Consider the following 288358-nt stretch of genomic DNA (forward strand, 5'->3'; position numbering starts at 1 on the left):
ATTCATGTCTCCTATGGCTCCTACATCGGCAAGAGGATTCTTTTACCACTGAGCCACCTGGAAAGCCCCTTATCAAAGGCCAAGGGCTGGCAAAAATGAGATTCTTTCCTTCCCATGGCTCACTGGCAAACATTTTACAGGATCTCAGAAAAGAAAGGAAAAGGAAAGAGCACCAATTCGTGGTGTTTGCCTATTTGTGTGGTGGAAATATTCTCACTTGGGTCAGTTTCAAGCTACTGATATGACTTCACTGAATGCTGAGTTGGGAAGAGACCCACATAATCAGCTTTTGATGGATTCATACCAGTGGGCTTGTTAGGGGAAGCACACTGATTGAAACCGCCCACCCTGGCCAGGCACCATAGCAACCATTTGCATGAGTTGTTTTATGACAGGAGATCCTGATAAGGAATACGGAACTAATAAGCCACCACCAACCCGAAGAGTTCAGGAAAGGTCGAGAGGAGACACCACGTGTCCGTCCACTTCCCAGAATCCCTCTCACTAGCATCCATCTTGGCTGAGCGATGCGTGCGCCACCAGGAAAGACTCTGAATTACAGTGATTGGCCAAAGACCACCCGAAACTAATCCCATCACCATAAAACCCGAGACCGCGAGCCACGCGGCAGAGCTGTTCTCCTGGGTTCCCTTACCCTACTGCTCTCCACCTGGGTGCCCTTTCCCAATAAAACCTCTTGCTTTGTCAGCAGATGTGTCTCCTCGGACAATTCATTTCCAAGTGTTAGACAAGAGTCCAGTTTCGGGCCCTGGAAAGGGTCCCCCTTCCTGCAACAGGCTCAAGCACATCTCTGCCACCTTCTCACCCGTCTTCCTCAAGCAGCAACATATTTTTTGCTCATTTCAGTTTTCCAGATTTTGTTTCCCACTGGAGTAGCATATGATTTTTTTCTTTCTCTGCATTTGGGTAAGGAATCTGGCACCTGGCTGATTTATAAGCAAGTCTTGAGAAATGTTGTGACTGAAATAAAAACTCCTGGACAGTGAACTCACATATAAAAGCAGACAAATAGCAAAGAACCCAGGGTTGTAGAGACCAGTAAACACACATTTGGGCTTTCCTGGTGGCTCAGCTGGTAAAGAATCTGCCTGCAACATGGGAGACCTGGGTTGATCCCTGGGTTGGGAAGATACCCTGGAGAAAAGAAAGGCTACTCACTCCAGTATTGTGGCCTGGAGAATTTCATGGACTGTATAGTCCATGGGGTCACAAGAGTCGGACACAAATGAGAGAATTTCACTTCAACACACATTCACGTGTCATAGTCAGGTGCTTCACTGAAGGTGGTTTTCTGGCCAAGGTAGGGGGCAAATGATTTCATCCTGGAGGAGAGAAACATCCCCTCTTAAGATAGCAACCCCAGTTCATCTTCCTTTGGCCTGAGTTTAATCTACCAAACCTATAGCAAGACCTGCCTTTTTTTTTTTTTTTTAATTCTACAAAGAAAACGATCTTTGCTGAATACCCAAGGAGTAATTATAGATAATGGTCCACGATCTGGCAGCTTACAAGTTCAGCCACTTGGCTGAGAAATGAATTCCCTGTCTGCTACTACAAGACCTCATTATGTGCTGCACTGGTGAATTGATAATGAAAAGACTTAAAAAGTGTCTGATAGCAAAAGAAGCTCCTTTCTTAGCCTGACTGGCCTCCAGAGCAGCGCCCTAGGGAACTCAATGCAAATTTCCAACAAGATTACCAGCAGCTTCTTATCTTCCCCTTGGAATGCTGGGAATGTGGGAACTGTGAAAAGCCCACAAAGATGGAAATACCATGGTTAAAGGGAGACAAAGAGAAATTTTCAGTTTGATGAAGAGAAAGAAAATGATTTAAGGTAGGCTGAGAGAATTGGTATTATTTTTCTAAAAAAGCATAAGCCCTTTGGACAAGATTACAAAGAAAATAGATCTCACATTAAGTCAGTACTTTGCTTGACAGATCTACATAGTATCTTGTGCTGAGGGTACCAAACAAAAGTTCAGCATCTACCGAGGGAGAGAAGTCATCGAGTCAGACACTTACTTCTTTGCTTTCAGATTCAATCTTAGACTTTCCCTGAAAGCTGTGTCTCTGAGCCAGGCTCTCTGAGTCACTGGCTTCAGGTCAGTTTCAAGGTGGTAGGAGCACCAGCAGTAGAATGAAGAATGGGAGATGCTAGGATAGCCATCCCCATTTCTATTTTGGGTGCCAGCTCCCATGGACCAGATCTGGCCAGGTAGCCTTGGTTTCTGAATTCTGATAGCAGTTATTTTTCCGTCATTCCTCCAGCCCCATCCAGCAGGTAGCTAGCAGCTGTCCAGTGTCATTACAATCTGCATTGCCTCATTGTCCCCTCTTGAGCTTGTCAACTTTCTCAATACCTTTGTAACTAGTTTATTGCATCAAACTCTTGGAATGTTCAACTCCTAATGAACTTCCTAGAATGACCTTGATTTAATTATCTACAGGTTGACCTATATAGAAAGTGTGAACAAATAGTATAAAGTTTATGTGATGTTGCTAGAAGTGGTCTGTGCTTATGCTTTGGGGACCTAAACAGTGGCTCTCTCTCATTTATGGGGAGCAGGAAAGCTTATCCTAAGTGGAAAATTTGAAAATGAGCTCCAAAATTGAGTTGGAAGTTCTGAGGCAATCAATCAAGGAGGATCAAACAGGAGGAGAGAGAGTATTCCAATTGTTAGCAAAAAGCAAGCCAGGTTGACAGGGGATAGTGTTCTAGAGGAACGTCAAATAATCAGAAATCTTTGAAGAATGGGTCAGGCACAAAGCACATAGCTTTCTTGGAGGTTAGCAATTTGGATTCTGGTCTTTTTCTTCTTTCTTTCTTCTAAAAAACTTTTGACCATGCCCTGCAGCTTGTGTGACCTTAGTTCCCTGACCAGGGATCCAACTTGCATCCTTTGCATTGGAAAGCAGAGTCTTAACCGCCGGACTATTGGAAAAGTCCCCAGATTCTAGGTTCTATGACTGTAGATGTCACTGCTGCTACTGCTAAGTCACTTCAGTCGTGTCCGACTCTGTGCGACCCCACAGATGGCAGCCCACCAGGCTCCGCCGTCCCTGGGATTCTCCAGGCAAGAACACTGGAGTGGGTTGCCATTTCCTTCTCCAGTGCAGGAAAGTGAGAAGTGAAAGTGAAGTCGCTCAGTCGTGCCCGACCCTCAGCAACCCCATGGGCTGCAGCCTTCCAGGCTCCTCCGTCCATGGGATTTTCCAGGCAAGAGTACTGGAGTGGGGTGCCACTGCCTTCTTCTGTAGACGTCACTACTGCCACAGAAGCCTTCAATTTCCCAGGACTTAGAGAAAGGGAACAACCACGTAGGAGACAGCTGGAAAAGTCACTACTGTGTGCTGACCCTCATTCATTCTACGGATGTGAAGGACCATTTGCCTAGCTGGCACCCACTGGATCCACCCAGTGGAGGAACTTTAAACTATGTGCTTAATGTGGTATCAATATTACCTAAAGTCTCTAAATTGCAAGGCACTCTAATTGAAAGTCAGATAGTGACTTCCTGGAAGATTCACTCGCTTGGCTCCATTTTATCAGGGTGGTGGGTGGAGAGGCAGAAAGAGAATTCCCAACCCACTACTTGCAAAGAGCCCAGAGTACATCTGTTAAATCTTTTTCTTTTGATTGCAGCACAAAAATGCCTAAAATTTAATTTTTATTTCCTCCCCAAATATACACATGCCAAAGGCAACTGCAGCCTTTCTGCTGGGGGAGGTCACAGATTCCAGTTTGAGAAACATATGTTGGAACCTTCCACTGACACCGAAGAATTAACACAGAAGGATCCTCTTGATTCAAGGGTGATATTTACATTTCTGTGCCATAAAGCATCTTTATTTCCCAGCAGAGTGAATTTTCAAAGTTGCTTCTCATTCACTCATGACTTAATACTTCCCCACAAGTTGGTGAGGCAGCCAAGGCAAATGGAGAGAGTGCAGTTACTTGCCAGAGAGCTTCTAACAGACTCCCATCAAGACAAGGGGTGGCATCTAGGTCTCTATTTTTGGCACTTTCCACAGTCTTTGTGGGGATGGGATGGCTGCTGTTATAGCAAGTGTAGCTGCTGCAAGAGCTCCAGGGCTAACATTCCATTGAAAAACACAGAAGCTACCTGGTGGACCCTGGTTCTTTCTCCATTAGACTACATTTAGGAGGCCATGTTCAAAGAGAGATGTTCAACCTGAGACAGAGCCTCCAGGGCTTTCCTTTCTCACTACCAACCACCTGACCCCAAGAGAAATGCCCTTCTGACCCCTACTGGCTGTGGTGGCACATGCATGAGCAAGCACAGAGACTCATTTGAGAGCTGATGTTGGAAATACTCTCCTAAACACTCTCCCGCTATGATTGGACGAGAAGGTTAAACATAGGAAAGCTTGACTCAGTCCTGATTAAACATGCTGGGAAGACAGAAACAAATAATCACCCCGTATATAGCAATAATGGAGCAACAAAGTAAATATTAAGGCAGAGGCTTGCTATCAATATTTAACTAGCAGATTAATGTACAGAGGACGCACTTTGGAGAATAGGAGGGTGACCAGAGAGGCAGAAATGGCTCAATTATGATACACTGTCACAGCCTGGGAAGAGGTAGGGGCTGTCTGCATTGTTTAACTTGAGGTTACCAGCAGCACACCAGAGGTAATCAAGGGTGATTAAGCAGGGGGAGGATGATAGGAGATAATTCTAGGCTCATTAGCATAAAGAATTTGTTGCGAGTACGGAATAGAGACATGCTGTAAATTCTGGCTGAGATTTTGTCCCTATGATTCCTGCATATCTGTGTCTCCCGCATCAAAAATTCTCTTAGGTTTTTTTCCGTCATTTATTTGCTCATCTAGGACAAAGAATCTTAAGGACCACTTCACATCTTGGGGCAATGCTTCCAACTACAACTTAACCTAATATTTCTGTCTTGTGTTCATACAAACAAATCAATTTCTTAGTCCATTACTTTCCAACCACTTCTCAGAATGGGGAAACTGTCCAAGTATTGCACACAAGATATTTTTCGTGGGTAAGTGTGGGACCTTCTGAATTAAAGATTAAAGTGTATATTAGCATATAAAAGCAGCTGTGATTCTTAAAGAAGGATGTAGTTGTATATAGCATTTCCTGAAAATATTAGTCCCTCAGAACCATTTTTATGGGAGCATCTTAAATAACCAAGGTTCCGTGGAAGGCTTTTTATGAAGGGTTTTTTTCCTCCTGTTGTCTTCTTTGGTCATCCCACCAGTTTCAGTTAGTGTGTTCCCTCTACAATATTTTGTTCCTCCTTCCTTTGTGTTTGGGGTGAGATGACCACCAGCTGATTTTCTAGGATCTTTGTAACAGGAGTGAAAATGCCTGAGGAGACCCCATCCTCAAATGTGCAAGGCAACTGCACACTCTTGAGCCTTCCCCAGAGCACTGAACACATGAATGTACTTTATCCTTAGAAGTTAGAGTAACATGCAGACACTTCAGCACTTAATTAAAAAAAAAAAAAACCTGCTGTTCCTCAACAGGAAATGACAAATTTCAGTCCCACTGGGACTGCATCATATTCTGATACCATTTCTCCAAAGCTAATGAAATGTGAACCTCTTGGAGGCCAGGAACGCAGATGATCACCTCTTCATGATTTAATACTTTAATGTCTCTGAGTTTTCTCCTGGCTCCCTCTGGCATCTTGTTCTCCACTCCATTCTGAGTCTAAGAATTTCTCCAGAAGCTGCACAGAAACAGGGATGTTTGGTCCTTGAGGGAGGGATTCATGCATCAGGGAATTAAAACCAATGAGAGAGAATTTTAGGGGTCAGGTTTCTCTAGAAAGAGCTCTGTTTCATTCCTGTCTTGGCCACTATGGATAAATTCTGCCAGTAATTCTGTTCTCAAAACTATTTTGTTCTTTATTAAGTTATTTATTAAACCTGTAATGATGCTAGTTTGTTCAGCCATTTGGCTTAAGTTTGAAAGTCCTATTTCTGTCATATCCTGTTATTTTATTTTCTAATTATAAGTTTTTGTTTATTCATATTCTATATATAACATCAAATAATTGTTGTCTCTTTGGTTTCTTATGTTTTTCCTAGATGGTGTTTTTGTTTTTTTCTATGATGTTTTTGTGTTTTCTGTTATTTGTCTGGTGCCCAGATGCTTCTCTTTAACCTGTTTATGCTTGGACCACTGAGCCTGGACGATATTTTTGCTCTGACACAGAATGGCTAACTCTTGACTTTCTCCTCACTCTATCTGACCTACAGTGTGAGCAAAATGAGAAATGAGAAAAGAGGGGGGCAAGATCATCTTGGTGGTTGGTGTCTTTGTTAGCATATCTGGGCTCAATTTTAAGATTTTGTTCAATGTTCTAAATTTGACATCTAATCAGTTATTAGATGTTATACTGGTTTAGCCACAAATGTCAAAGCATCAGTGATTTAAACAACATAGAAATTTGTATTTCTCTTGGAGAAGGAGACGACGGAGGATGAGATAGTTGGATGGCATCACAGACTCAATGGACATGAGCTTGAGTAAACTCTGGGAGTTGGTGATGGACAGGGAGGCCTGGCGTGCCGCAGTTCATGGGGTCACAAAGAGTCGGACACGACTGAGCGACTGAACTGAACTATGTAACTAACTGAACATAAACCATCTGGGTTGGTGGCACAGACGTGTCAGGGAGCCTCGATTCTTCCTGCTTGTCAATCTGTCTATGCATTATGGGGATACTGGGCTTTCACTGGTACATCCACAGGCAGTCAGTGTGAAGGGAAAAAGAGCAAGGAATGGGCATAATTACTGTTTTTTAAAGCTAGGAACCTGAGGTTTCAAGCATCACTTCCTGTCCCATATGACTTGCTCAACTGTAGTCACAAGGGCACAGAGTAGCAAGGGGGGCTGGGAAAGGTAGTGTTTCTCCTGGGAAGTCAGATGTGCAGGTGAAACTTGGGAATTCTATCACTAAAGGAGGATTTCCCTTGTGGTTCAGGTGATAAAGAATCTGCCTGCAATACGGGAGACCTGGGTTCGATCCCTGGGTTGGGAAGATCTCCTGGAGAAGGGAAAGGCTACCCACTCTAGTATTCTGGCCTGGAGAATCCCATGGACTAGATAGTCCATGGGGTTGCAAAGAGTCAGACAAGACAGAGCTACTTTCACTTTCATCACTAAAGGAAGAAATTAAAGAATGAGTTGGCTCTGCCGCACCAAATTTCCCATTCCCCTAATGGGGGGATGTAATTAATTTCCAGGGAGGGAATACACATTCACACACCAGAAGCGGAACGGTCACAAATCCTAGCAAACACTTCCCCAACACAAACGGTCCTCGATGACAGACACATGTCAGAACCAACTAGCCAAATACCCAAACAGCACTTTGTGCTCAAAAGAAGTTAGCCCAGCTGCACACCAGTGGACTGGCTGACTTACTGCATCTTGGAGCGCTTCAGTTTGTCCAGACGCATGTTTCGTTCCACTGAGGAAAAGCGTAAGTTAACAGCCAGTGCCGGGCAGAGATGAAACAGGGAGGATCCCCGAAGCAAACGGTTTCAGCAGCCACTAGGAGTATCCCCTCAAACCCCTCTCCTAGGGACAGGTAGCCATGAGCAGCGGCTCCTCACAGCCACCCTGGTGCGTCCTCATGGCGGCGACGTTGCTCGGGAAAATCCTGGGAGCCAGGTGTCGCGAGAGCCCCACGTGGGAGCCAAAAACCTGACAGGGAGTGGGGATTCGGCGCTTGTCACTCTAAAGCCGATAATGAGGCGGAATTGGTAGAAAGGAAAGTTTGCTTTATTTCAAAGGCTGGCAACCTGCATGTGTGTGGAGTGGGGGGTGGGGGTAGAGGGCAGACTTCTGTCCAAAGGCCAGCTCCCCCTGACTAACAATCATAGGGCAAGAGCGTTTTTATCGATGGAGGGAGGAAACATCACAGTCGGCTCTGACTGTTATCGTGAAATTGGTCACAGGGTGGTCTGATCAGTGTCATCTTAATTGTTTTAAGTACAGTTAACCTTTAGTGCCACAGTTGATTTGTTCCCATTTCTTTGAGTTCAGTTCTCAGAACTGTGGCTGCTTCTGTCATGGCTGCAGTCTGGTCATCATGTAGTTAACCTCTTTCAGCTGGTGGGGGTTTCAGTATCAATAAGACAGTTCACAAGATATGGCTCAGAATATTATCTGTAGCCCTTGAGGAGGAACTAAAGGTCCTTGACATTGCTTAATGACCAGGCTATTATTACTAGGTCTCATTTGAGTGTTTTCCTTTGTGTATTTTCTCAATTCTCTGATTAAACTTATTGTTTGGCTGAAGTTTTTCTACATATAAAAGGCAAGCTGAGGACAGGAGTTGCAAGGACCATAGGGTCCTGCTCTGTTTCAGTAGGGTGTGAAAGAAATGTCTTTTAAGAAAAAAACTCAGTATACGAACCCTCTAAGTTCTTGCTCCAGAACAAACTCCTGGTAGGTTAAACCTGCCCAGAAAATTCCCCCTCATTTCCCATTTCCACTGAAGTTCTCTTTTTCCAACCAATCACCATGGCTCCTTCATTCAACAATACTTATTTAGGACCTATAGTGTGACAGGAGCTATTCTATGTGCTGTGGAAACCGCAGGGAACTAAACACAAAAAGTCGCTGTCCACGTGGAATTTGCATTCTATTAATATTAGTGGTGGAGAAGGCAATGGCACCCCACTCCAGTACTCTTGCCTGGAAAATCCCATGGATGGAGGAGCCTGGTAGGCTGCAGTCCATGGGATCGCTAAGGGTCGGACATGACTGAACGCCTTCACTTTCACTTTTCACTTTCATGCATTGCAGAAGGAAATGGCAACCCACTCCAGTGTTCTTGCCTGGAGAATCCCAGGGATGGGGGAACCTGGTGGGCTGCCGTCTATGGGGTCACACAGAGTCGGACACGACTGAAGTGACTTAGCAGCAGCAGCAGTATTAGTGGGGCTTCCCTGGTGCCCCTGGTGGTTCAGATGGTGAAGAATCTGCCCGCAATACAGGAGACCTGGATTTGATCCCTGGGTCAGGAAGATTCCCTGGAGAAGGGAATGGCTACCCACTCCAGTATTCTTGCCTGGAGAATTCCATGGACAGAGGAGCCTGGCAGGCTACAGTCCATGGGGTTGCAAAATGTTGGACACGACTGAACGGCTAACACTCATTTTTTTTCACTTTTCAGTATCAGTTCAGCTCAGTTCAGTTCAGTCGCTCAGTCGTGTCCAACTCTTTGCAACCCCATGAATTGCAGCACACCAGGCCTCCCTGTCCATCACCAACTCCCAGAGTTCACTCAGACTCACGTCCATCGAGTCAGTGATGCCACCTAGCCATCTCATCCTCTGTCGTCCCCTTCTCCTGCCCCCAATCCCTCCCAGCATCAGAGTCTTTTCAAATGAGTCAACTCTTCGCATGAGGTGGCCAAAGTTCTGGAGTTTCAGCTTTAGCATCATTCCCTCCAAAGAAATCCCAGGGCTGATCTCCTTTAGAATGGACTGGTTGGATCTCCTTGCAGTCCAAGGGACTCTCAAGAGTCTTCTCCAACACAACAGTTCAAAAGCATCAATTCTTCGGCGCTCAGCTTTCTTCACAGTCCAACTCTCACATCCATACATGACCACTGGAAAAACCATGGCCTTGACTAGACAGACCTTTGTTGGCAAAGTAATGTCTCTGCTTTTCAATATGCTATCTAGGTTGGTCATAACTTTTCTTCCAAGGAGTAAGCGTCTTTTAATTTCATTGATAATAAAATAAATGAGTAAGGTATATAGTAAACAAAAAGGTGATAATTTGTATGGAAAGAAGAAATAGGGAGCAGATATGGGATTGCACTCTGGGTATAATTTGACCTGGTTTTTTTTTTTTAAGTTTTTTATTATTTAAAAAAATTATTTACTTTTGGCTATGCTGCATCTTTGTTGCTATGTATGGGCTTTCTCTAGTTGTGGTGAGAGGGGGCTGCTCTATAGTTGCAGTGCATGGGTTTATCATTGCTGTGGCTTCTTTTGTTGCAGAGCATGGGCTCTACAGTGTGGGCTTCAATAGTTGTGGCGCATGGGTTTAGTTGCCTTGTGGTGTGTGGGATTCTCCCAGAGCAGGTATCAAACCTGTGTCCCCTCCATTGACAGGTAGATTCTTAACCACTGGACCACCAGGGAAATCCTGTACCTCAGCTGTTGTAACCTCAATTCATAAGATTGTTTTAAGTGTTAGTGGAAACATCCAGTAAAGTTTGGTACACAGTAAGCATACGGAAAATTGCAGTGGTCATGATGATAAGGAGTTAAGAAGTTTTCATAGAGTAGATTCAATAATGCACTTGCTGATTAGCTGAAGCACTCACATCCGTTGTCCGAGCTCTGGGTGCTTAAGGGACAGGGACCAAAACCAAGCTGGGTCACTGCGTGGATCTCTCCAAACACCCAAACTTTCTAATAAATACAGGAAATAAATCAAAAGGATGTTATTTGGATGACAGAGTATTTCTTCTCATAATTCATTGGAACTTAGGTAGCTTGAATATACATAAAATTAAAAGATGACCCAAGAAAAATTATGTCTAAGATTCTACATATCAGGTCTTTTTAGATAGAAGGCATGAATAACAGCAGAAATTTTGCAAATGATCTGAGGGTAATGATCGAATCTGCTTTAAATAGAATCGCATATTCAAAGTCAAGAAGCAATTTAGTCAGTGTTGAAATTTTTCAGAAGTTGGATGAAATTAGAGCAACAATAGCCTAATAAGCCATAGAATGCTTTCCCGACAGGATTACATCAAGACCATTAGTGTTGCCAGCACCACCTCTCTGCAAGATGTTGATGGAGCCTTGAAGAGGGTGTTAATTAACTGACATTAAAAGTGATGGGCAGGGGAGATGCTCAAATCACTGAAAGGAGCATCCCAGAGACCAGACCTACTCTCTATCCTGGCAAGTTGTCTCATTCAAGCTGCTGAAGGGTGAAGCTCTGTTATAATACCATCACCAGAGAACAGGTCCATTTCAACCCAACATTCTGCCAGAGCAAGAGATTTCCAACTCTATTAATAGGGCAGTGATATTAATAAAATTCAGTCAGTTGGTAAAGAATGTGCCTGCAGGGCAAGGGACCCAGGTTTGATCTCTGGGTCAGAAAGATCCCCTGGAGAAGGAAATGGCAAACGACTCCAGTATTCTTGCCTCGAAAATCCCATGGACAGAGGAACCTGGTGGGCTACAGTCCATGGAGTCCCAAGAGTCGGACATGACTTAGTGACCAAACCACCTTTGGTTATGAATGTTACACATTTATTGAACCCCTACATCATAATAGGTACCCTTCTATATGGCCTAGAAAGACCATCTTTCTGTATAGAAAAACCTTCTTTTGGGAGTCACTGTTGGGCAGCAAAACTATTACCCGAGAGTTTCTTGCTTATTTGTAATAAGGACCCCAAGAAACAAGATTAGAAATTATTGAAGCAAGATTAAATTGGGTTCAACCTAGTTTCACCACTCAGGATTTTAGATAAGATAATAGAATTGGCTCATGGAACCTTTATTTTACCATTCATGATTTTAACACCAGTCAGGATTTCAGCACCTTTGGAAAGCAGTAAACTGTGTGTGATGAATGAGGCAACTTCTTTTGAACAGAAGGATTTGGCTCTTCACAAATGGATCCTCCTCCTTTCCTCCTAATCACACTGATGAGTAACAGAGTGTTTGCTTAGTGCTGCATGTGTACTAAGTCGCTTCAGTCATGTCTGACTCTTTGCGACCCTATGGACTATAGCCCTGCAGGCTCCTCTGTCCATGGGATTCTCCAGGCAAGAATACTGGAGTGGGTTGCCATGCCCTCCTCCAGGGGATCTTCCCAACCAAGAACTGAACCCAAGTCTTTTACATCTCCTGCATTGGCAGATAGGTTCTTTACCACTAGCACCACCTGGCAAATCCCATTTGCTTTTCTCTATAGCACTTCAAATGTTTCATCAAGCAACATACTTCATGAGGCATTATCTCTTCCTCTCAGAGAAGTCCACATGTAGGGTCCTCACAAGCAACATGCTTCTAGGCTCAGTGAATGAGATTTCCACTTTTCTAATTTTACTGTTTTCCAGGCTGCTCAGACTCTTTTGTAACGTGCTTTGAGAATCTGCAGGTGTGTTCCTGTCTTGGAGTGTCCTCAAACCACCAGGTAAACTCTGGAATATCTGGCATAGTAAACCTGCAGGCTGGTCAGTGCTTCTCAGACCCAAATGGATGGGCATGTGAGTCATCCAGGGATCTTGTTAAAAGGACTCAGCGTGTCTGGGGCATGTTCTGAGACTCTGCTTTTCTAAGAGACTTTCAGGGGATGCTGCTGCTACTGGCTTGAGTAGCCAGGCCCTCTGTGAGGGCTTCTCATGCTCATGCAGGCAGGGTTATGGTGTGATAGGAGGAATGGAGGGGAGATGAGACCAGATCCATCCTGGATTCACCCTTCAACTTGCCTAAACTTTGGATTCCTCATTTATAAAGAGGAATAATGACAAAGCTTAGCTCCCAGAGCTGCTGTGAAAGTAGAATGTTCTCAATATAAAGAAGTATAGCATCATTACCATAGAAGTTTCCCACAGAGTTTATTCCTTCTCTCCTGAAATGATATAACTGGTTCATGGGATCTTTAGTGCTATTAAGAAGTGACGTGTGTGTGATAATATAATGCTTTTATTTTTATAACTTTGCAATGTTTCTTTGGAATATTAAAAAAATAATGCCAGAGATCACACTGGTCTCATTCGCTTCTTGGTGCTGTGTTCTACTTAGTTCGAGGTTCCTTCCCTCTGGCTTCTCAACCTGTGAGCTGAAAAGCTGCTTAAGATTCCCTCATGATAGAGTTCAGGGAAATTTCTGGCAGAACTGCTTTTCATTGCAACATGACAGCTGATTATCACTGGGAAGCAGAAACATCATGGAGTATTACAAAATCCTTCTGATTTGCAAAAAGATAAAGTACAATCCAGCCTAAGTGGTGATTAATATGTTACCACAGAAGACAGGAGATGGGATGATAAATAATTTTCATGTTTTAACTTAAATGTTTCAATCTTTATGACATATTTTGTTCTTGACTTTGGGAAGAATTATACAGTGATTTAGCTCCTTAAACCCAGGAAGAAAAGCCTAGCTTAGCAGCTAACTAGGGATAAGAAATGGGTTGAAAGCATTTATGTTTAAGGTTTCTCAAACAAGGAAACAGAACCCATGAATCTATGGCCCTTAATTCGGAAAGTATCTCTGGATTAATTCTGATAGATTCATCATAAGTCATCATGTTTTCTGGGTACACCCATGAACATAAATAGAATTTAAATTCAGTAAAGTGAATACCCAACTCTGCCTCCTCTATCCATGGGGTTTTTCAGGCAAGAATACTAGAGTTGGTTGCCATTTTCCTCCTCTAGGGGATCTTCCCAATCCAGGAACTGAACCCACATCTCTTGTGTTTTCCTGCATTGCAGACAGATTCTTTACCTGATGAGCCATCAGGGAAACCCTTTCTTTAAGCAGAGAAACCTCAAACTCCACTGAGTAGGGCACATGTTCTCTTCTTAGTTAAAACTTGGAAGATGCCAAAGACATCAGTGTCCAGAGAAAAGTAGGAATATTGATTCACTGGGAAGAGCTGTGCAGAGCAGTCCACCTTCTGAATAGCATAGATTTCCTATGCTTCAGAATTAAATGTTCCTATAATCAGAGGAAGGTAAGGCAAGAACTGTTGGTTCATGAATGGTACTCTATCCTACAGAGCATGCTTTGATTCCACCCTTCTCATCTTTGTTATTGTAATTATTATTATTACTATACTACTGTTAGTTTGGTCCCGGATGGACTCAAAATTTTCTAAGAATTACCAAGTAGCCAGCTGCAATGCCATGCTTAGCTTTGCCCTCTAATGAAATTTAGCACAGCTGCATGCATAAACACTATCTGGTTTATTACCTATTTTCTATAAGAACAAAACTTACCAACAGACATATGGGAATTTCATTAAAAACAAAAAACTTTACTAAATGGAATATAGAAACATTTGACACATGATTCGGAGTTGAAAAATTTCCATTTATAAGGCCAAATTCTTTATGCCTTATCTTGACAAGTGTCCAATTTGGGTTGATGTTCTACTTTCAGGAAATGTTTTCTTAATCTTCTCTCCTTATTAGGATATTATTTTAAAAAAAGAACTTAAAAAAATCGTGAAAGTTATTTGATGCTGGAATAATACCAATTTCTTTAAAAATAACAAAGCTAATATAATAAAAGCCATCAGGTTTAGGATATTTTATGAAAATGTTTAATTCAACTGTTTCTTTGGAATGTAGTAGTCATAGTTTGGAATTTAAGTTACAGTTCAGTTCTATGTGGTTGTTTTATGCAACTCAGTGTCTGAGAATACAAATGTCGTTTAAAGTTAAGGCTTCGCTGTTCATTTTGAAACAACAATTTACAAGTGTCATATTGTCATAGAAAATAAAAATTTCTGTAAAAAAAATTTGCACAAAATTTTATGATGGTACAAAACATGAAGCAATAATATACCAGTAAAATGAAAACATTTTACTACAGAAAGATTTATAGATCTCAATAAAGAAAAAAATATGTTATTTTACACCTTTTAAAATTATGAAACAATCTAAAACAATATAAACTGAACATTTTGTAACACTGCCTTTACAAATTAATAACTTTATAAACATATAATTTTTAAATATATTTATCAGTGCAAGATACTTTAAAATTTAAAGTTGCAGTATCATTTTTCCTTGGCTGAGGACAACTTTAAGTCTGTTGCCTAAAAAAAAAAATCAAGTCTTAATGCTTTCATCTGGGTATGATTATAACGGCTGAATGGATGCCCCTGGGGGTTAGAATCTATTCTTCTTTCATAGTGATCAATACTTTCCTGGAAACAAAAGGCATTCTCATTTCAATTAAACCAGGATGAATGGACTTTCAGCTCCATGATGCAAATGTGACCCCCACAAATGTACTTGAGGGAGACCTACAGCAGTGCAGGAGGGAGGAAGTTCTTCTGTCCTACATGGCAGGGCACAAACGCATGGAAAACAACCAAAGCTAATCTTTGGGCTAATTCACATGCTGCCTCATAAGACATTTATGTCTCTGTGGCTTAGGTCTTGCCAGCTCTAAGGCAGGCTTTCTCACTGTGAGCCGCTGGAAGTTTCTAGAAGCTTTCACTAAGTCTCTTGTTTTCTCAGGGTTTTTGCTGAATGGAGTTTTAAGAACATTTGTTTTGACTTTACTCCTTTTCTTCCCCTCTCTTATCTTAAAATACTCCATCCCCAGGCACCAGAATTTATGGTCGCTTTCTTAAATTAACCATTCCTTCTTCCACTTCCCTTGCTTGACTCAATACCAAAACAAGAAGGTTCTCATGGGTCATTTTCATGTATTTGGATGTAAAAATCTCTGATTTTTGGATTTTGAGGGGATTTCATCCCTTTGAGTCTCACTTGAAAGCCAATTATTTCTTCCCTCAACTTAACCACTATTTCTATTGAAAGCAAACATTTCTATTGAAGATCATTTTGATTGGTATAGATAGCAAATGGCTTTAGGAAAAAAGATACTGTCACTTTAACCAGTTAACAAGGAAACCAAAGTTATACTTTGGAGGGCAAAGTTAGGAATTTCCCTTATTTATTTATTTTTCCAACATAAAGTCTAGTAAAATTGTTTGCCATTCCCAGCAGGTTAAAGCTGCAAGTTTCTTTTCTGAAGAATGGCAAATGCTTAAATCCTAAGAGAGAAAAAAGACAGAGGGATAGCAGAGAAAGAGTTTACATTTGAAAATACATTCCATATGAAAGAACAGTAAGAGAGAATATTGCAGCTTTATACAAAAGGGTCAAGAGACATGAAATTGAACTACGGAAAAAGCGGAACGATTAAGCCACGTTGCCAAATCTTCGGAGCCCTTGCCTTCCTGGAGGCTGACATCTCACACTAAAATATACTTTCTTCTTCGTCAGCAGGCCCCCAGGGTTTGATTCAAGAAGAGGGCTTTCACCAGCGAAAAACAGGGCGGGTGAATGTAACACAATGAGAACCAGTACAAACAAAAAGGCACTTGAGAGGACATAGACTAGCCAGTGCCAAGGATTCTTCGTTGCGGTTGTCCGCATCACACCCAGTTGCCAGCAGTGTTTATGATGGCACAGTTTTCTGTATGGAGTTCACAGCACAAGGTTGAGTACAACACTGGAAAACATCGAGGAAATCTGACGGTATTGCTTCGTAAACAGAGCTGACACACTAGACTGGTACTGAGGCTACGGTATACTTTAACAGAAAACACCCTACTCCTTCTTTGCCTATCCACGACGCGGGCGATTATACACAAGGCCAGCTTCAGGAGTCCACTGAAAGGCGGTTATTCGAATATATTCTGGGCACTGGGGCTGCAGGTAGCGTGTCCGTCAAAGGGGCCCCGCTAAATACACTTGGTGCCAGCATTTTGGATTTTGCACAGTTTCCGAAAAGAATCCAGAAGAGGAAGAGAAGAGAGAAGGGGAAAGGGGAGTCCTTCGAATGATTAAGTCAATCATACTTGGTCTCAACACCAGCATTTGATTATTTCAACGAAACCAACAGAAAGAATCTTGACTGTACAGGATTCCGATTGTTAACACAGCTAAGTTGTCCGTGTCTATCGGCCAAACTCATTGAAGCTCCTGAGAAAAACCTGGCTTGGCGTCATCAACGCGCTTCCCAGCCTGAACAGTGAAAGATCAGCCGGTCCCCAGCTCAAGCTCTGTCCTCCGCTCCACTCTCCTGCTTGCCTGCTCACCTCTTGTCTGCTTTCATGCCTCCGAGTAAGTACTCTGTGGATTCAGTTTGTCTTTTTTCAACTTCACGCCATCCACGAGTTCAAAGTTATAGTTCTCCAGGGCAGATAAGTTTCTCTCTGACATCCCGTTGTGCCAACAGGCACAGTACAGCACGACCCCGCAGACAGCGCCCAGGAGGACGCCCAGGGCACTCATGGCGATGATGGTGATGAGGATGGGGTCCAGGGTCTTCAGCACGTTGCCCGGCTTCCTGGAGATGTTCTCATCGCCTTCTCCCGCGCCTTGGTAGCCTGGTGTGCTCCCTGGGGAGAAAAACAAAATTGGCTCCGTGAGTACTGCTAACACACCAGATGACAGTAGACAGCAAAATGGACAAGAAGTTAAGCACACATCTGGTTCTGGGCTGTCCTTCCCAAGACAGCCCCTGGGGGATTTCCGTGGTGGGGTTTGGCTCCTCCATTGCCAAGAAACACCAGTGTTTATGTTTGAGAGTTGTTGGGAATCAATGTGTGGGAGGGAAGGTATTGGGGCTTTGGTGCTGTGATTTCGACAGAAAGCTTAGCACATGGAAACCACTGTTTCTGGGCAAGCCGTGAGGGCTGGGTTCTAATCTAATTCAGATTTTATGCAGCCCGCCCTCCATGAGACTGTAATCTGTGTTTATTGTCCTTGGGCAGATATGAGATGTATAAGCTTTGCAAATGCTCCTTCCCACATTGGTCTAGCAGGGGATTTAACCATTCCTGATGCATCTGTTTGATCCCCAAATCCTGCATGAGAAGATGGCCCAAGCTGCCCTTCTGAGTGGTGGTCCTACCACAAGTCAGATCTTCAAGTTTCCCCTCAAATCGACCATGGTTTCACTCAATCAGGAGAGAGCTTTCCGACAGAATGAGGGCATGCCTGCTGCTGATATTTTAAATGGCTTATGGCTCCAATCGAGAAGCCAGGTCTGTGTTGTATTGAACAGAACACATTTAATAATCAGCATCTTTGCTGCCCTGGTTGTTTCACTGGAGATGGTCACACAGCTCTGCATGCAGGCATTGGGGAAATGTTTTCTTTAGAGTGGAACATGAGAAATTGTTAACATGGGAGCTCTGAGCCTCATTACCTGATACTAGAAATGAGACTAGAATGTTAATGTGCAACAGGCCTGGTGTTTACTTAAGGGTGTTCTGATCAACAAGGATTCCAATCAAAGGAAACTAAAAATATGCGATGCAAGTCCCTACAGGGGGAAAGAAGCCACAAGGATATATTAATATTCTCTCCCTTGATGCAACACTGTTTTGAAACAATCTCTAATAAAGTTTCCATCTCAATGTGGACCACGTAACTAAGCTAAATGAGCCTCATGTTGAGATGATCAACTGCGAATATGGCGCCATCTCTATTTATCTCTACCAAATCTCTACTAATACCAAATCTGTGGTATTAATATGTCCACATTTCTGATGGCAGCTGGTGCTGATGCTGATGGACAGGGTACAGATCTGCTAACAGCAGCTTGAGTGATGCTGGGGCAAGTGTCCAACACCTGCCACTGTTGGCAGGAGGCGCGGAGACTTCTGGAAATACAACATCAGGCAGGACCTCACTCCAACCAAATGCCTTGCACTGGATCACAAAGCGGTGTTCAATGAAAACACACTTTTGAATTAATCAGTTTGAAGTCTGAGGCTACCACCTAATTACCTGTCTTAAGTGAAGCAAAGTGAAAGTCGCTCAGTTGTGTCCTAGTCTTTGTGACCCCATGAACTTGTAGCCCACCAGGCTCCTCTGTCCATGGAATTCTTCAGGCAAGAATACTGGAGTGGGTTGCCATTTCCTTCTCCAGGGCATCCTACCAACCCAGGGATTGAACCTGGGTCTCCAGCATTGCAGGCAGATTCTTTACCACTAGCGCCACCTGGGAAGTTATTACCTATCTCACTTAAGGCCAAGTCACTGCTGAGTTTCAGTCTTCTCATCTGTGAAATGGGGATAAATATACTCAGAGCACAGCTGTGAGAATTAAACAAGAGAACTTATAGAAAGTGACTGGAACATACTAGCTCCTCAGTAAACCCTCATCGGCATCATCGTCATCATCACTGCCATCAACGTTGTGATCATTATCGCAAAACGAGGGTTTCAGTAGTGGAGGCTGGGAACAGGTGGTCCAAACAGACACTGGGCTCCAGCCCTTTAAAGATTGTATCTGGTTCTCAGTCAGGCACAAGAATTTGGGTTGGTTTCAAATTACTGTATGAAAAGTACTGTAGGTCCTTGGGTAAGAAACAATCTTCACTCGCTTCCTGTTTCCATAGTTATTAAACAAGGGTATTTCATGTCATTGTCCTCTGAGTTCTTCTTCCAGCTCAGTAGGGAAGGGCCAGGCTAGCATATGTCCCCTGGGGTTACCCCCGACACGCTCTGAACCGGTCACTGCCTCTCCCAAGTCTGCATCGGGCACTCACTCTCACAATAGCCCAGGCACAGCATCACTGACGTGGGTGGGTGTTTATGCTGTGTGAACTGCTTTGGTACTCTGGGTTTCCCTTGTAGCTCAGCTGGTAAAGAATCCACCTGCAATGCAGGAGACCTGGGTTCAATCCCTGGGTTGGGAAGATCCCCTGGAGAAGGGAAAGGCTACCCACTCCAGTATTCTGGCCTGGAGAATTCCATGGACTGTATACTCCACGGGGTGGCAAAGAGTCGGACACGACTGAGTGACTTTCACTTAGTACCCTGGTGTGCCAGAGTTTCAGAGTTTCTCCATAAATATAATAAAAGCCATGTAAACTGTTTTAAAAATAAGTCAGCAAGACATACTTACCTGTTTCATCGATTTTACTTTCTGGGTTCTTTTTATCCAGGTCTGCTGGTTCTGACAAGTCAAAGAAAATTGAAAGAGATATTTGAACTCTCAACCAAACATAATACACACAAACTACATCAACCCTCACACACTAATCGCCAGTGGCTCTGCTGGGTTTTTCCTCAAAGGTCTTAGCACAATCCGACCCCACCAGGTAACTGGAGAGCTATGGAGAGGCAGTGCTGAATGATTAGGGAATTGGAGTCAGCTCTAAATCCAGGAAGCCCTGCTGCAGCAGAGTGTGTTGTCTTAGGAGACCGGAGGGGAGTGGAGGCGGGGGGAGTTTGGGGAAGTGGCTCTGGCATTTGGAGTGTGGGGAAGTCTGGTAAAAATAGAAAACAGAAGTGGGGTTGCACATATGGCTGCCATCCTGTGCTTTTGTAGATAACGGCTTCCTAAGTGTTAGTTGGTTTCCCATACAGTATGTCAGCTCGTTAAGGCCAGAGACTGCATCCTGTGTCTCATAAAAAAAAAAGTCTCCAGGGGGAGTGGAGTCCTGGCGTCCTTTATGATTCTGGTAGAGGATAGGGACCTGGTTCATGCCTATGTCCCCAGCATTTAGAACAGTGTCCAGAACACACTCCATGACTCAATAAATATTTGTGGTATTAATGCATGAATAATTAATAAAGAGCTGATAATCTCCTAGCATCCAGGGCTAAATTTTCAAAGAAACATATGTGACGAATAATTGTAGAATTCTCTTAGACAACTTCTTACTGTCACAGCAACACAGTTGTTGGGTTTTTTTTTTTTTTTTACTATTTTTTTAAACTTTTTATTTTCTATTGGAGTATGGCCAATGAACAACATTGTGAAGGTTTCAGGTGAACAGCAAAGGGACTCAGCCATACATATACATGTATTCATTCTCCCCCAAGCTCCACTCCCATCCAGGCTGCCACATAACAGTGAGCAGAGTTCCCTGTGCTACACAGCAGGTCCTTGTTGGTTATCCATTTTAGACAGGAGAACATGAAGTTTTAATTGTGCTTTAGCTGTGACTTTCAGAGTTTAACGCCCAGCAGTAACCACAGCTACGCAGCCCAGTCACGTGAACAGAAAAGGCTCAGGGACTTGCTTTAGCCTCTGTGTTCACTGGAGCACTAGGATGCTGCTTTGCCCTTAGAAGGTGATCAGAGAAAACCTGTTGAACCAAACTGAATGTACTTTGTTTCAGCTGGTGGAGTTTGCTCTCCCATTCCAAAAACATCACCATCAGCCTTCCCATCTTGGAAAAGGGATGAAAGTAATGTAACTATATGAAATAGACATATTAACAACTGTGTAGACCTGGATGCCGGGGAGTTTGTAAAGTAGTTGTAACTTACATATTAAGCCTTATCATTTTTTCTATGAAGGTCTGCTAGGTACTGTGGCATTAAATAGATTTCCTTACATAATATGAAGCAGACCTTTATTCACTGCTCATTCTAATTTCTTCAATCGACCCTATCAAATTATTGCCACTTTAGGGACTACATATATCCAATATATTGTATAATAAAAGCTTTGTAAATTGCTGAAATGACCAAAAACCCATTATAGCCAACAGGCCTCCTTTGTCTTAAATTTGCCCAATAGGCTTATTCCATTTTGTTATAATTAACATCCTATTATATCATAATATATAACAAAAGTTTAAGTGTAGCAAATGGAGCTTAAGACTAATTACTGTGCTATTACATTGCCATTAGTGATGCTATTTATAATTATATATCAAGAACTGGGAGTATGAATTGGTTTTCTATGTCAAGACTTTTTTTCATATATACCAGGCCAAGAAAAATCCATAAACTCTGAAATGCTAGGCAAAATCTCTAAATTTCATTTATTCTTTTGAGGCATTTCAACTGTTCTGAGTCAGAATCCTCTACTTATTTTTATAATAAATCAAAGAATGATGTTGTCTATGATTCATTCACAATGTAATCTTCATTAAATCCACTGTGATGAAAAATTTCAAAGGCTTCCTATTTTGTTTACACATTGAGATACCTGGAATTACCCAGATGCCTGAGTTTTCCACTTTTCATCACAGTGTTTAGGCACGGCCTGGAAATCGTGAGTTTCTTCTTTGCTATGATTTTTGGTTGCACGTTATTGATGTACTTCTCTGGATACTAACCAGACATTCTAAGTGAACCAGGTTAGATGATGCGGTAGCTGAAGGTAGACTGACCTGGCTTTATGCCTTGGTGCGTCAAAGCAAGCACATCTATAGGATGCGCTTATAGCCCACGTTAAAATTCTAGGTCTAAGTGAGCATGACAAAGACCATAAAGTGGAAAGACTCATGCCCTGAGCAAGCGCCGCCTTGGTTTCTACAGCAACCCATACTTACTTGCGCAGTCCTCTTGAGGGATGTGGTTATTGATGCTAATATCGTCCACCGCAATCCCGCCAAGGTTGCCTTTTCCGATTTCACCCTCAAAAATCACCTAACAAAATGAGATCATTTTCACAGTATTTAAATGTTTGGTCCCAAATAGCAATGTTTACACATGCTTGTGCAGCTCAAGTCACAGCACGTAAATGAAATTCATGAGATTTCGAATGAGCACGCGATTTGCTCTTCAATCCGTATTAACTGCTTGGGGATGGTATAAAACTTCTCCTCACATTCTCTTTGTGTGATACAGAATTTAAAACTGGAAAGAACAGCAAATAAAAGGAATGTTGATTGTGACAGCCCCAAATAATCATAGAGTAGCATTTTCCCTTCTTTTTTAGCAATCAGTCCTCTGCCTGTAAACTAGGAGACTATGAAATAACGCTACCTAGATGATCATCAGTGCATCGGTATCAGGTTGAGGACAAATCTGAAATAATTTTTGGAATGATTCCCGCATCTCATTTGCATAGCTTTCAAACAGCATCCCAGCTGCCTGCCCCGACCTGGGGAAGGGGGCTCACCTGGTAAAGCTTCAGAGATTTGTGGAGCAGGACACGCCCTTCTTTCCAGTGGTCCCCTTGGTGTCCGATGGCCATCCAGACCAGCTGGTCGTACTCCTCTGGCTTCTGGTAGCGCAGCTTGACCCTCAGCGTGCCCACGTGCGAACCAGACATGTGGTACCAGAAGGTCATGCAGTGGGCAGCGTTCTGGGAATAAACCACGGGGCTCACCAGGCGAGCGACTTTGCCCTTTTGGTTTTCATCAGCCTGGGAGTAGATGAAGTTGCCATCTCCTGCTGTGACAAAAAGCTGTGTTAGGGGGAATGGCCAGACGGATGCACCTCTGTCTCTTTTCCATCAAGTTCTGCTCTCAAACCTTCTCTCCTGGCCAGACCACCAGAACCCACTTGTGCAGTGGTGGTGGTGGTGAAGTGGGTAACGGTAGGTAACCTCACTGGCGTTGAAAGGCTCTTGGCATCCATGAAAGGACGTTTGTGATGGAGACTGTAAATCTCAATAGTCGGATACCACTTATCTAGAATGCACGGTCACATGGACATGGGCTATGACTTGCGTTGGTCTCTACACCATTGCAAGCAGATCGGATGCGCTGGAAGACCTATTTCCATGCAGTTCTAACACTCGAGCAGCACGTGTGTGAACACAGAGTAAATGTAAATATTTAGATGTATTCTTATTTATTTACCATTGGAGCAGGAAGACTTCTGGTGGATGTTGCTTTGGTTACTGTAAGTGCCTGATAACAATGAAGCTGCTGTCTGTCCATATAATCTGGCAATTTCCCCCCACCCCCACTTCAAATTCCAATTCTTTTCCCCTAGTTTATTTTAATGGCTTATATTAATAAGTTCCTTAAATACACCTGAGAGCTTGAAATTCAACTGTGAGTCCCGCTCTTGTTTGATGTGGGCTTCTGGTTCCAGGAGAAGAGAGGCTGCTCTTCTGAGGCTTATTAGAATGTGCCATTTCGGCAACGGAGATGCTTGCTGAGCTTGGAGGACTAACTCCCGGCTCTGCTGTTAATGACCCCCGGTGGGAGCACTGCCTCCCGCTACCACCTGGTCTAAACACACAACTCATGTTTCACTGTTTGCTCTGCAAATAGAAATGCTACTCGAACGCCGCACCTGATGAAAGCGTGGATCTGATGGCGAGCTTCCGTGGGCAATGGGGTGTTCTGTGTGCTGCCCCAGGGGCTGGCATGTTTGGGAGATGCTCTTGCACTGCATGTGTGGGTGCGTCCTGCGTTAGCAGCATCCAGGTAGAGTGGATGTGTCCTCGACCACCATCTTCCTCCCTCACCTGGCTGCTTGTCTGAGAGGCTCCTCAGCACTCTTAATAAAACTGTTGGGTGGGATAATGAAAGGAGGGTGGGAAGTAGAAGCCACAGCCCCGGCAGAATGTGTGTGATCTCCGTCTCTCCTGGACCGTGTAGACTCGGTCACTCCTGGGGTCTGTTTTCTCCCACTGATTTACCTAATGATGGTCACCTGTCTGTGTGATGGTGCCACCTCTCTCAGCCCACCCAGACAGGCCGGTAAGACCTTCCCTCACCTTGCCTCTGCTGCCTTGCCCCCATCGTGTAGAGAAGAATGAGGTTGAAGATGCTTAGCTGAGCTGGTCCCTGAGCCAGGCCTGCATCTTGGCTCCCTTCTGTGCTGTCTTCTGCCACCCCCACTCCCCCTGCCACTGGACACTTTCATCCCACGGCATGGGTGAGCTGTTTCTCACCCAGAACCAGACTGTGAATGCCCCCAGGCTCGGACTCCCTCCTTTATACCTACATCTCCCGCGCCCCTCCCAGCATCTGCCACGGGTTTGGGGAATCCTCTGTAAGAAGTGACACCGCTCCATTGTTAGAGGTCAAATGCAGAAAACCAATCGAGATCCCTTTGATAAATTCAAAATCAGGCCACAGACTATTGTACCTAGACACTGTTCATTTTCAGAAGCCTCCACGTCTGATTTGCAAAGCACCGCACATGAGCTGTGGCGGGCTGTGTGCTTGTGTCTTGTGTGTGGGGCTCTTTTCATCCAGACTTTTTCATGTTAACAAGTCCCTGCCTTTCAGATGCCGGGCTCACCCAGCTCGCTCAGCAAATGATTGCAAGTTTAGTGCTGCGGGCTCTTTCTGGTCTGGGTGGATCTGGAGGGCTCCCAGGAGGACAAAAGAGAAAAATGCTTCTGAAGGAATCGCACTTCTCAGCCGTTCATCTAAGACACGCCTGCCTTTTCTGACACTCCAACACATAAAGCGCTGATATTTTTCCTTTCGGGGTTTTATCGCAATTCTAGGTCAGGAACTCTCTCTCCGTTTTCTCAATTAGCACTGTACTTCTGTAAGCCTTTTAGCTTTTGTCTCTGGCTAACGTAGCTTTTAACCTCCTTTGAATGTCAGATCCTACTGAGCCTTTTTGCTTCACTTTGCATCAATTTTTCCACCATTACTGCCTTCATTTCAGCTAATTGCATTTGGTTAATTTGGTGCCATTTCTACGTACAGTGCCATTTACAGTCAAAGTATTTTAAGTTTTCTAAAACTGCTTGTCTTAAGATTCAATTGAAAGTGTCTCAGAATTGAAGGAGTTCAATTTTATCCAATTTCCTTGTCAGTCTTATTAGGAAAGGAGGTAGCCGTGATGGAAAGAGGCCTATTCAACCTACTTAATGGTTGTATTCACTGGGGGCAGAGTGAACAACCAAGTGGGAAAAGCATGAAGGAGCCTTTGGCCGTCCATCAGCCCCCTGGCCCACTCATCAAGGGGGACCTTGGCTTAATGAGATGTCTCAGCTCAGCAAATGCCCCTCTGGGGTCTCTCTGGGAACCATGACTTGAACAAGCAGTGTTGTCGGTATCACTGAATGGGCTGGAAGGTTGTGGGTTGGGTGTTTTCTGTGTGTGTGTGTGTGAGTATATGCATGTGTGTTTTTTTTACAGGACAATGATGGTTTTTTAGTCCATCTCTCAAGCTGAGTAATGACTAGGAGGAAAAGAAGATGGCAACGGGTAAGAGTTCCTAGAGGGGCTGACAGCTCCCTGTGCACCCTAACCCTAATTAATCTTAGAAGGAAAGTAAGACAGGACGTGGGGTGGGCTGTAAACTGGGGTGTGGCGAGGTTTCTACTTGCTCAGAGAGAATGAGCTAGATTACTATCTTCCTCAAAAGAACAAGATTTCAACCCCTGACCCCAATCCACTTCCACTCCAAGGGTCAAGAGAGTAGGCATTAGGCAATAAATGAAATGACACTATCTATGTCTAGACTTGCTTCCAAATCACTCAGAGTCAGGATGCTAGAGGTAAAATGAGATTCCTAGGACCTGATGAGTGTTGAAGTTGGGTTATGTATAGAGAGGGTTCATTTTACCATTTCTTTTCTCCTTTTGTCTATGTTTGACATGTCCCATGAAAAACCTTCAGAAAGAGTAGAAAACAGGTCCTAATTCACACACACTGATCTGCCCAGTTTATTACTTTTCACAGGGGTCAATCTGTTGCTAAGTTTATTTTGCATTCTCCAGTAAGTGGCCTAAGAGAATCTCTACTAGGAAGGGCATCTTTTTAATTCCAGAAAATAAAAGCACAAGTGAATGACTGTAGTATTTTCTAAACTCACAGACCCCAGCAACCCTCCTCAGTAACACCCTCTCAAATCTAAAGAAATGAGGCCACAGTGAACCCTCCATTACCTGTGTGATCCTGAATCGGTCCCGTCTTGCTGGTCAACACACTCCATTTGAGCTGCACGTGATTGTCATGTTCCCAGTGACAGAATGTCTTGTGAGAACCCCAGCCAAACTCACAGTTAAAACCATATGTTGGAAACTCTTCAGTAGGTGGAAAGGAAGAAACAGAGACAAGTAGAGAAACACACATTTGATCATTTAGGTCAGAGAGGTCCTTAATTCCTTCATGGAAAACACGATTTATATAAGTTAGTATCTATCTGAAAATCCTAGGAAAGCCACAACACCCAGGATTGCCAAGGAACGCAAAAGATGCATGGAGAGATGCACATGCTTGCAACATCACATTTAGTAACTTTTTTTTTTTTTTGGATCCAGCTCAAAAAAAGATTATGGACTGCCTGTCAACTTGGTACATAAAATTTCCAGGAAGGTTACTTTCCAAAGCATGTATTATTACATCTGTAGCATTTTATTTCCACAACATTTAATATAAAAGATACTCCGCTCTTGAGGATAGTCATATAAATTGATATCCACCAATGAAAAGAATCTTAATTAGAGACTGACCCATGAACCTCCAAAGTCTAGAAACGTGAGTTGCCTGAATATCTCACCCTGGAGGTTATCTGTATTCTCAACACACCAGCTTATGCTCCAGGTTTTTACTGGCACATCTCTGAAGCATTTCATAAGATTTTTTTTTTTTTAACTTCTGTGCTTTATATCAGGTCAATTAATTTTAAGTGGGAAATCTTTGCTTCTTTAGTGAATTTTCAGATTTGCATATAAATTGTTTGCCCCACTTAAATCCGCAATATAAGGTCAAGCAAAGCCAAAGCATATTTGAATAGGTACCCACTTGTATATTTTTTTAATGTTCAAAACGCTTCCTTTGGGTTCTAAAAAGAAAGCGTGAAGGGATTCTCAAGAATGATTTGTTTTGTGTGTGCTACAAAGTGCTATTTGACTATGGGTGTTTTTTTTTCTAACTTGTATAGCCTTAGTTTTTACTCAACCTTTTTGCTGGGGGAATTTGGTTAACTTTTTAAGGATGGGGAAAATGAAGCCCTTGATATTTGGAATTATTTTTGTTAAACTGGAGCTAACAATAAAAATAATCCTAAAGATAAAATTCTTTTCCTTCTGCCAGTCCCACTCCTCTCCTGAATATAAAATTAAACACACAATAGGGGCTGTTTTCTCTAATGAGGGTCATTGCGTCTCATTGAGTTCAGGCGTCCACAAGATGGCAGCATTGAGATGAGAAGGAAGGTGCCCCGGCAGCTTGCCCGCTGATCTAAAAAATAAGTCTAAACCAATCTCTCTGTAGCGAAAGGGAAGTATGATATTCTACGCTGTATTAGGGTCAGGCTGCGAGCCTAGCTCATTGTGGTCTTTCCTGTAACTTTGTCTAAGTGTTTAACACAAATATCTTGCATTCTTCTGAGTCTGGGCTCCACTGCCCCTCCCCCACTTCAACAATGGCAGGCAGGAGGCGCGGTAAGGGAAAGATTTACTGAATAGATAAGAATGAGTTACTTTGCATTTTTAGCTTCCAAGGAACTCCTTTCAAATGCTAATGTGAAATTTTGGAAGGAAGGCGCCATACGCATCCTCAAAACTGAGCAAGATGGATTCTCCCTTCCAATGACAGTGTGACCTGCCAAAGGATTCACCAGGGCCAGCTGGGGTAAGAAAGCCTAGTAAGTCATGTGATAACTTGTATGTGTATAACACGAGCACTTTCAGTTTATGCAAAGGGCTATATTTCACAGCGGTAGTGTCACGGGAGATACATATTTTATGCCTAGTCCATCATAACCATGAAACAGGGCTTCTTAAAGCATGAGAAACCCTCTCCCAAATCCGCTCTTCTGTACAGCATGACTGAATTTTGCAGATGTAGTCAGCCGAACAATGAAGGAGTAGTTGAATAACCTTGGATGTCAACACCCACGGCCCTGGAATGTGCTGTTGTGTAATCTTGTGTTAGAAACTGTTAATACTGAAAAATATTAATATGTGTGTGGTTTTAGGTTTTCTCCTTAAATGTCATTTATAAGACCTACACAGAGAGGAGGGCAGTCAGTCATTACAGCATACACATTTCTGGTAATATTTGCCTTGTTAATACTTTAAATTTATTGTATAATTTACAGGAAACCACACCATCCATAATTTGGCTATTACTATTCTGGCAGTGTCATAAAATAAATGAACTTGGGTATTTTTGTGGCCAAGACAAAGGGCGACTTTGCCTCAAAGACTAATTTTGACATCTCCTGTTCCAGTGAATGGAAGTCAACCTTTATCTTTCACTGTTCTTTCCAATCTATGAATTTTACACAGTGACTACTCAAACTTTTCATATTTTACTACTCTTATCTGTTTGGCTCAATCATATATAATTTATGGCAATCTTGTTAGATTAGAATTTTTTTTTTTTTAATCAGTACCTTTTGTGGGGCATGGGCATGGAGACAGAACAGCTCAATGTTGAAGATTCAAGTCTGGCTAGAAAGGCTATTAAACTCACAAAAATACACACAGACATTTCTAGAAATGGAAAGAGAAAGAGAGAAGGACAGAAGCAGAGGAGAAAAGGGCAGAGAAAGAGAAAAAAGCAAATGGACAAATGAAATTAGTATACAGGACAATGTCCATTTGACCTTTCAATCTTCAAAATATTACCCAGGCCCCATGGCTGCACAATTCTCATTAAATTCATTGGGAATAATCTGGCTAAATCCCTTCTTGACTCTTAAAAATAGCAGGAAACAATATTCTGAACTTAAAACAAATTTATAGCCGCTGTGAGCCAGCACCAGCTGTGCCTGGGGGACCTAGCTTGCCCAGAGTTACATCATTAGCACCATATATGCACAAGGATTTAATTTTCAAATCTGGTCTTCAGAACTTCTATTGGGTATGTGAGCTCGCTTACTCATAGGCTGGAAATAAGCGGAGGTGCCTGGGTCCATGTAACCATGGGTCATGAGCATACTCTGAACTGATTTAGAGAATGTTTGGGGATCCTTGGAGGGTAAGAGCCTTCTGCCAAGGGGAAGATGGATTTAAAATGCAGGGCTGGCAGAGCATTAACAGGCTTTTATGCATCTGATGACAACCCAGATAGCATATGCAAATTATATGCCCACTGAACATATTACATTAAGAAGAATCTTCAGCATGAAATCTTCAGACTGCTTGAATCTCTAGTGGCTTCAGCAAAATCAGATGATGATGAAAGTTTAAGGTCTGATATGCTGCTATTTGTCAAGGTGCCTGCAGGACAGTGGGGATCCAGGTATCACTAGATGGGTCTGACGACGAGCAGGGGAAACCTCAGAGTAAGACCTGCTTTCTGACTCCACGCATGCTCAGGTTCTAAGCATTAGCTTACCCAGGAGGTGACAATGAACAGAACTCCTCAAAGAAACACAGACAGTTCACTATATACAAATGAAGAGAACAAGATCCATGACTCAGACAATGGAAAAACAGGAAACCAAGGCGACTTGTAAAGGACTCTGGGCTGACTGTAGACTAGACCATCCCTATCAGTAAGGTCTGTGGTTCTGTAACAGAGAACAAACCCGACTCCATATTGGATATATTACTTTAGCTCTAACTCTGTGCTCTGTTGCCTGAGCGTAGCCATGCTGGCTCTGCACCTTTTGTAAAAGAATGTTGCCTACAGCCTGAAATATACAGGAGAGCCCATTCTCAAGGCTCTGACCTTTAAAGGTACAACACCTTTCTGTTCATGCACAGACAAGAAGTTGCAGAACAGAAAATAATGAATTGTCTTCCTGGGGGTTTATAGGAACATTGTGACCGGATCTACATGGACAGCTGCAAGAAGAAAGGATTCCAGGACCAAGAAGTTCGCAACAATCAGCTGTACCCTCTCCCTTTTTAGTATGAATGAAGTCTTAGTTCTAACTCAGGTAACATGGTTCTTTGGGACACTAGTCCACCATCTTCTTGGCCTGTTGACTTCTTACTGGTTCATGATTTGTATATTCACCCTATGATCACAGTAGACGCTGTGAGACGACTGTTTGCTCTGGAGCTCCTCTCTGAAGCCATCATGCCAAGGGCTTTGAGCCGTAAATTAAAAGTTCACAAAGCCATTCCTGCTTTGATAACACAGGCCTCCAACATGGAGGGGGAGTCATCTCATTTTGGGTTGTTGTGTTTTGATGACCCCTAGCTCTTTTGACAGGCAAGCAGAGAGATGAGATCTGTTGATGGCAGCTTCCTAGTGGTTGTAATTAACTCTCTGGCAAGAGGAAAAACTAGAGCAACAGTTAAAATGTTTGTTACATTATTAGAACTTCACTTGTTCACCTCAGCCCATTCCCTGTGACAGTCATAAAGAGCTTACAGGAAGTTACCCCACAGAAAACCACCCAGACGGGGCTGAGTGGGAAAAAGGAAGAAATTTCTTATCAGGGAAAATGGGAAGTGAGCAAAAGGCAGCTAGCCAATCCCCCAAGGCCATATTTATAACCTGAAGAGGTATGAGGGGACTCCTGCCCTGTGAAGATTTAGCTGAACACTGTTCTTCAGTTTCATCTTCGGTGTTTGGGGGTGTCTTAGCTGAGTGGTGGGCTTCCCCAATGGCTCAGTGGTAAAGGACCCTCCTGCCACTGCAGGAGACTTGGGTTTGATCCCTGGGTTTGGAAGATCCCCTGGAGAAGGAAATGGCAACCCAGTATTCTTGCCTGGGAAATTCCATGATCAAAGGGGCCTGGTGGGTTACAGTCCATGGGGTCAAAAAGAGTCGGACATGACTTAGCGACTCAACAACAATGAGCTCAGTGGTAGCAGGGAGTCTGTCACCCAGAGCCAACCATGGGGAAAACTGGGGTTAAGTTCAACTGAAGGGAGGTTTGTTTTGCAGTTTAATCAGGTCAAGAGTGACAGCACCCTTTGAGGAAGCATGCTAATTAGAACAGTCCCTTTCTGATTTTCTGCTGGCTGAGGAGGGTCTGCTGTTGAGGAAACATTGATGTACACCACATGCCCGGTTAATAAGTGACCGTGGAGGCCAAGGCTGAGCAGGCTTCAATAGAGGAAATGGGAGAAGCTGGTGAGCTGACCTGTTCACCTCTCTCTAATGGTTAACTTTTAAAGTATGTAAAACCTCTGATTGCTTATACGCACTGTTTCCCCTCATGTGTGTCTGTGGGGAAGATTTTTTTAAAATACTATCGAAATACAGAGAGTGAGGGGGACGCCACCATTTCCCTGTGGCTGGGCCCTGATCAACAGCAAAGCTCTGAAAGTCATCAAAGGACCTTATGAACAACTTACTGACCAGAGACATATTAATATGTCTTTTGTTGTAGTTCATTGCTCAATTGTGTCCGACTCTTTTTGATCCCCTGGACTATAGCCCACCAGGCTCCCCTGTCCATGGGATTCTCCAGGCAAAAAACTGGAGTGGGTTGCCATTTTCTTCTCCAAGGGATCTTCCTAACCCACGGATCAAACCCACATCTTCTGCGTTGCAGGCAGATTCTCTACTGTTGAGCCACTGGGGAAGCCCACGTCTTCTGTTACCTGAATGTTATCAACTGGAGACGTTTCAATATTCACCTACATAATAATCACCCGACTAAGTTTTTGCAAAACCCCCCTGGTCAATCACGTGTTAATAAAAAAGGATGTAGAGGCAGTCCGCCTCAGGGCTCACCTCTCCAGCCCTGGTTCCCTGCACACCATCTAGTGGTGCACCCACTGGAAACGTGGCTGTAAAACTGCCAACTCCGTGGCTGGCAAAACTGACAAACTTCGCCTGTCTCCGATCTGCAGAGCGGCGATGAAAATAAATAGTCAGGCTGCTGCCTGGGAGATTTCCTTCTCCCGAGTTTGCAAACACAGTCCGTGTCCTAGATGTGCTGCGTTTAAACAAAGTATGTTCCCTGGTTCCTTCCGTTGAGAGTGGGGATTGTCACCATTTGGCAATGACTGATGGGGGAGGAAATCTCGCTCCCTGCTGCATATACATGTGGATGAAAGGGAAGCAGTGTTTATGGCTCCTGCTTGGGGACCAGATGCTGGTGGCATCTCTGCTACGACTTGATGGGAAATGGAAACCGAGAAGCGTAGCGATGCGCTATTTTGGGGAAGAAGACACACATATGTGAATCAATTTTCTCTTTGGTATTTGATACCTGATTGTATAGTGCTGTCTATCACGGTTGGCTTCTCTGTGGTGAGCACAGTGGTACCACCTGAAACACAGAAAGAGTAACATACGAAATGAGAAAAAGCAGAATAAGTAATACACAGCAGAAAACGCTCTTACATACGTCTGTTAAAGGCTAGCCGTTTCCTTAAATAACTCTTCTTTTAATTCCAGCTAGAGTAACTGTCTCAAATTTTGCTCACCACCACACCAAGTTCAAAGAAACCACTATTTTTCACCTATTTATTCATAAAGCATCTAGATAGTATGGATAATTCCAGACTTCCTTCCAAGGGCATTCCTTGACGCCCAGACTAATCTACGATGCTCACAATGGCAACAATGTAAAGCAAAGGCCTCCCAAGGTTCTTAGTGACTTGAGTATTAAACTTGACCTAGACCTCCAAGTTCAAATAGTTTCCCAAGCTTTCAGATGTGTGCCTTTTGGAGGGGAGGGTGTTGCAAGGCTGGTCCCCGCCATCTATTTTAAAAACTGAAGGTTTAAAGTGGATAGCTGTAATTCCTCCTTTCTTTTGCTGCTGTGGTTGTTTATTTTTCCCAAGGACAAATATTCCGCCCAGTATGTAGCTTGGACAAGCTGCAGGGAAAGTGGAAGAGGGGGGACACATTTCTTCACAGTCCCGAGGAGCTGGAAGACTGCACAAACAACACCCTGAACACTGTGAACTTTAATCAGTCTGGGTTGACTTGGGATACTTGGTCCAAGGACGTCGTGGAAACTTAGATCTACCATCCCAGCTTAAGTATCTTAGCTCAGCCGTTTTCTGCCCTTTATCCTGAGACTTCTCTTTTATTTATTTATTTTGCTTCCCAGGCGGTGCTAGTGGTAAAGAACCCGCTTGCCGATGCAGGAGATGCAGGCAAGAGACACGGGTTCAATCCCTGGGTTGGGAAGATCCCCTGGAGGAGGGTATGGCTGCCCACTCCAGTATTCTTGCCTGGAGAATCCCCATGGACAGTGGAGTCTGGTGGGCTACAGTCCATAGGGTCGCAAAGAGTCGGACACCACTGACGTGACTTAGCGACAGCAGCAGCAGGCAGCTTACAGGATCTTCACCAACCAGGGATAGAACCCACACCCCCTGCGGTGGAAGAATGGCAGAGTCCTAACCACTGGACAACCAGGGAAGCCTGAGATTTCTGTTTTAAAGCCCTGTTCCTCAACTTGCCCAAACCACAAGCATCACTTGAATGCTTCTTGAAAAACTGGCTTATTGTTTACTACGTAGGTACTTGAGAAAGCCATTTCCCCTTATGTGCATCTGCCTTGCAGATAATGGTTGGGGATCATCTATTTGCTTTCCCAAGAGATAAAGTCCTGGGCAGACTCAGGGTAAGGACATGGGTGGGCCCATGCTGATCCTGGAACGTTTGGAGGTGGTTATGAGGTGCCACTGTACACCTTTCAATGCTATCATTCAATAAAGAGACTATGATCATTCCTATTCTGGCTGAGCCCTAGTCCTAACCTACAGCTCCCACGGGTCAGAAATCACCCAGCTCATGAATCAGAGAGCCATAAAACTGAGCTCCTGGAGTGGCCTGAAGATTTCTGAGCTCATCCACTGCGGCACCAAGTCGTGTTACCCCCGCTTGCTCAGTAAATACGCTGGATGAGTGGTCACACATGCATGTGCCCTCAACGAGGCAGGCACTAGGAAAGGGAATTATATATATTATGGGTTAAGAAGGTGAATCTGTAATGGCAGAACTGGAGGGAGGCCAGAATGCATTAGCATTCCGTTCCCAGTGGCCTTACAGGAGAAAGACTCAAGGTGAAAACTCACTTTTTAAAACCGATACGCACTGTCAATTTTGTGAGAGGTTGGGAGCCAAATTCTGCTGCCGGGTAGACACAGATCCAATGTGAAATCTGGCCTCCTGGTGCCTTTGAAGCCAATTGTATTATCTAATGACTTCAAAGGCATTTGCAAATGAGGAACTTCAAGGGTGAATTTTCACCTTGGCAAGCAAGCAAAGGAGAGCAAAATCTCTCTTTATTTCCATGTGTTTGGTGCAGTTCACCTGGAATGCAGTGTTGTTTAGAGGTAATGAGCATTTGGCTACAATACTTATCTCCCACTATGTCCAAATCGGTCACCCCTGGGAGAAGACATTAAAGTGACACCATCTGTGTTTAGGACCCAAACCTTAAGAGAACACTGATCCCAATTTCTAGGCTTCCACCCATCAGGGTGAAAGAAAGAATATTTTTGGTTTGGTTTCAAGGCACTAAGCATTCCAAGTTTGCAGCGGTGACCAAAACAGCAAGGAGGGTACGGACTTGCGTGTGAGTCCGGGAGGCAAGATGCTACCTGGGGAAAGATGCAGGGGTGGGGGAGGGCCAGGCTGCCGGCAATCACTGGCACCTGTCAGCACACCCTTCTTCAGAAAAGACTAACACAGAGCTTCATAGAGGAAATTAAGCTTTTAAAAAAGGACAAATTGGCCATGATGCAATAAACGAACATGAAGCATGAGAAGGCCTTCTAAGATCACCTTTTCTTTTTTTTTAACTTTTTCCTTTATATTGGAGTGTAGTTGATTACCAAAGCTGCAATAATTTCATATGGACAGCAAAGTGACTGAGTTTTAAATGTACCTGTATCCTTTTCCAAATTCTTTTCCCATTTAGGTTGTCACATAATACTGAGCAGAGTTCCCTGTGTTGTACAGTAGGTTCTTATTGGTTAAAGAATCACCTCTTTTTAATGGTGGAATGAAGTTAACTTTATCAGTACCCCTAGAAGTTCTTATTATATGCACCTATTGATCAAATTATTAAGACAAATGTGCTGGCCTGAGAAAATGACATTTTGGGGGGGCCAGGATAATACGTAAAAAAAACGAGAATGCCCCTTTTTTTCCTATCTAAATAAATGATTGTATCCAACAAATGAGTTTAAACACTGTAAATAAATGATCACCTTGTATTTTAAAGGACTGTCAGTGTTTCCACTGGAAATGACCTATTTTCTGCGGTTTGCAACTTTGTGCCATTCACAATTTGCTCGAGGCTAACAGACTTGCCCTATTTCATTCAAAGGCTTAGGTTTCAATTGATTCAGTCATGAAGCAATGCAAAAATGAGAAGGTTGGTTGTTCTGACGCGAGGAGTAAATCTGAGGCTTTGACTCTAATCAATATTAACTGACCACTTTAGGGTTTATAAAGGAAAGAACCTCTTCTCCAGAGGGTAATTGAACAGAAGAGTCTCTGATGACTGTATCCATTCCTTTTTATGAGGATTTCACTACAGATGGGATGTGTGACTAGGTTTGCAAAAAGCCTAAGGTTTGCAGAGAGTGTTTATAGGCGACCTTGGGAAGGTTCTGCAGGGCCTGCTTCACAGGCTAGTACTCTTGTTTTTCGTATTAGCTGTAAGGTTTTCAGCTGGAGCTTGACATCTTACAAAGAAAAGGCCTCTGTCTTAATTAGATTATTTTTTGTGGCTTGTGGCTACTGAAATACAAGATTTATTTTCAAAAGCCCATAGCCATGTAATATTTATTGGCCATTTGACTGTAAGTGATTATTCTGGAAATTTGGAGGGAGAGAGCCTTAGGAGGAGGGATTTAAATGGAAACTCAGTTCATGGTACTAAACTTCTCAGCTAGATTTTACCTTTATTCCATCTCAGAGTAGCAGAGCAATCTTGCTCTTTCAGAGGAGAGGTTCTGAAGTAATTGGAAATGGGGGTCCCCTCCAGATTTTACATTAATGCATTAGCCACTAACATGGCACTATTATGAAGTTACATGGGAACACCTTCAGTTTCGCCCATGGAAATGAATTACACGGGCTCTCTAGAGTCCCTTCTGGGTAAAGACACAGACGGCACCCAAGGGCTGCTGTTTAATGTAAAATGAGAGTCACATGCTGTAAGAAACTGGGTGGCAATACAGGTCTCATACCACCTTTGGTAACAGGGTGAAAATTCTAGGACTTTGGCCAGTTTCCGAATGGTGGAGTCCGACTTCCCCATGTGCTTAATGTTTCCTCTGCCAGTCCAAGTGGAAGTGAAGGTCACTTTCTAGCTCTTAGGATTTCAGACTATTATGGAGTCATCCTCTAAACGAGTCGGTGAGGCACACGGTACGCGCCATCCCTGCTACATCTGTTAGTGGTGATGTGAAACAGCAACGGATTCTGGCTTTCTACATTTTAATGTAAAATGATTCACAAAATTCTAACTTAAAAGCTGCAGTTCAAATATAAGTCTAATTTCATCAGTTAGTTGAAGGAGCCACTCAAACATTTTGATTCCTGTTTGAAAATAAACGTTCTCAAGTGTGTGCAGCATGTGTTACGGTTGGGGTTGGGGGTGAGGGTTGAAGATGAGAATCAATTTATGTTACATATTGTTGTTTGTTATTGTTTAGTCACTAAGTTGTGGAGAAGGCAGTGGCACCCCACTCCAGTACTCTTGCCTGGAAAATCCCATGGACGGAGGAGCCTGGTAGGCTGCAGTCCATGGGGTTGCAAAGAGTCGGACACGACTGAGCAACTTCACTTTCACTTTTCACTTTCATGCATTGAAGAAGGAAATGGCAACCCACTCCAGTGTTCTTGCCTGGAGAATCCCAGGGACTGGGGAGCCTGCTGGGCTGCCGTCTCTGGGGTCGCACAGAGTCGGACATGACTGAAGCGACTTAGCAGCAGCAGCAGCATTCGCTAAGTTGTGTCCGACTCTTTTGCAACCCCATGGACTACAGCCTGCCAGGCTCCCTGTCCATGAGATTTCCCAGGCAAGAACACTGGAGTGGGTTGCCATGCCCTCCTCCAGGGGATCTTCCTGACCCAGGGATTGAACCCAGGTCTCCTGCATTGGCACACAGATTCTTTACCATTGAGCCACCAGGGAAGCCCAACCTCAGATACATTTAGCCATGGAGAAATTCTTATTCATTCAATGAAGACAATCCCAGCCCTTTACTCTGAAATGGCTCAAATCACTGTTTCGGATGGCTGTGACTTGGAAGAACAATTTGTTTACGCGATGACATGAGGAGATGAAGATGCATGTGTTCTGGCAAAGTTCCCTCCACCCTGATGCCTAGTGCCATGAGGATTTTCACACACACACACACACACACACACACACACACACACACACAGAGGCGTTAATGAGCGGGCCCCAACTACAACATGAACTGAGATGCCACAGCAATGGGATGAAGATGGTTTCTGCACCTGTGAGCTGGAAGTCATCACCTGTTCCGCTGTGGCAGTTGGCCTGGTCGTCATCACATTCATCTACCAGGTTCCCATTGGGAGTGGTTGGCCCAGCTGTAGGTGCTGAAACAAGATCCAAGGATTATTTTCTCACACCTCTGAAATGTATTCTCCAGCCCCCTGGTTGTTGACTCTGCTAATGCTTTTGCAGAAAACTTTAATCTGCCATAGGAAGGCCAGCAGGGTGGTGTGCCTGCCTCTCTTTCAGGAGTGGAAGATACTTGGATTTTGCAGAAGGCACTGGGGACTGCTCTGTTTGGGTATTTGATTCCTATCTCCTTGGTAGACGTGGCTGCCTTCTCATTTCACACGCTGTTATCTACATAAACATCCTTTTTCTGAAAAGTTCCTGAATTCTCCCGTTATTTATTCATGACCCTGGAGTTGAAAATTCTGATGATAGAGGTTTTGCTTGAACTGTTTTTCCTTTCATTTTCAAGGTGCTAGAGGAATCGATTGTCATGAATTCTTTTATATTCTTGATATTTACTCAGTTTATCTTGTAATTTTTTTCCCAAAAGGGAGTCTCAGCATTCACTTTTAGTACAATGTTGTTCTTATTTATTTTTTTCACAGTGACTCCGTTTCTCTCTAAGTGTCTGGGCTCATGAGCGCTCCCTCCAGAGCAGGTGTCTGGGAGCTCCCGGGGGTCATGTTACCTTAACTCCTGGGGGACCACATTCTGCTGCTGGCAGGTATTCCCATAGCTCTGAGTTGGTAGTTGAAAAGTAGCCAGCATTAATCAAAGACTTCTTTTGAAGTTCTTTACGTTTAGTTCCATCTATTTTTTTTTTCCAGCCTGTTCCTCATTTTTGCAATCTGTTTAATATTTTACAGTTTTCGGCATTACATTTCACTTTACAAGACTTGAGATAATGGACAGTTCTCTTGATGTCTGAGAACCAGACAAGATGCTGGGAGTCGGCGGGGGAGGCGGGGGTCTGTTCTCTAATAGCTTCTGGCCAGGTGGAATGTGCTGGTAACTGCTGCTTTCTCAATAAAAATTTGACACAGTTTTTCATTGTAGAGAAGGACTGAGCAGAGTTATAACAAATGGAGAAACACAGCTAGTTTCAACATCCTCAACTGCCCAGGACACATACCAATAATTGCTAGGAAATCAACACATATAGGTAATGTCCACACTGTTTAGGCTGCAAACTGGACTTTGTAAACTGTGTACACACAAGATTCCGGGTTCTGCTCACTGCCAACAGCGAATCAATAGCATCCTCTTCAGCAACCTTGACGCTTGCCTTTGCTAAGCTGCCTTTGCTGTTGGTTTTGTGCCACTTTTAAACTCTCTATTCATCTTGCTGGTTTTTCCACATTCCTTGTGGTATTTATAAAGAAGGAGTTTTACATTGGACGTGGCCCAGGGTAGTCCCTGGATTAAACTGAAAAAAGTAAAATGTGAGTCTTTTTAAATTTTTTTAAATTAAATTTTCTTTTTTTTTTTTTTGCAGTGGATAAGCATATGGGATCTTAGTTCTCTGACCAAGGATTGAACTCATGCCCCCTGCAGTGGAAATGCAGTCTTAACCACTGGACCACCAGGGAAACCCCCAAAGCGAGTCATTTTGTTGTCCCAGTTTTACTACTTGAAAATATTTTATCTTCTGTGGTCCTCTAATTGTTTCTTAAATACAAGTCCTAGCCCCAAATAAGCTAGAGGTCCCAGAGATGGCTGGGTTGTACCTCATCCTTTTTTCCTATCCCTTTAGGCATCTCCTGTAGAACAAGGTACAAAGTTGATATTTAATAAGGGCCTGTTAATCATTTTAAGGAAGAAGAAAAACACTCCCTTTCACCAACTGTGTTAAAAAGCTTGGACAGTTCTTTCCCTGGATGCGGGTTCCTCATGTGGCTTGGGGCGACTTCCCCACTTTGCTGAGTGCCTGTGAACATCTGTAGTCAATCCCTTCACCACCATCGCGACCTCAGCACAGAGTTGACACTGGCAAACTGCCACCAGGCCCGGTCTTTTCAACCATCCATTCATTCCACCTCCTAAATCAGTGTTGCTTCCCAGAATCGAGGCTAAAGTCCTGCATCAGAGCAGCAGAGGCCCTTTGCCAGGTGACCACACTGCTCAGCACACTGAACCGATGTGTCTGCAGGTGGCTGGGTCTGCCCCAACCCTCTTTTTTCCAGGCGTCTTTGCCAATGTCCTGGAACATGGTCATTCGTGGTCTGCGTTGACAGTGACGGGATAACTCAGGGGTCCTGGGACATAGCCACAGATATGGAAACAGCTACCCAATAAAGAATGGGAGATGATGGCCTGCTTTTAAATAAACACATAGGAAAGCAGCTATGAATTATTCACTAGGATGGTGATTTATAGCTTAAGATTCTTTAGTGCCTAAGAAATGTTTTATGATATTTAATGTGCTCAGGAATGTAATTATATTTGGGTAGCTTGAAACACAAATAATTTAGAAATCCCAAGAAGGTGATATTTAAAAAGCATCCTTCCAAACAACTTTGAGCATATGCTCAATGGATTAACATCTGGGTACCAACAATAGCCATTCTTTGCAGTAACCTAGAGGAAGACCTTTATGGGGATGAAAATGTTGGTATAAGGTTACTCATTTATGCCCAAATCAAAGGCAGATGGGAATTCTAGTGCACAAAAGCATTAAATAGTACACTAAGCAACCATCATATGATTTTTTTAAACATTCATCTCATTCATTATGTGATTAAAAAAAACACAGAGGAAAGTACAGTTCTGCGGTCAATGTGAGAACTGAATTTGTCCCTGACCTCCCTATGATAACCTAAGTTTATGCAGTCGTATCTTTAAACAGACCCCATTGTGCATTACATACATTATGTGATATAAAGTTTGGTTTCTCTGCAGCAGTCTGAGAAATTTATCCAAGACAATGTCTCAATGTTTCGGTCTGTCAAATGCTGCTTCCTGCTAGTATGTGATGGTAGTCAGCGTTGCAGATGGAAACTTGGACCAGACACAGGCCTCTGAAGAACTCTAAGAAGGTCAAGGAATCCATGGTTGCCAGGGGTTGAGGGATGATGGGGATGGAGAGGGGCTTTCATTTTGGACCGATAGAAATCTTTTGTAACTAGACAAAGGCTGCTTGCATAAGCACCTGTCAACTACGACTACCTACAAATGCTGGACTTGTTTACAACGGTGAATTTTGTTATGTGAATTTCACAACACATCATTTTTTAAAAACAGATCAGAGAACACCCCTCCACCCAGAATCTGAGGAGTGTTATGCAAACAACCCCCACAAAAGCAAGATGCAGAAGCACTGCTTCGTGCCGCTCACTGGGTGATGAGCCCTGTGCACAGGCAGGCACAAGAGACACAGGATCATTTGGGGGAAAGCTGGCAATCTGCAGCAGCACCGTCAGGGCCATAAGCACGTGAAAAAGGACAGAAAACATCTAGGGAAGCAGAGCGGGCTTACCTTCCACCTCACAGCCCAGCAGCTCCATTCGCAGCCCCAGTCCGCCGTGCGTGGCTCTCTCGGGGTAGATCCTGATGAACCGTGTGGAAAGGGGTGGAAAGGTCCGCAGCTCAGGTGTATCGTAGTTGTTGTTGCCTTCAAAAGACTGTGAAGAACGAGAACCAGCAGGTAATAACAAACCTTTCTTTCAGCAGAAGAGTCTCTCCTTGAGGACTCTCTAACAGGGCAGAAAAATGAGCCTCATTCTACCACTTCACAGAAGGCTGACATTCCTACATGAGAATGGAAAAAAACAATTAAACCTTCTCTAGGAAGTGACAGATGTTCCTTCTCAGAAACTCTGGAGGCCGCACTGAGGCTAGACCAGAAGCTAAGGATTTAATGAGACACATTTTTAAATGATAGGCTGATGTGCCTGGAAGAAGTGACAGTTTCACCATTTCCTTGAGGTGGAGGAAGAAAACTCAGGAAAGGAGCCTGCCTCTTCTTATAATAGAGACTGTGTTTCCAATAACAACTCTTCTTACATTCTCTTGGATGAGCGGGTCCTGGTTTTGCTAAAACTCCGTCCTCAAGAAGTGCAAGGGGGCTTCCCTGGTAGCTCAGTGGTAAAGAATCCGCCTGCCAACGCAGGGAACACAGGTTCGATCCTTGGTCTGGGAAGATCCCACATGCTATGGAACCAAGAAGCCTGTGCTACAACTATTGCTGCCATCACTGAGCCCACATGCCCTAGAGCCCATGCTCCGCAACAAGAGAAAGTGAAGTCGCTCAGTTGTGTCGGACTCTTTGCGACTGACCCATGGACTGTGTAGCCTGCCAGGCTCCTCTGTCCATGGAATTTTCCAGGCAAGGATACTGGAGTAGGTTGCCATTTCCTCCTCCAGGAGACCTTCCCGACCCAGGGATCGAACCTGGGTCTCCCTCACTGCAGGCAGACACTTTACCGTCTAAGCCACCAGGGAAGCCCGCAGCACGCATGGCAACTAGAGAGGAGTCCCCACTCTCTGCAACTAGAGATAAAGCCCGTTCAGCAATGAAGACAAGCACAGCCAAAAGTAAATAAGTAAGTAAATTTAAAAAAAAAGAACCTCGAGAAATTCCTTTCCTGGAGGAGATAGTAAATTTCACATGGTGCAAGTGCTGCATTACCAAGAACCTGGGTGACTCCAATCCCCTGGAACTGCTGTTGACTTACGCAGTCCCGCCAGTGGAGACATCTGTAGATAAAAGAACTTCTCATCTCAGGAAAGTGACAGGGGTCCTGCTCGCTAAACGATGTTCAGATGCCTGGTGGCCCTGCAGTGAGTGAAGTGCATTCCTAACTCGACATCACTGTGGCATGTTCAGGAGCCCAGTCGTTATTGCCCTGCTGCTGCTGGATTATTCTGCTCCCCTTTTTACACTGATGGGAAGCCATTGAGTGGAATCATCAGAAAATGGAGCAATGGCTAGGCTTGTTTTCTTTTTCAAGAAATGGATAAGCCTCTCTGTATCCTCCTATCCCAGTATCCTTCCTAACTCTGTCCAGAATGGGAAGAGGGGAAGGGATTAGAAAAACCAAATTGCCTTGTCACTGGGACTGTCGTTTTATATACTGAGCACCATGTGATGCTTACTGATGCAAGGCATTGTTCTACAGGCTTAAAATGTATTAACTCAACGTAATCCTCAAGACAATCTCTAGAGGTAGGTTCTATTATTGTGTATGTTCAGTCACTCAATCATATACGACTCTTTGCGACCCATGGACTGTACTCCACCAGGCAACTCTATCCATGGGATTCTCCAGAATACTAGAGTGGGTTGCCATGCCCTCCTCCAGGGGATCTTCCCAACCCAGAGATTGAACCCACATCCCTTGTGTCTCCTGCATTGGCAGGCTGATTCTTTACCACTGAGCCATCTAGAAGTAAATTAATTGGCCTTTTCCAACTCTGAAAATCCTCTAGGAATCCAGAAGTACAGGGCTCATACCTATCTGATTTTCTCAATTAAAGTTCCTTCTATCATTTTCAGGAGTAAATTCACTACTGGGGGCCCTGCCTTTTTGATAGAACTGCAGTTGCTGCCAGTAATTGAGAATCTGACGGATATCATTGTCAGGCTCAATTAAGTGTTGTCAGTAAGACACTAATTATAATGAAAACAGAGTTACTACACAGGCAAGTTCTATCTACATTAACATAGCTTCAACATTCCTAGGAGAAAAGCACTTATACCTTCGGAATCCCAGCCTCTTCTCCTACTTGTAAATACGTTACAAAGGTCGTCAGTGATGAGCTGGGAAGAATATTAGCAAGGAAGGGTCACATGGAACTGGGCTAAGTTTGCTAACATGACATTGTTTACAACATAACACTGTTTACAACATGTCTTTCTGTCCTTTTACTAATCATGCTTTAGAAGAAGAGGGCTTAGAGTATTTAGATATATTTGCTCCTGGAAAGACTAGTTGATTCAAAGACTCCGATGTACCTTGTCCATCATGTACCATTTAGGTATAGGAAATAAGGAGAGGGCATAAAGGATTCCAAATCTATCAAGGTGCTGTTTCATATCATAAAACAGACTGCTCACTTTACCATTACATAAAACATACTTGGCATCCTGAACAGGTAACCTTTACTTGCAAGTTCAAATATAGTATATTTTAACTATCTTTGTGCAAAGTTACAAATACACACTGCTCCTAAATGGATGATTTAACCAGTTTCCTTTTTCATCTTGAAGATTTTATTCCAGGGGAAGGACATGTTAGGAATCACTTATTAGATGCCCTGCCAACAATTTAGAAGCTTTTATGGTTTAAATAAGGGGCTTCCCAGGTGGCACTACCTGGGAACTTGCCTACCAATGCAGGAGATGTAAGAGACACAGGTTTATCCCTGGGTTGGGAAGATCCCCTGGAGAAGGGCATGGCAACCCACTCCAGTATTCTTGCTTGGAGAAGCCCATGGACAGAGGAGCCTGGAGGGCTAGTCCATAGGGTTGCAAAGAGTCAGAGAGGAGTAACCTGGCACATAGAACATGGCTTAAATACATAGGAACATGATAATGATGGGTAAAATCATATTTTAGGAATAAGATCTGACACATTCAACCAATCTTGAACCGAGTGTTTTTGTTACAGTTGAAAGCTGGGTGCTGTTGGCTTCTTGTGAAAGCTATACGTGATGCCCTACAAGGGAGTGATAGCTTTAGACTTGACCTCAGGTGAGTGGATAACAAAGGCCAGTAAGCACAGGGCGCATCCCACCCAGAGCATATGGTGACCTGTTTTCGTCCCTTTTAGAACCTCGTGCTGAAGAACACGCCACAACAGTACACACTGCCATGCGACCGTGGCAACTTGTTGATTTGCAGCATATTCACACTTGGTGCTAAAGCCACAGGGCTCATGACTCCTCCGAAAAGACTGGCTCTTAGGGGAACTCCAGTTTCTAATGTTTATTTTACTTTTTCTTCCACCAAAACAAGAGGGGCAGACATAAAAGAGGAAAATGAAAGGGACACCAAAGAAAGTAGCTGCACATGGATTAAAAAAAAAAACAAAACACTGGAACTGCTTTAGAAACCACAAGTTAACTAGGGGTGAGACGGGAGAGGAATTCTTACATTTCTGAGCAGCAGCATCCCTCTCGGTGCTCCGCCCACTGGAGCAGAGCACAGCATGTGGGGACAGGCTCTGCGGGGCCCACACATCTGGGCAGAGTGGGAGCTGGCTGTGCGGCCCGGCTTTGCTTCCCGCCTGCAAAGCCTTTGGCCTGGGTGACTATATCAAGTCATAATCCCACAGTCCCATTCTCTCCCATTCCCCAAATCTTTTCACAGAAGGAGTACATCCTCAGCAAACAGGGGTGAAGAGGCTGGGACAGAAAGCCAACTGGGCTGGTGGTGAGAAATACCATTAGCTGAATACAATACCCACATAGAGTTCTGCATACAGAACTGAATTTCTGAGGACTCTTATTTCAATCTGTAATCAGTTAATCTGAAATTTAGCTGATTTCTGAAAATAACTTTCTTATTTAATCTGGAATCCCTTTCCAGGTCACCCTGCATACTTGGGGTATCCTTTCCAGGTTGGAGTTCTGTGCCCAAGAAATGCAAAGACATGTAACCATGAGCCCCAGAAAACCATCATCACTATAGGATACTTGTGTTAAAAAAGAAAAATTATACCACATGTTCTGGGGAAGGTTGGAATATATCTTTTTTCACTAGATCATCAAAGACCAGCTGCTCTTTAAAAGGTTCCAATGTATAAAAAATAGACAAGCATTATTCATGATAGCCAAGTGTTAAAAGCAAAGAAAGTGTTCATCAGTGGATGGACAGATACCCAACTTGGCCTGTATACATGATAGAATATTATCCAGCTTTAAACAGAAATGAAATTCTGATCCACACTACAATACTGGCTGAACCTCGAGGATATCATGTCAAGTTAAACAAGCCCATCACAGAGGCTACATTTTGTATGCTTCCACTAACAGAGGCTCCTGGAGTAGTCAAATTAATAGAAACAGAAGTTGAAATGGTGTTTGTCAGGGGCTGGAAAATTATTGTTTAATGGTGAAGGAGTTTCAGTTTTGCAAGAAGTTTTAGAGATGGGTTTGCACAACGATGTGAATGTACTTAACACTACTGAACGGGTACACTTAAAAAAGGTTATGATGGGAATGTTTCCGTTATGTGGATTTCAGCCCAATTATGGGCCTCCCTGGTGGCTTGGAGAAGGCAATAGCACTTGGTGACGCGCCTACCTGCAATGCGAGAGATCCGGGTTCAATCCCTGGGTCGGGAAAATCCCCATGAGAAGTAAATGGCAACCCACTCCAGTACTCTTGCCCGCAAAATTGCACGGACTGGGGAGCCTGGTAGGCTACAGTCCATGGGGTCGCCAAGAGTCGGACACGACTGAGCTACTTTACTTTCACTTCTATGGAACTTTAGAAAATTGTACAACAGTATAGAAAAGAAAGACTCTTTCATTCAACAAAAAATTTAAAAAATACATGTAACAAGGAATTCGTGGTAGAAGGGGGCTGGCAGCCGGTGCTCTCCAGAGACAATCAGAGGATCTTCGGAGGGAGTGCGTGTTCCTACCGGGTTGCCCGGTGCCCATGTCCCCGGCCCCACTCTCATAGCCTCCCGCTCCCCGAGCCTTGAGTCACCTGCTGTTTCCTGAAGGAAGGAAAGTTGACCAGCGATGAGATGCTCAGCCGTGCTTTTTGCATCCCATTCCTGTCTCCCCTGGCATTTTACAGACTCCACCCCTCGCCCCCGCAGATCCCACGGCTTTCAGGAAATGAGAGATTTGCTTCCGCAGGAAGAGGCCAGGGTCCTTGATTCAAGTCAAGGCCTCCAGGGAACCCCCCAGCCCTTCCCGGCGCCGCCCCCGCCCAGGGCTCACCTTGGCCTTGCGCTTGCTGTCATCCATGATCATCTTCCAGTCCGAGCCGTTGTTGCTGTACCCGATCTTGAATTTCCTCATAAACACCTTGTTCTCCCGGTGCTTGCCCCCCTGAATGATGACTCCCCGCACAATCTTCTCCTCAGCGAGGTCCACCTGCAGCCACTCGTTCACGTACGGGTGGGGGGCGGGGGGCAGTGCCCAGCCCGAGCGGCTGGTCACCAGGCGGATGTTTTCAGGCATCCAGTTCCTGTCCGCTTGATTGGACGCTGTAATCTGGGAGTCGGAAATAAGTCCCGACACCATGCCCAGCATTCCAGAGCAAGGATAATCTAGGCGGGGAACGGAATAGACAAACGTAACATGATTTGAAGTCTCCATGCTGAGAAAGAGAATCCACCCTATTGAGTAAAAACATGGACTGTCCCCATTCATGTACATTTGTAAGTGCCTGGACCATCTGATATGAAACCAAAGCTCTCCCCCCCGCTCCTCTTTCTGCACTGCCCACCCTACACTCAACAGTCCAATTAAAAAAATCTTCAATAAGAACAGTCATTTCATCCTTTCTGAGTTCTTCCAAGTGTAAAGTCAACGTATTTACTGTCCCCTTGGTATCGGAGGTTATTCTTAGATCAAGTACAGAAAGAAAGAAAGAAAGTTCAAGAAAGAAAGTGCTTGAGGCAGCTTGAAGAGGTAGGAGGGTCCCCCCACCCCCAGGGTGTTGCAGGGAGCCTTTGAAATGAATGCTTAAGGAGGGGGCCCATCTTCCCCCTCCCTGCCCAGTGTCTCCCCACCCCCATTTCTAACTGCACCAGAACTTTGTAGTATCCCATCCTCACCTCAAATGTCCCAAGTCCAAACAAGAACAGTCCTTTCCACTCAACACTGAATCCCTTTATCCAACTCTTCACTTTAATGGGTGGAATCACCCATCAGCTAGTTCCTGCCTAGTTGTCTTTCTTAATTTTCCATTTTCCATTCCTGTTCTGCTACCAAATCCTGTCATATTTTCATTTAAAAAAAAAAGTGTCCTCCATATGCCTTGCGACCTTCTTTTGGTATCATCTGGATCTAAGGACTCAGGCGGACATGCTGAATGATCTCCAGACTACCCTCTCAAACCCCAGTTTTGAGTCAACAACACCCATGTCATTTTTCATAACTTTGTTTTTGCAGTGTCATTCTCATGCTCAAGAATCTTGCATTGCTAAGGAAAATAAACCAAAGGACAGATATTGCATGACTCTCCTGAAATGAGGTGCCTGGAAGAGTCAACTCCATAAAGACAGAAAGTAGATTGGTGGTTGCTGGAAGCTGGGGGCAGGAGGGAATGGAGAGTTAGTGTTCCAAGGGTACAGAGTTTCAGGGGTACAGAGTTTGTTTGCGATAATGAAAACGTTCTGAAGGTGGATTGTGGTGATGGCTGCACACTAATGTGACTCTTGAAGGCAATTAAATTGTAGACTTAAACATGGTTAGAATGGTAAACTATGTATATTTGACCACAATAATGAGAAAGATCTTTGAAAAATCTCCCTGGCTTTCCATTATTTATGGTATGCTATAAAACAGTCTCTCTCTGGCTTTCAACACCCTCATTTTGGCTTCATTCTATTTATCTAATTTTATTTCCTATTACTGACAGGAATCTATTTTCTTCCCATTTACCATAGAGATAACTCTCATCATTGCCTTTGTTCAAAATGTTCCTGCTGCCCCCTTATCCTCCTGTGGACGGAAGTAAGTTCTGCCCAAACATTCAAATCCAGCTTACGACTGTTCCTAAAAACTTCTCATCCTGAACTCTCCCTTCTCAGAAATGTGCCTACATGTACAGAAAGCAGCACAGAGCTTAGTATTAAGTTATTCTCTCCATGTTTTAAGATTGGGAATCATGTCCATAATCAGATTGTAAATTCCTCCAAGACCATGAACAGCATCATAGATCTTGCTAAACTTCTACAGTAGACCAAGGAGCTTCTGAGCAGAAGGGGAGTATCAATCACTGATTAATTGATTGGTGGCTTCATAACAAAATGTTAAACACTTCAGTTATTCTCTTTTCAAAATTGTACATCTCCATCCAAGACATGCCAGGAAAAAGAACTTATTCTTCTTTTTAACAACCCCGTTCTGCATAAATCAAAATTCAGCTGAAAATGTAACCATTGTAAATGAGAGGTATGTGTCTAATGCAATTAAGCCTTCTCTGTTATCAGCTGACCCTTGAGAATGAATTAGACACTTTCTAATTCAGACATTTTCTGAATCAGATGCTTACCACCTGAGTTCTACAGTTCAGATCATGTCATTTCTTTACTTAAAAAGTCAGTGCCTGCTCATCTAGGAATTATGCACCTACTTTCAACCTCGTGTGCCAGGTTTTTGGTACCATGGCCTTGCAAGCCCCTCCTCAATGAAGGAGAACTCCCTCACCTCTGTGTAGTGGTACTTGGAGGCTTCCTTTCATTCTATCCCCTCCACTAAACAATCTCCCATCATTTTGCCCTTCCCATTATCTTAAAATTTTGATCTGTTTTCAAATTTTATATTAAATATCCAATTTTTCTGATCTCTCCAACTAGACGTGGTTTTCCTTTTCTGGGTCTCTCCCTAGCTCTCCACCTGCATGTCTCAGATATGTTGACCATGTTCAGTTCCTTGGGTTGCTTGCTTGCTACCTGCCTCCCCAGATTTTAAGTTCTTTGAAGACTGTGAACCAAGTCATATTAAAAACTTTTCTATGAGTCCTTGTGCCCTGCTTTATCCATGGTATTTGCTCCACAAATATTTGTTGAATGAATCAGCTTATAAACACAATAAAAGGCAGCTGCCATTCTCCCCAAGCACCCTTTCCTGTAATTCAGCCGCAGTATTTGCTTCAGGCTGGGGTCTGGAAACCAAGAATAAATTCAATGGGGATTATGAAAAGATTGACAAAAGCGATTTTACTGAGGGTCTATGAAATTATAGTGTTAAAAATAGAAGTTGCATTTTTGGTCACTGTGGTCACACCTGTCTGACTCAAAACTGACTTTTGTGAAGAAAATGTGTAGCTGGTAATCCGTACCAGATGTTACTCTTCAGAGAAAAGCAAAATTAACTTGAATACTGTAAGGAGAGAAGAAGCTCTATCAGATGAATGTCCCTTCTTTAATGCAGAGTTGCAGGGGCACGGTCCTTGCATCCACAAGCCTCCTGAGGCCAGCCTGCATCGGCCAACGCAGCCGTCCTGCAGTCAGATGGCCTCGTCCAAGATCAAGGAAGAGGCACCCTGACTTGCCTTTGACTCAAAACCAGTGACTCACTTTTAACCACGGTTAGGATAAAGATTCCACTAACAATTCAAGGTTTGAAGGAGATGCTAGGTTCTAGCTCTGTTCATCCACAGCAGGCTGGTTCAGTGTGCCTTGGTTAAAGCCTGGCTCCAGTTTCCTTTGGAAACAGTGTTGCTGGATTTAGCGAACAAATAATCTAAAACAGCAACACCAGAAACCCAGGGTGCCAAACTAAATTCAAATTTCAAATGACAACAAATAATTTTTCAGTATGGTGGTGGTGGTGGTTTAGCTGCTAAGTTGTTCCAAACTCTTGAGACCCCGTGGACTGTAGCCCGCCAGGCTCCTCTATCCATGAGATTTTCCAGGCAAGAATACTGGAGTGGGTTGCCATTTCCTTCTCCAGGGGATCTTCACAACCCAGGGATTGAACTCACATCTCCAGCATTGCAGGTGGATTCGTTATGGCTGAGCTTCCACTTGGAAGCGTTTGTCCCAAATACTGAATGCGGAACATACTTACACTAAAAAATTCTTTGTCATTTATCTGCATTAAATTGAACTGGACATTCTGCATTTCACTTGGCAACCTTGTTTAAAAAACATAAAACCAATCCTAGATGGGAGGGAGAAGTGAATTCTGTGATGGGGAATTAGGTGGTTCTTTTTTTTTTTGAATTGAAACACAATTGATGTACATTACATTAGTTTCAGGTATACTCCACAGTGAGTTGATATTTGCATATATTACAAGATGATTACCACTCTAAGTCTAGTAACCATCTGTCCCCATACAACGTTTTTACAATATTATTGACCATACTCCTTATCCTGTGCAGTACATCCCTGTGGCCTTATCTGGAAGTCTGTAAACTTAATTCTCTTCACCTATTTCATACACCCACACCTCCTTTCCCCTCTGGAAGTGGTTATCTTCACTGATATTATTTTACAATAAAATCTCTGAACTGAGACTTAAAGGGAAAACAGAAATACTGGTAAATCAAATACTTAGTTAACTGGTTTTCAAGGAATGAGAAGACAATGACTGCATTTGATGGGTGAACCTGAATAAGCATAATTTAATCTTCCCTGATGACTCAGAAGGTACCTATGGATGTTGAAGGGCTCAAGATCATCCTTGCAAACTCTGCTCAACACAGGCACACACCGACCTGTGCAGAAGCCCCAGTTCATTAACTTCCGGTAAACGAAAAAGCCCACATGGTCTGCAGTGTGTTCTTAGACAGTAAGGGCATCTTCACCAGTTTCTCTTTCAAAATGATGAAGCCTGCCTTGTCCAAATAATGCAAATGCTCCTCTGTCAATCACCTACAAAGCAGGATGACTTGCTCCAATTCTGTTCTCCTTATCTCTCTATATGGTGACCCATTGTTGTACACTCTGGTTATTACAGGATTGCTATGTTTCTAGCAAATAATTTCTGAACAGAAAAACTGGGTTAGACCTTGGGAGCTCTGGAGACTTTCAAGTGCTGTATTCTCATGGTAACTTTTATTTTTTTTTAAATTTTATTTTATTTTTAAACTTTACATAATTGTATTAGTTTTGCCAAATATCAAAATGAATAACTTTTAATTCAATGTTTTTTTTTTTTTTTTTTTAATCCTGATTGAGTTGGGGCTTGCCTGCTCTAGAGGAGAGGGTCAAATTTTGCAATCCAGTCACTTGTTTGTAGGAAAACATGGATAAAGCTGCAATTCATTAATTTGCTCATTCACTCGTAAAAAAAATAAGTATGTCCAGCATATTATGTTACAGGCACACAGGATACAATGGAAAAGAAGACAAACATGACCCCTGCTTTCATGGAGCTTCTAGACCCACAGGAACCGTGCTTTTTTCTATCAGTCTCCACTGAGGGGACCATGATCTCTAAAAGATGAAAATTATCTCCTCTGGTAACACTGAGCAAACACTGATATCATTGTCTCATTAGAGGTTCTGTTTGCTGGGGCCTGTTGCAGGTTCAACTGATTGAGCACCATGCACCATTTAATATACCAGGTACTGTTCAGTGAGCGCTTACTCTAAACCAAGTGTTATAAGCATCCTTTCACTTAACCTTATTACAGCTGAATCAAGTTACTCTTAGTGACCAGAAGATGGAGATCAGAGGGACCATGAGTCTTGTCCTTGGTCATTCAGTCACTAAGTGGACAGCCCAGAGTGAAGCTTGGGTATGTCTATACACCTTCTCTTTGTGTGACCATCGTTATGAAGGCTGGCCTCTCTAAAAACCTGCCTTGATCAGTTATTTGGAGGTTGAGTTGTCTTATTAGAGAAAAGTATCCAAAATATATTAGGGGTCATGATTAAGAGGGTGGCAGTATGTAATTTGAAAAAAAAAGAGCTACTTAAAATAATTATAAAACAGAGCAAATCAAATGTGAAAATATTAAAACATGGTATTTCAGACATCTGTGCTGTGCTAAGTCACTTAGTCATGTCCAACTTTTTGTGACCCCCTGGACTGTAGCCCGCCAGCCTCCTCTGTCCATGGGGATTCTCTAGGCAAGAATACTGGCGTGAGTTGCCATGCCCTCCTCCAGGGCATCTTCCCAACCCAGGGATTGAACTCAGGTGTCCCACACTGCAGGCAGATTCTTTAACGTCTGAATCAATAGGGAAGCCCATAAATACTGGAGTGGGTAACCAATCCATTCTCTAGGGGATCTTCCCGACCCAGGAATCGAACCAGGGTCTCCTGCATTGCAGAAGGATTCTTTATCAGCTGAGCTACCAGGGAAGCCCTACAGACAGCTATATTTGCTTAAATAACTAGGCCATTTGACTGTTTTAAAAAATTCATTAAGTAGTTTCCCTTGTTTATATATAAAGACTCATGCTCCTAGAATTCTCTCTCAAGAAAATCCTTGTGAAAATGACAAAGAGCAATTTAGGCTTAAACAAGTATTTTATTTAATTAAAAGGAGAGCCAGAGATTCAGAATTCACATTAACACGTTTATGGTTTACCTTTTTTTTGGGGGGGGAGGGTACAGTGACATGAGACTAGGTGGGAGGAATGGGACAGAAATTTCCACCCTGCCCTCAAATGGCCTTGTTTCTATGAATTGACAAGTAGTCGCTTACATTTGTAATGCCCTAAAAATGACCTAGAACCTTCTCTCCTGTATCTGCTGATCAAGAATAAAGCCAAGGTTATATCTAACCCTACTGCTGCTACTGCAAAGCACTTCAGTCGTGTCTGACTCTGTGCGACCCCATAGACGGCAGCCCACCAGGCTCCCCCGTCCCTGGGATTCTCCAGGCAAGAACACTGAAGTGGGTTGCCATTTCCTTCTCCAATGCATGAAAGTGAAAAGTGAAAGTGAAGTCGCTCAGTCGTGTCTGACCCTCAGTGACCCCATGGACTGCAGCCTACCAGGCTCCTCCATCCATGGGATTTTCCAGGCAAGAGTACTGGAGTGGGGTGCCATTGCCTTCTCCGATCTAACCCTACACTGCCCCTTTTCTCCCTCCAAACCTCTCTCCACCCAATGTCTGCCTCCTCCAAGGCCTTGAACTTTGTAAATATTTAGATTACAAAACAATAAACAAGTCTGTCTCTAAGATGGAAATAAATAAAATTTGGGGAACAGATCAAATGTCAGTTTTTACTTTCCAAAATGGGCTGTACTGTAAACAAATGTAATTTTTTTTTTCCTCCTTGGTTAGCTTTCTTCAAATTGCTTGTCATTTCATGGAAAATTGCCCAGGTGATTTTTTTTTCCCTTCAGAAGTCAGTACTTTCCTTCTCTAAAAATAATTGTACTAAAGAGGATAAAAATAAAAACAATAGTGTTGGCTTTCATGGAATGAGAAATTAAATGCTCTCAATATGTATACTAACATCACATGAAAGATATTTGACAGACTTTAAACGTTATTCACTTTTAGTTACTTTGTAGTGAATAAGTTACTGATTCTGTTTTTGAAGTTTTTTTGCATTCTATGGAGGTTACATCGTACTTTTTTTAATGAAAAATTTGTGGCTTACTTACTTACAAGGAAAGGTATTTGACATGTGCTATTTACTTCCGAAGACAGAGTAGATGTACAGGAGGAGTAAGAGCAGTAACTGGTTGCCATAGAAACACAGTGAGACTAACTGGATCCTTCTTCTACTTCCTGCTCCATCCTGACCTGCCTACCTTTTTAGCCACTTAATCGCCCAGTACCTCATCTTCAACTCTCAAGTGGATATAATCCACCTACTTGGTCCAAATTTAAAAGAGACTCTTAAAGTCCTATTAACGTCAGAAGAAACAAACTCCAAAACAAGAAATATTGACAAATCGATTTCTAATATTGATGTTAGTATATGCATTCAATGAAAGATAGACATGTATTGAGCCAAAACCTAAGAGAACTTTGTCAGGGCAGTTAGTGAGTAAAGGGAGAATAAATTAACTCCACAAATTAAACTCCTCCTGAACTGTCGCTAATGAGGTCACCTCTAGGCTTCAAGATTTAAAAGACATGTATACACTACCACGTGTAAAACAGATAGCTAGTGGGAAGCTGCCATACAGTACAGGGAGCTCAGCTCCGTGCTCTGTGATGGCCTACAGGGTGGGACGGGATATATGTATACATCTAGCTGATTAACTTTGTTGTAGCAGAAACTAATACAACACCGTAAAGCAATTATACTCCAATTAAAAAAAAGACAAAGCAGGTGAAGAACATTTCAAGCAACAGTTATATATTGTAAACCTACTAAGTAGTAGTCAGTATGGAATAACCAGGAGATGGAGGATGAAAGGGAAGGTATTTGTCTTCCTGGAACCTGCCTAGTGGAAAGACACCACTTGTAAATACCTACCACATGCCAGCCTGTGTAAGCACTTCGTATTCACGAGCTAATTCATGATCACAACAACCCTGAGTGGAGTACACCATGATGCCTGTTTTCCAGGTGAGATGACTAAGGCTTTGAAAGGTAGTAAACTGCCTTTCAAAGTAATAAGCCAGTGAGTAAGTAGTACAGTAGGATCTGAACTCACTTTTGTCTAAATCCAAAGCATATGCTCTTAATTATCAAATGAAAATGACCAACCCCATTTATATCGTTACTCTCCTTATATTTAAACGTTGACATACATAAAAACCAGGTGATCTTCCATCTTACCTGTTATCTTGCAGCCATAGACTTCAAATCTCATAGAGATGCCAGTTTCCCAGGTCACAGGTTTGATTCGGACAAATCGAGTGATCAGGGGTTTGGGAAAAACTCCAATCACTACATCTGTGGGGTTGGTGTTTCCATGAAAGATCTAGATGGAAGAAGAAAAGGCCCTTTAATAACAGACATTTCAGATTAAAAACAAATGCAAAAATATTTTCACAAGTGCTTATCAAATTGTTTACAATCTCTTCATTGTTTACCATGGTTGAGGTGGTGTTAATAACTTGTCATGTTATTTTTCCAAATGATGGCTATCAGATAAGAACCATGTCTAAGATAGAATGTTGTCCTAATCATCTATTCAGTTTTCTGAGAGGATTTTTGTTTTTTATTGCCAGTTGTGTCCTACTCTTTGCAAACCCACGGACTATAGCCCACCAGGCTCCCCTGTTCATTGGGATTTCCCAGGCAAGAATACTGGAATGGGTAGCCATTTTCTTCTCCAGGGGATCTTCCTGACTCAGAGATTGAACCCACATCTACTGCATTGCAGGTGGATTCTTTACCGCTGAGCCACCAGGGAAACCATATAGAATGTTGTCCTAGTCAATTTTTCTGAGAGGATAGAGCCTCTAAAAGTATTATTATAAAGATAGCATTTGTTAAAGAATATGTGCAATTATCTAAAAAAGTGGGAAAATGATTAACATTATCAAAAGAACGTACAGAATACGGTGGACATTTCATGGGAACTTTCACTGTTTTACTTTCCCAGGAATTTCCCAAAGGAGTGATTTTTGAGTTCAATGTACGATCTGGCTATTTGAAAATTCTAGGTTATGTTCAGCTCTAGGTCAAGGAGCTTCCTCCCTTTGAACTCCATTTCTTGATGGAAGATCTTATATCTGACGTGAATGAATGACTCTAATTTTTTTTTTTGGTTGGGGGGGCGGTTGTTGGTAAAAGTATGCGTCGTGGTCAAGATCAAAACTGAATTATACATCATATGTAATGGAGAATCAGTTTTCCCAGGGCTTCTGTTTCTTGTTTTAAAAATGAGTCATTTTCTTCTAAGAAAGATGAGGCATGTAGCTGCGGTGTAATTACTGCCAGTCACGAACTGGTTTCCCACAAGTATCCATGGGGGCCGCTCGGCCTGGGCATGATGCCACGCAGTGTCCTCTGGTGACATCTCCGAGGAGCAGGGGGCTGTCTGCCACGTGGAACCCTCTGCCACTCGACTTGTCTCAGGTGGGACTGAAAGCCTCCTCATCCCTGGATTTTACCCTAGCTTACAGTGGAGACAGCTGTGTAAAAAGTACCGTGTCTCAGACACAGGCCTTGTGTAGCTAGAGCACCATGGGGGCCATCAGAGGCATAGAGACTCCCTGGCGAGTCTGCAGAGGAGGACCACCATCCCCGGGGAGAAGGAGCTTATGGGTCGGACAGAAGTTCTTATTGCATTTAGCCTAAGAGCCCTGCTCCATGGGAGGCGGTCAAGCATTTTTACTAAGTCGGACGTTAGCCGGATCCCTCTCTGGAGACGATGTAGTATCGGAATTTATCCCAGCCTGTGATGGCCTTTATTTGTTTGCTGTTTTAAACGAATATGTATTTACTTACTACTTCTGGCTGTGCTGGGTCTTCGTTGCTGCGTGGGCTTTTCTCTAGTTGTCGCTCACAGGCTACTCCTGGCAGTGGCTTCTCCTGTTTTGGAGCACCGGCTCTGGGGCCCACGGGCGTCAGTAACTGCAGTGTGTGGGCTCAGTAGTTGTGGTGCCTGGGCTTAGTTGCTCTGTGGCACGTGGGATCTTAGTTCCCCGATCAGGGATTGAACCCATGTCTCCTGCATCGGAAGGTGGATTCTTAACCACTGGACTACCAGGGAAACCCTGTGATGGCCTTCAGATTTCTGTCCTACTTCAGCAAATCTCTCTGGGCAGCAATCTATGTGAATGCATTTTTGTGTCCTGCTGAATAACGGGGACCTGCCTGAAGGGGCAGAGTTTCCCAAGCGAGTGTTTCAAGGGCCAGGGGGGTCCACTTCAGGGAGGGACCACAGGCTGGCTTACCCTGAGGACGTTTTATGTTTCCTGAAAACCAGGTGAGAACACACAGGCCACCAACAGAAAAAGGCTGCTGCGTCTGTGGTCAAAGGCCACTGCTGCTGAGGTGCGTATGGCCAGCTCTCCCCAAGGAAAGGAGGGAAGGGGCATGCCGAAAGACCCCAAAGTACAGAGCAAGGCAACAAGAGCTGGACTCCGGGTAGACGAGGGGATTTCATTCAGGTTCAGTGAGAGGGCTCACACACACACCCAGTCTTTCCCGACCTTTTGTTCTTTCTGCCTCCTATTCTAGAGCCCCTCAGTGTGCCAAGGTGCCACTGACTGTGAGCTGTGTCCACGTCAGACACCTCCACAGCCCCAGTGTGCTCTCCACACCCACATGTGGACAACTGTGGGCCACGCTGAGGAGGGGTCTTGGATAAAGAATGCTCACGGATTAAAGAGGCGGCCTGAGAGCTGAGTCAGCCCTCCCCACTCTCTCCGGTTCTTCTGTTGTTGGTGTGTCCTTGGCATTAGTGCTTTTTCATTTGTTTGAAACTAAAGCAGGCCTTCAAAAAAATGACTCCAAAACAAAAACAAGCCATGACACTCAGGGTCAGAATTTACTTGGTGGATCTGCACCAATAGTGACCGTGAGGGATTTTTTCCCAAGATGCAGGATCCGCTCCATGTCCTCTAGGGCAGGACAGTGGCCTTGAGCTGGCTGCTCCACAGAATTTTCCTCCCACAGACGGCTGCATCTCTATGGCTGCGGCCTTCCTGCCTGCCCTAAGTGAGAGTGGCAGCTTTGCAGCTAGTCAGAGGGTAGTTTTTTCTTTCTTTTTTTTGGGCATGTGGGATCTTATTTCCCCAACCAGGGATTGAACCTGTGCCCTCTGCATTGGAAGCTCAGAGTCTTAACCAGTGGACCACCAGGGAAGTCCCTCAAAAGGTATTAATAGCCCTCTCACTTCACACCAAGGAGGCCTTTCTCAGTTCCAGACCCAGAAGGAGACATTTAAGCCCATACATGTTCCAAAGAGAGACCAGGACATGTTAATTGGTCTCTTCTGGAACCCAGAACTCCAAAGTACCTGGATCTTTGCTCCCATTCTCATCAGTTCTGCATGTTTCACTCAGCCTCCAGGGCAAGCTTTTAATTTTGGGGAAATGGCAAGCACGAGCTCTCAGTAATCTCTTGATTAGTAATTCAGAGCAAGCGTAACTTCAAATAAACAGCAGGCTGAGAAAAACATCTCAGCTCCAAATAATTGAGGACAGAGCGCCCGGGGGACAGGGCATGGTGTGGTCTCCTCAACAAAAAGCAGTGAGGAGGTGGTGTGTCGTTCGTGGGATCTGAGAGAACACCTTTAGTTCTGTTCATTTGCACAGAAGCAGCCAAACACACTTGTAAATTAGTTTGTGAGGCGCAGAGGGTAGATGAAAAGGAGTCTTCTAAAACCAGCCCATTACAGAGAGGAAGAAAGAATTAATCTATGAAAGAGAATGAGGAAACACGGGGAGAAAGACAAAACAAAACAACTCCGAGGGTTCTAAGGGGACTGTGTTTATCCTACGCATAGTCCATGTCCCGGTGGGAGGTTTAAAGCGATTCTTGAGTCTGACTTAATTTGGCTGGTATTGACTTTTCTTGGAAACATCCGTATAATTTCCTTTTGGCTTCTGGATCTGGGAACATGAGACCCCTTGGTCAGATTTAAACTTCTAATTGCACTTTTCATTTTAAATCAATTCAAAAATAAGCCAGGCCAGACAGCAAGCTCCCAAACAAACAAGTAAAAATTGATCATCCATTTCAAAGACTGAATTAGTGGAGGAGGAGGCAGGCAAACTTACAACAGGTTTATTTCCTTCTTTAATGGTGATCCAGTCTTCCCCATTGGAGCTAATGTCTATTCTGTAAGTTTTGACGTAGTATTTCTTCCTGGTTTCCTTTGAAATGGCTCCCTGTGTCCCGACAGCTGTGACAAAGCGCAGAAGGCCCAGGTCTACCTACAAGACAATACAAGCCTGATCAGTTGCCCATCCTGATACCTCTGTAATGTGGAGCATCTTTTCCTGCGGGGAGCACGGTGCAGTCTTCCTCCATCTGGGGTCAATAGACTCTAGTTCCATCGGTATCAACAGCCCCAAGAAAGCCCCTGATATGGTAAGACAGCCACTGCCCTAGCTGGCAACCGCCAGGGGGAAGAGAACTTTCTCATCCTTGCAACCAGCAACCAAGATTGCTTGATCCTTGGAACAAAAGAGAAAACCAGGACCAATATCCTATCACTGTATTTTCTAAGAGATTAATGACACTTTCTAAACAGTACATTAATAAATGTCATTTTACAAACAGAAAACCAAGACAAACAAGATAAGCTCCCCTCCTGGTTATGGAGAAACCTGGACTAGAACTTGAGTCTCACATGGTCCCATTTCCCATTGCTCTGCAGCAACCTCCCTCCTTCTAAATAGGATGTGGACTGGAACCATCCTGACTCTGAAAACCCTTGTGCGTGCTGTGCTTTGGGAAACGGGCCATAGATTTGTAATCTGGAATGGCCAGATTGTATTTCTGTATAATACAGAGATTTAAAGAAACGAAGCACAAATATTTGGCAAAATATTTCATAATGTTCACAAAAAGTAATTGCATGTTACGACTGATTAACAGTAACAAGATATTTCAACAGTATATTCAGTAGTAAGAGGCTGTTTCCCCCGAAAATGGTGACAAAAACAAAAACAACTCCCCCCAAACCCTAAGCCCACCCCCTTCCCCAAATGCAACTTCCGCATCCGGCTTTCCAGTTGCTACATGACAACCCAAATCTAAGGAAACAATATTTCAATTAACCCTCCAGTGCCCATGGCCATAAACACCTTAACAATTTCCATTTTATGCACAACCTGTCTCCTAAAGAATGGCTATTGTCTTCCCCAAATTGCTTTTTCCTGAAGGCCCTTGGAGCAGTAAAATCAACATGTTGCCAATACCTTCAAAACTGAACCAAGACCAAATACAGCAACAGCCCCTCCACAGAGAAACCAACTTGGACACACACAATTCAACAATAGGAGATTTCATCTAAAAAGGAAGGGGATACTATTCAGTGTAAAACAATCTTTATTTCATTATCCTGATTTTAAAGATGTAAAGTGCAGGCTCAAAATGCTTTTACCAGGTTTAAAAGAAAAAAGGAGCAAGCCTTTACTAGAAATACATATTTTTAAGATGATAATGGTAGATATGGTCTAAATCTTAATTTAACAAATAAGTACTTATCCAACATATTTTTATTAAGTGCCTAAACTTGCTAACTGAAATTTGCATTTTTAACTCTAACACTTTGTATGAATTTGTGTACACATTTCAAAAATGGGAGGCAGCCCCGTTTACCAGATTTAGCCAATAAAAATACAAAATATTCAGTGAAATCTGAATTTCAGATGAATAGCAAATATTTTTAAAATAAATACATCCCATGCAGTATTTGGGACATTCTAACAACAGGTTCATTGCTTACTTGAAGTTCAAGTTTTACTGGGTGTTCTTTTCTGAATGTGATCTGGCAACCCTAAATCTAACTCTGTTCTGAACAAATAATCAGATGATCTTAGGTTGCTGCAAAAACTCACTGATTTCTTAATGCTGCAACTTGAAAGTTAATGGCTACTCTAGACATAGATGCACTGAACAATTTCAACTGTTCTCAAATGCTCTCAGAACACTTAAGGCTTTACTAACGGTCCACTGAGTCACGCCCTCATGCCCAATACCCAATCCACTTCAACCTGAAGAGCCCTTAAAACCTTGACTTTCAAGGGACCACGAAGCAGAGCTGTGCAAATAAACTCAGTCAAACCTACAGATGGGTCTTCGGTTTGGAAATGATTAACTTCCCGAGAGTGCACATGCAGCTTAGGCTGATTAGGAAGAGCTCTAGAACTTCATGCTCTGGTTGTCCTTTTCCTATTTTTAAAATTTTGTTCTTGGGATAAGATAAGAAGTTAACTGGTGGTCAACTAGAAGAATCCTAGCACTAGAAACAACCGACTTTAAAGGAAGGATCTATTGACTGGAATTAACCCGATGCCCAATGTAAGAAATGTCCAAAGTCCCAAATCGAAAGGCCCCAAAGCATGTGCATGAATCACTCATAAAGAAGAAAAGATATGTTCTTTTCTTAACAGCAATGAAATGCATTCACAACTTCCCATTGTAATTGCATGACGTTTCCTGCTATGCTTTCAATCTCTGCACATTCTCTTACTTACTGCACTGGGATACTTGAAATTTCATTTAATTTTTCTAACATTACTGCCACTGGGTTTAGAAAGAATGAATGACAACCAAATAATTATAGCTGGGACTTGAACCATTGCAAATAAAACTGAATGGTACCCAGAACTCTAACAAGACACAGCCCAGTACTGGAAACTCTCACTTGCAACACCATGAGCTTCTGGTAAATTCTTTTTCCCCAGGGACCTTTGTGGACTGCCCTAAAAGCAACTCTCAGTGCCTGAGAGTTTGGGAGGAGACAGATAACTATCAGCCTCAGAAGCTCCACTGCTCACTCTGCAGGTATCTGCAGGGAGACCCAGAAGGACTTACTGGGTATTTACACCTTTTTTAGTGTTGAAGCTATCTTTGCTAATCATGACGTTGCTTTGATGTACCTTTTTATTTATGGGCTTCCCTAGTGGCTCAAAGGGTAAAGCATCTGCATGCAATGCAGGAGACCTGGGTTCGATCCCCAGGTAGGGAAGTTCCCCTGGAGAAGGAAATGGCAACCCACTCTAGTACTCTTGCCTACCTTTCTCAGGGTCGAAACCATCTCTGCTAATCATGAGGTTGCTGTGATCTACCTTTTTATTTCTTATGGCTGTGCTGCACAGCATGTGTGATGGTAGTTCCCTGACCAGGGATCGAACCTGCACCCTCTGCATTGGAAGCATGGCATCTTAACCATTAGACCACCAGGGAAGTTTGAGATTTACCTTTTCAGTCTCACCTGCTACATCCACCTCCCTTCAATGTATCTTTCAGCCACATCAAGTATTTATTCTTCCAAAAGATATGCCTTCTCTGCCTTTGCACCCTCACATATAAAGTTTTCTTGACTTAAAAGGACATTTCCTCTTTTCTTTGACATGATTGTTTCCTCTTTTTGGCCTGGTAGGCAGAATAAGTCAGAATTGATGCTTTTGAACTATGGTGTTGGAGACTCTTGAGAGTCCCTTGGACTGCAAGGAGATCCAACCAGTACATTCTGAAGGAGATCAGCCCTGGGATTTCTTTGGAAGGAATGATGCTAAGGCTGAAACTTGAGTACTTTGGCCACCTCATGCGAAGAGTTGACTCATTGGAAAAGACTCTGATGCTGGGAGGGATTGGGGGCAGGAGGAGAAGGGGACGACAGAGGATGAGATGGCTGGATGGCATCACGGACTCGATGTGAGTCTGAGTGATGAGACTGAGTGAACTCCGGGAGTTGGTGATGGACAGGGAGGCCTGGCGTGCTGCGATTCATGGGGTCACAAAGAGTCGGACATGACTGAGCGACTGAACTGAACTGAACTGAACCTCAGGATGTTTAGTGCAAAGCTCAGTTCTCCATCTCTCAAGTCAATATATTGTGTTTTTCCTATACTTTCATCCAGACCTTTAAGATTTCTTACAAGGAGTATCTGTTTTTCTATCTAGAAAAGTGATAGATGTCTATTAAAAATTCCTAAGATACAGAAGAGACTAAAGAAGAAACTGCAATCTCCATAAGACCACCGATAGGAAATAACCACTGAAAGTAGTCTTCCAGAGTTTTTTTTTCCTTATGCAAAATATATGTGACTGTTGTGTATATGTTTTGTTATTATTGGGTTGATCAAAACATTTGTTCAGGTTTTTAACCCGAAAAAACTTTTTGGTCATCCCAATACAAGGTCATATTACCTCTATGTTTTTGTTTAGTTTTATGGATATTTTCCACGTTAAAAATATTTTTCTATACCATCAGTTTCAATGGCTTCATGGTATTGGTTCTAACAATGCCACTGGTTGTAACATCATCTGTTTAATCAGTATGCTGCCTGTGAACATTTCTACTCCCCTTGATTGATATTTACCCAGTGAACACTTAGTATCAACTTTCCACTAAGTTCTGTATTAAATGATGAAGATACAAAGAGAAACAAGAATGGGAGACACAAACAAGATTACAGGATGGGCCAGTGCATGGAGGAAGGGAGCTAGGGAGTTGGAGACATCTCACAGTTGACTTCCATGTCTAAGACACCTATTGAAGGATGAACAGTAGGAACTTACAAGGGGACAAAAAAGGGAGAGAATATTCTAGAGAAAAGGAGGAATGGGAAGGGCAGAGGCAAAGGGAAGGAAATGAATGAATGAAATAACATCACTAAACAACCTAGCATGTTTCTTTCTCATCCCTATAGATATTATTTGTCAATAAATGGGTTGATCTCTAAAGAGATTGTTCTCTGCTCATTTGGAAGCCAAAAGAAGCAGTTGTCATGACTACTACTCAAAATCTGGCCATCCTCTTGGTGGGTTAGCTTTCTGGATTCTGATGAGCTCGCCCCAACCTCACAGTCTAACAGACAAGATTGGCGACCCAAGATAGGCAGCTGAAAAGATAAAGATACAACCCCCAGAAGTTCTATACAATGGCAACCCTCTGTGTTTTGGAGGGTTCATCGTCCTGAACAATATTTCCTTTCTTTCCGTAAAAATTTAGACACATAATAACCATAATTAACCTGCTTTCCCTAAATCCAATCAGCCCTGTTCCCATCACCGTTTTCTTATTTTAAAAAGAATGCCATTGTTTCACAGCTGCTTTTAGTTGGAAGATGGGTGTGATTTCACATCCGAGTTTGATGTACTTCTATTTAACATGAAGGGTGATGTTGAGGGGATGTGATGATGGGGTGTGTGGCCAGAGCTGCACATCAAATGCCTTCACTAGAATCGTGGAAAGTCTCACTCCATGTGTGTGTGTGAGACAAACATAAACATCTGGTATTTATCTGATGGTCTGTAGGCGATTTGACAGAAGTTTCCCAAACTCCTTTGGAGTTCGAGTGGCCACTCTTTGAGTTGGCTTATCACCATTAGCAGAAGTGACCCAGTATGACATCCTGTTTCCAATATAAATATAAAAGTCTAACACTGCTGGGAGAATGTCTACACCCACATCTTCTTTTCACTGTGCTCCCCACGCAAAGAGAAGACACAGCTAGACACAGTGGAGGAAAGCCCCCCTTTTATTCAGGGTGGGGAGAAGTGAATTAGTAAAAGAAAACAGCCATCCTCATCCCCTTCCGGGGGCGGGGGATGGTGTCCTACAGCTCCTGTGGATGAACTCCCCACCCTAACGCCCTCTTCCTTGTAAGATGTCTGCAGGTATTAACCCACATGCACTTTATGGCCATAGCATTGTCTTAGTAATGACAGGAAACACATTCCCCAGATAAAAAGAAGTCAGGAGAGAGACACATTTTACCGGGAATCACTTGAGGACAGAGGGCACATTTTTAGCATCGTGTAGTAAATCATCGTGCAAACCTCTGCAAACTGCTGGTCAAACACCAGCATGCAGCCTCCCAGCCATGCAACAAATATCGTTGCTTCCTACAATAATACATAACCAGCTACGTGTAACATCAGAATGTGGAAAGCCTCATTTCTAAAATGAAAATCTGTCTTGCTCAATAAAATACTGTCCCTTGAGCGAGCATTGGCAAGGGAGTGTTTCCCGGTGTTTAACATTCCCAAGACAGGTCTGTACGAGAGCCTGAAAAAATAAAAGACAAAGAATGGAAGTCTGATTAAAAACAGGAAAAATACTTTTTTTGATGGGGGGAGGTGGAGTATGTTGGGTTCTTTTTAGAGCATCTCTGATGACTCAAAGAGCTGTTTAATTCATCACTAGACACTACAAGCTAAAGAAAATATTTTTAAGCAATTGTCTCATTTCCTCAGATAACACATATGCTTTCTGATAATGCCTGAGCATCTGAACATGGGTGCTGTTCCAGGATCTTGGAGCTTAATTCACAGCACCTGATCACCGCATTCCTTGACTTGGGACCTTGGACTTTTTACAGTTATGAATAGGCATACAATCATTTTACAGTTGGTGACACGATTCTCTCTTTACGTATTTTTTCATGATTACCGTGTTACATAGGAAAAAAAAACCTGATGACTCAAATTACATTAATGGAAAATTTATAGGGTAACTCTTCTGTGTCAGGCATCTTTGTCCTCCGTCCTCAGTTGCTTCAGTCATGTTTGACTCTTTGCAACCGCATGGATTGTAGCCTACCAGGCTCTTCTGTCCATGGATTCTCCAGGCAAGAATACTGCAGTGGGTTGCCATGCCCTCCTTCAGGGGATCTTCCCAACCCGAGTCTCCTGCGTCTTCTGCATTGCAGGCGGTTTCTTTACTGCTGAGCCACTGGGGAAGCCTATCAGGCATCTTATTAAGGGTTAAACTTAGATACATTATCTCTTCAGCTCTCAACAGTCATACAAGGAAGAGGTTTTGTGGACAAAGGAACTGAGAAACAAAGTACATGAGTTCCTTGTTCAGAGTCACACACATGTTAGAAACTGATCCAGATAAATCTCTCACTCCCGATCAGATTGGTGGCCCGTGTACTTGTCACCACCACACCCATGCTCTGCCTCAGTTCCTATCTTCAAAACCACAATTATCAAAAGTTAATTTAGAATTTCTTAGTAAACAAAATCTTGTAGTTATGCTTTCTGCAAATTCAATATTTTTGCATTATTATGGAGAATCTAAAACCATTTATGATTACTTTGACTCCATCGAACATTTACCTTGACTACTGGAAAGCAAAATTTTGCAAATGACTCACTTATGCTGTTGAAAAACAAGATGGTGGTGATGGATCATTTTTTGCAAAAGATAATGAGAAAACATTTTAAAATTCTGGTAAAGAATACCAATATCCAAGAGCAAGCAAAGTGTAATGCAGGAAGAACCTCACCAATTTTCTTTTCTCATCTTAATTGCTTGAATTAATTTTTTTTTCTAGAAAGGAAAGCATTTTGCTGGGTGGAAACAAACTACCGGTTGCAACAAAACCAGTGTTGGTAGGAAAACAATCCCGAGGGATTGGACAGATGGAGTTTCCTCTCCAAAGACTTGAGTCAACCAGCTAGAATAACACTAGATAAGGCTGCACAGCTCCGATGCAGCCCAAAGGCTGGCTTCCCTGATACTACTGTGCATACCGCAAAAGAACAAGGAAACGGCAAGAGAAATGAAGTCTCCAAACAAGGGCTCACCTCCATCTCCTTTGGCTGATAAAAGAGATCATGCTGTTGGGTGCTCCACTGCCTCTGTACGCTGGCGTATCCTTTCATTCTCATATATATTTGCAGAAACCAGAAGCAATGAATTAAAAAAGAACTATTTGGGGCGACTTCCCTGGCAGGCCAGTGGTTAAGACACTGTTCTTCCACTGTAGGGGGCATGGGTGCAATCCCTGGTCAGGGAACTAAGATCTTACCTGCCGTGTGATGCAGCCAAAACACAGAAAAAATAAATAAATACATAAAAAAGAAAATTTGAATTCTGGTATGTACTTGGAACTGGAGCTCCATCTGGTTCTGTTTGAAGAGTAAGAGCTGCTGTGGCTGTTAGAACTGACAAGGGGCGTGGTAGGAGGAAAGGAAAGGGACTCGATGTGACAGGTTAATACTCCAGGGTCCCCACTAGAGACATTTCCAGAACCCAGCTACTCAAATCACTCCCACATGGAAACCAGGAGGATGCTGCTCTGGGAGGGGACAGCCAGGCAGGTCCACATCTCCTCAGAGTGTCAGCATTTCAAAGATGTTGAGGAGAGCAGGCCACAGGACTGTGACACCCATGCCTGAACATGCTCAGCTTCACGGATGACACATATTTAAGACAAATATGGGAGGTGTGTGTTTTCACACACTCCTTGCAGAATCTGAGGGTTCTTTTCCCCCTTCTATACTCTCTAGAACAGACATAATTGTGTTCAGAAAAATCAGACAAGTCTTCCATTAGAATTCCTCAGTTACTCACTAAGTCTGCAAAATCTGGTTGTCAGGAGGCAGTATATATGTTGATAACAAAGGCGGTGAGAATGAGATGGTATGAACTCATTGTTCATATAGACCTTAAGGATACAAGTGATCAGCATCAAAGACAATTGGAAACTGCTATGCAGAGTTAAGGAGAAAGGCTGATTGAATGCCTAGACTTTGGGAAAGATTGTTTTATATTTTTTAGACAAACACCAACCCAAGAACTCTGTTTCTCCTTAAAGTGAAGAAGATTCCTTACTGCAGCACCAAGTTCACTTTCAGATGGGTACCTTGAAAACTTTTAGTAGCTTGGTCAAGACAACTCTTAGATTGTACCCTCTTCCAACTTAGATACTTGGGAGTTGCTGCTGGACGGTAAAAGATTCAAGGGCTTAATATTTTTAATTAACATTTTTTGAGTGCTTATTTGTAAGTTACATTAAATGGAAACCCTGAGCCTAATCCTTTGATCTGGAAAGAGGATAAGCACTCAGAACAAAACAAATGTAATCCCTAGAAACTTGGTTAAGAATTTAACCTACAAACTGTATAGCAAAAGCTGCTTAACAGAAATGTCTTAAGAAAGAAAACTAAGTATGCTGCAATTCAAAAAAGTTGCAATCATCCTCAAATATGTATAAACATGATGCAAATCTAGTCAAATGTTTCATAGGACTCATATCATGGGCTCTTGCTAGAAGGTTCACTCAGCAAAGATTTGGCAAGCATTTCCTACACGGAGGAACAGGCTGGCTTAGGCTCTCCTGATATAACTTTTGGCTTTATCCATCAATTGTTAATTGTAATACTCATGAAAACTAGGAAAGCATTCTCCTAGTAGAAGGCTTAATGGGTAGGAATCACTTGGGGTCGGTAGGCAAGAGCAAACTGATGGGTTAAGTGGAATGGATCCAGTTGACTGCGTCCATCAACGTCTCGTGAGACCAAGCAGACTGTGAACAGATCTCTGGCCTCTGACATCTGTCTCGACCAAAACAAAGAGGGTGCAGTAACAGAGGAATGGACAAAGGGGGGTCCGGACGACAACTTTAAAACGTAATAGCAGAATCTATGACCTCTGCACATAACTTCAGTAGGATGGTATTATGTACACAAAGCATTTACTATTGTTTTTTTTTTATTATTAAAAACATTTTGGGCAAACTATAAATGGATATATGGAGCCAGGGTACATGTCCACACAGATGTGTCTTAAAGCCCAATAATGGAGCTTCACACATCGTAGGTGCTTAAACTGAAAGTGTGAATTTAAAGTAAACCGAAGGATACCAAGGGTCCAGATAAAAACATTTAATCCATTAAATCCAACAGATATTTATGGTATGCCAGGCTCGTGAAGCAAGCAGGCCTGCACAGAAAAAAATGACAAGACTGAAAATAAAAACTGCCACCGTGACCACAGATGAGTCATTGTGAGGTTCAGAAGATGACTATGGGCACAAGGGGAAAGTTCAGGCTTTATGGAATAGAGGTCATCTGAGTCATTCAAACTGGACTTCACAGGATAGGATAAGATTTTGGCTGGAAGGGGCTAGGGTTGATGAGCTAAAAGCAGAGGGCACAGGAAAAAAAATCCTACCCAACAACTATATTTCAAAATATCTGATATGATGAACATTTTCCTCCTGTCTAGTATCTCTTGGCAAAAGTCCTTTAGAGAGCAAAGCAAAGTGTCCTCCCCATCCCCAACCTCCAATACACACCCTCCTTGCAGAGGCCTTCATGGAATCCAGGCATCCCCATCAGCAAGTGCTGGGTGGATACCAGAGAGACCATGCAATCTTGTTTGTAATTAAACTTTCAGCTCATGCCCATGCACTGCACTGCTGAGATAATTCTGCTAAAATGTTTGCTTTTACTACCTCTGGGAATCCAGGCATTCCTGGGAATAAGACCTAACCCTCAGCCCACATGAGTCAGACCCTTCTCTCCTAAACCTCTGGGCATGCTGTCCAGCCCTACCCTCTGTTTGTATCTACATTTGAAAGAAAACACCTCAGTGAAATGGCATCAAAACTGCATGATGTTTTCTGCAGGGATCCACACTGTTGTCAAAATGACACTGTTGTTCCTCAAACCAAAAGGGCCACGAGTTGAGATCCTGAGCTTACAGTGGTGGCTATTTCTGTGTCTCACGTCCCTTAAGCTGTGGAGGGAAGTTGGTGACTGGAGTTTCTTCTTTTATCACACAAATAAGTGCTAGGTACTTGGATGCAAGAGTCTGAAGGTTACCAAATTCCTGCCCTCTCATCAGGGAGGGAAAAAGTTGAGTAGACAAGAACTCTCTCTACAGAGAGAATTGGTCGCATTAAATATCCTCAGTGAATGCTAGGGAAAATATCTGGGTGATGCAGGCAACACATGTTGGCAAAAAAGCACAGGCCCCAGGAGAACCTCTGTGGCTCTGACTGTAAGGAGTGACCTGGAGGATGTTAAGCAAGCTAATTAGTCATTCCAAGCTGTGGTCTCCTCCTCCCTCCAACAAAAATACTAATGCATAGCCCATTTGGTTATTTTTCCTGGTTATTATAACAGTCATAGTGATGCATTGCTACACACATTAACCATAAGAAAGTGACCCTAATATTTTTTTCCCCTAGTCATTTGAGTAATTGGAGTGTGTGTGTGTGTGTGTGTGCATGTGTGTGTGTGTGTGTGTGTGTGTATGGTTTTGCCTGAAGCAGCTAGGTGGGCTTCCCAGATGGTGCAGTGGTAAAGAATCTGCCTGCCAATGCAGGAGACGCAAGAGACACGAGTTCAGTCCCTGAGTTGGGAAGACCCCCTGGAGGAGGGCATGGCAACCCACTCCATTTTTATTGCCTGGAGAATCCCCATGGACAGAGAAGCCTAGTGGGCTACAGTCCATGGAGGCTATAGTCCGTGGGGTTGCAGAGTTGGACCCAACTGAGCACATGCGCATACACACACACACACACACAATCACACAACTATATTGTAACTTTTTTGAAAGAGGGAAAAAACCCTCTTTAACTTTAAATTCATCTGTCTTGAACAGCAGAATCCCATCCTTAGCAAATGCTCAATACACATTTGCTGAATTTAAACGCAATGCTGTGTCAGTTCAACATTGCTGGCAAGACCTGAAATGCCTTTCTTCAAGTCAATGTTAGCATTTGAGCAACCAATTTGTCCTCTTAAGTTGAGGAATATGACTATCCTTATCTTGATGTTTAAACCGCAAATATTAAAACTACTCATAGAATTTCCAGTCCTTTGAAAAGTTCACCACTTAAAGGGAGGGTCTGCTAAGTGACGAATTTCATTGGCTAGGTCCATGTCACATGAAGGGTTCCTTTTTATTTGTTTCTCAAAAGAACTCTCAGTAACTTATTAAGTGTCCCTCCTCCCAGAATTTACCCTAAAGGGCAACAGGGCTTAAATCTGTTTTTCACCGTATCTATCATTCTCTCCAACCTCTTCTCAACCTTTTCATTTCAGAGCCAAGTTATTGGCAATCATGACATCCACAAGATATTTACGGATTGGATGTATATGGTATCTTAGACTTTTCTGAGGCCCTTTCTGTATTTTAGAAAAAGTAACCACGTCAACATTTCATTGTCTAACTGTAGGTCTTCAAGTCTTCACCTGCTTAACATGTGATCTTCACAGGATATTGTCACTGTGAGTTTTGTGTGGCTGGGAAATGAATGCAGGTTTCAGGCCTTATGTGATCTTTGTGTTTGTCTCGTGGTCTCTGAGAAGCAGCCCCATGGAAGAAGCATTGATGCTGGCTCTGAATCAAGGCCAGGCCACATAACACCTTTCCACGATGCAGTAACCTCAGTTATGCACACGTACATCTTTGCAGGCTATCAGTCTATCTCTTAAAGAGATTATTAAACCTTAAATAGGTACAGGTAAGATCTATTTCTGTTTCAAAACTGGTTGTGTGCTACCCACAAAATTTTAATATCTTCAGTATTGGGGAGATTTCAAATCACTTAAGATCAACACACATCTGTCCTTAGATAGCATCTATTTCAGCACAAACAAAGTGACTTGTTTATCATCAGTTTCTCAGTAAGTCATACCTTTAATTTTTCTCCCTCCTTCTAAAAGGCTTGGTTTCAAAAACAAACACAAGGGTGAATTTTTGGAAACTAAAGACTTGCAGATGGGGGCAATGGTCTAACTCAGCCTCTTGGTCTATAAACTTTGACAGCATCCTTTTACACTGACTTTCCGTGTATTTCTCAGGCATCTAGGTGGGCCTCTCAGGCTAATGAGAGTTTTATGTGCTGATGGGGAATCTGGACATGCAGGTGTCCAAGAAAACTTCTCTATTTGGTGTTAAAAATCCTGCAAGGAGTTGACGGGATTACCGAGATTAAAGTCGGTCACCCGCCAAAACCCTTTATAATGAACACTGCCCCGGAGACAAGAGAAGAGACGAAGAACAGGCTGCTGAGGTGCAGCTGGTTGTCAGAAGCTGTATATAAACTGTAGGTCTCTGAAGGGGTGTCAGTCATTCCTGAGAATAGATGAAATGAACTTCACGATTTAATATTTGGTCCACAGCTTTTTCCCTATTTGGAAGCTTACTATTCAGCCAGGAAGTGTAGACTGACTTTTTTTTTTTTTTTCGAAGATGACTTATAAAGGAGGTGGGAAAGCCTTGGAATAATACATTTTCAAAGAATTACTGTCTAAGAGAATCATCTGTAACTACCATTCACAGGGGATGTTCTATAGTAATGGACGGAGCAGAGACCAGCCCCATGGCAGGAGAAGAGCTGAAAAGTTGGAAAAATGTGGATGGAGGTGGGTAACCAAGGCAAAAGAGGGGAAAGCTTTTGTGCTCTGAAGACTTGCTGCTTTGCCATCCAAATACAGTCAAGGAACAGAACTGCAAATTCTTTTAATGTTCTGAAAAAAAAATCTATCTGTAGTAATTTCATGCATTTCAAGCCTGGGTCATGAGATGGGAAAAGTGTATCTGCCTGTCTACTTTCAAACCACAGGAGAAGAAACACAGATGTTCCACTAAACACATCACTTCGTGCTCTTCCCCCTCTAGTCCCGCCCAGAGTCCTTAACATGATGGGAACTGTGACTTGTATTTATCCACCAGAACCATTCTTTTTTGGTTGTTTGTTTCAGAAATGGTTCTTTTTGTAAATTAAATTATTTAAAAAAATTTTAAATTTGTATTGGGATACAAAGAAAGTGAAGTCGCTCAGTTGTGTCTGACTCTGCAACCCCATGGACCATAGCCTACTAGGCTTCTCTGTGCATGGGATTTTCCAGGCAAGAATACCAGAGTGGGTTGCCATTTCCTTCTCCAGGGATTGAACCTGGGTCTCCTGCATTGCAGGCAGATTCTTTACCCTCTGAGCCACCAGGGAAGCTGTTGGGATACAGCCGATTAACAAAGCCATAATTTCAGGTGAGCATCGAAGGGACTCAGTCATATATATTCATGTATCCATTTTATCCATTGTTTTTCCAGTAGTCATGTACTGATATGAGAGTTGGACCATAAAGAAGGCTGAGTGACAAAGAATTGATGTGGTGCTAGGAAAGACTCTTGAGAGTCCCTTGGACTGCAAGGAGATCAAACCAGTCAATCCTAAGAAAATCAGCCCTGAATATTCATTGGAAGGACTGTTGCTGAAGCTGAAGCTCCAATACTTTGGCCACCTGAGAAGTTCCAATACTTTGGCCACCCGATGCGAAGAACTAACTGACTGGAAAAGACCTTGATGCTGGGAAAGTTTGAAGTGAGAAGGAGAAGGGAACGGCAGAAGACAAGATGGTTAGATAGCATCATCAATTCAATGGACATGATTTCAGTAAACTCTGAGATAGTAGAGGACAGAAGAGCTTGGCATGCTATAGTCCATGGGGTCAAAAGAGTTGGACACAGCTTAGCAACTGAACAATAACATCCACTGTATCCTCCGGAACCATTCTTAATGCATGCACAGACACGTCTATTTCACCACATCCTTGGAGGTGACAAAAGGCAAAATGTTTTCTTGGTGAACATGACCACACTGTGGTGTATGTGGTGTGTGTGATGTTGGGGAGTGTGCTTTTTGACAGGAAAAAATAGAGCTAAGGCCCACATTTGGAAATGCAAAAGAAAAAAAACAAAAACAAAAACCACTTTTTTTCAAACCACTTTGAGGTTTCCAGAACAGCAAGAACCCTATCATGTTGTCACTATACTTTAAGATACAAAGCCACGTCTGAAAACACATTACTCTGCATGGTTTTAATAAAAAAACTTGATATTTAAAAAGAAATGGGATGAATTGGTTCTTAATTTGTTGGAATTACTTTTGATAAAAAGATTTTCATTAAGATGAATTTTATATGAGATGAATATTCTAAGTTAAGGCACTTTAAAAAAAGATAAGTAGATAAACAGATGTTCCCATAAACTCTTCTGGAAAACAGCAAAGTTCTTAGACTAAGGGAACTAACATTATATTATAGAGGTTGATAATTAGAATTCAGTTCTAGCATTTACAGATTGGACCCCAAATTAATTATTCCTGCTTCCTTTTCCTTTTTGTCCTATCCTCTAGAAGACATAGGATAGCCCAGATGGTGATCATATAAGATGCCTTCTACATTTGTCTTAATAAATGAGATTCACTGATTTACCATATTTTGAGGAAATATGTTAAGCAAACAAATGTATTGACTGAGTTTTCTTTACATGGTAAATGATTATTAAATAAATGAATTCTTACTATCTCGGTATCAGAGCTTTGTAAATGAATAACAGCATCCTTTTAAATTAATGCAGTATTTGGAAATGTAAGTTAAAACTACAGAAATAGGATGATGTGTGTGCTGTAAATGTTAGTGATTGACAATACCAGTAACTAGTCTGGATTTTCAGATTAATGTTTAAAAAACTAGGCCAGGAAACTCTCTAGGGCCATCTATGTCTCTACAAATGACCCAATTTCATTCCTTTTTATGACTGAGTAATACTCCATTGTATATATATGTATAAAAGTGAAAGTGAAGTCACTCAGTCCTGTCCGATTCTTTGCAACCCCGTGGACTGTAGCCCACCAGGCTCTTCTGTCCATGGAATTCTCCAGGCAAGAATATTGGAGTGGGATGCCATTTCCTTCTCCAGGGGACCTTCCCAACCCAGGGATCGAACCAGGGTCTCCTGCATTGCAGGCAGACGCTTTACCCTCTGAGCCACCAGGGAAGCCCATATATGTATAAAACAGACAGCTAATGAGAACACACTGAATAGCACAGATGTGTGAAAGGGCTGCACTCAATATGCCAGCAAATCTGGAAAACTCAGCAGTGGCCCAGAACTGGAAAAGGTCAGTTTTCATTCCAATCCCAAAGAAAGGCAATGCCAAAGAATGTTCAAACTACTGCACAATTGCACTCATCTCACATGCTAGCAAAGCAATGCTCAACATTCTCCAAGCCAGGCTTCAACAGTATGTGAGCCGTGAACTTCGAGATGTTCAAGCGGGATTTAGAAAAGGCAGAGGAACCAGAGATCAAATTGCCAACATCCGCTGGATCATCGAAAAAGCAAAAGAGTTCCAGAAAAACATCTACTTTTGCTTTATTGGCTATGCCAAAGCCTTTGTGTGGATCACAACAAACTGTGGAAAATTCTTAAAGAGATGGGAATACCAGACCACCTGATCTGCCTCTTGAGAAATCTGTATTCAGGTCAGGAAGCAACAGTTAGAACTGGACATGGAACAACAGACTGGTTCCAAATCAGAAAAGGAATATGTCAAGGCTGTATATTGGCACCCTGCATATTTAACTTAAATGCAGAGTACACATCATGCAAAATGCCAGGCTGAATGAAGCACAAGCTGGAATCAAGATTTCTGGGAGAAGTATCAATAACCTCAGATACGCAGATGACACCACCACCCTTATGGCAGAAAGCGAAGAAGAACTAAAGAGGCTCTTGACGAAAGTGAAATAGAGTGAAAAAATTGGCTTAAAACTAAACAAGAAAACAAAGATCATGGCTTCTGTTCCCATCACTTCATGGCAAATAGATGGGGAAACAATGGAAACAGTGAGAGACTTTATGTTTTGGGGCTCCAAAATCACTGCAGATGGTGACTACAGCCATGAAATTAAAAGACGCTTGCTCCTTGGAAGAAAAGCTATGACAAACCTAGACAGCATATTAAAATGCAGAGACGTTACTTTACCAACCATAGACAAAGCTATGGTTTTTTCAATAGTCATGTATGGATGTGAGAGTTGGACCATAAAGAAGGCTGAGTGCCAAAGAATTGATGCTTTTGAACTGTGGTGTTGGAGAAGACTCCTGAGACTCCCTTGGACTGCAAGGAGATCAAACCAGTCAACCCTAAAGAAAATCAGTCCTGAATATTCATTAGAAGGACTGATGCTGAAGCTGAAACTCCAATTCTTTGGCCACCTTATGGGAAGAATCGACTCATTGGAAAAGACTCTGATGCTGGGAAAGACTGAAGGCGGGAAGAGAAGGGGACAACAGAGGATGAGATGGTTGGATGGCATCACCAACTCCATGGACATGAGTTTGAGCAAGCTCCGGGAGATGGTGAAGGACAGGGAAGCCTGGTGTGCTGCAGTCCATGGGGTTGCAAAGAGTTGGACATGTCTGAGCGCTCAATTGCGTCCGACTCTTTGCAACCCCATGGACTGTAGCTCGCCAGGCTCCTCTGTCCATGGGGATTCTCTAGGCAAGCACACTGGAGTGGGTTGCCATGTCTTCCTCCCGGGGATCTTCCCAACCCAGGGATTGAACCCAGGTCTCCCACATTGCAGGCAGATTCTTTACTGACTGAGCCACCAGAGAACTCTTCTTAATTCTCTGTGGTAATCTGAATGGAAAGGAAATCCAAAAGGGAGGAGATACATGTAGATGTATGGCTGATTCATTTTGCTGTACACTGGAAACTAACATAACGTTGTAAAGCAATTATACCCCAGTAGAAATAAATTAAAAAAAAAGACAAAACTAGGCCAGGAAAATTCTGCATACTTTATCTTCATTTTGTAAGACTGGGAACTTAGAAGTTCTTCTCTCTTTTCCCCATGAACTCTGTGTACCTCCTGAAATATCAAAAACAGTCTGTTCAGTATTTCACAGTTCATATGATTTGCTAACCTCTGTTTATTATCACATGTATTTCCCACTGGAAGTTTTATATTTAATTTCCAGATCTTCAAACTTAAGTCTCTGTCTCATTTCTTGCACCTGTAGGCATCAGCCTGTGTCTTTACCAGGGTCTCGGTATTTTTCTTTGGAAACCAGGTCTATGCTCCATCAGTTTTAGCCCTAAGTAAACACATCGAGTCTTAGAAGCATTGAGACCTCTGTGATGATTCTCCAGACAGCTGGATCTCCCACCCTGCTTTTTTTCCTCCCACATTTCTGCATTAGTATGGTGGTCTATAACATTGCACTTGGATTTGTCTTCTTAAGGAAAGAAGAAAGACCAAATGTTGGCCAGACTTTAAGGTGTGAATAGGCTGGAATGGTGGCTGAGCTTGTGCCTTACAGATACTTCTGTCAGACTGGGGAGACAGGAAAGATGAATTGTCCAGGCTTCATTTATCTCCCCTAGTAGGCCGCACCTCCCCCGGAACTTGCTCAAAAGGATCAAGTGAAACAGCCCCACTAGTGAGGTTTCTTTTTTTTGACTTTTTAAATTTTATTTTATTTTTAAATTTTACAATATTGTATTGGTTCTGCCATATATCGAAATGAATCTGCCACAGGCATACATGTGTTCCCCATCCTGAACCCTCCTCCCTCCCCAACTAGTGAGGTTTCTATGTGAAATCCTCAGATAAGCTTCAGGGTGAAGCCAACCTAAACAATGACTTGATCTAAGGGAAAAAAAAACACAACTTTTTAATTAAGAAAAAAAAAATTTTTTTTTTTGGCTATGTGTTGCCTGATATGATTAGCAGTAGTATTTAAAACGAATTCCAGCTATGCTTCATATATTTATATTCTCATTTAAGCAAGCCCAGGGCACCAGCTGATGGAGTAAATTTATTTTTAATAGAATCACAGAATCTTAAATGCTTGAAAGGATTTCAGAAGCTGTCGCATCCAATCAGCCATCTCTTGAAGAATTCTATCTGTTGCCCTCTCAGGCTTGCTAAAAGAATAAAGGAGCTTATTTATTTTTCTGCTGAATCCAAAAAAATGTAGTTACAATTTTAAAGCACTGGGATTGTAAGAAAAATAAAACTTTGGTAAAATTAAGACTTCATTCTTCTGAAGGAAGGCAATTAGAGGCAGGCCATAAATATGTTTTTAACCCCTGGAGGCAAAAAGAGCTGAAAAAAAATGTATAAGTCACTTGTACAAGTACATATGTGATTATTCTGTCATAACATGTGCAATTAGTCTCAAATGCTTACTTTGTTCGATAGTTGGAAATATAAAAGCATAATGCATTTTATTACTATTGGGATTTATAGGGCATTTTTAATTTAATCTACTCTCCTTTCTTTGAGCGTACAACTGAATGAAATGTGAAGGCTGGGGGCTTGCTGCGGAGTAAGGAAAGAAGTGTGTGTGTGATTTTGTGTGTCTTTGGTTCAGGTCAGCATCCAAAATTGCTATTTTGATGTGGATAAAAATTGCCATTTTGATGTGGAGCTTTCCAATGGTGCGTTAAATGAGAAATATACAGAATACACATGCACATCCTGGCTTTGGAATTTCCAGCGTGGACCTTTTTCACCTTTTTGAAGAAGGTTGCCATGGATGTGTTTGAAAAGTTTCAAACTGTGGATTCTGCCGATTCTGAAGAACACACATTTTGTACTCTGGGTCTTTCAAGTTCTGATATGAAAGTTATTTAAAGCTTAGAAATCTGTGTCCTGCTTTACATGCTGCATAAAAGTAGCCATTTCTCCAATATGTAAACATTAACACACTCTGTAAAAGGTACAATTATTAAAGCCAGGGCAGAAATCAACAAACCCCACCAAAGGAATTTCTTAAAAACTGGTATCATAAAATCTGTGCACGTTATGGATTTCATTAACATTTTACTCCCTGAGGATTCCCAATTGTATAACAACAGAAGTTCTTTAAATTTTAAATACCACAGACAGGAACAGTCTTTCACCTGAAACAGATGTAAGACCATCAACCTTGGCTTCCTATTGGTCCACAGAAACTGGCCGGTAATTGATGGGTCCTTACTTGTTGTTGTTTATGTTTCAGAATTGGAAACTTTCCCAAGAAAAGATAAGTTAACAAGCAATGGACAGGTTTTCAAACACAGTTCCTTACTCTTGATTACTTTTGAAGTTAAAAAAAAAAAACAACTGTTAATTTATATACTGCAAAAAGAAAAACTCAAACAGGTAAGTCAAAGTCAGGAACACACAGCGTCCTAGTGTGAAGAGCTCGTTCCACTCTTATTTTCCCTAAATCTTGTCAATGCTGACTGCTGAGTTTATCCTTGTGTTTCCTTTCCTTAGTCTCATCCTTATCAGTGCATTTTGAGACTCAGTCATGTCTGAAATAACATCTGTATTTATTTAGCTAAAAACAGTCCACTTTTAAAAGCTAAAAATAGTGAAGCTTTAAGATAAACAAGCAAGCAGGTTTATGATGCTATTTTCCTGCATAAAGTAAACAGATGCATTTGTATTTTTGGAAAACAAAAGAACTATGGTTCTGTTCAAACCCTATCTATGGTAAGAGTCTGAAAAGTGACAAAACCAGCCAAGCAACCAGCAACTTTTTATTTCAAAATGCTGATCGGTTTGATTATTTTTAAAAAAATGACTTGGTTAGGATTTGTGTGGTATCTTCTACACCAGTGGTTTTCAACTGGGGATACATTTGCACCCAAATAGGACGTTTGGCAACACCTGGAGGTGTTTTTGGTTGTCATGACTGAGGGTGTGTGTGCATATATGTGTGTCTTACTGGCTTCTAGTCGGTGGAGGATGTTGCTAAATACCCTACAACACACAGGACAGGCTCCACAACAAAGAATTATCCAGTCCGTAAGGTCAAGGTTGTCCAGACACAGAAACTCTGCTCTAGACAAAGTCCAATCATTTGTTTAAATTAAAGCTTCTGCAGTGACTGTTGGATTTACTAGACATCAGTCACTAACCAGTAGCTGAGTAGGGATACATTGGCATACAGGATCCAAATTTATTTTCTCATACTGTTACAATAGAGTTGGGAGCAAAGAAGCGGGGGCCAGAATACTGAGATTCCAGCCCAGGTTCTGTCACAAACTTGCTCTGTGGTCTTGCAAATCACTTAATCCCTCTGAAAGCATGCAAATTAAGGGATTTAGACAAAAGGATGTTTGCACCTTTGTTTAATCATATTCTTAAAGTCAAGATATTCTGGAAACAAATATAGAAACCTCTCCTCTAGAATTTAGCTATGAATGTTAGGTCCAGATAAACAACACTGGTATAAAACAATAAGAAACCAAAACAGCAGACAAAAAGGAAGGTTCATGCTCTACCAACTAACTTATTTTAAGTGTGCTCGTGCTTAGTCGCTCAGTCGTATCTGACTGAGACCCCATGGACTGCAGGCTCCTCAGTGCATGGAGATTCTCCAGGCAAGAATACTGGAGGGGGTTGCTATGTCCTCAACCCAGGGATAGAAGCCAGGTCTCTCACATTGCAGGTGGATTCTTTGCTGTCTGAGCTACCAGTGAAGCCCAATTTTAAATATAATTCTACCTAAACTGTTGTGGTTCTTTCAACACTGTCTTCCCAGTGATGCTTCATCATAAAAATCAAAGAGGCTTCTTTAAATGCCATACACTTTTTTTAAAGTGTATCGATATGAAATACTAAATCCTTTGACTGATTTTTAAAATTAAGTGGTCAACTTAACCAAAATGGTTAAAGTCATCTCAATATTTTTCTCTGTGACAAAAGACAGCTAAAAATGTCTAAATAATAATTATGTCACATGTGCATTCTGTTTTTCCCCAATCATAACCTCCTTCAAAAACAACAGACACCTTGGAATTTCTTCTGTCTCTATATACATCTCCTATTATACATTTCTTTCAAATGACTTTCTATAACACAAACCACCAAGGTATCAGAAAAAACATTAGGAAAAGTCCCTTTGGAGACAATAGCTTTTGGAATACAAGCTTCCTGGCTGGAAACCTAGTTAGAGATAGCAGGTCTGTGATACATGAAAGGTGGGAGGTAAAGCATTTATTTTGTGCAGGGAATACAAGTCACTGCAGAACTAGGCTAAGATAACCGAAGGCTCACCTGGGTGACTTTTTAAAAAAGCAGATTTCTCCCTTCCAGATCAATGTTTCCATTAAAATAGCAACTTAATATTAGTTGCACACACACAGAGCATACCTGGGGAATAAACATTCAATTGAACAGCTGTATTTTCCCTAAATTTGCCAACATTATATTTTACACGTCATTCCACATTTAGGCAACCCAGTCAGCTATTTTCATCAGTTCTCTAGTAGCACATTTATAAAGTATTTTATTGCAGTTTCAGCAATTTACTAATGATCTGAATGAGAAAACGCCCCTCTGACGAGTCTGGTCTGTAAGACCTGACTATATAGTCAGGATAAAGTCAAGAGACTTTACAGTTGGGATAACATGTTCGTTCTGGATTAGTCCAATTCAAGCAGATTTTAACACAGATTATAAATCTGTTAGAAACTAGTAGTTGTATGAAAATATCACAAACTATTTAATAAGAGATCCCTTTCCACACTCAACACATTCATATGAGACAATGAAAGATTCATTAAAAAAAGTGGTGAAGGAAAGAAAATGAGATATGAAACTTGTGAAAATAAACGACATTCAAGACCCTTAAGATAAATTTCTTCAGCTTCTACTTTCAATCTGGGGAAAGCCTCAAAGATTACAACAAGGGTTTCAGATAACAAATTCTTCTAATCGAATAAACAATACTCACTTCTCCCACCTAAAATCCGATAAAAACGTGTTGCAGTGCTGTGTGTCAGAGCGAACATTTCCAAGAATTCACGAATTATTTCATTCCATTTGGCACGTCAAGGATGTCCAGCTAGCCCTTTCTCAGCTCTTGACATCAAGTCCATGCCTTTAAATGATGTTCTGTCTCCATTCTCATTCAGTAAGTCAAAGTTGCTCAGTTGTGTCTGACTCTTTGCGACCTCATACAGTCCATGAGATTCTCCAGGCCAGAACACTGAAGTGGGTAGCCTTTCCCTTCTCCAGGGGATCTTTCCAATCCAGGGATTGAACCCAGGTCTCCTGCATTGCGGATTCTTTACTAGCTGAGCCACAAGGGAAGCTCCCGTTCTTGTTAAGGGAGAATAATTCAGCTTCTGAATTATGATGGAGCCACCATCATGGCTGGTTGCTGGTAGCAACAATTCACATTCACATTCAATTCACATTCCTGGGTGGATATGGAGGTGCCTGATGGTAGTAAACCTTGAAGAACCTCTGGACTAAAAGGAAGATCTTGAGGCTGGGGGCTGGAACCTGGCGAAGGGCATGACAATTTCTTCTGTGACGCGTGAGGCCTTAAGACCTCACCAGGCTTTTCACTTTGCTCAGAATCTGTACAGTTCACTGTACTGGACAGAGTAGGAAGTGAAAAACAATTCCTGACTTCTCTGCTGGTAGAGGGGTAAAGAATCTGCTTCCCAATGCAGAGGACACGGGTCCAATCCCTGGTCTGGGAAGATCTCCTATGCCGCAGAGCAACTAAGTCCATGCACCACTACTACTGAGCCCTCACACCTAGAGCCTGTGCTCTGCAACAAGAGCGTGACCCCTGATTGCCGCAACTAGACAAAGCGTGCTTGCAGCAACAAAGACCCAGCACAGCCAAAAATAAGTAGATAAATTTGAAAAACAAAAACAAAAAACCAAGTAGTAATTCCAACAGCCAAAGAGCTCTGCAAAGGCCAGCGACACCCGGGCCCGGCTCAGATCTGAACCTGAGCTTTGAGTCTCCAGCAGCCGCCTGCCCTCCAGCTCTCTAGGTGCCCAGAGACTCAAGTCCCAAGTCCGAGGAAGGAGGTCCTCTTTGGCTGTATGAGGCTGACTCTCCCCACAGGTTGTAGCTTTCCCCAAATCGGGACTTGAGGAAATATTTAACCTCTTTGAGCTTGAGCTTTCTCATGAGAAAGTGCGGATTAAAAAACCTCTGGTCCACTTCACTTACACTTCAAGACTAAGACGGGATGTCTTAGTCTTACTGTCTGAAAAGAGGCTTTTAGACAGGGAAAATGCTATAGAAACATAATAAGGTTTTGTTGTTAGAACGTGTCTTAAAATGAATTTTAAAATCCTCCAAGCAAGCTCAGGGTCGCTTGGATCTGACCAGCTTGAATGAGGGCACCCACTTTCTTCGACCCCACAGCTGTGGCTGTGAGTGAACCCTGAATGTGTGTGTGTGGAGGGGACGGGCGGGTTGTAGGCTGTGTTTTGGCTCAGTTCAGCTCATCTCCTTACACCAAGGTCTTTGGTTACTTGGTGTCACTTTTCAAAGTTCCTTCAGTTAGAAAATGGGGAATAGTATCCAAGGAAAATGCATATAAGGCAAAAGGAAAATATGGGAACAAGCTTCTGGAGGTTAGCATGAGTGTCTCTCTTCTGGAACTTTTCTTCTCCTCATCCCTCGGAAAGAACCAGAAAATGTAGTGAACAGAGACGGGGCTTGCTGATGGATTCTTACAGCTACAGAGGGTCTTCTCGGAGATTTCTCTCTTCTGTGGGATTAATCCATAATAGGGCTGAGGGACCCAACCAAGCAGGATGTGGGTTAGAAGCCAGCTGCTTTCTGCTCCTCTGGAATAAGTGAAGACATGAATAATCCAGCACCAATCTTTTTTTTTCCCCCACAAAAGACAATGCTACCAAATTTGGAGACACACAGAGTTTCAGCTTGAGTTGGTGTGTGAAGTAATTCTATTTCTAAAGTCATTAGTGTGTAGTAAGTAATCGATTAGTCCCTAGTGCCATTTTTATTTCTTCGGATCAACAAAGTTCATACTCCATCCAGGCGTTATGTCTCTTGCCTTTTTTTTTTTCCTTCTCTTGTCTCCTGGCATTTTAATCAGGGAAAAGTCACAGTTGTTTTGAGGAAAGAGCTCCCAGGAGCTTTAATTAAAGCTAGAAGGACAAATCTATTTACAGCACGGTGAACACCATCATTAATAAAACATCGAAATAATTAACGAATTAAATTCTGCTTTGTGTGTGAATGGCTATACTAGGATTTAGGATAACATGTCTTCTGATCAGACACATATTCTATGCACTTAGTTTGCAGATGTGAAAAGAAAAACCTGAGCCTGCCTTTCTCCGAGATCCACTGTCTCTGGCAAGACTGCCAGAGCTTGAATGAGGAAGGCTGTGTTACAACCTTTGTGCAAGAGCGCTAAATCACTTCAGTTGTGTCTGACTCTTTGCGACCCATGGACTGTAGCTCGCCACTCCATGGCGGGCTACATGTGACCACGTGAAAATGTCCAAGTCAGGACTTCCCTTCATGCTGCTCCTCACTATACAGCCCCTTGCCAAGTTCTTAAGCTTTCTGCCAGGCTCCTCTGTCCATGGAATTCTCCAGGCAAGAATACTGGAGTGGGCTGCCATGTCATCCTCCAGGGAGGATCTTCCCAACCCAGGGATCTCAAACCCACGTCTCCCGCGGCTCCTGCATTGGAGGTGAATACTTGACTGCTGAGCCACCTGGGAAGCTTACGTTACCTTTATTTTATAGGAAAATAAAACTCAGTGTCAGTGAGGTTAATGGCTTGGGCTCAAAGGATGTGCTTGAAAACTAAGAATTTTTTATAGCACCACTGATACACTGATTCCTCGGAATCCTTGACTGCTAAACCAGAAACAAAACGAAGATAAAGATCAAATGAATAGAATAGTAAGATCAGTAGTTCTAGGATACAGACCAGAAAGGACTATTCTGGGGGGGAAAAAAAGGGCAAAGCTCACAGGGTGATTAACTCTGCAGTCGACAAGAGGAGGTTTTTGCCTCTCAGGATACGAAACGGCCTTCAGACCAGGATGTGACCACGTGAAAATGTCCAAGTCGGGACTTCCCTTCATGCTCCTCCTCACTACACAGCCCCTTGCCAGGTTCTTAAGCTTTCTGCCAGACAACAGATCCCACAGGAAGCACCACAGAGGACATCCACCCCGGCGGTTAACGACGCATTGTTTTTTTATGTCACTCGGTAATTTCCTAAAGAAAACAATTGAACCAAAGACTGTTCCTGTCTTGAGGGAGAGTCAGCTTCCAGGGCTGCCTTATTAATTTAACACATGCAAGTGTTTGTCCTTGTTGCTACAGCAACATGTTTGGTGGGGTACATTTCATGCAAAATGTGACAAAGCTGAAAAAGAAAACAAATTCCATCCGCATTCCGCTGCGCATACAAATGGGACTGTGGGGTGCGGAGGGTCCTCTTGGGGGGCGGGTAGGTGCCTCCTGCCCTGCGTCTCCCTTATGCTGTGCTTGTGGCTTAATTTATTAGGCATCCACCCAATGAAAGCAACCAGCCCACTTCTTCTAAGGAGTTTCAGAAAAGCTGGAAACACATGAAAGTATTCATAATTAGGTGATGGGTGGATGATAAGATTGCCCACTATGTACACAGACTCATCTAGCACAGCAATGAACTTGCTGAGCTCCTCGCGCCCACAGGAGATAACAATCATTTTCCCTGCAGGTGAACTGTCATTGACATTCACCTCCCAGAGGGATGGACGAGCAAAGGCCCCACATTCTCAGTTTAGAAACAGGACACCCCCAAACCCATCCCACGTGAGCCTTCTCAGCACGAGGAAAAGTACAAAAGGAGACGGACGCCTCACAGGATACACCTGAATGTATAGGAATCAACGACAAAGATGAAGCATGTGGCGTCCAACAGACCTCGCCTCCAAGCCTGATCACTAACCATGATCTCGGGGCATTTACTCAGCTCTTCGAACCTCAGGCTCCTCATTTTAAAAATGAGGATAACTAGACCTCCATCACACGGTTGCTATGAGGATTAAATAAAAATGTGTCAAGCACCCAGCTGAACTCGGGGCACACAGTAAATACTCCGTACATGGCAACTATCCCGAGAACGACACGTGTCATTTGTGCTGCCACCAAATACTTCAATCTGTTCTCCCTCCCTCCCTTGTTGCCCCTCAGAAGTTAAGTGTTGTCCTGAGAGGCGCTTCGGCAATGAATGTGGCCAAGCACTCTTGGACAGAGTGTCAGAAGCCAGCCTGCTTGGCCACGCTCCCTGCCTCCGTCTGTCCTGGTGACAGGTTCTGGAGGATGACTCTTTCCTCCGGTGTGAGAAGATGTGGGACAGACTGCTCCCACTCCCCACCCTTCCCCACACCCCCACACACACCGACCAGAGAGGACTTCCCTGGTGGCTCAGTGCTAAAGAATTCACCTGTTAATGCAGCAGACACAGGAGACTCAGGTTTGATCCCTAGGTGGGGAAGATCCCTTGGAGAAGGAAATGGCAACCCACTGCAGTATTCTTGCCTGGGAAATCCCAAGGACAAAGGAGCCTTGCGGGCTACAGTCCACAGGGTCACAAAGAGCTGGACACAACTGAATTGACTTAGCACACACAGCCACGCCAACCAGAGATGCGGGGGGTACTATCAGCAAGAGGCAAACCTTCTTGCCTGAGGGGTTTTGGTTACTTAGCATATCTGAACCATACTTTGATAGAGAGCTGAACCATTGAGATTTTTCTTCTGGGGCCATCTCAAATGGCACCTGACTCCTAAGAGAGATGTAAACTCTATCCCACTGACAAATGCTTTGTGAGAGTCCATTCTGTCTCTACGCTTCTACTGACACAGAATTCCTTGCCCAGACGAATTGCTACCGTTGCATTTTCCAAACTCATGCAAGACCACCGTCTCTTAAATTATTGAGTTTTCTCCACGTCACCAAGAAGACAACTATATTAGCAGGGAAACTTGCTTAGCTCTGCAAAACGTAAGCACCCCTCTAGAGGCAGGTCAATCACACTAAATTGCTGACTGGTGGGGGGGAAAGTCTCCAAGAGCTCTTTTGACGTAGGCAAGTTCATTTCATTTCTGACTTCATCTAGAGCTGGATTCAGTGATCCCAAGGTAACAGCCTCTTCTTTTCTCACCCTCTACACATTTCTCAGTGTTATCATTTTGAGGTTAGTGTGAGTTCAGCCTCCTGAAATAGGCCATTTCACTTTAAGTGTATGTTAAACTAATATTGACCTTTCCAAAGTAAAACAAACTCTGGTATTTGTGCTCAAAAGACTGAAACAGCCATAGATGTAGAAAGGAGGGGATTAATCATCCTGGTATTTTTTTCTTGCTTAGGAACTCTCCCTGGGAATTAGTCATTTTTATATATCTTGAAATGAGTGCAAGACAGGCTCTGCCTACACTCCTGAAAAGGAAGTCTGGATCCTTCAGCAAAAAATGTTGAATAATTTGCCCACAGTTGAACCCACACAGCCAGATATGATGTTTGATTTGACAGTGGGTGAAAAAGTCAAGAACCTGAATATCAGGCCTTGGGTGAGAGTATCCAGACATCAAGGTTGGGCAAGTTTAGATTTTGGGAGTGATGCCAGGGATGAGCTGGGAGACAAGTCCAGGGTGGGGTGCAGAGGAGGGGAGCCTGTGGAGGGTGGAAGGGTGAAGGCAGGTGGGGAGTATCAAAGTGGGGAAGCAGAACCAACATCACTACTAAGGACGGAGGTGTGTACATTTCATATGTATGTGCCTGTACGAAATCCACAGACACCAACACCCACAGTTAAACCACTTTCTGGGCACATGCTACGTGGACACCAGCGTGAGAAAGTAAACCTCAACCTCGTTCTTCTCGTCTTCTACCCTGAGCAAACAAACAAACAAAACACCTTATCAAACAATGACTTCATGCACACCTGCAAGTACAGTTAAGATATTTCATTAAGGAAATAAAAATCCGTTGAAGTAGGAAGCACATCAATAGAAAATGTGTAGCTGTTGGGAAAAAAAATTCGTATCTTTGAGTTGTTACCCAAGTGAGACATCTGTGCTCAGATTCTGTTGAGTCGTATGCGAGTATCTTAGAAGCTAAATGGGTTTTCAGGGAAATCACCTGGGCTTTTCTCTGATCCTGTGAATTCTGCAGAGTAACTACATTTGGTGTCCCCTTGTCCTTCTGGTTAGAAGGTACTCATGACGGCACATTTTTTTCAACAACCTTTGTAGACAATCCAAACTTTCTACCCTGATGTGCCAAGTAGAAGCCACATACCTGGATCCACTCTCTGTAGGAATCCTCTCCTGGGGTCCACCCATTCTCAGGATAGTGGAGGCGAGAGCGCTCAGCAGACCAGTTGGTGCTGTACTGGGAAGAAGCTGTAATCTGATCAGAGTGGATCTCTCCAGATTCCATGCCCAGAGCTTCCATACATTTGAAGTCTGAAGGGAAGAAACAATGGTCCAAAGTCAGGAAAATGCAGGGGAACCTAAGATGCATATTTTCTTTTTTGACCTGGAAAACTAAAAACTTCATTTTGATGTTCACACAAAATCTTACAAAAGATGACAGCAAGGGGCTTATTGGATTGTAGCACTGATAAGTGCATTTTCACAGCAAGAATTCTTCAAATCAAGGCTACAAAGATCTCATACTTGATTATTTTTCCAACTGGGCTTAGGGTGACACAAATATTATTAGAGATTTTTTAGGAAATGATGGATATTCTGATTTACTTTCAAAGTTAACGTATGCAGATATGTCATATGCATACACATTGAGTTATATTTAAATAAAATTTTACTATTTCCTCTAAGATCTAATAAAAGTGAAAAAGACTCTTTGTCCATTTACAGCTCCTATTTGGTGGGCTGAGTAGAACTTAACTCTCTGTCTTTCAGATTCCTTAACACTGGCACCAAGGCTTCCCCTCTCAGACTCCCCTGTGTTATTCCCCTGCCCTGACCTGGCCATAGTTAATAACACCATTAATTTATCTTATTAATATACAAGAGTATCCATCAGGGGTAAACTGTAGTATCATAGGGTCCCAAAGACCACTACAGTTTTACAGCATAAACAGTAACATTCACAATAATGTCCATGAATCATAAATACATACATTTCATTAGGCCTCATATACTCAACAAAAAATGAAATATGAACTATGATACTGGGAAGTGAATAATTAAGTTCAGGAAAATGTGAATTCAAAGTACCAAAGTGCAAAAAAAAAAAAACCTTCAGACATTAAAGAGAAGGCTCTCAGCCATCCAGAAAAACCTCAACCAATGAAACTTCTACATTTTCTGTATTTTCCAGCATAATTAATACTGTTTTATGGCATAAAAGATTTTCTTTCACTGGTTTCACACTTTTAAGCTTTAGATTTGTTATTTGGAATATAAAATAGGCACAAAAATACATGAATGAATTAACCAAATAAATTAAGTACAAAGAAGATTTTTTGAAGTTTAATTGGCTTTTCTCCTTTTCTAGTAAGATCTGGTAGAAAAGACATGAGCATATGTGTAAAAGAGGTCTCCAAACTCCCCTGCCTTCTATGCTACATGATAACCTAGCAGCTAAAACTGGAGAAAGCAATGGCAACCCACTCCAGTACTCTTGCCTGGAAAATCCCATGGACGGAGGAGCCTGGTGGGCTGCAGTCCACGGGGTCACTAAGAGTCAGACACGACTTAGGGACTTCACTTTCACTTTTCATTTTCATGCATTGGAGAAGGAAATGGCAACCCACTCCAGTGTTGTTGCCTGGAGAATCCCAGGAGCAGGGGAAGCCTGGTGGGCTGCCGTCTATGGGGTCGCACAGAGTTGGACATGACTGAAATGACTTAGTAGCAGCAGCTAAAATTGATGAAACCCAAATCATTCATTGCTCTTTCAGGTTTTCTCCCTCGGGCCTTTAAAAAAGCTGGAGACGACATCAACTGTGAGCAAAGACTGAGTTAGTCAAGTATTTTAATAAGATACAAAACCATATTACTTCTTTTTTCTTTTATGGAAAGTAATCACAGAAATTGAAACATGCTTCTTTTACATGAATATCCACTTTTATTCATGTAAGAAAGACAAAAACAGATTCTGCCAGGTCTCTCCAAACCAAACTACCATGCACCATCCATTCTCCCTGCCTGCCCATCAGTGAACTATGTTGATACTGACTGATCCTTATTATCAGAGATCGATAACTGTGCTTTCCTGACTCTCAATCCAATACATACCGGAGGGTGCCAGGTAGGTGGTCTGGTCATATTTCATTGTTTCTAGTTCAGTTTTGCCATTTCCCAATTTTTCTCACATAATTTCAGAGGTTTACAAGCAGCCTTCTCACACATAATTTTCTTAAGAAAGCAACCCAAATAGTTCTTTCTGTTGATATTCATATAAACCATTTAAAAGAGAAAGAGAAACACTTGGCACTCCAACTCACAAAACACGTCTTTAGTGTTTCATAGAGCTGCAGGTGTGTGAGGAGGAAGAGCAGAGAATATCTAAGGCAGGGCTTTGCAAGAGGCGTGAATACTGACCTTCTGAAACACTGCTCTGCAGGACACTGTAGTTTGCCGAGAAGCCTTCTTTGGCTATGGCACTGTCCGTGTAGAACAACATGGACAGGATGCCGGACGACGAGAGGATTCGACCTGGTGTCTTCTGCCCACAGTATCGCCCAATGTGCGGACCAACTGCAGAGGGAGAATGCAGAGACCGTGAAAACACCTTTTCTGCTGCAGCTCATGCCAGAAAACCATTTGCAGACATGGGTCCCAGTGGAACCCAGAAGTGTTTTCTTACCCAAAGCAAGCCTTCCCTGGTTAATTGGTTTGCGGCGAACATACTGGATCAGGTTTGCGGAGGATTTTCAAGTGTGCTCAGAAGGAGGGCAATGACAGGCATAACCACATTCCCCAGTGAGCAGGACTGTTTTCAGGAACAAAATCGAAATACTGGCTTCGATTGTAAAGGAGATTTGGGCTGCCAAGTACACCCTGGCATTTATCTCCAAGACCACATGGTACACTCGGTCCAGCACCCAGCAACTCCGCCAGGCTGTGATCACCCAGCGAGGGTTCTTGGAGTTGCCTATCCCCCCTGCCCCCAACCTAGGAGAGGATCCTGGGAAAAGTCCTGGAACAGAGCGATCCTGGCAACAGTGCAGAACCAAGGTCTGACCCCACCCTGGGTAACCCCCACTTTCTTCCTCTTTCATCTTTGAGTCCTGGAGCCTCGTTATGATAAACATCACAGACTTAGACAAGTGACAGTAGGTGATGTATCTGAAGACTAATAACTGTAATAATTAGCAAATTTACAAACTATAGATACCAGTATACGTACTAGCAAATTGTAATCAAGACAAAGGAAAAATGCCTCTTTCGGATTTCTGTTTTTCATGTCCCAAACCTTAGAGAGGTGACTGCATGGCACTTGTGTCCAGTGGACAAGAGAGGACCCAAATCAGCCATCTGACTGCACACCAGGAAAACAGGCAGTAACGGAGGCAGAGAAAGACTGGGGACACTGACGAACTTGCGATAGAGTCAAATTGTTATTTGGCTTAAACTGGCCAGCCCTTTGTTGAAGTGCTTTCACACCAACTGTGGCAATTCAGCAACTGTAAGTTGCCTTATGGACAATGCAGAAGCCCTCTGGGCTTGGAGAATCTTTTCATTTCCCTGTATAGATCAGCAGTAAGACCAAAAAAAAAAAACACAAACCCCTCCTTTTTCTCTAGAATTTTTTTCATCGCACATATGGTAAAAACATACCAGATGGTTTGGGCTTAGAAGGACAATCTGGTATAGACCATTTTCCCCTCCAAGAAATCCATGGTTCTGTGCATTTCAACTAAGAGTTATTGCTTTGTTCAAGGAGGCACAGTAAGTGGACTTTTCTCTGGAGGGATGGGTCGTGGGCAGGGGTGTGGGGTTCCAAGGCCAGTGTGTGCCACTTAGATGCAGAAGGTGGCCGGTGAGGGCTGGGAGAAGCTTCATGTGTGATCGAGAAAGCGAACCCCATAAGATCTGGCCTACCTGGAGCCTCACGTGCCTGTTGAGTTCCTGGCCAGTGGCTGTCTGAACACCCTGCTCTACAGAGTGATCAAATCCTGGGCTAACAGGTTTTTAGTTCCTGGCCAACCATCTTTAAAAAATAAAAGGAAAGAAAAGGAAAAAAAAACTAAACCAAAGTGGTTGACTATGAGTTAGTGCAAAATGCTAAGTTTGAATAGCTGATAACTTCTCCATGTGCCCAAAGTAATGGATCTGCCAAATTCTGTCACCCTTCACTCTCCAGCACTCAAATATTTGTGTGTGTCAACCGCTTTATTATGAAGAAGACAAGGAGGCTGCTCATTTAGGGGATGGATACAGATGATCCAAAGGGCACCAGAGTCCTGGACAGTGGCTCTGCAGAATGGGGGGAAAAGGTCGTGATAACAGGTTTCCCAGTTGGCAGAAGACAGCCTCTCAGATGAGACTCACTGATTTTTGTTTCTCTCCAGCTTTAATCCTGGCCTCAGATTCTCCTACACCAAGTTCTGGCTCTTGGCCAGGCTTTCTTCATTCCGAATGTGGCCCTGTCACCAATTCAATACTTCCCCCTTCCCCTGAGGGGTGCAAAGTTGCCAGAAACATACACATGAAAATATCTCACTAGAGCCATAAACTCAGGTCTTTGCTTTCCTCAAAAGGAATCCCATTTCTGGTCTGCAGTCTTTATGGGAGGCTTAGAATCTAAATATCTACTTCTGCTTTATTGACTAAGCCAAAGCCTTTGACTGTATGGATCACAACAAACTGCGGAAAACAGGAATACCAGACCACCTGACCTGCCTCCTGAGAAATCTGTATGCAGGTCAAGAAGCAACAGTTAGAACTGGACATGGAACAACAGATTGGTTCCAAATTGGGAAAGGAGTACTTCAAGGGTGTATATTGTCACCCTGCTTATTTAACTTATGTGCAGAGTACATCATGAGAAATGCCAGGTCGGATGAAGCACAAGCTGGAATCAAGATTGCTGGAAGAAATATCAATAACCTCAGATACACAGATGACACCACCCTTATGGGAGAAAGTGAAGAGGAACTGAAGAGCCTCTTGATGAAAGAGGAGAGTGAAAACTGGCTTAAAACTCAACATTCAAAAAACTAAGATCATGGCAACCAATCCCATCACTTCATGGGAAATAGATGGGGAAACAATGGAAACAGTGACAGATTTTATTTTGGGGGGCTCCAAAATCACTGCAGCCGTGAAATTAAAAGATGCTTGCTCCTTGGAAGAAAAGCTATGACCAACCTAGACAGCATATTAAAAAGCAGAGACATTACTTTGCTAACAAAGGTCTATCTAGTCAAAGCTATGGTTTTTCCAGTAGTCATGTATGGATGTGAGAGTTGGACTATAAAGAAAGCTGAGTGCTGAAGAATTGATGCTTTTGAACTGTGGTGTTGGAGAAGACCCTTGAGAGTCCCTTGGACTGCAAGAAGATCAAACCAGTCAATCCTAAAGGAAATCAGTCCTGAATATTCATTGGAAGGACTGATGTTGAAGTTGAAATTTCAATACTTTGGCCACCTGATCCACTCCTTGGAAAAGACCCTGATGCTGGGAAAGATTGAAGGCAGGAGGAGAAGGGGTCAACAATGGATGAGATGGTTGGATGGCATCACCGACTGGATGGACACGAGTTTAGGCAAGCTCCAAGAGTTGGTGATGGACAGGGAAGCTTGGCGTGCTGCAGTCTGTGGAATCGCAGAGTCAGACACGACTGAGCAACTGAACTGAACTGAGAGTCTATTCATCTTCCCTCACTCTTTCCCCTCATTTAAATTCCATTGTTGTGGTTTCATAACTTTCTTTTTCTTGTGTTTGTGGGCAAACTTTTACAGCCTTAATCCTTGGGGTCGTTCTCGACTGGCCAAAGCCACTGACCTTACCAGGAACACAAGCACACAAGGGAAGCTTGCAGTCATCCCCATCCCCCTCCCCCCGACCAGCTCTGGCTGCCTCCCCTCCCCTCCACCATCACCCAATTCCCCTGGGGATGGCGGGAAAGGGGGTCTCTTTGAAAGAGCAAACAGAAGAGAACTTGTCTAGTGCAGACTCATAATTTAGAGAATCTCCATGACTCACTGGTTTATAATGTTGAAGACATGCCTGGTAAATCTGCCTTCTGTCCTTCTGAACATCGCCCCCGGACACCAGCATGCAGCTCTCTTTAGGAACCCTCAAGACTGGAGAGTGAAAGGCTTTTTCGACTATAATACAAAGAAGTATTGAATTTTCCTGAACAACAGCGAGACCTTAGCCTAGCAAGTTAATGCAATATTGATCTGAGCTGGAGTGGCTGCAGGACCCTGATCTGTCTTGTGTGTGTGCTCATTTGTGGATTTACATGATCGCAGCTCTTGGGTTCCCTACTTCCGTTACGGTGGAGCCAAAGAACAAGGTGATGAATGCCAACTTCCCCATAACAGTATAATTCAAAAATGGAATGCCTGGAGAATTTAAAAAACAGGCATCAGGCTCTCTCTGCGGGGAGAGCAGGCCTACGATGACCATTGCTTCTCAGGTGTGAAGGCAACACTGTATTTGTGCTGCTTGAGAGAGGAAATGGCAAAAGCCCATTCTTTGTATTTTTCCCACTAATCCCTCCATTAATTAGAACCCTATCTTAGAATCAGATAATTTGGCTTTCTGCCACCTTTTTATGAGGAAAAATAGGTAACCATCTACGATAAAGAGGTACTATTAAAATAAGGTATTTTTAAATAAATAAACACAAAAGGGGATCATTTTAAACAGGTACAAGATCAGCCAAGTCTATTTTTCTTAAGGTAAACCTTTTGGTGGAGAATATCTGGATTTTGCAACTTTTCCCCAGAAAAAAGAATTGGCACAATTTATGTCATTTATATTTTGGAAGGTTTATATCACTGATATTTTATATTTATATTGTTGATACTATATATTTATATTTTAGAAGGTTATTTTTAACATAAAATTCCATCTAGCTTTGATGAAGCTTATTCCTAAAATCTTAATAATAATTCCTAATAATTAGGTCACAGAGCATTTCCAGCTCTTTCCCCAGCTTGGATGGAGGGCTGGCTTCATGGGCATCCAGGTGCTGTGAGCTAGGCATTCACATTTGGCCCCATAAGTCAGCACAAGCATCTGCAGGCACACTTCGTTCATGGCTCTGAAACGATGTGTAACTTTCACCAATGACTCCAGAGCTGTTAGTTTGGAATCTATGGAGCTTCAAAGAGACTGCTAGCTGGAGAAGTGGGGTTCATGATGTGCATGTCTCAGATCTCACCTTTTGGAGTAAACTGCTTCTCTTCGAAGTCAAGTTGAATCGCTTTCAATTACTTGTCGTCTAATTCAGTGTCTATGATAAAATGCCGCATAAAATCACTTGATGGGTAAAAGGCTTCAGTGCCTTCTGGTTGTTTTTTTTGGAAAAGATATCAAAGAATAAAAGCGATTTTGCTGGCAAGGAAATCTGTGTGTTGAACTACGATGACAAACATGTTCCTTGTGCCACTGACAAAAAACCCAGGAGGACACACTCTCTCATTTTGCCTAAAAAAAGAGTGCGCTGCAAGGCTGGCATAGACAGGATGAGGTCAGGTGAACAAAAACAAATATACAATCACATTTTTCTAATTCCAAAGCCAGTTTTCTCTAGGAATAAGTCAATTCACCCAAAACATGGATGAATTGCAGGCTGACAACCCATATTGTTAATTGTTCTTTGCTTCAACTCAGTGATTTTCTAGAGCCAGAAAATTACTACTTTGGAAAACCCTTGACACTAATAACAATGCTCTCCTTTCTACATAAGTTGGTTGATTGGACCTTCTTTTCAGATGTCAATTTAAATATAAGTTCTAGAAAAGAAGGCTGCAAATTTGGGTTGTGAACAAATAAACCCATTATTAAATGTTCCAACTATTATTGCAATACTATTATAATGTTGTTTTCCTAATTATCGGATTGAATACTTGGAAATCAATCAGAGCTCTGTTTGGACAAATCTCATTACTTAATGAGGGAGTTTCAATAAAATCATCATAATCCTATTTATATGGTTAAATAAAGGAAAGAAGAGACTCAACTAATGATAACTCACCCATTTGCTCCAATGACATAAGCTTTCTCTAAACCTAGATTTTCTCTAGTGCTGTTTACTACTAAGGAACATAACTAAACTGAATGACACTGATCATTTAATGTCATTTCTAAGACAAAGGCAATCTCTTTCACATGATATTAGCTTTCGTTCACAATTTACTTAAATAGTCTTTCTTCCATCTGATAATATCATCTGACTATTTTATAGATAGTTCCAAATCTCTAACTGCATGATTTGTAAGAACTTCTAAGCTGCCCTTTCTGATCTGTGTAGAGTGTGTTCTCCAGAGAAATCTTACTATTAAACCAGACTAAACACAAGACTAGCAATGCAGCTGCAACAAATTATTTGATATTATCTCCCTCTGTTCAGAATTTGGGTGTGTATTTTTGCCATTCACCTTCTAATTCATAAGGACTGAAATGGAAAACTTTAATTTAGCTGGCCACATGGTTACTTCTCCCACCTCCTTCAAATCTAGCTCATTTTCTTCATAAGACCTAACCTGACCACCCTATTTAAAAAATTCCACCCATCTTTCTCTCTTTACCTTCGTTTTTTTCATGCCTTTATTCTATTTTTTCTTCTTTTCCTTTTTTTTGTTTATAGCACTTCTCACCTTCTAACATCCCGTGCACGTGATTCAATTGTCCGTAACATGCACTGTTTATTACCTCATTCCCTCTGATAGAATCTAAATGGGGCATCCATCTTTGCTTTGTTTGCTAAGAGATTACTACAGCACCTGGTACATGGCCGATGCTCACTGAGTATACTTTTTGAATGGACGATGAACTCAGATGATGTGAACAATGTGTACCAAGGATGTGTGCCAATCTGATTTGATTCCCCAAAGATAAAAATTCCCTAGAGAGCAGACAAGGAATCCATCTAAACTAGGAACATCCAAATGCTCTCCTCCTTCCTTTCTGAGATTTCTAAATGTGGTAGCATAGTGGGTGCATAGTTCACTGTGAAAATTTTAGCAGGGACTTAATCTCTCTGGTTCTCAGTCTCTGCATTCGCAAAATGACTGACTTGATTTAATTGATGTCTTAAGAGCTCATCTTCTGATGAGTTTATGAATTAATAACCAGTAGGCAAGTCAATGAAATGAGAAAAATACTTCAGTCAGGAAAACCATGGGTTGCTTCCCATTTTCCCATAGAAAAGGTTATGAGACCTTGCAGAGTCTTTTATGGCCTCTGTTTCCTTATCCACAAAATCAAAGCATTAGACTAGAAAATTACCAAGTCTTTTTAGGCTCAAATATTTCATCACCTCTCTGTATAAAGAAAATTGCTGTTTTTCTTCCTCTTTTGAGCTACTTTTTAAAGTGATGCATGTATATGATGCTTGTAAAAGGATCCCGGGGCCCTTCCCCTAGATCCTTCCCCTTTGGGGTGCTTTGTGCAGTGCTTACCATCGGGGAATCCATCCCAGATTTCTAGCCGGTCATAGCGACAAAACATCCCCCCCGGAGGATTCGAGTCAGGCTCCAGGTCAAAGCTTTCAAATTCCAGGATAATCTCTGACATCTTTGGTGCAAAGATAATATAGGTGCATTCTAGGCTGTTGGGATATTTTTCAGGGAATCCGGGGGACTTTATTATCCCACTAGGCATTGTATAGTTCTGGGAACATTCGGGACCTACGAGTGAAAGAAAAAAAGGAGCAGAGTGAAAATTCCACTTAAATAACCTGGGCAAAGACAGTTTATCTTTCCAATAAAAGCCCACCATTATAATCATTGTCCTAATCACTCATTACTCAGCCTTTTCACAGTGGTGATATATACGGAAAGTCGAGTTCAGATTTATTGCATTCACCTTCGTTTTCCATCTGTGTGGAGCAATTTACAAACTTCTGCTGTTGCAGAGGGGAGAAAAAATGACAAATACAAAATCATGTGGGAACAATGAATGAGTATGCTACAGAAATCTCGACAGAGCCCTCGAGAAATAATTATAGCCCCTTCAATCTTAAATCTTTAAATCTTGAGGCTGACAGCTCTTTATTGGTGAAATAGAACATTTACAAAGGCGAGGGAGAGAATCCAGTGGAGGGAATTTGGGTTTCAGATTCCTCCACCAGTGACTCAGTAATTCTGCCAGATGTGACCTTTGCCTCCTTGACAAACTAAATGTGAAAGGTAATTCGTACATGTACGCAGGGTGAGTGACTCATTCGGAATGGTGTTGACACAGGTGTGCCAGTAAAGTGTGGCTGTTAGTGGGGGCATGATAAACTGGGATGCAGATCCTGTGGCTCCAAGTCACCTGATACCAATGTTGACATCCTAACCTTCCCCAACATACAGTGCAAGAGGGTGTGTGTGTGTGTGTGTGTGTGTGTGTGTGTGTGTAATGCATATATTTATAATGCGCCATTTAAATGACGGTTCAGTGTTATCAAGACTACAAATTACGGCAATTCGTAATTTAGGTTGGTTCAGAGCATGCACACAGTTATTGCAAGTCAACCTTATGAATACATAGAGGACCACTATTTCAGTTCATGGACTCGGCAGTGAATAGGGTGCTATCCACCACACAACTGAAAATGGCCCCTCCACACAGACTATCAGACTATCCACGCCAGCCTATCAGCTCTGCCCCTTATCGCCACCACAGCCGTGGTGATTGTCCAAGAACTCTTAGGCAGTCTGGTAAACAGAGATGACTTGGCCTTTCTGAATCTCAGGATCCAATCTGGGGATGTTTGGTTAAACCATTCTTTTTGTAAAAGAATATTTACTTATTAATTTGACTGTGTTGGGTCTTAGATGCGGCACGTGGCATTTTCATCGCGTCGTGTGGGATCTCTCATTGTGGCCCGTGGACTATCGAGTTGCAATGCACAGGCTTAGCTGCTCTGCAACATGTTGGACCTTAGTTCCCCGACCATGGATCAAACCCAGGTCCCTTGCATTGCAAAGTGAATTCTTAACCATTGGACCACCAGGGAAGTCCTGGTTCAACAATTTTTCTCCAGGGCCATTGTTGCACTCATGGGGACTCTGCAAGGGCATATAAGGATTCAAGCCCAAATAGGGAAGCTTGTGGAGCTTGTTCTTAACTAAATATTCTTCCAAAGTGCCAAGTACTAAAGGCGACGTGTTTGGTATCAATACACATTAAATTTAACTAACAGATCTCTATTTTTAGTGGTGAGGGCTATAAGTTCACTCTCCACCTCGGTGCATCTGGCAGCATGTTGAGAAAACAAATCAATCTCTTTCTCCCCATGCATATATTCGCCATGGCCCTGGAGACGTAGAAGACTACTTAGTAGATGGCACAATAAACCTGGCCCGTAGAGGTCTGAGTTGAATAGATACCTCCCAAAGCCTTCTACAATGGGGCTCACTGTTCAACACAATGGCTTCAAATGATTATTCAATTCTGGTTAAAAAAATTATTACCAAGTGGCATTTTGCCATGTCAATTTCAAGTAAAGAGATTCTGGAATGTGCTGTATAATTTCTAACATGTTTCTAAGCTATTTGGTGGCATCTGAGATAACAGTAACTATGCCAATTTGTCATTAATTCAAAAGTCATTCATTCATATATAGTTAATCGGGAACCCTTTAGAATTTTATTTCCAAGATGTAGGAACAGAGACCCTGGAGACCTTCAACCTCCTCCCCAGGTCTTTGGCTGGCAAAGCAAACAGCAGAGTTTAATGCAGTTTCCAATATTTTCCCCTTCTTCAAAAGATAAAATTGTACAGTTGAGGTTAAGATTTAATGGAAAAAAAAAATGGAATTAAGGGCGATCTTTCAAAATTAAATAAATTCCAATGCTTTCATGTATATCCTTGTCATGTCAGATTCCTTTGGAAGCTGGCCCAGGTTTTCTCAGGTATTTTGACAAAGGTTGGGGACGTTCTCAGAGAAGGCAGTGGCACCCCACTCCAGTACTCTTGCCTGGAAAATCCCATGGATGGAGGACACTTTCATGCATTGGAGAAGGAAATGGCAATCCACTCCAGTGTTCTTGCCTGGAGAATCCCAGGGACGGGGGAGCCTGGTGGGCTGCCGTCTATGGGGTTGCATAGAGTCGGACACGACTGATGTGACTTAGCAGCAGCAGCAGGGGACATTCTGGGCTTCCCAGGTGGCACCAGTGGTAAAGAACCTGCCTGCAAATACAGGAGATGTAAAAGACGTGGGTTTGATCCCTGGGCTGGGAAGATCCCCTGGAGGACGGCAAGGCAACCCACTTCAGTGTTCTTGCCTGGAGAATCCCATGGACAGAGGAGCCTGGCACGCTACGGTCCATAAGGTTGCAAAGAGTTGGACACAACTTGGCACGCATGCATGGGGACATTCCACGGGGAAGTGGAAGCAAGCTGGATGGAGCACCAAGAGATATGAGTTCCACCGCCTTGCCAACCTGCTGTGTAGCCTTGGTGACCTCGTAATCCTCCTGATCCTCAGATTCTGTGCATCACACATGAGAGTGGGCTTTAGGATTGGAAAATAAAGCCTTTCAAACTCAAAGCTGCTTCTGTAATTTCTTACTTTCTCCATTAGACATCAGAATTTGTTTTAATGGGTTCCTTATTCTTTATTGTACAAGCTTGCCACAGTTGAGGGAGCACTTCCCCCAATGGATGATGGCAGGAGAGGGCTGAGGGATCCCGGGGTAAACACACAAGTCACAAACAGGACTGAGGGTGAGTAGCCAGGGTGCCCAGGAGGGTGTGAGCTGCTGGGTAAGGGATGCTCACACAGCAGTGGCACCCGGTGACACCACACTTTCCCCATTATTTGTAAGAATGAGAGCATCCAGTGGAGCCACAGGCATCCCACATTTCGTTGTTAAGAACCATCAGGATGGATAAGGATGATAGCTAAGATATCCCCTTTGGAATTATACTTAAATGTAGACTCTTAATTAAATAACATATGAAGTCACCAATCCTGCTCTCAATAAATGCCATCCCTTCCCTGACTGAGACTCATAGGAAATGGTATAGCTTCTTCCAGCATCTGGGCCTGGAGGACAGGGGAAGGACAGGGGAAAGGTGGGAGGTGGGCAGGCTGGGGTTTCCTCAAGAAATTCTGTAGCTGAATGGGAATCATTTTAGGGCTGATGGCCCAAGGTTTCAGTATCCATGAAGAGGAGGGGTGTGGGTACCCAAGGAGAGAACTAGGGTGTCCTGGGGGCTCCAGGAGGCATAGGGAGAGGTGGGCACTACCCCCTGCCACCCAGTGGGCAAAAATGGTTGTCTAGAAATGTAGCCTTAGGGATGCAAAAATGGCCCTGTAACCTACTGCCAGAAATCCTCAAGATTTCTCATCCTCATCCAACAGGTGAACGAATAATGCCTTGGTTCCAATTATGATTAGTCTAATTTATGTGTTTTGAAGAAATCTGAAATTGCTGCAGCCTGAAAGAAGTGCTATGTTTTTCAAAGAACAGAAGTTCTATAATACTTATCATGAAATTACTTTCAAGAAAAGAATGTCTGTGAACCTATGTGAGTGTGAATGTATCCTACTAGTTTATGACTTTCAATGGAGTATCTGTAAGAACTATAGTGTGTGCAACAAGGGAGAAAGATGTTTTCTTTTTTAGGTGGTACTAATTTAGTTGGGAAATGAGACACATATATGTGATAAAACTTGAAAATATTTAGGAAAAACATCCTGGTTAGTGAAATACAGTTGTGTTTGTGTATATATACACACAGTATCTATAAGCATATATTTGTGCTGTGCGATAGGGGGCAAGCTGGGTAAGTGTAGGAAATGAAAAGTACATTAATTAAGAATAATAAACTTGGAGCCAGGTTTCCATGGAGGTTAAGAGGCTTAAGCCAGAAGAGAGAGAGAGTGCTGTACAATTTGGAGGGACCAGCTTCATTGCAACAGTTAGTGTGTATGGCACACAACTTCTGGGACATGCTCTGCTATGTGTTTTCATTTCAACCCATCTTCACAAAGAGCCAGTGCTAGATACAGTTATCCATTTTTCAGATGAGGAATCCAAGGCTCTGAACATTCACACAGATGGGCAGCGGCCGAATCAAAATTCATGTGCAGATCTGCTGGGCCTCACCCAGCGCACCCACCAACCTGGGGCAGGAAGATAGGCTGTGAGTTCATGCAAGTGAAGCCAGGAAGGTTGGGAGCAGCTGATGTCAAGACCTGAGCATGACCTCAGAGAACACGGAGGCGTCACCTGACAGGTGACAAATACCCGTCATAGGCATTCTGGGGATAGCAGTCTGATGACTGTTTGAGAGGCTATGTGTAGGATTAGAAAGCACGGGGATAACCGTTAGACAGTTCAATTTGTTCAATGGCAGAGGATGTGGAAAGAAAGCTGTGACACTCTCTTTTTAATTGAGCTATAGTTGATTTATAAGATTATATAAGGTTCAGGTGTACAGTCTGGTGATTCGGAATTTCTGAAGCCGTGACTCTCTGAGACTTTTGAACAAAAATCCAAAAGAACCAGCAGCTATATTGGATGTAGAAGAAAATAAGGCTTCAAGTCTCAAGAATGGCATTGGGCAGTGAGGAAAGAGGGGAAATCCCAGTGCATCTGAGACTAACAGAAATTTGAGGGCTGAGCTCATCTGAAAGGAAGCAGAATTCTTAATGACTTAGGGAGGATCTTGCTATTTCTGCACCCACCACCTTCAGATCTTTGAGAAACACTGACAATGAAACGCTGTTCTTACCTCTTTTTCTGACACTTTCTTTGATGCTGTCAGGTGCAGGTAAGCAAGCAATTGGGTATGTTTGTGCGTGCGTGTACCTATGCTTACGTGGATTTACACAGGTCAAACAGCTTTCAACACAAGGAAATACATACGTAGTCATGTGAGCCCACTGAGATCCTACGTCTGCTGTTATTTATACTAAAAGCTTTCTAAGCATGTACTCAGATGAATTTCTGAAGAAAGTTCTCTCCATCTATCCATATTTATATGGGATAGTACCAGAGTTCTTTGAAATTTAAAGATATTGTGCCAATGCCCCCAGAAACGCTTAAAGTCCTTTTTTGTTATTCTCGGTGGTCACTGACCCACAAGACCTTAGGCTTTCGAATTTGGTGTGGTTAGATTTTTTTCTATTAAATAAGCTCTTTTTCATATATTCCAGGACAATACATTTAAATCTGGCACCTCTGTCCCTGGAGGGTCTCCCACACATTAATGTCAACTTAAAAGGGAAGGCGGGACTGAATTCATAGCAGGAATCTACAGGCTGCTGTGGAAAACAGTGACATCCAAATAAAGGTACAATTTTTATTAACTGGCTGACATGTGAGTTTAATTCCTCAAACCTGGGAGACGATACAGGCTCAGATTCTATCCTGTCCCAATATATACCACTGTGACAGAAGATGGTTGTGCTTTAGTCACTGAGCCATGTCCAACTCTTATGACTCCATTGACTGCAGCCCGCCAGGCTCTTTTGTCCATGGGATTCTCCAGGCAAGTATACTGGAGTGGGTTGCCATTTCCTTCTCCAGGAGATCTTCCCAACCCAGGGGTTGAACCCAGGTCTCTCACATTGCAGGCAGATTCTCTATTATCTTACCACTGAGCCACGAGGGAAGCCCTGAGAGAAGATTAGTAAGTGATTATTTTGGAGGGGGCAAGTGGATAATTAATTCTGAAGGGGAATGTCATTTAAAACATTATGATTTTGTTTTCTCCAAGAAGTTCTTGCCCTAACCATGTTTCTGTTAATGGAAAGCTTCTTCCTCCAAAAGTTTTTAAAACTCTAAGGCTAGTGGACTACTGCTTGGATTTTCCTGGGAGCGACCAGTTTTGAATTTTGCAATAAAATAAAGGGAACAGGAAGTATTGAGCTGGCCAAAAAGTTCATTCGCATTTTTTCCATACCATCGTACAGAAAAACCTGAACGAAATTTTTGGCCAGCCCAATACATCATTTTCAGGTAAGAGGGACTCACGCATTTTTTAATGAAAGAAATAAAACTTTAAGAGTAGATCCAAGTTATTTCTGAAGAAGAAAGAAAAGAACAAATGTTCTTAAAGGAGCTTTAAAAGGAGTATATACTTTAAAAACACTGGTCAGTATATTAGAATGATGAAATTCTGATTCCTAAAATACATTTAAATAGCTTTTTAAACATACTTCCTCCATACAGTGGGTAACTTTTCCTTTGTGAAAATGTGTATTTTCAACATTTTTTGTAAGGGGAATATCTGACTTTTTACCAAAAGATTAGAAACATTACTCCTGGTCTTTCTTTCCACTTTTGTCTTTCACGAGATCAAGTGAGGTTCGTGACCACTCAGTCACACTTGGTCTGTAAGTCACTTACCTTTCTTGAAAATTTCATAACGTATGGAAAATCCTGCCCCGTGTGTCTCATAGTCAGAGACAAATTTGATAAAGAGAAATGGCCCTGAGGACACGAAAGAAGAAGGGGCGATCTTTCCACAGAACTTTCCCAACACACGTCCACTTTCGTTTTCTCCATCGATGACTTCCACATAGTCATACCTGAGACAAAGGCGGAAGGAAACATCAGGTTAGGGAGAGAAGTCCTTTTAATTTCAATCATTTAGAAGCCAGCATTCTCCACCATGGTCTGTCAGGAGAAAAAATAAGTGCTATCTGCATTCACTGCTGGATTTCACAGAGAGGGGAAAAAAAAGTCTAGCAAAATGAAATAATTAAAATGGGCTACATCATGTCCGTGCACATCATCTGGTAACGCAGAACTGTTAAGAATAATGGTGTCCATTATACTTGCAGACAATGTCAGTTAAAGTAACCAATTAACAAGAAAAAGGAAAATCTCATGAGTACAATTCTCTATTATTAAGTTGTGTTCCTTTGTCTGGGGTTGGGGAGGGGGTGTCAATACATAATGCTATGCATTCTTTTCAAACTGTGAAGTTCTTTTATGAATTCAAAATGTCTCCTTGGCTGGAGCTCTCTATGAATAATACTTTGATTTCTGTGAGCGACCCTCTAAACATATGGCCACAGAATAATAAACAGATTCTTTACTATTTAACTCAATTCCACCAAACTCCAGGCTTCGCAGGAAAAAAACCTCTCTCAGTATCCACTGTGGTCAAAACAAAGATTTTCTTCCCCTAAAACTACAACTTGAACTGTAGAACATAATCTCTACAAGGAAAAAAGTTTATTTAAAATTCAGAAGTAAGTGTTTACTACCAGCCTGAATCTTTAAAGGAATGCTGTCATTGGAAAAGAAAATATGATAGACTTGGAATCATCAAAGTGCTATGATTTTTAAAAATTCAGGCTTAATGATAATACACTGAGATAATGATAAAGGGAGTAGTAATAAAATACTAGCCTAAAGAATGCCCTGAGATAATGCATATGCTTGGATAAACCTTCTTCATCTCTAAAATATGGAAATCCATTTCCAGTAAAGTAGCATCTCCTAGGAAAACAGGAATATTTTTGTTTGTTTGGCATTATCTATTTCTTAGTGTCTTGCTCTTCCTTTTCTTTTTATTATTTATTTGCCAAGTCACCTAGGAGTCAGATAACCAGATAATCTCATTTGGATTCCATATTTCTTCTAGAACTGACATGAAGACATTACAATCCACTCATTTCAAACCTGCATTTCTCTGTTGAACTTGATTCAAAAGTCCTGGGATATATTCATTTCAGGGATGGCTAAAATATGGCAGTAACATAAACTGCATCTGGCAATTTAAAAGAGATCAAAGTGCGGGAAATCTTCATGATGACCAATGTCATCCTTAGCAATCCTTTTCAAACTGTCCAGGACACATGACTTATGTTTATGTAAAGTCTCATGAGACAACTGCAAAGATGCTATCACGAGTCCAAGTGGATAGCTTAAGGCTCTCTCAATTAAAAATGACATTACCTCATCAGTTAAGACTGTGTGCCAGGCTTGTGTATATCAAGAAGAAAATAAAGCTGACAGTGATGGAATGAAGTATTAACATATGTGAATTATTGTATTAACTGCATTTCCCTTGCTGCATCTGCTGATTGCAAGAGCAATCACTGGCCAGTGAGCATCACTGTCCTCTGAAAAACTATGGAGCCACACAGAGGAACTGTTTGTTTCTCTATACATTGGGAGATGCTTGGCATGCTCAGACAAAGGAGGAGGAGGAGGAGGAGAACTGGAGGATGAGGAGGAGGAAGAAGACGGTGTTATGTTCAAAATCCTCAGTGGCTTTTTATAGTCAACCGAGGGCCACTGGAAAGAACCTCGCCTCTGTACTCCTGAAAGCCTCACGAGCTGGCATTTATGCAGTAATTCCTTTTATCTCTGCAGCTTCATTGACTAGGCAGGTCTGCGCAGTTTACCCCACACTCGCTTATAATTTAACTGTGATTTGAGAGGCTGGCTGTGTTTGGCCTGGCGACCGTGCGTCCAGCGCTGCTCTATAGGCTTTTTACTTGCATCCCGACATGGTCTGAATACTAAGTGGCCACATCCTAGTCCATTTTGCCTTCCAGACACAAATCAGAGAGGTGGGTCAGCCATTCTGAGGACTAAAGGGCATTTCTGCAGAGACCTCTCTCCCAGGTATGAGAGAACTCAGCTATTAGACTGCTGGGGATGTATAACGGGAGGAAGCTAGTCTTTTAATCCACATTATCTGCTAGTGGTAAATTCTAAGCTCTCCTCTTGGCAACAGTAAAAGCTATTTTTAAAAGGGGCAGAGGGACTAGACGTTCTACCCAGCAAGAGATAAGTCACTGCATCTTAAGTGCCAATTTTAGGCAATGGGATTTTTCAGGGACACAATAGTTGCATTTATATGCCAGGATGCTGCTATCATTTTAGCACTTTCCTTCCCGGTACCATCCGACAGGCGCCCCCAAATGTATCACAGAGAGCGGTTCATGTAAATATTCAGGAGGGTGTACGCGTACAAATTGCAAAGGGTGATACTGCCAAGGAAGTTAAAAAAGCAGCCAGCCTCTCCCTCTGAAGTTGAGACCAGTTCCACTCCATAAGTTTCTCGCTGGCAAATGTGATGCCAGGAACGCAGCTGGTGTGTCAGCATCCCTCCCCAGAGACTTAATGTGTCACCACAGTAACGCACCCAGCCTGCATTGGCCTGAGGCCCAGGATCCTGAGTTTGCAAATTTTGGTCCCCCAGCCGGCTGCACTGCTCTGTTACTGCTGCTGGCGTGGCAAGCACTGCGTTCCTTGCGATGCTATCATCCTCGGTCCTGAAACCAGAGACCTGCACAGGTGAGCCTGGAGGCACCTGTCTGACTTGCATTCTGGACCCACAAGCTTGGGCTCAGGAGGAGAGTTGGGGATGGTGTCTTGGGACTCATTCAGAGAAGCTAGTGGAGGGTTCATGGACTTCCCAGGCGGCGCTAGTGGTAAAGAACCTGCCTGCCAATGCAGGAGACATAAGAGACTCGGGTTCGATCCCTGGGTCGGGAAGATGTCCTGGAGGAGGCCATGGCAACCGACTCCAGTATTCTTGCCTGGAGAATCCCCATGGACAGAGGCGCCTGGCTGGCTACAGTTCAGAGAGTCACAAAGAGTTGGACACCACTGAAGAGATGTAGCACACGGATGAGGGTTCACAAAGTTAACCCATCTGTTTCTTTGGAGTCCTGCTCCAGAAAAAGAATGTTCCAGGTGACATGGAGGCTGCATCTGGGTCCACAGTGTACCACCCACCTGTGCAGGAAAGCCCTTCCTCAGACATCACCGCCCCACATTTCATCATAGGAATGCCAGCATCTTATGGATTTGGCCATCTCTTAAAAAAAAATTGTCTTTTAAAAAAATTTTGGCTGTACTGCAAGGTTTGTGGGATCTTAGTTCTCTGACCATGGATCAAATCCAGACCCCTGCACTGGACTTGCAGAGTCCTAACCACTGGATTGTCAGGGAATTCCCCCATCTTTCTTCTTAAACCTTCTACCTTAAAGCTTTCACTTCCAGCACGAATAATGGTAAAGCAGCCAACCTTTACTGGGAATAAAGCAAAGCTCTCTCTGCTTAACCTTCTTACAATTAAAAACATTTCCCCAAGGTTTCCTTTTTCAGGTGTGAAGGCTTGGCCGGGGCGGTGGTGGGGTGGGGGCTCTTCTCATGAGTGTTCCTGGCTTTAAGCCCAGGCTTCTTAAGTCCCAGGCATCTTGTTGACATATCTCCAACCCTCACCCTACCTGGGTATATGTGGGTGGTAAAAACATTTTGAATCCTAATAGTAATCACGAGTTAGGTTTCCCATAAGAGTGATAAAAGAATAAAGATTTCCTTCTAAGAATTCTTGAAAGGATTACTCAGAGATTATTATTATTATTATTTTCTTCTGGAAAGTTTAAATTATGGTTTTAGGAAAATGGCCAAGGAAGGGGAAAAGAGATGGGAAAATGAGAAATGTCTTCAGTGTGGTTTGGGAGGCTTTCTAGGTATGCAGTGCTGAATAGACAAATAGCACACTTTACTTAAGTCGGGTTTTCTCCTCTGAGTGCAAATGACCCCTGACTCTATGGTGGGGCCCGTTAATGGTTAAAAAAAAAAAAAAAAAACAATTAATCCTCTGTAGGGTGTTGTCTGTATGGGGAGCTACTGTACCAACCCCCCTCACAGCTTCTGGACATTCTCAAGTTGTTGAGAAGGGGGATTTTAGGTAATGGTGTCTTTTTAATCTCCTTCCAAAAGGATCTTCCCCCGCGTGCATACCTACGTTAATAATGGAGAGATTCGATACCTGACATCATAAACCAGAGTGAGAAATGATGCTGGCTACAATAATTTTCACCTGCAAAAATGTGTTTCTTTGGATCTTTGGTCTATTTTACACGAGGCATTAATAGCCATCCCAACTGAGCAAGCTGTAAACGATTACTGTGCTGCTGCCCAAGAATTACCTTCCCTATTCCCCAGAAGAGAACAGATTTTTTTTTTCTTAAGAGTATTAGAAAGAGGACAGGGATATAAAAATATACAGTGATGGAGCTAGGAGGGGCCAATTAGTTTTCGTCTGTGTTTCTGAGCGATTTTACACGATCCACCTCTTAACTGTTCTGGCTTCCTTGCAATGTTCTAATCAAGGGAAATATAAGAAAAGCCTTATAAGGCTCACAATCTTTTCTGTTGTAAAGGACTCTTTAGAAATCTATTCAAAAGAAATAAACTGGAATCATGTCAAATATGTATGCAAAAAGTATTGCCTGAAGCTTTATAATAATGGGGAAAATGGAAATAAGGCAGATAGAAAGGAAGGAAGAAGGAACTTACATACATTCATATGGAGGAATACTATGCAGCTATTCAAAAGAATGTTCAACAAAAGTGTCTTATAATAAAGGAAAAATGCTTATGATAAATAAGTGAAAAATCAGAACATAAAACTCTATCCACAAGATATCCTCTACTTTTATTTGTATGAAGTAAAAGAACAGGAAGGAATGAAAGGTGTTAACAAGTGTTTATCTCTGGGTGGTGAGATTATTTCTCTATTATTATTTCTGTATCTTTCAAAATTTTTATAATGAACAAGTGTTCCTTTGTCATCAGATAAAGTTATTTTGAAAAGCATTAATATCTATGCATAAAGTATCAAATCAACACCTTGCGATGCAGCTAACAACCCTGTTTATTGGTCAGAAAACAGTACCTTCAATGATGCTTTATTTGGAAATAAATCAAAGGCTTTGCCTTTTGCTTTTAAAACAACAGGATCAATGAAACTCCCTGTATTTGGCAGGGCAGGGGTGGGGAGGCAGTATTAGAAAGTTAAAATGAACCAGATTGGATTTCATACTTTCTGAAATGCTGGAAGTAATACTTTTTCACTGTTGTGTGTTTATGTGGATTTGCATGACGTTTTAGACTGCTGACATTGTCTGCATTTTTTCCCAGTTGGAGGTGGCTGCCTGTGAGACATTGGAGTAGCAGGTTAGGATTTGAGTCGCATTTCTGTTGCCCCACCATCAAGTTCCTTCACTGATCTTATCACCCAAACTCATGTTCCAGCTATGAGGAGACTAAGGGTTTACTGTCTACTGAACTCTGAGGTAAGCACAAGTGCCAGGGTGCAGGTGTGACCGCTGGCCGGCCTGGTCTATGCCACAGAACCACGAAGAGCCAGGAGCTAAAAGACCAGGCAGCTTTGCTCACTGGCTGCTGCATGTACTTCAGCCAAACCATCTCTCTCTAGTAACCTACTCCATTGATGGTAAATGGGATATTAAACATCTTACTTCTCTTGAATCAACAAATTGCTACAAACACTGTCTTTTGTTCAGCATCATTGTCCTCCTCAAAGGCCCACACAGTGTTACTATCGTTACTTGTTCATAGGTCTCCAGATCATTCTCCTCCAGGAAGTTCCAATGCCACAGAGTCCACCTGACACCTTTCCTGTGTGGCTCCTTTGATTAAAGCTCAGTAAAGATTTCCATATGCATCATAGTCAGATAGCCTCTTCTCAAATAAACAGAATACAGTGAAACTCACAAAGCTTGATCTCACATGTTAACATTTTCATTTTTAAGCTTTTGTAATGCCTCAGGGCCGTGATAATGAATATCAGTAATTTTATTGCATCCATAGAAAATGGATGATTAATAGGTTAGGTAATAGTATAACAATATGTATAAAAGTGAACAGTCCCAGGAAATGAGGTTATTACAAAACTGAAGAAGGAAAATCTTTAAAGAAAATCTTTTACTGGAGTAAAAAGAAATATTAAATGGTTTTCACTGCAGTAATACAAAGGGCTAATCAAAGGGAGTTAGATGGAGAAGACTCTTCAGAGTCCCTTGGACTGCAGGGAGATCCAACCAGTCCATCCTAAAGGAGATCAGTCCTGGGTGCTCATTGGAAGGACTGATGTTGAAGCTGAGACTCCAATACTTTGGCCACCTGATTCGAAGAGCTGACTCATTTGAAAAGACCCTGATGCTGGGAAAGATTGAGGGCAGGAAGAGAAGGGGACGACAGAGGATGAGACGGTTGGGTGGCATCATCGATTCAATGGACGTGAGTTTGGGTAGACTCTAAGAGCTGGTGATGGACAGGGAGGCCTGGCATGCTGTGGTTCACGGGGTCACAAAGAGTCGGACACGACTAAGTGACTGAACTGAACTGAATCAAAGGGAGTGGGTCATGGCTTGTTAAGACCAACTAGCAAAAGAGAGAAATTGTGATAATAAACATTCCGCCGGTAGCAGAGAGTTTCCTGCTGCTGTGTAATAAGTCACTCCAGACATAGGGGCTTAAAACAGCACACATTTATTAGCTCAGGTCAAAGGCTTCCCGGGTGGTGCTAGTGGTAAAGAACCTGCCTGTCAGTGCAGGAGATGCCGGAGACAAGGGTTCCATCCCTGGTTTGGGAAGGTCCCCGAGAGGAGGGCATGGGAACTCACTCCACTATTCTTGCCTGGAGAATCCCATTGACAGAGGAGCCTGGCGGGCTATGGTCCATGAGGTCACAAAGAGTCAGAGATGACTGAAGCTACTCAGCATGCAGGCATACACTGGCCTGGCTAGGGTTTCGACTCAGTGTATCATAAGACGGAAGACAGAAGTCAAGTGTCCACAGGGCTACGTTCTCATCTGAGTTCTGTGTCTTCATTACAGTTCATATTGCTGTGGCAGTTTCCTGCAGTTAGGGAACTACAGTCCCCATCTCCTTGCTCGCTGCCAGCTGGGGGCTGCTCTCAGATCCCAGGGGCCACCCGCCTTCCTTGCTACACTGCTCTCTCCAGCTTCAAAGCCAGCAACAGAGATGTTCCCTCACACTGGATTCTTCCTATGCTTCAAAACCCCTCAAGAAAAGATGGGTCCTTAGTGAGCATTCACCTGATTAGGCCAGGCTCACCCAGGATAGCCTCCCTTTCTCAAGGTCATCTGATCTGGCAACATAATTAAATCTGCAGAATCCCTGTACAGCAGCACCTAGATTAACAGATGATTAACTAGAAGAAGCTGTGTGTAACCAGGCTTGAGGATTCTATCCAGACCCAGCTCTGGATGGATACATGAAGCTTGGAAGCTGCAGTACAAACTCAAGCAGTGGGGATGGTCCATGTACATCCCCTGAAAGGGTAAAGGCTAGTAAGATCCAGGGTAAGACAAAGGGCAGGGGTGCGGGACTGCAGCAAGGCTGGAAGCTAAAGTCTCAAAGGGGACAATAGGGCAGAGGTTCCACCTGCTGGTTCTCGGGCCGCACTGGCTGTTGGTTTGGGAGCCCTGAGCCCATGGTCCTCAATCACAGAAAGGAAAGCAGGTTTCTGGAGCGAGCCGTGTGCTTCTGATTGAAGCAAAAACAGACACTGCAAAATTGTCCAACACATATGTCTAGAGACAGAAGAGTGATAATAGCTTAATCCAAAAATAAATATATAAAAGAACTCAAGACATGGTGTAAAAGAATGGTCAAAATATATATAATTTTAACAGAAAATGTTTGGAGTTTGAATTTCTCATTTCTGTGGGATCTCACTTTATAATTAAGATTTATTGGCATAGAAGATTAAAAAATGCTTCACATGGGAAAATATCTCTATGGTTAAACTCAGATTATGAAATCCAAAGATGCATTTCAAATGGAAGATCAAGGACGTCTCCCTTAAAACAACTCCGAGGTAATGGAGTCGTCCAGTGTCAAACTTGCAAAGTTCAGTATTTATAGAAAAATTCACATGCCTTTAATTACAATAAATTCGGTTCCCAAGTAAAACGGTGCCATCTGGAAGATATTAACATCATTTACAACTTGTTCGCCTCCCTATTTCATAGAAAATTTTTAGTTCTTGCCAACTTTCCACTGTTCTCAGGGTAAAAAAAAAAAGGAATTAACTTTCATGGATTGTCTCAAGATGGGTTTATATAGCTAGTCAAGTCATCAAAAAGTGACAAGAGGGGGCGTCTTGGACACATTTACTTCCTTCTTATTTACTTTAAATCCTAAAGTTTTGGGTTTTGTTTGTTTGTTTTAAATAAAGCCTGTTCTCCTCTCTCTGCTCCTCTTCTCTCAGCCTTCTCATGGGGATAAAGTGGAGAGAGAGGCGGGGCGTTAAAAAGCGGGGTTCTGGGACTTCTCTGGTGGTCCAGCAGTGAAGAATCCGCCTGCCAATGCAGGGGACACAGGTTCGATCCCTGGTTCAGGAAGATTCCACATTGCTGCCGGGCAACTAAGTCCGTGGCCACAACTGCTGGGCCTGTGTGCTCCAACAAGAGAAGCCACTGCAACGGGAAACCCGCGCCACAGCTAGAGAGTAGACTCTGACCACCGGAGCTAGAGAAAGCCCGTGCACAGCAACAAAGACCTAACATAGCAAAAACAAACAAATATTAAAAAAGAAATTCAAACAACAAAAAAACAAAACTGGGTTCAAGTGTGGGCTCTGAGCTTCAGGAAGGACTCACTCCTGCACCTTTAATCTATTAAGACGTGCCCCATCTTTGACCTCCCACAAAGTCTCAAAGGGAACCATGGGGCAGGAGGTGCTACCTGCCTGGCCATCCATCAAATTAGCCACACTGGGGTGACTGTGACCCAAGTCCTCACACTCTTGTCACTGACTAGCTGAGTGTCATTTACTGACATCTGTAAGCCTCAGTTGCTCACCTGCAAAAATGGACAAAATAATTAACTTGCAACGATGAGAGGGAGGACTCAGTGAAATAATACATGCTGATGTCCCCTTCCAAATGAGGCTGGAATGCAGGAGAAGCAAAGAGAAAAATGCACAGAAAACCAGGTGGAGCACGGCTTTGTTTTCCAAATCATACATAGTATGCAGTTCAAGACAGGCTGTAGTCTAGGTAGCGCAGAAGCTTGGCTACTGCTATTAATATCTCCCTGGGGGGATCTATCAGAAGATGACTAGCTCTCTATCAGAAGATCTCTATCAGAAGATGACATAACTCAATACCCTGAAAATTACTATTTGGAATGACAATAGGCCTTGCCAAGGTTGTTGTTATTATTATTCAGTCTCTAAGTTGTGTCCAATTCTTTGAGACCCCATGGACTGCAGCATGCCAGGCTCCTCTGTTGTTCGATATCTCCTGGCATTTGCTCAAATTCGTGTCCACTGAGTCAGTGATGCCATCTAACTCCCACATTCTCTGCTGTCCCAAAAGTCAATAATGGAGTTAAAGAAGCTAATTTTTATATATTACAACACTTTTTTTTTTAAAGAAATCACTAAATCCATTAAGTGTTTCCACTGATGTACCCAACTGATTTAATGATCTGCAATTGGATTAGTGCTGTCGGCATGCAGTGCTGAATTTGCTCAAAAAGCCCCCTTAATTGGTATGGTGGAGACACCAGGGGGCAACTTCCAGTTCTAGAAAAGCAGCGACTCTGCCTTAAGATCTAGCAAGGTCATAATCTGCAAGTTTCCTTTTTAATTCTTTGGAAAAAGAAACAAAGCCATAATTCTGTTTTAGATGATAGGACCTAATGTGTTAATTTTAAGAGTTAAAAAAAAAAATCCTCCTGATTCATTAGTAATTATTCAGTGGGGATCCAGGTAGTTTGCTCATCAAGAGCTGCAGGAACTAAAGTTGGCAAATATTCATTTTTTTAAAGGCTTTTTTCCCCCTCTTTCTTTGCAGTAATCACAGTAGAACATTATCAGCATCAGGTAAGTGAGATTATTCTGGAGTGGGGAAGACCCTGACTCTATTAACGATTGCCCATTTTTTTCTAAAAAAGTGGAAACCAAAAGATGCTGAATAAAAAATGGGTTCAGTGAAAGATAGGTGTTTCTTCTTTTTAGATATACTGATGGTAAAAGAAAGGTTGAGCTGAGTTTTAGGATGGGCAGTTGGTACCGACCCAAATAAAAATGGTGCTGTTCTGTTCAGTAGACCCTTAAGGTTTACTTAAGAGTACAAACCCCTGAGCTAACCACAGCCAAGAAACATGAAACTTAGATATGGGCCCAATGCATTTATTTTGCTAGAATGAAATGCACACCAGAAAAATTGATCATGCCGTAGACAGAGTTTCCTTAATCCCTCATGTTTATTGAAAGCAACATTCTGTTTGCTGTAAGTCATTCTTAGTATCCGAAGCTTTTGTGCTTAGGGTGTTGGCTCTTTTTCAACTTTTTCATTATTAAAAATTCTATCAAGTCAAAATCAGATGTTTTAACTGCAGATGACTGGGTTACTAGTAGCCATACTAACATGGATATGTTAGTGTGACTAGTCATACTAACCTAGGATATATTCTGTAACCACAAGTCAATTTGTGATACTGCTAAGTCACTTCAGTCATGTCTGACTCTATGCGACTCCATAGACGGCAGCCCACAGGGCTGCCCCGTCCCTGGGATTCTCCAGGCAAAAACACTGGAGTGGGTTGCCATTTCCTTCTCCAATGCTTGAAAGTGAAAAGTGAAAGTGAAGTCGCTCAGTCATGTCCGACCCTCAGCGACCCCATGGACTGCAGCCTTCCAGGCTCCTCCATCCATAGGATTTTCTAGGCAAGAGTACTGGAGTGGGGTGCCATTGCCTTCTCCGATTTGTGATACAGGGAATAATTTTTATAAGAGAAGTCTATTGTGGACATAAAATACTTCAAATGTCACTGAGGGTTTCTGTCTGTGTTAAAACACACAAACTGGCTACAGACCAAAATATGCAGAGAATCACTGGTTATTGGCCTAAACATTAGTTTACACAATTTTTTTTCTTATCACTGATTTGCTTTACAGACTGAATAATTAATTGGTGTAAAGCAAGCTTTTAACTATCTCTGAGTTATGAACAAGTTCACGGAGACAGGAGAGAATTTTAATGACCTAGGTGGCCTCATGATTTATACGGACCTTGAGGAGTAATTGTGTGTTTAGAAAAAAGGCAAGCAGTGGCCATAAACTTTACGGGTAGCCAAAGAGCAGAAGCACCGTCTTGCTAAGTTTAACCATATGACCACATAAAGGGTCAGCTCACAGAAATGGCTCTGTGGTTGGAGCATGGATTTAACCCAAGCAGGAGATCATATGGCCCTCATCCTACCATCTCAACTACTCCCCAGCCCCCAAATATCTTTATGGTAAGCTTAACAGAAAGGAAAAGAGAATATGGTCAAGCTAGGTAAAATAAAACATCGCATAAAGGGAGCATTTCCAAACACAAGCTTATCTTAAGCACAGCACAAGCTAGAGAATGGTATAAAATGTTCCCCTTGATAATACTAAAGACTCAGCTGTAAAAACAAGACAGGTAAGCAGAGAAGAAAGAAGCCTGTCTTCCACCTTTCTTCCTCTCATTGTTTCAAAAGGAAAGGAGATTTTTTTTTTCACTGAAAACCAGAATACATAAAATGATTTAAATTTTTATTCCGTAAACAGCCTAATTTCTTTGAATGCTCTTAATGTAAAGGGATAAAATCCACAGCTCTATCTATGGATAAAAGTTTATTAAGAGAATTGATAGTATACAGTTACAGGGAGAAATAGGAATAAGGCAGTTTTCCAGCATTTTAGTTCTTCATTTTGGCGCAAATAAGTGTTCACTTACAAATACACAATAAAACAGATCCTTTGAGAATCTTTCAAAACATAGCAGTTCTTGAAGCTGTTATATTACTTTTAAAATATCCCATATTTCAGGGACTTCCCTAGAAGTTCAGTAGTTAAGAATCCCTACTTCCACTGCAGGGACAGAGGTTCAATCCCTGGTCAGGTAGCTAATAGCCCATATTACACAAAGTGGGCCAAAAAAAATAAAAATAAAGACTGAACAACAACAAAAAAATCCACAGTGAACAGGAAAATCAAAGTTAAAAAAAAACCTCGTATTTCAGATATTTCATTAATTCTGATTGCTTTTTCCTCTTATAATAGCAAATTACTTAGATCATATCATTATTGTTCTCATCATTTTGCAATCTATTGTTTGCTCTTTAAAAAAAAAAAAAAAAGTAGAAAGCAGAAATCATAGCAAACTGGTCCCAAATGTGTCCCTCAGAACACCAGTCTTATGAAATGCTTCATGGAAAAAAAAATGTTTTTTCCCCCCAAATCATTTGGGAATGCTGCACGTCACAATGTTCCTTTTGTGAATATCTATAATTTGTGTCAGTATAAAGGCTCTGAGAAGTCCCATGAGCATGAAATGTTGATTTAACTTGGTTTAACCCAACATATACCAATCTCCTTGATCCTAAGACCCTTTTATTATATAATACAGGTGGAACTAGTGTTGAAAAGAAAGTGTTTACTACGTTATTTTGAAAAGTCATTTACCTTGCACTAGCCACAGGTCAGATATTAAAAAAAAAAAAAAAAGAATCCAGGGAGGGAATCAACTTTGTAAATGATGACATAAATTTGAGAAGATGGAGATAAATTTGGCAGCTTAATTCCTTCTCCTAATCTGCCTTACATGTTAGAAGTTTAATTTGAATCAGTGATTTGAGAAACTGTTTTAGCAACTGTTTTAGGCTAAAGAAATACGGTGCTGATATATAAGACTGTGTCTATACTTGGTAAAAAGGGGCTGAATCACAGAGCATGGCTGACTGCAGTGTCTGTCTCTGAGCACAGGAATCAGGAACACACTGGTTTTACTACCTAGCTGATGTTAAGGTGAATACCATGAATAGGACTGGCTTCCCTGATGGCTCAGATGGTAAAGAATCTGCCTGCAATGTAGGAGACCTGGGTTTGATCCCTGGGTCGGGAAGATCTCCTGGAGAAAGGAATGGCCACCACTCCAGTATCCTTGCTTGGAGAATTCCACCGACAGAGCAGCCCGGTGGGCTACAGTCCATGGGGTTGCAAAGAGTTGGACACAGCTGCGCAGCTAACTCGCATATGAATGGAACTACCAAAAGTTTACCATGGGAAGAGATCTAAGGGATAAGGAACCAATATCATATTTTATAGATGAGAAAATTGAAGCCCAGAACACTGAAGGAACTCAATATTTCAAATCTAGTTAGTAGAAGAACCAGAACTTTCTACTGTGTTATGGTGAAAGACAAATCCTTGCATCCCACTTTTTAAGAGATGATGAAAAAGATTACTGTGATCATCAAGGTCTACTTTTAATTTGAGAGTTCCACGAAGGGATTGCTCAGCTTTGTTCAAAAACCAACAGGAAGAGGAAACACACAGAGTCCAGGTAGGAAGCTCAGCCCATCTTTAGTGCCTGGTGAGGCTCCCCAGTCTTCCTGACTTTGCCTCAGATCCGTTCCCTCAATAAATGTTTCTTCAGTACTTAATGTGATTTCCACTCATTGATCCTAAAGACCACATTTAGTTCCTCTTTCACATGACAGCCTTGCAGCTCTCTGAGCATAACCATCATACCCCTTGACTCTAACTCTGTTGGTACTATAAGAAGAGAAAAATTTAAAGAATTCATTTATTGGATTGACACACCAAAAAACCAAGCAAAACACAGATAAGTGTGGAAATCACTTCTCTAATTGCTCAAAGGCTGCAGAAATATTATTTTAGCAAACCAGGGATGCTGAGCACTTTGAAAGCGTGTATCCATTTGAAAGGCTCTATAACAGAATTTTGGGGACCTGGGGTGGTGTCTGTGTCATGAAGGGCAGGATGGGGGAAGGGCTAGATGTCTATTGTCCTCTCTTTCCAGAACCTTCTCTGCCTTCCCACTCCCTCTACTCCACATGCTCCAGCCTTTGCCCTTCTTATTGGTTTTGGACTAGGCTATCAAGAGTTAGGGGGTCTTGTCCTGTAAATAAAAAAACCAGCCCTGGGGAGCAAGAATCCAGGAAGGTGTAGAGGACAAGGAAGGGCTGACCCAGGAACCCCCTGTGGATGGAATCAGAGGTCAAAGGGATGCCTGGATGTCAATTTAACACAAGCATTTTGCACGTCGACTTTGAGGGTTGGCTTTCTGATGCTAAGGAAAACATTTGATTTATTCTGCTGAGTTTTCTTTTACAAACTAAGTATGCCAGCCCCAAACTCTAAATTCTGGACAGAGAACATTCCTATTTTTGTAACTGTTAACTTTCTATGCTGAATTTTCTCTTACTGCTTCCCTCTTCAAAACAGTATGTAATTTCATGCCAACCTATAGTCTTTAACATCTTTGTGTGTGTGTGTGATACAGTAAGACTATTACTGCATTGTAAAAATGTCGCTAATCCAGGACATTTTCCTTAATGACTCAGATTATTCTCCTTCCCTGACAGAAACAAAATACCCATTTTCACTAATTAAGCACACACACAGCCTTCATAATATTTTAAACCTTAAAGTAGGCTTTTGTAAATTTGGAAGTCAAATGTCCTTTCTATCACTGACTTACTACTGAATTTCTCCCTAATTATTCACTGACGAATACACATTCAGAAACACAGGTTAACAACAGTTCAAATGCTACTGAAGCAGAAGTAATGTTGGGCTTGGCAGTCTTGAAACATAATAACTTCAACTTGAAGTTTCTCTAATTTTTCTTCTTTAAAATCCAGTGTCTTCAAACATACTTTTCCCTTAAATGGGTGATAGACATGTCAAATACAAGCTGGGTAAAATGTCTGATAAGTAACAATATTGATCTCTTCAATGGAAATTTTCCATACAAATAGTAGGAGACCATTAGCAAAAGCTTTTATTTTTACTCCCATTAGGCTTTAAACTTAAGAAGAAAAGTATTCTTAACATGCATGAAATATATATATTTACACATATTATATATATATATATATATAATTTTGGTGGAAAAAGTAGTAATAGCTTACATTTACATATGAGCTTATAATAGCTTATAATTATATATACAAAAGTTTTGGTGAAAAAAAGTAGTAATAGCTTATAATTATGTATATAAAATTTTGGGTGAAAAAAGTAGTAATAGCTTATATATGGGAGAAGGCAATGGCACCCCACTCTAGTACTTTTGCCTGGAAAATCCCATGGGCAGAGGAGCCTGGTAGGCTGCAGTCCGTGGGGTTGCTAAGAGTCGGACACGACTGAGTGACTTCACCTTCAATTTTCACTTTCATGCATTGGAGAAGGAAATGGCAACCCACTCCAGTGTTGTTGCCTGGAGAATCCCGGGGATGGGGGACCCTGGTGGGCTGCTGTCAATGGGGTTGCAGAGTTGAACATGGCCTATATATGTGTAGCACTCTTTTCTGAAAGGCTGAGAAGGCTTTTAAAATGCTTGTCCTTGTGGTACAGGCTTGAAAAGTGAGCCAGTAGAATTCTGTGACATGTCTTTACTGCCAACGAGTCTACATCACTCCTAGACCAGCCGGTTGATTTTGTCAAACCACTTGTTTCACAGGAGATTCACTGCTGAATTCACTAGTGAATTGACTGAAATGACTCCTGAGTGGTTCACCCAGAGTCGCACTGAGCACCCAGAATGGAGTCCAGAGTCTGAATCGGGATCCAGGCAGCAAATTCAGGAACAAGAGGGGAACCAATAGCATGATGGTGTAGGGGAGCAAAAAGAAACAGAAGTTGTACCAGGGGAAGATAATCTGAGGACATCTCTACAACCGCGTGTCTTTCTCAGCCTCCAGACCATGCTCTCCTCTTTCACAGCTGCAAGGTTATCTCAGGGAGAGGGCAAGCCCAGACTTTGCTGGGGCTACAAACAAAACACTGCATTTCCTTCTTGCTCTAAACTGGATTTTTAAAAAACAGTATCTAAACCTGGTTTAGATATCACTTTGCTGACAAAAGTTCATATAGTCAAAGCCGTGGTTTTTCCAGTAGTCATGGAAGGATGTGAGAGTTGGAACATAAAGAAGGCTGAGCACTGAAGAATTGATGCTTTTGAACTCTTGTGCTGGAGAAGACTCTTGAGAGTCCCTTGGACAGCAAAGAGATCAAACCAGTCAATCCTAAAGGAAATCAATCCTGAGTATTCATTGGAAGGACTGATGCTGAAGTTAAAGATTCAATACTTCGGCCACCTGATGCAAAGAGCCAACTCATTAGAAAAGACCCTGATGTTGGAAAAGATGGAGGGCAGGAGGAGAAGAGGCCAACAGAAGATGAGATGGTTGGATGGCATCGTCGACTCAATGGACATGAATTTGGGCAAACTCTGGGAGATAGTGAAGGACAGGGAAGCCTGGTGTGCTGCAGTCTGTGGGGTTGCAAAGAGTCGAACACAATTTAGCGACTGAACAACAACAAAATCTAGTTAACATGACTTTTGATAATGGTCTTTAAAAAGTTAAAAGATACGATATGAATCCTAGTAGATAAATGGCAGAGTAAAAACAAAAATTAGTAAGGGTGACTTGGAGGTCAAATGCAAGTCCAGGTACTAGCTGCAGGGTTTTCACTTTAAAGTACAAACTGAAGGAGCTTTGCCTTGGCTAGTTCCAGGGTCTCAGCTGTTTCTTAGTATTAGCTTTTTTTATTTTTTTTTAAAGATGTGGAACATTTTTAAAGTCTTTACTTTGAATTTGTTAACAATATTGCTTCTTTTTTTTTTTTTTTTTAATGTTTTGGATTTTTGGCCCTGAGGCATGTGGGATCTTAGTTAGCCTGATCAGGGGTCGAACCCATGATCCCTGCCTTGAAAGGTGTATTCTTGACCACTGTACTGCCAGGAGAATTTCAAGTGTTAGCTCTTTGAAAGTCAGGGACAACTGCCCTGATGTCCCCCATCTAAGGATAACCGCACAGAATTATTCTGGCATCTCTTCCTTAGGAGTTTCCCTTTTCCTTTTCCTGCCAATCCAAACTCCATTCTTTCAAAGCCCAACTCAAGGTTCACTCGTTCTGTGAAGTTTTTCTTAGATTCAGTTGCCTGTAAATGTTTCCTCCCCTTGAATTTATGGAGCCCTGAGTTAATACAGACCGAGTAATTATAGATTTGCTCAATGTTGAGCTAGAATTATTTTTTTAGGTGTTACCATGCCTTATTATTTCTCTGATGAGATTATACTTCTTGTAGGTAGAAAATATGTTGTTCTATTTATCTTGGATTTTTGTAAGAGTCAGAAACAAAAACAGTTTCCTTGGAAATAAGTTAACACATTGAAAAACTGAACAAACAAGAAAAAACTAGAACAAACACAGCATAACCTCGATTTTGTACTCCTACATTGACATCGATAATAAACACAATCTTCTACACTGTTTAGTAAATAGTTAAAAAAAAAACCACACACACCTTACACTTTCGAAAATTTTTTCGACAAACCACGTCAATCGCTTTTGGGAAAACTCAAGGAGCTACATTCTGCTTTTGTTCCAATTACATTAAACCTTATTAAAACAGCCACATGACAACCACCACTCTTTGGAAGAAAGCACCAAATACTTAGGGGCATAGCCTCAGCTAGACGTTCTGGGACTTAGAAGCCCAACTCCTATTAGTGATAATAAGTATTACGTCTATAAATCCCTAGATGCTTTTGTCAAGTCTACTTGTTTCGGTTTTCACAGGTGGAATGATGGTTCTAATGAGGTCCACGTCCTCAAGGTTTCTTAGAAATATACAGTGTTTAGATTTCATCTTTTCTGCCATCCCTGGTCATGTTATGGATAATGGTGACATTTGTGCACTTTGAACTGTATGTTAAGGGGCCGTAATTCACTCCATTTTAAAGAAATTTGCTCCACACAAAGTCTCCAATCCAGTGGACATTAGTATGTGTTAGAAACGCATACAAATGCTAAGTTTTGCCTAATGACGCTGTTTATTATTTTCTCTCTGTTATGTTCCCTCCTGTATAACCACTGTCTTCTGCTTCCTTCAGTCAAGGGACAAGCATCGCAAGGTTTCATAGGCTTTATTTTTATACTGATCTTCGGAGCGCATGACACACGATTCATTCTACTTTCTGTAGCGTCTGAACACAAAAATTTACCCATTTGTTTTCAAGGTCAGTATCTGCAGAAGCATTTTCCACTATTTCTTTTCATTATTTGAATTTCAAATTCTTGTCCTCAAATGCGTTTCACCCCTCTTGAAATCCAGAGCCTAAGGGGAATCGTGCACCCTGCTCCAGTTATCTCTGTTATTCGGCTTAGAGATGTAAATCACAGGTTTTGTTCTTGCATTTCTCCTTTTTAGACTCAGACTTGCATTAAAATGGAATGTAAGGCCAGCAGGCACTTTGTCAGTGAGCATATATGTAATACGTCTATATGCACATACATTAGTGTATGCACAAATACAGAACAATCTTATCTAAGAAGATTAGTTTACAAATAAAAAGATTCCAAATCTGTGCTTAGTTTACACAGAACATTGCCATTTGGAGTTAATTTTGTGTGCTTGCTTCCCTTTCCAAGAGGTTTTCTTACTCATGGGAGCCACTGAGGCAGGCGGAGATGACAGGAGAAGGACGGGTTACCCCAAACCCCAGGACTGGCAACTGATTAACTCTAGTGGGCAGGTGATTAGCCCGAGTCCCAGAGTCACAACCTTGCCTGTCAGTAACTTGCACCCAAACTCCTTCAGGAAAGGTAAGGGAACTTGAACATGCCATTTTTTAAACCAAGTTGGTGCAGTTTCAACAGACTCTGAATTCTGTGCACGCATTTTCTGTGGAGTCCGATTTCCAGTTTTTGTTAAATTAGTTTCATATCAGTCAATACTTGTTTAAAAACATGTCATAAGTCTCTGTGGCTTGTGCATGCTTCAATTACCTCTGATTATTACATCAAGATTCACAAATGAGATACCACAGTCACTCCTATTTACTGCAAAATGCTATTGAAACAAACTGAAATTCAATTTCAGAACAGATTGCAATAACCCATCAAAACAGAGCAAGTGGGGGAGGTCAGGCCCCCGAGGTGTGCCCGGCCATTGTTAAACCAAGACGGCGTCTCACCTAATCATTTAAACATGGTCTTGTGGCCTGACATTTTTAATGCTTTCTTGATCTCTTTCTTCTGGCTCTGTGTGTGCTTTGCCACCATGGGGTGCAGTGTATGGTGGGTTATGGATTAAATACCCAGTCCTCTTATGCCAATAGCACTTTTAGGAGGGGACAAATGATTGGGTACTTTTATAAATAGTCACGCTGCAGGTGTCTGCAGAAAGCAACCTTTATTCGGTGCTCTTAAAAACTGCCTGCTTTTTAGATACAAACTGATCTATAAAACTGCAAAGTTCAAATTTTTCAGTTATTATCTGGGCAATAATGAAGTCTCAGGCTCCTTGGTAAGCTGATGGGACACTTCTGTTGGCCCACATTAAGATCCCAGGCTTAACGAATGCAATCTGGTTCTAAAAATTAATTTCACTTACATAATCTCCCTGATACGCAGCCCACGGTTTGCATTTTACTTTTGTGATTCAATCATTTGGATTAAACTGGATGGTTAAGAATTTTACGCCCCAGCCAGCTCTGACCCTGGAGAACAGAAACACACACATATTCTCCCATCATTGGTTGCTTCAGGGCAAGAAAAAAAGAAAGCCACTGTAATTTGGAGACAAGACTTTTCCAGACAACTGCGAATAACAGCAACCACAGCGAGTCACTGAACAGAAAGAAGTGTGTTGTGCAGACCTGGAGAGCAGTGAGAAATTAGTGGGAACACAGAGAGTGGACCAAATATGCAGTTTCCAAAAGAGATAATGTCAGCAAAGAATGCTAGAAAAAACTCAGAGTGCCAATTCGTTGACCATGAACATTTAAAACATGTTTACAAAATGTTTCCTGGAAGCAGAGAATTAATGCAATGGGGACACAACTGAGAAGGTCTGTACATTTTAATAAAGACAGTTATGTACAAGCAAGTCTGAAGTTGAACTGGTTCCATTTCTTTATGTTAAACACAGGAATGGAGATACAGAGAAGTTGAATTTGCACAATCACAGCATTAGTTTTAGTGTCAAAAGACTCAAGTCTTCTGTCTTTAAAATGGATAAACAACAAGGACCTAACTGTATAGCAGGCGGAACTCTGTCAAATGTTATGTTGCAGCCTGGATGGAAGGAGAATTTGGGGGAAAATGGATACATGTATATGAATGACTGAGTCTCTTTGCTGTCCACCTGAAGCTATCGCAACATTGTTAATCAACTATACTCCAATATAAAATTAAAAGTTAAAAAAAAAAACAAAACTCAAGTCTTCTGACACCTTATCTAGTGCTTTTCCCATAGACATAACAAACATGTTTTCCCACTTCTATTGGTTAAGAATGCAAACCTTCTCTACGGATTTTCTTCTTTCCTAATTTTTCATGAAAAACAGAATCCTATCAACTGTTGGTCTTCGACCTTTTGGTTTCTCTCGCATATTCCTGAACAATAAACGAAGTGATTTTAAGACTCTTCACTCAAACAACATACATTTTCAAGGGCTCTGATGGACTGGGTTAATCCTTAACTACAAATAAGGTCAAGCAGAAAGCAAGTTTTCTATGTCCGTGCCACTCTGCTGACATTCACAAGGAACCTCCAGAGGCAAGTGTCTGAACATTTTGGTGAGAATCAAAACATCGAAGGGCTTGGAAAGGTTTGCGGTTCATTTACAGCCTAATCCAGTTTAGGCAGATGAGCAGATTTGTCTCTGTTCAAAAGAAGAAAGTCCATAGCTTCCCTGGTACAGACATAGAAAACTTGCTTTCTGCTTGACCTTATTTGTAGTTAAGGATTAACTCAGTCCATCAGAGCCCTTGAAAATGTATATTGTTTGAGTGAAGATTCTTAAAATCACTTTGCTTATTGTTCAGGAATATGCCAGAGAAACCAAAAGGTCAACAAGCAAGAGTTGGTAGGATTCTGTTTTTCATAACCCAGTCCTATATTCCATAACCCTGACTTTTTTAAAGCAAATTTTATGAGACAATTCCAATCTGTCTTATTTTATTTTCATACCATTTCTTCTCCTGTTTTTCCAATTTATTTAAATGCACATATGCACGTATACTTAAATAACATAAGCTATTTTTTTTTATCCCAGAATATTTAAGTTCTCTATTTCTTTCAAACAAGATAAGAAATGCTTATAAAATACTAGCTTTAACACAGGAATCAGGACAGGGACTTTCTCCAGCCTTTTCCTTTCCTGGTATGTTTTTGGTCCAGTAAACTCATAACATCTTCAGTTGATATATTGGCATCCAGTGCAGAGGAAAACAGAAACAAAGTGCTTCCTTAGAATTTTACAACCTGTTTGCACTGTTACGTCTTTACAATGGTGATGGTATATTTAACCACACACAATTCATTTCATTGTGTTAGAAACAAAGACAACTATCATGAGCCAGAATTACAGAAGGGAATTTGGAGGGCATGTTCTCTGACCCCTAAATGTTTCGAGTAAGAAAGCAGAGACCATGGTAAGTGATGTGGACCACAGGTCACACGACCAGCAGTTTGTGCTTAATTCTGGATTCTCTCTTGCAAATCCAGTACTTCTATTAAAACACATTCTGTCAGCATTCAGCAAAGGGGAGAAAGCAGAAAACACATCCATTATCTTTGAAAGAAGAATGCTTGGCATCTACTAACACCACACACACACACACACACGTGCGCACGCGTGCACGCACACACTCAATGCTGCTTCAGTAAAACCCATTTCTAGTAATTATGCCAAGAGACACAATGGGCCAGAAGAGTAAGTAGTTGAAAGTTAATGAGGAAGAAAAGAAGTAATATGCCCTTCTTGGATTGATAAAATCCTAACGGGTTCACGCTATATACATGAACCTCGGAGTAAACTAACATCTGTTTCACATCTAAGTAATAATAACAACATTAAATAAGGACTGTTTCCTCAGTGTCACAGCTATTCATCCTACTAAGCTGCCCAGAGCAGGCAACTGTGATGGGTATGGCTTTGACCAAGAAAACAGGAGGGCAGAGTTGTAAGTCAAACTCTGCTGCTGAACAGCTGGGTAATGCTGGGTGAGTCACCTGACCTCTCTGGGCCTTTGTTTTCTCATCTGCACCCAAAGGGCTTTGCCCTGGAAGATCTCCAAGGCCCTTTCCATCACCAACACACCCTGATTCAAAACAGTTATGCTGTGCTCTGGTTCCATCATAGCCACTGGTCATGGCCTAGAGCCTCTGACTTGCTCTGATATCATCTCTAATATGTCAGATGTGGGCAGTGGATCTCAGACTAGTCATTCTTCAAGTGTCAAGAGAGTTATAAAAGAATTTAGAAATGGTAGGTTTTCATTTTGATGATTATCTTTTTAAAAAGCACAAGCCAAACATATCCTCAGTCGCCGCCATATAAGGAATACTGCCATGTGCTTTTGCAGGCACATGAGTGTTTGTGTTTATGATTCAGTGCGTGCCAAGTGCAGCCACAGGAAAGCTCCCTGTGTGGACAAAGACACAGTGGAGGGAGAGTGACTCAGCTCGTGAAAACTCAGGAGTAACACAGAGCTGAACTCTAAAAAAACCAGGATCCACAGTGCCTCTGGGTTCCCCTGATGACTCAGTAAAAAAAGAAATCTGCCTGCAATGCAGGAGATACAGGTTCAGTCCCTGGGTTGGGAAAATCCCCTGGAGAAGGAAATGACAACCCACTCGAGTATTCTTGCCTGGAGAATCCCATGGACAGAAGAGCCTGGCGGGCTACAGTCCACGGGGTCGCAAACAGTCGGACATGACTAAGGGATTGACATATACTATGGTGCCTCTCATTGGGAAATCAATAAGCCATAGTTAATCCACAGTAACTCTAGACATAAATAGCCCGTGTAGAACTCTTCATTAAAAGAACTCTTTCATTAAAAGAGTTTTCTCCAACATGATATTCTGGGGGTACACCATTAAATTAATTCACAATTAATAGACCATTAATTTAAGCTATCAGTGGGTAAAACAAATTAAACAATAAAAAAATTTAAAAACCAGCAAAGACCATGAAAATGGCTAAAAGGGTTTTCCATCATGCTGAAACTCGAGGAAATTAAGTTAATAACAAGTAAAGCATAAAATTGCAAAGACATCCTACCATTATTATATTACCCAATAAAAGGGATTTTGTTTCTACAGAATGCCATCATTCATTACATCAAATTGAGGTTGTTATCTGAGTGTTCACGTTTTGCAGTTTTCTTGGGACAAATGTGTAAACTTCCATTGCTCTATTCTATGGGGACATGAAACATAAAAGATGGATAAATTTGGACGATATGTAGAATAAATAAGATTATAATAAAAGTTTTCAATGCAGAAGCTCTGTGGACATGCTTTTCTGTAAAAGGGATCAATAGATTCTTAAATTTTGGAAACACTTTTCTTTTCTTTCAGTTGTATCCTCAGGCAGGAACCCACAGACAGACAGGAAGGTCTGTTTGAAGCCAGGCTGCCTTCCTGGCCCACTGACCTCTCTACTAAGTTTGATTGTTCTGGAACTCTCAGTCTCCTTTTCCTCTTAGTGGCTCTAAGTGGACTCGTGAAAAAAGCCTCTTTTCATCTTAATCCTACTTCTAATACAGAAGCCAGCCCTGAGCCAGCTGGAAATCTCCAAACTGCCTTGTTCTTGGAGGAGAAGGACGAGACGTCTCTGGACCCCTAGAAGGCCTGGATGCGAACGAGAGAGCCGGGGAGGGTTGATCTTCATCAGTAATTGCTGCCTGACCCAGGGGAGGGACAAGGGGCCGCCCTCACTCTAGAGCTGGTAGAGTGGAATGGGAACAGACCCAAGGCTGTCCGGGCCAGGCAGTGGGCTCCCTGAAATGGATGGCATCACCAGAGCCCAGATGAGATTAGCAGCTCAGTCCTAATAATCCCTTGTGGCTCAGCTGGTAAAGAATCCTCCTGCAATGTGGGAGACCTGGGTTCAATCCCTGGGTTGGGAAGATCCCCTGGAGAAGGGAAAGGCTACCCACTCCAGTATTCTGGCCTGGAGAATTCCATGAACTATATAGTCCATGGGGTGACAAAGAGTTGGATACGACTGAGCAACTTTCACTTTCACACCTAATAATCCAATTTAAATAACGTTTTTTGTGCAGTGCAACTTCTATATTTGCAGCACAACTGCAAATACTCTACAAATTAATTACAAATGACAAATTGAAGGTTGACACAAACTGTAACAGAAAAACAAACACTAAACATTGTCATCTCTAGTGATGCCATATAATTAATTTATGGCAAATTTACTTAAGGCCATGAGCTCGCTGTGTGTCTTATTATAATCAGCAGCACACTTTTAAGGGGAGACTAGTTCATCTGTAAATCTAAGTTAAACAAGTTTCTTTCCAAGGCTGTTTTTAGGAGCCGTTTGCTATGAATTTCTCAGTTTCTTTAGATTTACATTGAATATAAATAAGGATTCTGCCATATTGCTGGGGCCTCTGCAAATTTTACTTCCTCCTTTACATCTCATGGAGTCAAAGTATATCTTGTCCTCAGGAAACTCCTCTGCCTTCAGACACTTGGGGCTTAAACATAGGATTATCTGTCCTAAATTAGACAGACTCTGAGGGTACTGGCCGGGGGGTAGGGGAAAACAGAGATCCACCCTGGTATTGACTCACTGAGATCCTACAGTACAAAGGCCTGGCCTTGTGGTGCTAGAAAATCAGACTATCAGATGCCACTCTAAGAAAAAATGTCTAAGTGTTACATTATTCTTGAAAATAAGTACAATATTTTCCTGTTAATAATACATTTATCAACTTCAGTTCACAGTTGAAATTCATTTTCCTGTTAATCACACTCATTTTGGCAGGCATGAAATACACATGTTTTTATGGAGCCAAGCGAGGACTTTCAAGATCCTGGGATCCCCTGAAGAGATTTTTTTCAGTTGGTGAAAGGGAACTTGCAAGAGAGCTGATTTGCAGCACGGGTCCCAGGAGTGGCTTGTGAAAGTCACGGTCAGTTTGTCTCTACCCCGGGTGACCAGAACTCACCTGCTGGGCACTCAGATATGCAGGTGGGCCCTGACCGTACAGGCTAACAGCTTCAAGGATCTGAAAGAGCTGCTTCTGTGTGTTCACAGCCACTCTTGACCCTGACAAACACCTCGTGAATTTTCAACCTCACAGTAGAAGGGATCATTTCACGATCTAATCTGAATTCCCAAGATCCCAAGTGCTTTTCAGTTACCGCTCAGGAAATAACCACACTCTTAACTAGTCATGCCGACAGGGACTGTATATGCTCCGATCGGCTGGCTGGGGAACACAACGTCCCCCAACCAAGCATCTGGTCGGGCTTCATACAGGCTGTGGTTTTGGCATTACAAGGATCTGGCTTTAAACTCATCTGCCACCTCAAGTTCTATAGTCCTAGAACAGAAAAAAAAAAGTTGTACTTTTTTTTTTTTAGAGTCTTTATTGAATTTGTTACAAGATTGCTTCTGTTTTATGTTTTGGTTTTTTGGCCATGAGGCATGTGGGATCTTAGTTCCCCACCCAGGGATGGAACTCACATCCCCTGTATTAGAAGGCAAAGTCTTAGCCCCTGCACCACCAGGGAAGTCCCTAGGTGGATCTTAGAACCTTTTTATACTTGGCTTCCTCTTTAGTAAAATGAGTATGAGAATGTCTTGCGGGGTGCTTGTGAGGATTAAACCGCATACACACCCACCACCAGGCACACAGAGACATAATATGAATTGCAGCTGTTACCATTCTAAGCTAGGCTGGCACAATGTTAGAATGTACACGCCATATTCTTCCCACTAATCTAAATACTCCACCACCACCACCACCATAACTTCTAATGCCTACTCCTCATGAACACAGACTTGTACCAGGAAATTAACTATGTACTATTCCTCCACAATCTCATTTTATAACCAATAACACCACAAGGTACTATTTGTAGGTCTACTTCATAGTTGAGAGCAAGGAGGCTTAATGAGGTTCCACTGGGTAAACCCAAGGTCACAGATTAAGTGGTGATCCCAGGATAGGGCTGTGGAAGCCACACCTTATTCCTTCTACCAGGATGTCAACTCTGTCTCAACCCCACCACAGAAGCCCTGCCTTTCCCCACTGGGACCACCCTTTCTTTCGGTCACTAGCTCTCTGAGCAGAAGTCCACCAGGCCTACAGACTTGCTCAGCATGGCAGCCTTTGGATCAGAAGGCCTGGATGCTGAGACTGGGGCCTCAGTCTGTTCTGTTCACAGAACTGTCTCTGGTCCTTGCAGAGCGCCACCCTTAGGATACCAGTTCAGGATGTCTGAGGCAGGGACCAGTTTCGGGTATTTTGTAAAACTTGCTGTAGGTAGTTGATTCAGAGGGATGTGCTTGGTTGAGCATTGTCCTGACTGCCTTGAGAGCAGCTGCAGAACTTTGTGGGGATCCCTGGGCCTCCTGTCAGTATCCTACCTGAACTCCCAGTGGAAATGCTCTTTACTTACATAAAGAACATCTGTGGAAACCAAACAAGATGACCTATGTGACCTGGAAAAGTCACTTTTGAAAGAAATTCATTTTCTGAGCTTGCCACCCTCTCCTTCCAGGCAAACTGCCATGGTCACAGTACCCAGGTGCCTGCGTGCCCACACCCTCTTCACAGCCAAAGGAATCAGCCTAGACTTCTGTTCAAACTAGCAGCTAGTGATGGGACTTCCCTGGTGGTCCAGTGGCTAAGACTCCATGCTCCCAATGCAGGGGGCCCGGGTTCCATCCCTGGTCAGGAAATTAGATACCACATATGGCAACTAAGACGTGGAGCAGCCAAAAACAAAACAAAAACAAGAATCAACACACACACACACACACACCCAGTACTAGTGAAATATTTCCAGTGACCCAGTAACCTCACTCCTTTATCTTGGTTTTCAAAAGGACAAGAAGACACCTGCCTCCTGTTTTCATTGGCCTCTGACAGCGATAAAACCTCTACACAATTTGCGAGTCCACCTGGCAGCAGGGCTGTAAAGTCAGAACTGTTCTCGGGGACAGGTCTGTCACGGCCTCCGGGTGCCAGAGTCCCGACGCCCCACTCTGGACGGTGGTGGGGAGAGGCTGCCGGAAGCGCTGCTACCTGCTGATCTAGGACCCACGGAGGCCGTAGCAGGGATGCTGCGAGCAGCTTCAGGCAGGGATGTGACCTGGCTTCACCTCCCGTGCTGACCACACATCTTCCCCAGGACTGCTCGCCCCTCTCTCCTCCATGTGAGCTGAGCCAAGTCCAAAGCGGGCAGACGTTTTCCCCGAAAAGAGCATCACTGCAGCATCGCTGGCGGAAGAAGAGTTGCTGCCCGGTTCCCCCCTGCGTTCCGCCTGCAGCGTCCTGTCGAGGGACTCAAGGGTGCATGCGCGGGAGACCCGCATATGGAGAGCTCGTTTGCTTAGTTGATCTGTCTTGAGGTTAGGTTGAGGATCTTTCCTTCAGCCTGAAGTTACGGAGGCAGGCAGAAGAGGGCTGACCTTTAGGAGGTTTGCATAAAATAAATAAACTGGATGACAGCATATAAAAGTTACAAACCTCCTTAGAATGCCATATGTGAGCAACTTGTAAACAGTCCATAAATATCACCTGCCGGGTGCGAGGCAAGGAGACCGATGCGGAATTCTGCACAAGCACATTTTCTGCAACGCAGAGCATCTGGTAAGGACGGTTTATTCTCCGGTTGGCACAGGACGACAATGATAAAAACCTGTTACTAAGACTTCTGTCTGGAATCGGGGATTGTGGGCGGCTCATCCAGGTGTGGAGATGGAGCTGGTGCGTGGGGCTCAGGGGTCACTTGGGGACTGGCTGGTGCCAGGAGCCGGATTGGAAAATGAGCTGGGCGTTTGGTGGGGGTCTTGATTTCACAAGGGGGATGTCACCAGCCACCACCACGCACACAGTTTTGGAAACACTGCATAGTAATGCTTGATTTTTGAGACTCTTTCTTAAAGGTTCACAAACATCTATGTCAGAGTGTGGAAAAATCTTTGTGAGTAGCAACGTTAACCTTTACACACTGTTTTCAATCTCTTAACGATTAGTTCTAGAATAATTAATTCTGTAAAGAATAATATGGTCTTCCCCAGGTTCTATTCCACACAGAAAATAATATCAAAAAGAATGAAGTTTGGTTGTTTTTCCCTTCCCAAACACACTTAGCAGAGTCCTCAGATAGAAAAGATATTTCAGATTGCTCCAAAGTGGAGAATAATGTGACAAAGGAAACAGAACTGAAGAAAAGGTGGGCTAATGGCTTTCTTAACTATAAACACGTTCACAGTCCAATATATTTTAATACCATTATCTCTGACCCTCCCAGCACAAACCTTTCCAGTAATACTTTTAATCAAGAATTCCTTCTTATGTTGTTACTTCCTGCCCTTCTGGGTTCCTATGATATTCAGTTTCCATCCTGGTCTCATCCTGTTTGGCCCCTTTGCATAAAAGCTAAGGAGGCTGGCCCACAGCTTGCCAGGGCTTTCAAAGCTGCAGCTGTCTGTAAACAGGAAAGATTTCCTCTGAGGCGGAGGGCCCCTCCTTGATCAAAAGATGGCCCTTGGATAAGGACTTCCCCCAAATTTTCAGCCATTAGCACTTTAAGATCAGATGTTCTCTTGAAGAGATCATGACTAGCCATCCGTGACAGAGATGCCAGGCCTCCTGTCAGGAGTCCAGGGGCCACACACAAATTGCAGGAGGAATCAGCTTCAGCTGCTTTGTCTGTTAATGAGGACGTAGGGGCTAGAGAAATATAAAGATTCCTCCGAGCCATGGCCCTGCCGGATGAACATCCAAGGAGGACAAGCTGACCAGACTTCAGAGCAGGAAAGGGGGACAGGGGAGCTGCATGAGGTGCTCTGGCAACCTTGGGGACCCCCGAGTTTGGAAATAATGACTCTACACAAAAAGGCTCCTTTTATCCCCCAAACTGTGTTTGAGAAATGGAAGCTTGGCTAATGACATTAGTTGGAGACATCTTCCCATATATCACTAAAAACTCTGGGTATGTTTGTTTTAGGGGCTTCCCTGGTAGCTCTGTCAGTAAAGAATCTGCCTGCAGTGCAAGAGACCCATGTTTGATCCCTGGGTCGGGAAGATACCCTGGAGAGGGAAATAACAAACCGCTCCAGTATTCTTGCCTGGAAAACCCCATGGACAGAGGAGCCTGGCGGGCTACAGCCCATGGGGTCGCAAGAGTTGGACACGACTTAGTGACTAAACCACGTTTGTTTTCGAGTCGACTTTATTACTTTATAGCCACAGTTGTGCTTTTCAAAGTTGAGAACATCTTTATCCAAGGCAGCTCATCTCCCCTCCCCTGCCAACCCCATCATCTCAAAAGAATCTACTAAATTCAGGCAAAATCTGTCCCTCATCAGTCACCATACTTTGCATTCCTTTCTAGTTGATCACATCTGGTTGTGGACCTCAGTATGTAAGAGTGAAGTGAGAGAGGAAGCTATGAAATCATTGGTTATCTTCTTTCTAAGATGGGTAAACAGATCCAAGTCTGAACCAAAACAAACAAACATTCTTAAAAGACATGCTTTCCTGTATGGGTTTATTAGAATCCGTTCTTTTTAATTATCTGACAAGGAAAAGATGAGCTTTGAATTCTTATCACGTACTCTGTGACTCTGACTGGCACTTACAAACTGCCCAGTTAATCCTTATTTGGATAATCTCCACCTTCTGAAATAGATTGCTGTTGTTGCTCAGTTGCTAAATTGTGACCAACTCTTTGTGACTCCATGGTTGAGTAGCACAGTTGTTTCTCTCTCCCTTCCATGTTCCATTGGAACTAACAGATGAGGCACAACTTCACGTTTAAACTCTACCTAATTTCTTTCCAACTGACAATATAATATGGAAATGGTGTGATAAGTTCAAATTTTGTCAGTGTGGAAGGGTTTCACAATCTCTAAGTCAGATTTTAGTTTTAATCTCTATGTCAGAAGTTGATGGTTAATAAGAAGAAAGTAAATGCTAAATGCGATGGAGGTGACGAGTAGAAAGTGAAACCAACCAAACTGGGTAGAAAACGTCTCACTTTCCCTTCAGCCACAGCTGCTGCTGCTAAGTCGCTTCAGTCGTGTCCGACTCTGTGCGACCCCAGAGACGGCAGCCCACCAGGCTTCCCCGTCCCTGGGATTCTCCAGGCAAGAACACTGGAGTGGGTTGCCATTTCCTTCTCCAATGCAAGAAAGTGGAAAGTGAAAGTGAAGTCGCTCAGTTGTGTCCGACTCTTCTCTACCCCATGGACTGCAGCCTACCAGGCTCCTCTGTCCATGGGATTTTCCAGGCAAGAGTACTGGAGTGGGGAGCCATTGCCTTCTCCGCTAATGCTACTAGCATGCGATACATAGACCACCTTTTTTTTTTTTTTTTTTTTTTACTGAATGAGATCAAATAATACTGGCATAGTGATGAGAAAGAAGAAATGAAGATTCTGGGTTTTTTCAAATTTTGAGAACCTATTTTCCTGTCAAGATATAAATGGGGGAATTTAACCAAATCGCATGAGGAAATAAGCGTCAATACTTAGCTGTTCTTGGGAAACAGCTAAAAATGAAATTTGGGTAACACATAAACAAAGGCCAAACAGTCAAAAAGAACTGAAATACATTATAAGTTACTTCAGGAGTTGACCCAAGACGTTGTCAGTAAAATACCTGCCATTTTTGGCCTCCGTTCCCTCTTCTTTCATTGATTTCCTTTCCCTTACTAGCATGGAATCCCTACCCCCAGAAGTACTGTATTACCCCTTCAAAAACTTGAGAAAGCCAAGAGAATGGGGAAGAACACAAGCGTGATGTAAGAGACCTCAGTAGCATTTTTTTTCCCCCTCAGAGGTTCTAGTCAGCATCCCTGTCCTGCTCCACAAGCCCCCAATTATTTTATTTTATTGTTTTAATATAAATTTGTTTATTTTAATCGGAGGCTAATTACTTTACAATATTGTATTGGTTTTGCCATACATTGACATGAGTCCACCACAGGTTAATTTTATGTTTTAGTGAAGTATAGTTAATTCACAAGGCTGTGTTTCTTTCAGGTATACAGCAAAGTGATTCACTTGTACACATACATATTCTTTTTCAGATTCTTTTCCATTATAGGTTATTACAAGATATTGAGTATAGTTTTCTGTGTTATACAGTACGTCCTTATTTACCTATTTTATATAAAGCAGTGTGTGTATGTTAATTCCAAACTCCAATTTCGGCCCAAATTATTGCCTCACTGGTCCCATTGCTCCTCAGCACGCAGAGCACCAGAAGGCTAGTACAGATGACTGTCCCCTAGCAACCACCCCAGCGACAGTATCCAGTTCAAACTTAGCTTCGAGATAAGCTGTGTCTTTCATTATGTGCTCCGGGAAGCAAAATAAAATGACTCCATCTCAACCAAAGGCCATGTGATTGGCATTCAATCTGCTCACCCCCTTTTACTTGTGAACCCATTCGGTCTAGGTCTGAATCTTTACAAAAATGCATGACACTCCCCCCGGAAGATGGCACCGGGCCACTGCTTAAAAGCTTCTGGGGAGAGGGAAGCTCACTGCTTTATGAAATGTCCCTCACCAGGGTAGAAAGAGAGTAGAAAACCATGTCCTAAGTCCAAGCGATGAAACCCCCGAAAGTAGAAGCATTCATGCAACCAGACTGATTTGAGGAAATGTAAACAACAGAATCAGTTCTTTGTAACCACAGTGTGATCTGCTATAGAACCATGGGCACCATGATGGTGTGTCCTGTCAGGCCACAAATGAGCTCCTGTGACAGTTACAATGGCCTGATATGCAGCTCGGGGGGACAGTAGCAGGAATCAATGGTTTGGGTGACTTCACTGGCAACTCCCTTCTAAGGTTCACTGTCACATAATTAGGTGGATAACAACTGTTCTAATGTGCTGAACTACATTTGTACAAAACATATGTAATATACAAAGACCGTTTTTTAAAATGTGTGACACTCTTAAGCTAAAATAACTCAAGATTAAACTTGGATTAAACAGGAGGAGAAGGGGATGACAGAGGGTGAGATGGTTGGATGGCACCACTGACTCAATAGACGAGTTTGAGCAAGTTCTGGGGGTTGGTGATGGACAGGGAAGCAAAGAGTCGGACACGACTGAGTGACCGAACTGAACTGAAACTTGGACATCCCTGAGAAATTCTATTTTACTAGTTGGGAAGTTTGTTGTGGTACAGCCGTATCTCCGGGGACTCTTCCCAATCCAGGGGTAGAACCCACATTTCTTGCGTGTCCTGTATTGACAGGTGGATTCTTTACCACTAGTGCCACCTGGAAAGCCCTTCTACCCATTGGTCCCTGTTCTATCCTTCAAGATGACAAAAAATAAAATCTAAACATGCATGCATCCCAGAGCACCAAATCATGATTATGCACAGCCTGCAACAAACCGCAGAGAGAAAAAGCACCAGAGCTGAAGAGGAAGAGCACCAGAGCTGAAGAGGAAGGGTGGGCAGGCGCGAGGACCACTTTCCTGGGGATCCGGAGAACCAAGCTGGCACCAGGGACCCACCCACTGAGCACGTCACCCACTGTTCATGTGCCTGTTTTTTCATCCATCAAAAAGAAGGATCAGAATGTAAATCCAGGGTTATCTTTCTGGCTAGCTGCCAAGCAGTAGATGTGTGTTTATAAACTTTCTACACGTTTTAAAAATATGAGCACTATGACTAGATGCTTATGATGGCAACACAACGTGCGTTTTTTTAGTGAAAAAGTCTTTCTAAACAAAATTTTAACTTGCAGCTGTTATACATATATGGTGTGTGTGTGTGTGTGTGTGTGTGCGCAGGAAAGTTATTGTTTATACTAATCTGCTGGGTCAAATCCATTTATTCCCCATCTCTTTGTGACTTGCTTGGGCTGACTGGGCACACACTTCTATTATTGGCAGAAGGCTGTGTACATCAAGCTCACATTGTTTCTCCAGGATAAATAAAAGAGACAGAAACAATGAGCAAATAACCACTGCTGGACTCAGATGTGGTGTTTATGAAGGCAGCTGCTTTTGCATTCTTGGGGTCAGAAGGGTGTGTGTGTGCGTGTGAGTGTGTGCATCTATGTAAAAACCAACAGCCTCCGAAAGCAGCTCCCTTCATCCTCATTGTGCCACAAAGATTCCGAATTCAAAGCACCTTCAGAAGGGAGGTAGACAACCGTTGAAATAACATGATAAACACATCTTATCCCCCTGGTCAATTCACAAGTTTCTTTGAGAGATAATTGCTAATTATCTCTGTCATAGTAGCATTGCTTAGGAGGTTACACTTGGTTTATTTCCTTTTATATTTGCTTTACACCTTTCTAAAAGTAGTCAATGAGGTCTTTTAGCTGCTCTACAAAGGGTCACCTAAGGAAAAGCAATTGTATGCTCAACATCTGGGAAAAATATTGCCTGTTGGGTAGGTTCCATGAGAACAAAGTTATTTCTCAGAAGATTTTTCCCTTCCGGCTTCAGCTTTGTTTTCCTAGGAACTGTGCAGTAATGCTAGAATTAATAAGTGATGGAGGCCTTGATTGAATCAATATTGAGTGCAGTTCATTGGTATACATAGATATGAGGCTTACTCTGGGAGTCAGTGAATTTCTCAAGAAAGGGCACTAAGAAGATACAGGGCAGAAAGAACCACAGCTGCCTGACAGAGGCAAACAGAAGCTTAACTTTATAGACCGCGCCATACTTCACATATGTTGAAACAACAGGCTGATTCATAGCTTCCTTGCTTAGATTCCAAACTGCCTTGCAGTGAAAACAGATTGACTGCCCTCCTTGGTCTGTAACTGGAGGGATTCACAACCCTACAAGCTCAAATCTTCAGAAAGGGAACTCTGCAAACATGGCTTCTAGTCTTTGAGAGCCACAAATTCAGATGTTTTCACAGAACAGCTGAATTTTTAATTAAGACAGGGGTTGGCAAACTATGACCTGTGAATCTGTCTGACCAACCCTCCTGTTTTTGTAAATAAAGTTTTATTGGAACACAGACAATCCCATTCATTTACCTGCAGTCTATGGCTACTTTCTCATTATGATGATGGAGTTACGTCACTGACATTGATGTTGTCTTGCTACTGCTAAGCTACTGCTAAGTCATTTCAGTCGTGTCCGACTCTGTGCGACCCCATAGATGGCAGCCCACTAGGCTCCCCCGTCCCTGGGATTCTCCAGGCAAGAACACTGGAGTGGGTTGCCATTTCCTTCTCCAATGCTAGAGAAGCCTAAAATATTTACCACCTGGTTCTTGGCAGAAAATGTGCCAATTCCTGATTTTAAGAATCAATTTATGTCGTAAAAATACCAATTTCTTTAAAAATGTAGATGTAACTTTAAAATAAACATTATCAATCTCCTTTATCCCTGAGAATAACCCTCTCAAGTGAGCTGGTAATTTGTATCAAGAGTTTTATTACTGCCTTTATTGCTCAGTTCAGGAATCATATTTCTAGAAATTTCTTCTACAGAAATTCTCAAAGATACATAAAGACATGCATATAGATGTACATCTCAGCATCATTCACATTTGCTTATAATTCTAATTGAAAGCACTCTAAATATCCTAAGCAGTTTGAATTAAAATTATTATTTTGCAAAGACCATGTGATTTATAAAAGATGTTTTAAAAACTAGTTAAGGGCCTAACATTTTGCTTAAAATGTAATTTTTAGAGAAAATGATAGTATAAAAGGTGTCTATAAAGAATCATCTCTCTTTTTTTAACATGAGTATTTCCAAATGCAAAGAAAAAAAGGCTGCAAAAAGACATATGAAAATATAGACAGTGTTGTCTTTGAGTGTTAGGATTACGGGTGACTTATTTTCTTGTGTTTTTCAAATATTTATTTAAGGGAAAAATATGCAGCATGGCTTCCTCATACATATGCAAACTCAGTGTGTGTACATGTCTCCAGAAAAGGCCTATTGTGCAAAACAGAATATGGGGTTTGCCAAGCCACACAGAACAGTTCTACTTAGAACTATAAATATGGTATTTTTTTTTTTAAAAGAGAAACTGCAAACCCTGAGTTTTAAAAAGTGATTCTATGGAACACATACATTAGACTTCATTTAAAACAGAGAAATTAATCCAAAAATTGTCAGTGGGCTTATGTAACAATTAGAGTTTAAAATTTATTTCTGATAACTCTGTGCTCAAGAAAAATAAATATGCATGCCTTTTTATTCAATTAGCAAAAATGTTTGTTCCAAATAGAACTCTTCTCTGCCATTCTGTGCTTAGCCTATTGGCCAAAGAGGCTGCTTCTGCATATGAATTAAAGATAGCAGATTGGTAACATTTGGGTACACTGCTTCCTCATGCTCACAGCAGGCACTGCAGTCCATTCTGCTACTTTTTTTCTGGAATGGGCTCCAAATGGCAACTACTAATAAACCAGAGGTATGGTGTGATAGGAAACATACCTGCCATCCCCCACATGGTGACATAACGGGTCTAGCAAATTAATTCTTAGCGTCCTCCTTCCCTTAAGACTAAACGGTCAAACCCATTTTTATCAGCATTGAACTTGACCAGCTTACTTCAAACCCAATAGAATGCTGTGTGTCTATTTCAAAAGCAGCTCAAAATGTCTGAAATGGGACCTACTGTCTCGTTTATCTGCCTATTGACATTACTGGAACTATGGTATCTGCAGACCTGAGGATGGAGACATCTAACCCGTAATGTCTCCGTCTTCAACTCCCTTCAAATCCTATCAGTGGTTAAGGTCTGTCCACATCTCCTTGATGATACCTTTTTCTTTCTATTTCCACTGCCAGTACTTACGTTCAGGGAGTGATGGGGACCTTTCTTGGGAAGAGATGAAGATGGAATGGTAAGATGAAGCATCTACCCGTTTAGTCACTAATGTTTTCATCAAAGAATTATTATTTTTATACCTTGCCTAGGGATATGAGGAAGAAAAGATCTCCTACACTTACTTTCTTCCCTTTCTGTTGAATTTATTCCACTTGAAGAGCCAGTAAAATGGCTGCTTGGGCTATAAACCAACTCCAAAATGTCCTAGCTGACTGTGTCCAGTCCCCGCTGAGATTCATGTATAAGAATCACCCAGAGTCCATATCCCCCGCAGCCCCTCTGAGCTGGCTTTCATACTTTGAAGCGACCCCAAACCATCTAGGGAAGCTCTGGAAGTCACAGGCTCACTCCATCCACGCCCAGTGCTTCCTGAAGCCTGTGACTCAAGACACCACCTAAAGTTAGAATAGCCAGTCAGTGCCAGGCACGGAGAATAGGCATCATTGGTCAAGTATTCGGGGCTGGAGATGATGTGAACTCGGGAAACAAGAGTAGCCCAGCCAAGGGCTGAATCACAGAGAGTCTGGAGCCCCAGCAGAGGGTTCAAGGCAAGAGCATCACAGCCAGCAGTGAACTTGATGCTCAGCCAACAGTTGCCTCAGCCAGACATTTTCTATATGCATCTTGTTTGGAGCCAGAGCCAGGTCCCCAGGGGGCTTGCCTTAGAACTGCAGTGGAAGATAATGAGGCTGGAAGGGCACAGAGGATACTCCTGCCGTAGCAGCTCTCCTTGTTTATCACTGTCTTCCTGGAACACAAGTACCATGAAGGCAGGACACCGTGCTCTATGCCCAAACCGTGATTGGCACATACTAGGTAGTCAATAAATATGTAGTGAATGAATGAATGATGAATGACTGAGGCAGCAGACAACAGTTGAGGTATCAGAGGAAGGATTTTGGTGTCCAAATAAACAATGTTTTACAAAGTGCCTGAATCTATCCCAACTTTCAAGTTTGTGAGTTCTGAATTTATTACCATGTGTATTTTTCTTCTAGGCCTGTGTCATGATGAATGTTTAACAGTGAACTCATGTTCACCATCAATCTCAGGGCCTGTGCAATCAATGCAGAAACCAAACCCTCAAACAACATTGGTAAGAAACATGAATAGTTTAAAATCTCAAGGTCAGGCCTAGGAAAGATGTAATGACAAAAATGACAAAAGTAATGGGGGTTGACAGTTCAAGTTCTTTTTTTAGGATGGTGTTTAGAAATACTAGACATTTTTCAATTAATGCTGGGAATTAGCTAAATAACTCTAGACGTCAGTCCACCATTGATCATTTGCTTGAACAAAACTTTGGCTCAGGAGGAACAAATAGAGGAGAAAAGTACAATTAACATGTTCATTCATTTTGCGTTCTGTTTACATTTGCATGTTGAACAACTTGGGCTTATTTTTTTAAACCAAATTTCCTGCCGTAATAGAATCATTAACATTCATCTTTATTGGTGGCACATCTGTGTTTAAAGTCTTGGGAAGTGTCTGGTCAGATATGCTAAGGAAAGGACACACACAGAAGGAGAGCAACTTTCAAGCACATCTCTCTCCCTGTTCGGCCTTTGGCAGGCTGCTTAGTCTTTATACATTTGGGTGATTTCATTCTAAAATGGGTCTGGTACAAATAAACTGCAAATAAACACTTTCCCAAGGATGTGTGAATTAGCCAGTGGTTACAAAGAGCTTCAAAATAATGATGTGCTATCAATGCTAAGTCAAATTATGAAATTACACCTTTGCAAAAATGCTATTGTGGGAATAAATGAATCTGAACATTGTATTTTCAGTGTGATTTGCTTTTGAAATAAAATATTTATAATGGGCCTCAGCAGGCGACAACAAAGTGCCATCTTATCTCCTGTTGATAGACCACAATTTCAGAAAATTATTTTTACAATGGTGTCTGAGTGAGCACCTTAATTCAAGACTGTTTTACAAACAGATTCATAGTTCATTGCATAGCTTACACTGCCGTGGAGACATAAAGAGTGAGATGGGATTCATGAACAAAATCACTGCTGTCATTCCTTTGTACTTTTGCCAATGTAATTTCTATTCTTTACAATCTAATTTTAACAAGCTATGCTGAATGCAAAGATAAGGTAAAAGCTACTTTTGTGTTAGTGATCAAACCTGAGCTTAGGTTAATACTCAGGTTATCAACTGCAGTTAAATTACACTTCGAACTTGGCCTGTGGCTCATCTAGTTTCAAGAACAAACAACTCATTCCTACACAGAATTTCCACAGCCTGCAAATGTTGTATTCAGCAATGGCAGAACAATACGTGAATACTTCTGAGACCACATTCCTAGTTCTTTTAAGTAACTCATTTGTGGGACTTCCTGTGGAAGTAGTCCAGTGGTTAAGACTTCCAATGTAGGGGGTGAGGGTTCGATCCCTGGACAGGAAGCTAAGATCCCACATGCCTCGTGGCAAAAAAACCAAAGCATAAAACAAAAACAATACTGTAACAAATTCAATAAAGACATTAAAAATTGTCCACATCAAAAAAAAAAATCTTTAAAGAAAAAAAGTAAAAAATAACTCATTTGCTAAAATAGGCCTGTTCACAGGTAAGATTAAAGTCTAGGTTAAAAAGTGAATGATTCCGTGGAATAAATGTTGCTAAAGTAGAGTTTTAAATGCCAGATACAATTTGGGCATAGAAAACAGATATAAAGTCCGTGTCTGGGAGGGAAAAAAAGAGTAGGCAGAGGCTGTGCTGTAAAAGGTAAGGAGGATTTGGGCTGAGCTGGGGTAGCTTAGATCTAAGAAAGAAGAAAGATGCTGGGGGGCAGTGGGGGCTTGTGTCAAAAGCCAGAGAAAGGCTCAGGCATCGGGGCCAGGCTGAGCAGTCAGAAAAAAACCTCTGGAATTGACTCTTGTGGCACCAAAATTCCCCTGCACAAGCTGAGTCCCATTATATCAGGTGGACCTATTATTCCTATGACGGTTTATGGGGAAGCCGACGAACTTTTGGGCCAACCTTATATTGGAGGCAATAGGAGCTCAGAGCCCAAGGCCCACCCTTCCCACCTCACAGATGAGGAACTGTAGGTGCAGAAAGATGAAACACACCAGCCCACAGGTACTTGGAGGCTGTCATTTCTAGAACTCAGGATCACTGTGGGTTCCCAGAGGTACCCCATGCAGAGGACATGCCACCCACCGAGTGAGTCATCATAGGGAACTGTGAGCGTGATAACAGGGGACGGACTGGCTCAAAAGAGAACAAGCGGAGGGCATGATCAGCTGACCCTTCTTCCTTGGCCCTACGTCATCATTCCCCCGCCCAGCTTGGGAAATTCTGTTCTCTGGATGCAGAGGAACCGGAGATGTGAGAGTGAGGGGGTGCTATGGCTTTCCTGACCAGAGATGTAACAGAAACATCCAGAAACACCCCCAGAGAACTCATGGAAGTTCAGGGCATCAGGAGCCAGAAGGAATGTGAAACTAGCCATGGTGGCCGGCGTGTTTGCTGTCCTAGGGGCGTACATGCCCCTGGTACTTCTCTGTCCCTTCCCTCTGACCCTCACTTATGGTGACACACAGCTTTAAGAAATGCTCAGGAAGCACTGTTATGGTGACAGCCAGGGGAGCTGCTAAAACCCCTCCCTGTCGGCTTCAGGAAACACCTTGGGCTGCCTCGGTCTGTCTTCTCTCTAGGATCGCATCTTTACGTGGCTGCTCAAAGGCACAGTGCTTGCTTTTTACCTGGTGACGTGGACAAACATATCTACACTCCTCTGCACGGGATGCATCCCGTGCGGCCCTCCCTCATGGAGAAGTTCAAGTTCTCCATCTCCCCCAGCAAGCCTGCTGTGAAGTTAGCATGTGCATTTATTGGGGTTGCCAGCTGGAACGAAAGAAGGCTTTAAATTATTTGTGTGAAATTTATGTAAAGGTGGTTTGGATGTGAGCCCAGATATGAATATACAATAGACAAAGTTTACAGAGTTATGACACAACATTCCAAGAGTTGTGGGGATGTCAGAATATACTAGCGATCTGGACTATGCCTGCAAGGTTCAGACGCTGGATGCCTCTAACTCGAAAACAGATGGTGGAGATGGCTGTGAGACAGAAAGAAGAGCTTCCAGTCAAGCTGTACCTCTGCATATTTTTTGAGATGTAGCTAAAGCTACTCATGTGTAGAAATTCTAGGCTTTTCAAAGTAGTGGTTTTTAGAGGAAAAATGTAAGCTTGATACCACTACCAAGGAAAATAAAGGGTTTACTGTCTCAAGGAAAAGTATAAGTGTGCATATATCTGATTAAGTTAGAGCTTTTCCTGGGCAGCTGACTCAGTTCTTCGGTGCTAGGTGAACACGTGGAGAAGGATGTCCATCGGCCAATTCAATTCGGCAAATATTAATTGAGCAGCTGCTACAGGCAAAGCACCATGCGAGGTGCTGCCAGGGCTGGGAACCACTCTCAGTCTCCCCTCTGGAACATCTTCCGAACTAGCTGAGTGAATAGTACCAGAATACCAATGAGGTTTTAGTTGCTCAGTCATGCCTGACTCTTTGAGACCCCATGGACTATAGCCCACCAGGCTCCTCTGTCCATGGGATTCTCCAGGCAAGGATACTGGAGTGGTTTGCCATTTCCTTCTCCAGGGGATTGAACCCAAGGATCGAACATAGGCCTCCTGCCCTGCAGGCAGATTCTTTACCAACTGAGCTACCAGAGAAGCTGAATACCAATGATTATGACTAAATATAGAAATTGGAAGGAACATGAGTGATGCATAGACATAGCTCTTGGGAGTGTCAAGGACAGAGAACAAGACCATGTTTAATCAGAAGTGGCTTTCAGAAGGAAGCCTCACTGTGATGGAGCCAGAGGATGAGCCACATATTGATGGGGAGATGGAGGTCTGTGTAGGGCATTAAGCCCTTGCCCATCTGGGAAGGAAACAGCCCATGAAGATGCTTGGGGTAGGAAGGCAGGTGTGAGTCTAAAGAACTCCAAGGTGGCCACTTGGGTGGAAGATAAAAGGGAACCAGAGGAGAAAGGCCCGAGGGGTGGTTGAAAGTGACAGGGTTTCATTTCTGGTTGAACTGAACTCTCAACTCAAGGCTGAGAAGCACAGTTGAAACAAGAAGAGAATAGGAAATTTTTGATGTTTCTAAACAGAGGGGGAGAAGAAGAGAAGCCCGCTCCTGAGGCTAACCCATTGGCACCAGAGAGAGGTTAGCCAGTGTTAGGATTTGAGAGCTAACCAGAAGAACACAACAGAAAAGACAGATATGGTGGATATTGCAGATATGTGATTTAGAGGCTTTAAACTGATTTGAGGGACAACTAGAAATTAGGAGATGTCCCAGAGTCTCAAGGGTGGATAACTAGGAAAAGGCAGCAAAGAGTTATTCCCCAGGGAAGGGGTCCACTTTGATGGTTCATTTGGGGCAACAGTCTATCATCCAGGCAATCAGCATCACCCAGAAACAGTTTGAAAGTCTAAGTCCAATGCTTGGGGGCTTCCCAGGTGGTACAGTGGTAAAGAACCCCCTTGCCAAGGCAGGAATCGCAGAAGACGCAGGTTCTATCCCTGGGTCGGGAAGTTCCCCTGGAGTAGGAAATGGCAACCCACTCCAGTATTCTTGCCTGGAAAATTACATGGACAGGGGAGTCTGGTGGGCTACCGTTCATGGTCTCAAAAAGAATTGGACACGAATGAGCACACAGCACACACACATAATGCTTTAGGCCAAATCGAGGTGGACAGAAATCTTGGTATAATCTGAGCTGAGTGGCTCAAAAAGGCAACCTGGGGAGAAGGTATTTGGGGTCAAGTCTAAACCTTGGCCAAGGCCTGTATTCAAATGTTGGAAGATAAAGAGAAACTAGCCACAATGGGAAGTGGCCAGAGAAGTGGCGATGAAACCAAGATGGCGCAGGGCTATGAGACTCGGGAGAGAAGAAAGATCCGAGGTTCTGGATCATGTTGTGAAAAGGGTGAAGAAATCTGAACCAAGAAAAGGCCAGTGGTTTGTGGCATGAGACTAGTTATTGGGACCTAAGATTTGAGCAAAAAATTCAGTCAAATGGAGGGGAGAGGAATCAGGCTGGAAAGGGTTTAAGGAGAAAGTGGAGTTCTGGGGTGTAGACACCACATTCAAAGCCCTTGGCAGTCATAGGAAAGAGAGGCGAAAGTTTTCTTTGAGGGATAACAGGTTCAAGAAGTGTTTCTTTTACTCATGAGTAGAAAGTCCTACAGAATCTATTGGAGCCGGGCGGTCTACATGGTCCCACAAGAAGGGAAGCAAAGCCCTTCTGTTGGACTCCCAGCCAAACACAGCTGTGGTCATTTCAAAGGAAAACAGGGCTGGGGGACCCAGAGAGGCTGCATTTTATCACATACGAGCATTCTTGAGGGCGGAGTGGGCCGAAGAGACCAACACAGTCATCTCTTCTCAGCCGCTATCCTAAGCGCCTTCCTGTGGATGGGCTTTTTCTCGAGGCTACTGAGAACTCCCTCACTTTTGAGAAATCTGTCCTAATCCGACATGGTGGGAGGAGACGGCAAGATGCAAAGGGCGGAGGCTGCTAGAAACCAAGGGAAAGTGGGGATGGTGGGAGGGACCGTCAATTTTAAAGCATGGTTTTCCCTGCTGCTTTTCTGTATGAATTTATAATACAAAATCCATGTAGTTCCCTACTCTTGGACCAAACCATATGGGCACTATTTTTTTTCTCTGATTGGGAGGAAGGGACAGCCCTGTTGTAACAATCACCATGACACTGGCTCTTGTCTTAAAGGAAAGGCTGATCTCCTATTGGATTGTATTGAATATATTGGGGTAGCTAAAAAGTTCATTTGAGTAACAGTTTATGGGAAAACCCCAAATGAATGGTTTGGCCAACCCAATGTTTATAAGTTTTCCAAAGGCACACCTGAGCAAATAATGACTTTTTAAAGGCTATGAAAGCTTTTATCTAGTTTGTGACAATGAGCATCTTCCTTGAACTTCCCAGAAACCCACCTAGATTTTTATTTTCACCTTTAATTAAAAAAAAAAATTTTATTGGAGTACTGCTGCTAAGTCGCTTCAGTTGTGTCCGACTCTGTGTGACCCCATAGACGGCAGCCCACCAGGCTCCCTCATCCCTGGGATTCTCCAGGCAAGAACACTGGAGTGGGTTGCCATTTCCTTCTCCAATGCATGAAACTGAAAAGTGAAAGGGAAGTCGCTCAGTCGTGTCTGACTCTTAGCGACCCCATGGACTGCAGCCTACCAGGCTTCTCCGTCCGTGGGATTTTCCAGGCAAGAGTACTGGAGTGGGGTGCCATTGCCTTCTCCATTATTGGAGTACAGTTGATTTAAAATGTTTTAAGTTTCTGCTGTACAGCAAGGTGATCATTTATACATATATGTATGTCTATGCTTTAAAAATTTTTTTTTCCAGTATAGATCAGTACAGAGTATTGAGAAGAGTACCCTGTGCTATATAGTAGGGCCTTATTATCTATTTTATCCACAGTAGTGTAGATTTTTAGAAGACTGCAATTATGACACATTTAACCAGCCAACTCACTGTAAGAACATTCAGAAATTCTTGTTGGCTGAATACACGCTGAGCGTGAGATACCATCTCTATTGTGGAGATGCGCCGTGTTCTTGAAATATTTATAAGTGTCTCCTCCCAAGGATGCAGACTTTATTGTTTACAGTCTGAACTTATTTTAAGGAACAAAACCTGCGGATGCACTTCCCGTTAGAGTAATACCTAGGCTTTATTTAACATATCTCTCTTGTATTCCTAAGATATTTCCACCTACATTATCTCATCCATGCTGTGTTACTGAGTTTGGTAGAGGAAGGAAAGTATTTTGTTTTCTTCAGAAAGAGAAGGAAAAAGATTAGTTGAAGCTGTGTCTAGGTCCACACAGACAATGATGTCGTTCTGTCTTCCTGAGCCATAGTGATTAACACTGTCGAAACCATCATATTAATGGTGGTATAACCAAGCCATTAATAGACTACAACCTGGCCCATAGGACCTGTGTCCTGTCTCACAGATGGGAATGCATGGCAGAGGGCAATTATAACCCATGTCTCTAATTTTCACCAGAACACTTTTTCATAGGGAGCTGCTAACATGGTCCCCTGACAATCAGAAATCCCCAGCTCATGTTAATGAACTAACACACACAAGGTATGATGCTAACACAGCTACAGAAGGAGGTGAGGAGGTGTCCTGCAGGACTGACCCGATATAGCCTAATGGTTACTCAGCAGTGACCCTAGCCAGGGACAAAGAAATTGGCACTGGAATAAAAAGTAAGGAAAATGCAGACTTTTTTCCTCGACGGGAACAAAAGGAAAATTCTAATCAGTGCTAACCCCACCTCCCACTTCCCTTAGCGCAGTGTCAACAACCTTCACTGAAAAATCACATTATGGGCTACCCCTTGTAGGCGTCACGACACCTGAAAAACAAAATAATCCTGAATCAGACCAAGTCAACCTAGTGTTACCAAGTTGTTCTGGGGTTCCGCATCCTTCATTTTCTTTGAGTCAAGAGTGTGTTCTTTTGTCTTTAAATTTAGTACTTCTAATTTTTTAAAGCTGTCTGGCCAAGACTAAGATTTTGACTACATCTTAGGTTTTACCATTCCATTTCACTGACCAAGGGTATCATACACAATAGCTGACCAGCTCACAGCATCTAGTGGCTGGAGAGTCAGATGGGGAGTTGGAATCGTGACTACACTGACTTGCCTTTGCCTGCTCTGGCTATTCTAAAGAAATATAAGAACTTGAATGGAGAGACATTTAGCATCCTCTTTCAGATGGGACAGGTCAAGCTCTCCATGACACGTCAATCTATCACAGAAGCAACAAGCCATCACCTCCAACCTGGCCGGCTGTTTGTACAAGTATCTGAACAGATAAAAACAAAATACTCTGGAGCGTCTGTTTTTTCTCAAAAAACACTGTTCTGTTTCTCAGAGGAACCCAGTGCCTTGAGCAAACATTCTCTCTTTAACCCTTTCAGTATCACTGCGGCCAACACAAGTATTGAAATCTGACAACAGGGAAGCTTTGGGAAAGCAAAACTTTTCCACTATTCGCCTGAGATGAAGCAAATGAGGGGAGTTTGGAAGAGAACCCAGTCTTCTTCCTCCTGGGCTTGTAAGGATCTGGTATACAGCTGGTATATATATCCTATGTCCCTTGAACCAACTGTATAAATGGAAACTTTGTGCTGCCTGGTTTCCAGGCTTCAAATAAATGTTATATTTATGTGTGTTTTGTGTTTTCAAATTTCGTCAACCAAAGGACCCAGAATTTAGATATTACCCTTCCCCACTCCACTGTGAATTTTATTGATAAGTTAAGACAAGTTTTGACTCAGTGGAAAGATTGTCAATTGGTTGGAAGTTTCTGTGCACAAGGCTTCACTTAATCTGAACTAAGTGTTTAAAAATTAAGTCCTTCAGAATTAACTGGTTTGTATTTAAACTTTTGGGTGTGTCATGGAAGAAAACGAGAGCTAAGTAAAAAATAATCTAGTAATTTTCCTGTGAATTTTCTCATTCTAAAAGTATATCCCAAGTCCCTTTGATCACAAAGATGGAAAGGTATTTGGGGCAGCAGCTGAGCATTTGGGCTCAGTTAATCTAACTTCCCTAAGCGCCAGTAGTATCATCTGCAAAATGGGTATACAAAGATTGAGACAGGGACTTCCCTAGTGGTCCAATAGTTAAGACTTTACCTTCCAATGGATGGGGTGTGGGTTTGACCCCTGGTAGGGGAGCTAGGATCCCACATGCCTCCTAGGCAAAAAACCAAAACAGAAATAATATTGTAACAAATTCAATAAAGGCTTTTAAAATGGTACATATCAAAAAAAAAAAAAAAGTCTTAAAAAAAAGATTAAGTGAGATGAAGCCTAGGGTGTTTAGAAAGCTTATGGCAGCCACAGAAGACCCAACAACAAGAACATGATGACTCCTTTGTAAACACTCTACTGATTATTTAAAGGAGAAAAAAACATGTTGCACATAAATATGATACAAGATGTGTACAATACAGACCTGGGCTTGATGAGGAGAAAAACTATTTTAGAAGCAACGGAATGGCCAGAAGCCAGTTTTGTTTTGTTTTGTTTTGTTTCTGTCTGTGCTGCTGCAAAATTGAGTAGAATTCTGAATGAAAGCAGTTCATTTCTAAGCTATCTGTAGATACTAAATGATTTCAACCATAAGCCATCATGGTGTGTTTGGCGTGCTTCACAGCCAGTCTGAGAGCTACCTCGACCTCTTGTCATCCTAACTGACCTGGATACTGGACACAGTTCAATTAACCAGAGAAGAGCAGGGAAATTTTTCTTTGGAGGGGCTATGTTCTGCCAACTTACTGACTCCTACAATCAGGATTGATTACAAACAGCCAATTAAGACGCATTTGGAACCTGATCTGAACACTAATCTTGTCTCTTATTTTTCTTGAGGCTTAATGATCAGCCTTGATGAATCCTACAATGGCCATTAGTTAAGTTCATTTTATAGCCTTCCTCGCAAGCACACACACGCATATGTTTGTGTGTGTGCTTCTGCTGAAGGATGTCAGCATGCATGCAAGTATCAAGTTTTATGCTGGAAGGGAAGGAGCTGAGAATACGCATGCTGGTTGAAGGCATATGTCTCCCTTGGATCGATTCTGAAGTGCCTCCTCCTCAAAGTGAGATCTGGTTGGAAATGCCATGCACATGTTGATTCAATTTGATAAGATTTCAACTAATCTTCTCTTTTAGCTTCTCATAAAGGTTGCTTCTTTCGAATTACAGAAACGCCCTCCCCACCCCCGGACAACCTAGTAATACTAAAAATTCATTATGATCCAATGTGATTGCTCATAGGAAGAAATAATAAAGGAAATTAATTTTATTAAACACGTGGGGTTCTGTTCAAATTAAATCACTGCTAATGGAGAAAGAAATCAAAAGGCAGAAAGTAGATAATTATCTGCCTGTGCAGCAAACAAGGATGCTGCAGGTGGTAGCAACAACCCTGACCTCCACTGTTCTGAGAAGAGTTCATTTTTTACCCATTCAATAGTATTTTAATTGAATTTAGTGGTGCCTCTCATATTGCCCATATTGGGAAGTTACTTGAGACCGAAATCAACAATGAAAAGATGAGGGAAAATAAAGCAAAGAAAGATCATTCTGAATTTCCCTTGCATAAAAATCAGGCTCCAGACCAACAGTTTTGTGCTTCTTTGAACATAACCATAGTAAAGCAATAAATATATTTCTATAATTGTCATTAAAAAAATATAAGAAAAATACTTCAGTTGTACTTTCTGATTAGAACAGTACACATTTTTTTTCTATCCCCATTCCAAAGAATATGACTATTTTCAAAGGATGGTACATACAGACTTCAAGACTATTGTTGAGTTTTGTCTGATTTTGAAATTTATAAAAATGGAATCACACAAGTCAGGACAGCAGTTGCCCTTGAGGCCAAAGGTCAGAGACTGAAAGTGGACAGAAGGCGATCTCTTACTAAGAAGTTGGAGATGTTTGCTCTGATTTGGTTTATATGAATATGCTCCCATTGTAAAATTGCATCAAATGTTACTTTGTATATTTTTCTAGATAGATATTATAATTTAATAGACTTTTATATTTCACAAAGAAAAAAAGAGAAGTACTTTGGCAGAGAATACCCACTGTTTTCCATAAAAATAAGGTCTTTGTTTGATTTGGTCTAAGTGATGCTCAAAAACCCAAGAGTAGGACTAGGGGAAACACCCATGCCTCAGATACAAAAACTCCCTAATCAGGATAAAAAGTACTTTAATGCAATTCTAAAAATGAAAATTAATACAAAACTCTATGCCAAACAAAGCAAATATCAAGCAAAAAATATTACTTAGGGAAACCAAAAATGGAACTTAGAGTTCCCTATAAATGACAAAGTGACCATTGTATAATTACATTTTCAGGAATAATCAGATTTGAGGAACTAAGGGCAGATTAATTTTCCTTCAGTGAGTTTATATTCTATGAATATAAATGGTGTTTCAAAGTTTATAACAACTTAGGAAATTTTAAAAGTAGTGTCAAAGATACAATGTGTGATTTATTCCAACAAAGCCCCAAACTTGAATATCATCACTATTTAATTAAGTTCTATTGTGTCTAAATTTCATATGAAGTTACTAGAGTAAAATCTTCCTTTGACTGTGTTGAATTAAGAAAAAGACACTGAATTATTGACTACAGAAGAGAGAGACTACAAATCTAAACTGGATATAGAAAAGCTTCTATGGGTAATAATTAGTCTGGTGTCTTGATGCAACCCTACAAAACAGCCCTGACAAATCAGGCAATGAAGTCAGGAACTTGTCACTCAGAAGACCTCACTTCTCGCCCATCACCGCCACTTTTTCAGGCTCTCTTTCTGGAGCTTCACATTCATTTTCTTAATGTTTTTAACCCAATGTCTGTGAAATTTTTATTGCTCCCCAGATGACGACATCTGATCTGAATGTAACCACACACCTCTTTGCTCAGCAGTATTTGTCACAAACCATTATAAATTATCATGCTGATAGTTTGCATTGCTGGGAAACCGGAAAAACGCCATAAATTCTAACTACTGTATCAATGACATTCTTGTTTATTATGCAGATATAAAGTTTTATGAGAGTCAAGATGTCCGCTTTACCACTGAAGGAAACCCCAGTGGAGTAAGACCCAACCAGCTCAATGTGAATACTGAACACCATTTTCAGTGCACAATGAACACTGCTTTCTGACAAACACTCAGCAGGTGGCTTTTTCTTTCTTCTCTGCTTTTGGCTCCACTTTGACACTTCACAAGCATGGAGGAGTTTGCTGGTGCAAAAGAGAAAAATCGGATTCCTCTTTTTCCCTCAACGTCTTCTCCACTCAGAACATTCTCTAGCCTCCTCTGGTATCAACATTACAGTAAAACTAGGCAGTCTATTTAGCTAGAAATCCCAGCACAAGGTTAGCCCCAAGACAGATGCTCTCTGGCCCCATGGATGGACTGATAACCACACCTTGTTCAGTGAAAGAATTCAGGAAGTGCCAATATTATATTTTTGATGCTTATTTGCAATGAAACCTGATTCAGGGGTGGCCTACACATAGATGGTTGATTTTTAAAGCTGCCAAACTCAACTTGGACATTTTCCTAAAGGAACTATCCCCCCTTGACATCCACTGTAAAAAAACCTTTTTGCAAAGTTAGCATAAGTTAATTATGTACTGGGCCAGACTTGCCATTCTTCACAAGAAAAGTTGTGTGCATTTCACTGCGTGGTTAAAATTATGAGAGGATATCTTCATTTCACGATAAAGAAAACCAAAAAATAAAAGGCAAAATAAAAATATTTTTCCTACCAGAACTTGTCTATTTAATTATTTATTTATCCCTATGCTCTAAGAAACAACTGACTACTTTGGTCTCCAGGATGTTTTTTGCCACAAGCAGATGCATGAAGGAATTGATTTCATGAGCTTTCCCACTGTGAAAGCTGACTATTCAAATACTGACAGTTTCAAGGGAAATGCAGAGTGTATTATATGCAGATGATCCCACTACTGGATCAGTATATTTAGTTTGCCTAGCTTCCTAAATCTGAATGTTCTAATAATCACCAAGTTCTTAAAGATAGCCTAATAATATAACAACTGCTTCCGAGGGGAGTTTCTAAAGTGAAAGTTTCAGTTTTCAAAGGGCTTTCATGTCCACTACCCTATTTTATCTTACGACATCATGGTACAGCAAGTCCTCCTGACTGGTATTAGATACAGCTGAAACAGGGAGACGTTAAGCATCTCAAATAATACAAACAACTTGTTCTTAACAGACACGATCAGTAGGAGCTTACCAGTTCTCTGAACGCGATGTGTCATCTTAAATACATTTTTGGAAGTTGCTTATTGTAAACAAAAGAATTCCACAGTCCACCCAAACTCTGTCATTTACTATAAATAAAACAAGCCCACAATCCATCAAAACCCCCAAATCTATATTTTTGCACATCCCACATAAACTGAAGTCTATGAATTTCTTCTGACAGGAGTTTCTGGTGCTTTCCATTCCTCTAGAGAATTATAATCCCCTATAGATTTTAAAGCTGTGGACTCTTCTCACAATCTTTACCAAAGGAGAAAAGAATTGTGCCGCATTTGTTGAATTTTCAACTGCAAACTTCAACAATAACTAGGAGTCATGTGGACCCAGTCAGAGAAGATAGTGATGGCAAATGTCCTAAGTTGGTCTTCCTATATCATTTTGGGAATTTCTATTGATAAAATGTCAGGCAGCAACACTTGAAAACAGGGCACAGATATATTCTCCAGGACCATAATCTCCACTGACTACAGCAAGCTAAATACATCAGCCTTCAAGACTGGTCAGGAGATGGCTTCTTCACAGAGAACAAATCCTCACTTACTACAATTAAGAAACCACCTTACTCTGAAGCATTAAAACACAAAACTCACCATCATAATTACAGAAACAGTCTTATTGGCCAGTTTCTTGCTGATATCATTAAAATGGTCCTTTACTCTGAGTTATAGTGATCCCCTTTTCTTATTATCTTTAAAAAACAAAACTAACAAAAAAGCTGCCCCCTGCTCCCACCATGCTCGACCTCACACCATGATATGGCAGATAATTATTTAAGGTCTGCTATGTGCCAGATTCCCTGGAGGGGAAGATTCTCCTGGAGGAGAGCATGGCAGTGTTCTTGCCTGGAGAATCCCATGGACAGAGGAGCCTGGTGGGCTATAGTCCATGGGGTCACACAGAGTCAGATATGACTGAAGCGACTTAGCATGCACACATGTGCCAGATGCTTACAAACACTTTCCATACATTAATTCATGCAACTGGCTTCCCCTTCTTCCACACCTGTGCAGTTGGGTGTTGGAGCCAGCTCACACCAACTCATGAGAATCAAATGTGCACATCTCTTTGCAAATCTGTGCATAGTGACACACTGGGTGGTTTGAAATTGGCCGTGTAGAGAAAATTTTCACTACAGAAATTGGCAAATACCATAGATCCAGACTTGACCCATCCCCTCCTCAAATCCAGTTGCTAACATTGACCAGCACACAACTTCGAATAACTACTCTGAATTCTTTATTATATGACACATGTACATGGTCAAGACTCTCAGATCAGAAATCAGCAAACATGAGTTTCCTGGAATCTAATAGCACCTTATTTTGAGGAATAATGCTATTACTTGAGTGTGTTTTACCAGAGTTTCTTAAAAATATCTCCTATAGCAGCTCCTTGTTGTTGCTTACTCACTAAGTCACTTCCGATTCTTTTGAGACACCATAGACTATAGCCCACCAGGTTACTCTGTCTATGGGATTTCCCAGGCCACGAATACTGGAGTGGGTCACCATTTCCTTCTCCAGGGGATCATCCCAACCCAGGGATCAAACTCAAGTCTCCTGTATTGGCAGACGGATTCTTTAACACTGAACCACCAGGGAAGCCCCCTCTAGCAGTTTAAGTATTGTCAAGATGCAAAAACATAACACAAAACAAAATAAATGAAATGGAAAATAAATCTTCAGGTTGTCTCGCAATAGACATTGTAAAAACCACCATACAGAATATTGGCTTAAAAAAAGGAGAGAGAATGAATTTCCCATTTCCAAGAAGTTACTGGAACACTTTATTAATGGCAGCTTTCACACAAGATTAAAAAGTCAATATAATGCCCTGAAGCACTTCTGAATCACAGAACAAAGATTAAATCGAAATTGGCATAATTTTACTGTAGTGTCTGCTGATTATTTGGAAATTGATCAACAGCACATGAATGTATGCTAATTCTCCAGGCACCAGATGTTGAATTAACCAGATGATGTCATTTCCCTGGCCATGAAAAACTAGTTTACCCCCAGAATCCAACAGGTTCTGGAGGACTTCCGACAGGTGGGAACATTTTCATACTATTCTGTTCTTCTCTACAAGGGTTATTATGTGTTTGTAAAGAAAATATTTTAAATAATGAATCTGCCTGCATAATAATGTTATCCAATGGAAATAGTAGCCTACACTGTATATAGTTATATCAAACAGACTGATTTTAAAACTTGGGAAAACCTATCAGTCCTTGAGAAACACTTTAGAAGTGAGATTAAAATGTCTAAACGTCATTAGAGGTTGATATTCAGGCTCAGGTCTCTGGAGAATACACAGCATGGTAGAACCGGATGAGGTGGACATGACAGAGCCAGGTGGTCTGCTGGATGTCCAGTGAGGAAAGCAAATTTGGACCCGCGTGAACTGCTGCCTGCATTGTTAAAACATACCTTCCAACTGTGGAAAGCAAAACTTACGCACAATTCTTTCACACAAAGTGATGATTTATAATTTATTCTGTTTCTCTACTGATAATGTTTTTATAGTAATGAAACCTGGCAAAAATTGATTATTAGTAACTTAACCATTGAAAGAGATAGGAAGGCTAAAGCACATGAACAAACATCATATTATTGTGAATTAACAATTTTTTAGCATTTTTCATAAGAGACTTGCGATCATTAATCTACTATAAAAGTCCTTCATTAGACTTACTCTATATGCCTTGTTTTTTTTTTTCCCCCACTGACAATTTGCTTTGGTGATGTCAAACTCAGTAAGATAAACACAGTTTTTCAATCACAAAATATGCCCCAGATTTGTTCAAAAAAACCCCAACCTCACTGTCTGCCAATGCACTGCATGTTAGAGACTCACAATATTTAATAAAAAGCAAGAGGTTGCGTTTCTAATTCTTCGCCTTTCCAGGAAAAAAAGAAACCTAAATACACTTTTCTTAACACAAGTTCCCCAACCAAAAGTGCTAACAAGAAAAAGACTATGAGAGATTACACATTTAAATATAATCTCCCTGGTTTAGGGAACTCAGAAATCACTTAACATAATTTAATTTCCATACCATTGACACACGATCTGGCCTAGATCGGAATTCCTCCTGGATCCATTTACGTCTTAGACGGTTCAGACTCCCCCCACCCATAACACCCGCGCCCACTAGATGGTGCTGTGGTGCCCTGTTCAAACATTTTCACTTACTTGCAGTCTCTGTCTTCCAAATCGAAGTGAGGGTTGAAGTTAATCATGATTCTCTGGTATGGGTCCGGAGCCTGAATCAGCCATTCACATTTTTCACTTGGGTGATAAGAGTGAGGATAACCAGGAGATGTAAGGTACCCGGGGCTTTCAATTTTTATAGTATCGCCACACTTATCTGCAATAAAATTAACATTTTAGTTCTAGATGGTTCCCTGTACAACCAGTTAGGTATTCTACTTTTACGTATCAATGGCAGGTTATTAAACATTCCGTAAGTTTTTAAGGGGAGCTCCAAGAGGTGCCTGCAGGTCCTTCAGGTGGCGCTGATAGCAACACGCCTCCAAAGAAGGCTCTTTGATCTCAGGAAGTTGGTTCAGGAGGACTTAGAGCTGAAAGGGCTCCACCCCCACCTCCCACAAAGTTCCCTCCCAAGAAAAAGGTCTTCCAGCATTAAAAACATTAAGTCCTCAATAGATGTTAACATGGTCCCCAGGGAGCTTCTGCTAGACTTAATTATACCCCCAGAAGTGTAATCACATTAAGTAGCAAGTTCTAAGTGAAGGCGACTAAAAGATGCCATTCGACCCCTTGTGTTGCTGTTTGATGATAAGCCTGGTCTGTGTCATTGATCAGTGGGGATTGTCATCCAGGACTTCAACTGGCTTAAAGCCAAACCCTTTTTGTTGTTGTCTTATCTGCCTGTAAATCTAAGTGATTTTGAGTTATCTCTGGTCGTTGAGATCCAGAGCATCAGGGAACAAAGTAGATGTGGTGAAGCAGAAATAATTCAGCTCTACTGCTCCGAGGAAAGTTGCTCAGTTTTGGAGACCAGATCAAAGTAACTGGCAGAAAGAAAAATAAATAGCTACACAGATTAATTCTAATTACCTACATGTTGGAAAAAACTCGCCCACATGGAGGTCTGGGTATCACAGATGGTGAGCTACACCCTCACATTTTAGAAAAGGTGAGCTAACTACTTTTGACCTTCCTTTCAAAAAAAAAAAAAAAAAACCCCAAACCTGAAGTGATTCACTGAGAGCCAAAGAAACCAGTCTTTGGGCAGCTTTATTGTTCAGTACGGACCCTCACTGTCACTTTTTATGATGGATTTCATATTAGAGAGTCTCAGCCTGAAAGGCTGCCACATTTATTGATGCTTAATTTTGAGCAATAAAAATTCGGTGCATAAGCTATATTAAGAGGAACAGGTATGAAAGCAGTGAAACATATAAGCCTATCAATCACAAATTTTCAGTAATGGTATATATAGATTTTAATATTGCATCTAACAGATTCCCTGTGGGAAAAGAATGGCATTCTTTGCTCTCAGCATGAATTTATAAATCTACAGAATTTTATTACAGGAAAACCAGGTCAAATGGAAATGAAAGATGAAGTGCACATCAAAAATGCATAAAGCTACATGCATTACAGAAATCATTTCCCATAAATTAAAAGAGAAGACAATATAAATTACTTTGTTTTTCTCAGTTGCTAGATGTTTCTGACTTTGTTTCTTAGACTGTTGGGGGGGTGGGGATAGCCTTATAAGGGTTTCCTTTGCCTTAGCTTTTAGAAGCTTAAGGTTTGCCAAGAAGAAATGGTGTTGTAACTGGAGTTCAGAATCTCAGCTAATGATCATACTGGACTCTGTTATGTTATTCTGCAGAGGCTCTTGCATTATTTTAAATGTGCAGAAAACTTGGAAAGCAACCCCATCTCATTAAGTCTCCTCCAGCTCTGTACAAACATCATGGCAGTGTCTGGCATCTGTTAAGGAGTGAAATAAAACAGCACTGCTTGTAGCCACTCGACAGAGTCACTTCAGAAGACATTTAGGTGGACTCAGTACCACACCAGAGCTCTTTAATCTGTGACTTCTGAGAAAGTGACAGTGTAATAAGATAATGTGGACTCCTAGACTCCCTGGCTCTGTTAAATCTCTCTAACACTTGATTAAGAACGAGCAGTTTCTAATGATTCTGGACCATTAGTCCTAAATAAGGTTAATGAATTAATTTAGCAGACACTGGTACTCCAAGGAGGTGGACATGGCTGGGAAAGGTCTGCTGAGCTAGAGGCATTAACTGGCTTTGGTCACTGTTAAGTATAGCAACATAGGTTTAACCAGTCAAGTCATTGACTGCAGCTTAGGGTCTCAGCATTCCCCAGATTTCTGCTAAGAAAATTGGGAAGTATGTATATCTCTCATGTATGTATATACACACACACATGCACACACACACACACAGACATACATATGGAGTTCACAGCCTAAAGTCTGAAAGCTATTGGCATTGGATTTCAAATCCATCCTATGAACACCCGCCACCGTGGAAGCAGATGTTGGGTTACTGTAATTTCTAAAGTCTAACCACTGGAGCTCTTTCAATTGGAGGTGAGTGTTATTTCATTCTCTGCCAGACTAGAGAAGGATGCCATCGTCTGAGGTTCATTAATAAATTGAACTCTACATTCACAATTGTGTGTGTTTTGCTTCCAAGCATATCTTTTAGAACACTGCTTGGTAGCTGCTCGGGAAATCTATTGCTTCAATCACGAAACCTCTAAAAAGCATATTAGAGAGATTAACGCCCATCATAAAGATGTGATTTAAATTCCTCTCGGTATGAACTCCTCCACTTGTGGTCTCTTATTAAAACAATATACCACCGGTAAGTAGCGGATGGGCTCTCGTTCTAATTACTCTGATTGAAATCTAAGCCAGGCTAAAGTAAATATTTGATAATTAGTTAATAATAATTGCTGAAGACTTACTGTAAAGATAATGTCACCCGCCCCCTTGCTTCCACCTACTTTACAGTGTAAGTCGAACATGCCTACAACCAGATCCCATTTTAAAACACACTATTTACGTTACAGGATACTGCTTCTAACCCAGCACGGTCTTCCATTTACTTAACACTGAGAGGTTTTAAAAGCTAAGTGGAAGCTGCAACTAGGTTAGGGGATTTTCACATATCCTGGTGCCTTACAGCGTGTGTATCAGATTCCTTTATTGACGCGATATAACTTTCATTCATACTCCAGACGGAGCAGGGCTGGTTTGGAAAAGCGGAGGAGGGACTAACACCCACCCGCAAACCGCTATCTCCTGCGGGCACCCACCACAGGAATCAGTTCGGGGGAGCTGTCGGAGAATCAGGAAGTGCTCCCGGTAAAGTGTTCATTAACTTTCAACAGCCATCATATTTTTGAAAGGGAGTCTCCTCTAATTGCCTTGGGGAGGAAACATTATTAAGATAATTGGTGCGCTGATCTGGGAAGGTAGGGCGCTCTGCCTTGTAGCAGAGGTGGGAAATACCCCATGGCCAAACAACCAACTTCAGGAGGGAGTCAGAGGACGTGAAATCTCCCTGCCCTACCTACAACGACTGATCTTACTTCTTGATTTCTGCGTCTGGCTAAAAGTTTCCTTCACCGGGAGGCGGCTCTCCCCGGTAGGTCCCGGCAGCTGGGCGCGGGCAGCCGGGAACCGGGTTCACCCCCGCGGCCGCGCGCCTCCGCCTGTCACTTACCGTTGCGAAAAGCGCCGGCCGCGCCGAGGACCAGGGCTAGCGCGGCGCACAGGAGCTGCAGCCCTTTCTCCATCCTCCCTTCGCCGGGTCTCCGGGGCGAACGCGGGAGAACCGAACGTGCGGGGAAAACAGAGCACCGGGGCGATCTCCACGATCCGGAGCGCTTTCACTCCTCCCGGAGCTGTAAAATCCTCAGACCGTTTTGGAGAAAGAAAAGCGGCGAGGCAATGCCTTGATCCGAGAGAAACGCTCCTCTTTTTGTGTCTCAAGTCGCCTGCATCCTGTCATTTAGCTCCGGTTTCCTCTCTCTTTTCCCACACTTGTTCCTCTTCCAGGAGCCGCTGCCCGGGCCATGTCTCAAAAAAAAAAAAAAAAAGGTGGGGGTGTGGGAGGGGGAGGAGGGACGTAGAGACACACCAACGCCAATTTCCAGAAAGAAAGAAAAAAAAAATTCGGCTTGATTCTGGACCCGTTGGGGCCGGGGAGCTGGCGCCCAAGGGAGGTCGGGGTGTCTGCGCGAAGAAGAGGAGCAAGCAATGAAAAGATGAGCGGGAGACGGAGGAGTTTCACCAACTGCACCCCCGCCTCCCCCACCGCCTCCTCCCCTCCCCTTCTGGAGCCCTTCCCTCGCTTCCCCCCGCCCCTCTCCCCGCACAGGCTCGCCGGCGACTGCCTGACAGAGACGGGGAGGAACAAGTTTCTCTCCCTGAACGTTCCCCGTCCGTCTGTCCGTCTCTCCCACAGGCCCTGCTGGGATCTTCCCCGGCAGGGAGGCGCCGAGACTCCGTGCCCAGGGCCGGGTGGCGGATGTGTTTGGGGGGGAACCGGTCGTCGAGGTCGGTGGCAGCGCCAGGGTCGGGCTAGCCCACCTCGGCATGCTCGCTCGGGCCCCCGGGGGAGAGCGGGGCAGTTCCGCTAGGATTTTGGGGGGTCGGCTGCCGGAGACAGGCAGCGCGCCCGGGAGGTGGCGGCTGCTTCTCCCAACTCCGAAACCCCCGGGAGGAGCCCAAGGCGTGACCTAGGGTCGTGACCTGGGGCAGGAGCAGCAGGGCGCCCCTGGACGTTGCGGGTCAGGCCCGAAGGGAAGGAGGAAAGGGGCTGGGGTTGGGGACGCACCCCGGAGCCGGGCGAGGGTCGGCAGTGTCGCTGCCACGTAGAGCCGAGTCAGTAGACTCACGCGGACTATGCTGTGCTGCAGCCCCGCCCGGCCTCCCTGCCCCGTATCGGGGCGCGCTGCTGGGCGCCTGGCGAGCCCGGGTGTGCGCCGCGCGCCGCGGGCTCCATTGTTGCCGAAGATCTGGTGTCCTCTCCTCCCGGCCAGAGGGGACGCCGGAGGGTGGAAGGTGGTGAGCCTTCCAGCTAGGGGGCAGTCGTCGCCCGACCCCGCCCAGCCACCTCATTCGGAGCCCAGGTGCTCGGGGTTTGGAAATGAGGGGTCCAGCGGTCGGGGCTCCTGTGCATCACTGGGGAGCAGGAACAGTGGCGGGGGTGGGGTGTTGCTCTTGGCCGGGCTCTCACGGTGCCCGCTCCGGCTACAGGCCGTTGTCACGCCGGCCCACCCCCGCCTCCCACGGCAGCGCGTCCTCAGTGGGCTCTGGATGCCCCCCAGTTCGGTCCCCGAAGGGTTTTCCGGGAACTGGTGCAGAAAGCCTCTGCAGATAGGAATAGCAAGGACATTTCAGGGAACAAACAGGTTTTGGCTGCGAATCAGGCCCTTGAGAAGGTAAATGCCCAGGGCCCCCTCCGAAGGAGTTCGTGGGGAAGGTGAAAAGGTCAGCCGCCTTCTGGGAACGGCGTTTCTGCACACACCCGAAAGCAGAGCCTTATTCCTACCTGGCGCAAAGAGCTGGCAAAAGGGATTTAGGAATGTTGGCAGGAAGACTCTGGTCAAAGGTTTTGGCGGAAGAACTAGGGGCGGGACGCGAGAGAGGCGGCCCAGCGCGCGCGGGCCCGGGCTAGGGCTCCGCTCTAGCGGGTGGCGGCTGGGCGCGGTGACGCGCCCCGGCTGGGGTACAGATGATCCCCGCGCGCGGTGCAAAGCTGCACCTCGGGCTTGCGGGCCCGCGCCGGGGGAGTCCCCGCCTCCAAGCTGGAGACCGGCCTCCTGGGCGCACGAGTCGTCATCCCCCCCGCCCCCAACCTTCCCCGCCGCCCGGGCCCGAGCGCTTCTTCGCCCTAGCTGGTTTCCTACTTCCCCGCTATCCCACCCCGGACTCTGGGTGGGAAGGTGGCACTGTAAGGCCGAGAGTTAAACGCCTGGGCGGGGCGGAAGAGACAGTGGCGGGGTGAGACCGGGCGCCAGGCGCGCCCGCGCAGACCCCTGGGAGCCATCGCCGCGGAGAGAAGCCCGGGCGCTTTGGCTACCGCGGGCGCGCGACGCCTCCTCCCCGCTTTCCTCTCAGTCCCAGGCGCACCCCCGGCAGTAGCAATCCTCGGCTGCTCGGGGCGAGCGGCATCGTCAGATTTGGGGTAACCCCGGGCGACCTCAGCCCGAGGTTCGGAGGGAGAGGCGCCTCTCCGAAACTGGCAGGTTGACAGAGAAGTGGAACCGCTCGGCGCAGCGCCGGGGCGTCCCGGAGTCACGGCTGCCCGCCTCCTTCCTAGTGGGACCCGCGCGGCCCCGCGCGCTCCCGGGACCGGGTTGACCCGTCTGTGCCTCCGCGGGGTGAGCGAGGGGGCACTCGCGGAGACTTGAACCGTGTTGTTTTTAGAAAACTGCCGCCAATCTCTCTTCCCTTTTCCCTGCTGAGTGTGCATTTCCCAGTCTGAACCCACCAAGCTAACAAAGCCACCAGATCCTGCGCTCCAAGAGGCACTGCTCTTGCCCCGCCACCTCGCCCCCTTCCTCCCATCCGCCTTTCCCGGGGAAGGGTCGGCACGCAGAAAACGCCTTTCTTGCTCTCCAGCTGAGCATTTTGCCAGCCTTTCTCCAACCAACTAAGACACGCAGTAGGTACTCTGGGGGAAATATCATATTTAAGTTCTGCCTCTGATTTTTCTGATCTCAGCTGATCTGAGACTTTTCTCTAACTCCGGAGTTTCCACATGCAGTTCTGGGTAATGGGAGCCCTACCGTACTGAATGATAACTGGCTGCTAGTGGGCAGGTACGGAGCAAATTGTCCTTGCTAACAACCTCTTTCCTCAGCTGGTGGAGTCCACTAAGTGTCAAAGAGGGTCAGTTTTAGATTTCTGCTGTTCCCTCTGAAAGGAGACAGACCGACCTTTACGTGAGGTAAGTGATAGACAGGAAGAATTTGGCAGTATTCCTAGGCTGATTCTATTTTGTCTCGCGAGCACACATCACTCTTTCAGACATCGCAAGTCCTCAGACTATGTAGGATCCGATTCGACTGAAGGGAAGATCCACCACCACACTGCCTGAGTGCAAGGCAGAGGCCCTGGATGGACAACACCCAGCTTCAGGAACTCCCATGAAGGGGTTACTGCAGGAAGAAAGCCCTTCACTTCTGCCTCCTAAGCCAGACTGGAACAGAGGTCCATCATTTAAGGATAGACTGGGTGGTAAATGTATGGTTTCTTTCATCAAGTGCTCATCAATTTGTCGTAAGTAGGTGAGATCCATTGCTCCCAGAAGGCCATTTGAGCTACTAATGTCCTCAAAGTATTTTAGGTTGGTGCAAATGCAGATTGGTATTTCAGAACTGCATCACATCTAGTTGCTGCAGGAGGGCATGGCAACCCACTTCAGTATTCTTGCTTGGAGAACCCCATTGACAGAGGAGCCTGGAGGGCTACAGTCCATAGGGTCGGACATGCCTGAAGGTACTTAGTACACAGGTACACAAAGTCTAGTCAAGTTTTTTAAAGCATACACATCAGCTTATTTCAGAAAAGCAACCACAAAACATAGTTTTAGTAGGAGCTAACCTACATTTGAAATGTAAGAATGAAAGACATGAAATAGAAAAGCTTAAAAATTGAAATTTAGATTAAGTGCCCACTATTTAAAGTAATTACATTAAAAATGGCACGGTTGTTAAATGACTCTGTCATTCAAGGGATGACCTTTTGGACCTCATGTAGAGCTGTCTGCATTTGGATTAACAGAGGAAAGAAGAAAATAAACTAATGAACTTTTCCCTTCTGATCCTTCATTTTGGGCCTTTTAAAAACCTTGAAAATGCTTCAAATATTGGAGAAAAGACTACTATCAAAGTTTTAAAACAAAGTTACAATATAAAGTATCTGTAATACAGTGTGTACAAATGCAGGAAGACAATGCTAAAATTTGAATTATGTGAGTAGATTCAAAGCATTTGTTGGTGTCAGATATTAGGGCAGAATTTGAAAACTATTTTTTGTTTGAAAAGAATCTTAGATTATTCTGCCTTCACTGATTACTTTTCATTATAAAAATTAAATAATAATAATCCATAGAAATACTCATCAAATCAATTAAGACATCATTAGAGAGAACATAGTCAACATTTCAAAAGAACTATTTTTAAGTAGAACAATCTATAAAGCATTATTTGAACATCAAATAAGGGAAAGCTATCTCTTAAAAGTTAATCATAGTGAACTAAAATTCTGAAGAATTTAAAAAATTAGTAAAACCTAAATTAAAACTATCAACTAAAGGCCAAAAATAATTCTAGAGAATTTTGAAAATTAGTAAAAAATAATTTTAAAACTATCAACCAAAGGTCAGAAAAACCCTCCAAAAAACATCTCACAGTTAAGAACTATAGAATGTATCCTAATAGAATATTATTTCATTTTGTATTGTTAGTAGATGGCTCTAGCTATTTACATGAAAATGATGCACCCTTATGGCAGAAAGTGAAGAGGAACTAAAAAGCCTCTTGATGAAAGTGAAAGTGGAAAGTGAAAAAGTTGGCTTAAAGCTCAACATTCAGAAAATGAAGATCATGGCATCTGGTCCCATCACTTCATAGGAAATAGATGGGGAAACAGTGTCAGACTTTATTTTTTGGGGCTCCAAAATCACTGCAGATGGTGACTGCAGCCATGAAATTAAAAGACGCTTACTCCTTGGAAGAAAAGTTATGACCAACGTAGATAGCATATTCAAAAGCAGACATTACTTTGCCAACAAAGGTCCGTCTAGTCAAGGCTATGGTTTTTCCAGTGGTCACGTATGGATGTGAGAGTTGGACTGTGAAGAAAGCTGAGTGCCAAAGAATTGATGCTTTTGAACTGTGGTGTTGGAGAAGACTATTGAGAGTCCCTTGGATTGCAAGGAGATCCAACCAGTCGATTCTGAAGGAGATCAGCCCTGGGATTTCTTTGGAAGGAATGATGCTAAAGCTGAAACTCCAGTACTTTGGCCACCTCATGCGAAGAGTTGACTCATTGGAAAAGACTCTGATGCTGGGAGGGATTGGGGGCAGGAGGAGAAGGGGATGAGAGAGGATGAGATGGCTGGATGGCATCACTGACTCGTTGGACGTGAGTCTGAGTGAACTCTTGGAGTTGGTGATGGACAGGGAGGCCTGGAGTGCTACGATTCATGGGGTTGCAAAGAGTTGGACACGACTGAGTGACTGAACTGAACTGAACTGATGGAATTGTAAATGGAATTATTTTCTTAATTTCTCTTTCTGATAGTTTATTACTAGTTTATACAAGCACAACAGATTTTTATATATTGATTTTGTAGTTTACAACTTAATTCTGAAACTGAAACTCCAATATTTTGGCGACCTGATGCCAAGAACTGACTCATTTGAAAAGACCCTGATGCTGGGAAAGATTGAAGGTGGGAGGAGAAGGGGACAACAGAGGATGAAATGGTTGGATGGCATCACCAACTCAGTGGACATGAGTTTGAGTAAACTCTGGGAGTTGGTGATGAATAGGGAGCCCTGATGTGCTGCAGTCCATGGGGTTGCAAAGAATCGGACACGACTGAACTGAACAGTTTTTTGATGGAGTCCTTAGGGTTTTCTATCATATCATCTGCAGATAGTGACAGTTTTACTTCTTTTCTGTTCGAATGTCTTTTATTTATTTATTTTTCCTTGCCTAATTGTTCTGACTAGGCCTTGCAATATGATGTTGACTAAAAGTGGAAAGGGTGGGCATCCTTGTCTTGTTCCTGATCCTACAGGAAAATCTTTCAGCTTTTCCCTGTTATGTATGATCTTAACACTAACTTAACACAAATTTGTGTTATATGGCTTTGTTATATTGAGGTATGTACCATCTATACCCAATTTGTTGAGTGTTTATATACCATAAATGGATGTTGAATTTTTGTCAAATGCTTTTTCTGAATCTATTGAAATTATCATATGATTTTTATCCTTCATTTTGTTAATGTAGTGTATCACACCAACTAATTTGCAGATGTTGAACCATCCTTGCATCCCAGGTAAATCCTATTTGATCATGGTGTATATTCTTTTAATGTACTGTTGACTTCAGTTTTAATAATATTTTGTTGAGAATTTTTGTATCTGTGCTCATCAAGGATATTGGCCTGTAATTTTCTTTTCCTGTGGCATCTTTGTCTGGTTTGGGTTTTGAACATTCTTAAACATTTTGCTGATGGGTCGACTCTAGTATTGGGAGACAATGTTGAAAATAAGGCACAGGAAAGATAATAAGGGTATAAATTGCCTGACAAGGCAGGAGGGGATATAATCTGGATTTCAGAAAGACAATTTACTCTAGATTGAATGGGGGACAGCTCCTTTGTTATAACTGTAGGAAAAGAGGAGCTGATGAGTATAATTGCAAGCAGGTTTGTCATTCTGTAGAATAAGTGGACAGTATTTTCTTTTTCATTATCTCCTGCCTTCTATAGCAAGAGACAGAGGGGTACTTAAAGTCTACAAAGAGCAGTGAAATTGGAGTGAAGACCAGACTGACTAGAGAAGCTGTTGCTGCTATTGCTGTGGTTTTGATAATTTTTGATTAAAATAATTTGAGAATTTGAGCTAGGAAAACACTCCTAGAAAAATTGGCTAGGCTTTCATAAAATTCACAAAAATATGCTAACTCCTACTGAAGTAATAATAGCACATGAAAGGTATTATTTCAACTTTAGTGATTCATAGTAGGTGCTCAATAAATGCTTTAAGAAATGGGAATTTTTCTAAGCGTTATTTATAACAAATTAAAGACTATGTCTATTGATGTACAGGAAGTATTACTCCAAATATCTTTTTTCAGTAATGTCTGTCCCCTATTCATGCCCATCTTTGGCCTTTAATCTTCTAGAGATGGCCAAATAAGGTTTTAGAATTTGTGTTTTACACCCTATACCAGACATCCACAGACTGACTTATTTAGACAATTAATGTGAAATACAACCAAAACATTTCTTTAGTTTTGTCAGTTTCAGAGTCACCATCAGTGTCACATAAGTTTTTCACAGATATTTATGTGATTCTTTTGCTTGCTTTGAATTGTGACATAATTTCTGCCTTGGGCTTCCCTGGTAGCTCATCTGGTAAAGTATCCACCTGCAGTGCAGAAGGCCCGGTTCAATTCCTGGGTTGGGAAGATCTGCTGGAGAAGGAATCGGCTACCCACTCCAGTACTCTGGCCTGGAGAATTCCATGGACTGTATAGTTTATGTGGTCAGAAAGAGTCAGACACGACTGAGTGACTTCACTCACACTTCCTGCCTTGATAGTACAGACAAACATTGCGTAGACTGTCTGTCAATGGGCATCTTTCTTCAATGTGTTATGTTAAATCATCAGATTGTTAGTGCTTTGCCTCCTATGTAGAAGGTGATACATTAATACTCGGTGATTTTCAGCTATAAAATTCACTGCCTGGATAGACTTGCCCTAATGCCATACAAAAGCTTGTATGAGGTGAGAAAGCCATGCAGAATAAGGCAGGTTTTCTTAAGTTTTATATTTAAAAAAATTTTTTTCAGCCAATTAGTACAGCAGGTTACCTTTTGCAGGCATACTTTCCTCCTACTCGAATGCTGCAAACACCCCAGCAGGGACAATAAATAGCAGTGTAGACAGGAAGGACAAATATTTGTTAAGAGACCCTCCTGCACTTTCTCTTCTTGATTTTTCTCAGTGTAAGTTTTAGTTGTAGGAACTAGAAATAATAGGACCATAAAAGTTTAGACAGCAAAGTTATAAAGTGATAGGGGATAAGAAAATATATGTATAAATTTGCCTTTTGAAATATAAGGCAAAAAAGCAAGTGGCATTAGGTCTGTCTAATTATACTGCATATATGTGCATTAACAGAGTTCAGAATGGACCTGGGCCTTACTAGCCTCTAAAGGCACTGCTTCTTTCTCTCATACCATGGATGGAAAAACAAGAATAGGTGGTGTGTTCAAATTTAACATGATTATGCAGCAATTCTGTGATGGAATAAAATATGAGAAATTGATGTTGAACTTAGGTTTTATCTTACAGAAGTTGGAAGTAAGGCTTTATAGGAAAATAATTAACACAGTTGGTTCATTCTTTTGAAAACTCAGTGTCTATTCAATAGCTTGTGTTTTATGATATCAAATGTCTTCTTAAATTCGTACTGTGCTATTGTCTGTAGTCAGGTGTACAAAGGCACGGTGTAGCTTTTTCAAACCTCTTTGTGATTTTAGAGCCTTTGGGATTATATTTAAGGATAAACTGGATGTTTTAAACAGTACTTAAATTTTAGCTCATACTCAAATTGACTCAAACATACTCAAATTTAATGTTGTCTGCCAAAGCAGACTCCTGTCTCATTGATTTTTAAGGTTCTTTGGGCTTTGGTTCGAAAATGTCTGCTTTGGGTTTTCACACAGTTATCTATCCTAGACAGACCAACTCCATTATCTATGAAGCTGATGTTAGTCTTGATCATGTCAAGTGAACGTCCTTTATTATGTAGATATAAGATCACAACTTTTCCTGTTACATGTAAGAGGAACTTTCTTGTCAATTACAGGATATGTGAGTGTGTGGTACTCAGGGTTGTCCGTTGCACAGCCAGAAGCAAACCTGGATTAATAAAAGTGATTTTTAATTGTCATATCTGGGAAGTGAAGGAGTGGACCTGGCTTCAGGAAGAGGTGGAGCCAAAGGTTCAGTTGGTGCCAATCAGCAGGACATTTTCTGTGTTTCATCTGAGTTGGCTTCCTTCTCAGGTGAGAGCTTTCCAGGCAGAGTTATCAGGCGGTCATGATTGTTCCAGACTTAAGCGAGCCTTTTTTCCAGGTTGTGATCACAGAGGAAGGATGTGGGGGTAGGTGCTTTCTCCCCTAGAAGATGTAATTATCTTTAATAAAATTCTGGTTGGCTCCACTTGGATGATATGCCCAAGGGAAATGGATTACTCTTGTTAACTAGCCTGGATCACTTCCCACCCTACCTGTGGGCATGAAGCCATGTGCTAGACAAAATGCAGAGAGGAATTCTAGAGAAAAAGAGGGTCTCTGGATTCTTTGAAAGAAGGGGAAGGAATGCCAGACTACAGAAGTCAACAGTTGTCTGCTCTTCGGAAGACTCTTCTCTTTGTTACTTAGTTGTTTTGAGTGAGAGTGTATGAAAACTTGCAGTTCTTTGTTTTGATTAGGGTTGATGCTACTGTGTTGTGTTTTTCTTTGTTTTTAGTTTTTCGCCTAAATATACACTCACAGCAGATAGCATGAATCCATAGATTTTATCACGCAACCTGAAGGTAGTACTTCTTTCAGGGTTGACTGTCAGTCAAAATGATAAAGCAGGTGAAGGAGTTCATCTTTAACTCCATCTTCTTTTTGGAGTGAAGTTCCTGTATTTTATTGTCTCTTCCCTGTTCCCTCACAAAGACCTTGAAAGAAATAGATCACATTAAGAGCACAATGCATAACCCACAGAATGGTGAGATTTCAGGGAAGATTTTAGAAGCGAGGAAACTTCCAGAATACACTCATAAGGATACTAAATAAGGCACCGTGCATGCTGCTGTCGGTGTGTACCGCTGAGGTTCAGAAATTCTAAGTTGCCATTCAGGGGGAAATGAGGGCATATTTACAGTGAAGAGATTGCCATGAAGACACGACCTAAGACGTACAGACAAAATAATGTTTTCTTCAACAAATGAAAAGTTTTTACAGTAACATGATTCAGTTCAGTTCAGTCGCTCAGTTGTGTCTGACTCTGCGACCCCATGCATCACAGCACACCAGGCCTCCCTGTCCATCACCAACTCCCGGAGTTCACGCAAACTCATGTCCATCGAGTCGGTGATGCCATCCAGCCATCTCATCCTCTGTCGTCCCCTTCTCCTCCTGTCCTCAATCCCTCCCAGCATCAGAGTCTTTTCCAATGAGTCAGCTCTTCGCATGAGGTGGCCAAAGTACTGGAGTTTCAGCTTTAGCATCATTCCTTCCAAAGAACACCCAGGACTGATCTCCTTTAGAATGGACTGATTGGATCTCAAAGGGACTCTCAAGAGTCTTCTCCAACACCACAGTTCAAAAGCATCAATTCTTTGACACTCAGCTTTCTTCACAGTCCAACTCTAACGTGATTGGTGGACTTTAAATATAAATTTTGCAGCAAACAAAAATGATTTGTTTTGCAGTTGCATCATAAAAGGAAAGGCTTGGGAGTGTATATTTTTCTTGTGTGATGTTGTCTTGACGTATGTTAAGCTCCACTGAAAACGAAGAAATCGAGAATTTGAACAGACCAATTACCAATAATGAATCCATAATAAAAGAAAACCAGCAAACAAAAGTCCAGGACCAGATGGCTTCACAGATGAATTCTATCAGACACTTAGGGAAGAGTTTACATTGGTCCTTCTCAAACTATCCCCCAAATTGCATTCATTCTACGAGGCCAGCATCACCCTGTTACTAAAATCAGATGAAGTAACCACAAAATAAGAAAATGACAGACCAGTATCACTGATGACCATAAATATAAAAATTCTCAACAAAATATTACCTAACTGAATCCAACAATACATCAAAAGAATCATGCACCATGATCAAGGGTGATTTATCCAGGGGATGCAAGTATTTTTCAACATCTGCAAATTGATTGCTGTGATACATCAAACAGTAACAAAATGAAGCATCAAAGCCTGGTGATTGGGGAATTCCTTGGCAGTTCCATGGTTGGGAGTCTGCACTTTCACCGCAGAGGACACCTGTTGGATCCCTGCTTGAGGAACTAAGTTCCTACAAATTCGGGATCATGGCCAAAATAAAACCAAACCAAACCAAAAAACCAGGTTACTATATTAGATGTATTGGAAACAAGCCCCTGTAGTATCAGCTTATTTTCTTTCACAAAATGTTACCCTTTAAAACTTCTTAAAAGATAACACGCTTAAATGGGCTGAGAACAATGGCGGGGACAGCCTCACCTACCAGAGCACCCGACAGGAAACACAATTTAGTTCAAGAGGTTAGGAGTACAGTCCCAGCTCCACCATGACCTTGCAATTCTGAACACACTGTTTCATCCTGCTGGGTTGCTAAGGTTTACATCTGTAAAAGACAGAAACCGAATTAACTTATCTTTTAGGACCTTGTTGTTTAGTTGCTAAGTCATGTCCGACTCTTTGCAACCCCATGGACTGTAGCCCCCTAGACTCTTCTGTCCATGGGATTTCCCAGGCAAGAATACTGGAGTGGATTGACATTTGCTTCTCCAAGCAATCTTCCCGACCCAGGGCTCAAACCCACGTCTTCTGCATTGGCAGGTGTTGTGAAACTGAGTGATTCTACTGTCTTGTGGTCAGTTTTTTAAAAGATGTTAGAGTGGACAGGTCATTATCCAAGGTCACATGAGACCTTGAATGTGGGGGAGGGCTGTACCAGGACATCACAGGAGTAACTCACATCTACAGAGCTTTGAGCATATGATATTTGAAACCTTCTCAGTATAGTTTCTTTCTGAATTGTTTGTGCTCCTAACACGGACAGTGACATGGAGAGCCTGTTCTATGTCTATCGGTCTATACCATCAGCTCACATGAGAAATCTGATAATAAAGTACTATCAGAGGCTTGGCAGGGGATGATCAAAACCATGAGGAAGTCAAGCAAAGAAACTAAAAAACACTCAGATCCAGACATCCCTCACCAAAATTTCTCTGCCTCATCTCCCATAAGTATAGGACAAGTCAATTCAGCAGGGATCAGGAGTGCTTATTTCATGAAGGATATTTGTGTGTGAACTAATATTAAAATTAAGGAAAAGATTTTTTGAGAAAATACAGGTTAAAGCATGGCTTTCTTCTCTAGCTTTCTCTGATCATGTGCTCTTTTGCTGCTGGAAAGTGTCTGCCCTTCTAGACACCTCTGTCAGTGGAAACAGGTGTCTTTCCTTGCAGCACACGGACTCTCTAGTTGTGGTGCTCAGGCTTAGTTGCCCTGGGGCATGTGGGATCTTAGTTCCCTGACCAGGGATGGAACTCACATCCCCTGCATGGCAAGGCAGATTCTTAACCACTGGACCATCAGGAAAGTTCCTCAAATTGAGTTCCTGCTCTCTATTTCGAGTTCCAATCAGGAGTAGTGATGGAACTTCCCTACTGCCAGGTCAAGCTGAAGACAAATGATAACACATTTTGGTTGTAGGTCTCCTTTTATATTGTCTTCAGCTTCTATACCAGGAATGTATTATTTTTAGAGTATTTTTCAGACCATCCTTGAGCTTAATTACGTATTTGCTTTTAAGGTTGAAAACTCTGCCAACCACATACTATGCTTTTGACCGAGAAGGTTTCTGGGCCAACTTGGGAGTCTTCATAGAGATCTTGGGTGGGCTCCTACTGGCTAGCTAGCTGCAGCAAATATTTTCAGTATCATGAAATCCAGGATGTCGGGTCTGTTGCTAACACGAAAATATTCCTCAGTAATATGTTGGTCCAAAAAGCATGAGGGAATCAGAGAGGAACTCCTCCATCCGTCTAATAAAGCCTGCCTTGGCTGTGGTTTTAATAACCATATCCCTTAATAAAAGCTGTCCTTGGAAAACAATATAAATACAATAAAGTTTTATAAAAGCCCCAGAAGATTCCACCTGTTCCCTTGAGGCTGTAATGACGATCCTGACTTTAAAATCCTCTGTCTTATTCCTTCTGAGTTTTCCCATTTCGTGCTCGCTGGGAGTTTCTCTGTAAAATCAGCCTGTGGGTAACGAGGAAATCATTACTTTAATTGAAGGTCACACCTACAAGATCCAGGTGGGTGTACTCTGGCTGATGGAAAAATCCCTCAGAGTGGTATCCTGCTGTCCTGAAAGAGAGGTCCAGTTGCAATTTGTCAGAACTGCTGTCCTGATTGGAATCTAGGACATTGTCTTCTTAATCTCACAATTGAGTAATTTCCATTCCTGATGACTCCCTTCATTTGAAGGGGCAAAAAGAAGAGCTCCCAAGGACTTCATAATTAAACACAAATGCCTTCATAATTTTAAATCACACCTGAAAGACTCCACACCCTGTTGGTGTTGTCCTTGTTCCATCTACACAACTGTGACCTTTCAGTTCTGCCTAGATTAGTGCCACGGCCTTGTTATTTTTCTGTTTCTTCTAGCGCCTTTCTTTTAAAAGAGGAACCAAGAGAGTGATATTTTGGTGTTTGCTTGCTTGCTTTTCTCTTTGGTTATTGTTAACATCTAGGGTTGACACACTTCGTAGCCTAAAGCAGGGAGGACATTCTAAACACAAAGCCACTGTACTTTCGACAACTTGATTTCCTAAACTATTGAAGGATTCTGGGGTCTGTTAGACTGCAGCATAAGCATTTTATAGGCGTTCCCATGACAGAATTATTAGCTAACAGTTTCACCTAAAACCTCTTCGTAATTTCCTTCTTCTCTTTTTTTGTCCAATTTACTTTCTCTTTCTATGACTACAACTATTAAATATACATTCTCAATATCTGAGTTCCTCTTCTTTCCCTGGTGGAATATTTTCAATTCTGTAATTTCAGCTCCTGCTGCTTGCTTATCTTTGGGTCATTATTATTATTATGTGTGGTCCCTAGCCTAGATATGGGTTATGCTCTAGATATCTGTTTCAAAATTAGTTGGTCGGAGTCCTACATGGTTCCCTGTGGAAACAATGTCATAGAAGATAAACTACAGGCCAGTCCACCAAGACATTTTAAACTCACACATAGCTGAACTTCCATTCTTGGTGGCTCTGAGCTGTGGAGCCCTTGATAACATAAGGCCTGGTTATTTTTAAGAGGGTTCAGGGCACTTAGTCAATAGGGCACTAATATGAATAGGCAAGCAAGGGCTAACAGGGCTCCTCCCTTGGGATTGCAAGGGGAATTTCTTGGTAGTAGGCTCTTAATGGGCTTCCCAGGTGGCTCAGTGGGTAAAGAATCTGCCTTGCAAGGCAGAAGACGCAGGTTCAATCCCTGGGTTGGGAAGATCATCTGGAGGAGGGCATGGCAATCCACTCCAATATTCTTGCCTGGAGAATCCCATGGACAGAAGAGCCTAGCGGGCTACAGTCCATGGGGTTGCAAAGAGTTGGAGATGACTGAAGTGACTGAGCATGCACAGGCTCCTAATGCTGTGGTTGTTTGGGGTCCTAACTGGATTCAAAGCTCTAGGAAGAAGTGCCCTCACAACTGAGGACATCAGCTTGAAGAAGAGGGTCAGAAGGAATGGGTGTTCTCAGTGAGGTCAGAGATGGCTTCATCACCTGGGTGGAGCAGCAGGCGAGCAGATTGTGTCTATTGGTGAATAGCTTATTTGGAAGTTAGGGACTGTCTTAGTCAATGTGGTTTTATCTTTGAAATCAACCATATTCATGACAGTAAGTCCCCTATATATGAACAGGTTCTGTTCCAAGAACACACTTGTAAGTCTAATTTGTTTTTAAATCCAACAAATTTACCCTCAGCACCCAACTAGCAAAATCAACTACATAATACTGTGCTGGAATAGATTTATACTTTTCACACAAATAAAACATAAAAAAACCAACAAACACAAACCACAAAGAGAACATTTTAAATCTTTACAGTACCTTGAAAAATATAGTACATTGAAAAGTGTGGTACAGCAGCTGGCATTACAGGGGCTGGTATCCAGTGAACAGGCAAGAAGAGTTACCGACTGGGGAAGGGAGAGGTGGCGGAAGATGGTAGAGCTGAAGGATCATCCACCTGACATTGATGGCCCAGGTTATGGTTCCTTGCTGGGTTCAATTCTGTCTACTCTCTTGAAAAAAGGATCCAGTGATGTCTGGATGTGTATATGTGCTCATTTGCTCAGTTATGTCCAACTCTTTGTGACCCCATGGACTGTAGCCCTCCAGGCTCCTCTGTACATGGGATCTTTCAGGTAAGAGTACTGGAGTGGTTTGCCATTTGCAGTGGGATCTTCCTGACCCAGGGATTGAACCCTCCTCTCTTGTGGCTCCTGCATTGGCAGGCAGAGTCTTTACCATTGAGCCACCTGGGAAAGCCCCACGTCTGGGTAGTAGCTCTTTCTTGTCATAGATGACTCCAGCTGTTGCAACCTTCGTGTACTGATCTATGTTCAGGTCCTGTGTCTCAAAAACTAACACTGTCTCCTCAAATAAAGAAAATCCTTTGCCGTTTCCTGTGTCATGAATCTCTTCCATTCTTCAGTTACTTCTTCCTTTTGTCTTTCTTTGTCCTTTCTCTGGGCCTCCAATTCCAGCAGGTCTTCAATGCATGTTCGAATCTTTGAAAGTTTGCACCTTGAAGGTTCATGTATAGGGAACTTACTATATAATAGGATCAGGTGATGCTTTCAAGGATTTGAGGGACTCTTATTTTAAAGCAAGGTCATCTAATTATCTTTGCTTGACTCATGCCTGTGTGTTTTTGCTATTCAGTGAAAATGGTTATATACGATGCACTATTTTTAAATTTTCAAGAGTAGATTTGGAGCATTCTTATCATTATCCTTTATTCTTCCTTTCATGACTCAATAATATTTTTTGCACTTTAATTTAGCCTTTAAAAAATAGAATGATGTATCCAAGGATAGAGTCAATTACAGAGTGACTCTTGTAGCTTTTGCTTCAAAATTGCTATATTGTACTATTTTTAATATCAAATTGCCATTGTTTGGAGGCAAAAAGATGACTTCAAAATGGCTTCAACAATCTAGAGTGGCATTTAAGAAATATTATCCTCAATCCTGTTACAAGTTTTCAGATGTATTCTTATGACTGAAGATTGTTTTGTAAAAGCTTTAGACTGCTCTTCTTCTCGTTAATGTTGCAGTCTAGAAATATTTAGACAGCTTGCTCTTACATCTGACATATCCTTGAGGCTATCAGAAAGACTAGCTCCTTTTCCCAACACCAGTTTGCTATTTCTTATATATCCAGGGTGGAGTTTAGAAAACCCGGGTGGCATGATCAATAAGCCATTTTGAGAATTGCTCAGAACTCCATTTTATCTTTAAAAAAAATTTTTTTTAAAAAACAATCTTTAAAAATCAGAAACTCTGGCATAGCTCTCTCCAACTGTGCCACAGAAGGCCACAAGGATGTTGGTGCTTTTTCCTGTCTATTTTTGTCCCCTACCATAGCATAGCCCTGAAAGGGAGCTTTAGAAGTCATCTATCTGTGCCTTTGCTTTCCTGCTAAACATCACAGAGAAGAGATAACCGAGCCTGATCTGAAAGGCAAGGTGGTAGAAAGCATTTCAAAATTAACTGACAAATATTTGTGCTTACTATGTTAATAGAACAATATGGAGAGAAGAACATGATGCTATCCATACCCCACAGGACCCTGCATTTCACTTGGGGAGAATAGACACGCTTATGTCCACAAGACTGCCATCAAGAGCCTCCTGACTTTGGTGTAGATCTTGAAGATCTGACTTACTGATCACTGCAAATATCTCCTCTTGACTTCCCTGCCTTTGATCCTATCAGTTCATCACTGGGAAGGTCCAATTGCTAACAAATTTCACCCACATCCAAATTCTAAAGCCTTTAATTTATGATAGTTAGAGGTTTAATGACTAGGTTAGAAATGGTCGGCTGGGAGACAAAATTTGGCTTTGCCATTTATTAACCATGTGGCCTTGGCAATATTACTTTATGCTTTTGCCTTTTGATTTTATGTCTGTAAAATGGGGGAAAGACAGGCTTGAGAGATTTTCATGTTGAATTTTCAGAATAGTATCTGATATGGGTAAGTGCCCATCATATGAAATGGTATTTGTTCAAAAGTCATTCAAATATTTCATTGTTCCTTTAATGCCTCATGTCATCTGCCTTCTGCCTGCTTGTTTCCAGATGAAACTTTTCATTTGTGTGATTAATGGTGTAATGATTCAACTGTTGATCACAGAATACAGTTACATAGCTGACTCAGTCTTTCTTGTTATTAATGTCACCCTTACTCCAAATAAGTATGAATAGAAAAGAAAGGATCAATTACTATTTTCTAAATACTATCTTTGTAATACTGTATCCCAAGTTTGCAAAAGAACTGTAGCAAAAAAGGTGAATAAAACATAAGGCTTTCCCTCAAAGATTTTACTGTCCAGTAAGAAAGGCAGACATATAAATAAATTTATACGATATATAAATTACTCTCTCATTCTTAAGTCTGAAGGGCCAACCATGGGTCAACAAGCATTGGATTTACAGCACAAAAGTAAAATACCAGTAAAGAAAACCGACCCCAAAGGAAAGAGAAATAATTCAAGGAGGGAAAAAGAACTAAAAAAGTACTCAGGAATTATGACTAATATACTCAGAGGGTTTTGAGAAGATGAAGCAATATTCATGAGAGGAGAACATGAGGTGAGTCATCCAAGTTAGGTGATAAGGATCTTCACTCTACTTTGTTGATAGTGTTGCAAAAGCTGACATTTCTTCTGGACTTAGCTTCCAATTCTGTGACATGCTTGACACAGTCCATGACTATGTCACCATCATCCCATTCTATATATATATGCTTGGTCCCAAAACCTAGTTCATTGGTGAAGTCCCAGTGTTAGTGTATTCATTGCTTGGAAAGTGAAAGCTGCTCAGTTGCATCCAACTCTTTGCGACCCCCTATACAGTCCATGGATTTCTGCAGGCCAGAATACTGCCATTGGTAGCCATTCCCTTCTCCAGGGAATCTTCCCAACCCAGGGATTGAACTCAAGTCTCCCACACTGCAGGAAGATTCTTTACCAGCTGAGCCACCAGGGAAGCCCCATTGCTTGGAAGATATTCATTCATTACTGGATGAGTGTGTGTGTGTGTGCGCGCGCGCATGCGTGCACCTGCAGCCTTGTGTATATGTGGTGTGCACATGCCCAGCATCATGGTTTCGATTTGTTCTCTTCTGTTTCAGAACCTTCTATCCCTTTAGCTACACACACACTGCAGCTTATGTGATCATGTGATTTTGGAGCTTAAGAACCTTAAAAATGATCTCACTTTATAAGAGAGAAAACAGAGAATCAGAGATGTTTCCAAACATCACACAGTCATTTAGGGGCCCAGCTCAGGTCTGTGGGTCTCAGGCCTGATGAATACCAAATAAAAACTATAGAAGGTTAGAAAAGCAGAGTGAAGTTTAGTAGGAGAGAACTTGAGCTGAGCCTTCAAGGATGTGTAGGAATGACATGGCATCTCTGTTCCCTTCTAAGTGGAGGGTCGAGGGAATTACCTCAGGTGTTTCAACACCATTTGAGGCATAAATGTGTAAGATTTGTCAGAGGACAGTGAGTACACCAGGGGGAGAAGATAGACATCAGACTCTAACAGACCATGAGGGTGTTACTTGCATGGGAAGGGTATCTAATGCCAAAGGAAAGGATTCTATACTTGATTCTGTAAGCAGTTTTGTCAGAGGACAGTGAGTACACCAGGGGGAGAAGATAGACATCAGACTCTAACAGACCATGAGGGTGTTACTTGCATGGGAAGGGTGTCTAATGCCAAAGGAAAGGATTCTATACTTGATTCTGTAAGCAGTTAGGAGTGAGGAAAGCTCGTTGGATAGGAAAGGAGCATGTTTGGTAGAACCTCGGGAAAATATGTCTTGTGTCGTTAAATGGGATTAATCGTATTGTAAAGAAAGTGGACACAGGATGATCAAATGGTGCCATCAAAGAATGAAAATCATCTAACAGAGATCATCAAAGAGTGAAGAGAACTAATAATCTCTTTAGGAAATTGCTTCTACTTGGAGCCATTCTATAATAAGACAAGGAGAAGGACAAATTCAGATAAGTATTTCACTTGGTTCTTAAATGACTATACAGGAATATATATATATGTCCTTAAATATGTTTTACTTATATTATATACATGTTGCTGCTGCTGCTGCTAAGTCATTTCAGTCGTGTCCGACTCTGCGCAACCCCATAGACAGCAGCCCACCAGGCTCCCCTGTGCCTGGGATTCTCCAGGCAAGAACACTGGAGTGGGTTGCCATTTCCTTCTCCAATGCATGAAAGTGAGATGTAAAAGTGAAGTCGCTCAGTTGTGTCTGACTCTTAGCGACCCCATGGACTGTAACCTACCAGGCTCCTCCGTCCATGGGATTTTCCAGGCAAGAGTACTGGAGTGGGGTGCCATTGCCTTCTCCATTATATACATATATATCCCTAAATATGTTTGACTTCTTTCTGCTTTAAGCATGATTAACCTTTTTTGGCTTTCTCCACTGACTTCCTAGACGTTCTTTTTCCATCTGTATCATTGATATTGCTCCTCTCTTTTTTTTTTTTTTTCCACACTATGACCCACACTGTCATCCCTATCATTCCACCCTTAGCCCTCTTTTCTTCATATTCAAAATGTTCCTAGTTGAAGCTGGTCCCATTCATGACTTTGTTGTTGTTGTTTAGTCTCTAAGTCATGTCCAACAGTTTGCGACCCCATGAACTGTAGCCTTCCAGGCTCCTCTGTCTATGGAATTCTCCAGGCAAGAATACTGGAGTGGGCTGCCATTTTCTTCTCCAGGGAATCTTCCTGACCCAGGGATGGACCCACATCTCCTGCTTGTCAGGTGAATTGTTTTTACCACTGAGCCACCTGGGAGCCCATTCTTGGCTTTAACTCTCACATATAATCTGTGATTCCTTGAATCCATCATGATCTCTCTACTGTACTTCAAACCCAGATTTCCATGTGGATGGGCCAGAGTCAATTCAAATCCAAAGGGTCTCAAATAATATTGTCTCCCTCTTCAATCCACTTCCCCCAACTTTTCTTCTTAGACTCTTCATCTTGGTTATATCATCCATCAAGATACCAAAGCTTGGAGCTTGGAAGTCTCTGTGGCTCTTGGAGGTCTCCCAGCTCTGGTGTTCCATTCTACCCTGTTATACCACTCTCAAAAATATCAAATCTGCTTGAGCACCTTTTATGATCTCTTGTATGTACAGGATAAAATTCACACTCATAGTAGGACAAATATATTCCTTTATAACTTGGTCTCATATTCTTTATGGAATCATGTTCTGCTGGTTGACCCTTTCTTAAATCCTACTTTGATGTGATTTGCCCATCCATCTATTTCCTCATTCTTCAAAGCTGACATAAAGTATCAGCTCTTTTATGAAGTCTTCCCAGAACCACTAGCTCCAAGATACCCTACCTTCTGTGTTCTTGGTATTTTGTTAATTCTTCTTATGTGGTGTCTTCTGGTTACTGATGTGGTCTTCACCTCCTTTCTTAGACTATAGGATCCTCAAGAAGAGGGATTCTCTTTTATTCATCTTTGTCCCAGGGCCTCACAATGTGCCATATAAAATTCTGCTAAACTGAATAGAGAAATAATACAAAGGTTGACATGGGGGATATTTTCTTTCTGATGTTAGCATCCTAATTATTAGAAGCCGTGGGAGGCGTGGGAGGAGAACCAGCTCGTGATGAGCATCTATTTTGTGCTGTGCGCTACGCAGTGTGGTTTCCATCTTTGCTTATTTGATCCTCGCAGGGATGTGATAAAATTAGTATTACAATCCCCACTTACATACAAGGAAAATGAAGTTCAGAGAGTTTGAGTCACCGGCAGACTCTAATTTTTAGATTTCAGGTCTTGGAAGTCAGTAAAAACTAGGACAAGGACTCAAATTAACTTGAGTTCCCCTAAAGCCATAGACACATTAAATGACTCAAGAAGGCAAAGCGGTTTGAGTTGTAGGGGAAAAGCTATATAAATATGATAATGACATTTTCTTATTCCAAACCCTTTCAATGGCATTGTTTTTGCAGACAAATGCACTAAATTCCAATTCTGCAGCCTAGTGTTAGGAGCCAAGAAACTGGGTAGTGACAATCATTTCCACTCTTCACTGACATGAACTCTACCTACACACTCTGTCCTGTGGGAATGAAGTCCATGGATTTATGCATTCTTCAGCCTTCCAACTTTTGTTCCTTCTTCCTCTCCCTCTTCTTTCCACCTGGAATGTACTTTGTCAGAAAGACACTCACAAAGCTAATGAGCTTACTTAGCCTTATCCTAATTAAATACATGGCTTTCCTAAGCTTTTGGAATAAAAAACTTCTTAATGGGCTACCATTGCACACTCTGTGGCAATTCAGAAATGTCCTGTTAGAAAAAAAAAAATCACTCAGAAGGAGAACAGATCTGCTTTAGTAATGACAAAAGAGACTAAAAAGGTTGGTACTCCATCAACATGATGGAACATTGCCAGAAACATTGCTTGAAGCAGGGAAAGATGATTGAAACTTAAGGACAGAGAAAGTTGTTGTTTTTTTTAATTTATTTTTTCATTGGAAGATAATTGCTTCCCATGTTGTGTTAGTTTCTACTGTACAATGACGTGGATCAGCTATATGTATACATATATCCCCTCCCTCTTGAGAGTCCCTCCCAACCCCTGCATCCTACCCACCTAGGTCATCACAGAGCTGAGCTCCCTGTGCTATACTGCTTTTTTGGTTGTTATTTTTTAATAACCCATTCTGAACAAACTTACCACATCTGTCAGTCTCCTTATCTAAACTTTCCCTCAACTTATTTTTTCACATACCCATGCCCAGTACAGTTATCTATAGCCCTGGCCTTGGCAGAAGATCAGGATGGCCTCATTTATCTGCCTGCTGGATTTGGTCCAGAATTAGCCAAACTTTGTTTCATTCTCCAGTTTTCAGTCAATCTCTGATCCAGCATGTATAGTACAATCATTATACAGTTACACAATGGAGCATAATGCATATTTCCTAGGACTTTCATCTCTGTTTTCTGATTATGATTCACCAACTCAGGAAAGGGGGTGGGAAGCCTGTGTCTCTAAAGAGGATTGAAGCACAGCTGTGGGGTGGATCCCCCCATAAATCTGACCTCAGAACTGGTATACTTGGGATAAATTCCCCACAACCTTCCCCAACCCCACCAAAGTGAGTCTTCTTTTGTTCACATATTTTTATAGGAGGTTAAGTTTTCGTGTGTAAAATGTTACTCCTCTAGATGATCAATGGTATAAACTTGTGTAACATTCAGAGAAACAGAACCTCAGTATTACCTTATTGCTTGAGCATTATGGCTGTCTTCTTCAAAGAGTATGTTACATCTCTTATAGAAAAAAGAGAAAAATTCAAAGGACTTGAGACACAGAGGATTGTTATATTTACAATATCTTATCTGAAATCCCAAACCAAACAGCTCTGATGCCTTTGTTTACTTATTTATTTACTTATTGCTACTCATCTGGAGGCCAAAACCGACCAACTTGGACAACTCACCTGATTTGACTTGTCGCCAGGCTCTTAATGATCTTTATTTGTCCTACTTCATGTGACTATTCACCATTTTGCTACATTACTGTGTTTGATTCTAGGGCACCACTGTATGGACCCCATCAGGGTGTGACATGTGTATCATATTAGCTTTGTAAAATTTGAAAAACTGAATAGTGAGTACATCTGGCCAAAGGGGTTTGAATTACTGATTAAGACCTGAAATGCAAGAGAAACTATCTTGATTTTGAACACCTCTTTTTTGAGACACTATAACCTATCCCCCTGGTAAATCACACCAGTGATTCTTCAGTGTTATCAGCATCTCAAATCCACTGACCTGCCTTCCATCCTTGTTTCAACCACCCATCTACACCTTTTCTCCGCTTGCAATTTCTCCTCCTACATCTTTACATATCAGGTTCTTCTTTATCACTCAGGCTTCAATTTAAAAGTCCCCCTCTGTCACATCCTTCTGTGTGACAGAAATCCTCATCCTTGTTGGCCCTTTCCTCTTAGCCTTCACATGCAGTTAATCAATGAGTTTTATTTTCTCTCTGCCGTCTGGTAAAGCCCATTCATTTCTGTCCTTTTCCACTGCCATCACCCTCGTATAAGCCACCTTCCCTTCTTGCCTGGACTATAGCAGTAGCCCACCAGCCATTATCCACATTTGTGCTTGTTCCCTTACCATCTGTGCTTATCCAGTCACACAGCTGCCTTATGTAGACACTTCGGTGGTTTCCCATTGCTCTTAGGATGCCTTTCAGAATTCTTAACAATATCTCTTAAGTCCCTGAGTGATCTGGCTTCAACGTTTCTCTTCAGCTGCACCTTTCCATACTTAAACGTTCTTCAGTTCCTTGACCATTTCATACCCTTTCCAATTAAGCACATGCCTTTTCCTGACGTGTGGCACCACTTCACTTTTTCCCTTTTGCCTTCTTAACTCCTGTTCATCCTTCAAGTCTTAGCTTAGAAGCCATTTTCTCAGGGTAAGTTTTCCTGATCACCCCTCAAGACTGGAGTTACTCCACCCGCCATATAACACATGGCATCCTGTACTTCCCAGTTGCAGTACCTATTAAAATTATATTTAATCATCCATCTTTATTGCCACCTCCCTTGCTAGAATATATTTAATCAGCCAAAGTGTCATGAGCTCTGAGGCCAAATGGCCGGGGTTCTAAATCCTGGCTCCTTTTCTTCCTGGCTGAGTGACCTTGAGCAGATTACTTAGACTTTCCCAAAGTTAAATTAAAGTAATTACAGCACCATCCATATAGACTTGTTTTGAGGCTTAAATGACTTAATAAACAGAAAACCCTGAGTGTCGTGTCTGGCAGATAATAAGCACTCAATAAATCATTATGATTGTCATCACTATTATGAGGGCAGCCTCATTCATCATGGCACATCCAATAAGTATTTGTTGAATAAGCAAATAATATTTTCATGAGTCAATCAAAGTTAGAAATAACCTTATTAAATGTCTAAATGTGCACTAGGCTCGTTAAGGGATGTAGAGATTAATGAGACATAGTTTTCACAATCAAGGAGTCTTCAACTCAACACTTGAGAGTGAGATACGTGAATGGGGTGTCCTCAGAGAGAAGAGTGACAGCTCTTACAGCTTGGTGTCCTGGGCATCGTCCCCAAGCCTGGTGCCTGCTTTGCACTCCACGTGTGCATGCTGAGTGGGCAACCACCTCGTTGTCTCACAGAGGCAAACACGGGCGCTCAGGGAGAGCTGGAAAAAGCTGACCTGAGGAAATGGCAGAGAATTCTGCCTTGACAGGTAGAGTTTTAACAGAGAGAGCTCAGAGGATGGGCTGGGGAGTGCAAGGAGGTGGGGGAGGCATTCCAGGAAAGAAAATTAAAGGCATAGGGCTGGGGAAGCCAATGGACACAAACAGTCCAGACCCATGCAACGATGGTTCTCCCATGCGGTCCTTGCTCTAGGACGAGCAGCACCAGTATCACCAGAGAACTTGTTAGAGATGCAAGTTCTTAGACCTCCTAGATTGACTGAATCAGAAAAATCTGGGGGCAGGGGAGATACCCAAGTCTGCATTTTCATAACTCAATCTCTGGCGGATTCTGATGCTTACTAAAGTTTGAGAACTTTAAAGTTTGAAACCAATGGGTCTAGAGCACTGTGTTCTAATTGGTGATGTATGAATACCAGAGATTCACAAAGGTGTTCAGGAGATTCATGTGGTAGCAACGATAGCACAGTTCAAGGGTCCCGTATACAACCAACAGGTAAGCATAGAAGTTAGTTAGGAATTAGAATAAACATGGTTGTGCTTTGACTGAACACCACTGTTACCACTGAACACCATTATATAGTTCTTAATTGATTTTTTTTTCATCCATGTATTGGGGCTGAAAAAAGGGGACTCTAGCTTAAGGCATAAAGTGAAAAATATTGATGTTAGAATATATGTTTTTGAGAAGCACATGATAATATTTCTGCAAATTTAACCCAAGGTGACCTTCACCAGATCCATAAGGCAAATATCAACATTCTTATAAGGCTCATCATGCTTAAAAAATAAAGAGGAACACAGAAAAAATATAGTGGTTATCATATCTAATTTGGTTTTTTATCTAATAAAAATGTGTTGTTTGGCAAGTACTTGCAAATAACAGCCTGCAAACTCCCTTCATACCATTATTAGAACTTACAAATTATAAAAATAAGCCAGTTTGACTTTAAAGCTGTAAGATTCAGGAATTCTAAACATCAACTAGTAGTCAAATCTTGATGATGTAACATATAATTAAATTTTAATCTACATTTTAATATACATCAATCCAGAAATCACATACAAGATCATTTTGAAACTTGTTACTAAACCATCCTTTTTTCATATATAATTAAAGTAAATCAAATACTATGTGTCATGTAATAAATCAGAAAAAGCTAAATTATTTTATGCATGGAATTAATATTATAGAAGACTATATTAAATGAATTTTGTAATGTGATTTCTAATAATACACTGATCTAAAAATAAGAGAAAACTTTTAAACCTAAAATTAATTCATTTTATACCATGAAAAACTTTTAAGGAAAATGATTTGCAAGATTATCATATAAAAGTTTCAGAGATACAAGAAGTTGGAAAATTCAGACTAGACCCAGGGTGTGTAGGTACAGAGGCTGGTGGAGAGGGAGACACACAGCCAAGAAGGTAATGAAGAGAAGTTGAGTAGATCTTTGGTGTGGGAAGTTTGAAAATCCTAAAAATAAAGGAAGCTGTGGTTTTGGAAGAGAAGGGATTTCTTTTCCTGAGATAAAAGGGGGAAAAGGTATGACTTTAAACATTAAAAAAAATTTCTGTACATATCAAAAGTCAGAACACTCATTGAGTGTTCCTAGTACCGTCTCAAGATTCTGGAACAATTGGTCTGTGGGATGAAAGTCTCCTGTGATCTGTGATCTGTGTTCTCGATTTCGTCACTTCTGATCTCCTCTGGGATCTCTCCCATGTCCACCATCTTTTCCTTTCCACTCACCCACCATTGGGCTTCCCTGGTGGCTCAGATGGTAAAGAATATGCCTGCAATACAGGAGACCTGGATTCAATCCCCGGGTCGGGAAGATACCCTGGAGAAAGGAGAAGCAACCCACTCCCATATTCTTGCCTGGAGAACACCATGGAAAGAGGAGCCTGGCAGGCTATAGTCCACGGGGTAGCAGAGGGTTGGACATGACTGAACAACTAACACACACATGTTCACACTCGCCATTAGCTTAGGAATAGAAACATGTTTTAAACCTGTATTCTAGGTTGCCATGACCATACCACAGGCTGAGTGGCTTAACAATAAGAGATTTATTTTCTCATCATTTTGGAGGCTGGAAGTTCAAGATCAGGGGGCTATCAGGGTTGGTTTCCAGTGAGACTTCGCTTCTGGGCTCACACATGGCCACCTTCTTGCTGTGTCCTCACATGGCCTTTCCTCTGTGCACCAGCAGAGACAGAGAGGGAGAGAGATCTCTGGTGTCTCTTCCTTTCCATAGAAGGACATCATCATATTGGAATCCCCTTAACTACCTCCTTGCAGTTCTTTTCTCCAAATAGGGTCACATTGGAAGTTAGGGCTTTGACACATGAATTTAGGAGGGGAGAGATGGGGAACACAATTTCTTCTATTACAAAATCTTTTTATCTGTATACAATTTCTTTCTTTCTTTTTTGATCTTTGGCTGTGCTGGTTCTTCGTTGCTGTGTGAGGCTTTCGCTAGTTACAGCAGATAGGCTTCTCTAGTTGTGGCTCTCAGGCTTAGTTGCCCTGCAGCATATGGGATCTTAGTTCCCCAACAGGGATCAAAACCATGGAAGGATTTGATTGGAAGGTGGATTCTAATCACTGGACCACCAGGGAAGTCCCTGCATACATCTCACTTCTGTTTTTCCTCCACATTCCTGGCCACATAGTTTTAAAGAGTAGTTAATACATACTACACCTGCTGATATCTTTATTTCTATTTCTTTGGTAGAAGATTCCTTTTGTATGTATGTGACACTGCCCACTACCCTCTTCTTCTATCATGCAAAGACCAGAGATCAAGATAAGACTTGATTTAAAAGACAATCCTGAAAAATCTGTTTTCCTTGCTTAATATTACATAGGAGAAATTCTCAAACTATTATTGAAAGTAAATTTTATTTTAGATACACCCAGCTTTTAGCCACTCAAGAATGTGGGGTTTGAGCACTTGCAGATGAATGCCATTGTTTCCTGCCTTTATTCCTTGTCTCCGCTTCCTCATGAGATTGGAAGGTCGGATGGTCCACATCATGCTCTGGACTCCATGTATCCTTTTCCTGAAGTGTGGATAAAGAGGGGGCTACAAGACCGACTGTCAGTCTCCAATCCTCATCTCTGTCTTAGAGACTCAGACGCCAAGTAATACAACTGTTCACACTAGGCAAATGCAAATATAACTGAGCAGAATTTCTTTTTCTGTGTATATTTTGATGATTGAAAACTTGGGTATCACCAGTCAGCTCACAGAGAAGAAATGTTACTATATTGTACTCTGTGGAAAGGAGCGTCTTTCAGGCCTTTCAAAGATTCCCCATAAGGGACACTATGAATCAAAATGCTATGCTTCATCGGAAGTTAAGATTTGTGCAAAAGAAACATATATTTATATGTATATTCTTATTATAGTTATGTATTGCATATTATTTGATTATATATTAAATTATATAACAGTTAAAAAAATCTTTTCATGTTATGTTTCATATTAAATGTTTAGCATGCTATTTTAAAATGTTGTTTTTGTTTTTCTAAACTAGCCTGATAGAATTAAAAGGGAGCTTTTGTTTGTAACTTCATAGGTTTTTATGTTATTTGAAGTATTTTAATAATGAGATGCATGATTTTCATAAATAAAGGAAGAGATAGTGAGAAGAAAAGGTAGCTAGGAGTGCCAGGGTATCTGTATGTTCTTTATCTTGGCTTGATTATAGAACTTCTTAAAAGGTCATTTGGTAAAGTGAAATAAATGACTGGGAAAAAATACTCTTAAGGGAAAATTGTTTTTGAACAATTAAATCATAATAATAAGAATTTAAACCACGTTGCAATTAGTCTTTTCATGAACGCCTACAACTCCAGAATGGTTTTTACAAAAACTAATCTTGGCAACCAATTAATGGTTGGTCTAGTCTAATTTATTTGATTTTCTTGAGGACAGAGAAAGCTGAAGAAGATTCCTAGAAATGATAGCCATTTAAGGTATTCACACATGATAATATTTTTTTTAAAACCTAGTATATGGATTATAGATTAAACTATTGTACCTTCTTTCTTCTTATCAAATGTACCTTCTTTCTTCTTATCAAACACACTGCAATAACTTCGAAGCAGTCTGCATTCCTACGCTTTAAGTAAACATGCATGATGCAGACATATCCTATACACACTGAACCTTAGTATTTTCTTTTGTTAAAAAAGAACCTAATAAACCGTCTTCAGTAATTATTGCCAACTTTATTTAGAAGCGAAGTCTCACCATCTGCATGCTAATGTTTATCTTTATAACAAACTGCTGCTGCTGCTGCTGCTGCTGCTGCTGCTGCTGCTGCTGCTAAGTCACTTCAGTCGTGTCCAACTCTGTGCGACCCCATAGATGGCAGCCCACCAGGCTCCCTCGTCCCTGGGATTCTCCAGGCAAGAACACTGGAGTGGGTTGCCATTTCCTTCTCCAATGCATGAAAGTGAAAAGTGATATTGTTCATTAAATGTAAAAAAGCACCCTCTTACTTACTTAAATATATATTTAAATTTAATTTTTACAAGTAAAGCAACAGGGACAAAGTTGCAACATTACTGGTTATTTGCTAAGCCAAATCTCTCCCTCTCTCTCTCTCTCTCTCTCTGTAGGAAATATAAAGCTAAGAAACAGCTTTCAGGGGTAGCTCATGGATTGTCTTATTTCATGCAAATAACATGCTTCTGTGAGCTTAAACAAATATATGTGATACTTTATGTTTTAGGTTCACTCTGTATGAAGTATCTTAATACATAAAATGCCTTTTATATTCTTGAATATGGACCCTTTTATGAGTCATCAAAAACAAGACCAAATATTTATAACAAACACATACCCTTATTATTCATTTCACTCAGCACATTTGCGAAAGATGATTGCTATGCTATGCTAAGCCACTTCAGTTGTGTCCAAGTCTGTGCAACCCCATAAACGGCAGCCCACCAGGCTCCCCATCCCTGGGATTCTCCAGGCAAGAACACTGGAGTGGGTTGCCATTTCATAAGATGATTGGATTGATATAAAAGGATAGAAAACCATAAATTAATTGATAGTGCTAACATATAATTTAAAAACTCAACAATTGCCACTTATTTATTTCTCAAATATCCTGTGATCAAGAGCTTCATAGTAGAGTTATATGGGCATGATTGTGTCCCAATGGGAGACGAGGTACCAAATACTCAAAATGGTATCACTTTTGTCTCTCAAGGGCTTATGACTAGAAACAAAAGCAAACTAAACCAAAACAAAAAATCCTACAATAACATTTGCAAATTACCAAAATGGAGGAAAATTTTGCTGATTTTTATGTCAAGGCTGTATATTGTCATCCTGCTTACTTAACTTATATGCAGAGTACATCATGTGAAATGCCAGGCTGGATGAAGCACAAGCTGGAATCAAGATTGCCAGGAGAAATATCAATAACCTCAGATACGCAGAGGATACCACCCTTATGGCAGAAAGGGAAGAAGAACTAAAGAGCCTCTTGATGAAAGTGAAAGAGGAGAATGAAAAAGTTGGCTTAAAACTCAACTTTCAGAAAACTAAGATCATGGCATCCGGTCCCATCACTAAATGGCAAATACATGGGGGAACAATGAAAATAGTGAGAGGCTTTATTTTTGGGGGGGCCTCCCAAATCACTGCAGATGGTGACTGCAGCCATGAAATTAAAAGATGCTTGCTCCTTGGAAGAAAAGCTATGACCAACCTAGACAGCATATTAAAAAGCAGAGTCATTACTTTGCCAACAAAGGTCCTTCTAGTCAAAGCTATGGTTTTTCCAGTAGTCATGTATGGATGTGAAAGTTGGACTACAAACAAAGCTGAGCGCTGAAGAATTGATGTTTTTGAACTGTGGTGTTGGTAAAGACTCTTGAGAGTCCCCTGGACTGCCAGAAGATCCAACCAGTCCATCCTAAAGGAAATCAGTCCTGAATATTCATTGGAAGGACTGATGCTGAAGCTGAAACTCCAATACTTTGGCCACCTGATGTGAAGAACCGATTCATTGGAAAAGACCCTGATGCTGGGAAAGATTGAAGGCGAGAGGAGAAGGGGACGACAGAGGATGAGATGATTGGATAGCATCACTGACTCGATGGACACAAGTTTGAGAAGGCTCAGGGAGTTGGTGATGGACAGGGAAGCCTGGTGTGCTGCAGTCCATGGGATCACAAAGAGTCGGACACAACTATTTGTTGTTTTGTTTTTTTCGGAGCGACTGAACTGACTGACTGATGTCTCTTCTCTGTCATCTGATGATAAGTCTTATTTCTTCTGTTGGCAGGCAGAGGAAGAAAAAAAAAAGAGAATTGAAAAGAGAAGGAAGGAGCAAGAAGGGCTGGAAGGGAGATAAGAGGAACTGGGCAAAGTGAAAACACACAAAGGAGTTGTTTTATCTGACACTCCACGTGGCCTGGGCTTCCCTTGTGGTTCAGCTGGTAAGGAGTCTGCCTGCAGTGGGGGAGACCTGGCTCTGATCCCTGCGTTGGGAATATTCTGTGCTAGAGCATTCCATGGACTGGGAAATAGTCCATGGGGTTGCAAAGAGTCGGACACGACTGAGTGACTTTCACTTCACTTTACCACGTGGCCTTGGGGAAAGACATGGCCCTCCTTATTTTGCTCTTGGCCATTCTCGCCCTGCTCAGTCTGCGGCCTCCTGTCCCACCATGACCCCAGCATCTATCTGTGACACATGCCAAGAGGAAGGTTGGCAGAAGGCCTCCCTGTGGTTTCAGTGAAACCCAAGTCAAGACCTTCAGATGTTTGTGACCTTGGGGAACACATGTGCTTCCCTGAGCCTGTCTTCTGTTTCTAAAATGGGAAAACTGCTGATGTTACAAAGTGTTGCAAAGGAACAACAAAAATAACACACATGTACACACATGCACACACTCACATCCTGCCCTTCCCCTAATCCTAAACAGGCATGGTTTATAGGGTCTAAGAAATAAACACATAAATAAGTAATAAAACCTCTCAACTCATATATTTTTTTGATTACCCAAGTGAAGACAAGACACTGTGTAGAAAGGAATTTAAATAATATATAACTCTCAAAATAGTCACTTACTGCTTTAAACTGCTATATTCTTTTGGAGTTCTTCTTCAATGAATATGCATACATATATTTTTATTCCAAAACACAGATTTAGATATCATTCTGCAATTTGTTTCTTGAAGGTGACAATACAATTCAGACACCTTTTCATGTCAATCCACATACTAGGTCAATCTTGCAAGTTTTAACAGTTGTCACTTACAGGGCTGTGTTATAATGTATTATAGAGCATCTTCTGGATGGACATTTAGGTAATTTTGCTGACAAAGGTGGGTATAGTCAAAGCTATGGTTTTTCTAATAGTCATGTATGTGAGAGCTGGACCATAAAGAAGGCTGAGTGCCGAAGAACTGACACTTTCAAACTGTGGTGCTGGAGAAGATTCTTGCAAGTCCCTTGGACAGCAAGGATATCAAATGTTAATCCTAAAGGAAATCAACACTGAGTATTCTTTGGAAGGGCTGATGCTGAAGCTGGAGCTCTAATACTTTGGCCACCTGATGTAAAGAGCTGACTCATTGGAAAAGACCCTAATTCTGGGAAAGATAGAGTGCAAGAGCAGAAGGGGATAACAGAGGATGAGATGGTTGGATGGCATCACTGATTCAAAGGACATGAGTTTAAGCAAACTCAGAGAGATAGTGAAGGACAGAGAAACCTGGCGTGCTACAGTTCAAAGAGTCGGATACAATTAGCGACTGAACAGCAACAACAAAACATACCCATTACCTTCAGATTTCCCTTGTGTTCTTTTTTGTGTATGTTTGTGTGTGTTTGGTAAGAACACCTGTGATCTGTCCTCTTAACATTTAAAAATATTGTAATTGCAGGGAATTCCCTGGTGGCCTAGCGGTTAGGATTCTGTGCTTCCACTTTAGTGTCCCACATTCAATCCTTGTTCGGGGAACTGAGATCCTGCAAGCCTCAAGGCACAGCCAAATAAAAAGTATACTAAAAAATACAATTCCACATCACTAACTATAGTTGCTGTGTTACCTATACACAGTTGTACATCAGGTACTGTCTTGCAAATCTCAAGAACTTCATCCGGCATAGCAGAAACCTTATTCTCATTGAAAAATCATAACTTCCTCTTCCATCCAGACCCTGGCAACTACCACTCTATTCTCTAAGATTGCCAGCTTTTAAAATTGCTAATATATTTATTGCCAGTACTTTAAATTTCAGTGTTCCAAGCTAGAACATCAGGATCACCAGCCAACTTCTTTCTTTCATTTCTTAGCTTCCTTCCAAACTGACACCACACTCAGTGAGGATTCCTCCAGAATGTCTCCTAATCCTGTCCCCCCATATTTATCTTCTTTGTTACCTTCACAGCTCTGTTGGCAGAAACTTCGAATAGTTCTCCAAAATCCATTATTTCCTTCTTCTTGGGCACTTCAAGAAGCACATAGGTTTCTTACGCTCCAGGGGTGTCCACAGAAAAGGATAGAGAACAGAAATGGCACACATACCTTCCAGGCTTGGCCACTAAGACCCTTTGAGGTCTTCATCGTCTGCTGGCTGAATGCTGCTGATGGTGAGGTCCTTGGGATGGAGGAGCCGCAGATGCTGAACTTGGGTCTCTGAATGACTGTATGGAGCTGACCCACTGCCTGGAGCAATGTTTCTAGCATTGAGCTATGACCTGGTCACTTTGTTACAGCCATCAGCTTGCATTATAGATGGTGATCTTCTCATCCTTCATTCATACTATTGTAGTCAGCCTCTTCTGACATCTCTCCACCTGCTTCTTCCCCTTCCAGTAGCCGTGACCCCGGAATGATCCTCTGAACCACACTGAGGGGCAACTTCCTACTTTGAAGCCATCAGGAATTCAACATCCTTATTACACGGCCACTGTTTCATGGAGGGGCTCTTCTTCCCTCCCACCCAGCCTGGGTGCCTGCATACACTGACACCCATAGTGTTTGGTGCATCTGAGCAGGATGAATCAATGCTGGATGTTTGCTTTAGAATCAGCATAATACAACCTCTAGGGAGCAGTTTCATAAAGACAATTTTGCCACATAGGACTATTAATTTGTGCATAACAATTGGTGAAAATAGTGATTTCATGGTTCACCTCTTTGGGTGGGGTAGAAGGGCATACTTCTGTATTACTGATTTATGCCCCCAGCAGTCAAAGCTTAAAAAGGCCTAAGAGCTCATCTAGAACAATTTCCTCAGGTTACAGGTAAGGAAACTGCCATCCAGACAGCTGGATGAACTTACCCCCACGTATGCGACCCATGGGTCAGGCTCCTTGGAGCTCCCAAGCTAGCCCGGCCCCATGCTCAGATTTGCCTTCCCTGACACTAGGCTGTCCCTGTGGGTAGCTGCCCAGAAAACAAGTGACATCCTCCGTCCCCTGTCTGCTCTGATTTTGCTCACTTTGCAGGCTCAATTTAACCCTCTATTTAAAACCTCAAACCAGCCTAGCCTGTTGGTTCTCCCAATCTTGGTCTCCCAGCAAGGGACAGGGTGTTAGTCCTGGCCTCTTAATCTGCGTCCCCATGCTCAATAGACTGAACTCGAGGCTGCGAGGGTGCAGAGAAGTCGTCTTTTGAATGCAGTGGGAGGAATGGTGGGTTTATAGCTGTAATTATACCCCACAGATGATAGCTGCTTCTGAAAAGGTGTATTGTTCTTCATACTCGGGTCTAGAAGCTGGTCAATGGCTCTGTTCCTAAATCAGTGGTGCAGTGAGCCAAGCTTTGGCTCGAGGGGATTCTGATCCAGCAGGAAGACAGGACCTGAAGACACTGGTGCTTTGGGTCGTGGTCGTGGACTTGTGAGCGAACTGAAACGTCACAAGACATTTCTGACCCGCCCATTCTGGCGTGGTCACCTTCTCAGATGCCACTCCTGTCCTCACTGGGGCTCCTCCACCAGAGCTCGCTCTGTCTCCTCCCTGTACAGGGAGGGTACATCCCAGTGGGAAGATCACAGTAGGAGAAAGATTATGCCGTCGGAGCTGTACTGGTTATATTTTGATGTATAAAAAACTGGATTCTAAAAAAAACCGGACATAAATGAACGTATTTACAAAACAGACTCACAGACTTAGAGACCCAACTTCTGGTTACCAGAGGGAAAGGGTGGGGTGGGGAGGGATAGTTAGCCGTGTACACTCTGCTATATTTAAAATAGATAACCAACAAGGACCTACTGTATAGCACAGGAAACTCCACTCAATATTCTGTCATAACCTAAATGGGGAAAATATTTGAAAAAGAATAGATCCATCTATATGTATAACTGAATCACTTTGCTGTATGCCTGAAACTAACAGAACATTGTTAATAAACTATACTTCAATATAAAATAAAAAATTTAAAAAAACACCCTGAACTGAGTGACTTAAAACCACAATGGTTTATTATCCCCACAATTCTGTGGGTGAGGTTCTTCTGCTGGCCTCCCCTGGGAGTGCTCGTGGGACTGCTTTGAACTGAAGGATCTGTTGGGGCTCAGTTGGCAGAGTTGGGCTGGCCTGACCCCTCCATCCATGGGGTCTTAGGGTTCCATAGGAACAAGCCCCCCAAGAGCAATCATTTATCCTGTGCATCATAAATGCTCATGTTCCATGGGTTCAGAGCCAAGCTCAGAGAGACAGATCCGTATAGGATGGGTACCGGGAGCTGTGACTCACTGTGGACCGTTATGGAAACAATCCAATGCATTGGTGATAAAAGGTACTAGGGAAAATAAGGCAGGTGGTAGGGGATCCATAGAAAGCGATAGGGTGTTTATTTCAGATGTGGAAGTCAGCATGAGTTTCTCTGATAAGCTGATAGTAGACCTGGGCAGGAGGCTATAGCCTGGGTGGGTGCAAGGGGAGAGGGGTCCAACCAGAGAGGCAGCATGTGCAAAAGCCCAGAGTGGGAGCCACAAAGGGGTCAGGATGGCTGGAGGGGGTGCCAAAGGAACAGCGTGGGAGTAGTTGGTGACATAGCTAGCACCAAGTCACAAAGGCCTTTTGCAGGCTGTACCAAAGAAAACATTTACTCTGCAATTTAAAAAAGGAAATCAAGGTCTTTTAAAAAGAGGGTAGATGCCCAGGAAACATTTTAGTTTTATCCTACAGGTGAATTAGTTTAACAGATGTCAACTACTGTAGCCATTCTCAGTAAGTTATCTGAACACCCAGCTGTAATTCTCTTTTCATATTAGTTTTGGAGAATCACCTGTGATGGACTCTTGAGAGAATACGAGTAGGCCAGTGCTTACTAGTTTTGTATAAGTATAAAGCCTGCACACATTCTTTTTTATATTTGACAAAAAATCAAGCTAAATTCTACACAGTCTGCTGAAGGAATTTTTTTGTACCCACGGCATTCATGGATACTTTACTGAGTGCACAGCTGCTATTTTTGATGCTGATGGATGTTCAAAGTTTGGTGATCAGAGAAGCAGAGGAGGTCAAAGATAAAAGACCACAAATGGTCTTAAGGCAGACAGCCAGGACTTCCCTAGCAATCCAGTGGTTAAGACTCTGAGCTTCCACTGCAGGGGGCATGGGTTCAATCCCTGGTTGGGAAACTAAGATCCCACATGCTGTGTGGGGCGGCCAGGAATAAAAAAACAAAGATGAAAGGGGGCTGTGTCTTGAGGCAGGAGGCAGATATACTGTGACTTAATGAGGATCGCCCCCTCTATGAAAAGAGGCACCCTCCTTGACTCAGCAGTCTCCTTCCTCATCTTTTTTTATTTTCTCCATAGCACTTACCACCCTGAGATCTCTGAGGATGGAAATGTGATGATGATTTTTATTATGTATTTACTAGAGAAGCCCCATCTCGTTATTATTCTACCCCCAGGGTTGAGGTCTACATGACTATGATCTTCCCAGAAAGTCCCTAGGTTTTCTGATTTATTTGCTATATGACTTCAAGCAAGTACTAAATTATACCTCAGATGTATAATTTTTAAAATGTAGTTGTTTTTTTTTTTGCATGTACCCTCGATATTTTATTTCTCTTAAAAAATATGATTTTGGAGGCTCATTCTACATTTGGCTTTAAATGAGGAGAATAGGACATTAAGGGGAAAAGGAAAAGCTGGGAACAGAGAATGTGGGGGTTGAGAATTGAAAGAATGCCTACGATCATGCCAGAAGTTCAAGTTTTTGAGAAAAGTGAGGGAGAAAAGAAGCTTCCTTTACTATCATTTGTTTTTCTGTTTTGAAAAGCTAGATTCTCTCATGTGTTTCGTTGTTCAAATTAAATTTTTTTTCTTAGTTGATATTACCCTATCCTATCTCTTGGAGGCAAGCATAGAATCCTATTTGCAAGTTAAACCACTTACACAAGCAGATACTGTCAAGGATGATGTTGGGGGATACTGAAGAAGGAATAACCCTTAGCCCGAGGGCAGAATCACCAATACTGTGGGTGTTCCCAAACAGAGAATTCCCAGGAGAATCCATAATCAATTATGGCTGTTACAGCCTAAGGGATTATCCATACCTTGGGTTTGTATGGTTCTATGAGATTCTTTTCTATGTGATTCATGGGTTTTTAGAAAAGCCCTTTGTTGTAGATTCTATTTCAAATCTGCCAATGCACGAAACAGTTTCTGATCCAGATTTTTAAAAGGTTTACTGGTGTCCTATTTTTACATTATGAATAGATAGACAATCTCTAATGCCAAAGCTTAAATGTTATACAAAGTACAGTCTTAAAGTCCAAGTTTACGACGTCAATTTCTCACTTACCTCATCTCCGATGTGCTTCTTATTCTATCTCTATTCTGCAGAAGGAAAAAGTGCAGGAGGACAGTCATTAAGGGGCTAAATTGGTTGTTGCAGTTACTGCCTATGATGACAGTCTTCTCAGTGACTTAGCTTTGCCTTTGGCTGCTGAGAATGGGGCTAGGGCTGCTGGGCTCTGCTTGAGGTGGGGACAGCAGGCTTGGGGAGGCAGGATGATTCTGAGGTTCAGTCTTCCATCTCTGAACCTCTTTTGAGGGAGGCTGGACTCAGCAGTTTTTCTAACCAGATAGGAGTAGCATTTTCTTGTTGATAAGAACACGTAGCCATAGAGTATAGATAAGTATCTAGTCTTGTCCAGATTAGGAGGCCATTCTTACATATTCTCCTGGCTCAGATCATCTGTCCAAGACACAGTCAGTTCTTGACCAGGTACTGGAATTGGCTCCCTGAAGTCTATTTTGCTTCTGCGTGAGCTTGTCTCTTAAAAGTCAATCGCCATTTTAAAAAAAAGTTAAAACAAAACATCATCCTCTTTCTACAAGAGAATGTAGAAAGAGGATGCCTGGTTCTTTGGTACCCTAATTTCACTTTTCAGAGCTTTCTATTCTTGCTTGCTAAGAAGACAGAGATCGCCCCCTTTTCTTTAAAACCAATTGGTTATCAAAGTAATTACAAGACTGTCAACTTCTTGAGGGCAGGGATTACAGATTATTCATCACTGTATCTTTCAGTTCAGTTCAGTTTAGTCGCTCAGTCGTGTTTGACTCTTTGCGATTCCATGAATCGCAGCACACCAGGCCTCCCTGTCCATTACCAACTCCCGGAGTTCACTCAAACTCACGTCCATCGAGTCAGTGATGCCATCCAGCCATCTCATCCTCTGTCGTTCCATTCTTCTCCTGCCCCTAATCTCTATTAAAGTGAAGTTGCTCAGTCGTGTCTGACTCTTTGTGAACCCGTGGACTGTAGCCCACCAGGCTCCTCCGCCCATGGGATTCTCCAGGCAAGAATACCGGAGTGCGTTGCCATTTCCTTCTCCGCGGGATCTTCCTGACGCAGGGATCGAACCCAGGTCGCCTGCACTGCAGGCAGACGCTTTAACCTCTGAGCCACCAATACTGGATACTTGTTTTGTAAGCAAAATATATGCAACCAATGTGGGGCAGAGGAAATTCAATGTTTACAACTGGGTTACAGACATTTCCAGTATAATAGATGGACTTTCTGTCCTTCTCTTTTTCAAACAACTCCAACCAGACTTCTAGATTGTGTACCAATTCACACACACTTAAATATAACTCTGTGTCTCCTCTGGTACTAAGCACAATGGTTGGTACATACTAAGGCACCCAGTATAAATTCCTTAAGTGAATGAATGTGGTTTTTTAAGCCAAGTTAGTTTATTTTTCAGAAGAATTGAGTTTTAGTGAATTAAAATTTTATGATCTTAGCAAATCCTTCACACAAACCAGTTGGGAAAACACCTATAATTTATGCTTCACAGGCCTTCTGTCTACATTCTAAAATTTTATTTGCAGTGCCTACCCTAATTTGAATGAGATGAAAACCAAGTTTAAAAAAAAACTAGTGTTGAAAATTTTTAGAGATTTAGGACTGTAATAATTTTATTTCTTCATTCCCTGTTTCTCCTACTTCATTGAAACAGAAGATTCGAGACCTGGTGAATTGTAAGTATACTTTGTACTAATTTTTGACTAAATCAGAACATTTAATGGAAATTCTAGGGCTTTCCTGATAGCTCAGTTGGTAAAGAATCTGCCTGCAATGAAGGAGACCCTAGTTCGATTCCTGAGTTGGGAAGATCCACTGGAGAAGGGATAGGCTACCCATTCCAGTATTCTTGGGCTTCGCTTGTGGCTCAGTTGGTAAAGAATCTCCTTGCAATGCGGGAGACCTGGATTTGATCCCTGGGTTGGGAAGATCCCTTGGAGAAGGGAAAAACTACCTACTCCAGTATCCTGGCCTGGAGAATTACATGGACTGCAGTCTATGGGGTCCTAAAGAGCTGGATACAACTGAGTGACTTTCACTTTCACTTTCAATGGAAATCACCTGATATTAGGTTCAAATTTTGTTGAACTGTTTTGGCTTAGCTACTTGGTTTTTACTAACAGTTTACCAAATGTAACTGGCTTTTGTGAATTATATTTGAATACATGTCTGTTTTTGAAGTATTGAGGCCAAGAATGAACCCTTGGGTGGAAGACACAGATACTGCCACAGTAGAGCAGAGGTTGATAGAAGAGGCTTCAGACTCTCTATCCTGGGTTTGAATTCTTGTGCCAGTGCTTCCTGGAAGTAAAGTTACTGAACTATGTGGAACCCTAAGAGGTGGCCCAGGACTCCCCTGTGGCTCAGTGGTAAAGAATTCACCTATAGTGCTAGAGACTCAAGTTCAATCTCTGGGTCAGGCAGATCCCCTGAAATAGGAAATGGCTACCCACTCCAGTATTTCTTGCCTGGAGAATCCCATGGATTGAGGAGCCTGATGGACTACAGTCCATGAGGTTGCAAAGAGTCAGACATGACTAAGTAACTGAGCACCAAGAGGTGACCAATATTGAAGGAACCAGAAAAATAGCCCAGGAGTTGTGGTACTCATGATAGGACCTGTAGTCCTCCTAGCTCCTGGTAGATTCCACCTGTTGGTCTTTGCTCTCCTCTGACATTTTTTATTGCGTCCCAAGCTCATGGAAGACTTGCAGCCCCTCACCCCCAACACTGACCATGTCCTAGGATGTATCAAGGGTCCAATGAGATGGACCCCAAGATTTTAAGAGATGTTAGTCAAGGTTGTTATTAGGGAGGACACTATAGGTTGTGTTATTTTTAAACACTTTTTTCTAAAGTCATCTGTCCTTTCAGGAAGCCTTTCTTAATTCAGCTTGAGGCAACATGGCTTTGTGAAAATATCACGAATTTTGGTGTAAGAAAAGCCTGCAAATAGAATCACTGTTCTATTATGTATGATTAGCCTGATGTGTGGTACTTATTGAACATCTTTAAGCTTCCATTTCCTCTTCTTTAAGTAAAACGAATGCAACTATCTCTAAGTAATGTTGCAAAATGGTAAAGATAGTAAAAACAATTGCCACCTAAATATTAATAATGTCACTACACCTTTATGACAAGATAAACACTTTGACCTGTTATTTCTTTCAATCTACATGGGACCTTGAGAAGGCAGTGAGGCTGCTACCACTTTGAACAGTCTAAGTAATTTATATCACCTGAAAACCCAGCATCATAGAAAGTGGCAAGAAAGAAGCAAGAAGGTGTTCAGTTTCCCCATTCATGAAGTCGGCAACTGGTAGGTGTCTGAGCCTCTTTGGGATGGTTTCATCCTGAATCCTGGCGTTTTCAAACTCATCTTCAAAGAGACTGTGGAGCGGAACAAGGACAGGAAAACGGGCGTTCAAGCCTCTCCCCGACTTCAGTCATGTCAGTTACGTCTTTTCAGCGTATTATTGACTGCGTTTCTATGTAAGAATTTAATGAAGAAAGTTCTAATCAGACATTTTCATTTTACAAACAGCCAGACCAAGGCCCATTGTAGTGGTGACTTATCTGGAGATAGTATCACCATAAACCTCTATGGATTAGGAAAACAAGAGGGAAATTCAAAATTAAAAAACAACAACAACAAATTTTCCCATTGACTCATAAATTTGACAGTTATTTTCTCTGCTAACCCTCTCCTGAATGACTGAATGAGTTGCAGTTTTAATCCCTAGTTAACTCACCTGAACATGACATTATTTTAAAGTTTTGAAGTGGTTTCTTCATTAAACAGTAGTTTTTGATGGTTTACCGTATACTAAGCACAATGAAAGATACCATAAAAATAAATGTCTCTATGCTCAATATACCTATAATTCAGATTGAGTAGATTACAAACCTGTGAAAAGGCAGAAGATAGTGCCAAATGTGACAATCATGAAAGAAGTTACTCGAACATTGAGGTCATCTAGGGAAGTTGTTTTTTTTTTTTTAACAGAAATTGGGGTTTTATCTTGTCCTTAAAGAATGGATAATATTGAAATAAGGGACAGAAGATAAGACAGTTCAATTGTGGAATATCTTCAGTAAAGTCAGAGATCTAGGAAATCTCATAGTTCCTGCAGTGAAGATGGTGAACAAAATCAGTTTGTCATGAGCTGAAGGTATGAAAGGAAATTGATAGAACAGGCTTGGGTTGCTAAGTACTGAGTTGTGGGTCGGTGGGTGACAGCAGAGGCCACCCGTTAACTTACAGAAGAGAGATGGGTGTCCAGTGGCAACTCCATGGATGGAGGTCAGTCCTCTACTGTCCACTCATACCATCTCTGCCAGCCACCTCATCACTTGCTGTATCAAACTCACAGGTTGTTTTGTTGTTTTTCAGTTGCTAAATCATGTCTTACTCTTTGCAACCTCGTGAACTGTAGCACATCAGGCTTTCTGGTCCTTCACTATCTCTCAGAGCTTGCTCAAACTCATGTCTATTGAATCAGTGATGCCATCCAACCATTTCATCCTCTGTTACCCACTTCTCCTCTTGCCCTCAATCTCTCCCAGTATCAAGATTTTTTCCCAGTCAGCTCTTTCCATCAGGTGGCCAAAGTGTTTGAGCTTCAGCTTCAGCATCAGTCCTTCCAATGAATATTCAGGGTTGATTTCATTTAGGATGGACTGGTTTGATCTTTTTGCTGTCCAAGGGATTCTCAAGAGTCTTCTCCAGCACCACAATTCAAAAGCATCAATCCTTTAGCACTCAGTCTTCTTTATGGTCTAACTCTCACATCCTTACATAACTACTGGAAAAAACGCGGCTTTGGTTATACAGACTTTTACCATCAAAGTGATGTCTCTGCTTTTAAATACTCTGTCTAGGTTTGTCATAGCTTTTCTTCCAAGGAGCAAGCATCTTTTAATTTTATGGCTGCAGGCACCAGATGACAAGAGTTAAGTCATTTCTAACAACTCGACTTTACCACCACCATCTATCCCCAGTAAACTGGGACATAGGTAAGATAGGAAGCAGGGAATAAGAGAAAGGGCATGATGTCTTTGTCTACTACTGATTTGGAGTAGGTAGATTTGAACTGGAAAAACTCATAGGCAAATGCAGGCAGAGAGACTGTGTAGGAATCCATTTATATGAATATTTCTGGCATTGTTCTGTGACGAATGTTCTATATACATTTTTAAGGCAACCTTTCAAAGTCGATAATAATATTCCAATTTTATAAATAGGGAGACTAAGGTTCAGGGAGATTTAAGTAACTTCCCCATATCAATTCACTAACAAATAAAAGCTAGAATAGGAACCTAAGCCTTTTTAAAGCTGATCCCATTTGTTATTTGTTATTTTGAAGTCAAAGCAGATGGTTAAGTTAACCCTTCTCCTAAATTCAAAGTACATCATCCTCTTCAATCTGGCTAAGGCCTCATTCTTATTTTATTTTCGTCCCTTTTAAAAATTCCTATACCCTGTTTCTGTTACTCTATTTCTATAATCAAAATTTTCAGTGTGTTTGATGTATATTTTTTTGTATTCTTGAAAAATGAGCAGTGTTATTTTGTGTGCCTATATTTTTAATTTATGGAAATGATATTAATTATATAGCTCCCCTTCCTTCCTTTCACTGAAGACTTTAATTTTTAAGATTCATCCGTATTTCTATGGACGCTTCTAATTCTTTGCTGCTAACTGTAACTTCTGCCCTTTCAATTTCATGCAGTTAATTCCCTAAGCAAGGGCAGACTTGAGGGACAACATTCATTCATAAATATTAATTAATTAGTTAGCATATTAAAAGCAATTCCGTCAACAAACCATTTGTTGAGCGCTTACTACCAGACGCCCTGCTCCAAGTTGGGAAAACTGAGACAAAAACAAGTCTAAAATTATCCTTGAGAGATGCCCTGTCCAGGAGGGGACCCAATCATGCAAATAGATCATTACAGTTTAGTGAATTATGTGCAGAAATAGATATAAGCTCAAGAAAGAACAGGATGTGATTGTTTCTGCTCAGAGCTCTGAACAAAATGAGTGAAAGGTGGAACAAAAGAGTGACCCTTCCTAGGTTTCAAAGAATGAGGAGGAGTGTTCTGAATGGGTGGCTGGGGAAAGGGTATTACAGGAACCAGCGCTTTTAACAAGAGTTGTTTCATTGCCTGTTCTCCCCATGGCCCCCTCCAAAGACCATCCCCTACCCTCTGGCTCTCAGAATAGCAGAGGTGTTTACTCCTCCCACTCCTTGAGCCAGGACTCTGCTTGTTTAAGGAGTGGCTACCTGGTACTGGATATACAGGAAACCTCCTCTTGGCCCAGCAACCAAAGATGTATAGTCTTGGTTAAATAGCTCATTTGGTCCAACTTCCCTGGTGGCTCAGACGGTAAAGCGTCTGTCTACAATGCAGGAGACCTGGGTTCGATCCCTGGGTTGGGAAGATTCCCTGGAGAAGGAAATGGCAACCGACTCCAGTACTCTTGCCTAGAAAATCCCATGGACGGAGGAGCCTGGTATCCATGGGGTCGCAAAGAGTCGGACACGACTGAGCGACTTCACTTTCACTTTCTTATTATTTCCCTTGACACTTGACCTAAGAAACCCAGGCATGTTGCCAGGTGGCGACAGAAAGGGGAGCTGGTAGGTCTTGTTGCCTGGTCGTCATTTTGCATGCGGGTGAATAAACAGAGAGTAGGCTTCAGCCATGAGGGAATGGAGCCCCTCTTGGGTGGAGAGAAATGCAATCTTGGTTCCCAGCACCTTTCTGTCCTTGGCCCCAGGTCTGCAAGTTCCAGTTTGCTTCCTACCTCAAGTGGAGTAAGGTTTCTTCTGAATCTTCACAGTCAAGATCCCCACATGGTGAACAACTCTGTTTCTATTTTAGCTGTCTAATGACCTTTGCTTAAAGCATGTGCTCCAAGGCATGCAGACTCGAGACACCCTGGTTTGCTTGTGTGTGCACACGTGTGTGTGTGTGTGTGTGTGTGTGCTCAATTGCTCAGTTTTGTCCGACTCTTTGAGACCCTGTGGTCTATAGTCTGTCAAATCTACGTATGTGATTTCCCAGGCAGGAATACTGGAGGGGGTTGCCATTTCCTTCTCCAGGGGATCTTCCCAACCCAGGGATCAAACACAGGTCTCCTACATTGGCAGGCGGATTCTTTACCACTGCATCTCCTGGTCTGCTTACAGAGCTCTAATTCACTTACTATTCCAAGTCTAAGATATGTGGGCTGAAGGAAAATCTGGAGGAAGCACCTGCAGGACTTGGTGAATAATTATACATGGGATATGCAGATTACCAGTTCTGAAGTTCCGGAAGAATGACGACAATATTGATATAAAACGAGAGAAATAAAGGAAAAGGGGAGAAGTATTCAATTTTACTTTACTTTTAATGAGATGTTGCAAAAGTATTGTTTTTCATTCTTTCAATTTAATTTTTATTGAAGTATGGTTGATTTATAATGAAGAATAGTTGATTTATAATGTGCCAATCTCTGCTCTACAGCAAAGTGACTAATTTAGACACATAAGGGCATTTTAAAGCTATTCTTTTCTGTTCTGTTTTATCATAGGATATTGAATAGAGCTCTTTGTGCTACACAGTAGGCCCTTGTTGTTTATCCATTGTATATATGAGTTTACATCTGCTAATCCCAAACTCCTGGTTGATTTGCATCCCTGAAGACCAAGCAAGGAGATCAAACCAGTCAATCCTAAAGGAAATCCAACCCTGAATGTTTACAGAAGGACTGATGCTGAAGCTGAAGCTCCAATACTTTGGCCACCTGATGCAAAGAGCCATCTCATTGGAAAAGACCCTGATGCTGGGAAAGATTGAGGGCACGAGGAGAAGGGGGTGACAGAGGATAAGATGGTTGGATGGTATCACCAACTCCATGGACATGAATTTGCGTAAACTCTGGGAGATAGTGAAGGACAGGGAAGCCTGGCATGCTGCAGTCCATGGGATCACAAAGAATCAGACACAACTGAGTGACTGAACAACGATGACAAAAAGACTTCAGGTTTAGATACACAAGGAGACTTCAGTTCAGTTCAGTTGCTCAGTTGTGTCTGACTCTTTGCGACCCCATGAATCGCAGCACGCCAGGCCTCCCTGTCCATCACCAACTCCCTGAGTTCACTCAGACTCACGTCCATCAAGTCGGTGATGCCATCCAGCCATTTCATCCTCTGTCGTCCCCTTCTCCTCCTGCCCCCAATCCCTCCCAGCATCAGAGTCTTTCCCAATGAGTCAACTCTTCGCATGAGGTGGCCAAAGTACCGGAGTTTCAGCTTTAGCATCATTCCTTCCAAAGAAATCCCAGGGCTGATCTCCTTCAGAATGGACTGGTTGGATCTCCTTGCAGTCCAAGGGACTCTCAAGAGTCTTCTCCAACACCACAGTTCAAAAGCACTTCGGGAAAGCATATAAACATCAAATGGTACATCTGAGAAAGGGGAGATCAGGTCCTTCATTAACATGAGAGAGGCGAGAAGAAGGCCCTGGATGGGACCAAGAGTGGACAGAGATGAGGGTCATGGAAACCAAAGGAGAACATTTTAAAAAGCAAATAGTAATTACTGCTAATAGAAGTAACAGTAAGTAATAGTTTAATGGCAACATTCTATGATATACAGCCAAGACAGCAAGGAAATGCAGATTATAGAAAGGCATAACAGTCCCATAAATCATTCCATTTTAGAAAAGTTTTCAGTGTCCTTTAATATCCCTTCACAGATCTGTCTTTGGTAACACGTATGTTATTTTGCAATGTAAAATCTGAGTTCTTGGGAATCTCCTCTGTTGTAAATTGCTTTATCTGATGCTCAGTACAATGTCGTATATACTTACCAAATATATTTTGATTAATAAAATGAAGGTGTCTGTACTAAAGTTATCTTAATAAACTTAAAATTAGAAAGTGGTAATCTTGGCATCTGTGGCTATAGGAAGTGCCATTGAAGACTCCATGTTTAGAAATGACATATCAAGAAGGCTGTTCTCTGAGTATCCTTCAAGTGGTCATGGCTAATTTGGATCTGGAGGCCTGAGGGGATTTAAATTTGGGGATTTCCCATGTGAAGCATCATTCTGCCATTGTGTGCTTAGCTAAAAATTCTCCTTTGCTAGGAACATACATACTAGTGACGCATTGTTAGTTTGGAAAGAAAATAAAGGACAAGTGTTGCCATTCTTCCTGTGCTGCAGATTTAACCCACTAATTAAATCCATTTTGCTTTCTGGGCTTATGGTGACTTTGTGTAACTCAGACTGGAATCTTCTCACATCCAGAAGATCTGTCATTGTCCAGGTTGCCATGGCAGCTAAATTTTTTTCCTTTTTGTAAAATTATCCCCAGCCCTTGGCTTCAGTTAACCACATAAGCTGGTGTATTATTAGCTTAATGAAGGGACCCTTTCTGCAGGCTCCTTCCAATGCTGTCAGGTAGCTGTCCAACTAGCATGGTGCCACTGTGTTTGGTATCTTACGCTCAGCATCCATCTGGAGCTCTGTTACAAAGCCTGTAGGTTGCATGCCAGAGGACACCCTGCTGCTTCTGAGGAAGATTCATCTCCTGCTTCCCTAAGTGTGTCTCAGTGACATCACATAGACATCAGCTTCCACCCCGTCCTGAGCTCCACACTCTGAGGGGCAGCTTGGTCGCCATCTAAGCCTGCATGGCTATTGCTGGTGCAAAGATTCATCCTTTTTCACGTCTGTAGCTATAATGCAACATACTCTGGGATCAGTTTCAAACTCTAATGATTAACACATGTTTATTCATTCCAAATGGAGCTAGGGCTATAGTCCCTGTTGCACACATGTTATTCGGTTTGTTTTGTTGTTGTTATTATTTTTCCTCCCTGGGTCAGTTCCTCCTGTGGATCAGAAGAAGCCACCAGCAATTGACTCTGGAAATCTTTGTGCTCTGTCTTTGAGGCACCTTCTACTTTCGCTATTTAACTATAAGTTGCACCCCAAGATCACCTTCTGGGTTCCCTGCAGGAGTCACTGAGGTTCAGATTCTTGCTTTAAGTTCACTCTGGACATGTGCTCCCACAACAAGATGATAGCCAATTCGTGGCAAGTTTACCCTCACAGCCTTTAGGCAGTAATGAGCAACAGAGATGCACAGTTGGGTAAAAGCAACCTTTGATAGAGACTGAAATACAGTAGGTGAACATTTAATGACACAAAAGCAACTGTTAGGGGAAGCACACTGATTGAAACCACCCACCCTGGCCAGGCACCATAGTAACTATTTGCATGAGTTGTTTTAGGACAGGAGATTCTGATAAGGAATACAGAACTAATAAGCCACCACCAACCCAAAGAGTTCAGGAAAGGTTTAAAGGAGACACCACGTGTCTGTCCACTTCCCAGAATCCCTCTCGCTAGCATCCATCTTGGCTGAGCGATGCGTGCGCCACCAGGAAGGACTCTGAATTCGAATGATTGGCCAAAGACCACCGGGAAACTAATCCCATCACCATAAAACCCGAGATGTTCTCCTGGGTTCCCTTACCCTACTGGTCTCCACCCGGGTGCCCTTTCCCAGTAAAATCTCTTGCTTTGTCAGCACGTGTCTCGGACAATTCATTTCCAAGTGTTATACAAGAGCCCAGTTTTGGACCCTGGAAGGGGTCTGCCTTCCTGCAACACAACCATTCACAAAGAGGCTAGGAAAATTAAGGACATCGTTTTTGTCAGCTAAAAGATATCAAACATAGGATGGTCATTATCGGCTACTGCTACTGGTACTTACTTTTGCAGGAGACACACCAGATCCAAGGTCAGATTTAGGGGGAGAGATAGGAAGCTCAGTAGTCATGTATGGATGTGAGAGTTGGACTATAAAGAAAGCTGAGCACTGAAGAATTGATGCTTTTGAACTGTGGTGTTGGAAAAGACTCTTGAGAGTCCCTTGGATGCAAAGAGATCCAACCAGTCCATCCTAAAGGAAATCAGTCCTAAATATTCATTGGAAGGACTGATGCTGAAGCTGAAACTCCAATACTTTGGCCACCTGATACGAAAAACTGACTCATTTGAAATGACCCTGATGCTGGGAAAGATTGAAGGCGAGAGGAGAAGGGGATGACAGAGGATGAGATGGCTGAAATGGCATCACCGACTCAATCGACTTGAGTTTGAGTAAACTCCAGGAGTTGGTAATGGACAAGGAAGCCTGGCGTGCTGCAGTCCATGGGGTCACAAAGAGTCGTACACGACTGAGTGACTGAACGAAACTGAACTGATAGAAAGCTCCTTACCCATCACCCTCAGCTCTACTCAGTGCCTCAGTGAGAGAACTGTGTCACTCAATATGCAAAAACACAGATAATTTGGAGCAAATTGTGATTTACTGAGGGGTTAATTTTGGTTAAAGGATTTTCCCTCCTCAAACCCCATCCAAGCCGAATCTCTGAGCTAGATGGAGGCTTCTGTAGTAGCAGAGGTTCAAGAGGCACTGTGAAATTTATTTCGTCCCTGAATTTACAGCTTTGTTAAGCAAAACTATATAAAAACCATAAAATGAAAGAGAATAAAAATAAAAAGGAAAAAACCAATAACAAACAAGCAATTCCAGCCAACTCTTTTCCCCTGCTCAAGATGAAATGAAGAAAGTAAGCATGACACATAATAACTATTTGTTTTTTTTCCAGCTTTAATAGTCTATAAATGAGAACAGATAATGAACGTGATATCCAGTTTTTTTGGCATGGTAGTTGTTTTTGCTTTCTGTTTTTGCATTGAGTTCTTGTCATTCACCTCTTCTGAACCTGATGTCTCTCTGATAAAGCAATGTTTTAAATCTTGAAAGAGGGTTAAGCAATGATTGTAATTTTTAAAAATAGTACCTAAGGTACTAGGAATGCAGAGTAGGTGCTAAGCCATAGTCATTTAAATGTGCTGTTTTATTTATGCCATCGCTCCTGTTCTGCATTTGAATAGAACCTCTTGTTTTCATAGGACACCTCCAGTCACCTGGTGCCAGGTGGTCCCAGCCTGAGGCTCAAGCACAGCCATTACCAGCTCTCCAGCTAGAATGGTTGCATCCTCTATATACTCTTCTGATTGTCTATAAATAGCATCATTTGTGAGGATTGTTGAAATAATTTGTTGCTATAATTATAGTGACATTTCTAGCATGCTATAATCATATAAAACTGCAAATATAGAAGGATGCTATTTTGGAGTTCTTTTTTTCCCTCCTCAGTCTGTGTTTTATAGAATGGAAGAAAAGATGAGGGATGTCATGTCGCTTGTTTAGAGAACGGAACCAGCTGCATTACAATAGGACGGAACAATGATACAGGAAAATCAAGAGTACTTCCTTAAGAAGAAAGGCAGCTAGCGACTTTGAAATTGACTTGGTTTTAGTTAAAAAGGAAAAGAAAAGAAACCTGCCCCCCAAGTACAATTTCATACATACAAGGGAAGTGAAGACATGTGATGGTATTTTTCCAGCTGAGGGCCTTGGCCAAGCCAAAGTCATTTTAATTTTTCATAGGCTTTTACATTTTTGATGACAACATCCTAGTGAAGGAGTCACAAATGTCTGAGAAATATTTAGGATGGTTGTACTGTAGAATCTTTGAAAAAGACAGTATATTTTGAGTTGACAAAATATCTCCATTGTGTTCAAACGTTCAGCGAGTATCAATTAAGCAAAATAAAGATCTTTCGAGAAAATGTGATTACACAGTTTGATTGTGCCACAGTTACAGGGACTTTTAAACCACTTCTCAAGATTCAAAAATAGCATATGGTATCTATATAAGCAATAGTGATTGACAAAACTGCAAAGTGGCAAAATTTATTGTATTTATTTCTTTAGTTTTATTGAAGTATAATTGACAAGTAAAGTTGTAAAATATTTAAAGTGTAAAATTAATGATTAGATATGCATACACATTGTAAAAGAATTCTAACAATTGAATTAATTAACTCATCCATCACCTCATGTATTTACCTCTTTATTTTTGGTGAGGACCCTTAAGTTCTACTCTCTTGGAAAATTTCAGTTATAAAATACCACATTATCAACCACAGTCACCATGTTATATGTGAGATGCCCAGATCTTATTTATCTTATAACCAAAGGTTTGTACAATTTAACCAACCTTTCCCCATTTTCCTGCTCCCAGTACAGAAACAGTGTTTTAAAGTTTTCAGTGTGCATATCTTTCATCTCCTTGGTTAAATTTATTCTTAATTTTTATTCTTTTGATGCTATTGTAAATGAGATTGTTTTCTTTATTTCTGTTTGGGACCTGCACTGAACCCAGGGCGGGCATAGCTTTGATAAGTGTTTTCGTAGCTGTTTGATAATTGCTTTTTTTTGTTGTTTAATACAGTTCTGTAAAGGCCATCCCTTATTGGTTATCATTACTAAGTGATTTGAGGACCCATTCCTTAGGCAGAGGCCACAAAAGATGCAGTGCTAGATATGAGGACAAGCTCCTTCCAGACAGAAGCTGAAGAGTTGCTTTTATTATTGGAGTGAGCTGCAGAGGGAAGGTGCATGCATGCTAAGTTACTTCAGTCGTGTCCAACTCTTTGCATCCCTATGAACTATAGCCCACCAGGCCCCTCAGTCCATGGGATTTTCCAGGCATGAATACTGGAGTGGGTTGCCAGGCCCTCCTCCAAGGGATCTTCCTGACCCAGGAATCAAACCTGTGTCTCTTACATCTCCTGCGTGGGCAGGCAGGTTCTTTACCACTAGCGTCACCTGGGAAGTCCACGAGGAGAAGATAGGGCAGGTCTTTTTGGGCTGATGGGAGGATCCCAGTTAGCACCTCCACACAGGCTGAGTAGCAGCTGGACTCTCAGGCAGCAGCTGGGAAAGTTTGGAGTAAAATTTCTTCCAGGGAGAAAATGAGATGGGCATTTTTGCCTGCTTCTTCGGTGCTATGAATAGTCCTGTGGGACTTGTTGAATTCAAGCCCTGTAGGCTCTCAAAGTAGCTGATTTGGGGGATCCCTGCCTTGGTTGGATGCTTTACAGCTGGAGTGCTGTACGTGTGGTCCAAGCCCTCTTGCTCCTCAGGGAGAAGCTGGAATTTGGGGGTTTCCTTGGATCGTGTGTCACTGAGACTGGGGTGTAGTTCATGGCAAGGGCATGTCTCAGCCTTTCCTACTCGTTTTGATGTGGATGATTTCTGTGTCATCCAGGGTGTAGGAGTCACTGAACTCCCTCTGGATCTCTTCCAGAAGGAGCAATCCATGTGCAGCTGTATATTCAGTGACTCCCTGCTGGGAGCAAAAGGTCAGGAGCCCCCTGTGTCACCATCTTGGTGATGTCACTTCTGTCAAAGTGTATTTTAGATGCAATCCCTCTTCTGAGTTCCAATGCTGAGACCTGCTCTTTTGACCTGGCTGATGACCCACACAGCAAAATAAATGGGGGCTGGCACTGTCTAGCTTTCTCACACTGATCAGCGTTTTAATGTTATTTATCTGTGTGATCTTTTTTGCCCAGGTCTGTACTCTCCAGGAAGCTGGAGAGCCTGTCTGGTTTGTACACAGTCTTATCAACAGTCCCAGGTCAAGAAGAGCCAGACATGTAGTAAGTTGACATGAGTTGAATAAATGAATGATGGAATCAGATTAACACTGACTGGCAATTGATAAGTTGTAACTTTGGGCAAGCGTTCATATCTTGGAGGACTTCCCTTGTGGCTCAGCTGGTAAAGAATCCACCTGCAATGTGGGAGACCTGGGTTCGATCCCTGGATTGGGAAGATCCCCTGGAGAAGGGAAAAGCTACCCACTCCAGTATTCTGGACTACAGAATTCCATGGACTATACAGTCCATGGGGTCACAATGAGTCGGACACGACTGAGTGACTTTCAGTTTCTTTCATTTTCATATCTTGGAGCCTCTGATTCTCTATTCATAGTGACTGCTTTGGCCAGGAAGTTCTCCAAGGTCCCCAGACTTAAATTCCATAAATGAATCCATGGTAGATGCCGCAAGGCCCTACCGATACTTCTTTCTCTGGGAACCTTGTGCTCAGCCGCTAGGTACTTCTCACTCTGCTATACCCGCTTCCCCGGATGAAGCCATCAGTCCAGGGATGGCTCCGGGGTCTAGTTCTGATGACCCGAGTCTTTTCTCTAGGTATTCAGCTTTAGGCTGGGCACCTGCCAGCCAGAGTCTGCTTTTGGCTGTGCGGTGACCTGTGAGTTTGGGAACTTTTGGGTGGCCGCTCCTACCCAGCCTGGATGGTTAGGCAGAGGAGTCAGAATGTGGAGAGAAGACAGAAGCAGTCTGTAGAGCCGGGCAAGCTTGCCAAGTGGAGAATTCTGGTTATTCCCAGTTTATCACTGAAGTCTACAGTTTTCCTGACCACGAGTGCCACAGGGTGGCTGGTAATTTACTGATAGTAAATTTCCCCTTTTTAGGGTGAAAAGCAGCTCTAATTAGCTTTGTTACCCAGCTAAATATACACATACATTCTTCTCAATAATGAAAGTTCATTTAATTGGATATTCAGGTGAAGCCGGCTAGATCTGTCAAATCCTCATTTAGAGAAGCCCATGCCGAGTATCTGCTGTTAGCAGCATTTATCAGGACCTGTGAAACCCCGACTATCTCTGGGATAATCTTTTATGTGACCCCATACACCTGGGAGAGGAAGAGCTTTTGACCCGGCAGGAGTAAATAATCTATCCTTAGCACCACTTTTTTTTTTTTTTTAGGGTTTTTTTTTTTTTTTGATGTGGACCATATTAAAAGTTGTTTTTTTTTTTAATTTGTTACAATATTGTTTTTGTTTTATGTTTTGGTTTCTTTTTGGCCATGAGGCATATGGGATCTTAGCTCACTGACCAGGGATTGAACCCGAACCCCACTAATTGGAGTCTTAGCCATCGGACCGCCAGGGAAGTCCCTCAGGATCACTTTTGAACAGGTTGGTCTCACTGGCTGCTGTTGACCTCTGTGGTTATCCTTGCACATCTGGGAGAAACAGGGAGATAGGCATTCTGTCTATCTGTATTACAGAAGGACTGTGATCCTCAGCACTTCCTGCTGACTGTTGCACATGTCCCAGACCCTGGACAGGAGTCTCCTCCCTGATAATATCAGTGCAAGCCCCTGCCTGCCCGTGGTCTCCTCTGAGCTGCCCTATCTTGCTGTCTGTCACATCCTGACTCCATATTTCCTTGCCTGGTCTCACTGAGAAAGGAGAAATTGGGTTATGAGTTATCTAATTCCATTAGCCTCATTATTCCTCGGAAATCTGAGTCCTGGCGAGTTAGTGCTATGTAATGGAGGAAGTCAGTAGACGTGGGTCCCACTGGTGACCTTGATCCTGGACAAATCTCAGTCCCTCTTTATTCGTAAGATTAGAGCCAACTGTGTGATTTCTGGAAAGCTCTCCTGTCTCCCCCAGTATTGGGATCTCTTACCAGGTTCCTCCCTTTCCTTCCCTGAGCATCCTCCCAGACCTGCAGGACTGGGGTCTTGTTCGTGGTGGCTTTTCTCACTCTGGGTTGGTTGGTCAGTTCTTTGTAGATGTTTTAACATTTCAATGAAATAAGCTTTTGAAAGAAAGAGGTTTCCAACAGACAGAGGGATGATGGGGTGTGGGGAGCACAACTCTTTGACATGGAAAGTCTGGAGCTCGCAGGTCACTCTCTATATGCTGTTAGTGTTTGCCCACATTTTTCCCCCTCTCCTTCCTTGACTGGAAACATTACCGGCTCTGCTTGTTTTTCGCCTTAACTTGTTGTTAAGTGTTCCATGGTTCTTCTAGATTGGGATGTCTTTGACAGACAAACTGAGAAAGCTTGAAGCTTTCTCCTTTTGCTTGCTTCACATTTCAGTCTTGCAAGGGATTAGAGCCCTTGAAATGTTTTTGTTTATTTATTTTACATTTTGGTTGCACTGGGTCTTTGCTGTGAGAGGGCTTTCTCTAGTAGTGGAGACCGGGAGCTCCTCTCTAGTTGCGGTACACGGGCTTCTCATTTTGGTGGCTTTCCTTCTCATGGTGCACGGTGCACACGGGCCTCAGTAGTCGTGGTTTCCTGGCTCTAGTGCGTGGGCTCAGTAGTTTTGGTGCATGGGCACGGGGGCTTAATTGCTCCTCCATGTGTGGGCTCTTCCGGACCAGGGATTGAACCTGTGTCCCTTGGATTGGCAGGCAGATTGTTATCCACTGAACCACCAGGGAAGTCCTTGAAGTGTTTTTAATAATTATGTTTTTCTTTTAGCTGCCATCATGATCCTCCATCTTGTTCTGTGAATGACATCCCTTGAGAGGTAAGTAAATCAAGTCTCTGGAGAGGCTGGCTTGGGGACTCCAAGGTCAACATTTGACACTGGAAGGTTGCCTCATAACTTAAGTTTCCATCTTCATGAGGATAAATTTAGGCACTTACCCAAAGCTTTCTCTCCATAAGACAGGCCTACGCTCCCCCATCAGTCAGATACATAACTCGGCCTACAAAGCCTGGCTGCCCTGCAGTGCTGGGCAACCAGAGGAAGGGAAATACCCACTAAACTGTGGGACATTTTGAAATTCTTTCATGACTAGCATTATATTGGGACCAATTGTGCATGACAATGGTACTTAAGATACTTAACCAAAATGTGAATAGAGTCACCAGGGCTTTATCATGCCTCTATCTGCCAACCTAGATCTTCTACGTGTTTCTCCACTTCTTTTCCCTCTGAGCTGAGATCAGAACAAAGGAGAGACTGAAAATAAAGAAACTCACCAAGAAGGAAAGAGGAGATTTTCTTGTGACTGTTAGGTTTGCAAAAAACAAAATTAAAGATAACATAGGTTCATGTGATGTCGTGGATAATGACAACAATCTAGTAACAGCCAAGAAAAGGCCACTTTATTGCTTTCTTGCAAACAAGCCAAAAACAATAGTTCATCAAGTTTCCAGTGCATTCATAATGTAACATTTTATGATCTCCTGAGGAGAAGTTTGATGAAATACAAGACTTGTGCTTTGGATAAAAATGCCAATTTCTCGTAAAATCCTTAAATTTATTTGTCACACTTTGTTTCTGAATTCCAAACTAATTTCTTTGAGGCTAAGATCTTGACTAATTTGTTTGTTTCTTCTGGGACATAAAGGCCATGAAATTTACACTTAAAATGACCATTGTTTTGCACTGGGTGTTCTTGGCCTGATTTTTCCTACATAATCTTCTCTTGGCTTTGAGGGGCTGATTCATTTAGTCTTGGCACTTACTGAATTTTCTTGTCCTTTGCCTCAAGTTGGCAGGAAGGGAAGAGAAGTCTTTGTGCTATTGAATACCAAAGCAGACCTCTATTACAGCGATGGCAGAATGCTTTCTGGAATGACATTGGAGGCAGCTGAAAGAACATCCTGAAGATGTTCTGATGGGATGGAGAGAACGTCCCCTGGTGTCATTGATGATCAGGCAGGTGGGCAGGGCAGCTACTTTCATTTATTTATTTTATTTTGGCTGCCCTTGATCTTCATTGCTCTTGTGGCAAGTGGGGACTACTCTTTGTTGTGCTGCACAAGCTTCTCTTTGCAGTGGCTTCTCTTATTGTGGATGGAGCACCGGCTCTAGGTGCTTGGGCTTCTGTTGTTGCAGCACTCAGACTCACTAGTTATGGCACATGGGCTTAGTTTCTGCAGAATCTTCCCAGACTGGAGGTGGAATCCGTGTCCCCTGTATTGGCAGGCAGATTCTTATCCATTGCCCCATCAGGGAAGTCCAGAGCAGCTACTTTTGAAGAAGTACAAATTGCATTTGTCATGTTTGGCTTAGTTTTGGAAGACAACCTAAGTGAAAAGGAAAGCCTGATTTGATTAAGACCCAGGCAGCCTTTGATAGAAGAATCAGTATCAAGAAGATTGTGTTTGTGAATTACGTCCAGTGTTGGGCTACAGTAAGACAGCAGGGGACATCCATGAGGCCAGATAATTGAGATAAAAGCATCATGATGAGATGATCCTTACAAATGCCCATTCATGGACCATCAAACCTTCCACTGCTATTGTTTACAACTGAGAGTTGATGGGCCACTTGATGAGATTCTTTCCAGAGTCACAGATATAGTTACTACCCTGCAGACCAACAGTTCAGGAGAGGATACTGAACTGGGGTGAATCTGCAGGGTAGACTTTGATAGAATATTCCAGGCTTTCTTCTGGGAAGGAAGTGACAGGGATTCCTGGAGCAGTTGGTGGGGATCGATGGCAGGGAGAGGAAGGCTTGAGTAAGAGAGGTTAAAGAAAATCAGGAGTTTGGCCCCAGCAGGCTATGTGTGGCTGGAAACAGGAGACAAAGGAGAGAGCAGTTTCAAGGCGTGGAGTCCTTCTGGAATGGAGACCTGTGCTCTCTGCCCTGCCACTCTCCTGTTGTCTGAGCCCACCCCCCAGTGTCTATGGTTTTTCTACTCCATCCTGATGGCTTGATTTGACAGTGACCTGGATGAAGCAGGGAAAGTGGGAGAAACAGTGGGGCGGGTACAGAGCTGGGTAACAGCCCTGGCGTTTGCCTTCAGTAAGGGAGGAGTATAAAGCCAAACATGAAGCCCTAACTTGCAGGCTGTCATTGTCTGAACGAGTTGACTTGATGCAGAGTAAATTCACAGTTATGCCCAGTTTTCCAGTGCAAACAGCTGCAGCATTTTCCCAAGGGTTTGAGATTAGGGAGCCGTAATAGTGCCTGTGTGTGTGAGCCTGTGTATGTGTGTATGTGTGTGTGAGAGAGAGAGAGAGAGAGAAAGAGAGAGAACATGGAGGTCACCTATGGTGTCACAGCTTTCCTCTCAGAAAATGACCATCATGTTTATTGTGTGTGGATGACATGTGAAAAAAATGGCAAAGGTATAGTTTATTTGTTCCTCTGTTGCCGTTCCCTCTCAACTTATTGAAGGAGAAAGTCTAACAGAGAACAAACCTGACTTCATATTAGATCTATTCCTTTAGCTCTAACTGTGTGCTCTGTTGCCTGAGCTTAGTCATGCTGGCCCTGCCCCTTCTGTAAAAGAATGTTGCTTATTGCAGAATAGAGAATATCCTTTGTCTTGCTGGAGGTTAACAGGAACGCTGTGACCAGACCTATGTGGACAGCTGCAAGAACAAAGGATTCAGACAACAAGTTGTTTGCAACAACCAGCCCACATCCTCTCCCCTTTTAATATAAATGAAGCCTGAGTTCTATCTTGGGTAAGATGGTTCTTTGGGACACTAGTCAACCATCTTCTTAATATGCTGGCTTTCTGAATAAAGTCACTATTCCTTGTCCCAACACCTCATCTCTCAACTAACTCATCAACCTGTTTTGTGGCTAGCGGTATGAGCTTGGACTTGGTCACCAAAGGAGGTAAAAATGTGTGGAGAAGGATGACAACTGCCCTGTGATGCCCACGGGTCAACCAAAAAGGGTTTGGTATGATTTTAATCCTAGATATTTTTGAAATTTAGCAAGGGAAAGAAACACTAAATTCCTTTTCTGGCGTGTTAGATTATGGTAATATATGCTTGAAAAACTCATTATAACCATTAACATGAATAACTAGTGATTTAGAATTTGAGTTAAGGAGTTAGGCTGCCACACTTGTGCTCTTTGGGTGTTTGAATATAATTATTTGAGGATTAAACTGAGAGACATTGATCAGTCCCAGAAATAAATAGCAGGCTTGCTTGCAAAGTCAAAATTGGAATGGAGAAATGAGAATTCTTAGGGAAAATGACTGTTGTAAGAATGAATGAATAAAAAGTAAGATATTCCACACCTTACCTATAGGCAGATTCTCGGAAAGAGATTGAAGTTTTTAAGAAGATAAGAGAGTAATTTATGACTTTAAGAAACAGTTTTGCTCTTGTTTTGGTCCATACGATTGAAGGAGGGATTAAAGAGGTAAAAATTCTATTTTTATTATTTAGTAACCTTCTTCATTTAGACAAAAACTGATGATAAGCTACCTTTCTTGGGATAAAAGGAATATCAAGGACCCATTTAAACAATATCTCAAAGAGCAATTACATATTAAATTGAGAAAACCCCACTGCAACATCCTTAGTTCCTAATAGACAAATCCTTGGTAGTTTATATTGTATTTGTTAGAAAAAATGGAATTCATCATCAGAGCTAAACAAACAAATCAGCAGCTATTTGCTACACTATAAGGATAAACTTTGGAATTCTCAGGTGGCTTGGTGGTAAAGAATCCGCCTGCTAATGTAGGAAATGCAGGAGATACAGGTTCGATCCCTGAGTCAGGAAGATCCCCTGGAGGAGGGTGAGGGCAACCCGCTCCAGTATCTTTGCCTGGAAATCCCATAGACAGAGGTACCTGGCAGGCTTCAGCCCATGGGGTCGCAAACAGTGGGACACAACTGAGCGACCGAAAACACACTCATACAAGGATAACCTTGGATTTGATGGTGTTGAATATACTCGGGATCAGATGACTACACATATTTTTGGAAAAAGGAAAATCCTTTCAATTAAATTTTTTTTTTTTTTACAGTGTAAATGTGTCCCTACTGATTTAAGTCAGACCCTAAAGCTGATTTTAATGTACTTTCATTAAGGATTTTGTTGATGTACAAGCTAAAGTTCTTTTGGCTGAAGTTCTGTCTGTTGAGATGTTAGTGAAATATCAAGCAAGGTGAACAAAACAGCCAGCTCACAAACAGTATTCTGAAGGTCTCACAAAAATAAAATCATCTCAAAGAGACTTTGAAATGCAACACCGAAGAGAATGCGGGAGGCATTTTCAAAAGCTTTTCTGCCTTTGGACTCACAGACCACCATCAGATCAGCAAGATTCTGATGTACAGGGAGAGCGTTAGGAAGTTCTGGGCTCACTCATCCCTGGGAGACTCAAAAGCCAACAAAAATTCAAACAGTCAAACCATTTTATAACATAAAAAAGGAATCCAATCCATGCATGTTTATAATTTCCATAAATTAGCCTTGCAGGCCAGCATGGTGTTTCGTAACACTGTCGAGCGATGCATCATACAAATTAGACCAGGGCTCTGGCCAAGAACTGTTTTAAGGAAAATTACAGATCTTCTGCCCTTTCTTGCACACTGAGCTCAGATCTTCTCTGTCTGACTGGAATCACAAAGAGAAAATTGAACACTTTACCCAAAATATGATTGTAAAAGAGTGGCACAAAGGCTCTTTCGGAGAGACAGGTCCTGTGGCAGACTTCGGCAAGGAAGGGGCAGAGTGTCTGAATGGGTGGCAGACTTGGGTTCTGAAGCAGTGGGCTGGATTTGCAAATCACATTTCAAATGAGCAGTGAGATACAATTAGGGAGATCAGTGTAGGAAAACAGCACCTGGGGCGACTGCGGTGGGAATGCAAAATTGTGCTGAGGATTCAAGAACCCTTCTGACACGGTTGTTAGATACAGTGAAATGTGACTTTTCTGTAAGGCTGCCATTTCTCTCCCAGAAGCCCCAGCTTATGTCAGGAAATCACCTCCTTAAGCTTCTACACCCTTCCCAGCACCCTCCTTCGGTTCCTTATTCTCCTTCCCACCTCCCTGCCTTTGCAGAGGCGTGCTTAGCCCAGACTGTCTGTTCCACACGCCCCTGTGTGCATCCTCACAACAGATTTACTGTAGCCTGGCTGTGTGAGAGCCTCCGCCTGGCTTGAAATGTATGGAATTCAGAATTTTAAGACCCAGGCACTTCCCTCAAGGGGTTGAAAATCTCCATAGAATGAAAAGAAACAAATGTATAACAGATAACTGGAAACAGAAGGCAATAAAATAGCCCAATGCGTGAGAGTGAAGTAGGAATTCAGAGAGTGCTCATCCCTTGGGAAGTCATGAGACATCACAGAGGGGATTTAAGTGTTTAACCGGGCCCTGGGGGGACAAGCAGGATTCAGGTAGGTAGGCTGGCACTGGGGAGGGGACTGGAGTTTCTCATCAGGGTTCAGCATGAGCAAAGGCACACAAGAAGGATGCAGAAGAGAGATAGGAATGGATGGTGACGGGGGCAGTCAGGTGTCCTTCCCTGTGAGGCCAAAGCTTTTACAGATTTGCATTTTGCAATGGCACCCCACTCCCATAGTCTTGCCTGGAAAATCCCACGGGAGGAGGAGCCTGGTAGGCTGCAGTCCATGGGGTCGCTAAGAGTCGGACATGACTGAGCAACTTCACTTTCACTTTTTGCTTTCATGCATTGGAGAAGGAAATGGCAACCCACTCCAGTGTTCTTGCCTGGAGAATCTCAGGGACGGGGGAGCCTGGTGGGAGGCCGTCTATGGGATCACACAGAGTCGGACACGACTGAAACAACTTAGCAGCAGCAGCAGCAGGTTACCCTAAGGGAGATGGAGATATTAGAGTGAAGGGAATGTTTTAGGGATAAAATGCAGGACCCAGTACACAATGAAAATACAAGCTCTCTTATTAACACAGGGAACTCTGCTCAATGTTATGTGGCAGCCTGGATGGGAAGGGAATTTGGGGGAGAATGGATACATGTCTATGTAAGGCTGAGTCCCTTGCTGTCCATCTGAAACTAGCACAACATTGTTAACTGGTTTTACTCCAATGTAAATAAAAAATCTAATGAAATAAATAATATAAAATGTTAAAATAAATTCTATGTAAAAATTTTCCACAGAAAAAGAAATGTGCCTAGCTGATGGCACTTTTGATAACAAAATGAACTTCAGGGAAGAGCAGAGGGTAGTCAAGAGTTATTGGAATAGTCCATTTAAGGAGAGTTGATGGCGAAGACGATGGTAGTGGAAGCAAAGGAGGAGATCAGATTTAAGGCGTGCGTAAGAAGCAGGACTTGGTGACTTAACTGCGGAAGAAGATGAAAAAGTGGGAACGATGTTCAGGTCTGTTACCCACTGCCCTGGTACCTGAGTTAATACTCCAATTTTGTACTCATCTGCCACATTGCCCTAAGGTGATTACCTTTCAGAGGAGCAATTCATCAACGTACAACCTCAATCCTATCGATCAATAGCCTACAAGCATTCTAATGTGAACAATGTTAAAGCTTTTTGTTGTGAGATAATTTTAGATTCATCAGCAATTGTAAGAAACAGCACAGAGCTCTGTGTACTTTTCATTCAGTGTCCTCCTCATGGTGACACACCAAGGCTCTTCACTAACCATGTTCAGATTTCACCAGTTTTACACACACTTACTTATCTGTGTATGTATTTAGTTTTATACTGCTTTATCTCATGTTAGGGCTTCCTTGGTGGCTCAGTGGTAAAGAACTTGGCTGCCAATCAATGCAGAACATGCGTGTTTGATCCTGGGGTTGGGAAGATCCCCTGGAGAAGGAAATGGCAACCCACTCCAGTATTCTTGCCTGGGAAATCCCATGGATGGAGGAGCCTGGAGAGCTACAGTCCATGGGGTCACAAAGAATTGGACACGACTGAGAGACTAAACAGCAACATCCCATGTATAGATTTGTGTGATCTTGACCACAGTCAAGATACAGAACAGTTCCATCTCACGTTTACCGCAGTTACTAACTAATTAATTCAGCTGCATCAGGTCTCAGTTGTGCCATGAGGGATCTTTCAATGTGATGCAGGGGCTCTGTAGTCCCCAACATAGGGGCTTAGTTGCTCCCAGGCATTTGGGACCTTAGTTCCCTGACCAGGGATTGAACTGCAGTCCCTTGCATTGCAAGGCAGATTCTTTACCACTGCACCACCAGGGAAATCCCTCAGTTACCATTTATTATCCTGGCTACTTCCCTCTCCTTCCTGCTCTTTGGTCTCCGGCAACTACTAATATGTTCCTCATTTCTATAATTTTTTATTTAAGAATGTTATATAAATAGAATCATATAGTATATAGCCTTTTGATATGGACTTTAACGTTTGCATAATTTCCTTGAGGTCTGTGTATAACTTGTTCCACGCCCCTTTTTGTTGCCAAGTGGTCTTCCATGGTACAGATGTACCATGGTTTATTTACCCATTCACCCACAGAAAGACATTTGGGGTGTTTTCAGGTTTTGGCTATTTGGAATAAAGCTGCCACAGATATTCATGTATAGATTTTTATGTGAACATAAGTTTTGATTTCTCTGTAATGAACTTCTAGTAGTACAATTTCTGGGTCTTATGGTAAGCATGTGTTTAGTCTTATAAGAAAAGTCATACTCTTTTCTAGAGTGGCTATACCATTTTATCTTGCTACCAGTAATGCATGAAGAATCCAGTTTCTCAGCGTCCTTGCAAGCATTTGGTATTTTTAATTTTAGCCACTTTAATAGTTGTGTAGTGATGTCTTACTGTGGTTGTAATTTGCATTTCCCTAACGGCTACTAATGTGAAATATATTTTTTTCATGTGCTTATTTGCCATCTGTATATCCTCTTCAGTGAAGTGTCTGTTTATGTCTTTTGCCCATTTTCTAATTTGATCTTTATATTCTAGCTTTTGTGTGTGTGTTTGTGTGCTTCTAGCCTTTTGTGCATTTGCTTAACCAGAAAATAGTCTAAAATTTGCCTTGTGTTTTTACTAAAGAGATTTTCCATGGAAAAGAGTCAAAAGTCCTATTAAGCCACCAAACATTCTGTTTAGATCACTTAAAATACGTTATTTTATTGTTGAAACAAATGGCACTGATCCTGCCACCGATGGTTCCTAGTATCTCGTGTTGCATACAGCTGCTGAAGGGCAATTCACTATTATGGGACTTGTGTTGAAGCAAAAAATCTGATTTGAGGCCCAAATAAAGCTTGTTATTTGAGCATCTGTGAAGGAAACTGTTGGCTAAGCACTCAGGTGACATGGCAGGCAAGGAGCAGAAGATTGTCGTATAGTTGTCTGTGTTTGACTGGAAACTGGCAAAAGTTTCTCACTTAGAAAGTACCACCTTTCAGCATCTGCTGCTCTTCATCTCCTCTGCTGTTTCCTGAGAACTATGTCTTGTATTTCCTATTTGTGTCTTTTATCCAACGAGTTCAAGGTGGTTGACATATATTTTACGTCTCTGGATCAATATTTAGGTTAGTAGTTAATTTAGAGGAATGAGGGGAATTATTGAAGACCCTTACTGGAAAGCATAGGGGAAACATTCCTCCACATTCTCCAACAAACTTACAATGAAATGCATTTATACAGATTTTATCCCTAGCATAGATTATAACCAAAAGAATTCTATAAGACACTGTGATTTAATTAAACAAAAATAATAAATGTGCATTGAAGAATAAAAAGAGTTTTTAATGCTATCAGCAAGAAAAAAAAAATCCACAGAACAATATATCCAGTAGGCTGCAATAAGTATCAAATTTAGAAATAAACTTGTGTCAAGAAGAAATGATTGAAGAGAGGTGACATGCACTGAAATATGGACTAGTCTAGAAAGTGCTTGAAGAAGGGATTTGAAGCAAATAATAAATAATCATTTGTATTATTCTGCCTTTTTTTGGTAAATGATTCATTGATTATAGGGGAAACAGGGTTAGCTAATTCAAGCGTCTGACATCAATCAGAGACCAGATTCTAGTTGCAAGTTGCCAAGTGGTTCAGTGAGCCCAAGGGATTACTCTGTGTTGTTTTTCCAGGTAAATCACTTCCATTTTCGAAGTTCTGGGGTTGTTGGCTCTATCAAGCATCTGTTCCTGGGATAAGCCATCCTGGAATGGATCCAGGGATCTGGAGCAGGATGGTGCTCTAAGAGGTGTCTGTGCGTGTTGGGTAGATGGTGGCATAATGACAATATCAGGGTGAGAAAGGTTAGGAAAAGGTCTACAACTGGGACCGGATAACTGAGGAGCATCTGTCTTTGCATCTGGCATGACTTCATCAAGCTCCTTCCATAGTCTTACTGTTGTTTTCGTTCAGTTGCTAAGTCATGTCTGATTGTTTGCAACCCCATGAACTGCAGCACACCAGGATCTTCTGTCCTCCACTATCTCCCAGAGCTTACTCAAATTCAAGTCTGTTGAGTTGGTGTTGCTATCTAACCATTTCATCCTCTGCCACCCCTCTTCTCCTTTTGTCTTCAATCTTTCCCAGCATCAGGGTCTTTTCCAATGAGTTGACTTTTCCCATCAGGTAGCCAAATTATTGGAACTTTAGCTTCAGCGTCAGTCCTTCCAGGAATTCAGGGTAGATTTCCTTTAGGATTAACTGGTTTGATCTGCTTGCTGTCCAAGGGACTCTCAAGAGTCTTCTCCAACACCACAGTTCAAAAGCATCAATTCTTCAGCACACAGCCTTCTTTATGGTCCAACTCTCACATGACTACTGGAAAAACCATAGCTTTGACTATGCAGACCTTTGTCGGCAAAGTGATGTTTCTGTTTTGTCATAACTTTCCTTCCAAGGCACAAGCATCATTTAATTGCCATAGCCTAGCTCTGTTCTAAGTATCTGCAATCCACAAATAAAAAACGCTGCTCTCAGAAAGATACAAACCTACCACAGTGTGCACAGGCTAACACATGGACACAGCGAGGATGGTGAAATCGTCTCTGAAGGAATGAATTCCAATTCAAATATGTCCTTCAGACACTCAGGACAGATTCCATTAAAGTTGTTCTCCAGCACATGCGTTACTGATAAAACAAAGAACAGCTCCACAGGGGGACCAGAAAAAGAATTCTTACTTATCTTTTCTCACAAAGGATGGTAGCATTTTAAAGTTCAGATAAATAAAATATGTGCCCAGCATCAAAGTCTCTGGAGGCAGATGAAATGCTAAAGTACAAAAATAGCCAAGAAAAACTAATCACAAATCAGGCAAAGATGGAAAACTACCATTGTTTTGCGTTATCTGAAACTGTCAAGCCATCAGACCTAGGGGACCAGGGAAGTGGAGGGGGGAACACAGAGATAGAGAATTTAATATTAACACTGGAAAAGGGGTTGCCACACAGCTGATCCAACTGGCAAAAGTATCTCATTTCAGAGTCCAACACCTGATAATAAAGTATCACCTTATGTGAATGCCAGAGTTTCCCCAGTCTCATTTTATGCTGACTTCTACTGAAAGAGAGTGATTATTAGATTGGATAATATAACAAAAATCTATGTATGTATTGCTTGAAAGAGACAACCAAAAGGTTAAAGATCACTATACAAATATTTACCAGAAGAAATTTGGTTTGGTAATATTAATCAGACAGAATTTAAGGGAGAAAAATTAATAGAAGCAAGAACAGGATTATATAAAATTTAAAAGAACAAAGAAGTCAGAGCAATGATGCACCTGCATTCACCTAACAAAAGATCCTTGAAAGATTAAAAAGCAAAGAGTGATGGGAATTAGGTGGGATGGAGGTGGGCAGGAACAAAATAGTGGTACAACTGGGAATTCAGAAAGAGCGTTTGATTTTGGTGTAATAGATACAATAAAGCCATATTGCATCCTTTAGCAAGAGAGCAGGATTGGGAGTGGTTAATGTGAAGACCCAAGAAATACTACAGACAGGAGTCAGGAAACATGAGGGGCGGAGGTCCTCATCCACCAGGTAGGTGTAGTGATTTGGGAATGAATTGATGAGACTCTGATCTAAGAAGTGAACAGCAAGAGGAGAATGATTAAAAAAAAAAAAAAAAAAAAGAGGAAGAGAAGGATCTAAGAGGCAGCGACAGACTGGATATCAGGCTAAGGAAAGAAGATAAAGTTATTAGCAAAGTGAACAGCGGTGGTACCATGGGGGTGGGGGGATGGGAAAGTGAGCGAATGAGCCAGCTTTTGGGGAAAGGAGATACTGTTTTTGATTTACTGAGTTTTGGGTAATGTCCATGAGATTGATGTTCATCTGTCATGGAAAACTGGCCCACTGTGTTGGTATAGGGACTCAGAAAGCCTGCCTGGTGGTTCCTTTGCTGCCTTCTCCTCATGTCTGTAGCATGTTTCCTAAGGCTCTGGAGAGGTGGAAATTCCCACCCTCCTTCCCTTAAAGAATTAGTGAGGCAAAAATGGATCAGGAAAGAAAGGAGCTTAGGCCAGGGATGCCATCAGCCCATAGCTTTTTACTGCAGAGATTCTAAGTGTCTGGAAAGGTGAAGGGAAGAAGCTGATCACAGTGCCTGTTGGCCCGTCAGCCTGAAGGAAGAGAGTTGGTCATTTCACTTCACTGCTACTCTGCCTCTCATGGTCATTTAAAACACAATTATAAGATTTAGGGGTTCAGTTCTGAATATTTTTTCACCCAAATTTAGTTTTTTTGTTTGTTTGTTTCTCTGTCCATTCTGGAAGTGATCATTTTGGAGGGATGAGAAATATTTCCCTCCAAAGGCTAGTCATGAGGTTGAGGCTTCATGCTGCTGCTAAGTCGCTTCAGTCATGTCCGACTCTGTGCGACCCCATAGACGGCAGCCCACCAGGCTCCCCCGTCCCTGGGATTCTCCAGGCAAGAACACTGGAGTGGGTTGCCATTTCCTTCTCCAATTCATGAAAGTGAAAAGTGAAAGTGAAGTCGCTCAGTTATGTCCAACCCTCAGCGACCCCATGGACTGCAGCCTACCAGGCTCCTCCGTCTATGGGATTTTCCAGGCAAGAGTACTGAAGTGGGGTGCCATTGCCTTTTCCAATACTTCTGTGCAAATTCCTGAAAATCTGAGAGATGCATGAGCTCAACCTGGATGATGCAAGGTGGGAGGGACGCCTTCTACAGAAAACACAGAGGGTGATGGGGTGGGGAGGGAGACGATGATGGGAGAGCTTCAGAGAAGACCAAGGCTTAAAGGAACATCCTGGAAGGTGGCAGACACCCCCAGAATGGGCGGCTAGGAAAAGCAGGGGAAGAGATGTACATATGACATCTTGAGGGAAATTGCTGCTTGAAGGGAAAAAAAGGAGAAGTAATAAGGATGGGAAATGCTCAGTTTAAGAAGTGGATGTTTCCAGTGTGGGTAGAGTTACTCAGTTAATTCCTCTAAAGCTTCAGAGGGAGAAAACTGGCAGATAGAGAGGAGAGCGGATCTGTGAAGGGGCAACCAGGAGGAAGAGGGCAAATCATGAGACAGCCAAAAGCTGATTCATCATCTGGACGAGGTTGGAAGGAGAAGTTAGTGACTATCCATCCTGGGGCATCCATCCTGGGAACTTTCATTGTTCAAACTCTGGCCGTGACTCACTCAAGCTTCAGTTGTGATTCAAATTCCAGAGCTGAGAGAGTGTAGAATATAAAGTAAGTTTTAGACATGGAGTGGCTTCTGATTTATTCTGGAGGATAAGATAGCATTGACTTGGCAGCCATACTGATACGTAGACAAAGCAGAAAGTTGTTAATGTGTTCTTGGATGGCATTTACTAGAATGGACAGAAACAAGGGTCTGTCATAGACGCCTTATCTGATGTGAGGTGGAATTGGAGGAGTGCAGCCAAAGGGAAGAGGGAGTGGTGCTTTGCACTGAAATCCTCTGGAAAGGATAAATATCTACAGGGGCTGTGTAGCTCCAGAGACCATTTTATTATTAATATTATCATTTGCTCAGACTCACATATGAGCCCAGGCCCTTTGGAAGTGGTGCTTTGTGACCTCACATGGCAGGGAAAGCTGGAGTTTCAGCTTTAGCGTCAGTCCTCCCAGTGAATATTCAGGGTTGATTTCCCTTAAGATTGACTGGTTTGATCTCTTTGTTGTCCAAGGGACTCTCAGGAGTCCTCTCCAGCACCAGTTTGAAGGCGTCAATTCTTTGGCACTCTACCTCACAATCTTATGTGACCACTGGGAAGACCATAGCTTGGACTATATGGACCTTTGTCAGCAGAGTAATATCTCTGCTTTTCAGCACGCTGTCTAGGTTTGCCTTAGCTTTCCTGTAAGGAGCAGACATCTTCTGATTTCACGGCTGCAGTCACCATCCGCATTGATGTTAGAGCCCAAGAAGAAAAAATCTGTCACTACTTCCACCTTCACCCCCTCTATTTGGCATGAAGTAATGGGGCCATATGTCATGATCTTAGTTTTTATTTCATATTTAGTTTTAAGTCAGCTCTTTCTCTCTCCTCCTTCACCCTCATTAAGAGGCTCTTTAGTTCCTCTTTGCTTTCTGCCATTAGAGTGGTATCATCCTCATATCTGAGGTTGTTGATGTTTCTCCCGCCTATACATGTACACATATTCATTCTTTTTCAGGTTCTATTTCCATATGGATTATCATATATTTATTTTTATTGGAGTGTAATTGCTTTACAATGTTGTGTTAGTTTCTGCTGTATTTTTTAACTCCTCTCTTTATTGAATGCATGATTTAATATCATAAGAATGTAATGTTTTCCCAAGTCAATTTATAAATCAACTCAATCTCAAAAAAGGTATGACCGAGTATGCATGATTTCTAGATACCAAAACTATAACTGAAGATCAGCTATAGTTTAATTGTGTCCTGATAAACAACAAAAAAGAACTTTTAGTTCCTCAGAAAAGGAGAGGACACCAGCAGTCCCACTTCTGAGGAGATCAGATAATCCACCCTTACTTTGACAATCTGCCCCTGCTTTCAGAAAAGCTGTGAATCTAAGAGTTATATTTATCTCAAGATCTAACTCTGATTCCCATAGCAGAAGTGGCTTGGATCTGAGTGATCCAGGAGGATAAGGGAAAGCTGTGTGATGAACCAGGAATACCCTTTCCATCACCCAGCAGAGGAAAGTGAGGAAGGAAAGGCACTGTACTTACAGGTCGTCCTTGAAGCACGAAGGACCAATCTGAGAGAAGCTGGGCTAGGGCTGGAGACATGTGTAGAAAATACAGCATCAGTGAACTATACAACAACAAGGAACTTGGCTGGGAAAAACAAAAGAACGAATAATATGTAATACAGAAAGATGATATGCATATTTTTTGTACAGTTGGGGACCTCCTTGAGATTCCAATGATCCAATGTCTAGGAGTCTTTGAAGACAGAAAGAATTACACTTCTAATTTGTGGCAGGTGAACCCTGAAGACTGAAAACTTCTTCACATTCCAGAGGGTTTTGAGGATCAGGGAATGCTGGCAACACCCCTGGGTCAGGAATGACTGAAAATCTAGTCCCAGCCTTTTTGTTCAAAAGTCATTAATTGTGCTCATGAATTGACATGAGATGGGTGCAAACCTTTGATTGTCTTAAAATGAGGATAGAGGAGAAGGAATAAAAAAGTGTATTGGAATGAAAAGGAAAGACTGATTTTAGGGACAGATGAAGCCCGTATATTATTTGGCACCTGATATTAAAAGAAACAGGGCTTCCTTGTGGCTCAAATGATAAAGAATCCGCCTATAATGTGGGAGACCTGGGTTTGATCCCTGGGTTGGGAAGATCCCCTGGAGAAGGGAATGGCTACCCACTCCAGTATTCTGGCCTGGAGAATTCCATGGACTGTATAGCCCATGGCATCTCAGAGAGTTGGACACAACTGAGCAACTTCCACTTCATAAGAAGAAACATGTGCCTGATTTCTCCTTGTAACAAATTGATACAAAGGGGAATGCCCATAAGAGGGGAGGAAGCAAATCTCATGGAAAAACTAGAAGAAAATACCAGTGTAAATGTCAGCCAAGCAGCCAGTGCCCTGAAGGCAATATCAGGGGTATAAGGCAGTGCCCTTTCTGTGGATTTCTGTTTATTTTGTACTTCATGGGTAACGGGAGTTCTTGAGCATTTTTGTTTAGAATAACAAATCTTGAAAATCTGTCCCTACCATCCCAGCCTCCCAAAAAGCATTTATATTACTGGATAAAATAGATGGTTGTTGTTCAGTCGCTAGGTTGAGTCTGATTCTTTGCAACACCACGGACCGCAGCGTGCCAGTCTTCCCTGTCCCTCTAAAGCTTTCATTTCATTCTGAATAACCATAAAGTGTGACCCATACAACTGGACCAATTTTGTTTAAGCTCAAAGGCTGGTGAAGAATGAAAATAATGTAAGATTCTAAAATAAGACAAAGGCAATAAAGAATATGAGCTTCGGAAAGCAATTCAGGGAGCAGCAGTGGCAGCTTTCAGAACGACACACAGGAGGCCCCAAAGTGTATAGGCAAAGAAAGCAGGTTGGCAGCTGGCTTGGTCAGCTCTGCAGTGGCAGTGGGACAGAACTGAGGTCCTAAGCAAGTACTTCTGAGGACTAGCAAATACTCTTTGTCCGCATGGAGGTTCCTGAGCTTATGACATCCATTTCTAAATGGACATGTGCTGGCCAGTAAGAAATATTTAGTCTAATGAGATGACACTTAACCTACATGCATATTTAGGTCCGAGTGGAGGGTCAGAAATGGCTTACTTACTGAATCTGAATAAAAAGAAGCCTATGATAGGAAAAGTCATCCCCCTTCCAACCTCCTGTCTTATGAGTGAAGTTGCTCAGTCGTGTCTGACTCTTTGTGATCCCACGGACTGTAGCCTACCAGGCTCTTTCATCCATGGAATTTTCCAGGCAAGAGTACTGGAGTGGGGTGCCACTGCCTTCTCCGCCTACCCCCCCCACCCCCCACCAATTCTGTGTGTACCCCCCTACCCCCCACCAATTCTGTGCGCCTCAGTCTGCAGACCTGGTGTCTGCATGTAGGTATCAGTGCTGTAGAGGGTATCTCAGCCACAATCCACCTTGGTATATTCTATTTACACCACATGGAGAAATAAAATGTATTTCTAATTGGCTTTCTAATAAGAACTAATTAGTTCAGGCCTTTGTGATCCATAAAAAGATAAAGAGTGAGGCTTGCATTCTTCCATCAAAGTGCTAAAGCTGCAGCTGCCGGAGTGGCATGCTGCTTTCTCTGCTGATCTTTAGGAAGGAACTGAAATTACCTCCATGAAAAATCTCATTTAGTTTTTGCTGATAAGTATTAAAATCGAAGAGGTAAAACAGCACAAGCAACTGTGATATAGTTTCCAGGAGTGGTCAGAAGGGACCAGTTTGGGGCAATATTAGGATAATAATTAAGTTTTCCTGGAAGTACTATTTAAACCAAGTTTTAACTTGTGACCACTGAACAGCCTCAGTCATTTCGGTCCATTTTTGTATTTAAGGACACCTGAATGTGATATGTAAGAGTTCCCAGTCAAAGGAAGAACGTGAATGCATCATATTGGTTATGATGGACGAATGGGTTTAAATTGGACTGGAGGGTCTTTACAGCTTTAAGATTCAAAAGGATCTTCCAGTTGAACACCACAGAAGTGTCCAGGCCCAATGAAAAGATTGCAGAAAGCAGGTTGCTGGAGCCACTGTCCTTGTGCTTATATGCAGCACCCATCCAACCACACCAAAGTCAGGCAAACTGGTCCCATGGACCTTTTCCATGAAGCGAGCCATGCAGACACTCATGGTTTTCAGTGCATGAAAACTCCCTGGGAAGCAGCTGAGACAGTCTTTCTCTTGCTTCTGCTTTTACCTGGGTCTTAGGAAATGTGCCCTGTTAGCCCCACAGCAGTTTCCATAACACAACATTTCCTCAAGGCTATTCTAGGGCTGTCCACTTCCCATTTCCTGTACAAGGTCATGTTCTTAAAGGAATAGTAACAATGAAGCCTTGTGGCACTGCTTGTTGTGATTCAAAACAAGAAGTATTTAGAAATCCTTTGGGATGTAGTAACAAAATGGAATGCCTCCCTGCTCTTTGTAACCAAACGTTTCTGGAAGGGGAAACAGTATTAGACCATGTACAGCCCAGTGCTTAAGCTTTAAGTGCAATGTGTTAACACAAATAAATCTGGACGTTAAAGGGTGCTGCAGTGAATGGCAGAAGAAAAGATAAAAAGGAAGGTCATACAAATACCATAAGATACTGACTTTTGTTCTGAAAAATGAAAAGTCAATCTAAGAAAAATCTAAGAGAGAGAGAGAAAAAAAAAAAAAAACCATGAATGGAGTCCATCAGAGCGAGAGGAAGAGTTAGGGAGGGGACGGAGGAAATATTTACACAGTAAGATTTTAGATTCCTAGGAATGAGAAGAGATAAGCAGAGAAGGAGGGTAGGAAGTCGGGGTTGTATACAGGTGGAGCAGGAAATTATTTCAGTCTAAACTAAAGTCAGAGTGGAAGTGAGAAAGAAAGCACTCAATTTGTAAGATTTCTGCTCAGGAAGTGGAGCTGGGGTCCCCAGGGAGTGAGTGTGGCCGAGGAGGAAATGGAGGAATAATAGATGATTCGAGACCCCGGAGCTCGGGAGGCGAGGAGGTGTTATTGACAGTCAAGAAGGGGACCAGGGCATCTTGAAAAGGAAACAAACAGGGTTCATTTTTAGGTTGGTTGTTTGATGTATGAGGAGAAACATTCAAAAGTCAAGACTTGAGGGAGGATGTGTCTAGGAAACAGAGGGCAAAGGGGATGGAAGCACCCAGGGGACGAATCCACTTACTGCACACGTGGAGAAGAAACGTCCAAAGAGCTGAATTCAGCAGGAGGTGAAAACACAGAGGCTGTGAGCACGGTTGCTGGGGCTTTATGAGATGGTCCTGACTTTATTGTTTTCTGTGCATCTGCACTTGTGTATCTTTCCATACTTTTGTCTGATTCATGAAGTTTGTGGAATCTGCTTTTTTATAGATGGAAAGAATGAACTTTTGGTGATTAAGGTAAAGAGGATTTGGGAGGGGGAATGGGGAGAGCTCTTGAATAAAGCCAACGACAGAAGTCAGAATTCTTATGAATCACAGTGAATGAAATTTTATAAATAACCAGAAGGAAGGCAGAATAGAGGGTAGATAAGATTTTGACAAGATGAACACAAGACTGATTTTCAAAGTGCAGAGGAAGTAGCAGAAACAGAGTGACAGGGGACAGGATGTGAGGCAATGGAAGGCGAGTGGCGGGTAACGGACAGAGGAAAAGGAAAGCGTTCTGGAAGAAATTGGGAGGAATGTCTAGGGAATCGGAGGCAAATGCTTAGGATAAACGACACTCAGATGGCCAGGGCCACCTGTCCTTTTCCTAGAGAAACAGAGGCAGCTTCCACCCTATTCTTTTCAGCAGGTAAAGGCAGAATTAATGCGTGAAGATCCCATAAGAAGGGAAGTTTCTGATGTTACTTTGTGAACTAGGTTTAGAGGTTAAGACGGGCAGGGAACTGACGGATGAAGTTCTCAATAACCTAGAAGTGAACACAATATACGGCTTGAAGAGCCAGAGATGTATCAAGGTATTACTGAGGCTGCATCCAAATTTTTAAAAGTGAAGAAAAGAACCATATGGGACTCATGATGAGGTCTTAGGAAGCCTGGAATCCAACTAGATGCCATGGATACTAGTCAAGAGACAGAGAAATAAGTTTAAAGAACAACACACACACACACACACACAGGCACACGGAAAAATACTAGAAGGTGGGTACCTGTAGGTAGTGATGTCTTGAATAGTATCCATTTTTCTACTCTCATGCTTTTGCATTATTTTAAATTTGAATTAGTTGGTAATCAGAAAAACTGTATTTCTTTTTTATCATTAAAGAAACCAGCTAACTTTGAAAATCAAGCGAAATGAAGGATTAAACCATCTTAATATGCCCTAATATGTTAAGCAGTTAATCCTTGAAAAAATCTTTTTTCATGTTGTTCCATAAGCGGTAGGGCATTTTTCTCAGCAGGTAAGAACTTTAAAGCAATGTGATTTCAAAACATGAAGAACAAGTACCATTTATTTTTAACGTACTCGATAGATACTTATTGGATAGAAGTGGAACTTAGGAGAGGGTTGAGTTTTGCAGGTATGTACTCTACACAGCAGTTAAAGTCTGATCTCTGTTACTAGAAAATCTCATGGAGGCTCTTCTGTTTGGGGGAAGTTAATGGTTCTTTGAGGCCAGTCTCCACGACAGACTCCTCTTCAGGAAACTCTCTGTGTGTGACCTCCAAGCAAACATATCTTCTGGTTTTCTAGGCCAGACTCGATTTGAAACCTATCATCAAACCATCCCACAAACCATAGGAATGTCCCAGCAGTTTCTGCATTTCTGACTTCTGAACTGTGTCTGACGCAGACGGCTCTGAGAACCTGGAAACACCACTAAGACCTCTGTGGGGTCCTCTGATTGAAGTTCTGGTTGGAGAACATGGCGCCTGGAGCTACATATTGAATGTCAATGCCCGCCTTGGTCTCCCGGCTCCCTCACCTGCCTCCCTAGACTCGGAACAGGGTTAGACAGAGCCCTGGCCCTTGACATGGGTGCTTCATGCAGAGTGATATAAAAGTGACACCCTCTTTTGGTAGAGGGAGGAGGCCTAATGACCTCCATAGCTGAGCCAGTGGCCTTTGAGAGGGTGGAGGACTCAGTGGGGTTGGATCAAAAAGTCAGAAGTTAAAAGCACCTTCTTTTTATTTCTGTGAACAGAATTCTAAAGGGAGGGATTTCCATGGTGATCCAGTGCCTAAGATTCTATGATCCCACTAAGAGGGCCTGGGTTCCATCCCTGGCCAGGGAGCTAGATCCCACATGCTGTAAAGAAGATGGATGATCCCTTGTGCTGCAACACCTAGCCAGCCAAATAACTAAATTAATAATAAACAAATAAATAATAAATCTTTAAAAAATGGAATTTGAAAGGGATGGAGATTCTCTTAGTTGTGCCTCCCATGTCTTTGACCCTGCGTGGGGCCGAAGGGGGTTTCTTCCTGGTCCAGGTGCTGGGGATGCTGTCGTCACTAGGGAGGTGCTCCTGAAGGTGCTCAGTCAACCCAAGCTGTGTGGTCCGTGTGAGCTAGAGGGAGGCAAGGTGGCTCTGGTCACCCCATCACTGACTTCCCTCCACCTGTATGTTTTCTTTCTCTCCTGCGTGTGTTCTCATGCTCATCTCCATAGACAAAACGTTCTTTCTCAGCTGTATGGCTGCTTCCCTTGATGAATTCCTTCCATGGTCATTCTGTAATGGTGTTTCTTCTTTCACTTAAAACAGCAGGCTTCTGCTTTTGGGGTTGAGTTAATGGGGAATGGAAGGGAGCAGGCACAGTCTCCGTGGACTCTCCGAGAATCCCCCAAACCCCCTGACAAATGGCTTCCGTTTTCAGCTGATTTCTTCTGATGTTGTTCATGCCTCACCTAGGTGGAATATTTTATATGCCAGACAGAAGTTCATGAAACAGCCCACACTGGGTTGGATTGTAAGTAATACCTTGTAGTGCGGAATTGGCCAGCTTCTGGTTATCAGTCCTGCCTGCTTGGTCCTTTGCTGTCCTCAGAAGAACAAAGCGTTACATCTGCTTTCCCTGCCTTGCAAGGAGGCTTTCCCCTTCTCACTGCGAGCTTTATTATCCGTTGGTCTTCCTCTAACGCCTCACACACAATAGATTGCATCTATTTAAGTATCCAGATCCCTTTGGAAACAAAGCGTTTTTCTGACACACACACACAAAAGGATCTTTCAGGCAGCAGACCTGCAGGTAGTAATTTTAATAGCCACTAATGTGAATTAATAATTCTAATAACCTCATTTCAGATGTGTTATCAGGACACTGGAGAGGGTTGCCATGGCTCCTGTATTTTATTGCTCACAGCTGTGCAAACTCATTTTGGCCAGCAAAATTCTCCTGTCTAACCTCTCCTTTCATTGGTTTTGGTTTGTGCAATCTCAGGAGTGTGGATTAAAAAAAAAAAAAAAAACTTAAGGGAAAGTTGTGTTCTGAAGACTCTAAGTAAATAAGTAAACCCTTTAGATATGTGATAATAAGGCGTCCTGGTGCTTTCAAAAAGAAGTATGCGGTTTACATTCATGAAATTAAACTGTTGTTCTGGCACGATTTATCAATATCAATTATAATTTGTCAATAATTCCAAAGCACCTTCTTTAAGTGCTCTGGGGAATAAACAATATTCCTTAACAAACTACTTTGGGTATTATTGCCTCCTACAAGATTCCAAAAAGTGCATTAAGTAATTCATCATCTCAGGCCTGTAACCAAGAACAGACCCCTGAATGTTTAGCTAAGTGCGTGTAGAATGTTCCAGGGCACTGCATGAGCACAGGGTAACCCCATGGAAGTCCCACCTGTTTTGTCTTATGGGCGCTTACAGCTGGGCAGGTAAGATTCCTATCTTAATAACCATAGTAGGATACTAAACAGAACTCCATTTATTAATCACCTGCTAATGTCCTGGCCTATGACAACATTTTGAATACACTTTCTTTCTGAATTCTCACAGCATTCCTATAAGGCTGTCATGTAGGTGGTTAAAACATGGCCCCAATTTCTTTGACACTCTGAGAGGCACGGTCTGTGTCTGCTCCCTGTGAATCTTGGCAGACTTGTAGCTGCATTGACTAGTAGAACAGCACAGATGACACTATGTGACTTCCAAGGTGTCTTAAAAGGTGACACACCTGCTGACTTGGTTTTTGGAACAATTGCCCTTTGAGCCTGGAGCCATCATGTTAGAGATTGGATACCCTGGGGCTGCCATGTTGTGAGGAAGCCCAGGGCATGTCTAGGTGCTCCTCGTAGCAATGCCAGCAAATTAGGTGCTAGGTACATGAGAGGTCAAAATTGTGGGTGATTCCTGTAGTAGATTCCATCTTCCCAGCTGAGGTCCCAGACTGTGAAACAGAGATAAGCCATCCTCTTCTTGTCTTGACTTGAAATCCTGATCTACAGACTCTGTGGGCATAATAAAATCGTTGTCTTTTCCCTAACTTTTAGGGTGGTTTGTTTTGCTGCCATTGGTAACCAGAACACTAGGGACACGTAGAAGTTAAACATCTTATTAATAAGTAAGTAAGCAGGTCTGGGATTCAAAACCAAGTCTGTTTGGTGCCACATCTCAAGATCTTTTACCATCATTATAAAAGTGCCAAGGGGAGAAGTCTATAAAAGGTGTTATTAAAACATAAGAAGCAAGTATTTTTCTTTCTGCCCAGGGTCATTCATTACTGTGGACTTGCCAACCCCAAATTCAGAAAAAGTTATGCAAACGTGCGATCTTTAATTAAAGTCTGTTTTTTAAATCCACCTCTGGGTTCCTACCAAATTTTCATGTATCTGATTTGAAAAGAAGCCAACTCATTGACTTTCACTTTCATCTGAACCCATATGGCAGTCTGGAACTCATAGGAACCCCTCAAGTTCTGTCCTCCTCCCATCGCTCCACGGGAAGCCAAGCAGGGAAAAAGCTTCCCTCATTCCTTGCCATTTAAACGATGTCTTCTTGGTTCATTAAAAAAAAAAAAGATCTAAGCCTTGACAAACCTTGTTTAGGTCTCAGGGCTACAGGAGAGATGAAAATCTGAAGATGTAAGCCCACCCCACCATAGTGCTAGGGGTACAGTGTCTCTGTCAGAGGGTTGTGATCCAATAAACCCAAACTCATTCTCCCTCCCCACACAGGCCTGTACAAAAAGGTAGGGCCAACATTATATCCACCTAGATGTATGCAGGGCTGAGGGAAATGCTCTATGAAACTTACATAATTTAATAAAAACTTCAAGCCTCTTTGGAGCTGAATTCTAGGCAACATAAGATCATATTCTTGCTTATTCGTGTCTGACTCTTTGTGATCCCGTGGACTGTAGCCCGCCAGGCTCCTCTGTCCTTGGAAATTTTCAGGCAAAAATACTGGAGTGGGTTGCCATTTCCTCCTCCAGGGGATCTTCCCGACCCAGGGACTGAACCTGCATATCCTATGTTTCCTGCGTTGCAGGAGGATTCTTTACCCCTTGAGCCGTCAAGGAAGCCCCCTAGGCAACACCTACACATGCAACTTTGAAAACTCTTACAGGCAGGATTGACCTTTTATATCAACTACATATTCCTGGAACAGATGCACTACTTATGTGGAGCTTTCTTCATAATGAGAGGTCTTAATGCAAGGTCATAGGTGACAGAATTGCTTATGCAATTGGGGATTGCTTATGTCTTGGGGAATAAGAGACTTTTCTTACTGAGGAATTTTATTTATTAATTGTTAATTATAATTTCTCTTACCAGCTTCTCGGTGGATTCGGTGTTTACAAAGACAGGAGGGGAAAAGTTTATAAGGGAACCAACGTCCCACCAGGTAACAGTGCTGTTTGCAGTGGCATTCAGGAGATTCAGGTGGAGAAACAGAGCAGATAGGTTTTGTCCTCATCCTTGCTGAGCACCTCCTGGTGGGACGCCCCCCACCCCCACCCCATCCCCACCATGTGAATCACACAGGACTCTGGAGCTGCCACCCACTTGTGGGTCCTGTGGAAATGGTGAAGGAGGATTCTAGGACAGCTGAATGCTTTTCTGGAGCCCCAGGGTCTTCATTCTGCCTCACAGGCTATTATATCTCATCCAAAAGCCCTGTCTCTCTTTTTTTGGTTTCTTTGCCTTTTTTTTTTTTTTAACTGAAGTATAATGTACAGGGCTTCCCTGGTGACTCAGACAGTAAAGAATCTGCCTGCCAATGCAGGAGACCCGGGTTTGAGCCCTGGGTTGGGAAGATCCCCTGGAGGAGGAAATGACAACCCAGTCCGGTATTCTTGCCTGGAGAATCCCGTGGACAGAGGAGAATGGCAGGCTACAGTCCATGGGGTTGCAGAGTCAGACATGACTGAATGACTAAGCACACACACACACACTCATGACCAATGTACAATATTATACAAAGTAGTGCTTTGCAATCTTTAAATGTTATTCTCCACTTACAGTTAGTAAAAGATATTGGTTATATCCCCCATGTTGTACAATATATCCTTGTAGCTTATTTTATGGGCTTCCCTTGTGGCTCAGTGGTAAAGAATTCACCTATAATGCAGGAGACACGAGTCTGATCCCTGGGCTGGGAAGACCCCCTGGAGAAGGAAATGACACACCACTCCAGTATCTTGCCTGGGAAATCCCATGGACAGAGGAGTCTGACAGGCTACAGTCTGTGGGGTCACAAAGAATCAGATACAACTTAGTGACTAAACAACAGTAAACAAGCTTATTTTAAACCTAATAGGTGGTACCTCTTAATCCCCTACCCTTATCTTGAACCTCCTCTCCTCTCCGTGGTTTATTTTTTGTATCTGTGAGCTTGCTCCTTTTCTGATATATTCACTAGTTTTTTGTATTTTTAAAATTTCATGTACATTTGGTATCATGTAGTACTTATCTTTCTGTCTGACTTATTTCCCTTGAGCATAATGCCCTCCAAGTCCATCCATGTTATCACAAATGGCAGAATTTTGTTCTTCTTTAGGGCTGAGCAGTATTCCGTTGTGCGTGGTGTATTATGTTTTCTTTATCCATTCATCTGGTGATGGAAACGTCTTATCTCTTAAACTGCCCTGGGCAGCCTGATGGATCCTGTTGGCCTCTCTCGAATATGGTGGGTTCTATGACATCAGCAAGCAACATGGCATTGGAATGGAAACTGCTGGAGGGTTCCTGAGATCATGCGATATCCTTATGAGTGTGGCAAGCTGGCTTCCTTTAGGTGGCAAGGGACTGGGTACAAACACTTCTTAACTGACCATCAACTGTTGTTATGATGCAGAGTTTTCATATAGAAAGGAAAAATATGTCAATGTACTTAAAAAAATTGAGTGTGGCATTAAATATTGCCAGTTACATTTTTTTTTTTCTGTAGGTTTGTCTTCTGCATGGAGTTTGTGGTATAATTCTTTGCAGGTTATAAAAGTACATAATCACTTGTGACAAATATAGATACACATATTTCCCCACTAGCAATAAGTGGATTAGATGATATTTCAGATCTAGACAACCCTAATTAAATTACGCCTAACTTTCCTGGCCTCTGTGGATTGATCCTTCCTGACCCTCACAGCCCATCAGAATAAATGAAAAGAGAGCATTCTAATATTTTTTCACATTAAAACTTCTACAGGAGCCTTCAGATCTGAAGACTGAATATATATATCAAACTGCAACCAGCAAGTGTTTGCTTGTTTTTTTCTTTTTTTAACCTGTGGTAGTATAAGTTAACATTATGTCAGGAAGTAGATTACTGCAAAGAGAGGTCATTTAAATTACATTTTTACTGTTTCCACATTCATTTAAGAAAGAAAAAATATTATTTTAAAAACAAGAATCCTTTCTTAAGACAGGATTCTAAACGCGTGCTGATACCTTTATCTTGTTAACAGTACAGGATAAAAGTACCGTGGGAAATGATGACCAAAAGACATTTTCTTTAAACGGGCAAAGTAGTGGAAATTTTCCTTATGATGCCACACACTACAAATTGTCTTTCACATGAAAGGAACCTTTTTGCTCCTTATGAGGTGTCTGTAGTAAACACTGTAAGAAAGCATTTTTGCCATTTGTGAAAAGACATTGTTTATGTTACAGGCTTTTTTTTTAAAAAAAAAGAAAGGTTGGATACATTATGCTGTTTGTTTAAAAAATAGAATTGCATGGCAAGGTAACAGATGTGCCCTTTTAAAAATAAGTATCAAATTCGAAAATTATGAGTAACATAGACTATTGGAACTAACAAAAGTTTTTCTTCTTTTTCCTTCTTTCTCCGCCTCATATAAGATAATTTATGATTTTCTGAAATTAGCCAAATTCCCTTGAGCATTTACAATATAATCTTGTTTGTGAATACTTACATCCTAAGTCTCCAGGGTTACCCCTATTATATAATTCAAGGCGCTACCCCCCACCTTGGGAACAATACTACAAGGCTCTCATCTGAAAGGAATAGCCGTATATTTTTATTAACTAGGAGCAAGATTTACGTCTCACTCAGTTGTTTGGATTCTCCACAGTGGTTAGTATTAATACAAAGCCTTACCCGTAGGAGTGTGTTGTGTTAGTTGCTTCACTTGTGTTCAACTCTTTGCGGCCCCATGGACTGTAGCCCACCAGGCTCCTCTGTCCGTGGAGTTCTCCAGGCAAGAATATTGCAGTGAGTTGCCATTCCCTTCTCCAGGGAATCTTCCCAACCCAAGGATCGAACCTGGGTCTCCTGCATTGCAGGCAGATTCTTTACCGTCTGAGCTACCCGGAAAGCCCTACACATAGGAGGTACCAAATAAGTATTGGAATTAACTTGAACCATGGCATTAACCAATATGATGGTTGATTGGTGCTTCTTGATTATAGCAGTGTATAAACACAATGTAAAAAATTATATGATGACCTGGTGATTTTGCTATTTTGCTGAGTATTCATCTGTCTGATTAATCACAAGGCCTTTTAATGCAGATTTATGATTGACTTCATCATCTACCTGGTGGTGCCTGACATTCATGGGCATTTTGATGGAGGTTTGGCATCAGCATTAGGTACTGGGTTTTTTCCAACTCTAGTCTTCTCAGGGTGCACTTCCCCATCCCATGTTGGCTAGAAAAGATATTTTGGCTAAACATATGCACACACACCACTGAAAATTTCTCAAGCCTGTCCATTTTCAATTGTAACTCTTAATTCAAAGAATTCTACACAGGATAAAGGTTGATTATAGAAGGAAAGACAGATTTTGCTCTCTGAGTTTTCATTTTGGTATCCTTACATCACGCTAATCTTGAAGAAGTACCAAATCCTTCAAAATAAATTGCAGTAAAGAAATATTTCCCCTCTCTTTGGCACCTTCCCAAGGCTCACAGTTTCAGAATGCCTGCTATTCCTTACATTATCAAGGTGGCCTCTTGACTAGGACTGTATATTTCACATTGAGTCAAAGACACTGACTGCCAGAGAGGTTAAATAACAATGGTTATAATATGAGCAAAATCAACATCAGTAAACTTTCCAGTGTTTTTTTTTTCAGTAGTTTCTGCTCATCCATGAATAAAGATCATATTGTAACAGAATTAATCATTCTTTCTCATCCTAATGAAAAATCTTGACATACTAGTAATTTTCCAAATCCTCCCTCCCTCCTTCTCAAAATGTTGTTTTCAGTTACTCTGTACTCATGACTTGAAGAACGAAAAACTAAATAAAACCTAAATTACTTAACTTTTGTGTTATATGCCTTCCCCCAAATTACTTCCAGAGGTCATTTAAATACGCCTAACATCGCCTCTGAAAAAAATTAAATTCCATTAACTCCTTGAATTCCTGTTCTTACTCTTTCTGTCTTATACTCCTCACAGTTAATTCAATCTTCTTTCCCCACCCCCTCCCATCCAGGGAACCTCGGTTGCCTCCTACAACTGCCTGTCTTTCTCCTTCTGAAAAGCAATTGAAAACATCTTTGCTTGCTACTCTGAGGGAATTCATCCATTTAACATAAAATTCCTCAAGAATTCCCCAAATGGAGAACATAAACATCTCCTATGATGTCAAGGGAGTAGTTTCTGCAGATGACAAGATCAAGAAAGAGCAGCCAATTTTTGACCAGTACCCAAACTCAGGTGGGCGGTCACTGAGGGATCTGGATGCTATGTAAGCCTTTCACATGTTTTCTTGCTAAGATATTCCCACTGTTCACTCCTGTCTGTCCCCTTATTCACTTGAATAATCACTAGCAGCAGCAGAAACCTCATTATCCACACCATCCTCTCTGCGCCTGAACCATAGGCAAGAGTCCTTTCCTTATGAATTCATCACCTTCTTGATTACTGATGCAGACAACATCTTAGGCATAGAATTTCTGAGCAAAGACTAGGATCTTTTAAGTGAGTCCTGATCTCACCTTAGTGGCCAGTGTTACCTACCCTCCCTCACTTCTTATCAAGCTGCCAACCAAGACAAGGCTGACTTCCTCAAAATGGACCTCAGGGATGTTCATGCCATATGGCAGCACAAGACCATCACCCTATGCTCCCGGTATTTTCCCTTACAGCTTACGCAAATTGTAAATTATTATCCAGAAAATAATGGTTAAGAGAGACAAGGGCAGGAAAGAGATCTGCTGTAAAGCCTCCATTAGCAAATGAGATTGGCTCTCCTACTCATGTGAAAAGTTCAAGGAGGCAATCTTATTAAACAGCCATTTTGCATAAAGAAATAATATGCCATAATGGACCTTTTCAAATAACTTTGATGTTTTCCAGAACAGTTTATTAATACCGTGCTTTGGAGGAATAAAGGGTGAAGTCTCACTAGAGGATAAAATCAGCCGTGGTTGGGCAGTAGGTCACGGCTCAGCAGATTCCCCGCTGTCTGGAAAATGCTTCCATCCTCTCAGCACAATTTCCCACCAGCACGCTCCCATTTTATCTGGGCATTGTTTACATCAAGAAAACAGAGTCCTGATTTTCAATGTCTATAAATGACAGCCCAAGTGATAGTAATGAACTACCACATGACCGCTCTGGCTTTCCAATCCTTTCCCTCAATGCCCGTGGCCCTCTTAAGACAGGAAACATGGAGGAGGGTGGGTTGGAGGGGCAGGAGGGTGATGAGGCTGTGTCCCAGGTTTGCAAGGGACCAGTTAATAATTTACCGATTTGAAGTAGGTTTCACGAGCAAGACCCATCATTTGGCTTCTTGACTGGATGTGTACCTGCGTGTATCCACCTGTGTGCTGAACTCATCCAACCACTGCTTATCAAACTCCTTCACTGAATTTGCCCAATCCTGCCTGCTTCTAACTATACCACTCAGCCTTCGGTCCCGCTCTCCTGGGTAGGTTTCAGGAAATAAAAAGCCTCTTAAGTGCTTTCAGTTTCTCCATGTTTTGGATACATTCTCATAAGTGATTACTTCTCATTATATTAATTAATAGCACCATAATTTTACAAGTGCATTCAGCAGAGCACTAGTTCTTTAGGCTGTTAAACGGATCCCTTGCCAAACAAATTTGGGAAAGCCTGGAAAAAAATAAAGTTAAACCATTTTGTTTACCATGGAATTTTTGCATACTATGGAACTTTTAATAGATTTATATGTTTTATGAAACGTCTGGAGAGTCATTTTTTTTTTTTTTATGTGGGCCATTTTAAAAGTATTGAATTTGCTACAATATTGTTTCTGTTTTATGTTTTGGTTTTTTTGGCCCCGAGGCAAGTGGGATTTTAGCTTCCCAACCAGGGATTAAACCCACACCCCTGCACTGGACGGTGAAGTTTTAAACCATTGGACTGACAGGGAAGTCCCTATATTGTTTGTTGCATTTTTCAAACTTATTCCACTTGTGTCAAGGAATCCCTTCTCTCAAACACGCCTTGTGTACTATGATGCACAGCAGGAGTCACAGAGGGAGAAAGACTGACTGATTTTGTTTTTTTTTCAGCCTTGATTATCTTGTGTGGTCTAAGGTGGCTAGAGAAGCAATAAACAGACAGCATGGGAGTGGGATGGCAATAACTCTACATTCTAGAGACTCTCTCTTGCCGGTTTTGATGATGCAAGTGGCCATATTAGAGAGACCTGCGTAGCAAAACACTGAAAGCAACTTTCCACAACAGCCAGTGAGGAACATCAAGCCCACAGACCTTTAGAGACTGAATCCTGCCAATAGTCACATCTTTCCCCAGTCGATGCTTCAGATGATGCTGCAGACCCTGGACCCCCAACTGCAACCTGGGAGAGACAGGAAGATCAAACAAGTCCATCCTAAGTGAAATCAACCCTGAATATTCATTGGAAGGACTGATGCTGAAGCTGAAGCTCCAATACTTTGGCCACTTGATGTCCAGAGCTGACGCATTGGAAAAGACCCTGATGCTGGGAAAGATTGAGAGTAGGAGGAGAAGGGGATGACAGAGGATGAGATGGTTGGATGGCATCACCGACTCAATGGACATGAGTTTGAGTAAACTCTGGGATATAGTGAAGGACAGGGAAGCCTGGTGTGCTGCAGTTCATGGGGTTACAAAGAGTCGGACACGACTGAGTGACTGAACAAAAATGACAACAGTAAGAGACAAGAAGCAGAAGACAAGCTGGATTGTATCTCCATTCCTGACTCACAGAAACTGTGAGATAATAAAAATTTTAAGCCACTAAAAGTTGGGGGTAATTTATTATGTGGCAATAGGTAACGAATACAGATTTTGGTCTAGAGTCTAGAATAATATGAACCAAAGTCTCAGTGGGATTAGTTTTAAAACTCATAATTGAGAATATAAGTCCCATGCAGAGTTTTGAAGGAGAAAACCAGACAACTTTTCTTAGGATAAGAAAGCATATCCTTGTCATGAAGAAAAGAACATATAAGGACTCGCAGCATCCATCATTGCAGAGACTATTCCCTGAGAAATGTTTGTCTTTATTTTATGCACTGCAAAATGGAGAGTAGCAGAATGAATAATTTTTCTTGTCCTCAAGATACTTTGTCTCTAGAAGAGCAGTGAATAAATAATTGAGCATCTATTTTCAAAAGCTCAAGTAAAATAAAGGTACCAAATGCTATAGAAGCTATACTTCCATATGTACATATGGGAGAGATTAGTTCCAACAGAGTGGAAGAAGAGAACTAAGACGTTTACTTGGAGGAAATGCCAATTGAATTGGCCTTGAGAAATCGGAAATAAAATAGTAGTATTTTAACAGATGGAAGAGGTGAGCCAAAGCATTCCTGGAGGAAAGTATAAGAAAATGCTCAGATATAAGAAAGTATGGGGTGAATTCAGGGTGTCTTCAGGAAGCACATGTGGGACATTAAATAGAGTGCCTCTTGGAAAGAACTAAAACCAAATAAAATGTTCAAATGATTTTTTATGAACTGGGTGGACTTTTTTATTATGGACTGAATTTATTAATTTTTTTAAAATTAATTTTTATTAGAATATAGTTGCTTTGGGCTTCCCTGTTGGCTTAGCAGTAAAGAATCTGCCTACCAACTCAGGACACACAGGTTAGATCCCTGGGTTGGGGAGATCCTCCGGAGAAGGAAATGGCAACCCACTCCAGTATTCTTGCCTGGGAAATCCCATGGACAGAGGAGCCTGGCAGACTTCAGCCTATGGGGTCACAAAAGAGTCAAACACAACTCAGCGACTAAACAACAACATATTGATAGTTGCTTTACAATGTTGTGTTAGTTTCGACTGGACAGCAGAGTGAATCAGTCATATATACACGTGTACTCCCTCCCTTTTGGACTTCCTTCTCATTCAGGTCACCACAGTGCATTAAGTAGAATTCCCTGTGCTATTTCTATCAAACATTTAGAGGAAAGGCTGGGTGGATTTTTATTTCAACAAATTACATCATGGGCATGACAGTTTGGCTACCAGAATTAAAATGCAGTCTCAGTTTCTATCCATTTGCTTTCAGCTCTAAGTCAGACACAGAGAACAGACATCTTCCTTCAGATAAGCCTCACCACCCATTTCCAAATGGCCTCAAGAGTTCCATGAGTTGAAGCCCATGACTTGAGATAACAAACCCTCCAAGATTGAAACCCTCCAAGCCAAAGACCACAAAACCTGTAGTTGCCTCTAGATAAGATTCCATATTGCTTCTCAGAAACTTCCTCTAATAACGTTCAACAACTTGAATAGCCTGACTACTTTTCTTGATTTTGTGTTCCCTGATGGTTAATTACCCACTTGCAAACTGTGAAGATATTTAACTCCTCTCCGAAAAGTTCTGAGTTTCTCTGACCTTTCTTTATGGGTCCTTTTTCTAAGTCATTAATAATTGTCATGTTCTCCTCTGGATCTAGTCCAAATTCTCTATGTCTCTTTAGTAGTAAAGACCCCATCTTGGCAGAGCCCATTAATAAAGGGCCTTACGTATGACAGATGGGGTTAAAGAATGACTTGGCTTTCATATTTCATATTCCAAGCACATGACATCACGTGATGTTTACTTTCTACTGTCAGGACCATGTCACAGGCCCACATTTGTTCTGCCCATCATGACTTCTAGAGCTAAGAGAAGTTTTGCCTGTATGAACAGATTACTACTCTCTTCTTCAGGGTCATAGAACTGAGGAGTTATTACCCTTAGCACTGGCTATATTGTAACAAATATCCAATGTGATTACAATTTTAATGTTAGAACATGGAAAGTGAAGCAGCGTTCTGTTGGGTAAGTGGCACAAACTCACCTAAGAACTTTCACAGGCACCTTCGAGGGTCTCACTGACATCCTACTGTGCATGTTGAGTTATTTTAAATTCTATCATGATTTGCCATTGAACAAACTGAGGTGCAGAACATGGTAATTTATTTACATAAGTAAATCCTAGATGACAAATGCTTAAAAATCTAATTGAAATCAAACAAACCCTCATGGGACCTGCCTCTTCAAGCAAACACTCTGCCTCTAGATTATCCCCTGACTTGTCAAAGCGTTTACGCCCTAAATCACTAATAAGAACATGTAAGGAAATTGTAGTGTAGTAGGAGAAGGCAATGGCACCCCACTCTAGTACTCTTGCCTGGAAAATCCCATGGACGGAGGAGCCTGGTAGGCTGCAGTCCATGGGGTCGCTAAGAGTTGGACACGACTGAGCGACTTCACTTTCTCTCTTCACTTTCATGCACTGGAGAAGGAAATGGCAACCCATTCCAGTGTTCTTGCCTGGAGAATCCCAGGGACGGGGGAGCCTGGTGGGCTCCCGTCTATGGGGTTGCACAGAGTCGGACACGACTGAAGAAACTTAGCAGAAGCAGCAGCAGCACCTAAAATTCAGGGCCAGCTTCAATATTTGAATGATTAGGGTGTGGCAGAGAGGACTGGTGAGTTGTGTGGGGGCCTGTGCAGCTCTTTCACTGGGTCTCTTGCCACTGTCATTAAGACCAAGATGCTGCTCACCCGTGACCCTAAAAGAAGGTGCTGAGCAAAACTGGTACTTTTCCTCTGATCAGACAAAGCCAGCCCCTTTCTCTTGGGTGGTGAAATCCTGTCCTTTTAATACTTAATGGTGCCCATCACAGTTGGAATTGAGTGAACAGACCTATAAGCCTTGAAGCCTTTAGAAAAGACCTTCCTTTCTCCCCAACCTGGCTAGTGTCTGGCAGTAAAAGGCAGTACATCTGTCCATCCAGTTACCTGCCTACTTACTCCAAGGTCTCTATTCTTGGTTGAAAGGTTCTACCTCACCAGACGAACCTGTTTTTATCTTCACCTTAAAAAAAAAAATTGTTTTCAACTGAGCTAAAAAACCAAGATTGCACAACTGCTTAATAGTTGAGAAAGTCCTAGAGTACATGGGTCTTACCACCAGTGTTCTTTCTGTTAAGTCACACAATTAAAAGTGAAAATTAACTGGGGACTTTAGTGCTTGGTATAAAATTATGGATGTCATTGTGTGGTAGGAATCAGGAATTGCACAGAACCAGTCAGCAAATTATATTTTAAGTATTCCCCTTGGAATCAATTAAAGAACATCTTTAACAAATTAGTTCTTTTGTTTCATCATTAGAAAGGAATATGTAAACAGAATGTTTAGGCAATGAAATATTTTTCATTCACTTTAATATAGCAAATTAGCTAAGAATTTGTAATAAATTGTGAAGTTTGACACCTTATGAACTTATTAAAATGAAAGCTTTCCTCATGGCCTTTAAATTATTCATTTTCATGACTTAAAATGATAATTTAATAGTTTTATTGGCATGCAATAATTTTTAAATCACAAGAATATAGTGATGTTACTAGTTCTTTATATATACAACTAAAAATCACCTTTGTCATTTTAGTAGCAATAAAAAATAATGAACAGGTGCTCAAATCTGATTGGTTGCATAGTTTTCCAGCTCTTTTGCAAAACAAATAAAAATTCTTCAATAAATCACTAATATATATGTAAAAAATTTAATCTAAGAAAACCAACCATTTTATTACTTCCATTTGATTTTGTGAAAATTTCACTTGGTACTGTTTTTTCTTTTCTTTTTTTTTTTTCACTTTAGTCACACTTTTGACTTCCTGTGTGACAAAAGGAGGAAACAAAGAGTGCATTCTGGTTTTCTGTCTAAATCCCCCACTCTCCTTCTTCCCTGGAGAGAGTTTTCTGTACTGTGTCTCCACTTCGTACCTCATTTCAGCACTTGACCCTCTCTAATCAGGCTTCTATTCCCATCATCCTCTGAAATGGCTCTTTAAAAAGTCACCAGTGTCATTTCCTTTTCCTTTTCTTACTTGACTTCTTAGAATCTTTCAAAAACACTTGAACATTTCCTACTTGGTAAAACACTGTTCTTGGTTTCCTTTTTAGATTTTTTTTTTTTTTTGATGTGGACCATTTTTAAAGTCTTTATTGAATCTGTTACAATATTGTTTCTGCTTCATGTTTTGGTTTTTTGGCTGAGAGGCATGAGGGATCTCAGCTCCCCGAAACCTGCACCCTTTGCATTGGAAGGTGAAATCTTAACCACTGAATCACCAGGGAAGTCCCTGTTCTTGGTTTCCTTACCACTGTCCTCTGCCCCTTCTGTGATACAGCTAGTCCCCTCCCCTAGCTTCTCTTCCTCTGCTCAGTATCAAAGTCATAATCTCAGCCTCCTCCTCTTCTGTATCTTTGCTTCTTTCCCAGGTAATCTTATCAAGTCCCATTACTACAGCTATCATCTATATGACATTGAAGTCCAAATCTATTACTTCTGTCCTGATCTTCTCTGGATATTCAGCTTCTACACTTAAAAGACTCAGAGGCTCTCAATTTGATGTTCAAAACAGAATCCCTGATTTCTTACCACAAACACATTCCCAGTTTGCCCTTGCAAGCAAAATTTTCCAGTATCTGTAAGTCACCCAAGTTGAGAAACTAGGGTGTCATTCTTGACTTCATTTCCCTACTCCCTGTTTTGAATCCATCACAAGATCTATTAACTCTGCCACCAGAACATGTGCCAAACACATCTTCTGTTTGCCTCTCACTGCCACACTACTTCTTACTCATAAAAAGATGAATGAGACATGTTTTCTGTCCTCCAGGAACTCATATTAGCTTGCACCATATTTCTTGCAATCTAAACCAAAGCTTTGCTGCATGAAGGGCAACCATGTCTTTCCATTCCTCTTTAAATCAATTTTCTCTGTGGGCTTCCCGTAAATTTGAATTATGGTTTAATGTTCATTTATTGTTGGGATTATGATTAAAGTGAAATTAATCTCTGAAAAAGCCACGTCTATATTGATTCACTAAATCAAAAATTTTGAGGGTACATTTTACTTCTGTTCCTTCTCTAATAACCAACTTCTGGTTAATCAAACAAGTACTGCAATAAATCCATGTGAGTCACTAATAACACTGGATTGACTTTTTCTTTAGAATATTTTGAGTCAAAGCATGATTTTGGTATATATACCTTTACCAACATTTTAATGGTTATTTAACTTATATGCAGAGTACATCATACGGAAATGCTAGGCTGGATGAAGCACAGCTGGAATCAAGATTGCTAAGAAAAATATCAATAACCTCAGATATGCAGATGACACCACCCATATGGCAGAAAGTGAAGAAGAACTAAAGAGCCTCTTGATGAAAGTGAAAGAAGAGAGTGAAAAAGTTGGCTTAAAACTCAACATTCAGAAAACTAAGATCATGGCATCTGGTCCCATCACTTCATGGAAACAGTGACAGACTTTATTTTCTTGGGCTCCAAAATCTCTGCAGATAGTGACTATAGTGTACAGTGTATTGGTCGCACAGTTGTGTCCGACTCTTTGTGACCCCATGGACTGTGGCCCACCAGGCTCCTCTGTCCATGGGATTCTCCAGGCAAGAATACTGGAGTGGGTTGCCATTCCCTTCTCCAGAGGATCTTCCCGACCCAGGGACGGAGCCTGGGTCTCAGGCCTTGCAGGCAGATTCTTTACTGTCTGAGCTAAAGGGAAGATCCACAGATGGTGACTGCAGCCATGAAATTAAAAGATGCTTGCTCCTTGGAAGAAAAGCTATGACCAACCTAGACAGCATATTAAAAAGGAGAGATGTTATTTTGCCAACAAAGGTCTGTCTAGTCAAAGTTATGGCTTTTCCAGTAGTCATGTATGGATGTGAGAGTTGGGCTATAAAGAAAGTTGAGCACCAAAGAATTGATGCTTTTGAATTGTGATATTGGAGAAGACTCTTGAGAGTCTCTTGGACTGGAAGGAGATCCAACCAGTCCATCCTAAAGGAGATCAGTCCTGGGTGTTCTTTGGAAGGGCTGATAACTGAAGCTGAAAGTCTGATATTTTGGCTACCTGATGTGAAGAAGTGACTCATTAGAAAAGACCCTGATGCTGGGAAAGATTGAAGGTGAGAAGAGAAGGGGACAACAGAGAATGAGATGATTGGATGGCATCACTGACTCGATGGACATGAGTTTGAGTAGGCTCCAGAAGTTGGTGATGGACAGGGAAGCCTAGCGTGCTGCAGTCCATGGGGTCGAAACAAGTCGGACACGACTGAGACTGAACTGAACTGAACATTTTAATGTCTATAATACCACTTTAATTAATAAAATATACTGAAAAATACTTAAAAGAGAAGTCATAACAAATAAAAAATCAACCCTTCCTTAGTTTAAACTATGCTGTATCTTTCTGATTTCTAACGATTAAGCATTTCTTTCCTCTTCCTCAAATTATTTTCAAAATGTTTACTGAAACATGCCTTAAAGATTTTTTTCTCTCAGGGAAACTCATAAAAATCCATTTATGTTCACTGATACAAACTTATTTTCAGTATAAGACTACCTTGTGGAGGGTACACTGTTGAATCATTGGTACTTCTCCTCATGAATTCTAAATTGCAAATGATTTAGTATCAGTATATCTTTAATGATAGAAGTCACATGTAAAGTGGGCTTAAAATTTCCAAGAATAGTTTTGAGGACTGCCATACATTTGGTCATTAGAGAGTCTGAAAATACCAAATTGATGAAGTCAGATTTGATGAGCTTGGATCACCGTGTTTCATTACAGTCTTGACACAGAAACTTTTTCATCTTCCAACAGTTTTGTTCAAGTGTGGGGAACTGCTTTAGGCCATTTAAAATCAGTAAGGCAGCTGGTTGTGCTTGAATTAAGTAAAATAATTAACCAGGATTGCAATACACTTTGTCCAAGTAGAGTTTGGAAAGCTTAAATATAGTGTTCTTAAAAGCAGACCATAGCATCTAATGAATTAGTTGCTCCATGACTGCTTCTGCTTGAATCAATTCCATCATCAATTTCACCAACATGTCTCTCCATTGGATTGATACATAGTAAGTTCTGAATGGGTTCCATGATTTTCCCAACTTGGGCAAAACCCATCTGGCCATGCTTAGCCAGTTCGGCTGTCTACAAATGTTCTGGCTTCTACATACGGACCACAGTGCACAGAGGCAAGGCAATCAAAATCTGTTAGTCATGGGATGATCCGTCTGGTATTTTCAGCCATCTTAATAATTAATTGGGTAGCAACTGAATCAATAATTCCATATTCCAAGTTGGTTAGCAATGAGGCCAGGCTTTCCTCAAAATGGGTCTAGTTCTTTTGATTTCTAGGACCTAGTCATGAAAATAGTGAAGTCTTTACTAGGTTCTCAAAAACATTCATACAATGCAGCTTTGTGGACATAATTCATATGAGGATAACTATGCCAGTAATGAGGGTGAGGAGCATTAACTCAACAATTAGGTACTTTGTTATTTATATGTATTAGTAATGTGTTAACTATGCCATTCCCCTTATATAGGTGTTCTATCTGTCTATGAATCTCTCTACCTGTAGAGGCATATAAAGATCTTGAACATAAGGACAGACATTTTGATAGAGTTGGGGGACTTTTTTCTACATCTTTGTTTTATAAACAAGAAAAAGAGTTTTCATGAGAATGACCTATGCTTATTCAGATATAAATATAAATAAATAATATATTATTCAGATATAAATAAATTTTCCCTAGTCCCACTCCTTTTATCTACTGCCCTTTGCAGCCTGAAAGACCAAGGCCTAGAAGAATTAAATGTCAAAATTTATATTGACGTATATGTATATATGCTGTGCTGTGCTGTGCTGTGCTTAGTTGCTCAGTCATGTCCTACTCTTTGCAGCCCCATGGACTGTAGCCCAGCAGGCTCCTCTGTCCATGAGGATTCTCCAGGCAAAAATACTGGAGTGGGTTGCCATGCCCTCCTATATAATTAGATACAATTACTTCAAATGCCTCAATAATAGTCAAGAGTTAAAAAGGAATGTAGCATGTAAAAACGTCTAAAATAGAAGGATCAGCAAGAAAATAGATTGTAAAATTATTATTATTTAATTACAAAATACTTCATGAATGCTCTTTTATTCCAGGAGATTCTTTCATCTGACAGAAGGCTTAGCCACCTCTTCGAGCAGAAGATCACTTCAATACCTGAAGATAAATATCTACCAGTAGCCTTTAAACAATGCTTGTCATGTTTGTCATTTATGAACCAGACTTATACATAAATTAAGTCTTCCCAAACTGTAGCCATGAATCAGAGTTCCATGAAATGTGCTATTGCTAACACACTCTAGTGGGATGTTGCTATCAGTTCAATTGTTTTAATGATAAATTTCCTTTAGAAAATGGAAGGATCTGTTGACAGACAAAAACAGGAACTAACAATGGACTATTTAGACTTGCAAATGATGGAACATTTAATTATTCCAAAATAGTATTCCCCAGTTAGGGGATGGTCATTAAATCCATCATCCTTCAGTGTATGAGCATGAAACATTCATCATGTCTTCCTCAAACAGGAGTCAGTCATCTAAATATAGATTTTTGGACCATCCATTTCAACATGACATTTCATCGAAAGCCTGGAATTCCATTTATTTTCTGTAACAGAGATAAAGTGTTTGTAAACGATGTGATAAGACCATAAAGAGAAAGTAAAGTGAAATCCAGCTTCATACAGAGATAAATACAAACTCCACTAAAGACACTACACTATAGAAAGTGAAAAATGAGACACACCGTGTCAACAACACGATTCCAGGTAAGCAGTCAGTGTTCCCCAGATATGGTTTTTTCAAATGTGCAGTTAGTTTTAGTACTTGGAATTGGTGTGCAAATTAATTTGCATTTGGGCTTAAGACAGAGGCAATGAGATCAAGACAAAATGAAACAAGATACACTTAAATTCTTTTTGTCAATCATCAAACACTGAAAAAAAAAATTTATGTTCCATTCGGACTTCCCTGGTGGCTCAGATGGTGAAGTGTCTGCTTACAATGAGGGAGACCTGGGTTCGATCCCTGGGTCGGGAAGATCTCCTGGAGAAGGAAATGGCAACCCACTCCAGTACTCTTGCCTGGAAAATTCCATGGACGGAGGAGCCTGGTAGGCTACAGTCCATGGGGTCGCAACGAGTCGGATACGACTGAGCGACTTCAATGTTGAAAGATAGGTGTCTCAGAAAACAAAATTTTATGAAATTCAGAAATTAATTTTTTTTTACTTCCCTGGTGATCCAGTGGCTAAGACTCTGCACTCCCAATGCAGGGGGCCCTGGTTCAATCCCAGGGATTGATTCTAGGATTTGTATGCTGCAACTAGATTCTAGGATTTGTATGCTGCAACTAAGGATTTGTACCCTGCAACTTAAAAAAAACTCACATCACACAAATAAAGATACAGCATGCTGCAACTAAGACTTAATGCAGCCAAATAAATAAATACTTTAAAAAAAATAAATTAATTTTTTTCTGCAGAGTTTGGTCTCATTGTTTAGCAAATACTGTGTTATTTTAATTCTGATTGGAGGCAATTTATGTTTGGGACCTGGACAAACATTTCATGGGATGATAGACACAAATAAAAACCAAATAATTCTCCTAGAGGTAGCCCTCTTGTCACAGAATGCTACGAAGTGAGAGCACTTAGATGGGTTTATAAACAAGTTTCCTGTAAAGGATCTTGAAGGGAATGATCTCATTTGGCCCTACATTACTAACTGCTGTTCCTTGCCAGGCTTCTCTCTACCACCGTTGTACAGCCCAGGAGACCAATGCCCAGAGAAGTTGAGTGATGGCTCAAGGCTACATGCTGATGTCAAAGCCTGGCCTTGTGTTCATGCTTCCTGACACTTACTTAAATTTATTGTAATTCACTATTCTGCCAATGGAAAATGTGTATGTCTATGCATGACTACATGTGCTATGTTCAGTCATGTCTGACTCTTTGTGACTCTTTGGACTATAGCCCCCAGGTTCCTCTGTCCATGGGATTTTTCTGGCAAGAGTACTGGAGTGGGTTGCCATTTCCTTCTCCAGGGGGTCTTCCCAACCCAGAGATCAACTTGTGTCTCCTGTGGCTCTTGCATTGTAGGCTGATTCTTTACCGGATGAGCCATCGGACATGCCACCAAAAAGCTATCTATGAAATTAGTAACTAAGGGTCTAATTTGTTGTTATTTAGTCACTAAGTATATTCTACTCTTTTGCGATAAGATGGACAGGCTCCTCTGTCCATGGGATTTCCCAGGCAAGAAAGATGTAATGGGTTACTATTTCCTTCTCTAGAGGATCTTCCCAAACCAGGGATTGAACCCACATCTCCCACATTGGCAGGTGGGTTCTTTACCTCTGAGCCACTGGGGAAACCCATGTGTCTAATAAACTATACTAATTAATTGGACCAACTTCAGAAAAAATTTCAACTAGCTTTCAAACAGCTTTGGATATGCTGTAAAAGGTACAGGAAGTCTTCATCTCTGCTTTAAATACTTGTGAAAGGTATGTGTACAGAGCAGAGAATGGTCCAGAGACCTATATTGAAAATATGCTCAAAAGTTGTAATCACAAAGTACAGCTAACAGTGTGTACACATCCTGTCCTCAGACTTGGCCTTTTAAAACCAGGAAGACTTAGCTCTTTTCCCTGATTCCCTTCCCACTCAGCTGTCCTGTCTCTGAATCTTGTTGTCTCCTACATATTTGAGGTCAGCTGAGTCAGTGATGGTAGATGGCATGAAAAGAGGGAATTATCATTGACTATATTTGTCTTTTCCCCCATTGTATCTACATGGGTCCTCAACCTCCAGGATCTAATGCCTGAAGATCTGAGGTGGAGCTGATGTAATAATAACAGAAATAAAACACACAATAAACGTAATGCACTTGAATTATCCCAAACTATCCCCCCTCACCCTGGTCCGTGAACAATTGTCTTCCACAAACCCAGTCCCTGATGCTGAAAAGATTGGAAACTGCTAGTCTACAACAGAGAAATAGTTAAAGGGCTATGGAACATTTTTAGGATTTAACTACCTGATGTATGACCTTGCTAATGGCCAGTAAACTCCCCCCTTTCTCTTTGACCCTCTTCCTTCTAGCAGAAGAGAGTTAGTTCATTATTTCTGAGAAAAAAAAATTGGTGAGCAGCTCTATTACTGTCCTGGTAGAGATAGAGAAATGGAAGATGTGTCTTTTTTTACAAAGGAACTTGAACTTAATATAGATAGATGGTGTGAATTCATAAATACTTGACAGTTTAGCTGACTGATTCCTAAATAAAGGCTACAAGTAAATAAGAAAGATACCTTGAAATGACATAAACAGAGCTCACCCATTTTCTCATAGATGGGCTGGCAAAGTAGAGGGGACAGTGGAAGATTTAAACTTGGGGAGTCAGAGAAAATGCTCTAGGAATGCACAACTGACTTTATAATGTGTCCTATTTGTGAGGCAGCTACAGAGGTAAATAAATATCAATCGTGTACAGTATTGCCAAGTCTACACAAGCAAATTCCCATCATTCTGATTGGTGTTTTGCATACATATGGACTGTAAGATCAAGTCTGATATGTGTGATTTCTTACAGTCATCAGTATATGACTCTGCCTTTCGCTGGCACCCGACACTGTGAAAGATGTTACATTTAGACTCTGCCTGACATCAAGTGTGGGCATCATCTATGCCTGACTTCCGGCACCTGTCTCAGCTACTTCTCTCTGCTCAGTTAAAATATCCTCTAACAATGTCCTCATATGGACCATTTTCTCAAATGGAGAGTTTGGAAATGTGGTACCTTGGAAAGTTTTACAGGAAATATCCTTTGCATGGTGAAAGCAGTTTAGAGCAAACCTACACAGCTACAGAAACATTTGTACTAAAAAAGAAAAAGGAAAGTACCTCCCAGCGTTTCACAGAATGCAGTGTGGAAATATCCCTAACATGGACAAAATCTAGTCCCAGCCAAACATGATTCTTTACTTGAAAAAAAAAATCCAGTCACATCCAGCTCCCTGCACGATGTATCCGTCTCTCCTTCCTCACATCTCTCCTTCAATTGACTAAATTTTCAATCTTCTACCATTTCTCCACTAAATTTTAGAATCTGTTCTTTTGCTTCCCCTAATTCCTACTCCAATCCAATTTCCACACCTGTTTCAGTCTCCTCACAGCCCTCTCTCATCCCATTTAATGGCAGAAAGTCACTGTAGAGGCCAGACAGGTGAGGGAACAGCTTCTGCCTGGAAGTGGTCCGGGTTTTCTCACCTCTAAGCCTCCCCACCACCTTGACTGTGGCTTGGGTTCACTCAACAATGAGGCTGTTAGGAAGGGGTGGGGGACGTGCAGAGGAAAAAAGACACACTTGGTGTGCCAGTGATGCCCAGTGAGAATAGGAAATGGCAAACTGAAGATACATGAGGAGGAGGAATTCAAGAAACTGGGGGACAAATTGTCACGATGGTGATTTGCCCCTCCCAGAGTCAACACACATGGGAAGGTCAGACTCAAAACAAATCCTCAGAGGCTGAAAGTGGACACAGAGTCCAATGAGTCAATCACAGAAGAGGGATATGAAGGATGCAAAGCACGGCAGAAGGCAGTTCAGAGATTAGGGCGGCCAAACTTGAGAACATTCCAGGATCAGAGAGCCATTGTAGGAGTCCTGAGGTTAGTTAGGGTTTTGTGGATTGAAGCGTGTGGGTCTAAAGTGGAGGACTGTATTCTGTCCAGGGCTGCAGGAAGGGGAGGACGGAGGGTCAGTGTTATGTCAAGTAAAATAACATCACCTGCTATAGCTCAAAGCGGTGGAACACAGAAAGAATTCAACCTGTCAAAGACCTGTGTTTCCCTTCCTCCCAGGATAGTTCTTTGTTCCTCCAAACTGAAGGATATTGTTATTTTTCCTCTTCTTAAACTCTTCTTAAGATCAAGGAAATTAACTCCAGGCAAAAATGAAAATAAATGTAAAATACATATATAATACATAAACTAACATATGTGTATATATACTCTTAAAACTGAATATATATATCTTTTTGAAATATTTGATATAATATATATTAGATGAAGAATTCTTAACACAGAAATTCAAGAAACCTAGGGCATTGGTATTGTTCATATTAAGTGCTCTTGAAAACTGAAGTGTTGGGAAAAGAATAAGGGAAAATTGCTGACATATGATAAAGATACCACAGAATAAGAGAAAAATACAATGAAGAAAAAAAGCTGCCCTTTAAAAAACTAGCATATGGAAAATGTACAAGTATTTGCATGGTTTTACTCATTTTTTTCTTAAAAACTATTTTTTTTCAGAGTACTGAGGAAATATTTTTAGACTACACCACATGGAAAACATATATTTTCAGATAGTCACACTTGGTGGTAAATTAGCTTTGTGTACGTATCTTCTGGGCATTGGGGTAAACATTTAACCACCAGTATCAATAATACGTTTTTTTTTCACTCAGCATAGTAGTCTTCAAAACGTAGGCCTGTGTTTATAGATTAAGATTAAATCAAGGAGGGAATTGGGTAATTGTTAAGCCATAATGACCTCTCTCTTTCCTGAAAATGAAATAAATCTAACACGCATTCCTTTTAACTAAGCCCTTGAGAGAGTGGTTACATTAGTGTTTGCAGAGATTGTTAAACTGGAGCAAGAATTAGCTATTTGTTTCTGGGTTACTTTGCTTTAATATTTTAATGACACTATAAATTTTGGAGCTAATTAACGTAAGAAATAGTTCCAACCAGTTTTCTTAAATATTCTCAGACATTCAATGAAAAGTTTCAGAAAATCAGACTTATGTTTCAAAATATGTCCAATTTGTATCAACAGTATCTCACCTTCCATCCAGAATCACTTCAGGCTAAAAGATAAAGTAAAAGGAACTGGATCTACCCTTTTGCCTGAAACAACAGAAAACAAAAACAAAACCCCCAAATAGACAAAAACATGTGAAATAACAGTTTCCAAACATTGGCCATTAGACAGCAAAGGACAGTGATCCCTGAGGGAGGGCAGACTAATGAGGTAAGCTCAACTATTGTCCCAGCTGTGGCCTCAGCCACCCGCAAGCCACTGTGCAGAGAAGGGGAACCCAGGCAGAGTCTGGTGGTCTCACTGCCTTATGGCAAAGGAGCTAAGAGTCAAGGGGACCCATGCAGCTAGAATTCATAGGATACCATACAGTTAGGAGATATATGCAGAGAGAGAGAGAAAGAGAAGGAGGCAGAGAGAGGAGGAGAGACCGCAAGCTCTGCAGGTGTGCAGAGGATCTCCTCTGGTTTCTACCTGAATACGGGCCACACTGTACATGTGCACATGTTGTACATGTGTACACGTGAGGAGACTACTTGAAGACAGGAAGAAAAAAAAATGAAATGATTAAAAGATATGTAATGGAACCATAAAGAAATATGCAGTTGATTAAAAACATAGCAGGTAAAGAGAGAAAAAGGAATAAAGAATAGTAGAATAAATAGAAAACAAACAAAGATAATACATTTATGTTTATCTACAATGATAATTACATTAAATGTAAATGGTTTAGATATTCTGGAAGGCAGAGGTCCTTAAATTACAAAAAAGTAAGACCCACCTAGACACTATCTGCAAGAAGCACACTTTAAATATAAAGGCAGAAATAGTTTAAAAGTGAAAGAATCACAAAAATATACAATGCAAAAACTAATCTTTAAAAGTTAGAGTGGCTATATTAGCATTAGACAAAGTAGATCTCAAGGCAAAGAATATTAATAAGGATAGAAAAAGGTCATAATGATTAAGGGGTCAATTAATCAAGAGGACACAATAATTTTAAACATTTATGCATGTAATAAAAGAGCTTTAAAATTCATGAAGCAAAAACTGACAGAGATTCAAGGAGAAATAGATAAGTCTACATTTAAAATAAGAGATTTTTATACTCTTCTGTTAATAATTGGTAAAATAAGCAGACAGGAAATCAGTTAGGATATAGAAGATTTGAACAATACTACAACCCCTGGATCTAACTGACTTAAGCCAATGACTTAACTAACTTAAGCTTAAGCCAATGACTTTGCATAAACCATCTTTTCAAGTATCCATGGTATTTACTAAGATATAGTCTATCATTATAAAGCCTCAATACTCAATTTAAAAGGATCCAAGTAAAATTATATATGCTCTCTGACCAGTCAAAGAAATTAGAAAACAGTAAGAAAGAGATGCTTGGAAAACTGATCACTGGAAATAAGAATATATAATACATCTATTAAATAAATTGGATTTGTTGTTAAAAAACCTTCCCGTAAAGAAAACTCAGGCTCAGATTGTTTCATTTGTGAATTCTACCAAATATTTAAGGAAGAAGTAATACCAGGTCTACACAAAATCTTGCAGAGATAGAGTGAATACTTCCTAAGCTATTATATGAAGCCAGCATTGCACTAACATCAGAAGCAAAGACATTACCAGAACAAAGTAAGTATAAGCATGATATTCTTAAAAACATACGTGCAAAATTCCAAGTAGAATTTTAGCAAATCAAGCTCCCCAAATTGGGGTTATCTCAGGAAAGCTGATTTAACATTAAAAAAAAATTGATGTGGTTCATCATATTAAAAAGCTAATGTTAATGTTTCCATTATAATAATATCATAATTATAACATATAATAATATTAATACAAAGATAAAACAAATAATCATCTCAATAGACACAGAAAAGCACTTGACAAAAATCCAGCATCCATCCTTGATTAGAAAACAAACAAAAAACCTTTTCAGCAGATTAGGAGCAAAAGGGGACTTCCTCAACCAAATTAAGGGCAATTTTACCTGCAGTTAATATTTTCTTCCAAAAATGTTTTAAAAATTAATGAGAGATCAGTTTGAGCAATGGTGCCCAGGGAAGGATCTTTGAGAAAGGAGGGCTGAGGATTGTTGCCTGACATGGATTTGTCCCTCTTTTCTAGCACTGTGACTTATGAAATGCTTTGTCTGGGGGCAGTTGGCAATTTCTGCCTCCAGTCTGCATTCACTGCCTTCGGCCCGTACCACCCTTCACTTAGCTGGCTGATTGCTGACTCTTCTGGCTAACGGTGTATGGATCTGGCCTCAAAAACAGCACAGACACAAATCTCCTTGGCATTCCTTTAATAAACTGTTTCCTAAATTATCAGTCGGAGTGTGGTCTAATTTTTGTTGTCATGCATGATTTGGGATACAGTCTTCCTGAATCCCATAAATCCTTTCACATCTGAATCATTACAGGAATTGGTTTCACTATTTTCAGACATAATCTCATTCAAATCTGGAATATGGGCTCCTGAGTCATCATTCCTAAATTTCTGAGGTAATCTGAGCTTTGCGATGATAATAGTTATAATTCCGGATTTAATGTAGACCCTTTCATCTTCAAAGTGCTTGGCAAACATTAATTAATGAGCCCTTCAGTCCTTAAGAAAATACCATTGCGCCATTTTAAAAATGAGATGTAAAGAGAAAAAATGAAGTTTATTGTTCATTAGCTTGAAGCAAAGTGTGGGAATTAAACCTAGAACCTGCTCCAGTTATGTAGATATTTGAGGTCATACCTATACCAGAGGACTTCAGCAAAATCATAAATTCTAGTTATCTTCTTTTGCAAGGATATGTATTTTAAATGCTGTTACTTTAAAGGGCTGGAATTTCTTTGTAGGCACTGATATTCCCTCTATCTAAAGAATTAACCTACAAATCTTGAGTACTGCCTAGGTAGTAGTAACCTCATATTTTAAAGAAATTTATCCTGGTGCTCATGCCAATATAAGAGTACAGCTGCCCAGTCACAGTTATGTCAGTACAGGAATGTCTAGCTGCAGCCCCTTCTTGATCCTTTGGACTCAGACCATTTTCACAGTAAGAAATGGAGACTATCTGCATGCCTGATCAAACTCTACCCAAAGTCCCTTTATTGGTGAAGCCTACATTTCATATCCCCTGCCTTCAAATTACTCACCCTAATAATCTGGAGGGCTTCCCGGGTAGCTCAGCTGGTAAAGAATAGCCGGTAGCTCAGCTGCCTACAATGCAGGAGACCCTGGTTCAACTCCTGGGTTGGGAATTTCCCCTGGAGAAGGGCCAGGCCACCCATGCCAGCATCCTTGGGCTTCTCTGGTGGCTCAGACAGTAAAGAATCCTCCTGCAATGCAGGAGACCTGAATTTGACCCCTGGGTTGAGATGATGCCCTGGAGGAGGGCATGGCAGCCCACCTCAGTATTCTTACCTGGAGAATCCCCACTGACAGAAGAGCCTGGCAGGCTACAGTCCATGGGGTTGCAAAGAGTCGGATACCACTGAGCGACTAAACACACAGTAATCTGGAATGTCTGTCATTTTTGCTGCCTCTTTTATGAATGAGCCTAGCAATCACAGGTGAAAAGCTAATATTGCTGCAGCCCTGGTGCAAAACTTCACAAATAATACTGCTTAATTATCAGCAAAGAATATTTGCTAACCCGTTCAATCATGACTGTATGTTATAACAAGGAAGAAAATCAGGTAATCTCTTTGTTTATTTTCCTAAATATGGCAACAACTGTGCCCCACATTACTGAGAATAAAGCATGTGGAACAGAGGCTTCCCTGATTGCTGTGAGCACAGCAAGCACTTGTCTGAATTTGGCTCTGGATGTACTCGGTGGCTTCCTTCCCACCAGCAGTAAATTTCGATGCTTGCAACCAATAACCTTGAATGACATCATTGCAGTAAAGGCAGCCCACTCTGTGCTATGCAGTCAGACCCGGGTCTTAAAGAGGCCACCTTCACCAGGAGCATTTATCTCGCTATTTTAAAGTGCTTGGTAAACATTAGAGCACTTTCTGAATGGTTTGGAAAGCATGATAACAAAGATTAAGAACAAAGTTGTTAAGATGAGAAAGCTAACTCAGGAAATCTCCTACTGAAGCCAGAACAATTAGCAGCCAATCAGATGTATGCCTGGTGCCTGCTCATGTACATGTTTGACCAATATTTATCAAAAATTTATTATACTATTATATTAGACAGTACAGACTTAAACCTTGCCCTCCTAGAGTTTACAGCCTGGTGAGAATATGAGATAGCCAAGTAGCCAAGCCATTATAAACACTGCAAAAGCCCCATTGAAATAAAGAATATTCTGGTGATACTTAGGAGAGTCATCTGTTTTTGGTTTGGTGCATCAGGGGCGGCATAGGGCAGTAAAACGTCTAAACTGAAATCTGAAAAGCAGGTTGGGTTCAGCTACATGGGGTCAGAGTGTTGCAAGCCAAGGCAACGGTGTGCATGAAAGCCTGGAAGCAAGAATGTGGAGTGCTTGGGAGGACAAGATTTTTATTCTCACAGGAAAGGGTAGGAAAAGGGAAAGGATATATGGCTATGGATATATTAGAACCAGGTTTTGCTAATTTTGTAAACCATGTTAAGGACTTGGGACCTTTTCCCCAAGAGCACTAAAGAAAACATTGAAGGATTTAAGCCACGGCATATCATAATTGGTTTCATAGTTTAAAAAATATCACTTGTGGAGTGGAGTGGGAAAATGATTGATGGCAGAAGCTGCTGTCGTAATTCAGACACATCATGATGGTGGCCTAGATAAGAAATAAGCACTGGGAATGAAGAAGAGAGAGTGAATTTACAGAATATACAAGAGTTAGGAATTCTAGATTGCTGAATATGGCAGTCAGGGAAGGCTGAGGGTTCAAAGCTGGTGCCCAGTTTCTGATGGGTTTGATGTTGGTGCCATTTGTTGATATCAGGAGCACAAGGGAGAAGAGATAGGACTAGGGGATGAGGAATATAAATTCCATTTTGTATTATGGTCTAAATTCTATTGGTGATGATGGGTAGACAGCAGCCACATTGGTCTGAACTCCAGGAGAGAGATATAGACTGGGGGTACAGGTTTGGGAATCATTGCCACGTAAGTGGTAGATGAACCAGAGGACTTGCCCAGGGAGAGGATATTGAGGGAGGAGAGAGAGAGCCTTTGATAAGAGCCTGGAACACCATCGTCCAAGGGACAAAGAAGAACCCTGACGAAAGATCAAGCAGCATCCAGAGAAGAAGAAAACCAAGAGAAAAAGATATCACAGAAACCAAGGCACCTGTGTTTCGTTGGAGAAAAAGGAAGAGAAAGTGGGTAAACAAGGAACTGAAATCTATGAACTGTATTGAAGAACAAAGTTGGTGGTGTCTTTGGTGAGGACATTCCATGTCCGTTAAATGGTTATGATAGAAATAATGTTTCTGTGAGCTAAAGAGTGAATGGGAAGGGAGAAAATATAGACCATCTGTGTAGACCACCTTGGAGAAACTGGAAAGAGGAGTAGAGGAATAGGGCAATGGATGAAAGGTGAGGGGGGTAGATAGATGGCAATTCTACAGTGTGAAAGCGCATCTAACTGCTTTGAGAAAGGAGCCAGGAGGAAGTGAGAACAGAGGTGCAGAACGATGAGCACGGAGCTCGCAGAGCAGCGGGACTAGCAGCCCCGGTATCGGTTTTTCTGAAGCTGGGTCTTCGTTGCTGAGTGCAGTCTTTCTCTAGTTACGGCGAGCAGGGGCCACTCTCTACTGTGGTGCCTGGGCTTTTCATCGCGGTGGCTTCTCCTTTGTGGAGCACAGGCTCTAGGCTTACGGGCTTCAGTGGTTGCAGCACATGGGCTTAGCTGCTCCATGGCATGTGGGATCTTCCCAGACCAGGGATTGAAATCGGTGTCCCCTGCGTTGGCAGGCTGATTCCTATCCTGCCAGCAGCTAAATGTGGAGGTCCTTCCCAATTCACACAAAACATAATAAAATGCACATACTGCTCATGTTAAGTACATTTTTCACAAAGAAATAATTAAACAATGTTTATAAATTTACTTTCAAAAATGAGTTGGCTATTGACAGCCTAATTTATAATTCAGTCTCCTTGATCAACACTCAATGTGCATAGTCAGGATTTTGGAAAATGGAGAACATCCAACTCACAAATTGTTTTCAAATGGAGTGAAATGGTCGTGAATATTAAGTTTCCAATGGTGACATCATGCTACATTTTATGTACATTCTGTTATTTATTACATTTGATTTTAATTATTTGTATTTTGAATTCAAACTGTTTTTTTTTTTTCTTCTGGAGATGAACATGTCTGTAGGTACTAGAATGTTCACAAGTCCCAAGCAGTTTGTTGCTTAAGGACTGAAATGGTCTAAAGAACAAGGTTCTTGAGGAGATGGAAGGTGTCAGGGTAGAAGCCAGGGAGGAACAGACTGTTCTTGAAAAGGAAACTCATCCTTTTGTACAAAAGGACAGAAGAGCAGGTGAAGAAGTAAATGGGTAAAATTCCCATCTCTAGGAAGGAGAAATTGAAATGCTGTCACCTGTGTGTGTGTACATGTCTTCTTGAGAAGACAGTTCAGCTGCTCAATCGTGTCCGACTCTTTGCGACCCCAGGCTTCCCTGCCCATCACCAACTACCAGATCTTGCTCAAAATCATGTCCATCGAGTCAGTGATGCCATCCAACCATCTCATCCTCTGTCATCCCCTTCTCCTCCTGCCCCTCCCAGCATCAGGGTCTTTTCTAATAAGTCAGTTCTCCACATCAGGTGGCCAAAGTATTGGAGCTTCAGCTTTAGCATCAGTCCTTCCAGTGAATATTCAGGACTGACTTCCTTCAAGATTGACTGGTTGGATCTCCTTGCAGTCCAAGTCAAGAGTCTTCTCCAACACCACAGTTCAAAACCATCAGTTCTTCGGTGCTCAGATTTCTTTATGGTCCAACTCTTACATCCATACATGACTACTGGAAAGAAGGTAGGGTGTGATACTCCTTCTAGAAGCCAACACCTTGAAAATGTTCTCTGCTATAGTATTTAGAACCTGTTGGCCCTTTCCCATGCTCTTGTATCTCCAAAAATCACCCCCCGGGGGTTGGGTACGAACAGAGGCCCTGAAGTGCTGCATTTCTTCGTTCAAACTGAGAACGAAGAACTTGCCCCCTTTCCTCCTCAAAGCAACCCCTCTTTTCCTTTTCCCTCACGTTAGAGTGTCAGGGGCTGATCAGGGTTTGTTTATCCACTTTTATGACAACTGCATTTCACTCCCCTTCAAAGTCTTCTTTAAAAGAAAGAGGAGAGGAAATAAAGAAAAAGAGGAGGGAATTTCCTGGCAGGCTAGTGGTTACAACTCTGGACTTTCACTGCCAAGGGTCCAGGTTGGATTTCTGGTCAGGGAACTAAGTGTATATGTGTATATATATATATATATATCACTTATATATGTATACACTTATACATATATATATGTATAATAACTATAGTGTGTTCCATTGTTTAACTATTATCGTATTGCTGGATATTTCCTTCTAAGATGTCAGTATTATAAAGAACACTGCAGTGATTCTCCTTGTATTTAAATACATGCAAGTATTATTGATTCTAATTATTGAGGATAAACTTTTAGTAGTGGAGTTGCTGGTTATGAGTTTGTACTTTTTAAGGATGTTGATTTGGGGGACCAGCTTGGAAAAAATCAAAAAGTCAAAGATCCAACCTTCTCAAAAATCTCTGCCTCTTTAAAAATTTGAATCACTTCTTTTCTGAAAGATATCACCACAAAATGGTTTTAGACTCCAAAACTGCAAGCACTGATGCCAGATAATCCATTTCAGTAATGAGATGCCCGGTGCTGTTTTCAGCATTTGTATGAATTGAAGGTCATGGGTAGTGAGAGCGAGGTCTTCTCTCCTGAAGCATCTTATTCACCTTGGAAAGGCTGCAGTGCCTGTAGGGAAGCTGAGAGCATCAGTGGGACACTATTATTAAAATCTCCTAATTGTTTAAAAAGCCATTTGGGATAAATGGAGTAGGTTTACTTTTCTTTCATTAATGTCCCTGGGCAGACTATAGAGAAGAAAGTCACAACTTCATTGCTTTTGGCCAAAGGCCATTGCAGTACTTCCAGATGGAGACAAAACAGGTACAGAGTGTTCTTCAGAAAAGGTTGTAAACTTGTAGACAGAACAGAATTAGCGTACACTTCTTAGTGCGCTAACACACAGTGCTTTGGTATTAGTTTTCTGAAGAGAATGTCAGACCAATATACTACCATGTCAAATGGACTGTGATGTCCAAAATAACTTTACATCTGGCTTTAGAAGGAGCTAGTGAGCAAAACAGAGAAAAGAAGGTACATGGAGTTCTGTGTTGGACTATCAGTAACTTAACACCTACGGAACAGGTCTAGATAACATGCCGGATAAATTACACTGATAAACCTCTGGAATTATCCAAAATACATGCGACAGAAGTCTAGGGTAATAGGAAACAAGTGCCTGCCATAATTCAGTGTAAGAAATACCATTCAGGTTAAGCTCCTTACATCGTGTAGATTTGTCTAAGCCACAGAAATGAATGCACCTTCATTTCTTATCATTTTTCTAATGTAGCAAAATTAAAATAGAGCAATATTCACAGGGGAGAGTATCTTGAAGGTCACAACAATGTGAAGAAGCTGGCTGTGGAGTGTGTCAGCTGAATAACCCATGCAGACTGGAGGAATAGGACTGGATTTCTTCCACGGAACTGGCCTGGCAAATTCCCATGAAATTAGGTCACTAGGCAAACGTTCCAGGGCTGGCAGCATACTTATGATTCTCAATCTCCCTTCTATGTTGTTAAAAAAAAGTCTTTGGCACTTAGAAATTCTGCTACGGCAGTATCTGAAATAACAGAATGGTTTGAAGGGACACTAGATGAATACTAAATACAAGGAAAATATAGAGTTTAGAGAGAGTCCTGAGACTTGAGAGAGCAGCTTAGCTGCTGAGGCTAAAGGGTGAATTCAGAAGCTAATCAATCAACCAATTAACAAGCGTTTATTGAGACTGTACAAGGCACCCAATACTATAGCAAACAGAGATGCTGAGAAGTGCAGGACCTGCATCGGGCACTGCCTCTAGTTCATTTGGAGATTCAGGAACAGCCTAACCAGGGCTACCACATCAAAAAACCTCCACCTGGCCCACTTGGGTGCACATTCAGAAGATGACTTAAAGATAGATGAAGTAATTTGTTGGTCAGTGGCCAGTGTATTAAGTCATAAGGCTCATAACCTTCTCATACCTCGGATCTCAAGTTCTGTTCTTCGACACACATTTTTCTGGCACATTTACTTCAAAAAAATCTCTAAACAAATACAAATTCTAAACACTCTCAGAAACCCAAGAATGTCTAAGTCATTTTCCCCAGCCAACAGTGCAGATGTAACAGCTTTCCTCTGGCTGTCAAATGTTTGTTTGAAAATTTAAGAGATACTTTTTAGCTTAGGTAGCTGGGCATCACTCATTTACAAGTAATGGTGCAGCTTTCCACGGAAGAACAAAAGCTTCCCTGGGTAACTGAGTGTCTATTCCCTGCACGGTGTCTGAAGGAACCACTCACTGGCCCCTCCAGGCTGTGGTCATTAGCATCAGTGCTTGGAAAGGTGACCTGTGTGCTTCCAACAATGGATGAAGATTGTCTTTCATAATCAAAAGAGGAAAAGGTAATGAAAGTCTACTTCCTGTTGCAGTAACAAAGGCCCAAGTAGCCTTTATCATTTGCCAGTTCCATTGATGATTTTCCAGTCGTTGGTTTTTATGTGTGGGGAAACCAATACATGTGAAGATCCTTATCACCTGCTCCAGTGGCCTGTGATCAATACGCTTAGAACATCGGTGATGACAATGCGCAATTATTTTCTTTAAAGATTCTAAACTGTCTTTTTAAAAAAATCTAAACTGTGTTTCTTTTTAATCTAGGGGAAAACTAGTGGACATTAGCAATTCTTGGTTAAAAGACTGAAAATCGTGCAGCTAGAGAATTAGTCTTGCAGTGAGTGAAATACTATAAATTGATTTTCATACTCCTAGTTTCATCACATTGACAGCAGATTTTTACATTTCTTATGACTTTTTGATTATTTCTATCAGTTTGAGGAATTCTAAATTTCACATTGCAAACTTAATTATTTTTAGGAAGAGCTTTATGTCACAAATGACTGACTGCTTATCTATAATATGCAGAAAGACTAATCTTATTTGGAAAGAACCAAAAGGATCTGCTAAATTACGGATAAAGCATGAATTGTTTTATGCCTAATTATAAAAATAATGAGTAAAATATCAAAGAAATTTGTTTGGGGAAGTCTAGTTAAAAAAATTTAAAAAGCCACCGATTTCCCTAATAGGACTTTGGAAGTAATTGTATTCTTAATTTCATGGGAAAATCAATTCATTATTATTATTAATATGTTTAATTCTCAAAAGTTAGTTGTGATATTTTTAGTGTAAGCTTGTTTAGAAAATACAGGCAGAGTGATATAATTCATATGTGAACTTTACTGTTTCCCCAAGAAAGCAAAAATAAACAGTAACACTAATTTCAGATAAGAATAAGGATATCTAGAGTCTTTGTGCACTACTGCTGAGCAATCTTTGGCAAATTAATTTTCTGGAAATTGATTTCCACATCTATTAAATAAAGAGGCCAGAAGCAGATCACTCCTGACAATAATCCTGAAATATATTCTGAAAAATGGTGTTCCCTGGGCAGATGAATTTGGAAATCATTTTACATTATGTCCCATGTAGAATGTTCACAATCCTGTGGTAAAGGAACTTGCTTATTTTTGTTTTTGCCAAAATTCCCCCAAATGCTTTGGCCACAGACTTCTTCTTCTGTTTTCTTTGCATAACAATTAGCATACTTGGAAGCACTTTGAGAAACCCTGCCCAGATGATCTACAGGGTGCACTCCAGATCCCACATGGTGCTATCTAATGTAATTCAAGTCAAGACAATGAAAAGCTGAGCCTCACTCTTCTTTCAAGAGCAAAAATTGGAATCTGTGTGTGTGTTAAACTCCTATTGTTCTTTCCAACAATATCTTACTAGTCCCACTCTTTTAGTTTCTATGAGCACCAAAAGTTATACATTTTATAAATGCCCTGGATCACAGTTTTCTATGCCACTGAGACTTCTGAGACGCTGGCAAGTTGCCTTCAGTAGGTTAGTGAAAGTGAAGTCGCTCAGTCGTGTCCGACTCTTTGCGACCCCGTGGTCTGTAGCCCACCAGGCTCCTCTGTCCATGGGATTCTCCAGGCAAGAGTACTGGAGTGGGTTGCCATCAGTAGGTTAAGCCTTACTCAATTAAGAAACAAAGTTTAAAAACCACAAAAAGGACAAATGGCTGTGGTCTTGGACATCCAAACCAAATTGTCCTTCCCAAATCATGGTAGCAAATTGTTGGTTGCATTTACTCAGTGAACACTTAGTGAAGATATGTTACATCACAACGTTAGGACAGATTCTCTCAAGTAGTGAAGAAGAAATGCTCCCATATATTAAAGGAGAATTTTTGTGTGGCAGGAGATAATATTAGTTATATAAAATAGCAAAACCCCCAATCACTACTGTTTATTAAGTCTATATCATGTTGTATGTGCTCAGTTGCTCGATTGTATCCAACTCTCTGAGACCCCGTGGACTGTAGTCCGTCAGGCTCCTCTGTCCATGGGATTTTCCAGGCAAGAATACTGGAGTGGGTTGACATTTCCTTCTTCAGGGGATCCTCCTGACTCAGGAATCAAATCCACACCTCTCTTGTCTACTGCACTGGCAGATGCAGTCTTTACCACTGCGTCACCTGGGAAGCCCCTGTATTTTGTGGGGAGGTATACTATGTATACATTGTCATTTATCTTTTTAAAAACTCTGAAAGCATAGAGTCTATTATTATTCTCTTTTTACAATGAGGAAACTAAGAGAGAATGATCTGTTCAAGGACACAGAACTGCCAAATGACAGAGGGTTCAGACACGGTTTACATAAGTCTAGCCCCCCTGACCTTTCAAATCAGGCTTAAATGTGAATGTAGTCAGAAAAGAAGGGATTAATGAGCTGGGGAAATGATGCTGGGAGAAGAGGATTAATTGATAGAACTGAGTTTCATAGGTAGGATCATATCAAGTTTGCCAAGAGGCTGAGTAAGTTGACCTTGGCCAAAAAAAAAAAAAAAATTGGATATCTCCTTCTCTGATACAGGAATAAAAAAGATACAGATGAAAGAGGAGACAGATCAGAAGTGTCAGGAGAAAAAAGCCTTCTGGACTCATTCCTTTCTCACATAAAGACCTGGGGAAGATACCTAATGTTCACTCCTGCCCAGACCCACATGTTTGAACTTGACCTGCCCTTGTTACTCAGTGTGAGCCTGGACCCAGATGGACACAAGCTTTGCCATGAACTATTAAATCTTCCTTATCAGATGAAGTAACAGTATCCATCTCAGAAAGTCAGAGACCCCAGTCATGCCCCCTTTAATTTTTTTAAACTGAAAAAGTAGACATAAAATATATTCCAGAATCCCAAATAACTGAAAATCATTCTCCCTGGCTTCTTGGGTACCTATGGGGGCAGAGTTCCCTCATCTTATTGTCAAGGAACCTGTCAAATGCAAAATAACCCATTTGCTCTTAGAAGATCTCAATTGGTGTTGGAAACTTACATCTTCTAGTTTAATACATTAAATACTCCAAATGTAAGGATTTATCTCGTCTTGAAAGGAAATCTTCAGTCTTGGTTCCCAACACTTCTTTTTGAGTTGTCCTGGGCACAGATTCCTAACAAAGTGTCAGAGCTGGTGAGTGGCGGCTTGGTGCCACTGATCATCACTGTGTGTCTTCTCTGTGTAAACTTTGAGGACTCAAAAGGATTGAGAAAAGAGGCCCCTCTAACCTTTCATACCTCTTCCACTTGTAACCTTTGAACTTCATGGGACTTAAGCAAATTAAAAGTACTAGATTCCACCATGACTCAAGGTAATGAAAACCTTTCTCCAAGACTTCAGATGAGCTGCAGAAAATAAAGACTGTATGTGAATTTTTTAGGTCCACAATGGTCTGTTAATGGGTGTTTAGAGGGGCACCAAGATCATGTTAACCAGGCCCCATCCTAAGGTAAGTGTTGGTTTGGAACTCAAGTGCTCTGAGTTCTAGCCTCAGCCCTGCTGCTCATTCACAGTGTGGCCTTGGAGCCCTTGGAGGAGTTGGGTTAAACTGTCTCTTTTAAAGATCCTTCCAGGGCTTTCTTGGTGGCTCAGTGGTAAAGAATCTGTCTGCCAATGCAGGAGACATGGGTTCAATCCCTGATCCAGGAAGATCCCACATGCCTCGGAGCAACTAAGCCCTGGGGCCACAACTACTGAGCCTGTGCTCTAGAGCCCAGGAGCTGCAACTATGGAAGCCTTCGCACCCTAGAGCCCTTGCTCCACTACGAGAGAAGCCACCACAATGAGAAGCCTGTCCGCCACAGTGAAGAGTAGCCCCTACTCCCGGCAACTGGAGAAAATCCCAGACAGCAACCAAGACCCAGCACAGCCAGAAATAAATAAACAGATGCATTATTTAAAAAAAAAAAAAAGATACTTCAAATGTCCTGGGTTTAAGTGGACAGAATGAAATACCAGCATTAAGGGAAAACTCAGCTTTGGGTGTGTGTATTTCAGAATGCAACGCATACATCTTTATAGGCAAAAGACAGTTTTTCCTCTGGACTCTCAGTGATTAGAGTGTACATGCAAAAATAGACTAATTCCTGGGAATTACATTAGTCAATTATATGATTGTATGAAAAGTTCAAGCAGTGCGCAGGGCAAGTTTCTCAACCCTGTTCTATAAAGAGACAAAAATCCATAGAATCTAGTCCCCTTGGTGAGAGTTAGCAATTACCCTCAGGTGTTTGCAAGTCAGAAATTCTATACCTCTGATGTCTGGTAGTCCCGGATCCTGTCCACTCCTGACCAAAGGATGCTATGCCCTTTTATTTTATAGTAGGAAGAAGTAAATATGGCTTCCCAACTCAGGGAAAGGCTGACACTCAAGAAGTCTAATAAATATACTTAACACTTATAATATTATGGAATTAACAATTTACCAAATTAAAAGAAGGGCTTCTGGTGCCTTTGTTGTGTGTGATTTTTAATAATAGTGCAATATTTGGGTACAACTTTTCTTTTTTGCACATTGCCTCCATCCTGAGTACAAAAACATTTGGAAAACTGCTGGCTTGAATTCAGAGGTGAAATATGCAACTTTGGAAGAAAAAAACTAACTGATGAACTTAAAGCTTGGGTCCACTGTTTAGTCTTGTTCGAGCCATACTACAATGAGATCAAAATGAGAAAATCTAAGATATCTCATTCTGTCTCTCAGCTGCTGTTTTCCATTTGATTTCCACCAAGAGTGCTAAATGTTTTGTTTCCTCTCCATGAGGAAAATTCTTATTTTTTTTCCCAGACAAACTTTATGTTGTATGATAGGAAAGTTCAAAATAAATTAGATTCTAAATTACACAAGAAAAGGAATATATGTTGGCATCTCCTGACCTGATGGGGTCCCTGGTACTGGTAGGTGTTTTCTAAATGTTTATTGAATAAAGTTATCAGTTAATGAAGTACTGGGAAAATAAAAAATCTAGTGTCCCAACAACACGTGAGTATATGGAGCTTGCAAATATCTTTGTGGTGGATTTTGATCCTTTGTAAAAATGCTGTGAGTTAGATTGGTTGGTTCCATTCAGCGACTGGTTCCATAGCATAATTCTACTGGATAATTATAAATTCCATCAAAAGTCAAGACCATTCTCTCTAACAATTCAGACTGGTCCTACAGATCTGAAGTTCTGTGAATTCTTAGTATGGTAAATTCTCATCAAATGCCAGCAAAACCATGTCTGGAAAAAAATATTCTCTAAGGTCACTGAAAATGAGAACAGCATTGTTTCCCCTTTGATTCTTTTTAGAGTACTTTGTATAGAGCACCCCCCTCCTCTTAAAGGTCATTGCTAAGGAAGTTCAAGTTTAGATTTTTCTCTCAGTATCTTTCAGTAAGCTCTCCCAAGTGAAAAATATTACTGTGGCCACATCTATTTTGTAATAAATTAACATGGGATCAAAGGAGGAAAGCTACCTCTTTTCCCCTCAACTACGCCCAGTCATAGCTTTTGCAGTCCAAGGTTCAATTACTAGGAGTTCTGCCAGCATCTTGCTATTTCTTCTAGGGCCAGATGGAGGAGGGACAAAGGTGACCTATTTATCTGCTACTACTGCCTTTGCTCCTTTCCTCTCTTGTTCCCATGGACCCGAGCAGTCGTCATCTGTACCTTAGTTCCTCTTGTTGAGTCCAGGTTAGTGAAGAATTGCCAGGTGAATGATGAACTCTTGCATTTTCAGCCTTGAGGATCCTCAGCTTCACTGGGCAGAAGATAATGTAGAGGCTTCCTGCGAAGTGAATGAACAGGCTTCATATAAACCGATAACCAAATTTATCTTCTAGAAAGAGTTCAATCATACAAATGAGATTAACATTTACTTTTCCCCCTCTGAAGAATAATAACACTGGGATATAAGAAGCTTGTATAATGTGTATATAATAATACATTCATTTATCGGGAAAATGTTTACTAAGCACTTATCATGTTCCTTATGTGGTTCTAGTTTCTGGGGAGACAATAGTGAATAATTCCAAAAAAAAGCCCCTGTTCTCAAAAGAGAGACATTAAAAAAAACAAATTAAGAGTTTAAAGTACTTTCAGGTGGTTCTATGAAGAAAAGAAAAGCAGGGGAAAGCAGAGGGTACAAAGGTACATTTGTCTGAGTGGTAACATCCATGTGCAGACCTGAATGACATTCAGAGAAATGTCAGGCATAAAAGACCAGTGGAGGCGTAGGATTAGAAGGTGTTGAAAAGCAAGGGAGGAGGTGGGTGTGGAGCTGGGAGCTGAAAAGGACAGGGCCCCAGTGAAGCCAAGTTGAAGTCTGAACTTCATCCTAAATGTAATAGCAAGACTTTAATGGTGAGTGATGCAATCTGATTTTTTTTTTTTTTTTTACTTCAAAAGATCACTTTGGCTATTTCATGGGGAAAAGGAGAAAGCTGGGAGCTGACTAGGAGGCTTTTTCGGCAGCCTAGGAAAGCGAGAAATGACGGTGACAATATCAAAGCGCCAACGAGTAATGCCATTAGAAATCTTCCTAAAAAAAAAAAAGAAATCTTTCTGTGGGTTTGTTTGGCATGGGTATTTTTCCACGAGCTCTGTCTCAGAGTCATACCTTCTCCATCTCAGAAATAAGAATTCTGAACAAAAGCATTCTGCAACCATGTCTCCTATAGTTGGATGTCAAACTCATTTTCCCTTCTCGCTAAGCCCAGTTAGGGAAGCTGAAGCTCCAATATTTTGGCCACCTGATGCAAACAGCTCACTCACTGGAAAAGACCCTGATGGTGGGAAAGATTGAGGGCAGAAGGAGAAGGGGGAGACAGAGAATGAGATAGTTGGATGGCATCATCAACTCAATGGACATGAGTTTGAGCAAACCCTGGGAGATAGTGAAGGACAGGGGAACCTGGCCTGCTGCAGTCCATGGGGTCACAGAGTCAGACACGACTTGGCGACTGAACAAAACAACAACAAGCCTAGTTAAATTGGAAGGATGTTTATGGAAGCTCCCAAAATGAAGAAAAAGAGGCAACTGATGTGAGACAAATGAAGACACATGATACCAAGGGGGATTGTTGCCCTAGCAAAGAAAGCTAACCTCGGGCAAGGAGGAAAACAGTGATGTGGTGATTTGGACACACCAGCCAATCCTCAGTGCTTCCAGTAAAGTTGGAGATGTTTGAGCACAAGAAACACACACAAAATAAAATACTTTGCACACAAAATAAAATACTCTGTTGAACTGGATACTGATTTATTACGTTCTGACACCCCAAATCTAAAAAGTATGGCCAAAGGAAAGGATTTTTGTAGGATTTCTGTGCATGTTTGGCAGTGCAGGAAATATATCTTGAATATTCAAATGTTGGACTTGCCAGGAAATGTTCTTGGCTTTATGTAGACAAAGGAACAGTTTTGTTTAATTTGAGACCTTTGAAGGAAATTGGGGATAGACAGACATATGATCTACAGAGTGCTCTTCTTTAAAGGCAGAATTCAGTCCCCAAGCTCCCTGGTGGCTCAGATGGTAAAGAGTCTGCCTGCAATGCAGGACACCCAGGTTTAATCCCTGGGTTGGAAAAAATCCGCTGGAGAAGGAAATGGAAACCCACTGCAGTATTCTTGCTTGGATGGAGGAGCCTGGCAGGCTACAGTGCATGGGGTCACAAAGTGTCGGACACCACTGAGCAACTAACACTCAGTCCATCAGAAATACTCTCATTGGCATTTCGTCTCCTTTCTCTAAGTAGGAAAACGGAACACAGAGAGGCAAGAAGTATTGCTCTCAATTCCATGAAGACCAGATCAAGCCTAGAACCACATCCACCTCCTCATCCACTTCTCAGGTTTCTCTAGTCTGGTCACTTAACAAGGGTCTGTAAGTCACTGCATCTTTTCTTTTCTTTCATGTTGTTTCACTTAGCAGAGGAATGAGTTTCCCTGCCAGGGAAAGCGGAACAAAAGGAAAAAACGCTTATTTGCCAAAAGAAAAAGAAGTTGTAAAGCAGCATATATGTCACATATACACATGCGAGCACACACATCATTCGTCCTTCAGAAGCAGTATGTTATCATATTCTATTTCTAGTCATGTGAAGATTTACTGTTTGTGAAGTCAAATAATTTAAGAAGTAGAAAATGAAACCCAAGGGAAAAAAGATCAAAAAGGATTGAAGAGCTTAATTTTGAAGGACAGAAGCCATAACAATTTACCAACATAACAACTTACATAGAGGTTGCTGACCAATACGTATCAATGTTGTATAATTGTATCAGTGTTGTATAATTGAATGTCTTCTCATCTTTGCTGCAAGGATGCTGACCTAGCTTCACAAGGAACACAAGAATGAATCAAGGGACTTCCCTGGTGGTCCAGTGGTTAAGACTTCACCTTGCAATGCAGGGGGTGTGGGTTCGACCACTGGTTAGCAAGCTAAGACCCCACATGCCTTGTGGCCAAAAAAGAAAACAGAAACAATATTGTAACAAATTCAGTAAAGACTTTAAAAATGGTCCACATAAAAAAAATCTTTTAAAAATAAAGAGTGAATCAAAACTTCATGATGAGAATTTCTGGCTAGTTATAACTAAAATTTCTGAGGAATAGAACAACTGTTGACACTAATTAGAGCCTTAAAAAGTAAAGTCTATTCCTCTGAGGTCCATTTCAGCCTCTTCTCTCTCCCAGACCCTTATTTCTTTCTATCCCTGGATATACTATCCCATGTACTCTTCCCTTTTCTTCCATTTTCAAGCCCTAACTTATTTCAATGCCGTAGTTCAAATACCGCTGTTGATTTTCACCTTTTATAAACCTCTCCTATAAAGCAGACTTTTGGAATTTACAGATACTATACCACTTGTACTTTCAACTCTTGCAAGAGACTCCAATTCTTCTTATTAATACTTCCATTGGGCATCGGAATCATGACATATAGGAATAAATCACTGACCAGTGTGGGAAATTAATCTGTTGCTGAGCATCTTCAAGTTAATGAAATTCTGTTGTTCTTTGCCTGTCTTTGTCATGCAGAAACTTCAGAACATGAAATTTGGAATCTTCCAGTGTCTCAGCTTTCATCTCTGGCAAATCCCAATGATCTACTGTACTTAAAGTCTGTATCATAGAATGTAACTAGAGGTCCTGAGAGGGTCTAATTTGAATACACTCACCCTAGGAATTCTACAATATCACAGCACACCTTTTTTTCCTTCCATTTACATATAAAATCATTTCGGCCAGTGAAAAATGAGTTTAAACTTTATTTTCACAGTTTTTCCACAGTTCCTGGTAAAGTTGTACAAAAAATCTGGGGGGAAAAGTGTTGTTCAGTATGCAGTGTTTGAGTACAGTAATTCGATAAAAACTACATTGACGGGTAAGACGGATAGCTGGTAAGAAGTTGCCATGTAGCACTGGGAGCCCAGTCTGGTGCTCTGTGATGACCTGGAGGGATGGGATGGGATGGGGAGAAGGGAGGAAAGGCTCGGCAGGGAAGGGATGCATGTATAATTATGGCTGATTTGCATTCTTGTAGGGTTTCCTTGGTGGCTCTGATGGTAAAGAATCTGCCTGCAATGCAGGAGACCTGGGTTTGATCCCTGGATCGGGAAGATCCCCTGGAGAAGGGAATGTCAACCCATTGTAGTATTCTTTTTGTATGACATACATTGTTGTATGGCAGAAACACTTTGTTGAATGGCAGAAATCTGCACAACATTGTAAAAAAAAAAAAACTTTTTTTTAATTTAAAAAATAGAGGAAAAAAGCCCACATTGAACTTGCCCTTGTACTACAGTATGATGAAGGGTCCGAGCTCTGATCCCAGAGACAGCCAGTTGGAATGGATTCCACTTTAAGTCATGGAGAAATAGCAGGGAGGAAGTGGTGTTAGTGCAGGAAAATTGAGATCATGCCATAGGAATTTCCTTGGTCCAGCTCTATGAATGCTTAGCCTAAATCCTTTAGAAATGGTCTCTAATATATTAAGAGTATTGTTCAGAGGCCAATCAAGCTGTTGGAATTGTTGGTAAGAGATATGATGAGCAGTGGGAGATGGCAATCTCAGAATTTTGAGGAAAGTGACCAATTCTACAAAAGTACTGAATTGCCTAAAAGACAAAGTAAGAATAGTAAAGGTAAATAATGATAATACTCATCCTTGATCAGGTGAGTTCTCTTTACAGATCAACACTATGTACCTTATCTCATCTAATTCTGAGAACTCCTGTTTGAGGTAGGTATCATTAAGTTATTTTACAGAGCAGGAAATTGAGGCATAGAGAATTGAAGCAACTTATCAAGAATCACACAGGGCATAATTGACAGTGTCAGAATTCAAGCCTATACTTACATGATTTCAGAGCTCCTGTTCGTAATCCCTATGTTCTACACAATGGTATAAGGCAGAGGAATGTTCTTGTATCAAAGAACAAAGTCCATGTAAATCTCGCTCATAAATGGAGGCTTAAAACTGGCCATCTGATGGTCAGGTGAGGTGGGGTCAGGTGGGAAACTGATGGGGTTGAGATGTAAGAATCTGGAGGGGTGACCTCAGTTAGGATGGCCCTACCTTGGATTTCCCAGTAAGATATGGCCTGTAAATCAAAGGTTCCTCTGATATTTTCCTCTAATCGTTTAACATGTGGCCTGAATCACTTTCAAGATGAGAACACAGTCTCTAATATTTATTGAAGAATACTTAACATTTAATTGATAGATGAGGGGTTTCGTTATGGCTCCATGGAAATGAAAGTCAGAGGATTGACCACAATTCCATTTAAAAGGCTTTTCAGATCCCAAAGAACTTGAGTTTTAGTTATGTCCTCATTTGCAAAAGACATATTTAGATATTCAGGAAGAGACTCCTAAAAAAGATTTCCTGGACAACAAATGTTTTTCTCTTGGATAGTTATTCCCTTCACCTTTGCTTTCAATTCTAAACTTTTAAAGCAAACAAGACATAATCAACTCATGGGCCAAACCTGCAAGCCATGCATATGTAGATTTATGTAAATATCAATGCAAATCAGGCACAGCCACTGGGCTACTGGGAGGTTGCAAATGGAACCCTTGGTACAGCGGAGGTCAAATATGCCTGGCTTTGAGCTCAATTCTCCATGCAGATTTTTATAGGACAATGGCAGCCTCTAAACACAGCAGTCTTTAAATGCTGTGATAATTCTATGCTTGAGTAGCTTTCAGTCATAATTAGGAAAAGGTGACCTGGTTCAGAGAAAAATGAGCAGAATGAAGCTGAGTTCTTATATTCCAGTTTACTTACATTGGATACTTATCTCCCTGTTTCTGCTTTCCTAATTTTTTTCACGTGCCCACGAAAAGACCCCAAATAGCATGAAAAATGACTTAAAAAATTTTTTTTCAGCTGGCTTTGATTTGTGTACTGGATTTCCACAACTTACCTAAAAGGCAGGATAGAGAATAATTCAAAGCCACTGTCCTTGGAATGACCTCCATGCCAAGGAGTCACTTTCCCTGAGACGCTACACTGCCACCACCAGTTAAATTATTCAAGGTTGTAACAGAGAATCCGCAATGACTGTTACCACTGCTATTCCTAAGACCTATGGAATTTTAATTCCAGGGTAATCAGTGAAAAAGGCCATGAGACTTTGGAATGTCCTTGTGGGAGCTTGCTGGATCTCTTGCGTACAGTAGACTAGGCTCTTCCCTGTCCCTAATCCCAGGGCAGAGAAGAGGGTCTATGGCGCATATGAGGGTGAACATACCAAGTCAGTGTTAGACTTGGAGAAATGAGCCCAAGTGGTCTCTACCATCCATGTGTGTGCATCGGCTACTGAGTTCCCAACCAGAGGTCTTGTCTGCTTTTGCTGCAGGGTTCAATTAATTAAGATTCACCCATACTTCTTGCCCAGAAACAACATCCATGCAGGAAAACCTTGACAATTCCCAGTTCACTGCCACCCAGCACTGCCTCCTGGTCTCTCCAAACACTCTGGCTTATAGCCTGAAGCTGAGAATATTCCTGTTCTGAATGCATTTCCAGGACGGTGGCCAACAGCAGATACCAGGTCGTCAAACACATTCGCAGCTGAATGACTAAGGAAAAGACAGGATAGTTTTAATTAATTCTTTGCAATTGAGCCCTATGTTCCTTGGACAAGATTATTAATTCTGTGTTCCTCTGATTCCACTTCCACAAAACCAAGATCAAAATACCAATTTTCTTCAATGAAATGGTCTGGAAAATAAGAAAGATAAAAATCTGAAAGCGTTTACAAATATCTCTTGTTAAGTTGAGAAAAGGAAATAAGTGACTTTAAAATTAGCCAGATTCCATGAGGAGTGTAAAAACTTTATCAGGATAAGAATTGTGGTCTAGTATTGACAAAAAATGTGAAAACAAGATTTAAAAAGGTGGGGGTGGGGGATCTAAAAAGTCAGAGATGGAGTTTTCTCTTTTGGGTACAGAGAGCCGAGGACTTAGGGCATAGGGATGAGTGTGGGAGCTTTTTTTTTAAATAGACAAGAAAAAGCAGGCAAATTATGCAGTGGATCAGGGGAATGGATCACAACCCAGCTTTCAGTTTGCCAGATAAGAACTTTCATTTAGATTGTAAATAATTCTCACCTGTGGTTAGGTATAAACCATGTAAGCAGTACCAATATTTGAAAGAGAAAATTGTTCTCACTTCTAATTAAAAGGTATTATATTCTCAGTCAGCCGTGTTGTCCAAGAATCCATTAATCAAAGAAGCCATTACATCTCTACTTACATTAATTCCATTATTGTATCACGTGAGTTATGTTCAAACATTTATTGCCCAATAATTTTCAGAGAAAAATGTAATAACTTGGGTGGAGATATCATTAATGTGAAGAGATTTTTTGGCACAGGAGTTAATGAAGTGCATGAACTAACCCTCCAACCCCAATTATAATGAACTTTTCCAAATTCTGAGGCTAATGGGAAAGCTCCAAAAGCAGTAAATGAGATTGTAGGATTCGGGCGGCACTCTATGAATGTCAATTTAGTCCTAGGCTTTTGCAAGGATAATAGCAGGTAAACAAAATCAGGGATCTTTCTCATCTTCCAGAACAACATTGGAGGCTATTTCTTACTTGCCCAATAATTTTTTTAAAAAAGCAATTTCCATTACAGGAACCTTTATATATATATATATATATATATATATATATATATATATATATATATATGAAATTACTTTCTAAAACAGGCAATAGATTATTCCTTTTTAAAATCTCAGAGGTAGAACAAAATATCATTATAAAAACCATTCTAACAAAACTTTACAGGTTATTATAAGAGGATTTATCATGTGTGTTGCCTTTATCACTGGGCTTGTCAAACTGCAGAATTATGAGATAATTGGTGATGGTAGCCATGTGATATTTCCTGTAGGGAGTCTGAGCAATTGTAAGGAGAGATGGTATTACCTAGATATAACACGTGGGGCCAGACTCTTGAAATGTCATGTGTTTATGTATATCTGAGGCAGAAGAGGGAGATTAAAAATGAGAAAATATGCATTTGGGCTCCATCAGTCACAGCATCTCAATGTCTTCTGTGACCTCAGGAATTACCTAGACCAGGCCATTCTCCCAGGCAGAGATGAGGTGAAATGTGAAGCTGAGGAACCTCGTCCCCCCAGGTCCTCAGGGAGTGGTTTTCATTTTTTAGCAACAGTAAGTCAACAGACCACATTTTAAGTAAAATAATGTATGACATATGACATACGAAACATATAAAACAGAGGTGCTGGATTGAAGTCAGAGGGGGTAAAGGACAGCCTTCCCCCCACTACCAGGCTGTGCTCCCCAGCCTCATGCAGTTTTCCTGTAAAAAATTATCAGGCCCTTAGATCTCGGGGGAACTGTGTGACTTAGGGCTGTCCTAGTTGCAAAGGAAAGAACTCCACCTGGATAAGGATGAGATCAAGCAAAGCAATGATGATGATGATGAGGAAGACCTCATAGACCCAGAGAAGGAACTCCTACAGCTGAGTGTGAGGGAGGGTCTAGAACTGGTGTGGTCAGTCAGCAGATCTCTGTCTCCGCCTCTCCCTTCCAAATCCCATGGACAGAGTGGGATGGGTCCGGATTGGGTAGGGTCACCAGTTGTGAGGGAGGTGAGTGGTGGTGTGTAGGCAGGAAGGGAGGCACAGGGTTGTGGAGTAGACCTCTGGAGGCTGTGGGTCCGCTGTCAGGTCCCAGAGAAGAGAAGCTGGTCTGGTCACCAAATAGTTTGAAAATAACACTCCAGAGGTGGAAACACACACAAACTGGAATGGGACAGGAGCCTGGGGACCAACTGAGTTACAGGAGACACAGGTAACCAGACTGGGCATCTGAGCACAGTCCTGTGATCCAGGACTACCAGAGTCCCAGCAGCAAAGGCACTACTGATCACCACCCAAGGAGTCCACAGGACTAGGGGGCATCTAAGACCCCAAGCAAACATGTCAAAGGAACCCAGGCACCATGAGGAAGCGGGCAGACAGTTCAGGGAGCTTTGGGAGCATGTTCCTGAACCCTCATTTCCAGCTGAGCTCCAGGTCCTGCGGCACAAGCCTAAAGCAAGCTCCTCCCTTAGAAGGGCTCCCCTGGTGCCTCGGACGGTAAAGAATATGCCTGCAATGCAGGAGACACTGGTTCAGTCCCTAGGTTGGGAAGATCCCCTGGAGAAGGGATAAGCAACCCACTCCAGTATCCTTGCCTGGGGAATCTCATGGACAGAGGCACCTGGCTGGCTACAGTCCACAGGGTCCCAAAGAGTCGGATATGACTGAGCGACTAACACTTTCACTTCCACACTATCTTAGAAGTGGGAGCCAGGAAGCAGCCTTGGAATCAACATGAATTGGACAAGACAGAAGCTCAGTTCTTAGCCTAGAGCTCAAGGTCAGGGGAGTGGATTGTCCCTGGGCTGTTGATCCAGGGTCCAGACCGTGCTGACCAGTTCACAGAAGTTTTCTGAAGTGGAGACATGGGCGAGCCTGCAGGAGATGGGGTTGCCGAGGACACAGCCTCTGCTGGACAGCAGGAGGTGGTCATCAAGACTTCCACTTGCTCTGAATGGTATTTGTGGGTGGGGGACAGCCCCATGCTCCCTGCTCAGCGGTGGTCTCTCTCTTAACCCTTCCTGACAAGATGAGTGATCCCTGAGAGTACTGTAACAGCTCCAGTCACACATAAGGTCTGAGCCAAAGTAAAGAGAGATGTGTTGAAAACGTGCGTTCTCAGTATACGAACAAACACAAGTGGTATATATCTTGTAACCAAATGCTTGGGATAGATGTAGGCTTCAGGTGTTTATGAAGATTTCCAAAGACAGATTTCATGAAATAACTTCTGGAGTGGCTCATATGTATATTACCTCATGATAGTTTTCATGCATAGAAGTACTAATACATTAAGCTTGCCTACATCTCACTGTGCTACATGTTTTACTCATTAGGTTAATTTGCTGGAGATTTCAACGTCATGTGACTGCAAGAAGAAGGACATGGAAACGTTTAGAAGCAGGACTTGGGGTTTTAACTTCAAACGCCCACTCCCAGTGCTTCTGCCAAGAAATAGCAAAATATTTGTCTCTGAGATAGCTAACCTCCCTTCCATACACAATCCACAACACATTGCATTGGCGAGCTTTTGCAACACCCCTCTCCTATAGAGAGTGGAAATCTTTTTGCTTAGGTTTTCAGCTTTTCTCACAAAGATGAGAAACACCAGGAACACACACCATTCTCCAACAAATTAGCTTATCTTGAGATGATTTTTCATCTAATTTAAGGGTAAATGTCAGAGAAGTGTTTCACTAAGAGCTGAAATTTCAAACAAAGGCCAAAAAAAAAAAAAAAAAAAAAAAAGATGTGGTTTGTAACCCCTGCGGGCCTGGGGCTTTTATCTGCACAGAACTCTCTCCCAGTCCCTAAAATTCAGCATCCAGAGGAAGAATAGACACCTGGGTTTGTCACCCCAGGGTGACAGGTTTGAGCGTCTTCTTTTGTTTTTTCAATTTCTTTCTTTCCCCCAAGGACTCTGGATGCATTACATATAACACCAACCTAAGGCTTTTCTGATATATTTTGCCCAAGTTGGCCTTATACAACTGTGCCAATCACCAATGAAAAGTGATTACTTATTCAGGAGAAGAAGCTTTGAAGAACAGTGGGACACAGCTCCATATAAATGACACATTTTGTCTGTTTTTCAAATAATTCATGGAAAATACTGACATAAAGTGCCAATTATTTTTTCCCCCTGAATAGGGCTGGCAGGCTTATTGTATAGTTTAAAAGTCACTTACAATTTGCTCACATTTTTTTTTAAATTCCCTAGGGAGAAGGATGTACTTTTCTTTGCTCTAAAGATTAAAGTTCAATTTGACTTCCTATTTTACGAAAGTGACTCTTAGAGACATTGTGGTCTCATCTCCTACACTTCTGTAGATACCACTACAACGCGTAAATTTGGTGACTGATGTCTACTAGGGTAGCTAGATGCTAGTTAAAATAATAAAGTGCTCCTTATCCTCTGGTTGCATCCGAGAGAACAGCGAGTGGTCATTGTTTACCATTGGAGACAGCTCATTTTGGACCCAAGCTTCATGCCACGCTTGAGTGATTCTACTTCTAACAAAGCCGCAAACAGACTCATTCTCATTGTTCAACCTGAATGAGAATTAGCTGCTGCTCTGCTACTTGTGAGCCCAAGACCTCTATCATAAAATGGTTTGTTAGGTGTGTTTACTGAAGTCTAATGACCGTGAGATTTTGGAAGGGCAGGGAATGATAACCACTGGAAGCCCACTCCTCATCTTCCCACTTCCCAAGCTATGCTAGATTCAAGCTGACATGGCAGGGAAGAGGAGGATAGGTGGGGTGTCCTTTGTCTAGCGTTGGGGCAGCTGCGTCACTTAGACTCCCAGGGAAACACACGGGCTCAAGAAAACAGTGGCCCATGTATCTTCATTAGAGAAAGAGCGTGCAACTAGTCTCTAAGCCATCAGGGTAATTGACACAGAGCCCTTCTCAAAGAGAACCACAGCTAGGTGAGTATCATGCTGGTCTGTGTGTTGGCTGCTGATGTTTCCGTTGTGAAGTGAAAGTCTCTCAGTCATGTCCAACTCTTTGTGATCCTGTGGACTATACAGTCCATGGAATTCTCCATGCCAGAATACTGGAGTGGGTAGCCTTTCCCTTTTCCAGGGGATCTTCCCAACCCAGGGATTGGACTCTGGTCTCCTGCATTGCAGGCAGATTCTTTACCAGCTGAGCCACAGGGGAAGCCCAGATGAGAGGGTCAAAAGAACTCCACAAGAAACGAAAACCTGGGGCTTGCAAGACACTGTTCCCTAAAGTTGTCTCCTGGATACAGTCGTACAAGACTCTTTGGAATGAGCAGTAACTGTATCCTGGACACTTGGCAGGTCCAGCCACATACAACATGGACCTTATTAAGCCTTGTACCTTAAAACATACAGTTTAGAATGTGATCTAGAGAATCTGAGTTCAAATACACAAGCATCAATGTGCTTTAGAAAGGACTCATTGAGGTCTGGTGTAAGCACCAAGGCCAAAACAAGAACCAAAATCCTGGCTTCTGAGCCACTGCTCCTTTGCAAGGACCAACTTACTTTTAATGTATTTATTTGCAATGCTGCTCTCCAGTCTCGGCTCAGGACACATTCAATGTCATTTTTTTTTGAAGAAGAAGATAGATCATTCGTCTAAGACCAAATTAGAGTCGTAGAGCTCAGAGTAGTCATGAAAATGATTACTGAAGTATAAACAATCAAGGTATTTATGCCATCAGTATTGTTACTAGAAAGAAAAATAGATGTCATGACCCAAGGTCACCATGGCAGTCTTCACTGACATTAATTTATTGTTACGTCAAAAATATTTTTTCTTGACTCAGTAAATGCAGCCTGGTAAATATCTATGCTTTGTTTCTCATGCATTTATCTGCTCATGCAATGGTTTCTACCCGTGATGTTCGGCGTTTTCAAGGTTCAGTGTAGAAATGTGTATAGACAGGCTGTTTCTCTATGACTTTCTGCTGTGATAATGGAGTTTCCAGGATTAGCGAGCAGTGTAAGTGGGAAGCCCACCCATTTCTTAATATTACAGTTCTCTGCCTTCTATTCTCCAGTTTATTTAGTCTTAACTATGTTGTTGTTCAGTCACCCAGCTCTTTGTGATGCCATGGCCTTAACTATACGTACCTATTTTTCTAAGTCTTAATTACCTAATCCCTATTCATTTTGACTAATCTTGGGATTCCTGAACCAGGTATACAATCATTCTCTTAAAGCTTCAAGAATATCCCAAGTTTCAATCTATTGGTAGCAGTTCCGGGTAATCAATTAAGAGATCTTTTTATACTTTCTGGAAACACTATATCTTGCTTCGTGACCCCCATTTTCTCAGAGTCTGGTTAACTTAGGAAGTGGGTAAAAGAAAACATTTACTAAATCTCAGCTAAGAACAACATCAAGTTCATCCTCCTGGAGAAAAAAAATACCAAAAATAATAGAAAAGAATATTTATTCCCTCCCAGTGAAGTCACAGGAGCAGACTCTGGCTCCCAGGCAGTTAAGTAGAGTTCTCTTTGCCATTTTTGTCAGGAACCTTTGATGCTTCACAGACCAGGGGGGACATTATAACCTGAAACCTGCAGAATGTGGGCCTTTAGAAAGTGGTGGAATCTTCACAGGTAAAAAGTCGGGAGTCAGAATGAAGGATAGCAGGTATGGTATGGTATGGTATGGCATAGCATACCATAGCAGGTACGGTACAGTAAGGCTCAGCGGCTAGGGGAAAAAAATCCAAGAGTCCCACACCCAGGTTTTAGGGTCAGAAACCTGTTAACATCTACAAACTCCATTCCTGATGCACGTGCAGCAAGCCTTGCAACGCTGCCTCTGGTGCAGACCCTTTGTATGGATTTTGCTGGGGCAGGAGTCATTCTGGT

The 288358-nt window shown here is 41.9% G+C and overlaps 1 protein-coding gene across 4 annotated transcripts; it reads right to left on the minus strand.

The window, feature by feature from the left end:
- Positions 1-14325: 14325 nt before the first annotated feature.
- On the minus strand, positions 14326-161970 carry NRP1 (neuropilin 1). 4 transcript variants are annotated; one of them, XM_027560012.1, is made up of 18 exons: positions 161875-161970; positions 160759-161270; positions 157217-157391; positions 103794-103975; positions 96900-97127; positions 89860-90015; positions 87587-87753; positions 58998-59153; positions 55099-55243; positions 46661-46992; positions 41242-41386; positions 37754-37858; positions 32526-32585; positions 26341-26478; positions 22651-22925; positions 22079-22175; positions 19693-19743; positions 14326-17173 (listed from the first exon to the last, which is right to left on the minus strand). In XM_027560012.1, exons 2-18 carry the CDS (start codon positions 160829-160831, stop codon positions 16884-16886), a joined length of 2775 nt encoding a protein of 924 aa, XP_027415813.1. In that variant the 5' UTR covers positions 160832-161270; positions 161875-161970; the 3' UTR covers positions 14326-16883. The 4 variants fall into 4 exon arrangements, with proteins under 4 accessions (XP_027415813.1, XP_027415815.1, XP_027415814.1 ...); XM_027560014.1 differs by lacking the exon at positions 161875-161970 and having other exon boundaries at positions 37775-37858; positions 160759-161330; XM_027560013.1 differs by lacking the exon at positions 161875-161970 and having other exon boundaries at positions 22651-22922; positions 160759-161330.
- Between the last annotated feature and the right edge of the window lie 126388 nt (positions 161971-288358).

This window comes from Bos indicus x Bos taurus, chromosome 13, assembly GCF_003369695.1.
Source record: "Bos indicus x Bos taurus breed Angus x Brahman F1 hybrid chromosome 13, Bos_hybrid_MaternalHap_v2.0, whole genome shotgun sequence".
NCBI lineage: Eukaryota > Metazoa > Chordata > Mammalia > Artiodactyla > Bovidae > Bos > Bos indicus x Bos taurus.

Bases quoted from the DNA above. Each gene is read 5' to 3' on its own strand.
- NRP1 (XM_027560012.1), bottom strand. From the start codon at position 160,831: ATGGAGAAAGGGCTGCAGCTCCTGTGCGCCGCGCTAGCCCTGGTCCTC. The intron at 97,128-103,793 runs GTAAGTGACTTA...TTTCACTCGTAG, and splicing joins TTATGAAATTTTCAAGAAAG to GTCCCGAATGTTCCCAGAAC. The intron at 41,387-46,660 runs GTGAGCCCTGGG...CGTTCTTCACAG, and splicing joins ACAGCAAGCGCAAGGCCAAG to TCTTTTGAAGGCAACAACAA.